Source organism: Myotis yumanensis, unplaced genomic scaffold (assembly GCF_028538775.1).
Source record: "Myotis yumanensis isolate MYYU_CA2020_CCGP unplaced genomic scaffold, mMyoYum1.0.hap1 SCAF_2, whole genome shotgun sequence".
In the NCBI taxonomy this organism is placed as follows: Eukaryota; Metazoa; Chordata; class Mammalia; order Chiroptera; family Vespertilionidae; genus Myotis; species Myotis yumanensis.
In genome coordinates, this window is record NW_027223753.1 from 46,582,930 (window position 1) to 46,871,287 (window position 288,358).

At 41.2% G+C, this 288,358-nt stretch overlaps 2 protein-coding genes across 2 annotated transcripts; one reads left to right on the plus strand and one right to left on the minus strand.

Moving 5' to 3' along the window:
- The first annotated feature begins 10,866 nt into the window (after nucleotides 1–10,866).
- RAVER2 (ribonucleoprotein, PTB binding 2) lies at nucleotides 10,867–96,038 on the plus strand. The gene is made up of 12 exons (XM_070405287.1): nucleotides 10,867–11,100; nucleotides 38,190–38,256; nucleotides 41,156–41,625; nucleotides 44,608–44,799; nucleotides 52,427–52,553; nucleotides 59,183–59,268; nucleotides 62,127–62,192; nucleotides 62,350–62,461; nucleotides 65,028–65,296; nucleotides 74,203–74,314; nucleotides 75,852–75,988; nucleotides 93,947–96,038. The coding sequence occupies exons 1-12, from the start codon at nucleotides 10,867–10,869 to the stop codon at nucleotides 94,091–94,093; spliced, it is 2,019 nt and encodes a 672-aa protein (XP_070261388.1). The 3' UTR covers nucleotides 94,094–96,038.
- JAK1 (Janus kinase 1) lies at nucleotides 96,035–234,518 on the minus strand. Its single transcript, XM_070405286.1, has 25 exons — nucleotides 234,321–234,518; nucleotides 149,330–149,411; nucleotides 146,714–146,912; nucleotides 144,006–144,129; nucleotides 138,777–138,930; nucleotides 132,169–132,332; nucleotides 129,092–129,434; nucleotides 127,152–127,337; nucleotides 123,308–123,465; nucleotides 120,975–121,098; nucleotides 118,888–119,074; nucleotides 114,504–114,610; nucleotides 111,220–111,363; nucleotides 110,377–110,464; nucleotides 109,761–109,888; nucleotides 108,970–109,105; nucleotides 107,297–107,448; nucleotides 104,837–104,987; nucleotides 104,600–104,694; nucleotides 102,070–102,262; nucleotides 101,208–101,332; nucleotides 100,711–100,883; nucleotides 98,968–99,085; nucleotides 98,230–98,340; nucleotides 96,035–97,568 (listed from the first exon to the last, which is right to left on the minus strand). Exons 2-25 carry the CDS (start codon nucleotides 149,333–149,335, stop codon nucleotides 97,473–97,475), a joined length of 3,462 nt encoding a protein of 1,153 aa, XP_070261387.1. The 5' UTR covers nucleotides 149,336–149,411; nucleotides 234,321–234,518; the 3' UTR covers nucleotides 96,035–97,472.
- Between the last annotated feature and the right edge of the window lie 53,840 nt (nucleotides 234,519–288,358).

Consider the following 288,358-nt stretch of genomic DNA (forward strand, 5'->3'; position numbering starts at 1 on the left):
TCATAGGTCAGTGCTCAACCACTGAGCCACGGCAGCTGGGCTGTCAAAAGGATTTTAAGAGCTGTAATTATGCAGTTAAGTATACTTGGAACTTTCCTGTGTATTATCTGTGTTGCGTCAAGAGAAATGCGATGTATTAACTTCATGGGTTTAGGAGAATTAACTTAGTGGGTTTGGGCTGATAAAAACACAGCACTAAGATAGACTGTAAATCGTTGACATTTTTACAGCCACACCATTGATATAAACCAAGAGTGGGAATTTGACAATGCAGATCAGGAGGTCCTGCTAAGGATCTACAACCTCATTTAATAATAGAGGATGCAGCAACCCTTTCCTCACCCACACTTGCCAGTTCCCAGGTGAGATGTAGCTGTGATGTGCTTCCATCGTCCCTTTAAGTCCTCTTTCATATCAACTTGCATACATTATTTTACTTCTTGGTTCATTGTTGCCCTGCCTTATTAGATGCCCACCTACCCCGACCCCTACCCTAAAACACACTGGCTAACTCCTACTTGTCCTATAGGTCTTAACAAACGACTCTAATAGTCATGGGGGAAATATGTGAACCCCTGGAGCTCATAGGTTTCCTCCTTAGAAAATTCTTTGGCTCCTTGGAAGGTATACGGTACCAGAACTTAGTGGAAGAGAGAGCAAGAGGAGCCAAATCCACCTTGTTGTTGTCAAAAACAAAAGGTGTTTTCCTAAGTGTCTGAAATGTCAGAGACAGCGCAGACAGGAAAGGTGAGTCACTGGGCCAAAGGTGACATTTGAAGGGATCGCAGTAATTGGAAAATGCTGAGTCTGTCAAGTGGCCACGAGCACGTGGTGATTTTCAAAAGGTAGAAACGATTTTTAAAATTGCTAAGAGGACTTGAGAGTAATACATAGAAAAGGCTTGAGTTTCACAAATATCGATTGGTTCAATGAATGACTAAGTCATATTTTGATTCAAAGAGAAATCGGGTCATTTACATGAAAATGTCTACTCTGGGAAGTAAACAGTTGCAACTTGGGGAATATGCTCACTCGCTCATTGTGTTCAAGAAACAAGAAGAATTTTCGAACCTCTGTATCAGACTGTCAATAAAAAGAATGGATTTGAGCTTTCACAGAGGGACTTCTATATTCAAAGGAGGAATTCCTCTCTGCGCTCACTGTTAAACTCTAGAGCGAGGTTACAGACTCCTTCCTGAGAAGCTTTTCCTCCTGTCTGGGTTGCATTATGAACAATTCTGCCCGGAGGCAGGAGAATACAGCAGAGCTGGTTTCCTAAGCCTCCTTCGGGCACAGGGCTAAGGTGGTCATTATGAGGCTGTGTTAGACATGCTTGTACTGGGTTAGACTCAATTCAATGACAACTCGGGTGAACTTTGTGAGTGGACATTCTGAAAGTGAAATATTTATAGTTGCACTACATGTGCATTCACATCAAAGATATAGGATCCTATAATGATGGACAGCTGGGAAACTTCAACAGGATACGCATATTGAATTAGCGCTAACCTACTTACTTTCCTCGGGTTTTCTTTGCCATGATCTGTCTTGGAATTTTTTTTTTCTGTTAGAAATAAGTGCACCAGCTGAAAAGTATATTAGGAAAAAGACCTGGGCTCATGTGAAAACTATTCTAGAATGGTATAACTTCAAAGGTTTGGTTTCTCTTACTGGCTGAATAAAAGCAAAATGCTGCCCGTAAATGGATGACTAAATGCAAAAGCAGAAGGGGTAATGGAATATCACAACCCAAAAAAAGAAATGGAAGAGCTGGCAAGAGACCTGGAATACAGCAAAACGGAGGGATGTAAAATTAGCTGGAAACAGGCAGTTGTAGGAACACTCCTTTTGAGTGGGCAGCCTGAATGCTAATGATTCTATATAAGAAATTCAGGCTTTAAACTAGAGAATCCTAAGAATTTAGATCCAGCAATATGTTTGGGAAGGTATGGGAAGAATTAACTAGAAAATTCCCACCTCAGCTGGCTTAGAAAGGAGGTGGAAATGTTGAATCTGTGCAGGGAAGTTTAATGCTGGTTTTTGTTGTTTTTTTAACTTTCTGCTAAATTAGACAAGATAATTTATGCGAAGCACCTGTTAGTTGGCTTCAAAAGCAATAATTGTCCAAGGACTCTAATCCATTACTAATCAATGATAAGACTGTTGTCAGGACTGAGCTAATTAGATATGGTCTTAAAAGTGTGCTTGGAATGCCAGATTCCAGTATAGATTGACAAACGCAGCATGGAAATGTGCCAGAGGCTGAAGACTAAAGGGACAAAACTGAGGCGGATTATATAAGATGGCAGAGGGATAAGACGGAAAGATAAACATATATCAAATTTTGTAAGGAGTCCTAAATGTCAAACTTGAAAACACAATTTGTCCCAGTTCAGGTCCTGCAAGAAGCAAAACATCAACATGGAATGAGATGAGCAGGAAATTTATTGACAGAAATGCTTTTGAACGGTAAAGAGAGTGGGAGCAAGAATAGGTGGGGAGGGGGCGGGGGCAGCTCTCAGATCATAACAGAAGTCTGACCCCTGAGAAAGGAGAGAAGAAAGCTAGGAGGGTCTTGTAGACAGAGCCTCTGACTGCAGGGCAGTAAGGTCAATGGCAAAGGGCCCTAGCAAGATTGCTGGAGCTGTCATGTGTTGGGGAGAAAAGGCCCAGCTCTAGCAGCCTCATCGTATTTACTGATTAGCTAGGAGTAGGGAACTGGGGGGACTGGCCTCGGCATGAAATGAATGCTATGCCAGGTCACAAAATGCAGCAGCTAAAGATGGTCAGCCAAGGACACCCTCGTGGCAATTTCTTTGGAAGGCAGATCTGAGCGGCACACCTGCATGGCTGCTCTGGCCCACCGCTTTGTGCCTCTCAGATACACTTAGCCACATATGTGTGGGGAGCAGCTCTTCCATGGTTCCTGTGAGCCGCTCTTCCTGCGAGGAAACTTCGAAGAGAGAGGTTAGTGGGAGAAGCTAGACACCTAGACGCGGCAGCTGGTCTCAGAACTGGAACTGGTTGGTATTCATTGTCTCGCTCCCCCACTGTCCTTCCTAAATAACCCTCCCTTTCAGCTCTCACCTCTGTCACCCCAGTGGCGTGACTCAGACCTTCATTCCTGAGGAACCTTCCTCCTTGGCAATCAGTACCTTCACGGGCCAGCATTGCTGCGCGTGTCCGTTCTTTGGATGACTGCCAAGGAACACGTGTGTAATAAGCTCAGGCATGTGCAAATTTTACCTTATTTACCTGTGTTTGGGTTTGATGGGCTGGTTTAGTGTTACAACAGGCATGAATGAGTCTGTGTGAATACATGGGCTGCCATGAGATATGAGCATTGACAAGAAAGGAGACTAAAATGTAGGAGGAGGTCATTCTCTAATCCTCAATATACCCAATATTATTGCATTCATCACTAAAATATTGTTCAGGTTGAATATCATCTGTTTTATGAAGTAAATATGTACTTTAAAAACATTTTTCAACTAAATGATTTTTAAATGCCATTTGCTTAAATGGTAAGTCCCTCCATTCCACATAAAAACTTTATCATTTAAAAATATTTACTTCCCTGCTATATAGCTTGGTTATACTTTATTATCTTTTAAATATTCATGCTGCCTGCTCCATGGCTTTTTCTATAATTTTATAGCTACCACTTTTAAAAATTACATTTTTGATAGAAAGGGTACTACTTTCTTAGACTTCTGTAATTCAGGAAGCAGGGCTAATCTAACAAGTAAAACTCTTTTTGCATTATACAATCCAAGGTTCAAGGGAAATGTTTGTAGTTTACATATTTACAACTTTCAGACTATCTTTCACAGCTTTAGAAATAAAAATACATCTGAATTACTCAGAGCTTATAAATATTTTAAAGATACATTTAGAATACAACTAAGGAAAGTCTATAAATGATGCTTTGCAGCTAAATTGAAACTAAGACAAGTCATATGTATTCAGTAACATCATTAGTTGTAGGTGCTCATGGGCACTGTGTCTTATGGCATAAAGTTAGAGATGAGGCTATTCTTGCAGTTAAATTTTAAGCAGCAGAAGCATTCATCCCTTTGTTATTGTCTGATTCATTTTATTCATTTTATTACCACTCTGATATACTTATATTAAGTAATAATATTTGTAATACTACCTCTGTTATTGCTACATCAATACTTCACATTCAGTGGCTGCTCTAAATCTGAATGCAGGAGAGAGAGAGAGAGAGAGAGAGAGAGAGAGAGAGAATGAGAATTTGGGGACAGACCTGGGTTTGAGTTCTAAATTTGCTTCATGCTAGCTGCATGACTTCATTCTGTCAAGTGTCTGATGTATAACCCGGGGATAATAATATCCTTCCCAGATGGTGGTTGTGATAATTATATATATATATATATATATATAAATTATATATATGAATTACCTATGTGGACTACAAATTTTAATTTCCTGTTAAAATCTATCAGAGGATGATCTTTCTGCTTCACAGAGAACATGAGAGGGCATAAAGTTTATCTCTCCAATTCATTTTAACGAACTCTCTGTCCCTACCCCTTTCTTTAAGTTGCTCTCATTCAAAGCCCCGGGAGCTTCCTCACTGCCAAATCCAAGCCCCCCTTTCCGCCCTCATTCTGTCTGTCCTCTTTGCTGTGTTGACAACTTGACCATTCTTTCTTGAAACATTTTCCTTCTGTGCATCTTGAAAGCCACTCTTTCTAGTTCATTTCCAATCTTACTTTTTCTTTCTGATTTCGGTTTCTTTTATAGCCAGTGTGTCATGGAATGCAAGGTCAGTAGCAGGAAGCCATGAGTGGTGAGTCGGTTCAGTTTATGATCCCAAAAGGAAGTAAAAAAACAACCAAAGTCAATACTGTGAAGACACCAAAACCAAGAATCAGATGTGCCAGAACTGATAATAGAGCGGGCTCCACGGCCTCGGAGCTGGAGACGCCGCTAAGGTCATGGAAGATAAGAATATATAGGGAACAGCACCCGATGGAATCCAACCACGTCTGCCAGGAACCCTTTTCATCTGGACCTGGCATGGGCTGCACACGTAAGTAGTAGAAGCAGAGTTTTAACAGGACTGCCAAGGGCTGTACCTCCCACGTTTTTTCCTTGCTGGCCTTTAAATGTCCTCTACGGTCCTATTTCCTGGACTTCTCGTTCAGTCTACACACTCAGTCCGAATGATCTCATCCAGTCTCATTCTTTAACTACCTGGTTCTCTAACAAGTTTTAGACTGTCTACTGGGTGTTGTCTAGATGTCCCACTTTGAAGCTCAGCTGCTGAAATTGTCCCCTATTTAAGCTGCTGCGTTACCTCCCACCTCTCATCTTAGAAACCATGATACCATTCTTCTCTTCTTTCTCTGTGTTGCCATCCACTAAGTCACCAAGGCTTTGAAAAATAATTAATACATGTTTATTATTATTACTATTAGTATTATTATGACGGCCTTTTTATCCAGCCCTTGAGCTAAGCGCTCTACAAAAGCCCTTTATACACATTACCTCATCTAATCCTCATAAGAGCCGTTAATGACAGCCTGTGGGTGCTGTTATTATCTCTGTTTCAGAGATGAAGCGTCTGAGGCTCAGCGTATTTGAATAATTCTCTCACGGGCTTTACCTAGCTTGCTTCAGTTACACAGAATTGAATCGAGGTATTTTAACTCCTGCGCTCTCCATCGCTGTATTCTGCTTCTACTTTGCTCTACTGTTTTCTCTCAGAAAAAAATCTCACAACTCCAGCCCCTCCTCCAGCTGCAGTTACACAAGTTCACATTCCTGGGCTCCAAAATCAGATGGATTTGCTCTGGAATCCAGAGGCCCCTGCCTGCTATGTGGCCGGACAAGTTACCCTCTCTACCTTGATTCCTCATTGGTAAGCAGGTAAGTACTAGTTACATCACAGGTTGATTATAGGGCTTAAAATTAAATAATATAAACAACAACAACAAAAAGAAAGAATAAAAGCTTAGACAACCTATGTAAAGCCCTGCACACTTAATACCGTAGGTTGCTTAGGTAACCCATGTAAAGCTTGATGCGCTTCTTACTATTCTACTCCAGTACAAGCCCTCAAATGCTTTTACTTTGTTTCAAAAAAATTCCCAATCAGTCTCCCTGACATCAGACCTGCTAAATTCATTTTCTCCATTATTGTTGGAATTATTTTTAAAAATCTAAATCTGATTATGTCATTTCCCTGCCTAAGAGCCTCTAATATTTCTTTTCTCTAAGGAATTGCCTTTTATGCCACACTAACGTATTGACTTAAAATAGAATCAACTTCTTACATGGAGTAACATCTGCTACCTTTCTCATTTACTTCCTGCTACTCTCCTCAAAGTAGCACAGCTTTAATTAATACCATGCTTATTATTTCATGGGCCAGCCTCTTTGATGAGGCCTTCAGGTTTCTATCTGTTTCCTGTTTAAGGACATGTTCCTTATCATCTTAGAAAATTCCTTGTCCTTCAAGACCAACCTCCTCATGATACCTTCCCAAAGTCAAAATCAAATACCCCTCTGTGCTATTAAGAGAACTTTATTCATAGTATCTATCATGTCAAATTTGAAATTACTGAGTTGCAATTACTTTCTCCAAGGAAAGGATCATTTCTGAATAGAAATCAATCAAATTTGGTGTGTTATCCAGTATCTGGTACATTGTAGGCACTCAATACATATCATTGAATGAATAAATGATAAGAAAAAGTATCATTCTTACAATTTACAAGGTCTTTTCACATACTTAACTTATTTTCATTACATTTTCATAATATGTAAGCTTAGGATTGGATACAAGAGGCTGTATTCTTATTATTATTACTATTATAAACTAAAACTTATTAAATTCTCCAACATTTTGCCCAATTGCAGAGCTTTAAAATACACAAAATAACCATCAATATTTTAAAAAATAAAGGCAAGAGTGAGCACATAGTTCGTGTTTTAAGAACAAGATAATTATACAGATCATGATAATTACCTGTGGTTATCAGTAAATACATTGCAGCTTGATAATTGTATGCTAGATTCAGATTAGAATGCTTCTTTAATTTGCCACACAAGCTGCTATTTAGAGAGTCAGGTTAAAACCTGGAATTGAAGGAACTCTTAGGAATTATGGTAGCATTTCCAAGTCACTGCAATTTCCATCCATTTCTTTCATGTGGCAATAATAATCAATTCAGTTAAATAATTTAAAATCAATAGGTTCTTTTATTTTCCTGAATTCCTTGAAAACAGTTGAGCCAAAGTAATAAGGAAAGATAGTTGATTTGAAACCTAGAGCAGTGTCTATCAAAACATAATGACTTATGAGTGGCACATGAAATCAATTTAGTGTCACTCCAGCAATTTAAAAAAAGGAATAGAATAGAATTAAAAAATACTAGAGCAGTGGTTCTCAACCTTCTGGCCCTTTAAATACAGTTCCTCATGTTGTGACCCAACCATAAAATTATTTTTGTTGCTACTTCATAACTGTAATGTTGCTACTGTTATGAATCGTAATGTAAATATCTGATATGCAGGATGGTCTTAGGCGACCCCTGTGAAAGGGTCATTCGACCACCAAAGGGGTCGCAACCCACAGGTTGAGAACCACTGTACTAGAGTGTGCTGTATTTGGTAAGAGTATGTTGTTTTGTGAAATCTTTTGTTTCAACTGTATGTGTGTGTGTTTACTGGGTTGTGATGTAAAAACTATTTCCCACTGTGGTATATATTTCCCACTGGATTGGGTCAAAAGTTTGAAAGCTACCACCTTACAGGACACAGAGCAAGTGGGATCAAGTGTAAGTAGCCACTTAATAAAAATTGGTTTAATAACTTGATAACATTGTAATCATGTCCCACTTGGAGCCCCAAACCCCAATTACATAATCATAATCCCCAAAGCATAATAAACGCCTGATTCATTCACTAGACTTGGCTTTAAATAACATTTAATTATTTCCAAAAGTCAAACCTGTCTCTAAGAGATGAACATTCACTACCACAGAAACTTTGCAGAAGAATGGGCCGTAGTCTGAAGTCAATAACAAAAAGTAGTTTGAAAATTATTCTTAGCAAAAGCAATCACTAAAATTGGACTCAGATCACTATTTTCCAGGGATGCTCCTGTCATTTTTGTTCACATACTTATCACATTGGCTTATAATCTATACTTATAACAGGGTAATATGCAAATTGGTTGGGACACCATCACATAACGACTGATCAGCAGGAGGGCGGGGCAGCGAGCTACTCATGCACGGATTCTTGCGCAGGGCCACTAGTTATTATATAATTTTCTCTCAGTGAAACTGAGCCCTTATCATACAGAAACCTTATTTTATTATTTCTGTATAATTGGTGCCTTTGCATATATTGTCTAGCACATAGAGACATTTAATAAATGTTTGTCAAGAAGACAGTACTCATTTGGATAAATACATGTTCTGAGACTTAATGAGTGACTCCAGGTCAGAGCATATGCTACGGCTATTCATGTTTCCTGTCCACTTAAAGAATATACTTCTCAAAGTCTCTCAGCCTACAAAACAGAATTATATTGGAATTAAAAATCCATAACTTTTTAAATCAAAGCATTGCAATTTAAAACAAAATGAGGTGTTATTTTGACACTAAATTATCATGGATGCAAGCAGGAAAATGAACACTGTCAAACAATGTTTGTGATTGGGAAAACCGAAGAAGATAGTTTGAAAATACGTATCAAAAATCTTTAAATACACTTATTTTTTTATGAAGAAATTTTGCTCCTAGTTCCTTATTCTAAGGAAAAATTAAGACTGCAAAACTGGACACAAGGATATTAATCTCAGTGCTGTTTTACAATAGGTAAAAATGTACAATACTGGAAGATTAATGATGGAAATTATGGTGATTCTCACAATAGAAAGTATGCAGCCATGAAAAATAACAATGTTCAATTATATTGGCATAGAAAAGGGCTTAGAAAATATACTTCAAAAAGCAGGTAACGATGCTGTAAACTGTAGAATACAATATAAATTTTTTTGTGAGGTGAAATTCACATAACATAACCATTAAAGTGAACGGTTCAGTGGCTATTTAGTACATTAGTGGTCACTTTATTGGCCAACTGCCCCCTCTGTCTAGTTCCTAAACATTTTCATTAGGCAAAGGAAACCTGTTGTACATGTTAAAGCAGTTGCTTCCCATTCCCTCCTTTCCCATCTGTGTTCTGTCTCTATGATTTACTTATTGAGGATATTTCATGTAAATGGAATCATACAATATGTGACCTTTTGTGTCTGGCTTCTTTCACTTTCCATAATGCTTTGAAGGTTCATCTGCCTAGTAGCAGTACTTTATTTTTTATGGCTGAATGCTATTCCATTGTATGTATATGCAACAATTTATCTGTTCATTGGTCAATGGACACTTGGGTTGTTTCCACTCTTTGGCTATTGGGAATGGTGTTGCTGTGTACATCGGTGTACTGCAGAATCATTTTAACGATACAAGTTTCGACTGGCAGAGAGAATAAATTCAGGGATATCAGCAGTCATTTTGGGGGGGGGGGGTTACAGACAAATCTTTTTATATTATTAAGAGCTTTGGGCTTTAGAATTAAACAGACCAGACTCAATGTCTTCACATGTAAAATGGAAAAAATAGAATGTTAAATAAAACTGGATTATTGTGAAGAGGAGATGTAATATATCTAAAGTACTTAGAGATACGTGGGGGCACAGTGTGAGTACTGAATATGTAGTATTTTTCAGATACTTTATTTATTCTTGCTACATTTATTTAAAAGTTTTCCTAACAGAATAATAATGGTGTTAAGCAAGTTTTTTTGTTTGTTTTGCACGTGTATTTGCATGCTACACACTTAAGGTGCATGTTCCTCTTTGCTGATAGTCAGTTGGGCTGGTGCCAGTGGAAGGCTGCGTATTGTTTGCCCCATAACACCGTATAGCTCTACAAGGCAACTCTCCCTCCGAGTTTCAACTAAAATGATACTCCGCTCGCATATTCCCCAGCCCTCTGGCAAAGCTCTTCTCCCATTTCAGTCTTTGTTTCAGCATTGCTTCCTACGGTGCATATGCAACCATCCAGGTTGTACCTCCCAGGAGCTGTACCACAGGGGCGGGGGGACGGGTGCGGGCACTGGCTTTCTCGTGCACAGCTAGGAAAATGCTTTGCGTCGAGGTGTTTCCACAATATAGAACTTCCTCCGGAACCCCTCCTTGTACTCCCTAGGAAATCTCAAATGTTATTTTTCATTGTGAACTAAACGAAGACTTTTCTCCAACTCTGCACAGCAGAGGGTTCCGGTCCGGAGGCCGCAGGGCGCCTCCCCGGGTTGGGGGAGAATTCGCTCTGCAGCCCCGGGCAGTCCCGGCGCGGGAGCTCCGAGGGGAGCCCGGGGCCAGTGCCGTCCCGTGGGGAGGCCGCGCGGGGCCAGCGCCTGGAATCCCCGTTCCCCGGGAGCTGCCGGCGCGGGGGCGCAGCCCGGGGCCCCAACCTGGGAGTTCACGGAGCCCTCCAGGGCAGGGGGGCTCGCAGCCCGCCGGAGCCCGCACAGGTGTCCCGGGGGCGGGTGGGCGGCGAGAGGGGCGGGCGCGCCCGTGCGCGGGGCCGGGGCCGGGGCCCGAGGGGGAGGTTCCGCGAGGTGCTCCTCGGCTCCTCCTCGCGCTCAGGTTTCCCTCCCCGCCCGCCGGCTGCTGGCCGCGGCCCCGCCTCCCCGCCCCCTCCCCGCCGCGGCCCACTCCGCGGCCTCTGCCCGCCTCGCCCCCGCGCGGGCCTCCTCCCGCTTTCTCTCTCCGCTTCGCCTCCAGCCTCCCGAGGAGCCCGCCGCCGCGGGGCGCCGGGAAGATGGCGACGGCGGGAGGCGGCGGTGGCGCGGGGGGCGCGGGCCTGGGCGGCGCGGCGGGGTCGGGGCCGTGCGGGCCGGGCCCCGCCGCCGAGACGTGCGAGGACGCCCGCGGCCCCGCGCCCCCCGCGCTGCACCCGGAGGAGGTGGCCGCGCGGCTGCAGCGGATGCGCCGGGAGCTGAGTAACCGCAGGAAAATCCTGGTGAAAAACCTGCCCCAGGACAGCAACTGCCAGGTACGGGGACGGACTGGGAGGCGACGCGTCCCGGGGGCCGCGGGACAGGGGTCCAGGTTGGTGCCCGGCGCCTTGGAGAGGTCAGGGGAGGAGGGGGTCGGTGTAGAGTTACGAGAACGGTCCGTCGAGTTGGCACCCCCTCCCCCGGGTTTCTGAGCCTGAGGTCACCCCGCGAGGGTGGCAGATTTGGAAACTGAGGCTCCGGGAGGCGATGCGGCTTTGTCCAAGGTCACGGGAATCGGGGGCGTCTGCCTGCAAGTCAGGTTGGCTTTCTCCTTCCCCTATGGCCCCTTGGGTGTGTCTGGGGGGGGCGGGGGAGGGGGACAAGTGGTTGAAGGAGAGTGGAGGGAAGCTATGGAGCTCAGTTAGGGGGTGCCAAGTCTTCGGGAGCACCTTGAGAGGGGCGGAGGTCCCGCCTGGGGTCCTCGGGACTTGGGTGTGCCATGGGGGGGGGGGGGGGGGGGAGGGCGCGCGAGAGCGCGGGGAGGGAGCTTTCTTGTTGCAGAAGCACTTGACCAAGTTTGTATATAGACCAACTCTGTCCCTTCAGTTGAAGGCCAAGGAATGGAGAGGTTATCACTCGGTCTTGGGGAGCCTTGCGCATCCGTCTTCTGCATGCCAAGTACTGGAGGATTTATCCCTCAGTGACTCGGAGGAAGCTTAAAGACAGGCTACTTTCTGTCTTTGATCCAGATTAACTGTTGCTTTAAGGTTCGAAGCTCTGCGTTTATTTAACTACCCCATTCTTGCTTGCCAAGGTTAAACTCATTGTAGGAAAGCAAGAAAATACAGAGGAGCAAAAAGTGGGGAAATTGAAATCACTCATATTTCTGATACTTAAAGATGACCGCTGTTAGCATGGGATATTCTTCTCTCTTTTCCTGTGCTTACGTATACCTATGTATTTTTTTTTTTACGAGAGAGAGAGAGAGATCATATCTTTGATTCTTTAGGGTTTCTTAGTTGTCTATTTCACGTATTACTTGATTTTATATATTTTGTGTGGATGAGGAGAGTGGGCTGTCCTGGTAGTTGCATATTTTGTGTAGTTCCACCTGTACCTGGACGCATGGAATTGCAAGTGAGCTGGCTGTTGATAATTGCAGGGCAGTTCTTTCACGATCCATAAAATAATAAGATTAGTGCCTCATCACCATTTGATTAGACCTTCCACAGCCACTCATAATAAATGTGAGTATATAACCTTATAACCCACATGCATGAGGGGTCATTTTGTTTCAACAAGCAAGGTAAAAAAAAAAAAAAAAAAGTCTGTCAGCCTTGTATCTCATCCCTTTCAAATATTCTATCATTGTCCACTTACTATCAGACAGGTAATGTTTTGTGAAGCGACCTTAAGGGCATCTGTAATGGACTGACTTCATAGAGGCACCCTTCCCCTCCTCATGCAAATAGAGGAGAGCAAGGGAGCTCAGAAAGAGGGAGGCATGGATGAGGCAGATGGCATTTTTAAAAAAGCAAATCGAAGAACTAGCAGCTGTGTGTGTAGATAAACTAGAAGAGAGATGGTGAAGTATCTTGATTTCCTTTGTAGAATGTCATCTCTTTTTATCACATGTCCTTGCATTCTGAAAATATTTAGACCCCAAATTTTAGACAGTCCTATCTAATCTTGCTTTGTTATTGGTATCTTTCTCATTTCTCTTTGCAAGAGACATGAAAAAATAGATCAAAGGGTCTAATAAAAGGAACAATTTTAATTACCTGGTGTCTGTGATGGAGAGAAGTTTTATAAGAATTACACTGATTTGTATTTTTGAGATATTCCTTCTCTGTTATGAACTTATGTTTAGCCTAAATCTCAGGATTTTCTCTAAGGTAGCAAAGCATAAACTATGGAATAAAATTGGTATAAGATCTCTGTGTCTAGATGAGTCTTTTACTGCCAATCTTTTATTGATTCCGGAGAGAGGAAGGGACAAGGAAAGAGAGACAGAAACATCAGTGATGAGAGAGAATCATTGATTGGCTGCCTCCTGCACGCCTCACACTGGGAATCGAGCCCGAAAACCGGGCATGTGCCCTTAACCGGAATGGAACCCGGGACCCTTCAGTCCACAGGCTGATGCTGTATCCACTGAGCCAAACCAACTATGGCAGAATCTTACATTTTTATGTTAAGTTAAATTCTTATGCCATGTTTTTTGTTGCTGCTGTTGGTTTTGAGAGCTGAAGTTTCATCTAAAAGCAAAAAAAAAAAAAAAAAAGTTGTTAGGTCATAGAGCAGTGGTTCTCAACCTTGGCTGCACATTAGAATCACCTGGGGATCTTTTTAAAATCCTGATTTCTGGGCCTCATCCTCCGAAATTCTGTTTCTTTGTTACTAATGTTGTGGCCCCACCCCATAACAAAGAAACAGAATTTCCGGAGGATGAGGCCCAGAAATCAGGATTTTAAAAAGATTCCCATGGGACTCTAATGTGCAGCCAAGGTTGAGAACCACTTTCTTAGAGGCTTATCTGGACTTGTCCTAGCATATTTTTTCTGTAATTATTTTAATATTTCTGATATGTAGTTTTAAAATCTAAAGAGAGCAGTGTTTGATTACAAACAATATTTTTGAGAAGTGTTTATTTTTCCATTATCTTTTGTACTTGCACCTTTCCTAGTTTTCTGATCAAAATCATATTACAGCTATCAGTGATCTCTGTTACATAAATAAGTAGAATAGACCAAAATATTCTAGTTTCTACTAGTAAAAGCAATGAAAATAGTCTTTTCTGTATATTCTTTAGATTGAGAATTGCTATTTTTTTAAAATATATTTTATTGATTCTTTACAGAGAGGAAGGGAGAGAGATAGAGGGTTAGAAACATCAATGAGAGAGAAACATCGACCAGCTGCCTCCTGCACATCTCCTACTGGGGATGTGCCCACAACCCAGGTACATGCCCTTGACCGGAATCGAACCCGGGACCCTTCAGTCCGAAGGCCAACGCTCTATCCACTGAGCCAAACCGGTTTCAGCGTGAATTGCTATTTTTTATTGGTCCAATAAAATTAATATTTATTTCATCTACTTTTTCTTAAGTTATAATATTTTCATGAATATATTCTGCAAGGATTTTGGTATTTTATCTTTTACCTTAACAATTCTAATGTTTCTTTTCTGACATGATAGGATAGAAATCTAAGATTGTAGGCATTTTGTGACTTGGCTCTTGCCTATATTTTTAGTCTCATATTTTTAGTGGCTGTATTTTATTGTCAGCTTACTAATGAAGGTTTAACTATATTTTTATTTGGTGCCTTTTAGCCAGTATCACCTGGCTAAACTATATATTTACCTCTTATGAACTGACTAATAATGATTTTTTTAAAAGCTATTACTTTTTGTTTAGTTATTAAGTAATCAGATATTTTAAATAATCAATTTCATGTTCTTCTCTAGAAGAATCTATGTTTATTCACTCATTTATTCTAGAATATCACAAAGGATCAAAGCCATTCCTAACTCTAGTTCTCATACTGAGTAGTGAAGCTACAGAAAAGCTATAATGGTAACTGAGTAGTAGGATAATTTAACTTTTTGAAATATGGGTATTGCCTTTATTAAATGTAGTTTTTATAAACCTTACTCAAATTTTGTTTAATTTTTGGTATGACAGATTTACAGTAGCATCTCACAACTTTACACTTCCTGTGATTGAAAGGCACACAAAGTATTTTTAAGTGGGAGCTTTTAAAGGTACATATATCAGAAACCTTACAGAAATACTAGCTATAAAAAAAAGAAAATGAACACCTTTATCTAATAAGTTCTTAAAAGCTGTCTCATTGATTAGGTGCAGTCAATTAGGCGCTATCTGGTCAGCTTCCTCTGCTCTCTGGAATCCTCCTCTGTGTTCTCGTAGCCTCAACTTTGGTTCATGTCCTTTTCATCTCTTAAACAGACTATTACAGATGTTTTGTTTGTCAGCTACCCTCATTATGGCCTGTCTCTTACGTTTTAGCCCATCCTGCTTACAGCTGCCAGAGAGCTTCTCCAAGCACACATCTGATGTCACACTCCTGCTTTAAAACACAAACAAAAAATCCTTTGACTTCACATTCTTGGCACCGCTTCTCACTTTTTCTCAAATTGTTCCATCAGTTTGTCTCTTTTGCTTAAAGCGTAAGGAATAGTGAACCTGGTTTAGCTTTCTGCAAGAACAAAATTGCTTTAAGATTCATATTCTGTCGGAAAAACAACACATAATTTTATGTTCTAGTAAAATGGGACTTAATAAAAATAAACAGTGACGTAAACTTGTTTAACTCCCCTCCAGATTTTTTCTCCACAAATTTGAGACTTCTGGAAGATGCACCATATTTATCCTATGGTTGTTTATATTCCTATTTTACCATGAAGTACTCAGAGCTCATTTTGAAAGGCATGACATGATAGGATAGAAATCTAAGATTGCAGGCATTTTGTGACTTGGCTCTTGCCTATATTTTTAGTCTCATTTCTTATTAGGCCTGCATTGGATTCTACTGTAATTTTATCAAGATGCCTAGACCCCCAAGTCCTTCATACCACTGTGATTTGGATATTGTTGGTATTGTCTTTGAATGCTAGTGTTTTGGAATGTAATTATAGTGATTAGCTTATTGTGAATAATGTTTATAATTATTATAATTATAATGAATAGCAATGTTGTGAATACTGATTCTTACTCAGAACAGCCATTGTATATGTGTGTGAATTGTCTTTTGCAACTCTGAATTTAGAATTTGGGTTGCCTTAATATGTGGGTTTTATTGCATTTCTCTAAATTGTTAATTTTTTATGGTTAGCCTTCAAAAAATAGCATTGTTACTGGAGAAAACAGTGGTATTATGTCCTTTATCACTTGAGTTGACTCATTTTTTTTCTTACATGCTGCATGTGTGTACATGTGTTTTGCCTTTATTGTGTTTATTTTAAAATCTAAAAGGGATTTTATTGTGCAATTAGAAAAAAATGTGAAGTGCTTCGGGCTAACAGCCAAGATCAGTAATAGAAGAAGCATTCTATTGTCTCACTGTGTGTATTATTAATTTTCATTTCAAAGTACTCAATTATGGTAATTAATTGAGAAGCTTGGTGATCAGTTTCAACACAATTTGAAAGCATAGTCTTATCAACCAAGCACCTTTTAGAATAACAAACCACCAAATGTAGGAAACTGGTTGATTGCCTTTTTAAAAGCTATTTACTCCCATTTTTTTTTTCTATGGGTAAAAAAACCAACAGAATTTTCTCACATGTTTTATGTTCTTTAAGGCGGGGAGGCTGGGGAAGGGATTTAAAAATATGCCTTGCTCCGCCAGTGTTGCTCAGTGGTTGAGCATCAACCCATGAACCAAGAGGCCCCCGGTTCGATCTCCGGTCAGAGCATATGCTCGAGTTGCAGGCCAGTCAGTGTCTCTCTCATTAATGTTTCTATCTTTCTCTCCCTCTCCCTCTCTAAAATCAATTAAAAAATTTTAATATATACTTACTTGTTTTGTCTAACATTGTGTTCAGTTATTATTGCCTCTCTTTAAAGGAGGGCTATTACCACTTTTTCTGACAATACTTGGATGTTTTCACACTTTGAAATTATTCTTTCATTGAGAATGCTATTTTGCTTACTTCCAAAAGTTACTTTTCTTAGTGTAGTTTATACTACTGAAAAGTTATGGATTATATTTTCTTTTCTAATGTAGTTAATCAGAGCTGAATGTGGGCTCTACTTCTTTTCCTTGTATTTTGTTATCCTCTTTCTGAAGTGACAGGGACACTGAAAGCTGCTATCGGGCTGTACTTGCAGCTTTCTGGGACACCGCAGGCTCTGTAAGCTTTCAGTCTTGGCAGAAGTGCCTGCAGTGTTCCAGCCAGGCTTGTTCTGGGCTCTGAAAACATTCCAGAAGAGGAGCACTTTGTGGTTAGCATCTCCACGCTAGGTGTTAACGAGCAGTCCGAAGACGTCTCAGGTGATTTATAGACCATTTCCTAATGCTTACTAATTATTTTTAGACTTGCTACACGTTCTCCCATGTAAAGAACAGGTAGGTGGCATTTGGTTGTGCCTGCTAGCATTTTAACATCTACTTAAGTTATGATGCTTCTGAAGTGTGTAAGGTTACTCTACATAGTGCAATGACATCTAATCGGCTTTACACCAGAGTGGGGACTCTCCCAGCTTCAAGTCATTGATGGGTGCACCTGTGTCTTATGGCAGAGGCTCAAGAAGGAGCTGTATTTAAGGGGATTGCTTTTTTAATAAGCAAGATTCAGAAGATCAGGAGAGCATTCAATGAGATCAACTCTGATGGAAGGCTGCCCTGCAAAAGGGGTCCCTCTCACTAACCCCCTGCGTCTTGTCTCTCCATTCTGATCTTGCCTACCTTATAGCTGGTGGCCCTTGTGGGCTTCCAGGCTTATTTCTTTTCTGTAGGCAAACGCTTTGTTGCTTAGCAGTACTTAGCCCAGCTGAAGCAGGCAAATGAAGAAATGTAAATAAAGAAAACAAAAGTATCTAAGTTTGAGGATTGTAAAATTGCTTACCAGGGCCCCTGGCTCTGTTTGTATTTCGTTTGCCTTAAAGAGGTAGTTGCCTTACTCTGAGGGGCCAGGGTCCCTGAGAGAAGTACTAAATGAGAAGTGGGAAGATTAAACCATCTTGAACACTTGTCTGGACTGTACACTGAGTGGCCAGATTATTATGACCACCTGATGTTTGTAGGCAAATTAGCTATAATTTCACGCTGAAGTTGCTAGAGGGCCAGACCATTATAAATAGGGAAACAGGTTCTTTACCACAACAGTAGAAGTGATTTTTTCCTGAAGATATCGGTAAACAACACGATTTAACAGCCTTTGAATGTGGGATACACACACACACACACACACACACGTGGCCAGATTATTATGACCACCCTATCAGTACTTCGTTGGGCCACCTTTTGCCTTCAATACTGTGGTGATTCTTCTTGGCATTGACTCCACGAGATTTTGAAAGGTGATTCGAGGAATCTGACACCATGCCTGATGAATAGCACTGTCCGGTTCTGTGATATTTGATGGTTGTGGAACCAGCTGCCTGATGGCTTTTTTAACTTCGTCCCACAAATGCTCAATTGGATTGAGATCTGGTGATTGTGGGGGCCTCCTAAGCAAGGTAAAGTCTCCCTCATGTTCTTGAAACTACTCCTGCACAATACGAGCACCGTGGCATGGCGCATTGTCTTGTTGGAAGAAGCCATCTCCATTGGGATACACCATCAACATGATAGGATGAACTTGATCAGCAATGATACTTAGGTATGTTGTGCTATTCAGACGTTGTTCCACACGAATTAAAGGGCCCAAATCATGCCAGGAAAACATGCCCCAAACCATAACACTGCCCCCACCAGCTTGAAGGGTTGTACTCATGCATGTGGGGTGCATGCTTTCTGCTGTTTCCACCGAATTCTCACTCTGCCATCTGCATGATGCAACTGGAAACATGATTCATTGGACCACATGACTTTTTTCCAATGCTCGACTGTCCAATCCTTGTGTTCCTGTGCGAATTGGAGACGTTTTATCTTGGTAACTGCAGACAGCAAAGGTGTTCGGACAGGCCTTCAACTTCCATATCCCATACGATGCTGTACAGCTAATTTGCCTACTAATGTCAGGTGGTCATAATAATCTGGCCCACGTTCAAAGGCTGTTAAATCACGTTGCTTACCCATATCTTCAGAAAAAAATCATTGCTACTGTCGTGATAAGCAACCTGCTTCCCTATTTATAATGGTCTGGCCCTCTAGCAATTTCAGTGGGAAATTATAGCTAATTTGCCTACAAACGTCAGGTGGTCATAATAATCTGGCCACTCAGTGTATATTGTGCCTCATGATGATCTGAAGTGAATCCTCCTTGGTGGCTGTGCTGAATGTCTTCCATTTGTTCCTCCAGATCTATCTCTACCCTTCTCACCTGTTCTGTGTCCTGGGAGGCTAACTTGTACTGGGGATTGCACTACCAAGGCTTTTCTCATCCCGGGGTTTCTGGTTGCATTTGGCCAGAGCCACTGGTGGGAGATCAGAGGGCGGAGGAGAGAGAGAGAGAGGAAAGTATTTATTCACCCAGCTCTCTCTCTACCAGGTGACTGTGACTTGGCTATTTCCACTTTCAAAGGGCACTCATGGTTTCTTTCCAGTGGTGCTTTCTGTGCAAGCTCCCTGGCTTGTTGTAATCATTCCCCTTGCCCCCTTAGGCCTAGGGGTTTGTAGGGGACTGTTGCTAGTAATAGGATTTCTTTAAGCCATTGTAAATAGTCTCTTTAAAAAATTCTCTTCAATTACTTAGTTTTACTCAGTCTGTATCTTGCTGAGACTGAGACTGTTGCCTATCCAGTCTCCGTTCTTCCTCGTGTTTTGCCTAACAGCACCCAGATTTTCCTTGGAGGACGCACCCCTCCGTCCTTAGCAACTGAATGATTTGTGTGGGTTTGATTTCTCTCCCCATCTGTAGGGGTGACTTAAAGGAACAAACAAGATTTTTTTTCCTTCTGCCATTGGAATTGGTAAAAAGATGGGCAGTAGCTGGGAACTGAGCCAGGGAATACATGGTAGTCCCTTGGCCGTGCTGGTATCACAGAGACGCCAGGGCTTTGGCTGTTAGGGTAAGTGATTCTTTTCTTCCCAGTGGGAATTAGTGCAGAGACACATTGCCCTGGTTGCAGCTGACGGTCTGAGGACAGAGTAGAACTCCAGTGGAGGACTGACCTGGGGGTTGGGGGAGGAAAAGTAGGGAAGCCTGGATCAAACTATATCTGAAGCTTGCCCTACCTCCAGATTTCTTAATTAGGCAAGACACTAAATTCCCTTTATTGGTTCATTTATTTCAAGTTGGGTCTTGTTTCTACCAACCAGTAGTATCCCAAATAATATATAATTTTAATTTAAAAATAAATAACAGTGTTGGAAGTGATTAGAAGACATTTCATCTAATCCTTTTGCTTAATATATGAATCCAGTTTACAGAGTCCTTAACATGTGAATTCTAGCACATTTTAACACCTTTAGTTTCAAATAAATTACTGTTTTGTAAGGTATCCTACTCCATGTTCAGACATCTATCTTATAAATTTCTTATTTATATTGAATATGTAAAACTTATTTCCCTGAGATTTTGATTTCTTGATTCACTTTCTCCCCTCCAGTAATATAGAGGATGTATGGTAGTTTCTTTTTTGACTTACAACTTCAGTTCCTTCAAACCACTAGTTTTTAGGACTTGAGTCTGAGTTTCCTCACCAACCTATTAACAGGGGTGGGCAAAAGTAGGTTTATAGTTGTGAGTACATGAAATGCAGAGTTCGTTTTTTATTAACTACCGTATTTTTTTTCCATATGAACAACTGTAAGTCTACTTTTCCCCCACCCTGAATTTTTCTCTGAACACACATCACTCACTATCACTTTGTTAGTGTATCTCTCAAGATGTGGCGCCCAAATTGATCACAGTTGTCTAGTTGAGATCTCCCAGGAGCCCCTTAGTGGAACAAACCTCTTTTCCTCTGGATAGCTATAATAAGAATAACAACCTTTGTTTATTGGGTGCCTACTGTTGCCAGGCGCTGTATGTTGTATTTTGTGTATATTATATTTAATCTTCATTTCAAGGCTGTGAGATCAGAATTTTTTTATTTCCATTTTATTGATAGAGACACAGAAAGGCAAAATTAATGCCAAGCTACTTGTCCAAGGTCATTCAGCTGATCAGTGGTAGAGCAGAGAAGAAATGATGTCTGTTTGATTTCAGAGCTCATATTCTTACCCTGCAATGCAATTCCCCTCCACGCACACTGTGTTGTGTTTCCAGGGACAGTGATCATATAATGTCACCCGTATTCAACCTAGAACCTGACACATTGTTCCAAGGGAAATGTAAAACCGAAGAGGATGCTCACCTTTTTGTCCTAAAATGCTGTACTTCGTTAGTCTTGTCTGACACATGGCAAGCTCTCAGGATTGGTTGGTAAAATGAACGAATTTTGCACTGGAAGACTTTGCTCTTTCTTGGCAGTGAAGTTGCTCCATTCACTTATAATTATTCAGTCAAATGTTTATGGCTTGTAAATGGAAAGCTATAAACCCTCTCTCCAAAAAAAAAAAAAAAATGCTAATATTCATAGGCATACAAAATTTCACACGTAATTCCAAGGGATTATGGACCTCTTGTAACTCCCCCCCCGGATCTCACTGGGATTGTAGATCAGGCTGAGAAGCGAATTCCAGGCCATTGTGGTCTTTGTCGTGTGTTTGGCACTTCCCTGTGTACTGACCGTGTGAGCAGATGCAGAGCTGCTGCTTGGGAAGAGCTTTATCAAAAACTGCTGTGAGCAGTTTTAGGCCTCGGTGGGATGGTCCTCCACCGAGGCGAGAGTATAAATCAGGCTCCTTAATTTTCTTTCTTAAAAGGTCACCTTTGATGTAAAAGTTCCTTGTTCCCTAGTCACCAGTCCACGTGGCTGACATTAGGTACTGTGCCGGGAACAAGACAGATGCCCGAAAAAGTTTTTCCTAAGGGCTTTACAAGGAACCATGTTTACTATTTCCTCCTTAACGGTTTATTAGAAGTCAGAGATTGATACAAAGAATGTTTCTTGTTACAACATGTGAAGACTGTTACTCATTGTGTTGTTCAGTGTTCTTCACAGTAAGTACCTGTTGCTAAGAAAAATAAGTTTCTCTCGCTTGCTAGATTTGTGAGTCCCTAATTCACTGAGTCCCTAAACTTGTTTTCTAGGCATTTGGTGCTTAATTTTGTGCTTATTTACTATCATTATCTTTAGATTTGTGAATTTATTTCCCTCTTCCCTTTGCTTGTACATTTTCTTTGTGTTTGAAGCTTTCTGTTAAATGTTTGTTACCACCCGAATGCCAAAATAGCATTTAGAATTTATTGAATTTGTTTTAACCTGTATTTGCCAGCATAGTTGTTGGCTCTCTTCCTGCCGCCCCCTCCCTCCCAGCTCCACTCCACTTCGCCCCAGCTACTCAGTTTTTCTATCTTTCCTCTCCCATTACAGCAGTGGTTCTCAACCTTGGCTGCACATTAGAATCACCTGGGAATCTTTTTAAAATCCTGATTTCTGGGCCTCATCCTCCGGAAATTCTGTTTCTTTGTTATGGGGTGGGGCCACAACATTAGTAACAAAGAAACAGAATTTCAGAGGATGAGGCCCAGAAATCAGGATTTTAAAAAGATTCCCAGGTGATTCTAATGTGCAGCCAAGGTTGAGAACCACTGCATTACAGTGATTATCTGCTCTTAGTTCCCAGCTTGCCTTTATTTCCTGGACTGTGGATCTTTTATTACCTGCAAATTTCACTGTTTGTTTCTGATTCCATATTAGCCTCCAATTCTCTAACTCTGTCCCTTGTGGGTATTTTGCCACCTGATGTAGAGTTGAAGTAATGGAAGTAAACAAGAAGAACATGTGAATCTGGGAAGTTTTACATCCTATATAATAAAAGGCCAATATGCAAATCGACCGAACTGCGGAACGACTGGCCACTATGACATGCACTGACCACCAGGGGGAAGACATTCAACACAGGAGCTGCCTCCTAGTGGTCAGTGTGCTCCCACAGGGGGAGTGCCACTCAGCCAGAAGCCAGGCTCACAGCTGGGGAGCGCAGTGGCGGTGGCAGGAGCCTCTCCCGCCTCCGTGGCAGCACTAAGGATGTCCAACTGACAGCTTAGGCGGGCCTAAACCATCAGTCAGACATCCCCCAAGAGCTCCCGGACTGCAAGAGGGCACAGGCTGGGCTCAGGGAACCCCTCACCCTGAGTGCATGAATTTCATGCACCAGGCCCCTAGTTTTGAAATAATCTAATTAGCTTACAGAAAAGTTCTTAAGTACAGCCATGCACCACTTAACGATGAGGACCCATTCTGAGAAATGGGTCGTTAGGCGATTTGGTCACTGTGGAGCATCATGGAGTGCACTTACACAAGCCTGGGTGGTGTAGCCTACTACTCCTAGGCTACAAACCTGGATAGCATGTTTCTGTACAAAACAACACAAGATTACATTAAGCACAATAGAAAATGATACAACTAAGAGCATGATAAACAAGATGTATGAGGCTCCTGCAGGTGTAACACGGCATACACTTTTACTGAAAACTTTTTTATAGGTAGAAAGAGTAATCTCTAAAATAATGACAAAAAGCATAGTGTGGCAATCTATCTATCTATCTATATGCCTAAGCAACCATTACGACCATTACAACCGAAAGACCGGAATGACCACTCAACCAGTTGCTATGACGTGCACTGACCACCAGGGGCAGACGCTCAATGCAGGAGCTGCCCCCTGATGGTCAGTGTGCTCCCACAGTCCCTCCCTCCAGCAGGCCCCTCCCCCCAATCGGCCCCAATTGGGGGGGTGGCAGCCGCCAATATCCCGCAGCCCCTCCCCCCAGCAGGCCTACCTCCTGCGGCCCCTCCCCCGATGGCCCCGATGCGGGGGAGGGGGGAGCAGCCAACCAACCTCCTGCAGCCCCTTCCCCCTGCTGGCTGCCCCCCCCAATAGGCCCCGATCACCAGCCAGGCCGAGGGACCCAACTGTGCATGAATTCATGCATCGGGCCTCTAGTAAATACATAAACCAGTAACAGTCATTTATTATCATCAAGTACTATGTACTGTACACAGTTATACGTGCAGTACTTTATATGACTGGTGTTGCAGTGTGTTTATTTGCACCAGCATCACCACCAACACAGGAGTAATGAATAGCACTGTGATGTTAGGGTAGGTACAGCATCATTAGATGATAGGAATGTTTTAGCTCCATTATAATCTTACTAGAGGCCCGGTGCACAAAATTCATGCATGGGTAGGGTCCCTAGGTCTGGCCGGAGGTCAGAGCTAATCCGGGCCTTCCGGCTGCTGGCCAGGCCTTCCCTTCCCTGGCTGCTGGCCAGGGCCTCCCTTCCCCAGCTGCCAGCTGGGGCCTCCCTTTGTTCCATGCTGCCCCCTGGTGGTCAGTGCACATCATAGCAAGCACTAGAACTCCCAGTCTCCTGGTCAAACTCCTGTGGGGACACTGCATATTAGCCTTTTATATATATACTAGAGGCCCGGTGCACAAAAATTTGTGCACTCGGGGGGAGGGGGGGTCCCTCAGCCCGGCCTGTGCCCTCTCGCAGTCTGGGACCCCTCAGGGACCACCTGCTGGCTTAGGCCCGCTCCCCGGGGGATTGGGCCTAAGATGGCAATCAGACATCCCTCTGGCAGCCCAGCAGCCCTCGGGGGATGCCCACTTGCCAGCAGGGAGCAGGCCTAAACTGCAGTTGGACACCCTTAGCACTGCTGAGGAGGCAGGAGAGGCTCCCACCACCACCGCTGTACTGGCAGCCATCAGCCTGGCTTGTGGCTGAGCAGAGCTCCTTCCATGTGACAGCGCCCTGACCACCAGAGGGCAGCTCCTGCATTGAGCGTCTGCCCCCTGGTGGTCAGTGTGTGTCATAGTGACCAGTCATTCCCAGTCTTTTTGCTGTTAGGGTCAGTTTGCATATTACCCTTTTACTATATAGGATAGAGGCCTGGTGCACGGGTGGGGGCTGGCTGGTTTGCCCTGAAGGGTGATCCGGATCAGGGTGGGGGTCCCCACTGGGGTGCCTGGCCAGCCTGGATGACGGGCTGATGGCTGTTTGCATCTGGTCGCACCCCCTTCAGGGTGAGGGTCCCCACTGGGGTGCCTGGTGAGCCTGGGTGAGGGGCTGAGGGCCATTTTCAGGCTGGCAGGTGACTGAAGCTCCCAGACTCTCCTTTTTTTCTTTTTTCTTTTTTTATTTTGGGATTTATTTACCTTCTATAGCTGTCACTGGAGCTGAGAGCCAGCTCCAGCTCTGAGGCTGTGGCTGGCTGAAAGCAGGTATCTGGGTTTGTTTAGCTTCTATAATTGAGACTCTGTTGCCATCACTGGCGCTCTAAGCTCTGGGCCCGCTGGCAGCTGAAAGCAGGTTTCTGGGTTTGTTTAGCTTCTATAATTGCAACATTGTTGCATCTGGAGCTCAGAGCTGGGCTATGGCAGGCGGGGAACCTTGGCTTCCTTCTTCACTGGAGCAAGCAAGCCTCATGTTTGCTTCAGCTGCGTGGCTGCCGGCTGCCATCTTGGTTGGAAGTTAATTTGCATATCTCGATGATTAGCCAATGGGAAGGGTAGCGAAGTTATGGTTAGTTACCACGTTTCTCTATTATTATATAGGACTAGAGGCCCAGCGCATGATTAAATCGTGCGCGTGTAGGGTCCCCTAGGCCTAGCCTGCCATCAGGGCCATGTCTACCGCCCCAGACACCTCGCATGCTCCGCGGATTCTGCCCCCCTTGCCCTCCACCGGATGCGAGGTTCTCACTTTCCCTGGGCCTGATGTTCACCCACTTGGAGGATGCCTGTAGGCAGCAGCTCCATTGTGGAGCCGCTCTTGGCGCCCTCCCCTTTGGCCATGACCCACGGGCCACACCATCAGGTATGGGGATGACGGGATGTCCTTCTGCTGCACCGGCCTCTGCCCCGTCTGGGCTCAGGTAGTAACCACCGCCGCCACCACAGTGGCCGTGCAAGAGTAAAGCCGGCAAGCTGGTGGCACACGCGAGTGCACACTCCCTTACACTCCCCCTTGCACCTCTCAAAGGTTAGCCCCGCCCTGTCGAATCCGGCCAGTCTGGGAGCCCTGCTGCCTTACCTCCAGCCAATCCACTCGCCCACCAGCCTCACCCCTGGAACTGCCTTCCCAACCACCCTGGAGGCTCTCAGTCTTTTGAGCTGAACTTTGCAACCAGGTGAAGGCAGGGAGGGCCACCTGACACACCAGGAAACTGAAGTCTGAGGCTGAGTGTGAGCGCAACTCCATTCTGTTCCCTCCCATGGAGCCTGTCTTATCCCTCTGCGCCAAGTGCTCAGGTTCCACCCCTCCCTGACATCAAGGGCCTATTCTGCCCGCCGCCTCCTGCCGCGCCCCGGCCGCCCACAGTGCCCTGGCTCCACTCCCGCCTCCTGTCTCCGCCGCCTTGGCTCCGTTCCTGTCTCCGCTGCCTCTACTTTGCTCCCTTCTGCAGCTTGGCTTCCTTCTATGTTGTCTTCAGTCTTTGCTCCCAGCCGGTATATGCAAATTAACCGCCATCTTGGTTGGGTTAATTTGCATATAGTCGCTCTGATTGGCTGGTGGGTGTAGCAAAGGTATGGTCAGTTAGCATCTTTGTCTTTTGTTAGTGTAGACTAGAGGCCCTGTGTGTGAAATTCGTGCACAGGAGTGGGGTCCCTCAGCCTGGCCTGCACCCTCGCCAATTCGGGACCACTTGGGGGATGTCCGACTGCCAGTTTAGGTCCGATCCCACAACTGCTCTCCCCTGCCGGCCTGATCCCCCTAACTGCTCTCCCCTGCCGGCCTGATCCCCCTAACTGTTCTCCCCTGCCAGCCTGATTGCCCCTAACTGCCTCTGTCTTGGCCCCGCCACCATGGCTTTGTCTGGAAGGACTTCCGGAGGGTTGTCCGGAAGACGTCCAATCTAATTAGCATATTACCCTTTTATTAGTATAGATAGATGGGACCACCATTGTGTATGCAGTCCATCATTGACTGAAACGTAGTTATGTGGTGCAGAACTGTATACAACTGTTATGGCTGCTTGAGCTGACTAATATAGTGCCTAGTTTCTTTCAGAGGAAAATACTATTAAGAAGTCAAAATCTACATACTCATTGCCATTGAGATGTCACTGCTTTCAGGTCCTCTTAGTAGACAGTACTAGAAAATATATAAATATATATACACATCTTTCTATCTATCTATCTATCTATCTATCTATATCTATCATCTGTCTATCTAAGTATCTAAGTAATGAGTTCACATTGATACAGCAAGCTACAATCTAACACTATAGAGTGCATTCTAGTTGTCTCCCATTCCGTATTTGTTACTCCTTTTTCTGACAGAGAGTGACCTGGTATTTGTTATCTTTAGTATATCTACTTACTTGAAAATTCCTCTTTATGTAATAAATCTCCCATCACCACTGCAGATGGCTGCCCACCTCATGCAACATAGGCTTCATCCTCCTGAACTGAGCTGCTCCCCTGGCCAGAAGGCCCTCACATTACCTGTGTTCTGACACTCTGTGCTGGGTTTGTCTTCTGTGCGGATGTCCTTGTCACTTTGCTTGAGTTCTGAAAGCTGACATATTAAATAAGATATTTTGTGTAAAGTGTGTGTAAGTGTGTAGTAAATTACATCTATTAGTGATAATTGTGGTATGCAGAATTTAAAAAATGCCCCCAAGATTTCTAATCCATGGAATTATGAGTGTGACAAGGTCTTATGTGTGTCATTGTTATATTACATGATAAAAAGAGAATTTTTTGCAGATGTAATTAAGGTTACTAATCAGTTGACTAACAAAAGGTAGATTCTGCAGGTGGGCCCATTCTGATCTTACTCACCATTTAAAAGCAGCGAGTTAACAGTAGAAGAAGAAATAAAATGGTTTGAATCGCAAGAAGGCTTTGATGCACTGTTGCTGGGTTTGAAGATAAAGTGGGCTGCATACAGAGACTTTAGGGCAGTCTCTATGAGCTAAGAGAGTGGTCCCCAGCTTACAGGCAGCAAGAAAACAGGGACTTCAGTCCCACAACCAGAAGGCATTCTGCATAATACCTTAAAGAGAGAAAGTGTAGTTTTCCTTCAAGCTTCTAGAAAAAGGGTGCAGCCTGCCTAACACCTTGATTTTGGCTTTGAGAGACCCTAAGAAGAGGACCCTTTTGAGCCTGCCTGGACTTTTGATCTACAGAGCTGAGTAATAATAACTAGGTGTTGTGTTAAGCACCCATTTAAGTTTAATTTGTGGTAATTTGTTGCACAGGAATAGAAAACTAATAACGTAGTACAGCCAGGTGATATTTGATGGGAAACACAAACCATTTTGCGCATCAGAGAAGATGAGATTGTGATTTACATATGGCTATTTTTTGGGAGGCACGATTATCTAAATGTATCTCCTGGAGACTGAAGTGCTCTTCCTTGGGACATCTGCAAACAAAAGGTGCTCAAGGAGAACCTCTTATTGCTAGGTATACCTAGTATAATATTAATTAATTTAAAAATATCTTCTTTTTAAAAAGTGAGCTATGTATTAGGTCAGGTTAAAGAAGTATATTTTCAATTTTTTCAGCACTTTAAACAAGAACCTCAGAAAAAATAACACTGCACTGGAGTTGAAAAGGGCAATCTGTGGAAACAAACATTCACGCATTTAACAAATATCAGAGGTCTGCTTTTCACTAGATGTTATGCTAGATATGGGAGACTTGTTTATGAACAAAGCATGCGTGTGGTATTTGCTATTGCTAAGCCTACAATCTAATGGAGATGGCAAGTATGTAAGCAGTTAAAATATGGCTCATAGGTGCTATAAATATTGTGATGGGGAAAAGAAAAAATGCTGTTGAAGCACAAGGGAGACGTATCTAATCCATATCTGAGAGATTCAGAAAGACTCCTTAGAGAAACTCACGTAAGCTGAGTCCCAGGGAGAGAAGGTAGCTAGCAGGAGGAGGGAAAGAGAGAAGCATAGACTATTTGGGGCAGTAGTAACAAGACATACTGGATCCTAAAGACGAGAAAAAGCATGGCCCAAAGCTCATTCCTGGTGGCTGTGGCATAGAGTCTGAGACAGATAGTGGTTTGATACAAGGCTGGCACAGGAGGCTGGACCAGATGATTGTAAGTTTGTAAGCCATATTAGGCAGTTTGGATTTCATTTTAGGGGAAATGAGGATTCATTGAAATATTTAAATAAGGCAATGATGCCATCAGACTTCTAGTAGTCAAAAATGAAGATATGTTGCATTTGTTTTTCTCTTCCAAACTTTTTTCCCCCTCTGATCCCCATTCTAAGGTTAGGAAGTCAGTGATGCAGTGAGCTTTAGGAATGTGATGGAAGTGAATATTTTATAGATTCTGTTTTTGTTGTGATAATGCTTCCTTGCGTTTGCTCTAGAGTCTGTTGATGGGGGTTTGAATCCCAGAGCCATCACATACTGTGCAAGTCACATAACTTTTCTAGACCTCAATGTCCTCATCTTTAAAATCTGGATATTCAAGTTTTGCTTTAAAATTCAGCTCCTCAGGCTGTTAGGATTAAATGGGGTAATGTATATAAAGTGCCTGGGATAAAGTTAAGCACTCAGTAAATTATTATTATTATACTGCTAATAAAAGAGCTGAAAGTTTATTAATTTTTTTTAGTCCAAGAATCTTCCCCTGCCAAAAAGTTGGTATTCAAATGAACTTTCCAGCAACACAGCTGCACCGAAAGCTGTTAAAGTGTAGCCAAGTTAAAACTGACACTACATTTACTCAGCTACTTTTATGCTAATATCATGAAAAGTATTATATGTTAGGCCCTTTCTTGGATCCCCCAAAAGTATTATCTGGTGTTGGAAATTCCAGATGCAGTTCCAAGCAAAGCAATAGCACGTACAGGTTTGGAGCCTAGGAGAGAAGTTGGGGGTGGAAATAGGAATATGGAGATCACTGGAATGAAGGCGGGACTGAAGTCATTTCCACAGATGCAGAAAAGGCGTTTGATAAAATTTAACCCCTATTCATAATAGAAACTTACAGCACACAGGAATAGAACTTCCTCAAACTTAGGGTATCTAGAAAAACCAAAAGCAGACATATTGTGGGGGCTAAAAATATATTAATACTTTTTCTCCCACCTTCTAAGTTATTCTAGCTGGGCTAATAATCAAATGAACAGAATAACAGGAGAAAATAAAATTCTTAATATATGTGCATGGGGAATTCACATAGGCGTGAAAATTCCCAGGACAGTGAGGCAACATTGTGCATCTGAGACAATTTTGGACAAAGGAGAAAGGGGGGAGGTGGTATGGAGTCTTAGGTTTCAGAAGTGAGAGTGGGTGACTTCAGGTAGTTGAGGAAGAGGACACGCCTGGCAGCAGAATCCTTGCTAGAAGGCTCAGAAATAACGGGACACAGGGTGTCTAGCTAACAGGCCCGTGCCTGAAGCCCTCCTATTTACCATACTTAATTCAAATTAGGCTAAGACAACATCCTACATTCTCCTTCCTAAAGCAGGTTTCTCCCTCTGAATCTCTTAGGCATAAAAGGGGGAGAGGGACCCTAACCAGTTTGGCTCAGTGGATAGGGCGTTGGCCTGCAGACTGAAAGGTCCCAGGTTTGATTCCGGTCAAGGGCATGTACCTTGGTTGCGGGCACATCCCCAGTAGGGGGTGTGCAGAAGGCAGCTGATCGATGTTTCTCTCCCATCGATGTTTCTAACTCTCTATCCCTCTCCCTTCCTCTCTGTAAAAAAAAATAAAAAAAAATAAAAAGGGGGAGAGGGAAATAAATAGTAACTTAGCATAGAAAAATGGCTGCATCAGAGTTCTTCAGAGAAACAGCTTATATATAATATTTATATGCATTTATTACACACACAAATATTGATTAATTGATTGATTGGTTGACTGTGAAGGTTTGCAAATCCAAAATCTCTAAGGCATACCAGGAGGCTAGAAACCTGGGCAGGTCTTGAGACAAGATTTTCTTCTTTTCCAGGAAACCTCAGTGTTTGCTCTTAAGCAAATTAGATAAATGCCACCCACATCATCTAAGGTCTTTACTTAGAGTAAACTGACTGTAGATATTAGCTATATCTACAAATGCCTTCACAGCAGTACTTAAATTAGTATTTAATTAAATAACTGGATATCATAGCCAAATTGACACATAAAGCCACCACATAATGATCACATAATGCCCTTCCTTATTAATCGAGGAAATGCAAAAATTTTATATCCATGAAATTGACAAAATTGAAGTATCTGATAACATCAAGCATTGTGGGGATTGGATTAGTGGGACTCTCATGTACTGTTGATGGGAATGTAAACAGGTACAGCCATTTTAGCAACAAGTTGACACTTTCATATAAAGATGATAATTTGCATGTGTACAGCCCAGGAATTTCATTCCTTCAGAAATTCTGTACACCAGGAAATACATATGTAAAGTTTATAAGAATGTGATAGAAGTTTTTTAAAAAAATATGTGAGTAGCCAAACAGTAATAACCTAGAAACAAATAAAATATTCATTGATAGAAAAATGGATACATATTAGTAAATCGTACTATAGTTACAAAATGGAATAGCAAGCAGTCGTGAATAAATGAACTGTCACGTGTAACATGAGTGAATTTTCAAAACATAATATTGAGTATGAAAAGTAAGGCACAAAAGATTAATACTTAGCATAATACCATTTTTATAAAGCTGAGAAACAAGTAAAACAAATAAAAGCTGTTTGGGGATACATAGCTACAGGAAGGACCCCATCCCTACCCCAGTGAAAGTGGCTGAATGGACTAGCAAAACAATGTAGAAGTCGATGGAACAGTTTTGCTAATGTTCTAATCGTTAAGTTCGGTGGTGAGTTACGGGGTGTTTATTTCATTATTATGCCTTATAAGTTAATATCTGTAACAGATCATCTTTTCATATTATGAAATCCCGCCAAACTTAAAGAAAATCAACAAAGATTCTTGTTTCTTTTTTTAAAATTCCATTAAAGTGGAATTTAAGAATAGAGTATTTTTTAAAAAATATATTTTATTGATTTTTTTAATCTTTTTTTTACAGAGAGGAAGGGAGAAGGAGAGGGATAGAGAGTTAGAAACATCGATGAGAGAGAAACATCGATTCAGCTGCTTCCTGCACACTCCCTACTGGGGATGTGCCTGCAACCAAGGTACATGCCCTTGACCGGAATCGAACCTGGGACCCTTCAGTCCGAAGGCTGACGGTTTATCCACTGAGCCAAACTGGTCAGGGCGAGAGTAGAGTATTTTAATCTATGAAACCCTTCCTTACAAAGAAAAATAATGCTTTCATGAAAGTAGTTCTGTGAAGGGCTTAGAAGACAATGTGATTCAGGTTTAAAACTATGGCTGGGTTTCATTCAGGAAGAAGTCCAGACCGACTGGAACATCAGTTGTTTAACTTTTGGGAGTCATTGACTAACTGCTTTGAAAGCTATTGGTCCTCTGCCCAGGAGACTTTTCATATGTGCAAAATTCCACATTTAATTCCAGGGAGTGATAGTGAATCTGGTCTGGAAATAGGTTACTAAAGCTACCTAATACTTGCAATTTTGGTGAATTCATCTTACTGTAAGAAAATTGTAAGTGATATTGCCGGTTAGAGGGCAAAGCATTTTCATTAAAGGGGCTACTTTGTTCCTTAAAATTTGCTTTAAGTTAATAGAAATGTCATAAAGCTGGATTAGTAGAGGGAGATAATAATTTTAGTCCTTTTGATTTTGTGTTGTGGAGCATGGTAGAATTTTGGCAAATGGTTGTTAGGACTCTCTTTCAGGTTTTAAGTTTTTCTTTTGGCCACCTTTCCGGGGATCAAATTGAGGTGTGACCCACTTTTGCCTGGGTCAAAATAATCAGGGCATGGAGAAAAATAATCGTTTTAGTTTATTTGCAGGAAGCTTTGTAAGGTTTCCAAGTTGGCAAAATCAACATCCCACATCTGAGTCATATAAAAGCCATGAATTGAAATATAGGTCTTTTAAAAATAAAATTTCTAAGTTGTGAAATGCATCTTTGAATACTTGAGATCTTCCTCAGGTAAATCTCTCAGCTGAATTAGGAACACAGCATACCACTTGTTTGCGGGTACTCGGTGATGTGAAGAGCCGTATCATGTTTTCTTTATCTGGCATTTGACAGCTGTTAACTAGTGAAATGAGAGATTAGAGTCTGTGCAACTAAAAGCATACACTGGATCCCTTCAAACAAAACCATGTCACGGTCTCCATAAAGTATTGAATTAGCCGATTGGCAAGATGTATATGTTGTGCTATGGAGAGAGATACCGTTTCTTCTAAGTACCGCACGCTAACTGATTGCACCACTGAAGCTCTAGAGATCCCTTTTCTTTATGAAGAATATAGAATATGTCATTTTTAAATTACAGTTTCTATTCACGATCGTTCTGTGTCAGTTTCAGATGTACAACATAGTGGTTAGACAATTCATGTACTTTACAGAATGGTCCCCTGATATTTCAAGAACCCATCTGACCCCATACATACTTATTACAGTACTAGAGGCCTGGTGCACAAAATTCGTGCAAGAGTAGGCCTTCCCCCGGCTGCCGGCCACCGGCTTCCCTCACAGCCCCGGCTTCATCTGGAAAGTCGTCTGGTCTAATTAGCATATTATGCTTTTATTATTATAGATTATTGACTGTATTCCCTATGCTGTAATCTACATCTGTGTGACTTCTGTAACTACTAATTTGTATTTCTTAATCCCTTCAAGTTTTTTCACCCAGTCGCTCAACCCCCTTCCTTTCTGTCAACCATAAGTTTATTCTCTGTATCTATGAATCTGACTCCATTTTGTTTGTTCATTTATTTTGTTCTTTAGATTTCACATATAAGTGAAATCATGTATTTGTCTTTCTCTGACTTATTTCACTGAACGTAATACCTTCTAGGTCCATTCATGCCTTTGCAAAAGATAAGATTTAATTCTCCTTTATGGCCAAATAGTATTCCATAGGTATATGTACCACAGCATTTTTATCCACTTAATGCTGCAATAAACATGGGGGTGCATAAATTCTTACAAATTAGTGTTTCAGGTTTCTTAGGATATATTCCCAGAAGTGAAATTGCTGGGTCATAAGGCAATTTTTAATTTTTTGAGGAACCTCCAAATTGTTTTCCATAGTCGGTGAACCAATCTGCGTTCCCACCAACAGTGCACAAGGGTTCCCTTTTCTCTGCATCCTCACCAACACTTGTTGTTGTTTGTTGATTTCTTGATGGAGGTGTGAGGTGATAATCTCATTGTGGTTTTGATTTGCATTTCTCTGATGATCAGTGACTTTGAGCAACTTTTCATATGGCTGTTGGCCATCTGTATATCTCCCTTGGAGAGTGTCTTTTTAATTGGGTTGTTTTTCTAGTGTAAAGTTATATGAGTTCTTTATAAATTTTGGATATTAACCTGTTATCCGTTGTATGATTGGGAATATCCTCCCCCATACAGTAGATTGTCTTTTCTCTTTGTTGATGGTTTCCTTTGCTGTGCAAAAACTTTTTAGTTTGATGTAGTCCCATCTGTCTATTTTCTCTCTTGCTTCTCTTACTCAAGATGTATCAGAAAAAAATATTGCTACAAAAAATGTCAGAGATTTTACTGCCAATGTTTTCTTCTAGCAGTTTTATGGTTTTTAATCTTACAGTTCAATCTTTTGAGTTTATTCTTATGTATGGTGTAAGAAGGTGGTCTAGTTTCATTTTTTTGCCTGTATCTGTCCAATTTTCCAAACACCATTATTGAAGACTATCTTTACATGTTCTTGCCTCCTTTGTCAAATATTAATTGGACATAAAGGCATGGGTTTATTTCTGGGCTGTGTGTTCTGTTCCATCGATCTATATGTCTGTTTTTATGCCAGTACTATGCTATTTTGATTAATATAGCCTCGTTATTATAGTTTGAAATCAGGTAGCATGATACCTCCAACTTTGGTCTTCTTTTTCGATGCTGCTGAGGCTATTTGCGGTCTTTTGTAGTTCCATATACATTTTCAGATTATTTTTTCTAGTTCTGTGAAATAACGCCATTGGTATTTTGCTAAGAATTGCATTGAATGTGAAGATTGATTTGGAAAGTATGGACATTTTAACCATGTTAATTTTTCCTATATATGAACATGGTATATGTTTTCATTTATTTGCACTCCTTTCGGTTTCCTTCTTCAGTATCTTATAGTTTTCCGAGTACATGCAGTTGTAATTGAGGTAGTTTTTTTTAGTTTCCCTTTTGGATAGTTCATTCTTGGTGTATAGAAATACACCTGCTTTCTGAATATTGATCGTGTGTCCTGCTAGTTTACTGAATTTATTTATCAGATCCAGTAGTTTTTTGCTGGAATCTTTAGGGTTCTCTATATACAGTACTAAGTCATGCACATATTGACAGGTTTACTACTTTTTTTCTGGTTTGGATCCCTCCTATTTCTACCTCTTGTCCGATTGCTGTAGCTAGGACTTCCAGTACTATGTTGAATAAGAGTGGTAATAGTGGATATCCCTGTCTTGTTCCTGACCTTCAGGGAAATACTTTTTTTTCCTGCCCATTCATTGATCTATGATGTTGGTTGTGGGTTTGACATATATGGCCTTTATTATGTTGAGGTATGTTTCTTTTAGTCCCACTTTGCTGAGAGTTTTTTTATCATAAAAGGATGCTGGGCTGAAACCGGTTTGGCTCAGTGGATAGAGCGTCAGCCTGTGGACTGAAAGGTCCCGGGTTCGATTCCGGTCAAGGGCATGTACCTGGGTTGCAGGCACATCCCCAATAGGAGATGTGCAGGAGGCAGCTGATCGATGTTTCTCTCTCATCGATGTTTCTAACTCTCTACCTCTCTCCCTTCCTCTCTGTAAAAAATCAATAAAATATATTTTTTAAAAATAAATAAAAAAAATAAAAGGATGCTGGATTTTGTCAAATGCTTTTTCTGCATCTGTTGATATGATCATATTATTTTTATCTTTCATTTTGTTAATGTGGTATATAATGTTAATTTATTTGTGGGTATTTTACCAACCTTGCATCCCAGGAATAGATTCCACTTGATTATGATGTATGAACTTTTTAATGTATTGCTGGACTCTGTTCACTCATATTTTGTTGAGGATTTTTGCTGAGGTCATCAGGGATACTGGGCTATAAATTTCTTTCTTTACCTGGTTTTATAATCAGGAAAATACTGACCCAAAAAATGAGCTTAGAAGTCTTCCATCTTAAAACTATTTAGAATAGTTTGAGAAGGATAGGTTGCCGGGAGCCGGTCCATCCTTGCTGCTTGACACAGTTGCTGCAGGGAAGAAACATCTGCACAGCATATGTTTCAAGAGACCTGGCGTATATAGCATACTGTTCTTAATATGTTTGCTCCCCTTCTTGACGCTATGTGTTTTAACCAAGGTCACCTCTCCGAGAAAGGTTGTTTCCCCAGGTAGGGATTTTTCCCTGAAGTTAGGGAGGAGATAAAACCCCTTAACTAAGTGCCAGGCGGGTAGTTAATCACTTTAACTACAAACAATCATGCTTAAGCTACATAATCTTTACTCCCTGGAATGGAGATAAGAAACACCCTAACCTTTGGAATAGAAATTGATAGGATTAAAATCAACTGGTATAAATACAGATGTAACAAGACAACAGAAGACAGGACCTACACACAGAACCTAGACACAGAACCTAGACACAGAACCTAGTGAGAGAACCTGGCTGAAGAACCTAGAGACAGAGAACCTAGAGACAGAACCTAGAGACAGGACTTGGCTGGAGATCCTAGACAGAACCTAGGGACAGAACCTAGAGACAGAACCTAGGGAGAGAACATGGCAAAAGATCCTGGACAGAACCTGGCTATAGAACTTGGCTGGAGAACCTAGACAGAACATGGCAGGAGATCCTAGAGAAGCTGGATGGAGAACCTAGTGAGAGAACATGGCAACAGAACCTGGCTGGAGACCCTGGCTAGAACCTGGTGACAGAACATGGCTGGAGATCCTGGATAGAACCTGGCGACCGAACCTGCCTGGAGAACCTAGTGAGAGAACATGGCAAGAGAACCTGACCAGAACTTGGCTGGAGATCCTGGAGAGAGAACCTCGCTATGCTGATGAACTGAACTCTGTCTCCATGTCATTCCTTCTTCGCCGACTCCGTCCACACCTTTGGGGACCCCTGGACCCGCTGGGTTTGGACCCCAACAATAGGTGTTAGTTCTTCTTTGAATGTTTGGTACAATTCATCTGTGAAACCATTCGGTTCAGGACTTTGGTTTGCTAGGAGGTTTTTATTTTATTTTATTACTGCTTCAATTTCATTAGTTGTAATCAGTCTGTTCAGATTTTCTGTTTCTTCTTGATTCAGTTTTGGAAGTCATATGTTTCTATGAATTTATCCATTTCTTCCAGATTGTCCAATTTTGGGGCACATAGTTGTTTGTAATATGTTCTTATGATCCTTTGTATTTCTTTGGTGCCAGTTGTTACTTCTCTTCTTTCATTTCTGATTTTATTATTTGGGTCCTCTCTTTTTCTTGATGGGTCTGGTTAAAGGTTTGTCAGTCTTTTTTATCTTTTCAAAGAACCAGCTCAGGGTTCCTTTGATCTTTTGTATTTTTTTTTTAAAGGCTTTCTTTTGTTTATCTCTGCTCTGATCATTATTATTTCCTTCCTTCCTTCTCACTTTGTACTTTGCTTGTTGTTCTTTTTCAGGTTCCTTTAAGTGTAAAGTTAGGCTGTTTACTTGACATTTTTCTTGTTTCTTGAACTAGGCGTATGATGCTATGAATTTCCCTCTTTGTTTTCATAGCCAGGGATCTGTAAATTAGGTTTGCAGTCTACATTTATTTATTCTCCATGCAGGGGTTACAAGTATCTACAGGTTTATTACTTGTTAAAAATTTAGCATGTAGTATAGAAATAGAAACGTTTTAATATTTTTTCTATAAGAGAGGCATAAGTAAAGTATGACCATTGTTAGTTTAGATGTGGGAGAGGTCATGTCCTGTGGAAAAGAATTGGGAAAAGATTCTTGCAAGAACATTTGAGATGGGATTTCAAAGGGTACATGTGATTTCAGGTAAAGGTTGGGAGCCTTAGTGTGATGTTTGCCCCATGCTAGGTCAAGGTGTCAGCATAACAGACATTCAGAGTAAGGACTGTGCATGGCATCCTCATGAGGCAGTGAACCGTTCTTTGAGCAGGAATATGGGAGTGTGTGGGGGTGTATTGGGGATATATTTAGAGAGGTAGGTTGATGGTAAAAGCTGTGTCTGATGAGCCTTTAATTTAAATAAGTAATGGAGATTCACGGAAGATGTTTTATATGCGATAGGGTAGTAGTAATGGTGGTAGGCTAATACAGCTGGATTATCTACTAACTGCATTTGTGTATTAATTCAATTCATGTCTCTTTTAGGAAGTTCACGATTTATTACAAGACTATGAGTTAAAGTATTGTTATGTGGACAGAAATAAGCGAACAGGTAAGATTTCAGTTCTAAGCATTTAATTTCGTTTTGGTTATACATATAGTCCTTATAAAATAAAAATGTGTAGTGTCTTTTCATTCTTAAGTTAATCACTGAAATTCTTAAGTATTAAGTCATATAAATGTTACAATTAAAATTTATTTTCTGAAGATAATATTAGTATCCTAATTTTTAATCACATAAATTAATATGAAGTTACTAGAGCCTTATGACTTTTTATGATGACTGTTCTAATGTTATAGTTTTTTTGTTTGTTTTAATATGTTTTTATTGATTTCAGAGAGGAAGGAAGAGGGAGAGAGATAGATAGAAACATCAATGATGAGTGAGAATCGTTGATCAGCTGCCTCCTGCACGCCCCTATTGGGGATCGAGCCTGCAATCCAGGCATGTGCCCTTGACCGGACTCGAACCTGGGACCCTAAAGTCTGCAGACCGATGCTCTATCCATTGAGCCAAACCAGCTAGGGCTAATGTTACAGGTTTTAATGTTAAAATGAATATTCCTTATAGGCTTTGTATTCTTCAGCTTTAATAATTTATTAAACTAGACTTGTTGAATAAACTGTATGATTTGACTTTAGCTGGGCAAATTGGGATATTTGCTTAACTTTTCTGGGTATTAGTTTTATATCTGTACTATTAAAATACTATATTAGATTAGTCCCATTATATGATATGTAAATGTCTAAAACATCTCTTTTTTTAGTTGATGAACAGTAAGGGAAATTATGGAGAATGATATAACCACTATGTACACATCCATTCCCAAATTAGCAAATGTTTATAAAAATATTTTTTAAATGTTAAAAAATTTTGTCATATATATATATATATATATATACACACACACACACACACACATACATACACATACATACATATATTAGAACCCTAGTGTAGATCTATTGAATAAAGATCTCTGGTAGTATGGTCAGAATTCTGCATTTTTTTTCTGACTTTAAAAATTTGAAAATAGGAACATTATAGATAAAAATGAAATCCAGTGTCTACTTGTCTTCCCTCCCTTCTTCCCTGGGGGAGAAGCATTTATGAATTTGATACCTACTTTCTACACTTGGCTGTTATATCGTGGCAGTCATTAGAGCTGTTCACAGATTCTTACCCTTTTTCTTCTGGGTGTGAGGTGAGGTAGTTCTCTGTCCCTCTTTGAGGTTAGAAGTGGACATGTGATTTGCTCTTTGGTGAATGAAGTGCGAATGGAAATAACCATATCCATTGTAGGTGGAAGGTGTAAGAGCCAGCCTGTGGTTCACTGCTCACCCTCTCCCTGTAAGAGGTTGAGGAAGATTGCAGCACTTCTTCCAGCTTAGCTCCCAGGGTGACTGTGAGGAGCAAACCAACCAACCTTCCTTCCTTCCTTCCTTCCTTCCTTCCTTCCTTCCTTCCTTCCTTCCTTCCACTGTGGGATATGCAGCATCAACAACAAAATCCCTTCTATTTTGTTAAGCCATTGAGATTGTGGAGCTATTTGTCACCATTATACCACGACTGATACCTGTAATTTTATTATATGTATAATCAATAGTGTTGTTCTCGGTGTTTTTAAAAACTTTACATAAATGGTATTATACATGTTTCATTTAGTTACTTGCTTTTTTTTTTTAACTCAACCTTAGTTTCAGATCTTTCCATGTTGATATATATAGCTCTAGTTCATTCATTTAAACTACTGTATATTATTCTATCTTGTGAATTTATCACCATTGATAAAGCTATTCATTACTGGTAGGCATTTAGAAGCTTTAACTTTCCAGTATTTCAAATATGCTGCAATGAATATCCTTATTTTTGTCTTCTAATATACATTGTAACTATTTCTCCACAAGTAAATTACTGGGTCACTAAATATTGACAAAGGGATTAGTGGTAACAATCTTCACAGCTCACACAGGGCTGGGAATAGTGCTATTCCCATCAGCTAGGCTGACAAACCTCACAATTCATGGTGCATCAGGAGGAGTATTCAGAAGGGTCTTATCTCAAGAGTCAAGAAAATCAACTCTGGTTTTACCTAACAAAATTTAAAAGTGAGACCAGAAAGGATCAAACTGTTTCCTAGTAACTCAACCACATCCTAGAACAAAACTTAAGAATATTTATAGAAAGACAAAAACATCCAGCACCCAACTAGGTAACATTTATAGTGCCTGGCATGAAATAAAAAGTTACCAAGCATAGCAAAGGAGCAGGAAAATACAACCCATAATAATGAGAAAAATCAATCAAAATGACTTAGAATTTAAACAAAATAATTAATGAAAATGGAGAACAGTTTTTATAACAATGTCCCATCTGTACAAGAAATTACAGTAAAGATGAATATGTTTAGTGGAGATATGGAAGATATTGAAAAATACCAAGTCAGATTCCTAGAGATGAAAACTACAATGTTGGAGATTAAAAAAAAAATACAGTAGATGGGATTAACAGCAGAATAGTTGTTGCAGAAGATTACTGAACCTGAATACATAGAGATAAGAACTCTCTAAAATGAAAGAGAGAGCCAGAAGAAGGCTATAAAACATGAACCAAGTACCAGAGAGCTGTTGGACAACTTCAAAAGTCCTTCATAGTAGAGTGATTGAAGTCTCTGAGAGAGGTTTGGGGCGGGAGGGTGCATATTTTTAACTTGTGTTTCTGGTCATGTTATTAGTTTAGTGGGGGTGTCAGTGTTAAAGAATACAATGAAATAGAAAATATTTGAGTGCTTTGCATATGGTAATAGTATTACTTCCTGATACTTTTGTTTCAGGAATATGTATGTATGTGTGTACTGAGTCATAGATATAACATGTATTTCTTATTGTGAGTCATAGTCACAAAAGTTTGAAAACACAGGCTTAGAAAACTCATTTATTTTATCTTCCAGCATTTGTTACCTTATTGAATGGGGAACAAGCCCAGAATGCAATTCAGATGTTTCATCAATATTCTTTTCGAGGAAAAGACTTAATAGTACAGCTACAGCCAACAGATGCTTTGCTGTGTATTACCAACTTGCCCACTTCTTTTACATTAGAAGAGTTTGAAGAACTTGTTCGTGCATATGGAAACATTGAGAGATGTTTTCTGGTCTACAGCGAAGCCACTGGCCACTCCAAAGGCTATGGATTTGTGGAATACATGAAAAAGGACTTTGCTGCAAAGGCTAGATTGGAGCTATTGGGCAAACAGTTGGGAGCATCAGCTCTCTTTGCACAATGGATGGATGTTAATCTATTGGCCGCAGAGCTCATTCATTCTAAGTGCCTTTGTATAGATAAACTCCCTACTGACTACAGAGATTCAGAGGAGCTGTTGCAATTTTTTTCCAGTATCCATAAACCTGTGTTTTGCCAGGTATGTATTCTTAAGATATCATTAGAAATATTTTTAGATATCTGCTTTGTATCTATTCCGCATGCACTCACAAATTTATTATACCTATGTGAATATCACAATGGATAATCTAATTCTACTTTAGCCTGTAATGAAGATTTTAATGTCATGGTAAATTTTAAATCAATTCCTTTTGTTGATGGACCAACTATATTGTTATATAGTTAAGTATGTATTAGCAAATCCATCACTCATTCACCTCATTTCATCCATTCATTACACCATTCATCCATTGATCCATTCCTACATCCAAATGTTATTTATCACCTTCTCTATGCCAGACACTATATTGCTAAATGTCAGAAATATAGATAATAGAAAGATACTCTTTCAGTACCTCACAATTTTGTAGAAGAGACTGACAAGTAATCTAATCATTGTAAATCCTGTATGAAACGTGATATAAAGGAAGATAGAAAAGTATAATGAGGTTTAAAGAGAACATACAATTTTGTCTTAATGGGGTCATGGTAAGTGAGCCATTTAGAAAAGATCCTGAAGACTGACAACTACTGGTAAAATTTTCAAGCTCTTTATCATTATAAAATTAAATATGTTAGACTAAATAGACAATGCATGCTATATATAACTTCCTTCCTTACACATGTAAGATAGCAGCTGATGAACTTTTCTCTTCCCTTCTTCCTTTATCCCCCCTTTTTCTTTAATCATATATTTGTTGAGTCTCTACAATCGCAGTAGGAAGTTTAGAGTCTGTTATTGTATAATCATATATATGCATAAATACATATATACATAATACATATGTATATATACATATATATGATGCTACCATCTTACTTAAACTTCTAATCCCCTAATCCCAATATAATAAACATCAAAGAGCATCCCGAGAGCTTTATAAATTTTTGTGACAAATGTTTTATTAAATCTCTGTCCAGTTATTGAAAGTTGTCTTATCGATTTGCTAATCTTGATACTAAGAATTGTATAGTAATATCCTGTGGCCATACATAATTCTTTGTAGCTTAAGTTGAGGCCTTTGATACAAATGAGGAGGGGAAAAGCCATTTATCACAAAATGCATTTGAATTATGAATCGCAGAGTCAAAGGGACCTGAGAGGTTATCTAATCTAGCTTGCCATCTGGTAGAAAAACATTTATTAAAATATTTGTGTATGACCACTTAGCTTCAGTTAAAATATTTCAAGGTAATGGAAAATAACTAGATCACAAGTCAGACCATTTGTATATTTGAGTGGCTCTCATATTGAACTGAAATACTCTCCTCTAAAACTACCTATGCCATAGACTTTGGTGATTTTTGTCTTTGGGAAGATTTAAAATGGTATAACTTATGTAGGCATCATGGTTATCATAATAAACCAGGAATAGTCCAAAGTGTTTTTAAAGTTTTCAAGAGATTAATAAAAACAACTTTATGTGGCTTTTATCAGTGGAGCTGTTAAATTCGAGCTTTTTTGTGTGGTAGGTTGACACGGACTATATTGAAGACACAGTCTCTTACCTGGTAATCAAAAGAGACCAAAGAGACTAATGGCTTCTACAGATCTGATTTTGAGATCTGGTTTGGATTGTAAGAGGAATGGGGTTGTAGGAGAAATGTTTGGAAGAGGTAGGTAGACCTTTTCCCTTTCTCCCATGTGACCAGGAAACATTTTTACAGTGAAGAAAACATAAGCGGACAATTTTAAAAGGAAGGAAGAGCCCTGGCCAGTATTGCTTGCTCAGTTGTTAGTGTTGGCCTGAGCACCGATGGGTTGTGGGTTTGATTTCCAGTCAAGGGCACATACCTGGGTTGCAGCAATGATCCTGGCTCTGGTCTTGGTATGTTCAGGAGTCAACCAATCATTGTATCTCTCTCACATCTCTCTCTCTCTCTCTCTCTCTCTCTCTCTCTCTCTCTCTCTGTCTCTCCTGCCCTTCTCCCCTCACCCCCCACCTCCCTTCTACTCTCTCTAAAAATCAATGGGAAAAATTAAAAAGGAAGGGAGAATGTGAAGGAAAAATAAAAATTTTGTGTACTATGCAAGAAAGTAGAAGTTAAGCTTCAAAAATAAGAGAAAAGAATCTAGAAATTATTTAATTGTAATATTAACTTATGAGGTGCCAAATCCGCATAGAAGTGTGTTTCACGTGTCTTCTCAAAGACACACCCCGCTGAATTTTATCTCGTTGATTACTTTCTCGTGTGAATGTGTTGAAGATAATTCAGAAACGTTAAAACTTAGAAACTTTTTAGTATCGTATTTTGCTCTTATTTTTGCTCTTTGTACCAGTCTTTACAGATCCAGGACTTTAGTATCTTCCTTTACACTCTTACAGGTGGGTGACTGGAAACAAATTAAGTTCTGCATTTTAGGAGTCTAATTTAGGGCCCATTCAGAAGTAAAGATTATATGTTGCATATGGTATTTTAATAAATCTAGGGCATAGTTTTTGCAAATAATGTTTGTTTTGGTATACTTGATCAAATTTCTGGGATTTACCTAAAATATTTAAATAAAAGTTGAATGTGGTTCCTCCTACTTTTCTTCTCTTGATGGTACAAACTTTATTTTACATAGACATGTAGTTCAGTAATTGTTTTAGTATGTTTCATTATTTATGTATCTGGTGAATTTATTTAAAGGAGGTTTATATTATTGTGTCCTCATATTTTCTTATAATTATCAGTTGTATACATTTCTTAATATATAGGGAATATTATCATTTGGGCTTTGACTAGTAAAAGAAATTGGAAAATCAAAAATTCAAAAGAAATGACAGAATCTTGTTTATTATCCTGTTCTCCAGAAGTACTGCATCTAATCAACTAGTAATTTTTTTTTGAAAGAACACACTTTCTCTCCAGTATCATGCTCTGATACATTTGTTCTTAAATTAGAAAGTTATATACTGTAAAGAACAATTTTTGACTAAATGATAGACTTCCCTTTTAATAAAGTGTGTTACCTCAGCTTGCACAGGATGAAGGTAGCTACGTTGGTGGCTTTGCAGTGGTTGAATATAGCACTGCGGAGCATGCTGAGGAGGTTCAGCAAGCCGCCGACGGCATGACCATCCAGGGGAGCAAAGTGCAGGTTTCCTTCTGCGCCCCAGGAGCCCCAGGGCGAAGCACGTTAGCCGCATTGATAGCAGCTCAACGCGTGGTAAGTTTGTTGTTCTTTATTAGCATATTAAAAATTCTAACATTTTTAAAATCTACCCAGACTACCACTCATTGGACCTTTATTATCTTTCTGCTATATAAAGATATTCCTTTTAAAAAATTGGTGAGTGGAATCTGTGTAATCAAGCCAAGAGTCATTACAAAAGAAGAAATTGTTTCGTCAAGTGTATTCGTCTTGGGAAATTTTTGTAAGGCATATAATTCATTCAACAAATACTTGAGTTCCTGTTCTGCTCTAAATTTTTAGTGTAATGTGCCTCTTTTTTCCCCAAAGTGTTCGTAAGTATCCAGAATACAAATAGTAGATGTGTGCTTCCTGTTTGCTCACACAGCACATTGTAACTACCTCTCTATTGTCACTGTCTCCTTATTCTCTCTCTACTTCTGCAGTTGAAGTTCCATGCAGATAGACTTCCTTCTTCACAGCTTTTTAAAAATATATTTTTATTGATTTCAGAGAGGAAGGGAGAGGGGAGAGAGAGAGAGAGAAACATCAATGATGAGAGAATCATTGATCAGCTGCCTCCTGCATGCCCCCTCCTGGAGATCAAGCCTGCAACCTGGGCATGTGCCCTGACCAGGAATCTAACCGTGACCTCCTGGTGCACAGGTCGATGCTCAACCACTGAGCTACGCTGGCTGGGCCACAGTTCTTTTAAAATATATTTTTATTGATTTCAGAGAGGAAGGGAGAGGGAGAGAGAGAGAGAAACATCAATGATGAGAGAGAATCATTGATTGGCTGCCTCCTGGACACCCCCCACTGGGGATTGGGAATCGAACTGTGACCTCCTGGTTCATAGGTCTGATGTTCACCCACTGAGCTACACCAGCTGGGCCTTCACAGTTTTCACTCCTAGCATTTAGCATAGTAAATATTTGTTGACTGAAGGAATACCCTTTCTAGGTGAAGGGATCTAGGAAAACTTCATGACAAAGGTAATATTTGAGTGTGAGGTTAAAGTATGAGTTTGAAAAGTGTTGATGGGGGTGGAAGGTAGGATTGCCAGGTAAATACAGCTTTTGTGTGAGATACTTATATTAAAAATTTATTCATTGTTTATCTGAAACCCAGATTCAATTGGGCATTCTGTATTTTTACTTGCTAAATCTGGCAACCCTAAGGAGGGAGAGTGGTCAAATTCTAGGTGAAGCAGACCTTTCAAGCAGTAGTATGAATTGAATTTGCCTGCTTTAAGAGTTGTAAGTGGTCTAGTGCAGTGGTCGGCAGAGCCAAATATCAACAGTACAACGATTGAAATTTCTTTTGAGAGCCAAATTTTTTAAACTTAAACTATATAGGTAGGTACATTGTTATTTACTTAATTAGGCTACTCCTAAGGCTTAGGAAGAGCCACCCTCAAGGGGCCAAAGAGCCACATGTGGCTCGCGAGCCGCAGTTTGCCGACCACTGGTCTAGTGGACTGAGGGTATGAAGGAAAATGTGGTGAAATGGTTGGTTGATGTCAAATCAGGCAGCACTATTGAGCACCTAGAGTATTTAGATTGCATTTGATGAGCAGTGGGGAATTTATAAAGTATATAAACAAGGTAGTGACAGGAGCAGAGTTACGCCATCAACAGATGAGTCTGAAAGTGGTTTGTAGATGAACTGGAGAGACGATGTTAGGGGAGGGAGATTGTTGTTAGTCTCACATCTCGCTCCCTCCTCTTCTTATTCTTGACCTCACCTCTGGTCCCAGACCCCTTCTCCCCTTTTTCTTAGTTTGTGCTTCCTCTTTTAGGTTCTTCTGTCATTTTCATATTCTTCCCTGCATAATTCATCACTCCAGCCATCCTTTCACTATCAGTTTCATTGCCTTTGGTTAAATTGTCTCTGTTGAACCTAAGAGATACCTACTTCTATGCTGTGTCTTCTTGGAGAAAAACAACCAGATGTTTTGATGAGACTACAAATGTATGACATTTAAAGCTGGTCCCACCGCAAAACTTTAGCTCATCTCTCATCAGTGGTGCATTTCCACTTTCTACAGTAGTTGTCGTCTCAAATCTTCTTTCTATCAGGGGATCATGGCTTTTATTTTAGAAATATCAGGGTCATGTGTTGGACTCATTCAACTTTTCTCATACTCCCCCTGCAAATGTGCCCCACTTTTTTCCTTTTACTTCTTTTTCTCTTCAATAACGTTTATTCCACAGTTGCTTATTGGGCACTTACTACATGCTGGGCACTATGAGATGTGTTTAGTGAACAGAGCAGACAATCCCTGCTGTGCTTCCTCCTGCCAAAGCAGGGGCTCGTGCCATGTCCCCCGTCCTCAAGGGTCTTGATCCTCATCATTCTACTTATTTTCACGTGTGGCTCCACTAGCTCCATCCCATCTGCTCACATCTTTTCCTTTAAAATTGTTTATCCAGATACTGGCCTTCATCTTATTTTCCTTCCCAATCGGAGCTTCTGGAGCAGGTGGGCCCCACTCAATGTTACCATTTCATTTCCCATTTCCCTCTCAGCCCAGTGCACTGCCGTTTCACCTCCACTATTCAAGTGAATCTGTTCTCAGGAAGATTAACAGGGATTTTTTAATGTTTAGGCCACACAGGTACTTTTTAGCCATCATTGCTTGGTCTCTTTGCAATTCTTAAAGCCCTTGAATTCTGCTACACCAGTGTTTTCCTAGCGGCTCCTCCCCTTGCTCTGTCTGTTTCTCTCAGGGCCAGTGTCAGTAGACGTCTGTATTTGACCTTCTCACAGTTTTTCCTTTTAAATATTCCAATGGCTTTAGTTATTGCCAGGCATTGATTACTTCTAAGCATATATATCTTGGACCAAATTACTCTTAGAATTAAATCTATATTTTCAGATGATTATTAGACATCCCACCTTTATGTTACAGAAATAGTGCAGTTTCAACATTTCTCTTTCCAAACACCTGTTTTCTCTGGGACTTGATTTTCTATGCTTTGTAATATCTACATATGGCATTAGTTCATCCAAACTAAAACTATCTGAACCAAAAATTTAGTTAATCATGATTGGTCTCCCTCATCTACTCCCCAAATAAAAATGTTAAAAATATTAGCAAATTCTTTCAGTTGCACTTCCTGATATCTCTTATTCCTTGAGACTTGTTAGTGTCTTTGTTACTTTACTCAGGATCTCATCTTTTCTCACCTTGATGATTAGAATAACCCCTGCATAAGCACCATGTAATTCGTCTGCCCCTTTGATCCTTCTTCTACAAGAGTGGTCTTTTTTATCCTCAAATCGGATTGTGTCCTTCTCTTGCTTAATATTCCTTAATGACGCATTATTTCAAATTCCTGAGCCCTGGCTGGGTACTCAGTTGGTTAGAGCGTTGTCCCAATACACCAATGTGGCAGATTCCATCCCTGTCAGGGCGCATACAAGAATAAACCAGTTAATGCATAAATAAGAGGAACAACAAATCGATGTTTCTCTCTTTCACTTTCCCATCCCCTCTCTCCCTCCCGCTCTCTTACTAAAAATCAATCAATAAAATATTTAAATAAAATTTTAAAGCAAATTATATCAATGATAGTGAGAAATCTTAAATTTTTCTCTCAAAAGTAATGTATTACATTGATATTTTCTATAGCTTCTTCATGCATATCCTTTAATAAGTTTTCTGAGATTTAAAAAATATCATGAATAGGTATTAAATTTTATCATAGTAGTTCCACAACTATTGAGATAACATGTGATTTCTCCCTAAATTTATTAATGTGCAGAATTACATTGATAGATTTTCTAATGTTAAACCATCCTTGTACTATAAACCTTAGTTGATAATTATTTTTTTCCAATGCATTGACTAGATAGTATTTAATTTGGTATATATGCAAATGTGCTCATAAGTGAAAAATGCTTAAAATTTTTTGTGGCATCCTTACTTAATTTTGGAATCAATAGAACATTGATCTCATTTACTGATTTAAATATTTTTTCCCCTCCCTGTTTTCTTTCTATTTATGGATAAACTTGTATAAAATATGGTTATCTATTGTTTGAAAGTTTAAGAAGTCTCATTTATGAGAACATGTAGACATAGTCTTTGAGCCTCTTCCAGAGGGAAATTATTGATTACCACTTAAGTTACTTCTATGAATATTTAGATATTTTATTTTTTTCCTTTCTTTGCCATATTTGGCATTTGATTCCATTCTACAAACATCCATTTTGTCTAAGTTTTCAAATTTATTGCAACAGTTTTTTCTAATAATTTATTATTTTTAAAATTTGTCATGTCTATCTCTTTGTTTTCGTTGTGCATTTTATTGACTTGCATTTTCTTTTTTATTCATGATAAGTATTGAAGGAGATTTCTCTATTTCATCCCTTCAAAGAAACAGCTCTTGTTTTGTTCATTATTTCTGTCTTTTGAATATTGCTGCCCTTATTTTTATAATGTCTTTGGGGTTTTTTTGGGTTGACTCTTTCCCCTCCATTTTTATTGATATCAATGCTTAGTGCCTTTGTTTTCAATCTAGATGTTTTCTGATGAATGAATTTAAAGCAAGTTTCCTTTTAAATAAGTATGTATCAAATATTTTAGATTATTAATGTCTCAAATTTTTATGAGTTCCTTTTAAACTAAAAGCTTAATTAGTTGTTTGTTGTTGTTTTCAGTTTATAGCCACTTAGGAATTTTTAAAAGCTAATCTTCTGATATAAATTTCTAACTTTGTTGCATTGTGGTCAGAGAATGTAGTCTCTAATATTGATTTTGGGGAAAGGGATATCGTGGTTTCTTTTGTGGGTTGGTGCATTGGTTGATTTTTGTGACTGTGCCATGTATACCCCATAACAATGTGTCCTTTATGTTTGTGGGTTATAAAGTTATATTTATACACATGTGTGCTTATAAGTATTAGTTTGAGCTTATTGTTACTCAGATCTTCCATATATTTAATTATTTTTTTTGTCTGTTTGATCTGTCAGTGTCTGAGAGGAATGTATTAGAAGTTATGATATACTAGAGGCCTAGTGCACAAAATTCATGCATGGGTAGGGTCCCTAGGCCTGGCCGGCAATCAGGGCCAATTGGGGCTTTCCTTCCTGCTGCCGGCTGGGGCCTTCCTTCGTTCTGTGCCACCCCCTGGTAGTCAGCGCACGTTATAGCGAGCGATCGAACTCACAGTTTCCGGGTCAAACTCCTGAGGGGACACTTTGCATATTAGCCTTTGATATATATACTAGAGACCCACTGCACAAAATTCGTGCACTGAGGGGGTGATCCCTCAGCCCGGCCTGCACCCTCTCACAGTCCAAGAGCCCTCAGGGGATATCCGACTGCCGGCTTAGGCCCGCTCCCCACAGGAAGTAGGCCCAAGCCGGCAGTCAGACATCCTTAGTGCTGCTGCGGAGGTGGGAGAGGCTCCCGCCACTGCCACTGTGCTCGCCAGCTCTGACCCCACTGATGCATGACTGGGGCCGGGGAAGGACGTGGGAGGTTGGCCAGCTGGGGAGGGACCGCGGGAGGGCTCCAGGGCATGTCTGGCCCATCTCACTCAGTCCCAATCGGCTGGACCCTAGCAGCAAGCTAACCTACTGGTCGGAGCATCTGCCCCCTGGTGGTCAGTGCATGTCATAGCAAGCAGTTGAGTGGTCTTAGCATATCATTAGCATATTACGCTTTGATTGGTTCAATGGCCAACTGGACGACCAGACACTTAGCATATTAGACTTTTATTATATAGGATAGATAGATAGTTGTTGATTTTTCTTTCTCCTTATTCTGTCAGTCATTGTTCCTTTCATTTGTTTTGTTTTGTTTTTATGGTCTTGGCTTTTGTATGCAAGATTGAAATTAATGATGATATTGCATACCTTAATTTCCATGCATTATGCAGTATTGCCTTGTGTTTATTGCTTCTTGGTTTTCATTTTCAGAGAATAAAACTTTTGAAAATTTGTATGGCTGCGAATATTCTTATTTTTTCACATATTTAAGAAATAACTCAGCTGGATATAAACATATAGATTTAAATTTCTTTTCCTGAAGCACTCTGAAAATATTAATTTGTTGCCTTCTTGAATCCAGGGCTATTGCTTTGAGAGAGAAGATATTAATCTACTTCTTGTTTCTTGGAAATATGTTCTTTCTTACAGAAAGCTTTTAGCGTTTTTATTTTGACTTTAATGTTCTTAAATTTCACATAAAAAATGTGACTAAATGTGTTTTCTTCTTATATATCATACTAGAGGCCTAGTGCACGAATTTCGTGCACTGGTAGGGTCCCTAGTGGCTGCTGGCTGCAGGCCGGGGCCTTGCACCCTTACCCTGGCTGGCCCCACCCCCTGGTCGAACTCCAGGACGAACTCCTGGTCGAGGGGACAGTTTGCATACTATCCTTTTATTATGTAGGATTTGGAATACTATGCACCCCGTTTCATCTGTGATGTTTAATTTTTTTTAATAATGGGGAATTTTCAGCCATTATATCTTCAAAGATTTTATTTTCTCCTTCAGGGATTTCTATCTTATGTAGGTGGGGACTTCCAGCCTCTTCATTGGCTTGTTTTTTGCTTTTGTTTTGCTTGCATTTTCCATCCCCATGGTTTGTCTTACTTGTTTGCATTTCCCCCCTTTTTTATCCTTTGCTGATGTCTTTGGAAATATTCTTTGAACTGATCTTTCAGGTCACTATTTTGTTTTTCAGTCACATGTATTCTATTTAACCTGTTAACCTATTTATTACAGCACAGGACAGAGGTTAAGGATAATGCTTTATGAGTTTCTTTGTTATCCTCATCTATATAATAGGGTTTGTAATACCAACCTTGTCGAGTTGTTTTTCAGGATTGAGTGTTATAATCCATGTAAAATACTTGGAATAATGACAAGTATATAGTAAGCGAGAGCTGCTTTTTTTTACAGTCATGTTTTTCATACCCAGTATTTCTTATTGGTTATTCTTTGTAACTACTTGTCCTCGCTTCATGTTACCAATAAAAATCTGTTATGCTTTTAAGTGTTTGAAGAGGGATTCCAGATGTCAGTGTCAGTTCTCCATTTTCTGATGGCTAACAGTTTTCCTTTTGTAACAAAATACCAATATTCTTATCTATCAGGCTGGCTTTTAAAACCAGGAACAATTTCATGTTATTAGGAAGCCACCCAATTACATATATGTAAGGCCAGTCCATCTTTTTTTCTCTTATTAGAGGATTAACTAAGGAAATCAAGACCTTTATTATAACAAAATGTTATGTAAAGCAACCCACATTATTACAATTTTGATCATTATAGTGAAGCTCTTCTGTGATATCAAAACATTCATATTTTGTTAACAAGTTATCTTCCTGTTATAAATTCAGATCTCCTTGGCATCTTTCTACTTGTAAAGAGATTTATCTTACTAAATTGTTAGTCTTCTTAAAGCTAATTTGTATTTAACTGAGACATTCTGTGAGGATTTTAGTATGAGCTGTGTAGTAGAGTATAACATAATTACGAAACTGTGGTTGAATGTATACAACAAAGGTATAATACAAAGCAAATTGTGTTTATCACAAAATAAATCTTATCAGATGAATGAGAATTTCTGGAAGAATGCCTTTAAAATGTCATCTTTTATACTTATCCTTGTTCTAATGTTTCCTATTTCTGTATTCATTGAAGATGCACAGTAATCAGAAGGGCTTACTTCCAGAGCCAAATCCTGTACAAATTATGAAGAGTTTAAACAATCCTGCCATGTTGCAGGTTCTTCTACAACCCCAACTCTGCGGGCGAGCTGTTAAACCAGGTAAGCACCGTGCGCTGATTAAATTCAGAATGATGGCATGAAGTTAATTGTGCTGTTTTACATGAAGAAAACACATTTAAATTAGTCTAGAAATAATTAATTTTCTAGGACTTTTCAATGAATTTTAATTAATGATTTGAGGTGATAATATGTTTTGGCCTTTTTTTTGGTGGATACAGTCTTCTTATGTGTTCCTAATTTTTTTTAACCATTAACAAATGTTAAATATTAAATCTTCAGTTTAGCTCCCAGTTGACATGAATTTATAGAACAGATATTAATATACTACATTGTTATCAACAATATCAATAAGGGATATGATATTCTTTGTAATATTTTTAGCAGAATTACTTTATTGGGAAGTATTAAAGGTCTGTTTCCTCTTTGCGCTTTATTTTTGTGAAATTGTTTCATTTTGTAGAAAATGACAAAAACATTATTTTCTAGGCAATGTGGAAATCTTAAAACATTATCATATACATGAAATATCTACTTAGTATTCTTCTCTGATAAGAGCTTGCTTACCTTCTGAAATGAACAACTGTACATACACAAATGTGTATTTTAGCAGTTTGAGGAAATGAATTCCTATATTCAACACTAATTTTTAGAGTAAAATATTTAGAGTAAATATGTTTGTTCAGTTTTAACCCTTCACTGGTCTAACACCAGCTAGTGGACTGCAGTTCATTTCTAGCACTGACGACCCAGAGTTCACCTAAACCCCATAGTTAAGGGCTTAGTCCCCAACACATCTGCCCCAACTTCACATTCCAGCACAAATTCAGGGGGTCCCCAGGCCACCGTACTTCTGACCAACTGACTACAAATTTGGGTGTTCCTATGACCCCTCAGGTTTGATAAATTGCTAGAACAACTCACGGAACTTACGATTACAGTTTTGTTATCAAGGATACAACTCAGGAACAGCCAAATGAAGGGACACCTAGGGCTAGGTCTGGGAAGGTCTTGAATACAGAGCTTTCATGGAATCAGAGCACATTACTCTCCCAGCACTTCAGTCTATTCACCAACCAGGGATCTCTATGGAACTAAATTCGATGTCCAGGGTTTTTATTGGGGTTTCATTTGTAGGTATGATATTTCATCATCTTATTGAACTCAATCCTCTGTCCTCCTACTCTCTCTGGAGGTCAGGAGGTCTGGCTGATATTACATGGCTTAAAGGCCCAGCCCTCTAATCACTGGTTGGTCTTTTTGGCATGACCAGCCCCTATTCTGAAACTATTTAGGGGCCCACCTAGAATCGCTTCATTGACATAACACAGATACTCTTGTCATTGGGGACATTGCAAAGATTGAATTTTTCTTTCAAGAACCAGGCATGAGGACCAGTTAATTCTTCATTGTACAACAATATTCATGTTAAGTACTTCATATTCTCATCAATTATTTGTGTGTAAGCAGCAGCTTTAGAGGTTTTCTGGCTCCGCCTATTACACAATCAGATATCTCTTCTGCAATTTTAATGGTATAGAGATATCCTTGTTATGTCTTGGCTAATTGAAGCCTAAGAAGCTCACTATTTCCCAAGGCAGGCTATTCCCTGGTTTGACAAATTTAATTACTAGAAGGTTTTTCTTTATAATAGGTGGCAATTCCCACAACCTTTAGCCACTTATTCTAGTTCTCCCTCTGAAGAAACACAGATTAAATCTATTTTTCCATAAGAAAAGCCTTCTAATATTTGAAGACAAGTAACATGAAATCTTAGTCATCTTTGTTTTTTTTTCCTGTCTTCTATTCTCCAGACCAGGGGTCCTCAAACTTTTTAAACAGGGGGCCAGTTCACTGTCCCTCAGACCGTTGGAGGGCCGGACTATAGTTAAAAAAAAAACTATGAACAAATTCCTATGCACACAGCGATGGCAAAAACACCCAGCGGGCCAGATAAATGTTTTCAGCTGGCCACATGTGGCCCGCGGGCCATAGTTTGAGGACCCCTGCTCCAGACCAATGGTCTCCTTTTATTTATTTACTTTTGGATTATGGACCCCTATCAGTGAAATGAATTTTGAACAGAGCCCCAATATATACAGTATATATATCACATACATGTCAAATATAGAAATGCACTCTTGTCAACCCATATAGGAAGACATCTTAAACTTAATAATTTTATTCTTAAGAAGAAAGTAAATATAAATAATGGTTCTAATATTTTCTTTTTACACCTCTTATACCTCTTTGGAGACTACAATTCTGTATTTGACTTTCCATAACACGTCAGGGTATGCTCTCTAGATCCCCTTCGCAAGTAGGTAAGGCCCAGGGTTTCTGGGTTGTCCTGAAATGTGGTGGAAACAGACATGGACATGTCCTACAGATAAGATCTGATCAGCGCAAAGTGCAGTGATCATTAAGTTTCCATGAAGTTTTCCGAGATAATATTAGTGTTTAAAGAAGTATGTCACCCTCTTGGGTCTTTTAGAAAGTATTGTTCACACCTTTGGACTCTGGGCTATTTTTAGTAACTCCTCTCCAACATTATTTTGTTTTTGATCTAAGAATATATATTCTCTACTCTCCTTTCTTCTCACATGGATATATGGGCATATTTGATTATGCTTCTTTATTTTAGCTGTACTTTCACAGTTTTAACTAAGATATTTTAACATTACACTGATAGAGAAATTATTCCACCAAGCATGGTGAAATAATTCTTTGTGTGGAGTGGCAAGGGAAGAGGATTAAATCTACCTCACTGAAATACATGCCAGACTTCTGGAGAATGTATGAAAAGCTTCTTGGTATTCAGGAAAGACAAAGCATCTTGTTCAGTGTATTATATTTTTCTTTTATAGTTGGTACTTCTTGTGTCATATTTAACAAATCTGCCGAATTCAAGGCCCGTGTTTTCTTCAAGAAGTTCTATAATTTTATCTCTTACCTTTAGATCTGTGTTCCATTTTGAGTTAATTTTTGCTTATGGTGTGAGGGCAAAGTCCAGGTTAATTTTCTTTACAGTTGCTCCAACATCATTTGTTTAAAAAGATTATCCTTTTCCACTGAATTTTTTGATACCTTTTTCAAAAACCAATGGACTCTGTATCTGTGTCTCTACCTCTGGACTCTGTATTCTGTTGCATTGATCTAAATGTCTTCTTTATACCAATAGTACTTTGTCTTGATAAATGTAGCTTTATAATAAGCCCCAAAATCAGTTAAAGTAAGTCCTCCAACTTTATTCTTCCTTTTCCATTTCTTTTGTCTACTTGAGATCCTTTGCATTTACATATAAATTTTAGAATCAGCCTGTCAATTTCCAAGAAAAATTATCTGCTTGGGAATTTGATTGATACTGAGTTGAATGGGCAGATTTGACAAATTTGAAGCCAAGTCATAGATATGGTATATATCTCTAAATTTTTTTAGCTCTTCTTTCATTTCCCTCAGAAATATTTTGTTTTCAGGGTACAAATCTCACATATATTTTGTCAGATTTTTTCATAGGGTTTTTTATTTTTTCTATTTTAAATAAGAGTTCTTTTTAAACTTCAATTTTCTATTGCTTGTTGCTAGCATATGCAAGTTCAGTTGATTTTGTATATTTATCTTGTATCTTGCAACCTTATTATTTCTAGTATGTTTTTTTCTAAGGATTTTCTATATAGACAATCATGTCATCTACAAATTAACATAGTTTTACTTCTTTCCTTCTAATATTTATACCTTTTTTTTCTTGTTTTAATAGAATAGGTAGAAATTTCAGCATAATTTGTGCATTGAACTGGTGAGAGTGGACATTCTTGTCTTGTTCCTCATCTTACAAAGAAAGCATTCTTGTTTTATTACTAGGTATTATGTAAGCTATTGTGTGTTTTTGTCCCCCACAGGTTTTGTTTTCCAAGCTAAAACTCCCTTTTACTCCTCTATTGCTGAGAAATTATATCATGATAATTGCTGGAATTTATTTATTTCTTTTTTTCATTAATTGAAATGCTCTCTGGGATTGAGTTTTGTTGTTGTTGTCTATTGACATGATCAATTACATTGATTGATTTTTAAAATATTAAGCCAACCTTTCATTCCTGGGGTCTACCTCCCTTGGTCATGTTGTATTATAATCCTTTGTGCATATTGTTGGGGGGGGGGCGCATGGGCTGCTCTCTACACGGGGGAAGCGAGGGTTGTTAAGCTATAGCTTCCTGGTGAAGCAAACAGGCTCAGTGTCTCAGCCCATTAGGTTTAGCAATGTCCAATTACTTTTGCTTTATTCTTATTAATATTTAGCTAACTATGGTAACAATAGTGCTGTTCGGATCTTTTATATCTTTACTAATTTTCTGTCAACTTAATTCTGTTAGTTATGTGAGGGAAGGATGGAGCATAGTGAGAGACCTAGCCAGTAGCTCAGGGTAAAAGCAGCTAGATATGAGATTGTGGACATTTTCAGTGTTTTGATTCTAGTTCTTGTTTTAAACTGGGAAATACTGTTTTCACTAAAAGCTGTGAAATATATTTTACTGTCTTATAACAAGATACAGTGACTCTCTGAGAAAAAGGAAATAGTTTTTAATTTCTAACCATAAATTTTTGCTTTATATATTTTGAACCGTTGTTACTTGGTGTAGAGACATTTTAGCTTGTCTCATCCTCTTGATGAACTGACCTCTTTATCATTATGAAATGACCATTTTTTATCCATCTTTCCTAATAAACAGTGTCTTTCTTTAAGCACCTCATCCTAATGATCTAATCTTCCTACCACCTACATTGAAACTAGCGCATTCTAAAAAAAAGCATTTTCTAATAGTCAGTTTTCCAAAAATGTAATGGGCTGCCTCAGCAAGTAATGAAAATTTGAAACAGTTTTTAAAGCAAGGGATGAACTTGTAGGGATGTTATATATGTAAGTTCCAAATGTTTTTTATCATTGGATTATTTGCTTTTTGAAGTGCTTTTTACATCTGACCTCCACTCGTTCTAATTGTTGTATTGCTAGAGAAATGTGTATATTATGACTATTTCCAGTTACTTTATAATAATAAAATGAAATTGCTTCATTTATTTTGTTCATTGTGAAAAACATCTCCTGATATGTAGTCTGGTATTTGTGCTCTTAGACAAATTTGATAAAGAGTACGGTTACCATTCATTCCTTTTATCAACTGTTGTTTCTTTTGACTTTATTATGTAAACTAGAGGCCCAGTGCACAAAAATTTGTGCACTCGGGGTGGGGGGGGGGGGGGTCCCTCAGCCCGGCCTGTGCCCTCTCGCAGTCTGGGACCCCTCAGGGAATGACCACCTGCTGGCTTAGGCATGCTCCCCGGGGGATTGGGCCTAAGCTGGCAATCAGACATCCCTCTGGCAGCCTGGCAGCCCTCGGGGGATGTCCACTTGCCAGCGTGGAGCAGGCCTAAGCTGCAGTCGGACATCCTTAGCGCTGCTGAGGAGGCAGGAGAGGCTCCCACCACCACCGCTGTACTGGCAGCCATCAGCCTGGCTAGTGGCTGAGCAGAGCTCTTCCATGTGACAGCGCCCTGACCACCAGAGGGCAGCTCCTGCATTGAGTGTCTGCCCTCTGGTGGTCAGTGTGTGTCATAGTGACCAGTCATTCCCAGTCTTTCTGCTGTTAGGGTCAGTTTGCATATTACCCTTTTACTATATAGGATAGAGGCCTGGTGCATGGGTGGGGGCCGGCTGGTTTGCCCTGAAGGGTGTCCCGGATCAGGGTGGGGGTCCCCACTGGGGTACCTGGCCAGCCTGGATGAGGGGCTGATGGCTGTTTTCAGACTGGCCACACCCCCTTCAGGGTCGGGGTCCCCACTTGGATGCCTGGCCAGCCTGGGTGAGGGGCTGAGGGCCATTTTTAGGCCGGCCTGCGACTGAAGCTCCCAGCCTCTCCTTTTTTTCTTTTTTTTTTATTCTGGGATTTATTTACCTTCTATAATTGAAACTCTGTTGCCGTCACTGGCACCGCAGCCGGCTGAAAGCAGGTATCTGGGGTTTGTTTAGCTTCTATAATTGAAACATTATTGCTTCCGGAGCTCAGAGCTGGGCCGCGGCAGGCGGGGAACCTTGGCTTCCTCCATCACTGGAGCAAGCAAGCCTCCTGCTCGCTTCAGCTGCATGGCTGCCGGCCGCCATCTTTGTTGGCAGTTTGCATATCTCGCTGATTAGCCAATGGGAAGCGTAGCGGAGGTATGGTTAATTACTCTTTTTGTCTTTTATTAGATAGGATACTTTTTATGTATATATATTTTCCTCACAATTGTACTGTGTAGTTTTCAAAGACAGGTTTGTATTAAGTCCTTGCCTCCCAATCCTTGCCAAAATACCCCAAACCTAACAAAAATACTGAGCAAATAACATGGATGCAACTAGTAGCATACTTGTTAAAAGATGGAATTGGTTTTGTTGCACTAAAGCACTAGAGAAAAGAAAAGCTAGGTTTGGTGTTTTACCATTATTACAGAAGGTGTGGGGATTTTAAATATCGCATGGAAAGAATCCTGTCCTTTTTGTGCACTGAAAAGGTCAGTATATAAATGAACTTCCAATTAATTTGTTAAAAGTTTAAAGAAATATTTATCCTTTTTGAAGTTTGTTTTATTTTTAAATTCCATATATATCATAAAATTAAATTACTTTTATTTTCTTAAAGCAGTTCTTGGAACACCTCACAGCTTGCCACATCTGATGAATCCATCCATCTCCCCTGCATTTTTACATTTGAATAAAGCACATCAGGTATATAAACAGCATTGAATATTGAAACATCAAAAATTTGTAGTGAATATTTTGTTTGTTCTTTACAATTAAAGTTCTCAAGTTAAATGAGTATTTTAAAAAAAATATTAAGCCAAAAAGGTAAAAATTTGTTTTACCTTTTTCAGATAAGTATTTTAAAATGTGTTTGTATATATAACTATAATACTGGAGATGAACATTAATTTCAGGTAGCGTTAAGGCTGCATCTATATAGGAGCCCAGTTACAAATCAAACCTAATACATAGGTATGTGGTTAAATGTTGGCCCATGCACTGAAGGGTTGAGGGTTCGAATCCTGGTCAAGGGCACGTACCTAGGTTGTGGGTTTGCTCCCTGCCCCCCAGTCAAGCAACCAATTGATGTGTCTCTCTCACACTTCCTTCCTCTCTCACTCCCTCTCTTCCCTCTTTTCATCCCTCCTTTCCACTTTCTCTGAAAAACAATGGAAAAAATATCCTCAGGTGAGGATTAAAAACAAAGATACAAAAACATAATGAGAACATCAGATCAAATTAAGCTAATCAAAGCAGCATCATTATATATCTATTGATTCCTGTGTGTAAGGCATTAAGTAAGGAAGGGTATATTTTGTGTGGTACATTTTTCTGTAACGAAATCAGTATAGTCATTCATTGATTAACAATAGGGATATGTTCCAAGAAATGCATAGTTAGGCGATTTCATCATGTATGAACTCACCTGTGTTGGTGCACCTATATTGGGCACTGGCAGGAATGGAAATTACTTGGGTGAATCAGTGAGTGAGTAGTGAAGGCCGAGGACATTGCTGTACACTAGCATAGTCTTTATAAATACTGTACACTCAGGCAACATTAAACTCATAAAAATTATTTTTCTCCAATAAGTAAATCTTAACTTACTTTTACTTTTTTACTTTATAAATGTAATTTTTTATTTTTATTTATTTAAATATATTTTTATTGCTTTCAGAGAGGAAGAGAGAAGGAAAGAGAGAGATAGAAACATCAATGATGAGAGAGAACCATTGATCGGCTGCCTCATGCACATCCCCTACTGGGGATTGAGCCCACAACCCACGCATGTGCCCTTGATCGGAATCGAACCTGGGACCCTTCAGTCCACAGGCCGGCGCTCTATCCACTGAGCCAAACCGGCTAGGGCTAAACGTAATTTTTTTGACTTTTCAACTCTTGTAAAAACATATAGCTTAAAACACACATTATACATTTATACAAAAATGCTTCCTCTCTTTATATCGTTATTCTCTAAGCTATTTTTTATTTCAAATATTTATTATTTTTACTTAAAAATTTTTTTTTGTTAAAAACTAAGACACGAACACACATTAGCTCAGGATCACCAGTATCACTGCCTTTACCTCCACATCTTTCCCCACTGGAAGGTCTTAGGGCATGGAGCTGTTATTCCCTACCACTGTCATATGTTTGGTCCATCATTGACCAGAATGTTATATGGCGCATGACTATAGCTCAGAACAAGTCCTCTTATGTAGCCTTAACTCAGAAGAGTATTTACAGAAAGAAAAACAATAAATGAATGAACAATAACTCTTATTCTTAAATTTTAATTGATGTTATAAAAATAATTCATATATTAGAGTAAAAATTTGTTTTACCTTTTTCAGATAAGTATTTTAAAATGTGTTTGTATATATAACTATAATACTGGAGATGAACATTAATTTCAGGTAGCGTTAAGGCTGCATCTATATAGGAGCCCAGTTACAAATCAAACCTAATACATAACAGATGATTGTAGATTGGGTGAATGGTCCTACACCTAGCTTTTTAAGGGAAAGGCCTACTTTTATTTATTTTTCATTTTTAGAATCTAACGTAGGACCTTGTACATTATAGGGCCTTTGTTCATTCATTTACTCAACATGTTTTAATGAGAATCTCACATGTACTAGATGCTCTGCTGATCATTAAGACTACAGTATTGAACACATGTTGATCGCCACTGTTCTTACAAAATTTCAACAAATAGAGAAAATAAACAAATAATTTATTACAATAAGGTGTGAAGAGTGATACAAAAAGGGTATTCAGAGAATAGACAATGTTCTCTTTATTTTAGAATTAAAATCAAAATGCTTGATTTTGCCTTTAAGGCCTGTCCAAGCTGGGCTCACCTGCTGCCATGCTCAGGGCACCGCTATCTCAGCTACAGTGGCCTGCTTTGGTCCTCAAAGGGCCTTGTTCCCTTCTCCTTAGGTCTTTGCTCCTGCTGTTCCTTCTGCCTGGAATGCTCTCCACTGCAGCATCACCTGATTCCCCCAGATTTCGCCTAGTTATTCTCCGCAGCCTTCCAATCTCTGCGCAATAGTTGGTTCCCCAGGAAAACCTTTGAATTTAACAATCTCACTCAATTCCGCCACTGTCTGTTCTCATAGCTCCTTGTATTTTCCCTTCGTGTTCTCATTGCCATTTGTATTTATGTTTTTATACTTAGTTAATGCCTTATTTCTTCAGGGAACGATAAGATCCATGAGGGCCGATCATAGTGCTGTGTTTCTCACTGTGTAGTACAGTGACTGACATGTAGAAAGTGCTCCGTAAGCCTTTGTTGAATGAGTAAATGAATAAATAGGTGACTGAATGATGCTGACGTTAAAGTCACATCTTGTATATCATTACAAGAATTAATTGCTCTTGTCTGCAGTTGAAACGTGAGATGCAAAGAAGCTGTTGCTTTTGCTCAGATCAGCTAGAGAATTAAACCATATGAATTAGGTTATACAACAAGCAGCTTCTAAAAATTAAACTAACTTAATGTTTTACATTTTTCACAGAGCTCAATTATGGGTAATACTTCTAATTTATTCCTTCAGAATCTCTCCCATGTATCACTGGCACAGCAACAATTAATGAAGTTTGAGAATATTCATACTAATAATGTAAGTATGGAATTACTTTTTCTTTTGGAATGAATTTTTTTTTTTCCCCCTATAATCAGGCTATTGGTCAGATTGAATTTTCACTTGTGTAGCCTCTTAACTCAGTTAAATCCTGCTGCCATTGGCAAAGGTCTTACTTTCTCTTCTTCTTTTGCAGAAACCGGGCTTACTTGGAGATCCCCCAGCGATGGTACTTCAGGCTGCAGTAGGAATAGGGTCAGCACTTCCCTTGAAAACAGAGTTGGGTCATCATGGAGAAGCACATAAAAGTAAATGATGTGTATTTACTGAGAAGTCAGTAAACAGTCAGATTTGAGGTTTAAAGATAATTTACCTATATTCTACTTTTTACAGGAAGGTCAAATTTGAGTTTTTAGTCATTTAAAATTTCCAGGGCTCTTTTGGCTTTTCTGTTTTTAATATTAGAAAACTATTGATGTTGCTGATGGATTTGTTTTCATACCAAGATAAGACTTTCCCTGTGGGATAAGCTTTAATGTTTGGTAAAGGTTCGCAGCAGTGTGAGGCAAACACATAGGTCCATTTGAGAGTGACGTGCTGCCCACTGGGCTGACAACAGATTACACAGGCATCCATTGAATTTCTGCCTGGATAAGAAAACCTTAGCTTTTATAAAGGAACTAGAGGCCCAGTGTGTGTGGGGGGGTCCCTCAGCCCGGCCTGCGTCCTCTCACGGTCCGGAAGCCCTCAGAGGATGTCCAACTGCCGCTGAGGTGGGAGAAGCTCGTGCCACCGCTGCTGTGCTTGCTAGCTGTGAGCCCAGCTTCTGGCTGAGTGGCGCTACCCCTGTGGGAGTGCACTGACCACCAGGGGGCAGCTCCTGCATTGAGCATCTGCCCCCTGGTGGTCAGTGTGTGTCATAGCAATCGGTCATTTCACCATTTGGTCAATTTGCATATTAGCCTTTTATTATATAGAATAGCTGGTGTTTGTTAATTTAAAGTTTCTTTATTTACTAGAGGCCCAGTGCTTGAATTCGTGCACCAGTGGGGTCCCTTGGCCTGGCCTGCGGAATTGTGCTGAAACCGGCTCTCCGACATCCCCCGAGGGGTTCTGGATTGTGAGAGGGCTCAGGCCAGGCCGAGGGACTCCCACCAGTGCACGATCAGGGCCAAGAAGGGATGCAGGAGGTTGATCAGCTGGGGAGGGGATGTGGGAGGGCTCCAGGTTGTGTCCAGCCCATCTTGCTCAGTCCTAATCTGCTGGACCCCAGCAGCAAGCTAACCTACTGGTCAGAGCGTCTGCCCCCTGGTGGTGGATGCACATCATAGCGACTGGTCTACCAATCAACTGTCTGCCCCCTGGTGGTCAGTCACATCATAGCAAGCGGTTGAGCGGCCTTAGCATATCATTAGCATATTACCCTTTGATTGGTTGAACGGACGACTGGACACTTAGCATATTAGGCTTTTAGTATATAGGATATCATTTTTTTAAATGTGATCTCCATATTAGTATTAGAAGAAAAATAATAATATGTACAGTTCTTACTAAAAGAAAAATAGGAGCATGGTGGTTAATCTGATTTCTTACTTGAATATATTTTGAAAGACACTTTCAGTGTGAAGATTAACTGAAATTTGCTTGAAGTGAGTATGCTGGGGGACCAGGGGCCACCATTAATAAAATTAAAATATATAAATGGGTAACATATATATCTTGTACATTAAACCAGCAAGTCAAATGATCAGATAACTCAGTTCTGACTCTTAGTATTGACTGGGCAAAAGGTAAACCATTACATAGGTATAGAAATTTTTATGGTATCATAGGGATCTGTCCTAAAAAGTAAATTTTGTATGCCTAAAAGCTTATGCAAATGTTTATTAGTTGTGTTGGATTAAATTATAAGCCATTTTCTTTTGCATGTGCTGCATTCAGTGTTCAATAAATATATCGCCAGGAGATAAAACCATCTCTTAAGTACATAATACTAAAAATAACTTAAGAAATTTGTTTAGTGAGTTTGTAAATTATAAATTTGACTTAAAGTAGTTATCAAAATTAGCTCTTTTCATTTAATTTTGATCTATAGATTTTTTAAAAAAGTGGAATGGTTCAGAATTTGCCTATTCAAGCTTTGATTTTTTTTTTCTCCCAGAATTTCTTGTTATGCCCTAAAAATAAAAATGTAAAACTTTCATGTTAAATTTGGTGATCTATTCACAAATATTGATGTGTTTTAGATAGTGGTGTGCTAATGTTTAAAAACCAGTTCTCTAGGGTAAAAACATCTTGATTTGTAGAATTTGTGATTTCTGTGTGTAAACACTCCAACCGTGGTCGATTCAGGTTGCCAGTGTGAAGACATTGAACTGGAGAGTAGGGAAGAGAGGAGCTGGTGCAAGAAAGCTGATCAAATTTATTGTTAGAGTTAATCTAATTTTACCAATTTTTAAGAGTCAGAGAATTTTTTAAACTGAAGACTAATTATTCCTTCAAATATGGAAGCAGGCAAATTACAATGACTGGGCATTTTTAAAAAAGGCACTGATGCCACTGAAATGCCAAAAAGTGCATACATTTTGCATTCAACTTTTAAAATAAAGAATTAAAACTTAGAATTAAAAAATGTAATATTCTTGAGACTATACTGGAAGTTGTTTAAGAAAGGCATGATTTCTATTATAGGTTTTTGTTTTCCTAGGAACCTGCTAATTTACAACTTCTAACCTCCCCTTTTGAATTTCACTGTTCTCTAATAGATTAAAAAATGTTTGTTTGCATTTTGCCTATAATTTAACAAAATCAAAAGGACTGTTATGAATAAGTCTTGTCTAACCAAAAGTTTTTGGCATTTGTGGTTCCCTACAGCACCTAATCTGATTCCAACTCAAACAACTCTAACAGCTGGAATGGGCTTATTACCGTTCTTTCCAAATCAGCACATTGCTGGACAAGCTGGGCCAGGGCATGGGAATACTCAGGAGAAACAGCCAGCCTCCGTGGGAATAGCAGAAGGAAATTTCTCAGGGTCACAGGCTTATCTTCAGAGCTTTCCGAACCTTACTGCTGGAGGTTTGCTGGCAGGACACCATAAGCAACAACAGAGTCAGCCAAAAAGCACAGAGATGAGTTCAGGGGTAAGAAAACTCTGTGTGTGTGCACACACATACGCACACATACACAAACAATGCAGGTGTATGTTACAAGTACATGTGCATTATATAAATTATATATATATATATATATATATATATATATATGTTCTTTTAAATTTTATCTTAAATGAGATTATTGTAATTCCAGAATATTCTAATTTTTGCTTATTTTACAGGTGATATAATTTATGAAATATAAAAGCAATGTTAACTATTTTTTATTTCAAAGGAAGTTAATATAAAGTATGAAATATCAGTTACAAACTAGATCATTGCTATTATATATCAAAGACATGATGGCTTTTTTATAGTGTATACTTCTCAAAGTAGAAGAAATATTGCACTCTTAAAGAAACTTACTATAAACAAACAAAAATCTATCTTTTGATAAGTTATATCAGTTGATGTTTGGGACTATGCTTAATTACTTGCCAGTTTGTTAGTAAATAAAATTATTTTAATTTGTGTAAAATGAGTTTTTTAAGTCTGTTACTGTAAAATAATTTATATATAAATTTTGTACTATACATTTTTGCCTTTAAGAAGTTTGAGATAAGCATGGTTTACGCAAATACTTGATATTAAAAAAATAAACTAATTTAAGTTCAAAATTTTGTAGTTTGGAAAAACTTATGATGTCATTAATATTTATCTAATTATATAGTGATGTTTATAAGACTTTGTAAATAAATAATGCTGTTCTTTGAGATATACTCATTTTTTTCTATTTTAAATGTATTCTGTAGTTAGTTCGGGTATTATTTTAATATTTAGAGGGAGAATCAGTTTTATTTTATCAAATATGTCAGAGTCAGTTATGACACTCTGGTTTGTCTGAAAGAATCTAAACTCTGTTTTAATTCTGGAAGTTTTACCCAGTCAATGTTGTTGTTGTTAATCCTCACCTAAGGATATTTTCCCATTGATTTATAGGGAGAGTGGAAGAGAGAGAGAAAGACAGAAACATCAATGTGAGCAAAACAAATCAATTGGTTGCCTCCTGCACGAGTCCCCCCACTCCCCCATCAGGGCCTGGGAGGAGCCTGCAACCCAGGTACCTACCCTTGATCAGAATTGAACCTGGGACCCTTTGGTTGCAGGCCAACACTGTACCCACTGAGCCAAACCGGCTAAGGCCCCAGTCATTTTAATGGTTATAAACCACTGGCATTTATAAATGTTATAATTGGTGGGTAAAATATAATATATTTAATTTTCATTTTATTTGTACTCTAAAATTCCTTTTGGTTTGCAAGTGGTGTAAAACTCAGGCTATAAGAATATGAGAAAAAAAATCACCTAGTTGGCTATATTCAAATGTCAAAATAATGTTGAATTTGTAAGAGGTTTGGTGTCACTTAGTCCAAGCAGGATGTATGGATAGAATGTCCTACAATTAAAAAATAAAACTAGGGCAGTACTTCGTAGAATGAATTTTTAAAAAATTATCTGCAAATATTAATTACTTGAGTTATTGAGGGAATTTAAACAAATAGAATTTATATATGAATTACTTAATCTTTTTACATAGGATCTTTAATTCATAGTAAATGAAGGCACCATGGTCTCTAGAAAAACTGGATATGAGGCGATACACATAATGGGCAAATGAGAAGCTATTCACAAGACGACAGCCAAAGTCAGGCAGACTGTCCTTTCCCCACTGTGTATTCTTGGCACTCTTGTGAAACATAGTTGACCACAAATGCGTGGGTTTATTTCTGGGCTGTTTTGTCAATATTTGGGCAAAGTTTTATGCCAGTATCATACTGTTTTGATTACTATGGTTTTGTAGTATAGTTTGAAACCAGGAAGTGGAATGTCTCCAGATGTGTTCTTTCTCAAGATATCCCTGGCCACTTGGGGTCTTTGGGTTCCATACAAATTATAGGATTACTTTTCTATTACTGTAAAAAGTGCCATTGAAATTTTTACTGGAATTTGTTAAATTTATAGGTTGCTTTGGGTAGTATGGACATTTTTTCCTCCTAAAATACGTTTTTATTAATTTTTTTAGAGAGAGAGGAAGGGAGAGGGATAGAGAGATAGAAACATCCATGAGAGAGAAACCTCATCAATGGGCTGCCTCCTGCGCCCCCCACCCCCCACCCCCCTAAGGGATCAAGCCTGCAACCTGGGCATGTGCCCTGACCAGGGATCTAACCAATGGCCTTTTGTTTCCTTGGTCAGTGCTCAGCCACTGAGCTACACTGGCTGGGCGGTAGTATGGACATTTAAAAAATATTATTTCTTCCATGATATTGTTCTGTTAACAAAGGCTCTTTCCAGTTGTATATTTTATTTCTTTTATCAATGTCTTATGCTTTTCAGTGTACAGATCTTTCACCTTCTTAAATTTATTTCTAAATATTTTATTCTTTTTGATATTATAAATGAGATTTTTCTTAATTAAACAATAGTTTATTGATAGTATATTGTTAGTATATAGAAATGCCACTGATACAAACAGATTATTTAACTTCTTCCTTTCTGATTTGGATGCCTTTTTATCCTTTTCTTGCCTAATTGCTCTCTGGCTAGGACTGCCAGTACTTTTTTTAAATAAAATGGGCATCCGTGTCTTGTTCCTGATCTCAGAGGAAAAATGTTCAGCTTTTCACCATTGAATATGATGTTCTCTGTGGGCATGTCTTTTATGTATGGCTTTTATTATCTTGAGGTCTATTTGTAGCTTTTATTATGAAAGGATGTTTAGTTCTCACTAGTGTGTTTTCTGTATCTATCGAAACCATTATATGTTTCTTTTCCTTTATTCTACTTAATGTGGTGTATCACATTTATTCATTTGTATATGTTGAACCATTCTTACATCCCAAGGTTAAATTCCAGTGGATTGTGGTGCATAACTCTTTTAATGGGTTGTTGAATTCAGGTTGCTTATATTTTGTTTAGGGTTGCTAATATGGATGAGGATTTTTGCACCTATGTTCATCAGGGATATTGGCCTAAATTCTTTTCTTGTAGTGTCCTTGTCTGGCTTTGGTATGAGGGCAGTGCTGGCCTTGTAAAACAAATTAGGAAGTGTTTATGGAAGCGTTTCTGAAGAACTGGCATTAATTCTTCTTTAAATATTTGGTAGAATTCACCAGTTAAGCCATTTGGTCCTGAGCTTTTCATTGTTGGGAATTTATTTAATTTTAAATTAATTTAGTTATTTTTATTGTTTAAACTATTACTTGTCTTCTTTTTTCCCCGAGTGACCCCCTCAGGCCACTCCCACCCTCGAGGGCAAGCCCCCACCACCCTAGTGTCTGTGTCCATTGGTTATGCTAATATGCATGCATACAAGTCCTTTGGTTAATCTCTAACCCAGTGGTTCTCAACCTTGGCTGCACATTAGAATCACCTGGGAATCTTTTTAAAATCCTGATTTCTGGGCCTCATCCTCTGGAAATTCTGTTTCTTTGTTATGGGGTGGGGCCACAACATTAGTAACAAAGAAACAGAATTTCTGGAGAATGAGGCCCAGAAATCAGGATTTTAAAAAGGTTCCCAGGTGATTCTAATGTGCAGCCAAGGTTGAGAACCACTGCTCTAACCCCTCCCTCCCATGCCTTCTCTCTGAGGTTGGATGTTTTGTTCAGTGCTACCTTGTCTTAGGATCTATTTTTGTTCATCAGTTTATGTTGAACATTATATCCCACATATAAGTGAGATCATGTGACATTTATCTTTCTCCGGCTGGCTTATTTCCCTTATCATAATGCTCTCCAGTTCCGCCCATGCTGTTGCAGATGGTAAAAGTTCCTTCTTTTTTATAGCAGCATAGTATTCCACTGTGTAGATGTACCACAGTTTTTTAATCCACTCATCTGCTGATGGGCACTTAGGCTGTTATCAAATCTTTGCTGTTGTAAATTGTGCTGCTTATGAACATTGGGGTGCATATCTGATTGGTGTTTCTGGTTTCTTGGGATATATTCCCAGAAGTGGGATTACTGGGTCAAATGGGAGTTCCATTTTTAGTTTTTTGAGGAAACTCCATACTGTTTTCCACAGTGGCTGTACCAGTCTGCATTCCCACCAGCAGTGCACGAGGGTTCCTTTTTCTCCACATCCTCGCCAGCACTTGTCCTTTGTTGATGATAACCGTTCTGATAGGTATGAGATGGTATCTCATTGTTGCTTTGATTTGCATCTCTCGAATGATTAGTGACTTTGAGCATGTTTTCATATGTCTCTGGGCCTTCTGTATGTCTTCTTCTGAAAAGTATCTACTTAGGTCCTTTGCCCATTTTTTTTATTGGTTCGTTTATATTCCTTTTGTTAAGTTGTATGAGTTCTCTGTAAATTTTGGAGATTAAACCCTTAGCTGAAATAGCATTGGCAAATATCCCATGCAGTGGGCTTTCTTGTTGTTTTGTTGATGGTTTCTTTCGCTGTGCAGAAGCTTTTTATTTTGATGTAGTCCCATTTGTTTATTTTCTCCTTAGTTTCCATTGCCCTTAGGAGCTGTGTCGGTAAAGATATTGATACAACATATGTCTGATATTTTGCTGCCTATGAAGTCTTCTAAGATTTTTACGGTTTCCTGTCTTATATTTAAGTCCTTTAACCATTTTGAGTTTTTGTATATGGTGTAAGTTGGTTTCATTTTTTTATATGTATCTGAACAAATTTCCCAGCACCATTTATTGAAGAGACTGTCTTGACTCCATTGTATGCTCTTGCATCCTTTGTCAAATATTAATTGAGCATAATGGCTTGGGTCGATTTCTGGATTCTCTTTTCTGTTCCATTGGTCTAGATGTCTGTTCTTGTGCCAGTACCAGGAAGTTTTGAGAATCGTGGCTTTGTAATACAGCTTGATATCTGGTATTGTGATCCCTCCAACTTTGATCTTCTTTCTCAGGATTGCTGTGGCTATTTGGGGTCTTTTTTTTTTTATTCCAGATGAATTTTTGGAGAGTTTTTTCTAGGTCCGTGAAATATGCCTTTGGTATTTTAATGGGGATTGCATTAAATCTGTAGATTGCTTTGGGTATAATGGACATTTTAATGATGTTGATTCTGCCAGTCCATGAACACAGTATGTTCTTCCATTTGTTTATATCTTCCTCTGTCTCTTTTTTCAATGTCCTGTGGTTTTCCGAGTACAGGTCTATAGTTTTCTGAGTACAGGTCTTTTACCTCCTTATTTAAGTTTATTCCTAGGTTATCTTAATTTTTTTGGTGCAATGGTGAATGGGATTGTTTTTTTTAGTTTCTCTTTCTCTGAGTTCATTATTGGTGTATAAAAAAGCCATAAGTTTCTGGGTGTTAATTTTGTATCCTGCTACCTTGCTGAATTCATTTATTAAATCTAGTAGTTTTTTGATGGAGTCTTTGGGGTTCTCTATGTACAGTATCATGTCATCTGAGAATAATGACAGTTTTACTTCTTTTCAAATTTGGATGCCTTTTATTTCTTCTTGTCTGATTGCTATGACTAGCACTTCTAGTACTTTATCAAACAGGAGTGGAGAAAGTGGGCATCCCTGTCTTGTTCCTGTTCTTACGGGAAATGAATTTAGTTTTTGCCCATTGAGTATGATGTTGGCTGTAGGTTTGTCATATAGGGCTTTCACTTTGCTGAGAGTTTTTATCAAGAAAGGGTGTTGGAGAAAAGGGGTGTGGGAGATGCGGGAAGTGACTGGACAAAAATCATGCACCTATGGATGAACACAGTGGGTGGGGAGTGAGGGTGGAGGGTGGGGTGGGAGCTGGAAGGAGGGGAGTTATGGGGGGAAAAAAGAGGAACAAATGTAATAATCTGAACAATAAAGATTTAATTAAAAAATTTAAAAAAAAAAAAAAAAAAAAAAAAAAAAAAAAAAGAAAGGGTGTTGGATTTTGTCAAATGCTTTTTCTGCATCGATGGATATGATTGTGTGATTTTTGTCTCTCAATTTGTTTATGTCATATATCATGCTTATTGATTTGCAAATATTGTACCATCCTTGCATCCCTGGAATAAATCCCACTTGGTCATGGTGTATGATCTTTCTAATGTAATGGTGGATCCGATTTGCTAGAATTTTGTTGAGGATTTTACCATCTATGTTCATTAAGGATGTTGGCCTGTAATTCTCTTTCTTTGTGGTGTCTTTATCTGGTTTTGGAATTAGGGTAATGCTGGCTTCACAGAAAGAGCTGGGAAGTGTGCCTTCCTCTTGAATTTTTTGGAATAGTCTGAGGAGGATGGGTTTTAGTTCTTTGAATGCTTGGTAGAACTCCCCTGTAAAGCCGTCAGGACCAGGGCTTTTGTTTGCTGGAAGATTATTGATCACTGCTTCAATTTCTTCGATAGTTATTGGCCTATTTAGGTTTTTTGATTCTTCCTGATTGAGTTTTGGAAGCTTGTGTTTTTCTAAGACTATGTCCATTTCATCCAGATTGTCCAGTTTGTTGGAATAGAGTTGTTCATAGCATTTTTTTCATAATCCTTTGTATTTCTGTGGGGTTGGTTGTTACTTCAACTCTTTCATTTCTGATTTTGTTTATTTGGGGCCTCTCTCTTTGCTTCTTGGTTGTTGGGAATTTTTTGATTAACCCTTACTCATTATTGGTCTGTTCAAATTTCTTTATGATTCAATCTTTGTAGAATGTTTTCAGAAATTTATCCATTTCTTGTAGTTTATCCAATTTGTTGGCATATGTTTGTTGATAAGTCTATTATGATCCTTTGTATATCTGTGGTATCAGCTGTAATGTCTCCTCTTTCATTTATAATTTTGAGTCCTTTCTCTTTTGCTCTTGGTTAGTCTAGCTAAACGTTTAGTTTACCTTTGAAAACATCAATACTTCACTCTATTGATCTTCCTTTCTCTTGTCTATTTTACTTATTTCTACTCTAGTAAATAATATTTCCTCACTTTGGTTAATTTTGGGCTTAGTTTGTTCTTTTTCTAATTCCTTGAGGTGTAAAGTTAGGTTGTTTGCTTTTTTCTTCATATAGGCATTTACCGCAATACAATTCCACCTTAGAACTGCTTTTGCTGCATCTCATAACTTTTGAGTATGTTGTTTTCTATTTTTATTTCTCTCAAGAGATTTTTTTTTTTTAGTTTCCCTTTTATCTCTTCTTTAACCCATTAGGAGTGTGTTTAATTTCTACATATTTGTGATTTTTCTACTTTTTTTCCTGTTATTGATATCTAGCTTCATACCCCTGTGGTCAGAACAATACCTGAGATTGTTTCAGTGTTCTTAAATTTGTTAAGGCTTGTTTTGTCACTCAACCTTTTTTTGTTTTTGCTTCTGCTTTTGGTGTCATATTCAAGAAATAATTGCCAAATTTAATTACATGAAGCTTTCCATGTAAGCTTTTCCTTTTAGAGATTTATAGTTTTAGCTCTTACATTTAGGTCTTTGATCCATTTTGAGTTAATTTTTGTATATGGTGTTAGATAAGAATCTACTTTCTTCTGTTACATGTGGATATCCAAGTATGTCAGTATTTTTGTTGAAAAGACTCTCCATTCCCCATTGAATAATCTTGACACTCATTAAAAATGATTTAACCATGCACATATGTGGGGATTTATTTCTGGGATCTCTATTCTATTCCATTCACCTGTTTGTCTGTTTTTATGCCAGTACCACACTGTTAAGATTACTATAGCTTTATAGTAAGTTTTGACATCATAAAGTGTGGGCCCTCTATTCTTGTTTCTTTATCACCTTCCAGCAACTTTTGGGGAGTCCCTTAATATGAACCTTAGGATGAGTTTTTCATTTTCTGCAAAAAAGTTGGAATATTAATTGGGATTATTGAATCTGTAGATCAATTGGGTAGTATTGACACTTTAACAGTATTGTTTCCAATTCATGAACATGGGATGTATTTTCATTTATTTGTCGTCTTTAAATTTTTTCAACAATGTTTTGTAGTTTTTCAGTGTACAAGTATTTATCCTTGGTTCAGTTAATTCCTAAGTATTTTATTCTACTGGAATTGTTTTCTTTTTGTATTGTCCTTTGTTAGTATATACAAACACAACTGTTTTTTTGCATGTCGATTTTTGTATCCTGAAGTTCATTTATTAGTTCTAACAGTGTTGGTGTAATCTTCTTTATGTCATGTGCAAAAATAGATAATTTTACTTTTTTGTTTCTAATTTGGATGCCTTTTATATCTTTTTCCTGCTTAATTGCTCTGGCTAGAACTTCCAATACTGTGTTGAACAGAAGTGGTGAAGGCATCTTCATCTTATTCTTGATCTTCAGATTTTTACCATTGAGTATAACATTGGCTTTTTCATCCATGACTTTTGTAATGGTAGTTTCCTTCTATTTCTAGTTTGCTGAGGGTATTGAATTTTGTCAGCTGCTTTTTCTGCACCAATTAAGATGATTATGTGTTTGTTTCATTTCTCTTTAAATGTTTGGTAGAATTCTCCAGTGAAGCCATTCCGTCCATTAGCATTATTCTGGCTAATATAATATAGCTGTTAAGAAAGAAAGGGTTTCAGGCCTGGCTCCAGCACATACTAAATGTACTTTTTAGGAAAAAAAAAAATGTTGATAACTTTGTTTCTGGAAGTAAGTTATGAAATTTGTTTTTTCTTGTGAAGATGAATTCTCCCCTGGTTCAAATGAGAAGGTTGTACAAGATGGGTTTAATTGTCTTTCAGTTCTAAAGTTCAATCATTCCAGAATAGTTTTTTAAAAACTTACTGAAAAAATAATAGGTGAAATGTGATCATTTTAATCAATATCCAGAAATATTTCGTAACGTAATACCTTCATAGGTAGAAACATTAGTTTCTACAAGTTTTTACCACACTAGATTTATTGAAGAATAAGTATTTCTTTATTCCTTCTTCATTTTTATTTTCTGTACCTCTTATTAATTAAGTTCCTATCCTTTTGTTTTTGATAAATAGGCTGCCTCTAAGAACCAGACTTCACTCTTGGGAGAGCCGCCAAAAGAAATCCGGCTGAGTACAAATCCCTACCTAAACCTGGCCAGTGTGCTGCCCAGTATGTGCTTATCATGTGAGTGAGAACGCAGTATTAATATTTTGGAGTTTCATTGAATACTTTCCATAATGAGTTTTGCTTCAGTTTTTAATTTGATAGAAACAAATCATGCCTATTGACCAATTAAAGCCTAAATTATGACCCCGGTCTTTAAAATGAAAGAATAACTAAAATTAACCCTTAAAATGCATTTTACTTTAAGGAAGGCATCTTTTATAATATTTTATTAAGAATATAATTAATTTATTGGATTATTGAATCATTAAAAATAATTGGGCAGAAGAATTGTTTGGCACAATAATTCTTTACAGATAGAATCATATTTCTAAAATAGAGGTTTAAACTTCTAAGTAATTTGATATATCTGGAGTATTAGCCAAATACACCAAAGACATATGAGCTACTCAGTGGCAGAAGTGGAATTCTCATGTCCTTTTTTGAGGGTCTCCTCAGGCCTTCAGTTCGTGTAAATTAACAATCTTAAGAGAAAATCACAACTGTAGCTTACGCTGTACGTATACTAGGATATTCACTAGAACATTGTTGTAAATAGTAAAAACTAGAAAGTGCCTTAAGGTCCGTTGACAGGAATGAATAGTTTGTCATAAAGTGGAATACTATGCAACTTTCCTTTTATAATCATGTACTAATGGAAAATGATCTCTAAAACAAATTAAGTGGAAAAAGCAAATGTATGTATAAAATGATTCCATTTGTTTATTTAAAGCTATATATTCTTACATGTACATATTTGAATGTGTAAATGGATAAAGTAAATCTGGGAAAATAAATTTTAAACTGTCACCCCTGGGGAAAAGAATAGGATTGGTTGAGAAGAGATGAGAGATGAATTTTGTTTTTAATGTGCATTATCTTTATTTTATGGAGTATCCTCTTGAATCTGAACATTAATTTCTAATTTTTTTAAAGCCAGAAAAAAATTTAATACAATTTTACTACATCTATATTTTTAACTGATCTAAAAATTGATAGTTACAACTGTTACATTAACAAGAAAGGTTAGTTTATATCCTGTATGCCTTGTTTTGGAGATTATACATACATATGCATTTTTAAAAATATGTTTTTATTGATTTCAGAGAGGAAGAGAGGTGGAGAGAGATAGAAACATCAATGATGAGAAACAATCACTGATTGGCTTGATCGGTAGCCTCCTGCAGGCTCCCTACTGGGGATCGAGCCTGCAACCCGGGCATGTGCTCTTGACCGGAATCGAACCTGGGACCCTTCAGTCCGTAGGCCAACGCTCTATCCAATGAGCCAAACTAGCTGGGGCTAGAATTTTATTTTTTAAATGTTTCCACCAAAATTATTTACCCATAGGGCAAACTTTCATTCAGTTCTTTTAAATGACTAAGACAACATCATATACTATATATATTTTTTCTCCTGGGGATAATGTAGATATATATTCTGGCAAGCTAAAATTGGTGTTCTATTTGAAAATATGCTGAATGAATGAGTTTGTACTCTGTTTATAATGATCAATAAAGCAACCTAACTAAAATATATGTATTGATTTTGCCTTTAGCCCCTGCAAGTAAAACCACTCTACAGAAGACTGGAATTGCGAGCAACATTCTGGAGGCAATCTCTCAGGAAAATGAATCACAACACACATTGGAAAAGTGCATTGCGTATTCTCAGCCTTTTGGTGATTATGCACAGGTAAATGAGTCTCAGATTTTGATGATATGTAGACAAATTGGTTCAACCTCATATTGAGTTCACTGAGTATGAAATTGTGATTCCTGTACTATCAGAGGAAATTAAAATTGCACTGATCTACACAATATTTTCTTGCTCACCATTTGGAATTTCAAGTATCATTTTGCACTATTTACCTGGCATTGTTTACACTATTGGTTGGCAAACTACAGAACAACTCCAGCCCACCATGTGTTTGGTAAATAAAGTTTTATTAGAATACGGCTGGGTTCATTCATTTAAACCTTATCTGCAGTGCTGTTGTACCACAGCAGAGGGTTGAGTAGTTCTAATAGAGACTTTATGGCTGCAGGGTTAAATATTTACAGTGTAGCTTTTTACAGAAAAACTCTGCTGACCTCTGATTAACCCCAGTATAGACCTGGCTAAGAACCCCAAGGAAATGCCTCTGTTGTTCACCACTGCTCATTTATGTAGAAACATGATAACTACAGGCACTATTCTGCTAACTTTTAAACCAAACAGTCAATAACATGGAAAGTATTATATTCATAAGATGTACCATACCATTACCTACTTATGTCAGTTTTGCTTTGCTTTTTTTCCCCTTCAGTTTACTCTTAGTGGCTTAAACTGAGGATGTATGTCATGTTAGCAGTATATTATATATAATCATGAGGGTCTTACGATGAACAATTCTGATTCCTTCTCATTTCCCAGCGTAGTCAGCTTCTTCCCGCCTCTGTTCTCTCTGTGGGAGCAGTGCTTCCACTTTGATTTCCTGGAAGCAACTCTGTGTTTGTCTCCCCTGTCTCTAATGAACTTAAAAAAGAAAACCAGTGGGAATTCATTTAGAACAATTGATGCCTAAATATGCTTTTATGATAGGGTACTAGAAACGCAGGTCAAATAGACTGTAGAAATGGTGCAGCTGGATATTAGCAAAATATATAATAAGGGTCTCTTGTATACCTGTGGGAAAGGGAGAAATCTAGGTTGGACGATGATGTAATTAGGTGGCAGCAACTTATATTTAAGGGACAGCAGTCATGAATGGACACAACCTGGAAGGCATTCTCTTACATGTTTCATAAAACTTCATCTTTGTTCCCTTACTAGTTAACATTTTAAATAATGACATATGTAAGGACATTGGTTGTATGCTGGTTATATTTCTAGGTGACAAAAGCCAAGGAAATAATCAGGAATGTATAAAATCTTTTATGAATAGTTTATAGCTGTGAAAATTAGAAACAACCTAAATTTCCAACAATTTATAGGACTGAGTATACAAATTATGTCATATTTATACCAGGAAATATAATGCAAGTATTAAAAATTATATAAAGCAATATGTAAACACATTATAAAACATTTTATAATCAGTTGTTAATTTTAAAAATTTATAAAATATAGTCCCTGTGCAATTTTTTTGTTTGTTTCTAAGGAACAAAATTTATAAACAGGAAGAAGCACAATAATTAAGATGTAGTTAAATGTATGATTTAAGTTTTAAAAGTTATTTTTTCTACTTACCTTTTCTTTTCTTTCACTTTCGGAATTAGCCTTGCTTTTCTCACGAGCAGTTTTATTAGATCACTGTGGTTTTGAATACTTAAATCCGCAGAAAGCCACTTTGCCATTTACACGGGGAGCAATTCTGTGATAAAGATGTCTCTTGCATCGCCAGCCCTCTTCCTGCCTCTCCCTTGCTTACTCAGAGATCCTGTGAGGGTGGATCCTCCCTGGATTCCGCATTCCCGGGGCCGTCCCTGCTGTTTCCTTAGGCTTGTTCATAAAGTGAGATTTGTTCTTTCTCATGTTCTTTCCTCCTCATAAAGTAAACTTAATTAAATGGTACTCATGGAATAAAGTAACTAGTAAAAGGTGGTCATGTTTTAGGAATCCTTCTATTTCCAGTGCTGAAATGGAGGAGGAGGTCTAAGGGAAGGAAACCAACGTTTTTGCTTTGTTTTGAACACTTGCTACGTGCTCTGCAATAAAAGCATTAAGTACGTCTAACCATCTTGTGAGCTTAAAATGACCGCCTGCATAATACAAGTGGAAAGCATAAAGGGATAAATAATCTTTCCAAGTTCATGCAGTTAGGAAATGACTTCTCTGATTCCAAAGCCCACATTATTTTCATTATACCAGGGAGAAGTTTCTCCAGGCATGGGGTGGTGTTTTATAGAGACTGGTTGGTTGGTCGGTCGGTCGGTCGGTCGGTCTGCACTGGCTGCTGTGTGTAAAGATTAGGAGAAAATGCTATGTCATGATATAGATAGATATAATAATGCCTATTTTCAATAAAACTATCACCCTTAAAAATTCTAGTTGGCATCCAGTATTGGTGAGGTTGTTTGTGTCAGATTATTCCTCCTACAGATAATTGTTACTAAATTGTATTCAATATGAAAGAAAAACAACTCTTGGTAGGCTCTGGAATGGAAGGCAGAAATGGAAGGGGAGTCAGTCCTTGAAAGAGGGAACCTGCACTGGATGAGACGTGTGTTTCTGTGGCTTTTTGACCTCCTCCCCCCACTTCCCCCCCTCCCCCCTTCCCCCGTTTATGCAGAAAGGTGCAGTCTTGCCAGCTGGTGGAGTCAGAGGCCAGAGTTCAGGACTGTTCGCAAGGCTGAGAAGTAAGGGAGTAATTTCGGGAAAAGGGGTTCCATAAGAAGGAGCCTCAAAATCTCTGTGAACTCAGCCCAAGTGCACTTGACTGACTTGACTATGTTTGTGTGAGGGAGACTCCAGGGGACCTGGTGGAAAGCACAGATGGAAAGGAAGACCTATGAAGAGATATACCTCCTCCCTAGCACAGAGGGGACAATTTGGTGTTTGAATTCAGAAAAGTTAACTCCTTACAACAAAAACCAACAGTCTTCAGAGGAAGACTATACAATCCACAGTCTCTATGATATATCATCTACACTGTCCAGTAAACAAGAATTACTAGATAACTGAAAAAACAGAATGTGACCTGCCATTAAGAAGAAAGGACTCCAAGGAGACCCAGATGTTGGTCTTAGTAGACAGTCTTATCTAAAACAACTACTATAATTATGTTCAGGAACTTTAAAAAAATAAGGCCAAATGAACAGGTAGGGAATTTCAGGAAAAATACATTCTAAAAAAGAAGTGTAGAATCTCTAGAATTGAAACATACAGTATCTGGAAAAAAATACACTGTTTGGGCTTTGAGGAAGATTAGAGAAAGGAAGGGAAAATGGTTCAGTTAACAGACAAATCAAAAAAATAATTTGTTCTGAAGAACAGAGAGAAAGAGGTTGAAAACCAATGAACAGACCCCCAGGAATCAGAGGGACAATATCAAGCAGTCTAACATCAGTATAATTGGAGTCTCAGGAGGAGAGGAGAAAGATAAATGGGGCATAAAATATTTGAAGAAATAATGGTGTAAAAAAAAAAAACTTCCAAAATTTGGTTTAAAAAAGACTTACAGATCTGAGAAATTCAGAGACCTCCTCTGCGAAACAGGATAAAGAAAAGCAACGTGTTTTTTTTTTATCTAGGCACATTAGTTAATATGCTGAAAACCAAAGTTATAATGAGATTATCATGAAAGCAACCACAGAACAGTAACGCACATTTTCTTGAGCTAGACTTTCTCAACCTTGGCACTATTGACATTCTGGGCTGGGTACTTCCATTGAGCAGGGCTGTCTTGTACATTGTTGGATGTTAGCAGCATTCTTGTCTTCTACCCATTCGATCCCACCTCCCCCAACTGAGAACCACTTGTTAAAACAACTGGTTAATGTGGGTAAATAAAAAAGATAATATATTTTCTCTTTTAAAACTTATTTAAAAACAGCATCATGACAGAATATTGTGGGGTTTGTAATGTTTGTAGATTTAATATATTTGACAACAGTACAAAAGACAAAATGGGGTGAGTGAAATTATGTTTGTGGGGTTATTACATTAGAACAATATTAACTCTAAGTAGACTGTGATAAATTGTGGAATACATATTGTAATCCAGAAAGCAGTCATTAAAAATTACAAAGAAGTATAGCTAAAATGTCAATCATTTTATTATCATGGAATTTTAAGAACATTTGATTAAGTCAAAAATATCAGGAAAGGAGAAAAAAATAGGATGAATAGAAAACAAATAGCTAAGTGGTAAATCTCAATTGAATGATGATAATAGTTAAATGAAAATGGACTGTATGTCCAATTAAAACAAAGAGATTGTCAGAACAAGGCAAAATTGTACATTTTTACCACTTCTATTCAACCTTTTACCTAAGGTTTTAGTGCAAAAAAGTTTTTAAAAGTATGGAATAGGAAAGTAAAAGTGAAAATGTCTCCTTGCATATGACATGATTCTTTACATTAAATTCTAAGAATCTGAAAAACAATCAGACTAATAAGTAAACTTTGCAAAGTCACAAGATAGAAGGGCAATATGGAAAAAAGTGATTTGTATTTCTCTGGGACTCTTACAAGGCTATGTACATGTGTAGGATTGCACATGCTTAGGAAAGACCCTAAAATGAAGACAAAATTGTCAGCTCTCTGGCTGGGTTGAAGGCATGGCCCAACACACACACACACAGCCCCTCAACAAAGTCTGGGAGCCTTATTGGCTCCAGGTGTTAAAGGGAATCTCTGTCCAGTCATTATCTGGCCACTAAGCTAACAGTACAGTCTTCAGTGACCACACACGACAAAGAAAACAGACTTTATATAACTAGTTTAGAAAAGTCACTAAAACAACAAAGAGCAATAACAAATTTTGAAGAGGGAGTGCAATCTGATTTCCAGAGTTGCCACATTATATTATTTTAAGTGGCCAGTTTCAACAAGAAAACCTGAGACATGCAAACAAGTAAAAATGTACGGCTCATACGCTGGAAAAAGCAATTGAGAGAAACTCGTCCTAAGGAATCCTAAACATTGTACTTACTAGACAAAGACTTAAATCACCTATTTTAAGTATATTTAAAGAATGAAAGGAAACCATATCTAAGGAACTAAATGAAAGTATGAGAACAATGTCTCACAAAATAGAAAATTTCAATGAGACAAATTATTTAAAAAGGATCAAATAGAAATTCTGGATTTGAAACGTACAATAGCTGAAATGAAAAGTTTTCTAGGGCACAGCAGCAGATTTGAACAGGCAAAAAAAGGAATCAACATGTCTGGAAGAGAGGTCAATTGAAATTATCCAGTCTGAAGAATAGATAAAGACAAGAAAAATGAACAATAACGTGTGTTGGTGAGGATGTGGAGAAATTGTTACCCTCATGCATTGCTGGGGGAAATGTAAAATGCTGTGCTGCTTTGGAAAACAGTTTAGCAATTACTGAAGGTGTTCAGTGCAGCGTTACCATATTAGCTAGGTATATTCCCAAGAGAACTGAAATATATGTCCACGCACAAAATTGTACATGAATTTTCATAGCAGTATTATTCATAATAGCCAAAAAGGAAACAACTCAAGTGTCATGCACAGAGCAGGGCCCATCAGGGGGTTGAGGAGCTCCCCCCTGTCACTCACAGAGTAGGGCCGATAGGGGAGTTGAGCACCGCCCCCTGTCACCCACAGAGCAGGGCAAATCAGGGGGTTGGGGCGCCACCCTCTATCACCCACAGAGCAGGGCCGATCAGGGGGTTGGGGCGCCGCCACTTTCACACTCAGGGCAGGACCGATGGGGAGGTTATGGCTCTACCCCGTCACACACAGAGCAGGGCCCATGGGGGTTGTTGGGGCGCCGCACCCTGTCACACACAGAGCCGCAGGGCGATCAGGGAGTTTGGTCGCTGCCCCCTGTCACGCTGATCCTGGTGCCGGGAGGCCTCATGGCTCCACTGATCCTGGTGCTGGGAGGCATATTACCCTTTTACTATATAGGATAGAGGCCTGGTGCACAGGTGGGGGCCGGCTGGTTTGCCCTGAAGGATGTCCTGGATCAGGGTGGGGGTCCCCACTGGGGTGCCTGGCCAGTCTGGGTGAGGGGCTGAGGGCTGTTTTCTGGAAGCGGGTGACTGAAGCTTCCAACCGCTCCTTGTTTTCTTTTTTTTTTTTATTCTGGGCCAGCTTTAGCTCTGAGGCCTCACCGCTGAAAACATTGATACAATGTTGCTAAAGCCCGGCTGAATGAAAGCCGGTTTCTGGGGTTTTGTTTATCTTCTTATTTGCAACATAGTACATAGTTGCTTAGAGTTGTAGCTCAGAGGCCGGCAAGTGAGGCAGGGAACGTTGGAGTCAGAGCAAGCAAACCTCATGTTCGCTTCCAGCTGCCTGGCTGCCGGCCACCATCTTGGCTGAAAGTTAATTTGCATATACTCACTGATTAGCCAATGAAAAGGGTAGCGGTCGTACACCAATTACCATGTTTCTCTTTTATTAGTGTAGATAATTGCCATTGAGCTTCAGTTATTTTCTCAAAAACTGCATTTCTTAAATATTTGAACTGTTATTGAAAAAAATCAGAAATAGATTATTAAAAAAAGTTTAAAATTTGTCCTACTTGCTCTAGCAGTGATAATAGCATTATAGCCGCCTATATAATCCTGTTAGTTTGAATGTGCCAGTGGAGTTTGACACGTCAGGTTTGAGATGGAGGTAAATAGGTACATCTATGTCAGATGGTTGGAAGAAGCTCACCTGAAGGGAGCAAATTCACTGGATATTTTTAAACACCTAAATCTAATATCTAATTATAATGTCACAAACATCCCCCACCCCTTCTTTTAGGAAATAGGTAAAATAAGTCAATTTCTTTTAAGCAACTTTTCATTTTGACTTGGTCATTAGTTTCAATAATGTAAGCAGTGATTTTCAACCTTTTCCATGTCATGGCACACATAAACTAAATACTAAAATTCTGTGGCACACCAAAAAAAAAAGTATATTTTGCCCCCCCCCCCCCCAAGAAAAACATAGGTTAATTTTGATTCATTCACACCATATGGCTATTGTGTTGGCTCTTGTCATTTTTAAAATTTCAATTTACGGGGAAAGAGGTCAATGCCCCTGACCACATAGTCAGGAATTGCATGTTTTTAAAATGCTTGTAGCACACTGTTTGAAAATTGCTGGTGTAAAGATTAACATAAGAATTATCTCAGCTGTTTCATATGACTGTTCACACTGTGGGTTTTTTTGTTTTGTTTTGTTTGTTAATTCCCACCCGAGGATATTTTTCCATTGTTTTTGTTTTTGTTTTTTTTAGAGAGAGAGTGGAAGAGAGAGGGAAAGACAAGAGAGAAACATCGATGTGAGAAAAGCACATCCATTGGTTGCCCTCTGTACACACCCCAACTGCTCTGCTGTACGTGCCCTTGACTGGAATCAAACCTTTGGTTCGCAGGCTGATGCTCTGTCCACTGCGCCAAACCCGTTAGGGCGGTTTGTTGTTTTGTTGTTTTTCATTTAACACTGATCATACTGGGTTGCTCTTTGCTATGCTGTACATTAGGAGAATACTACTTACCTGGGTATTGTAATCTTTTGTTCCTTTTGGTCAACAAGGCATCTTTCCTGCCAAGAAGCTGGCTGCCTTTTCCAGTGAATCAGCTACAGAATGTGTGAAAAGATGGTGTGATGAGGAAAGAGGAAACAAAAAAAAGGAAAGGTGTATATGATGCTTAGTCCTGTCCTTTATTGCCTAATGCTGCCACCTAGTGGGAAAATAATGCAGTGAGCCTTGCCAAAAAGATTTTTGTGTGGACTGTGATAGATCTCCATCTTGTGGCAAACACTAACTATATAAAGTATTTTTAAAAACCTAAACCCACTTTAAACAATAATTGTGAAACCACAGATTATTTTTATATTAATCCTAGATAACAACTTGGAAAACACTTTTAAAAAATGAGTTTTGCTAAAAATTGTAATTAAGGAAAGCAAATTTTGAAATGTATTTTAACTTACCCTTATTACTTTTTTATTTATAGAACAATACTGTGTTCACCACCAGATTTATTTATCTATTTTTGTTAATCCTCACCCGAGGATATTTTTCCATTGATTTTTTTTTTAGAGAGAGAAGGAAGGGGGAGAGACAGAGAAATATCTACGTGAGAGACACATCAATTGGTTGCCTCCCGCACCCAACCAGGGCCGGGGATGGAGCCTGCAACTGAGGTATGTGTCCTTGACCCAGAATCAAACCTGGGACCCTTTAGTCTGCGGGCTGACACACTCTAGCTACTGAGCCAAACTGGGTAGGGTCTAAGTTTATTTTTTTAATTAAATTTACTGGGGTGAAATTGTTTAACAGGATCATATAGGTTTCAAGTGCACATTTCTATGAGACATGATCTTTAGCCCCATTTTACCTTTTCTAAGTTTTGTCTCTTTAGTGGAGTCATATTTGATAGAGAACCTAAAAAGAACTCTACCAGTTTTTCTAGAATCTCAACCGAACCCTTAATATCCCTTTCTTATAGTTCCAAGTTCAGCTTTTGTCTTTTCTGCATTATTAGGCACAGTTCATTTCTAAAATTTTATTTAAATATAATTTTCCCAATGTTAAAATGTTTTTAAACCAACATGCTTCATTTTGTAATATTAATAACAAAAATTTTCGCCGAAACCGGTTTGGCTCAGTGGATAGAGCATCGGCCTGCGGACTGAAAGGTCCCAGGTTCGATTCCGGTCAAGGGCATGTACTTGGGTCGTGGGCACATCCCCAGTAGGAGATGTGCAGGAGGCAGCTGATCGATGTTTCTCTCTCATCGATGTTTCTAACTCTCTATCCCTCTCCCTTCCTCTCTGTAAAAAATCAAAAATTTTGTTTTATATATATATGTATACACACACATAGGTGTTTTCATTTCTCATTATGCTTGAGTATTCAAATCATTTTGAGTTGATGTATGATGTCAGCTAAGGGTCAGTTTCATTCTTTTGCATATGGCTGTTCAGTTTCCCCAGCACCATTTATTGAGGAGACTGTCCTTCCCCATTGTACATTCTTGGCTCCTTTATCATAAATTAATTAACCATTTATGTGTGGATTTATTTCTGGCCATTTTATTCTGTTCCATGTGTCTGTATTTTTTATGCCATACTGTTTTGATTACTGTAGCTTTGTCAGACAGTTTGAAATCAGGATGCGGGATGCCTCCAAATTTGTTGTTTTTCAAGATTGCTTTGGCTACTTGGAGTGTTCTGTAGTTCCACACAAATTTTAGGATTATTTGTTCTAGTACTGTGAATAATGCCTGTAGAATTTTGATAGGGATTGAATTGAATCTGCAGAATACTTTGGATAACATGGACATTTTAATACTAATTTTTCCAATCCATGAGTACAGACTATCTTTTCATTTATTTGTGTCGTCTTCAGTTTTTATTTCATCAGTGTCTTATACCTTTCAGTGTACAGATCTTTCATCTCCTTAGTTAAATTTATACTTGTTTTTTATTCTTGATGGTATCATAAGTGGAATTTTCTTAGTTTCTCTTTCTGATAGTCATTATTAGTGTATAGAAAAGCAACTGATTTTCATATACCCATTTAGTATCTTGTAACTTTACTGAAATCATTTATTAGTCCTAACAGTTTTTTGGAGGAGTCTTTAGGATTTTCTTTGTATAATACCATGTTATCTACAAATAGTGAGTTTTACCTCTTGCTCTCCAATTTGGGTACATGTATTTATTTATTAGCTTAATTGCTCTAGCAAGGGCTTCCAAACCTATGTTAAATGAACGTGTCAAAAGTGTGCATCCTTGACTTGTTCCTAATCTTGGAAGAAAAGCTGTCAGCTTTTCACTATTGAGTCTGATGTTATTTGTGGGCTGGCCACATGTGGCCTGTATCGTGTTGAAGTACATTCCCTTTATACCCACTTTGTTGAGGGTTGTTAATCATGAAAGGATGGTGAATTTTTTCAAATGCTTTTTCTGCACCTATTAAGATGATCATGGTTTTGTTAATGGGGTGTATCACATTGATTGATTTGTGAATGTTGAACCATTCTTGTACTATTCCTGGGGTAAATCCTATGTGATCATGGTATATGATCCTTTTAATGTTTTGTTGAATTCAGTTTCCTAATTATTTTGTTGAGGATTTTGCATCTGTGTTCATCAAGGATATTTGCCTGTAACTTTCTTTTCTTGTAATGTCCTTGTTTGGTTTTGCCTCCTTGTTTATTTTTTGGAAGACTTTTAGAAGGATTGGTACCAGTTCTTCTCTAAATATTTGGTAGCATTCACCAGTGAAGTCATCTGGTCCTGGACTTTTGTTTGTTGGGAGGTTTTGATTACTGACTTAATCTCATTACTAGTAATCAGTCTGTTCATACTTTCTAGCTCTTCATGATTCAGTCTCGGAATTTATCCATTTCTTCTAGGTTGTCCGTTTTGTTGGCCTATGAGTGCTCATAGTAGTCTGTTATGATCCTTTGTATTTCTTTTGTATCACTTGTAACATCTGTTTCGGTTCTGATTTTATTTGAGTCCTCTGTCTTTTTTTGTGATCAGTCTAACTAAAAGTTTGTCTATTTTATTTTTTTTAAAAATCAGCTTAGTTTCATTAATCTTTTCTATTATCTTTTTAGTCTCTATTTCTGCTCTGGTCTTTATTTTTTTCCTTCTACTTTGGACTTTGTTCTTCTTTTGCTTTATTCACTGAAGTGTAAAGTTAGAGTGTTTATGTGAGATATTCCTTTTTTCTTAATGTTAGCATTTATTACTGTGAACTTTTAAATCCTCACCTAAAGATATGCTTTTTAAAAAAAAATTGATTTTAGAGAGAGAGGAAGGGAGAGAAAAAGAGAGGAGAGAGAAACATCCATGTGAGAAAGAAACATCGATCGGTTGCCTCCCATCCGGGCCCTGACTGGAGACCGAACCCACAACCTAGGTTGTGCCCTTGACTGGAAATCAAGCCCACACCCTTTTGGTGCCTGGGATGATGCTCTCTTACACCCACTGAGCCACCCGGCGGGGCAGAACCTACCTATGAGAACTGCTTTTGTGTCTCATAAGTGTTGGTATATTGCATTTCCATTTTCATTTGCCACAAGGTATTTTTTAAAATACTCCTTTAATTTTTTGACTCATTGGTTGTTCAGGAGCATGTTGTTTCTTTTCATATATTTTTAAATTTTCAGCTTTCTTTTTGTAATTGTTTTCTGTTTTCCTACCATTGTGGTCAGAAAATATGCTTGGTATGATTTCAGTCTTCCTAAATGTATTGAGACCTGTTCTGTGGCCTAACATATTATCTGTCCTGGGGAAGTTCTGTGTGCACTTGAGAAGAACATGTATTAGGTTGCTTTGGGGTGGAACGTTCTGTATACGTCTGTCAGGACCATCCGTTTTAATGGGCAGTTTAAGGCCAATTTCCTTTTTTATTTTCCTTCTGGATGATCAATCCAGAAATGAAATATGGGTGTTAAAGTTCCCTGCTATTATTGTTCACTATTTCCCCACGTTTCTGCTGAAAATCTATTGACAGTCTAATGGGGGTTGCCTTGTACTTAGTAAGTTATTTTTCTCTTGGTGCTGTCCTTGTCTTTAACGTTTACACTTGAATTATAACATCTTGGTATGGGTCTCTGTGTTTATCTTGTCTTGAAATCTCTGTGATTCCTAGATCTGGATATCTGTTTTCTTCCCCTGGTTTGAAACATTTTCAACCAGTATTTCCTCAAATTAAGTTTTCTTCCTCTTTCCCCTTTCTTCTCCTTCTGGAGCCCCTATAATGCAATTGTTGATCTGCCTGATGTTGTTCCATAACCCACTTAAGCTTTCTTCACTTTTGTTCATTTTGCTATTCTGATCGGATGAGTTCCACTGCCCTTTTCGGGTTCACTGTTCCTTTCTTCTGCTTCATGTGGTCTGTGTTGAACCTTGCTATTGAATTTTTCAGTTCACGTACTGTATTCTTCAGCTCTGTGATTTCTGTTCAGTACTTTCTTATATTTTCTCTTTGTTGAAAATCTCACATTGTTCATCCATTTTTCTTCTGAGTTTGGTGAACATCTTTATGACTGTTATTTTGAACCCTTTTCAGGTAATTCACTTATCTCTATTTTATTAAGGTCTTTTTTTGTTGTTCTTTCATTGGAATTGATTCCTCTATTTATTTTCCTTGATTCTCTGTGTTAGTTTCTATGCATTACATAAAACAGTCACCTCTCCCAATCCTGGATTGGCCTTGTGTCAGAAAAGAACCTTATCATTCAACCCTGCCCTGGCTCTTTCTTGTCTTCAAAACTTTGTGATTATCCAAGTAGCCTACTTCACTCTTCATGGCCCCCAGTAGTTGAAGTTGTGCCAAAACCTGTCAGTTTCCCAAAGGGGAAAGTCTCATTCAGCACCTACATTCAGACACTCAAGCAGTAACTTTGAGGATTAGAATATACCTATTTCAGGGGAAGACTGGGAGATGGGCATGTCTGTCTGCCCCCTCTGCACTGAGCCCTGAGGTGATGGCCAGTTAAGAACTGTTTATTTGCTACCATCCTGTTGAACCCATGAACACAAGCTCTGCCAGCCACCAGAGCCAGGCGACCAAGACGTATCCTTTGGGTGGCCGCTGCAAATCCCAGACATGTACACAAACTCCTTTCCCAGAAACACTGACAACCTGCAGGGACACAGATGGAGAGCAGAAGATGGTGCTGGCCGCCTCCATTTTGGAGATTATCTCAGTAGTTCTGTAGATGCATGTTACAGTAGATGCCTAGCCCGCAGGCTTTCCTGTGGATGCATGCCCCATGACTTTCCAAGCTAGATGTTTTGAGAGCTCATCTCTCAGGTGCAGATGTGGGGTTCAGACCCTTTGCTCCTCAGGGAGAAGCTCAGGGTTGTGAGTTCCCTCCTAGTTATGGGTTGTCACACTGAAGGTGGGGTTTATGGCGAGATGGTGTCTCAGTCTCTCTACACTTTCTGATATAGGTGTTTTTCTCATTTGCCTAATGTGTAGGAGTGTCTTACCTAGTTCTTGGGTTTCTTTCAGAGGCAATGCCTCCATCTGTAGCTGTAGGCTTGATTTGTCCATGGCCCCCCCAGCCTTTGGCAACCACTTTTCTACTCTGTTTCTATGAAGTTGACTTTTTCTTTTTATTCTATATATAAGTGATACTGTATGGTATTTGTCTTTTCTCTGTGTGGCTTATTAACTGAATTCCCTCAAATTTCATCTGTGTTGTCTCAAGTGCAAAATTTCCTTCTTTTTGAAGATTAAACAATATTCCTGTATGTTTGTATGTATATAATATTTTCTTTATCCATTTATGTGACAATGGGCACTTAGTTTGTTTCCATACCTTGGCTACTGTAAATGATACTGTAAATGATACTGTAAATGAATGTTGGAGTACAGATATCTCTTCAAGATGATGATTTTGTTTTCAAAGGAAAACAGTATACTCAGTATGGGATTGTTGGGTCATATAGTAGTTCCATTTTTAATTTCTTGAGGAATCTCCATGGTGTTGTCCATAGTGGTTGTACAAGTTTACATTCTAACCAAAGTGTACAAGGGTTCTTTTTTCTCCCCGTACTCACCAACATTTATCTCTTGTCTTTTTGATAATAGACTTCCTAACAGGTGTGAGGTGATTTTGATTTGCATTTCCCTGATGATTAGTGACACTGAGTTCTTTTCATGTACTCAGTCCTGTTGGCCATTTGTATGTCATCTTTGGAAAAAAAATGTATATTTAGGACAGTGATGGCGAACCTTTTGAGCTCGGCGTGTCAGCATTTTGAAAAACCCTAACTTAACTCTGGTGCCGTGTCACATATAGAAATTTTTTGATATTTGCAACCATAGTAAAACAAAGATGTATATTTTTGATATTTATTTTATACATTTAAATGCCATTTGACAAAGAAAAATCAACCAAAAAAATGAGTTCGCATGTCACCTCTGACATGCATGTCATAGATTCGCCATCACCGATTTAGGACCTTTTCCCTTTTTAAAATCAGGTTGTTTTTTTGCTATTGAGTTGTGTGAGTTATGTATGTTCCCTGTATTTTCTGGATATCATCCCCTTATATGTGGTTTGCAGATATTTTCTCCCAGCCTGTAAGTGGACTTCTCATTTTGTTGATGGGCTCCCTTTGCTGTGCAGAAGCTATTTGATTTTATGTAATCTCACCAGTATTTTGGCTTTTGTTGCCTATGCTTTTGGTGTCAAATCCAAAAAAATCATTGCCAAGACCAATGTCAAGGGGAGGCTTACCCCTGGTTTTCTTTTAGTAGTTTTATGGTTTAAGAGCTTACATTTAGGTCTTTAATTCATTGAGTTAATTTTTGTGTATGTTGTAAGATAGTGATCCAGTTTTATTCTTTTGCATGTGGTTATCCAGTTTTCCACCATTTATTGAAGAAACTGTCCTTATTGTATATTCTTGGCTCCTTTGTCATAAATTGAGTATAGATGCAATGGTTATTTCTGGTCTCTCTATTCCATTGATTTTTGTGTCTGTTTTTATGCAAATACCATACTGGTTTGATTGCTATTGCTTTGTAATAGTCTGAAATCAGAAAGAGTGATGTCTCCAGCTATGGTTTTTTTCAAGATTGGAGTCTTTTGGGGTTCCATATTTTAGGACTGTTTATTTCACTGCTGTAAAAAATACCATTTGAAATTTCATAGGGATTGCTATGGTAGTTTGGATATGTTAATATTAATTCTTCCAATTAATGAACACTAAATATTTTTAAATTGATTTGAGAGGAAGGGAGAGAAAGAGGGAAACATCAATCAGTTACCTCCTGCACACGCCTGACCAGGGATTGAACCTACTACGTGGATATGTGCCCTCACTGGGAATCGAATCTGCCACCTTATGTGACAATGCTCCAACCGAGCCACACCGGCCAGGGCTGAGCACGGAATATTTTGTCATTTATTGTGTCCTCTAATTTCTTTCATCAATGTTATTGTTTTCAGTGTGTAGATTTCTCACCTCTGAGGTATTGTATTGGTTTCGATGCCTATATATTATCTATATCTATATATATATATATGTCTATATATATAGAGAGAGAGATATTTAAATTTTCTTTTTGAAGTTCATTGTTTGTAGTAATGCACCTGATTTTTGTATCTTGCAACTTTACTGAAATCGTTTATTAGAGCTAACAGTCTTTTTCATGGAGCTTTTAAGGCATCGATATATAATATCATATGAAAACAGACACTGTTACTTCATGATTTGGATACCTTTTGTTATCTGTGGGCTTGTCATATATGACCTTTATTATACTGAGGTATGTTTCTCTATACTCAGTTTGTTGAGTTTCTATCATGAAAGAACACTGAATTTTGTCAGATGATTTGAGATGATCATGATTTTTATCCTTTATTAATAGGGTATATCACATTGATTTGTAGCTGCTGAACCATTCTTGGACCCCTGGAATAAATCCCATGTGATATGGTGTATGATCCTTTTAATGTAGTGTTGAATTTAGTTTGGTAATATTTTGTTAAGGACTTTTGCATCTATGTTTATTAAGGATATTTGCCTGTAATTTTCTTTTCTTATAATGTCCTTGTCTGGTTTTGGTACCAGGGTAATGCTACCCTTGTAAAATGAGTTTTGAAGTGTTGCCTCCTTGTTTATTTTTTTAGAAAAAATTGAGGATTGGTATTAATTGTTATTTAAATGCTTGGTAGAATTTACCAGTGAAGCCATCTAGTCCTGGAATTTTGTTTAAGAGGTTTTTTGATTACTGGTGCAATCTTCTTACTACTAATCTAATCATTCTGTTCAGAGTTCCTGTGTCTTCATAATTCAGTCATATTTGTGTGGTTCTAGGAATTTACCCATTTCTTCTAAATTATCCAATTTGTTTGCCTATAATTATTCTTAGTGATCTCTCTGATCCATTTCTGATAGGTTGTAATGACTCCTTTCATTATAACTTTAAGTCCTCCTTTTCTTGGTAAGGCTAACTGAAGTTTTGTCAATTTTATCTTTTCAGAAAACCAGCTCTTAGTTTCGTTTATCTTTTTCTATTGTCTTTTTAATTTCTATTTTATTTATTTGTTTGATCTTTGTTATTTCCTCCTTTCTACCCACTTTGGGCTTAGTATGTTTCTAGTTCCTTGAGGTGTTATGTTATTTGAGATCATTCCTTTTCTTCATGTAGGCATTTATCACTATAAAATTCCCTTAACTGCTTTTGCTGCATTCCACAAGTTTTGATAAATTGTTTTTCACTTTCCTCAAGATTATTTTGATTTCTTTGATTCATTGTTCAGAAACATGTTGTTTAACCTCCCTTATTTGTGAATTTTCCAGTTTTCTTTTTATAGCTCTTTTCTAGTCTCATAACATTGTGGTCTGAGAAGATGCTTGATTAGATTTTGATCTTAAATTTATTGAAACTTGTTTTGTGGCTTAATGTACAATCTATCTTGGAGAATGTTCCATGTGTTGAGAATGTGTATTTGGTAGCTTTGGGGTGGAACATTCTGTATATGTCTGTAAGGTCCATCTGGTTGAATGTGTAGTTAAAGGCCAATGTCTTCTTAATGATTTTCTTCCTGTATAAAGTGGAGTGTGCACTTTCCCTGCTCTTATTATGTTGTTGCAGATTTCTCACATCAGAAGATTAATATTTGTGTTGTATATTAGGTGCACCTATTTTGGGTTCATAAATATTATTACATCCTCATGATTGGTCTCTTACTACATTCTTCGGTTTAAAGTTTATTTTGTCTTGAGATAAGTACAGTTACCTTTGCTTCATTTGATGTCTATTTGTATGGAATACTGTACTCAGCAAAGTTGTCCTTCAGAATTGGAGAGACAGTTATCCAGACTAAAAACAGCTGGAGTTCGTACACCTGTTAAGAATTGCTTTTTTGTCTGCCATATTCTTATGGATCTCATGGACACTGGCTGGTTTTCAGAGCTAGATGTTTTGGGAGCTCATCACTCCCATGGAAACCTTAGAAGTTGAGGCACTCCTCAGAACTAGAAGTTGGCGTTCCCTCCCAATTGGATGGTGCTGTGCTGGGGTTTATGGCAGGTATCTCTCAGCCTTTCTTACCCATGTGGGCATTTCCTTTGTGCAATGTGTACTAGTTTCTGGGTCTCTTTCAGGGGGAATTATCCAATGTGTAGCTGTACATTTGGTGAGGCCATGGAAGGAGGGCACTCAGTAGCCTCCTGTGTCATCTTTGTGTTGGTCAACTCTCCTGTATCCCTCTCCTTAACATGAGTGAGAGCTCTTTTTTACAAGGAGTTGTGACAGACTCATCATCTGTCCCCTGTGAAGTTAACCCTCATTTTAAAAATTGTGACCGTTGTAATTTTAATGTGAAAAGGCTCTCCTGCAGCTGGAAGTTTTCCTCATGAGTCACTTCTACACGATTGTCACATGTAGTATTTGTAAAGGCTAAAACTAAAACATTAGGAGCTCCCAGGGTTGTGCCACACAGTCTAATTTCTTGTATTATTTGTGAAGAACATTTTGCCCTTATCGTAAACACTTCTACATCAGAATCTCTGTGATGCAGCCTAGAAATCTACATTTTAATAATTTCTAAAGTTTGAATTCACATTGCTTGTTAGAATTCATCATCGTTATTTTCATTGACATCTTCTGCCAGTTTTTACATCTGCTAGGTTATTCTCTTGCTATACAAACGTAACCTCTAATTTGATATGCAGCTCAGTTTCTTAGCCACTCTCCTTCCTCAGAGGAATACTGAGACCAGGTGTTGATATTCTGGTTCAGAGGGGTGGAAATAGGTAATCAGCCGAAGCAACTGCAATGTCTTTCTTTCCCCAAATGTGGGGGTCGGGGAAGAAAGGGCATTCAGAGACTGGGTTGTATTTTGCACAAGTGATTTTGATTGTTACTTATTCTGCTATTCTGTTTTTTATACCAAATCAGAAGTAGAATGGCTTTTCTTATACCCATCTTTAACAAGCCAACTGTAATTTAGATTTTAGCATTAGTTATGATGTTTTTCTCACAGGTGTCATCTTTAAGAAATGAAAAGCGAGGTTCATCTTATCTCATCTCTGCCCCGGAAGGTGGTTCCGTGGAATTTGTTGACCAGCATTCTCAGGGCACAGGAGCATATTACATGGAGACCTACTTAAAAAAGAAGCGTGTGTACTGAGCTAAGTTCTCTCCTTATATAACCTCCTATGGCTCTTTGAGTATCTCTGCTGTTCATCGCTGCCTTAACTACATTCATACTAGCCATATCCTTTAAATACGGGTTTATAATTTCCCAGAAGGAATTGTGTTGTGCAGCAGGCAGAATTGCCAAATAAAAAGTAAGTAGCAATAAGAAGGGACCTTTTCCAATAAAAGTAGATGCATCTTAATCAATGCGGTATTAACTTATAGTCCAGTGCAGAAATTAACAATATTCCTTATTTTAGGACTGGGAATAATTTTGGCACCATACATAAAAATTTGAAGCAATAAATGGGAAACAGTCTTGTTTCCTGGGCCTTAGAAGAGTTTCTTACATGCCAATGTGCATTTCTATTTACCTTCCCTAGAAGTAATCTTATTTATAGATTTTTAGAATTACAAGAGTACAAGTACAAAATGCAGCAATACTGAAAAAAAGATGCTATACATGCAAACTAAATTATTAGCCACATACACCAGCCATGTAATATAAAACCCCCCCAGAGAGTGATACCCTGGTATACACTACCACAGATTCCTTACTTCTAATATGTTATTAACCATATATGCCTTTTGTGAAAAAACAAGGTATTTTAAGAAAAGTAGCTTTGATGCTATTACTTAATCGGGTGGCAAACCATACCCTGCGATTAATTTCAGTCCTCCACCTGCTTTTATACAGACTACAAGCTAAGAATGATGTTTACATTTTTAAATGGTTGGAGGAAAAATGAAAATTTTAGGAAATTGTGTCCATACATAAAATTTTATTGGAACACAACCATGCTAACTCATGCCCTGTCTAAGGTTACTTTTGTTCTACAATGGCAGGGCCAAGTAGCTGGACAGAGACCTGCAAAGTCTCAAATATTTATCATCTGGCCCTTCATGGAGAAAGTTTGCTGATCCCTGATCTAATAGTACTAATTCCCTAATCCTTTTACTTCACCTAAAGAAAGACCTTTAACTTTTGCACCTGACTTGTAAGTGGCAAGGAACTTAGGTTTCTGTCTCATTCCATGACGTATCGACTAGTAATTAGATCATTAAATGCATTATTCCACAGTATGACAGTAAAGCAGTCAATGCTGTTCTTTCTGAAAGAGTCTTATGGAGTGATAGTATTTACCACCATTTTGAACTAATAATAATAAGCTTTACTTCACTTTGTCTCTTATTCTGTTGTAGTATGTTAGGCTAAAAATAAAACAATTTTGTTGCATATAACTTCTGACATCACCATTTCCTGAAGACATTGGTATTAAACGCATGAGAAACCCTTTGCCACCTGGAAATATCAAAGTTTGTTCCTTGTTATGAGACTGTAATTGATAAGGAATTTAGGAATCTCAATGATCCTAGTCTTTTTGAACTCAGATTGTTAAATATCTTGTAATTTGGGGGACTTACTATTTTTGACCATGATAATGAGGTATCTATCCTGTTTTAATTATGCAGTTAAAAAAATTGGTGCATATGTTGTAAAAAACATTATTTCGTCTAATTTATTGCATATATTAACTTCTTTTGGAAAATGAAAGCTAGACTAATTTCTAAGAAGGATACAAGGATACTACCTATGAATAACGATCAGGATAGGCATGACTCAGCAGACCAATAATGGGTTCTCCATGCTCTGCACTTCTGCCCATTTTCCTGCCGCGTTAAACTTCAATGCTTAGTCACACACATAAGATGGCGAATTTTAAATAAGAGCTGCGAAATGAAAATTCATTTACAGCACATGTGGATCTGCCCTCTGTCCTGGCTTATGCACCACTAACATTAGACATAAGTACAAATCAAGTGTTGTTAGTAAGAAAGACCCTTCCCAAAGTCTATATTGTTATTTTTCTAAGTAAACAAATTGTTTGAAATGCTTTGAAATGGAGTCTTAATATTAAAAGGCATATGCATGTGAAGTCTCGTATTATTTATTTGTATAAACAGTAAACAAAGTGCATATAGAGTGGCCACAGGTTTGACACAGACAGACATCTTGGTGATGGAGGATCATTGAACAAATCTAAATGGATCAATCCAGAACTCTCTCTTTTCAGGCTCAAAAGGTAAAACAAAACATTTTTCATACTCTTTCTTGGTCATAAAGATCTAATGGTTCACATTGAATCAGAGATTAGACATTTTGCTTACCCAGCTACCTCAAAACTGTCTAGTGGATCCTGAACTCCATAGTGCTGCTAGCGGGTTCTTTTCTTTCAAGTCTTATTCCCCTGGGCAGCGATTTTCAACCAGTGTGCCACCAGAACTGTTAAAACATGCAATACCTGACTAGACAGCGATGTACTCTTTTCCCTTGTCAAAAAAAAAAAAAATTACAGCTAATACAACAATAGCCATCTGGTGTGAATGAACCAAAATTATATCTTTTTTTGGTGTCCCATGAGTTGAAAATCGCTGCCATAGGATGACGGTCAAAATAGTGATCGACTGTTATAGATGGCGGGTAAGTACTGAAACACTAAGAACAGTGCGATGTAGTATATATTCTGACTGGTTGCCTCCAAAACCAATGCTGGAATAGCTTGCCCCAAAGTGGTCGAGTTATAAAAGGATATATATACATTGACATTTCTTAAAAGCGTGTATAACATCATCCAGGTTCTTGGAATCAAATCTGTTTAGCAGTATACTGTTTGGGAAAGCACTGGCACAGGCTGAGTTCTCAAGAATTAACACCAGGCAGCAAAGGGTCTATTCCATAGCAGTCCCCCGAGCACAATCAGTTTTCTTAAAAAAAATAAAAATAAAAGGGTACCGCTGGTCACCCAAGGGGACAGGAGCTAAGCTACTGGAAAAACAAAACAACTCCAAGTTTAAAGTCCTATTGATGACAAGAATACACTCATCTTTGTATAGAAATGATAGTATACTAACTGGTATCTAATAGTTCAAGAATGCTTGCTCTATCACTATATAGATGATGTATTGACTAAGTCCATTTACCTTTATCTTTTGATTTATGCACCAGAAAAATATTTAAATCAGCTGGGAGAAAGCAATCATCTTGAGATTTTGTTTTGAAAATATCCTATTCTGGTACACAACTGTGATGGTACACTAGCCAGATGAAATGGTGGTATATCGTTCCAAAAGGAGGAGTGCTTACTAATATTTTGGTTGTCATTAAATTTGGCACCAATAATAGTGACAAATAACGAGGAAGTACTTACACATATTAAGCACCACAGCGTGCCTTATACGTGAATTACGTACCCAAGTATCTTTTTAGACAGAATACAAAGTTTTTCCATTAAAATTTTTTTAAATGACTTGGGTATTTGTTGGGGAAGAGGACTTAATACACAGTGAGATTTAAATGCTATTCATGCTTCTTATTTTAAAAGTGCCTCAAATCCTTCAATAAGGTTCTGGAAGGTTGTCCGATTATTTGGTTGGAATTCCCAGCATTTTCTCATAAGTTGATAAACCTGTAAAAAGAAGAAACAGTAACAGTAAAAAAAAAAAAGTATAGAAATGTAAATGACTTTCCATAAGACTAGATAACAAGGGTATTGGAATGATTAATATAGAAAATGTCACACCTATATTTCATAAATATTTTAATATTTGAGAAGCTCATGGGTTAAATGACCTTAAAAAAAAAATCCAGGTCATTATGGTAAACCAATTTAAAGGTGAAGTATTATCTTAGTTTAGATTCTGGGTACCTTACTCTAAGATGTACTGAATAGTATGAATTAGTCTTAAAGGCTCAATTCACTTTAGAATACAAAAAACTGAACATCTTAAATGCTACATCATAAATGCTATCAGTAAGTAGGACAAACTTCTACACAAAATGTATATATGTATTTTTCACAATAAGGCTATACCAAAATATGCTCCTATGGTACTTTCTGAGGTGAGCCTACTTTTGGAGGGAATCCTTGCTTTGAACATAATTTGTGGCTGTCATCTGGCCCAAAGATGATTTCTCAAATATCTGAAATTCAGCTTCAGAAAACAGTTTTAAAGAACTGTCTACTCCTCCCTGCTCCTCCCACCTTGTCCCTTGCTGGATAAATGCAAACTGTGAAAACATAGTAACATTTGAGTGGTGTAACTGTGAAGTGCCCGGCCCATAAATACCTCATCTGGACAGTTGGGAGGACAAGGCAAACGTTTTCCTTCTTTCAATGTGTTCACAAGTCTCGTTACTGTCATCTGGCCGTGAGTGGGGCCTATCATTTTTAGGAACAACTATGTAAAATAAAACCAGACAAGATGTTTTAGGTTGCATATATTTATATAAACCAGATTAAGGTGGAATTTCTAGAATAAACTGGAAATTAAAATAATAAAAAGGCTTTTTTCCATAGTAACTCTAAATGCAAGTCCAAAAATCCTTATTAGCACTCAATGATCAGACTCAACCCACCACTCCTCCTGGCCAGGGAGCCTTCCCAGTGAGAATGACCTCATTTAGGAATACGTGAAGCTCAGACAAAGCTCCTACCCAGGGCTCCTTCACACACAGGAGACCCTTGAAAGTCAGGGTTATCTGAGAGAACTTTGGGCTCCTTGGGAAAGCAGGATGTGGGAGAGCCACACAGAGTGTCAAGGAATAAACCAAGTTAGATGGAAAGCAACACTTTCCATTATAATACACGAGCTGGATCCCACTTAAGAACTTAAAACGTACAAAGCAGAAGGATGGACACGTTTTTGTTGTTGTTAATCCTTACCTGAGGATATTTTTCCCATTGCTTTTCAGAGTGGGAGAGAGACTGGTTGCTTCCCTCACACGCCCTGAAAGCATATGCGGGCCAGGGCTGGACACATTTTAATTGGGTGCTAGGCTCAAATGAACAGACAAGTACAACTTACGGCCATGGGACTGGAATCTGAATCACAGTAAGTAAGCAGCTCGTGCAGAGTCACTCCGAAGGACCAGACGTCAGAGGCAATATAAAATTTACACTGAATTAGACATTCTGGGGCGTACCTAAAAGAAAGGAAAACATGAAACTTCACTTCCTGCAAAGGAGATGCCAACAGATAAATACCTTACAAGAAAAATCACCTTTGGTTTGTCTTAGAATTTAATATTCTACGACATGAAAGTATGTATTAATCTCAGTACATATTTCCTCCAAAACAATAGCAGGGTAAGTTTGTGCTCTCCACGTGGAGGCAGGTATATGGGGACAGGCCCCAGATTTGATTTGCCTACAAGTTCAGAACGAATCAGCAGTGACCTCCCTGCCCAGTCCTCTTCCAGTGTCAGCTGTTTTGATGAATGATACCCAATTGCCTAAGCCAGAAATTGAGGCATCCCATATCTGATTTCCTAAATACTTCTCATACCTACTCACCTCTCCTAAACCCACCATCACTGGCTCTGGCTGAATCAAGCCTCTCTGGCTCCCCTCCATTCCACAGTGACCTTTTAAAAACAAGTCCCCACCCAACAGTACCCCAAAGCTCGTGGGATCCCCGCCCCCCAAGGCAGACCTCCCACTTCATGACCAGCCACACCGAGCTGATGTCAGTTCCTAGGATACCACTGCTCTTGCCTCATTCTTTTGAGTCACACATGCCTTCTTCTAACCACCTTTACAACCCCCCATGGATCTTTTAAGGTTTCTTAGGACTTCCAGAAAACCAAGCCTGAACCCCCTATATTTATGGTACCATGAAATTGGTTACCTCACCCATTAAACTCTAAACTTTGTCTGCTTGTGTCTTGACTCGTTTGATTAATGAACAAAGGCAGGTTTAGTCTCCACGGATGGGAGAGATCTCTGTTTGTGTCTATGTAGGATGTACCTCCCAGGTGCTCATTAGTTTAATGGGGGTGGGTAGGGTCTGGAGTGGACACTTAACAACTTCTCTCCTGGACAGTGTTCTGGGCTGACAGGTGGAAAGCAGGGAAGACTGGTGATTCAAGAGAATATGCCCACGTTTCCCATGGATTTTGCTCTGCTCTGTCCAGGGTCTCCTTGGATCTGTTCCATGCCCACTTTGTCACCTCATTCCTGCCCCCTTCTCCTACCTGCCCTCCAAGGCTGCCTCTACAGGGATGTGCCTACTCTAACTGCTAACAGTTTTAAGAACCATATTAGATAAGTGCCTTCTTGCTTGGCCGGTGTGGCTCAGTGGTTGAGCGCCGACCTATGAACCAGGAGGTCATGGTTTGATTCCTGGTCAGGGCACATGCCCGGGTTGTGGGCTCCATCCCCAGTGGGGGCGTGCAAGAGGCAGCCGATCAGTGATTCTCATCATTGGTGTTTATATCTCTCCCCTCCTCTCTGAAATCAATAAAAATATATTTAAAAAAAGTAAGTGCCCTCTCCTGGGAAACTGGAGATGCGGAGGTGATGGTTACATTTCTCTATTCTTTGGAAGATGGTGCCATTCGAAGCTCAGACATTTCTCTGAGTTGCTTTCAGTGGAAGAGCCTAAAGCTGTTTCCTGAGGGCAAAGATCAATCAATTCCAAATGTTCTAAGGCCTTTCTAACACCAACTCAGGTAAGAGGAATGGGAGACATGCACAGAGCTAGAAAGGGCCTATCAAAACAGCAGAAACCCTATGAAATACTGATGAAACCAAAGTCTGTTTTAGTTACCAGAACACAGGGCTGTCCCGGTCATCCTTGACTGTGTAGTACTCCTTATCGGTTTCAATTGCTTTAGTTAAACCGAAGTCTCCAATTTTCACTTGGTGCTCACTTTCAACAAGGACATTCCTTGCTGCTAAGTCCCGGTGAACATACTGTCGTGACCCCAAATAGTCCATCCCCTGGGGAGAGAAGTAAAGGCAGAGGGCATTGCTGAAGGTCAGTTCACACTGTATTTCCTATCATTTCATACAAAAAAAATACAATTCACATATCACTGTTTGGGTTTTTACTTTATGCAAAAATAGTAAGACCAATCTGATTCAAAGAAACACAGTAAATCAGCTATACTTAACAATCAGTTCAGTTTCTTAGTAGAGGCTAATTATTCATCCTAGTCGTGTAGAGCAAAATAAACTCAGTGCAATTATCAGAAAGTCTAATTACAAACCAATCACCCAGGATGAATGCCCCTTTTTGTAATCTTTAACATGCTTCTTCTTTACCTTACAAATCTGAACAGCATATTTTAACTGCTGTTTGAGGTTAATTTTGTTCTTATTCTTTGGAAGATATTCCTTAAGGCTTCCAGAAGGCAGAAATTCCATGATGAGCTTAATACCATTTCCTCCTGTATTCAAAACAGAACAAAACATCAGTACGAAGTTACCAAAGAAAGGAACTGAGGGAGAGTAATGGGCACAGGATCTGGGGACACTTCAGCATCACCTCTGAACCACAGGCAAGTCCCCCAACCTCGAAAGCCCCACAGCCTCTGGCCCCTCAGCAGTGACAAGGATAGTAACACTCGTGTACCCACCCCAGAGCCATCAGCATTCACTGAGAGAATACAGAGTGTGCTGCAAACCACCAGGCAAATAATAATGAAAAAAAAATATATGAACCACATCATTTCACTGCCAATTTTAAAGTACTGGCTTGCAAACAGATACACTTCTTAGTAAACACCATTTGCCACCTTGCCTTAGACAACTAGAAAATGAAATATCCTGGCTAGAGTTGGATCAGAAGACTAGGAGAAGGGAGGGGTGGGTGTCAGTTTCATACTGCTGTGTGCCTCCAGTGCCAGTATCCGGACAGGTGCTGGTCAGTCCCCCGGGTGGGTGTATGAACAGCCTGGAAAGATGATGCCGGGGTCATCCCCTGGCTGGGAGGGAGGCTGCGCGGCTTCCCTGGAGCTCTGCAGCTGCTGAGGGATGTCAGTGCCTACAACTTCGAAACCCTACAGCTCATGGGGGCCACCAGCTAGCGCACATACAGCTGCGGCACTGCCGCCTCAGCACTGGCCCTTCTGATCCCAGACAGGCGCTTAGTCTTTAAAAATCAACCCTACTTTGCACAACATACCATCCTCTGTGCAGATGCCTTTGTACTTGACAATGTTCTCGTGATAGAGGTTCCTTAAGATTTCAATTTCCTTCTTCAGATCAGCTATGTGGTTCCCTCCACTCTCAGGCTTCAGGGATTTGACAGCCACCTGCTCTCCTGTATTGTCCCCTTCAGGGTCATACCTGCAGAGCTCAACCTTCCCAAAGTGGCCCTGGAGGAAAGATGCATGTGCTGGATTAGCCTGGGCTGGCAGGAACATGCTCAGAAGTTGAGGCAAGATGCACTCAAGAACTCCCAATGGGGAAAGGCTATCTCTTCAACAAATGGTGCTGGGAAAACAGGAGAAAACACATGTAGAACAATAAAACTGGAACCCTACTTCACACCACTCACAAAAATTAACTCAAAATGGATCAAAGACTTAAACATAAGACCTGAAACCATAGAACTCCCAGAAGAAAACATAGGGAAGAAGCTCATTGGAATACTGGTATTGGAAATGGATTTTTTTATACATGATGCTAAAAGCCCAAAAGAAGAAAATGAACATATGGGACTACATAAAACTCAAAAGCTTCTGTACAGCACAAGAAACAAATTAACAAAATGAAAAGACAGCCTACAGAATGGGAGAAACATTTTGCAACCATATATTGGATAAGGGTTTAATATCCAAAAAAAATATAGAACATAAATACGTTAATAAAATAAAAAAAAACTGAAAAACTTAATAAAAAATGGGAAGAACTAGAGACATTTTTTCAAAAAAGGACACACAACAAGATGCTTAACTTCACAGGGAGATGCAAGTACAACCCACAAAGAGCAATCACTTCACATCATTAGAATGGCTACCATCAAGAAAATAAAACGACAGGTGCTGGTAAGGATGTGAAAGGGAACCTTACACACTATTGGGAATGTTTATTTGTCCAACTACTACAGAAAACAATATGAAGGTTCCTCAAAAAATTAAAAATAGATCTATAATGATCCAGCAGTTGCACTTCTTGGAGAATACCCAAAGGAAATGAAAAAAGGAATTCAATGACATATTTGTACTCTATCTTTATCACAGCACTATTCACAATAGGCAAGATATAGAAAAAATACAAATGCCCATCAATGACAAATGGGTAAAAAAAAGAAGTAATGCATATATACAATGGAATAGTATTTAGTCAGGAGCAAGGGTGATATTCTGCCATTTGCAATACCATAAACAAACCTTGAGCACAATATGCTAAGCGAGATATGTCAGACCAGAGAAAGACAAAAACAAACAAAAAAATCTAAAAAATCAAACCTCTTTAAAAAACACAAACCACAGTTATAGTGTAGTTATCAGGGATTTAGGACAGATGGTGTTTAAGGGTATGGACTTGTAACGTACTAAAATAGCCACAAAGATTTAATGTACAGTACACTGAACATAGATAATACTGCATTATAAGTATGTAATGTGGTAAACATCATTACATAGGCAGCCATATTATAATATATAAGTCTATCAATGTAGCACACACTACATACCTTTAATTTATACAATGTTACATGTCGAATTTTTTCAATTAAAAAAAAAAGATGAGTCTTGCTCCCCATGCTGTTCCCCTGAAGACCAGGGGTGCCAGCATAGGCTGACCTTGCAGTAGCTGGCTCCTACTGGCTTCTACCATCACCACAGCCACTTCCTCACATGCCATCCTATTACTGAGCTAAGACAAGGCAAGTATCAGGTGGCTAGTGAATCCAGTTTCCATGGAAATGTAACCCAAAGGAAATGGAGGTTATTTTTGGCCAAGTAGGACCACTGTGGCATTCATGGACAGCCCAGTGCACACCCTACAACAGAGGCACCATGGAGTCATTTCAAGAGCCTTGCATGGGAGCCCTTTTGAAGAAAGGGATTAGATCCCAGCTTAGCGACTTGACAGTGATGTCGGTCCAGACACCAAATCTTTGAGCTGGTCTAGAGGTGCTCAATGTATACAGCAGTAATAACCCCTCAGGGATACTGTGAAGAACTAGGGACTCTGTGCTTGTAAAATACCCAGCATGTGGCTTGGCACACCACAGACATTCAAGGCAGGACACAGTCTTATTTATTTTACGGAACTACAGAAAAATCTGTATAAAGATGCAAGTCCCAGTATCTTCTCTATCACGTTAAATGTTAGGAAACTCATTTGAGGTCCAAAGGAAAGCTGCTATGGCATTCTGTGTAGTGAATCCACCCCCATTTAAGCAGCCTCGTAGGACACAGATGCCCAGAGATTTTCCTATTTCCACCGTATCTGTACCTACTCCCCCATATTGCTCCCTCTGCATGCTCTTCTGCCCCTTTGTGAACATGCCCTATGTGCATATACAGCCACATGCGCATGCTGTCACTATGTGAGCGACATAACCCCTGTGATACAAGTGTCCCAAAGAAAGTGCAATAAGATACGTTCTCTTATGAACTTTGACCAGAAATGGGAAAGAATGGAAAGCAGCTTTAAATGCAGATGGAGAGGATGGGGTCAGGGAGTACTAGGATATAACTTGCCTCTCCCAAGTCTCGGATTCTCTTTAAGAAGCGCTTTTCAAAATGTGTGGGATCCACTTCGGTTGCTGGCTTTTTCTCTGAAACGATGTCTGGATCTAACAGAAGAAAAATGAAAACATTAAAAAGACATGACTGCCACTCTCAGGCTCCCAGTTATCAGCTATCCCTGGCCCCCAGCCAGCTCTCCAGGGCATGGGCTGATCTTGGTTACGTAAACAGGGCCAGGCAGTGTCTTACTCTGCTCTTCCAGCTTATTGATGTCTCTCATGATGGCTCGGAAAAAGGGTCTCTGGTTGGGGTCGTAGTTCATGCAGCGAGTCATAAGGTCAGCCAGCTCTTTACAAGACGGTGTCACTGGTCTGCACCGGCTTTCATAGAATCTCTCTTTCTGTGAAGAAGAAGAGAACATGGAAGAAACCAAAGGAACCACCCACAAACCTTTTAGCCCCAGGGCAGGAGGAGTAATCAATACTAATTTAATTTCCAACAGCTCTGCTTAAAGGTAGATTTCATAGACGTGCATGGGAAAATCTCTGATAAAATAATCTGAACCCCAAGAAGCTGCATTCCAGTCAAGTAACCCAACCTTTCTGGAATACAGTTTGGCAACATGTATAAAAATCTCCAGGTCCTTGAAACCCTTTGACTCATTAATTCTAATTATTGTATGACAGAAATAAATCAGATATAAACAAAGATTTATATGTCAAAGTATTCCCTGCAGAATTAGATAGAACAATCCAAGTTTGAAAACAGCCCAAATGCCAGATATAAAATTAGTTAAGTAAATTAGAGTTTAACAGAGCAATCAACACTTACATTGAATTTATAAAATTGTAAAGCTTATTTAATCAAGTACTCAATATTAATGAAATGACATAGCATGTATAACTCTAGCATGATCCCAATTTTGTTTTAAAAAGAGATATGAACAGACTGGAAGACAGTATGCCAAAGTGTAAAATAGTGGTCAGGAGTGACAGAAATATGGTGATTGCTATTTTCTTCAACTGTTTATTACTTTAAAATTCAGAAACAAATAATTGATGCCACTCAAAAAAGAACTAAGTGAAATTACTACCCTCCAGTTTCTGTCTGTAGCTGAATCCCAAGAGTACTAGTTCCTCTTCTTGTCCCCCTGAGGGCGAGGATGTGAGAGTTAGGGTCCCAGGGGAGGGGAGAGATTAGGATTACGGAGCTGAGACCGCCCTCACCTCTGAGGGTCACTCACCTTCCCTGTCACAGGGCTGTCCAACCCAACCAAGGCTACCCGGGAGGAGACTGGCGGACTTCTTTTATCAAAGGCACACACCCTTCCTCACACCATCCCTGTATCCTGCTCAGCCCTGGGTACACAGCAGGTACTCAATAAATTCTGACAGACAACAAAGGGTATGCTGTTTTATTTCCAAGGAAGTTCAAAATAAAATGATCTTCCCAAAAGCCTAGGCTGAAAATTCCAAAGAGATTTATAGACCTGATGGTTTCCCTACTGGTTTTGCCCTAACACCCTTTTCCCATGTCCTGCACCATCTTTACTTGGCCAAAGATTAACTGGTTAAAGGTTCTCCCTCTTCAATGACCTCCTACGTACACACCCTCCACTCTGGGTCCCAATGCCACTCCTGTTCTAGCCTCGGAGCATGAGTCCCTGCTGGTCTCTCCTCAGCCTGTCCATTCCAACCATGTGTCCAGATGAACTGTCCCCAAGTCGACCTCTGACCATCTCTCTCCTCAACGAAACTCTTCAATGTCCCATACGACACACCCAAGTAAAATTCATGCAATCGGGGCTTCTTACAATCTGACTACAGACATCTCTCCAAACTTATCACCTGTCATTCCTCACCATACTCTAGGCCAACGAAACCACTCACTGCTTCCCGTAGACAACTGAAGTGCCACCTTCCCCCTGGACTTCGAGCAGCTCCTCCCAGCTACAAGGTATATCTACACCTCTGAACACAGGCATATTCGAATCTCCAAATCACTGGGTCTGGGTCAGTGGCCCTTTACTGTTATTTTTACTACTTTATCCCTTTGGAGTCAAGAGTCTCCACTCTTTCCACAAGTGAACAAGAGCGGTTGAAGCCTCGCCTGTTTCGCAATCTAGCTGGGGAACCCAGGTGAGAGTCTTAAGCTCCTGCGCCTGTTACCTGACCTGTAACGTGTACAGTGAGGGTAATGGCACTCCTACCTAACTGCAGGGCTCTTGCACCGACAGTATGAAATATTCTTTATGGAATCCTTATTTTGTTATTTTAGCCCAATTCTCCTACCACATCCTCAAGGGAAGGCAAGGCCTGTCTGTTTTCTTGTGAGCCCCCAACTTTTATCTAGACAATGCCTGATACACAGAAGGAACTCAACAAATATCTGTATTAATTTTGCTGACTAACAGGCACTTGAAATCTCAGATAAATAATACTATAATGATCTACTGACATGTATTGTGTGCCTGGCACTATATGTGCATTATGTAGTTAGTCTTCACAGAAATCCTACAAAGTGGGTCTCATGTATCCCCATTGTACAGATGCTGAAACTGAGGCCCAGGTAAGTTAAATTACAGTTGCAAAGTCACAAGAGATGGGCCCATCTCCTTCCACAATATGAGACTTCCTGGTAACTCCTAAGACAGCCATGAGCATCCCAGGAGCCTTCACTCAGCTCACACCCTAGAAAACAAAAGCTCACCTCAATCAGTGTCTTATCTTTCAGGGGGATCTCGCCATTATAGCAGATTTCCCAGAGTGTGGTTCCAAAGCTCCATTTGTCAGCGGCCACGCTCAGGTTCTTGGAGTCTTCTACACACTCGGGAGCAATCCATGGGATTCGTTCTATGCATTCTGCAGAAAGACAGCAGACATCACAGATCAGTCTCTGCAATCACCTGGGGAGCAAATCACCATCGTTGCAGCAAACACTGTGAGCTCATAGAGAAACTATTTCAAGTAGTGCTTTCCAAATGAATCCAGGCCCCTCATCCTTGACATTGTAGATGCATCAGGCTGAATCAGGGCCAGCAGACATGTCTGTTTATCAGACTCACCAAGAGAGAGTGTGCAGCCCCATCTTCTGAAGCTCTGGCCTCAGAAACAGCACAGCACCCAGGGTGGAGGCCAACACCCTGAGGAGGGAGAACAGGGGGGCCATGTGGACAGAGGCTCCAGAAAGAGAAGACAGGGAGAAGAGGCCAACTTACACAGAGCAGGCACGGGCGAATCTCAACTCCTCTGAACCATCACCCAGCAATGTTATATTTGTTTATTGTGGGTTTCTTTCGTTTGGAAAACAAGAGAAGAGAAGACTGAAGTAAAGAAGTCACCCTTCTCTCATACCAGGGACCTCTCAGCCTCTGTTCTGGCTTCTAAGGCCAGTGATCTGAGCAGAACCTCTGCCATGTCCCTGGACTCAACCAGCACAGTGGTCTCACGGCACAGCCTCCGGCTCCTGAGGCAGGAGGGCGGTTCCTGAGCTGGTCAGGCCCACTCACCCGTTCTTCTCCACCTTCTCACGTCCTTCTGACACAGGCCCGTGTGGCTGTGCTCTCGGATCACACATCTGCCATCACCTTGCTGCAGGCCCACCTCACTGACCCGTCATCCCCCCATCTCCCTGCATCACCCATACTCCCCGGAATGCTCACAGCATTTAACTGGCCTCTCTCAGCTCCTCTACTTGTTCTAGAGTCATCTGTGTCCATGCCTCAGACCCTTGCTCAGGACAGGCCCAAGTAGCTGGCCAGCTGGATGATGGCCAGATGACAAGCACGTACTGCGGGGTGCCTCCCCTTCCCCTTCGACGGAGCAAAACTTTAAGTGCCCGGCACTGTGCTCAGTGCTGGAGACCATTGGCCATCACGAGCCAGAGGCACGCCCCGGGGCACGCTGGTCTCCCACGCTGGCTTCAGTGTCTCAGCTCCCAGGTCTCTTTCCTTTGGGGCCCACACACATGATAACCTCATTCAAAGAGAAAATGCAATCGCTCAGGTGCCTCCCAAACTGTTAACTACTACAGTGGATTTCAAAAGAAAGAAGGAGGACCCAGGAGGCCCAACTCCTAACACCTCTCTGACCACTTCCAGACCAGTGGCCTCCCCTTGTGCTAACCCGACGCCGTGGACACAGCTCCTTAACTTCAAGGACCAGAAGTACCTCGATGACTTGTCTGTATCTCCTACTATAGTCAGCTCCTTAAAGGAGTCAGGGACCAATCCTGCTCACACTCCATTCCTTCCCCCAACCCCCAGACACCCACGGGCTGAGGTGTTCTTTCTAAAAGGAGACAGAACCCCAACCCCAGCCCCCTCTGCCTCGGGGTAGGTGTGGGAGAGGGGAAGGGCGAGGCCTGGGGAGGAGGAGACACACCTTGCCTGGACAGCACAGTGATGGGGATGCCAGGGTCACTGAGCTTGATGAACGGGCCACACTCGCTGTCGATGCCTTCACGGGCCAGGAGGAGGTTTTTAGTGCACACGTTTCCATGGACCAGGTCTTTATCCTCCTGCAGAGCAGAAAGGGTGAGCTCAACAAGGCTGCCCCTGGCTGCCTGTCTTCGGTCCTTCCCACACTCCCTCCATTTCTAACCCTGGCCCCTTGGGTCAACCCCTCCATAGTCCCCAGCTACAGCCAGACCGGGGCAGCCCAGGTCTCCCATCCAACATGTGACCCGAGCACATTACAGAATGGGCCTCATCAGTGAAACAGGGATAACAGTAGAACATGCCTCATAGGGCTTTTGTGAGAAATAAATGAATTAGAACGTGTAAAACATGTGAACAGAACGTGTAAAACATGTGAACAGTGGAACCATGGTAAGCACTCACTAAATGTGAGCTGCTACTGATACTGGTAGTTTCATTCATTCAACAGGTATTGCACTATTTCTCCTCCTACCATACACTGCAATGCAGAAGTCAGTCCTCTGACATGACAGATGTTCCCTAATCAAGATTCATACGTTTGGAGCACATAGAGCAACCCAATATGACCATGTTCACGAAGCAGCAGGCATGCCTGTGTTTAACCGCAGAGTCTGGGCACCCCAGCCTGCTTGGCTATCCCTGGCTAGCACCTCCTTCCTACCAGCGCGTTCCTACCTACTAGGGCATTCTGGTTCCTGGCAGACCTCCACCAACATCAGATCAGAAGATACTTACCAAGTAACTCAGGGCACTGGCCAGCTGTTTAGCAACTTTGAATTTCCACGGAGTGGTGAGGACGTCGCTTTTCCGGTGCATGAAGAGATCCAGAGGCCCGCCCTCCACAAACTCTTCCACCATGATATCTATAAGCACAGAACGAGCCCCATCTAGAACCTTCTATCTGTCTGGGACAGTACTTTCCCTCATTCCCCTGTGAGAGCTTGAGTGGCTGGTGCTCGGCCTGGGAGGATGCCAACACCCTCGGGAGGGGCAAACAGCAGAGTGATTCAGAGCCGGTTCAAGCCCTGGGTTCAAGCCCGGCCTAGAGCTCCTTCTGCATCGACTCACAGGGGAACAATTCCACTTATCTACCCAACCTTCCAGGGCCCAGAGTTGGCAAGAAGAGAACATTCAAGAAATGAGTGAAAAACAAATGGGATTTAGTTTTAGGGTCACTATTAAACTAAACACGTGACCTGCTCAGTACCTCAAATCCCTCGATTGCAAAACGAAAGGCAAGAAGCGAGGACAACAAGAAGAGGGTATCAGCTCCCCCACCCCCAGGTGTCTTCACAGCGCCCATGCCCCCCCAGCCAGGGCCATCCGCCTCTCCCAAAGAGAATACACTTACTCTCCACGTCTCGGACACAGACACCATAGAGGTACACGATGTGTTTGTGGGAGACCTGTCTCATCATGCTGGCTGCCTCGAAGAAGGCCTGTGGGAGAAGGAAGGTCAAGAGTAAGCCACCCTGGTCTGACCCGACCCCATACGGACTGTGCTGAGAGAAAAAGCCGATGGATCCCAGAAAGCTCAGGACTCATCCCCCAGGTCCTGAAGACTGCTCCCGGCCTCGACTTCCCAGGGGCAGTGCCAGGCCTTCCCCTTGACCTCAGTCTGGCTGGGGGGTGGTATTTATTTAGAAAAACCTAATAAGATATGGAGCCAGGCTGGTGAGATAGGCTAGCTATCAATTTCCCCATTGCATACTCACGCCTACCACTTTCGCTCCCTTTAAACGCTGGGAAATGACAATGTGCAGCACTGTATTAGAATAAAAGGGACACTAGGGCGCAAACAGGCTCCATCTCTCTAACAGCCCGTGGGACCCAGGGTACGTTTCCACTCCCCTGGGCTTTCCTGGGTCCTCCTTGTTTCTTTTGAAATCCACTGTGGAGTGACAGCCTGACTACATGAGAGACTCTGAGACCATTCGGCTGGAGTCCTGGGGCCACAAGAACCTCCAGGTAGAAAATAGGAGGAGAGGGGAGGGATAGGCCGGCGGGAATTGCTGCTCAATCTACTTCATCTCCAATCCTCCCTCCCTTATCTAAGATTACATGTGAAAAAAGGGATTACATAAAAGACATGTTTGAAAACCATAAATAAGGCCAAAATAAGGGCAAAGGTTCTTCCCAGCTGACTGTGCTCCACAGGTTCCAGAAACGGGAGGTGGGTTAGGAGGACACTTGCCAGAGAAATGTCCCTGTGGCTGGGGTCCAAGACTTTGAGGATCACTTTTATTTTCTTCTCTTCAGAAGTTCCTTCGTCATCCTTGTAATCCACCAGGGTCCCAGAGTAGATGTGTGTCCGCGTGCCTCTCCCAAGGTGCTCTCCCTGGAGGAGGAAGCAAGAGGTTGGGTAACTGCTGGAGTCTGGGACTGAGGCCTTAATGGGAACACACACCAGAAGTGGGTGGGGCACAGGCAAAAGCGCCCCAATGGCTCACAGCCTCTCCAGTACCTTGTCCCGGTCAGGCCTCCAGCGGAAACAAAAAGCTACTTGCCAAACAGTGTGGCACTTCCTGGGCCCCAGGAGACAGCCCTCCTATTCCCAAACACTCCCTTCCTTCCTTCTACTTCTAGGAACAGCCTGTGGCCAAAACATAACCCTGACTGACTACCACAAAACTTCCAGCAGTGCTGCAACAGCCCGACATCAGCTCCGCCCTCGGCCTCCAGAGCAGATGGAGAGAGGACCCCTTTGGGGACTCCGCTCACAGGCTGAGTCACACACACAGGGGCTTCTTAGTCCTGGCTCTACTGCTCGCTGGCCATTTAACTTGGGAACCTTCCCTTACCGTGCTCAATGTCTGCCCACTCTGTAACCAGGGGTAATAATGGGACCTGCCTCAGAGTCAGATGCACAAATAGGTACAAAGGCTCCTGGTACAGATGCTGGCACAGGATGGGTACAAGCCAATCTGTTGGGCTGGTGTATTCTGTTTGATTGCCCCAACCAGGCACTCACTGTTTCTCACACATGAACTGTTCATCCTCTATCCATATATCCAGTGCATGTGCCGATGCTTTAGAATTAGTGATGCAATTCACACACGCATTTGCCCTAGCAATCCCACAGGGAAGGTGATGTGGACAGAGGCACAGGCGGGAGGGCAGGCCCTCAATTTCCTCACAGGTGAGAATGGATGATCCCACCCAAGGAATGGCCTGAGGACTAAAGGAGACCATCTGCACAAAGTCCTTAGCACACAATGGTCTGTGTCTAAGGACCCTCCCAGTTTAAGCTTGAATAATCCTGTTCTAAACATTCTTAATATTTGGAATCAGCACGTGACTCATAAATCATAGACATGGTCGAGTCATTGATATTAACCCCACAAAACCTGTAAACTGGAGTTCTATTATTTTGGGACCCTCTATAAATGCAGAAATGGATGGTAGCTGCCTTGTGCGCTGATTCCCGTTCCCCACAGGAATGTACACCATCGTTAATCGGGTATATTAATTTGCACAAACACCACTACTTGTCATCTGTCACTGCAGATGGTGATACATCTGCCCCGTCTCCCGGATCCTGGCAAGGGCCTGCAAGTACTCATTAGAGCTGCACCTGTCATGAAGCAATTCATCAAGGTTATGGGAAGTGTGTTCCCAGAACATCCCGGAAAAGCCATATGCTTTCAGAATAATTACTCTTCCCCAGAAAGGTTACTGATTCCAGTGGCCAAGTCACGGCACCACGCTGTCAGGATCCCACAGCAGCCCTCAGAGGCCCTGCGTGTCCACGTCAGCCTCCTCCATGCTGATCCCTCTGCTTCTACTGGCGCTTGCTCTTCACCCTCTGGGGCTCGGCTCTGATGCCACGTCCCCAGGAAGCCATCTTTGTCCTCCCCAAGTTAGGTGGGATGACGGTCGCTGAGAGCCCCACATCCTGCTGTCCATCCTGCTATACTTAGGACTTGTCTCTTGATAACACAAATATCTACTTAAGGTAGACACGGTCTGCCTCCTCCCCCAACTGTGAGCCTGCCGAGGGTGGCGAGTGCACCTGGCACACGGCAGTGCTCCATCCTGTTGGCTGAATGAATGCTCGAGGCCTGAGGACGGCGGTGATCCAGCAGCTCCAGAGGAAGGAAAGAAGGCAGGCCCCGAGTACACATCACATTCTAGAGCAAAGGTTCTCAACCTGGTTGGGGGTCACCACTACATGAGGAACTGTATTAAAGGGCCGTGGCATTAGGAAGGTTGGGAGCCACTGTTCTAGACAGAAAGGAGGCTGGGGCACCGCTGCCCTGGTGATTTTAACCTCTAGAAAAGGAACAAGGAGACTCCTTTCCGAGTTAAAGCAGTTGAACCAGCAGCCTCCCTGCCGTCCTGCCGGCCTTGCTGATGCTCCCCAGAGGCGTGTTCTCCGTGAAGGAAGAGGATCAGTGGGGCTGAGTGGGGTTGTCCAGGAACCTTATGCCCCAGGACATGCTATGGCAGAACTTCTGAGATTTAGTGTGGACTTTTCTGATGATGCTTCCAGAAGGAGCAAAGCTGATGGAACACAGACACAGTGAGGCAATAGGAGATGCAAAACTGAGGCCTGAAGAACTGTCTGGAGAAACAGATCCCAGAGCGGTGTCCAGCCTTGGCGGGCCCCTAGCCCAGGCTGCAGCCTTAGGCAGGCTGTTCCCTCATAGCTAGTCTGAGCCTTGGCTAGGGGTGTGAGGCCCAGGTTATCCCATTCTCTGTTCCACACCCCTCTCACACAGAGCCACACAGCAGGGGAGGCTAAGGAGACAGCACCCAGCAGCCTTGCAGAGAAGGAATCTGCAAAGGGCCATTTGTCACCTGGGAGAGGCTGTGGCACTTTGGAGGAGTTGGAGAGCGCATGATGGACTCACCACCTTTAAGGAGGCTGGTGGAGGTGGCGGGCATGGGGTTGGTTTGCTAAGTTAATTCCCGAAATTGCTGGATAGGGCTTTGAGGAAGTGGAAGCCTACAGACATAGCTGCCTCACTCCAGTACTTTAAGTTATTTTCTGAAGGCCGGTCCTTATTGTTCTCTGTCCCCTCTGGTGGTGTCGGAGCTGTGTCTAGAGCAGTGGTTCTCAACCTTCCTAATGCTGCAACCCTTTAATACAGTTCCTCATGTTGTGGTGACCCCCAATCATAAAATTATTTTCGTTGCTACTTCATAACTGTAATTTTGCTACTGTTATGAATCGTCATGTAAATATCTGATATGCAGGATGTATTTTCATTGTTACAAATTGAACATAATTAAAGCATAGTGATTAATCACAAAAACAATATGTAATTATATATGTGTTTTCCGATGGTCTTAGGCGACCCCTGTGAAAGGGTCGTTCAACCCCCAAAGGGGTCGCGACCCACAGGTTGAGAGCCGCTGCTCTAGGATGTGCCTAAACCCCAATTACTGCCCCCCCAACACACACAAGTCCCCTGGCTGCTCTGCTGGAGGGAGGCGAGACCAAAGTGGGACTCAGGAGCAGCAGCAGTGACTCACTTGCATGATGTCTTTCTTGAGGATCCGATCGAAACTCAGCTGACTCATGGGGTAAACTGGCTGCCACTCCTGGGCTTTCTTCGTAGCCACCAGCAGATTGGAGATTTCTGTGGAAGAGAGAGAAGAAGTCTGAGTCAAGTAACAAAGGCCCGAGATTCCCATCAGCCAGTGTCAGCCGAGCCAGGGGACTTGCCGAACACATACTTTGCATTTGTTGGTTCAGTCATGCAACAAATATTTATTAAGTACTTCATTCCTGCCCTCCAGGAGCTCACAGGCGCATCAGAGAGTCAAACCCAATCAAATACTTAACCAACCAAAAGGAAGCTACAACTTGTGCAACTGCTCGGAGGACAGGCCAGAGTGCTGTGGGCTGACACAGCAGGACCTGTCCCAGGAGGAGGTCAGAAGGTTCCCCCAGCATCTCCTGCTCTACCTCCACAGTCCGGCACAGAGTAGGCACTCCGCAAGTATTTGTTAAATGTGTGAATGAATAATCGGTGTGCACTGAAGGATGTGAGCTGAGGGAGGAGCAGCAGTATGGTGGGCCTAAGGAGGGAGGGGGAAGGCAGGAAGGTAAAAACACTGGTTTCGTGCAGAACAGGACAGGTGACCCAGGCAGAAGGTTGTGCCTGGGCTCCTCCGGACTCCCACACTGCCTGACACCAGTACCTGCTGACTGTGCAGATTATGAACAGATTATCCCCCAAATCCCACGGATTCAAACAGTAAACTGAACACATTATCAAATCGGCCAGGCCAGGGTCAGCACAGGTGACTAACTGGGAATGTATGATCCTCGAAGTCACCTTCCCACCACAGAGCCATGGGAAGCTACCAGTAAGCCCTAGACCTGGGATTCACCCTGAAGTTGCAAATAACTCCAGGCTCTCACCTTCTTCCGACAGCACCCTGGCCCTAGTGGGGTGTATAAATCCGAGTGCCAGAACTGGGTTCAGATACAGTCCCCTTGTTATCATCCTGAGTCTACGCTCCTCCATTCTGTTATTCTGTTCCACGCTGGTACCTGGTTAAATCTGATTCAAACAGGCAACTCAGGATGCCATGGCGGAGAAGACATGGGAAGGGCCACTGAATGGCGCCCCAGGGAAGAGTGGGGGCAGCGCTGTCAGGGAAATGAGAGGAGGACGGGAACGGGCCATTTGGGGCTGATGACTTGTAGAGCTGCTTCGGGGAACATGGCACTCGGGCACATAGCCTGTGAGCAGGGGAAGCCATTTAACCTCCATGCAGCTCTGTTCTCATTAGAAAACAGAAAGCTGTGCCCCTGCTGAGAGGAGGGAGACACTGCACATGCAGGGCTTACTTCAGTGCCTGATGGGGAGGGAATGCTCCATCACTGGTAGCCAATGTGACTATGAGCAGTTTTACATGTTAGCCACATCGTCCGTCCTGGTGGCACCAGGGGATCATCGATCCTTGGCACCAGGAGTCCTCAGTGTCAGAACTGAAGGGTGCAGAAATCAGCACCACGCTGGACTCCACAGATAAGGGCGAGGATCAGTGGTGCTGGACAACACACAGGCCACTCTGAGTGGCTGCCTGCTTTTAATTTATTCCACAGGGAGTTTCTCCATTGTGTTTTCAAGTGAGAAACCCAAATGGGGGTCTGGCCATCAGAGCCTTGCGGTTAGAAGGGCAGAGACACTGAGGTACTCAAAATGACATTCTCTTTAATGTTCATGATTTCACCACTTCTCTAATTTGTAGGGGGCAGAGGAAGACAGAGGGCCCTGAGGGCTTGCATGAGGAAGCCTCACACACAGGGCTTACTCTTACTCTCCCCAGCTCTAGTCCCTCCCTCCCCTCCCCCCAGTCAGAGAATTGTCCCTTGCCCCAGAGTCTTGGGCTGATGGCTATACCTTTGCAAAGACAATGCAACAAGGGGAAAAATCACTGAAGTTGGAGTTAGAAGTTGGACTCCAAACCCCCACTCTTCCTCTACCTAAGTGATCTTGGACAAGTATGATCAGGATAACAACATATTCTGAGTTGTTCTGAAAATTAAATGACTTAAAACATGAAAGACCTTCAAACACTGCCTGGCAAACTGCAAGCATTGCTCACATGATGGAAGCTGTAACCATCATCACTGCTACTATTGTTGTAAGTATTACTGATACTACTAGCTGTGTGGCCTTCAGCAAGTCACTGAACATCTCTGAGCCTCAATTTCCTCATCTTTATAAAAGCTACAAAAACTATGATGTAGATGGAAGAAATGCAAATATGCATTTATACTGCTTGGGACTAGTAAGTACCCACCAATATGGTAGCTACTGCTGTAATTATCGCTTTTTAAAAAAAAATGTTTTTATTTTAGAGAGAGGGGAAGAAAGAGGAGGGGAGAGATAGAAACATCGATCTATCAATCAGCTGCCTCATGCACGCCCCCGGACCGGGAATCGAACCGGTGACCTCTTGGTGCACTGGTCGATGCTCAATCACTGAGCCACACCGGCTGGGCTGTAATGATCACCTGACAGGCGTTAGTGAATGACGATCCTATGCTGGGTGCTGAGCTTCCCAGGAGTCACAGAGTGGTCAGTGAGACCCAGATCCTGGCTTACGAGTTCACACCAAGTGGGACAGACTGACACTAAACATATTCAACGCAGTGTTTCTGGAGCCTCAACAGAAAGCCAGGACACACGGGTTCTGTTCCATTCCTGTGCTTCTCCCTCCGCAGCTGCTGCTCCCATGTCTGGGCTAGTAGGGGTGGCGTCTACAGCAGAGACTTCCCCAGCTGATGCCTGCAAAGAGCCATGTCCCAGCCTCCCCCCTGCCACCACCTGTCTCTTCCTGGGGCTGCTCTTCTCCATGTCCTCAACCTCACCCAGAGACCACTAACTCCTGGGAAATAAAAACTGCTTCTAATATCTGGAAGGAGAGATTATGTGAGTAAAGAGGGTGGTTGGGCTTTAAGGTTCTAACTCCCTCTGAGGTCTCATGGCCAAGTGGCAGATGAGTTTTTACCTTTGCTTTGAGCACAAAAACAAAGGCTCCATTATTCCGTGAGGCTGGCAGGAAACCCTGTCTGATCAATCAGAAAACAAGTCCTTCCTCTTCCACCAAATTCAGTGACAATCCCTTGCTGGGAAACCAAGAAGTGATTCACACCAAGAACCCAGGCCCTCCGTCCTGGTCGCTTCGCTGCCCTTCCTTACAAGAACAGGGGATGTCTCAGGCAGACACCTCCAAGCACCTCGATCACTCTTACTGTGGCCTCAGAAACAACTGCGCTCCCCTTTCTTTGAGGTATGTCCCCTATGAAGGGAAAGATCTGACACATGGTGGGGGAACAACAACAACAACAACAAAACAATAGTCAAGGGATCTGGCATCCAGGTGGACCTGCCATTCAAACCCCTCCTTGATCTTGACTTTCAACACTTCTCCAAGCCTGTTTCTTCATACATACAATGGGGCACTTGATGTGGGACCCCTAAGTGTCCGTCCAGTTCTCACATTAGAAAAGGCACCTGCAGTGAACCGTGACAGGTTCCCAGAGCCTACAAAAGAGCAGCCAAGTTCCTCACCCCTCCTGTCCCTCTTACTCCTTGATCTTCCCATGGCTCCCACTCCCTGTAGGATAAAGTCCCAGCTCCTTGTGTGGCACTCGAGGCCACCCACAATCCTAAGTGTCTCCCTCCCGTCTCCCTTCCCTTCTTCTAACTCCACCAAGCGCATCAGCCTCCAGCTCCCCTCCGCAGCCGGCTTTGCCTGCCGCTCTGCCCTGCACATGCTCTGCTGGAAAGGCCCTTCCCCAACTGGCAAGCTCCTGCTCGTCGGCCAACACGCGGCTCAAGATCCACTTCCTCCATGCAGCCTTCCATTTCCTGTAACTCAAGGGCTTTGACCATCACTTCTTTATAAGCCCAGGGACTGATACATGTGTGTGTTAATTAAAACACATGCTCTATCCTGCAGTGGCCTCATTTCCCTGCAACATATTCTGTATTAGACAGGAAACCCTTGGAGAGGAGGGACCAGGTGTGAGACATTTCTGAGTCTTTGCACCTTGCAATTCTTGGCCCACAGAAGATGTGCTGAGGTCATTTCTAAGATAAACCACTGACAAGGGCATCTCAAGACATTTTATCTTAATAAAGAAAGAAGTTTCTGCTTGTGAATCCTAAGAGGCCTCTTTCTGCAGCTTAGGGATGTGGAGAAAAGTGTGTGTGTTTTCTATAGAAAATGCTCCACTTGAGGAACGGGATTTGAGTTGGGGACAGACATGTAAGAAAATGCAAAGGAAAACATTTAGAAACTGTGGGGAGGGGCCCTCTTCAAAGAGCAGCCTTCTGGTGGGTCTGGGTCTGGGAGCGTCAGTGAAGGGCTGGGCAGGAGCGCGGGGACCGACCTCGGGGCTTGGGCTGGCAGCAGCGCTTCAACACGAAGCTGATGTTGTCCGTGCGCAGGATCTGCTTCTTGAGGTGGCTCATGAGCTCCCCCAGGCTGGGGAAGCCGCGGTCCGAGCCGTGCAGACTGTAGCGACCCTTCTGCACCTCGATCTGAAAGTTCTTGAACTGTTTCTGGCCACCCAGCACCTGCCATTCAGGAAAATGAGCAGAAACAATGTTTTAAAAGTTGGGCATATGTACCATGGGGAAGGAAGGAGGAAGCTGGTGAAGGGTGTACAGGAGCTCAGTGTTACCTCTGTCACACTTCTGTATCTCAAATTATTTAAAATTAAAGTTTATTATAAACAAGGAAGCAAAACAATACATGTGTAAGTGATAAAAGGGGGTCGAGGAGAAGGCACTGATAGGGGAGCTGACACTCGGGAGGCAGTGTAACAGCAGCGATCCTGCGACAGCGGCCCTGGCCCTTCTTCCGCACCTGCAGGATGACATGCATGGGAACGCCAACCTCTTGAACTTTCCGAACGGCTGCTACAATTATATGACGTGGCGCATATAGAAAACTTAGTAAGCACTTCATGAAGGTTAACCAATATTATTATGCATGAGATAGTAACTGCTATATCAAATTTATATCAAATTTATCCAGGAACTCCCTCAAACTGAGGCCTTCCAGGCTACATGTCCATCTGAGGAGAACCACCCTGGGAGGAGGCAGTCAGCTGTCTGGTCCAGTTTCAGGGTTCCACGTGTCACGAAGGAAGTAGAAGCACAAGTCTTCCTTCATGGGCATTTTTGGTTCAAAGGAAACTATTTCAGTGGTTAAGAATGAAAGACAGGAAATTCTACTTACGCTGTGAATCAGGACAAAATACTTAAAATCTGGATGTCTCAGCCTCTACGATGGGATTACCACCACCCCCCTCACAGGGCTAGGTGAGGCTTACACGAGAACGCCTGGGTAAGGTGCTCAGCACAGTGTCCAGTGAGCTCAAACAAACAGTACTCATATCTGCGATCCCTGTTTCCCCAGGTAAGCTGGCATGACGTATGCCATGTCACTGAATCACTGACATTCTTGGTACAGGTTGATGCTACTTAGAAGGAGATTGTGCTGTCTCATGCACCCAGCCAGGTTAAAATATTAAAATCCCTCCAAATACTAATGACTACAGAAGACAGGCCTCCTGCCAAGACAAGCGGGACAAGTTCTCAGCCACTGCGCCTGACTCAGCGTGAGGCCTTGCTGAACAGAAACTCCCCCGGCAGGCAGTGGCCCCCAGAGGCAAGGCCAGGACACCTGGCAGCACTGGGTACCTGCTGCCAGTTCCTCCTCCCACGCCCACGTCCAGTCCCCAGGGTCCTCAGTACTTTTCCTCTCTGTGTCTGAGGTCTTCAATACGCTGACGTGCTGCTTCCATCTCACAGGCCCCACCCCAGTTCTCCTAGTTCATATTAAACCCAATCAACACTCGTGTATTTACTTGGACTAATTCTGTAAAATGCATTGTCTTTTAAAACAATTAAATGAATAACAAAGACATCTGTGGTCTAGTGGGATCAACTCAACAATTCTGCGTCTTCAAGTCAACAAATCTCCACTTGTCAAAACATGGGCTAGGAGCCTGTCTGTTCAAATGTCTGCAGCTACCATCTGCAGGAAGGGTGTCAGGCCAAGCACCCAGGTGCCCTTCTTGGCACTGACTGTACCAGTGAATGCCACAAACGCACACAGCTCTCGGCCTGTGTATAAAATAAACCACTGAGTATAAAATAAACCACTCTAAGTAATTACACTAAACTTGGTGAGTGTTGGTGTGAACTGGTTTTTTGGTCATGTTCCACTTTCCAGAGCCACAGCGGACCCTGCCGTGGGTCCCTTGAGGGAAGAGAGAAGAGGGAAGGTCATGGGGCCTGGCTGCTGGGGAGCAGTCTCCTTTTGGAGAACTGCCAGGGGTTTTCTCAGAGACCCAAACTTTCCTACCCCCACCACCACCCCAAGAGCAGTCCTCTCCACAGCAGCTCCCGGACCAGGCTGTGTCCCCTGTGGCCATAAGGCTTGACCCAAGCCAGTGTCTCGACTGACCTCAGGCTTTTCAAAGCAGGTGACGGTCATGAGGATGTTGTCAAAGTCCGTGCAGCTCCACCGCAGCACATACATGCCCTCCTCGCTTCCTTCTTGCCGCAGTTTATTGATGGCATACTCTGTGCTGGAGGGGGGGGAGACAAAGGGAGAAAGAGCTCACCGAACAGGAGCACTCTGAACCCTTCCCTGTGCTGCCTCAAGTCTTACAGCTTCATCACGTTACCTGTCCTCAAGTCCACTCAGGTTGACACGTGAGTCAAGCAGAGAGGCTGAGGAGCCCTGACACAGATCATCTGAGTCTCCAAGGTTCAGAGAAGACTCGGCATGCTGCCCAAGGCCCTGATCCTGTTCTTCCCCATTGCCCCATACATGCTGTCTCCGGCACTAGCCTGAAGAGCACCCCAAGTTGGTGATGGGAGCTGCCCCTGATGCAGTGGTAGAGGGTCCCTCCCCACCGTCCCCAGGCGACACACTAGAATAGGAGCTCAGGAAGGCGCAATTTCAGGGTTATTCTGTTCACTGCTGTACCCCAGTGACTAAAGCACCCCTGGGCTCATAGTAGCTGCTCAATAAATGAGTGAGTAATTGAATAAAGAAATCAGTAAAGATTAAAAAAATATTAGGGGGAACATGCCTGTCTTGAACTCCTTTGTATTCCCAGGACTGATCAGCCCTGGCACTCAGAGGGCAGTGAGTAACTGCTAAATAAATACACATATGAGGTTACTATGCCTAGTACATGGTACTTGCTAAGTACTGATAAAAGAGGGCTGATAGGGTCAGCACGTGTGAGAAAGGCATAGACCAACTGCTCCCTGGTCTGACACCTTCACACCCGATCCCTCACATGAGAGGCCCTCTCTCCTCTTTAAGACCTGGCAAACCATTGTTAATTCTTCAGATTTTAATCTGATTGGAATGCTGCCTACTCTGAGAAGGCCTTTTAGGCAATGAGTTTCAGGTCCCCTACCCCCCAGGATATCTAACATTCATTCAGTCAATAAGCACTTACTAAAGGCCCATGATGTGCCAGGCCCTGCTATGGGGACTGAGAAAAAGCAATGAGCAGGGTAGACAGTGCCCTGCCTTTGTGGAGCTCATATTCGGAATGGCGAAGTGGGCGACAGGAAATGAATGGACACGGAAATAAACATGGTATGTTAAGAGGAAATGCCTCTGAAGAAAAATAAAGCAGAGTGAAGGAGACAGGAAGTGCAGGGTGCAGAGGGGGGAGAGGGATTGTTATCTCATAGAACAGGGAAGAGTGATCAGGAAGACTCCACCGATATGCTGTATTTGAGGAACACCTGAAGGAAGTGGTGCGATGTAGATTCTGGAGGAAGGACATTCCAGGCCAAGGGAAAAGCAAGTGCCAGGGCCCTGAGTCTAACTGGTTGGGATATTTGAAGGCCGTGCTTCACTATAATGCTCAGCCCCTTGCAATCCATTGTCTATTTCCCTGTGAGCCTCTCCAGGCCAGGGTTCACCCACTAACAAACTACCTGTCCACAGGTAACTAGGACAGGGAAGAAGGTGGGAACCATGTCACACGGAAGGCAGCTAAAGAGACACTTCCGCAAATATATTTATCTGGAAAGAGAGACTGAGAAGAAACACAGCAGCTGATTTCCTCTGCCTGAAGGGCAGTCATGTGTGAGAGGAAGTAAACTGAATCCCTGTTGCCTCCAATAGCAGAACTCCAATGAGCAGGCATAAGTTAGTGACAGAGGCAAATTCAATTCCAGACCAGAAAGGTATGCGTGTCTGTATTTGTTAGAGCTGGAATCTACTAACTGCCTGTGTAGTACTAAGTGCCCCATCACAGAGCTATCTGGACACAGGCTACTAGTTCTGAGATGCAGGAGGGACGGGAGTCCAGCAAGGCCCCTCCCAGCTCGAAGGTGTGGTCGCCCTGTCATTTATCGGACACTTTACAACAAGCTGACTCGGGATTCCATTACTTACTACTCTGTCTGATGTTGAGACCTGTTCCTACTTTCTTAAATCATCCACACTGTTTGGCACTGCAAGGGATTAGGAAGTGTAGACTTCTTGGTCAGCTGGGAAGAAGTGAGGGGTTAAACTACGAGGAGACCCCAATGAGGGATAGAGGTGAGGAGCTGCTGCAAGGACCAAGATGAGAGAGGACAGGAAGGCCTGGCCAACGGACAATAGAGATGGACAAGGAGCACCAGGTCAGCACTAAACAATATGCTCAACTGGCCCCAACCTAAGCATCTGATGACACCTGTGTCTGAGGAGGCCACACTCCCCATCACTAAAACGTGGGTTCTTTTCACACCAGAGGCAACTGTAAAGGTGAGAAAACCAACCAGATTGGGCCGTGACAGCCATTCTGTATGTTGTGGACAATCAATGGAGGAGCCACATCGGTGCAGAGGTAATGATGGGCATCTGCTGTGAGCCGAAAGTAGCCGTCTACCAGGGACACAAAGGACAAGGCCTCCTCGTGGGAAGAGAGCTTCAGTTCCTGTAGAGAGAGAGAAGAAATGCCCATGTTATATCATCTGCCTACCATCTTAAGCAGCTAACTCTATAGGGAGGTACACAGGGAGAAGATATTTAAAACATAATGGAGAATGCATGACCCCAGGTGGCACACTAGAATAGGACATTTATATAGGATTTTGACCATTTGCCACTTTCTCAGCTATTATCTAAAAACTATCAGATGAGGTACAGTGTGTGTGTGTGTGAGGAAGGGAGGGAGGGAAGCTGTGGAAGGCAGACCTGTGAAGAAGCTGCCGCCTGGTTACAGGTGGAAAGCAAGCCAGAATCAAGGTGGCAGAGGCATAAGAATGGAGACGGGAGAGCACAGTGAGTGTAAGTGCTCGTCTTGGCACTAAGCAATGACTGACTCAGTAGGCATTACACCTGTTTTACAGAAAAGGAAGCAGAGCATAGATGGTTGACCTCATGCCAGATTACTTTCCACAGAACTGAAAAAAGGAGAGGCTGGTGACAGAGAAAAACAGACCAGTGAAGGGGAAGGTGGTGGATAAAAGCAACAAAACAGGATGGAGGGAAGGGGTCCTAGTCACAGTGAGCTGTAATGCCAGGGAAGGGTGCTCTGGGTTGTGAGCCAGGGAGGCCAAGAGAATGCAGGGCCACCATAGGGATGGCAACTCAGAAAGGAGACTATGCTAAATGTGCTTCCTTTCAGGTGTAACATGGCATCCACCTGCAGATCCCCAAGGAGCAAATTCAGGATGGTCTGGTTTGGGTAACCTTTCATCCAGTCATATGAGAGAGACCACGAAGCACTTACATTCCCTAAGAGGGGAAGTCTGAATGTAAATGGGAGACGTCTAGGATATGCAGAGAGAGGAGACGAATCAAGATATGACTTTATAACATGCTAGCATCATGCTTTTCTGAAAGAACAGCTTGGAAACCCCTTGGCTGTGAAGGGACGGAGGAGTGAAATAAAGAAGAGAAAGCACTGCACAGTGTTCCCCGCACGTTTTGGAGCAAGCTCATCTGGATTCAAATCGCAGCATTTCCACTTGCTATTATGTCTAAGCACATGCAATCATTTTTATAGGTCAAAGACTGTCAAATATTGGCAATTTTAAATGGTTTAGTCTAGTCGCTGTGTGACCATGGTAAGCTACTTAACCTTTTTGTGCCTCAGTTTTCTCCTCTGTTAAAATGGGGATAATAACATACCCACCTTATAGGGTCAATATGAAAATTGAAAGAGTTGACATTTGTAAAGTGTTTAGAATAGGAGGTGTCTGGCATGTAGTAAGAGCTAGTATTTGTACAAGAAAATAAAGTAATGGGAAGATCAAGTATTTATTTCTTCTGCAATTCCTCCTGTTCCCTACACAGCACTAGCGTGGCCCAGTCTCCGGCCCAGGTGGTCAGAGTGAGCTCTAACTTAAATGACAGGTGTACCACTGGGTGCCAGGCTTGACTGTCAGCCAGGACAGGACAGGGCAGGCTCACAAAAACTGTCCCAGCTGGCTGCTGCTCCTCTGCCATGCTTTGGCAGGGTCTGGCCGCACTGAAGAGCCAGACCACTGATGTGCCAACCTCCCCCCTCCTCACAGTAGTCTCTGGGCAAGAGAATGCCATGGAAACCAAGCAGCCCAGGCGGAGCTGCCACTCTCTCACCCTGTGTCCTGCACACATTTCCACATCTCTCCACAAGTCTCAGACTCCCACTGGAGATGGAGCCACAATTCCTGCATCTAAGGTTCTTGTGAGGACTACACAAGGCAATGGAGACACAGCATACAACACAGACTAATAGCTATAATGTGCTGGATAAATAACACTTATTTTTATTTTCTCCTTGCGTTTTCCATCTGCCCACTAACATCTATCTGGGCACTTCTGTACTTCACTTTTTACTATGGCTTCCTGATGAAATTAATGTTTATTGTTTTAAAAAGGGTGGGAATAAGAAAATTAAAGTCACTCAGAATCCCACTATAAATAATCAGTGTTAATATTTGATTATTTTTCTAAGATCACGTATAGGTATATACATACCTTTTCAACGTTTTTTGAAAAAAACTGGTACCATTCTATTGATTGCTTTATATTCTGCTCTTTTCCATTTAGAAAGTTATTTTTCCAAAGTATTAACAAATCCAGCAATTTATATAATATCCTACTACTTAAGTGAATTATGATTTATTTTCTCATTCTTTTATGATTATATATTTAGATTATTTTCAGTATTTTGTTGCTGCAAATGCTCTTGGGATAAACATTCTCACTCACAGATCAATGCCTGCATCTCACTGTTTCTGCAGACAGATCCCTAGGCACCTGAATAAAGGGACATATAAATATTCTCTTTTTTTGGTTAATCCTCCCCCGAGGATATTTTTTCCACTGATTTTTAGAACAAGTGGAAGGGAGGGAGGATGGGAGGAAAGAGAGGGAGAGGGAGGCAGGGGGAAGAGAGAGAGAGAGATATCCAAGTGAGAGACACAATGATTGGCTGCCTCCCACACACACCATGACCAGAGCCGGGGATCAAACCTGCCGCCCAGATACATGCCCTTGATCAGGAATCAAACCCACGTCCCTTCGGTATGTGGGCTAAAGCTCTAACCATTGAGCTCACCAGCCAGAGCATCAATATTTTCAAGAGTTTCAATACATGTAGCCAACTGCTTTCCAAAAGGTGTATCAAAAAGACAAGTTATATCCCTGGCTAGGTGGCTGAGTCAGTTGGAAAGTCATCCCATACACCAAAACGTTTTGGGTTAGATTCCTGGTCAAGGTATATACCTAGGTTGAGGGTTCTATCCCTGGTCATGGATCATATGGGAGGCAACTGATTGATGTTTTTCTCTCACATTGATGTTTCTTTTTCTCGGAAAAAAAAAATCAATAAAAATATATCCTCAGGTGAGGATTAAAATAAATAAAAATAAAGTTGCTCTACATGTAAAAGGGTGACCATCTGTCCTAAACCATATCGCCAGATTCTTTCCCAGCACTGAGTGCCAAATTTTAGGCAAAACATGGTATTTCTCTGGTGTTGACTACCTTCATTTGTGAGCGCACCCTGCCTCCCCAGCATGTTCTCTCCACGTTGTCAGCGGTGACATCCCTGACACAAACATGTATATTTTGGTAGGGTTCCCACTTCCCCTGCCAAACTGGCCTGACTGTCTAGAGCATGTCCTCAAGTGATACCAGGAGAGAGGAAGTGAGACTGAGCACCGCTTCCTCTGTCCGACAGTCACTTGGGTGTGCCTGCCACTATGATGAGGATGGCCATGGAGACCACAGCCACCAGCATGACATCTGCTAAAGTGCAAAGTGGGGCTTCCCACCAGCCCTCTAACTCTGCAGAGGCCGAGCAGGAGCCCTGGGGTGAGGGTGGGAGAAGCCCTGACTTTCAGACATTTTTCTCTTCTAATCCACTAGTTTTGTAAAATAAATACTGCTGCTGAAATATCTTTGAGAGGGAAGTGAATGCTGAAACAGATATGCATTTACAAGACCAAACAAAGGCACTGGAATGTACAGGTGTAACAACTGACATTATATCAGTGTCAGCATTAGGGATTTTTTGGATTAAATAAGACAGTCATCAGGTTTTCCCTTTGGGACAAGAACTCTGAAAAGCATGTGCTGCATAACTGTCCTCAACAGACCCAGACTGAATAGCTTCAGATGCAAACTTACCATCTTTTTGTTGTCCTGCTTGTTAATGCTGACCACAGACTCCTTTATTACAATGTGAGTGATTTCAGGGAAGTACGAAAAATTGTTCCACTCTTCTCGGATTTTGTTTTTCTCCTCGTCCTTCTTGTGTTTATTTTCCAGTTTTTTCCGTTTCAATTTATTTTTTTCCTTTTCAACAGGAACCACCTGACAGTGTGCATAAAAGTGACAGAGTTGAGTGGGCTTTCTCATTTTCTATTGGAAGAAGGTCACTGTCTCTGGGAAACCAGTGCAGAGCCTACGTCCGGGAGAAGCAGCCAGCATGCCTGGATTTCAGAGGAATTGGGAGAGGGCACCGTGGGCTTAAGATCGCAGTTTTGGGTCCTATCAGGGAATATTGGACTTTTACATCTAGAGGAGACCTTAATGAGCACAATGACTTAACTCCTTACATAATCTATGATGTTCAAGTAAACTCAGAAAGGCAAATAACTGCCCACTAGACACACATCTACAATCAGGTCCCCGTAGTCCTGCAACCGTATGTTCAACAAATGCAGAGAACATGCTTTTCCCAACTATGGACAGAACACGCGTGTTCTCACTCTCAAATCTATCACTGTCTCAGCTTTACAATATTCAAGGGAAAATTTTCAAAAGAAGGTATAAATGTCTGAATAATCTAGGGGGTAATACACGTCTGCACAAATTTAAATATTTTGTGCAGCATGAGTCTTGAAGGCTAGAGATCTGGGTTAAGATCCTGCCTTTGCCAGTTACTTCACTAGTTAGTTCATCTCTTTGTGCCTCCATTTCCCTAACCATAAAGCAGAGATCTTACATCTTCACAAGATTCTTTGAGAATTAGATAAGTTCCTGTTAACACAGTACCTACTACACAGAAAGCACTCAGTGTTAGGATTATTAATTAAGCAAGACAATAAAACTAGAGAAAATAAATCCCACCTTTAATATTATTTATAATAATGATGGTAGCAACTATAATAATTAACTGAGCATTTATTATATGCCAGGCTCTGTGCTAAATGACATTTAGTTCTCATAACAACCCTACCAGGTACATATACTTTAATGGTAAGCATGTAGCTGATATAGGTGAAGTAACCCTTGGCCATGTAACTACAAATAGTGAAGCTAGGATTTGAAGCAGTTACATTTAGGTTTAAAACCCGTGCTTTGAAACCACTCTGCTCTATTGCCTCATTTAACAAATACTTCATTAAGAAGCTTCAAATTAAAAAATCAATTATCCTATTTCATGGAGTCAGAGGCCCAAGTTCAATTTTTAGCATAATCACTTATTAGTTATGACCTTGAACGAGTTTAACTTCTCTGTGTCTCTGTTTGTTCATCTATAAAACAGAGATAATGGCAGTATTCCCTTCCAAGGTTTTTGTTTTTATAAGGAATAAATAAGTTAATACATGTAAAATGCTTTGAAAAGTACTCTTGGTACATGGTAAACACCCAGGAAATATCTGCTGCTATTATAATACTACATATTACATGTTATTATATTTCTCTATTTCCCTATAATAGCCAATAAATGTTTATTTAGACCTACTGCTACATGGACGCAATAAAGATGAATGATAGCCCTGGCCAGTGTGACTCAGTTGGTTGGGCATCTGCACTTAAGAGGTCGCCAGTTTGATTCCTGATCAGATCACAGGCCGGGGTTGTGGCTCCATACCCGGTAAGGGCCGTGTAGAAGGCAGCCAGTCGATATATCACTCTCACATCAATGTTTCTCATTCTCTCCCCCTTTCCTCTCTAAAAATCAATTAGAAATTCTTAAAAAGAAAAAAAAAAGGATGAATGACATGGGTCTCCTGCCTAAACAAACTCAGCTGACAGGGGTGATGGGCATGCAAACAGATAACTCCAATGGGATCTACATCTGGATGCTCTGTTTTGGTCAGCCACCTATCACCACTTACATTTGGTTTCTGCCTCCATTGGATTCCAAGATTTCCAGTCACCATCACTTCATAGTAGAGAACATTTCCACTGTCATTCGGATTAAGCCAATTCATCTCATTTTCCGATGAAATCAGTAACATGGAAGTCTCAAATATTTCAGCACCGTAATGTTTTGTCAAAGTTTCCAAGGTCGCCAGGTATTTCACCTTCAGGTCATGCGTGGACACGCTGCTGTCACAAATGGTCTTGTTGTTAAATTCCTTTAGGAAATCCTTGAAGACATTATTTATCCGCATCCTGGTAAGAAGGTTCCTCTGTCTGATGGACTTATTCAATGTTTCTGGAATATATCGCTTGTAGCTAAAAGAACGTAGAAAAATCATCTTTTTTTTTTTTTCGCAAAGAGGTTAGCAGAGAATAGTTTACAAACAAACCTAGGTCTATAAATCTTCCTTCCACGTGTTGTCAGATGAGAAAGAAGGATCTACTCCCAGATCATTAGATGGAGTGAGCACGGAGGAGGATAGTCATTAGGAGGTAGACAGGTCAATAGGGACTGAGAGAGAATAGAAAAGTACATATTCCACAGATTTATTGCGATGGGAATTCCTGTGAGTACCATCAAATTGACTTAGCTATGCTCTTGCTTGCTAGTGCCATTGTCCTGTGCATACTGGTACTCACATAAACATACTAAGATACAGCATTGGTTTGAAAGTGGTCTGAAAGGTGTCAAGAGTGATAATTGGTGCTTTGTATGTTTTACTTGCATGTCTGTTTTATAATTTTCCTATGAAGACCACATACTGTTTTTTATTAGAAATGAAAAAATATATATATACTAGTATCCCAGTGCATGGATTCATGCACATTAAAAGGCAATTAATTAGAAGAAAAAAATTTTTTAAATACATATTTCTTTATTGATTTCAGAGAGGAAGGGAGAGGGAGAGAGAGAGAAAAACACCAATGATGAGAGAGAATCATTGATCGGCTGCCTCCTGCATGCCCCCTACTGGGGATCGAACCTGCAACCCAGGCATAGGCCCCTGGCTGAAATCGAACCTGGGACCCTTCAGTCCGCAGGCCAATGCTCTATCCACTGAGCCAAACAAGCCAGGGCTAGAAGAAATATTTTAATATCGCTATTCACGTCTTGCTAATGAAAAGAAAATAGGATTCTTTCGAGTCTCCTATCTACCTACTCCAGGACTTCTGGGAGGATCAAATGAGATGAGGCACAGGAAAATGCTTCACAAACATTTGGTTAAAGTGTAAAATGTCTGCACCTGGCTATAAAGCAAATCGGGTCCCTGGGCCAGTGGTCGGCAAACTGCGGCTCGAGAGTCACATGCGGCTCGCGAGCCACATGTGGCTCTTTGGCCCCTTGAGTGTGGCTCTTCCACAAAATACCACGTGCGGGTGCGCATGTACAGTGCGACTGAAACTTTGTGGCCCATGCACAGAAGTTGGTATTTTGTGGAAGAGCCACACTCAAGGGGCCAAAGAGCCGCATGTGGCTCACGAGCCGCAGTTTGCCGACCACTGCCCTGGGCTGAAGAAACTCCAAGGAGGCTAGTCACTAGGGAGAGCAAGCCTGGCGTTGCTACGTGACACCATTACCCGGCACCCACAACCACCATTGCTGGGCTGGGCTGTGGGTTGCATTTTGCATGATGGGGTCTTGGCAGTGTTGGCTGTGAATTGGTGGGGTGTTGCTCTGGGGTGGTGGCAGGGCCTGGTCCCACTTGGGGGAAGCCGAGTGTTGGTTTGTCAGTGCCAGGTCCACAGTGCCATTTATTTTTAAACGGCCAGTGCGTGTCATGGCAGCTCCTGCATTGAGCGTCTGCCCCATGGTGGTCAGTATGAGTCATAGCTACTGGTCTGACAGACAGACACTTAGCCTTTTACATATACAGATAAGCTAATTAAATACAAAAGTGTATGCCATGTGAAAATGTCCCCACAAGTAAGCTGAAAGATTATCATTCAGCAGGGGATTAAGGAGAAAGAATCTATGACTAACAGAATCTCAAACTGCTAGACCAGGAGCCAGCTTTATAGAGAGTAAGAATATCCATGAAAGAAAGAACAAGACCACTGGGGGCCAAGCAGGTGGGAAGCCTGGTGTGCCTGTCACTCTGGGCCTGAGGCAGTACCTTGCACAGGGTAAGCCCTGCTGTGTGAATGGCTTCAAAATAGTGGAAATTGTGCAGCTGGGAGTTTATCCCCAACAAATACCATAACTTTTTAAGGGCAACGTAATGGAGGGGAAGATTAGAGGAGAGTTGCCAGCCTCTTGAAAAAATAAAGAGGAGGTGCCCAGAGCAAAATCCACAGAAAAAAACAGTAGGAACAGAGCATGCATCTCATCAGTGCCTATATTACTGAGGAGCAGTCGTGATCTGCTCCAGACTCCGTCAAGGACAGAGGAGATACAAAGAGACGCAAAAAATAACCTTTTGGGAAAATGCATGCCACCTATCACAAACAGTGTAGCTACATATCATTTCCTCTTCAAAATGAGACTGTATTCACTTATGACATCACAATAGCTCATTGGAAAAAAGATTATATTTCGTAGATGTGTGGAAATTAAAATTACACAGACTGAATATTACTTCACAAAGACTTGATTGCAACTGACACACAATTTCCTTAAAATACAGCTGACCATCCTTCATATCAGAATAAACAGCTCTCTAGTGAACTCTAGTTCAGGTTAGGGATGGTAGTGGCTACCTGTAGAGCTACATTGAGAAGGATTTTAAGATGGGTCCAGCACAAAAGGAGAAAGTGCAATGATAGATGGCAATGCCCACCATGGGCAGAGAGGGAAGGGGAGGGTATGTGGGCCACAAATTTGATTGGCATTCTTGGCCCAGGACATTCACCCTCGTACACATTTCTGAGGTCATCAGCCAACATTTAAAATCAGGACACAATCATAATTGTGCTACCTTTTATAGATATTCTAAAAACATTTGTACTCTACGGATCAGCCAGAAGTTGGCAGAGGTTAAACTGAGATGCTCGAGAACATATAAAAATAACACCATCCCCACAATCCATTCTTTGCCAGGAGAAAGATTACCTGATGTCCTTGGGGAGTTCTGGCAACTGCATCTTCTTGATCATGGCGTAGTGTGAGATGGCCAGTACGGCCATGCCCAGGCACTCGTTCTCAATGTCGTGCCCATCCTGCTCAGTCTTAGGGTCTCGGATGGGAGCCAGGCATTTGACCAAATCATACTGTCCCTTTGGAGCAGAGATGAGAAGAACTTAAGTTTCAAGCATAAATCCATGCTTCTAATCTTGAGAGGAAGGTTCTCCACACAGGGAAGTGCTACCCAGAGAAGCAGCACAGCAATGAAACTAATAAGTCCGATAGTTTGCAACACACAACAATTGCTGGCTAGGACACGGAGAAAAGGGAACCCTCGTGCACTGTTGGTGGGAATGCAGACTGAGGCAACCATTGTGGAAAACAGTATGGCGTTTTCTCAAAAAATTAAAAATAGAACTGCTGTTTGACCCAGCGAACCCACTTTTGGTAATATATCCTATGAGTCCTGAAACACCAATCAGAAAGAATACACGCACCCCTATGTTCACTGCAGCATTATTTACAATAGTCAAGACTGGAAACAGCCCAAGTGCCAATAGATAAAAACGTTGATGAGTGGATAAAAACGTTGTGATACATTCACATAATAAAATCCTATGTGGCTGTTAAAAAGGAACTCTGACCCCGTTGCAACAGCATAGATTATAATGTTAAGGGAAATAGCCAGAGAAAGACAAATATCATATAATCTCACTAATATGTGGAATCTAATGAACAAAATAAACTGATGATCAAAATGGAACCAGAAGCATGGATATATGGAAGAGACTGGCAATTGCCAGAGACGAGGGGAGGAGAGTTGACGGGATAAAGAAGATGAAGGGATTAGCTAAAGAATATACATGCATACCCCAGGGACATAGACAATAGTGTGGTAAAAGCCAAGGGAGTGGGTGGAGGGCAAAGGGTGGAAGGGGTGGTGGTGGTGACACATGCAATGTCAACATTAAAATTTTTAATTAAAGAAAAAACAAAAACAAAACACTGATAGTTTGACACCAAAGCCCTTTCTCAACAGCTGGGTGTGAAGGGGCTCAGATGTTCTCCCCAGGCTAATTAATTCATTTAACAAATACTTATTGAGCATATGCTAGGTCCTGATGAAGAGCATGAACATTTATAGGGCTTCCCCTGTAAACGGTGAACAGCAGCGTCCTACTAGGTTTGGATGGCACCAGGGCAAGGGAAGGTGACAGCTGGCCAGGGTTGATCACTCACTAATTCCACAAGCTTATACTGAGACATCCTCTCTCGGCACTGGGTGTATGGCTGACAAAGCATCACGCCCCAATCTGATGCAGACTTAGAGGAAGGGGAAGAAGTGCACATTCTACAATGCTCCATTACCACATGTAAGTTTTTTCAACATCTGCTGCTCATGTTTCCAGTAGTGAAATGTATAACTAAAATACTGATGGGAGATGCACAGCATTCCAAGAGCCAATGAGGGCTAAATACATAAATAAATAAAACCAAAAGGCTGTACCCACCACCTGCCTTGTATAGACTGATGAAGATGAGGTCAATGCTAGCTCCCCTCTATGAAACCCTTACCTCAGTGCTAGACACTGTACTGTTTCATTTATCTTCACAACAGCCCTATGAGGTACATGTTAACATCATCACTACCTAACAAATGAGAAATCTAAGGCGCCAAAGGTTAAATGACTTCATTCATTCATTTGATAACTATGAATTACTAAGAACCAATTATAGGCCAGATGTTACTCTAGGTGCTAGGGATATAGCAAACCAAACTACGTCCCTGACCTCATGGAGATTCCATTCTAAGAACAGACCAATAGAAATATTAATTATCAGGTAGTTATAAAAATCAACGTCAAGTAGAAAAATAACATGGCACAGAGGCCAGGGACCTAGGGAGTGGTGTGGTAGAGAGTCTAACCTAGAGGTGACTCCTGGACTGTGGTTGTTCAACTCTGCGCTATAGTCGCACTCAATCCTTACTAACTTAAAACATAGAGTACTCTGAGGACTGGGAACTTTCGCCTTTTTCTAGCTGTAACCAGAGGTAGACAATGTCTGGAGGTGGTGCTCCCACATAAGTAAGCCACTCACTTTCCCTGAAGGGACTTTACTTTCGTGGTTTTGGATGGAGGATTCTCACCAAGACAGTTCTCTTTCTGTCTAAGATAGGACTTCTCTTTCTCCCAGGTAACAGGACACTGACCACTTCCACATGCCACTGAGCACTGGCCACAATCACCTCGGCCAGCAACGTGTGAAGACAGAACAAACGCCGAGACTATTCTGTTCTGTAAACATCACTGCAAACCTCACGTAGCTCATTCCTGAGGCTCCAAAAGGTAAGATTCCAATGCTATACTGAACTCCTAATGTATGGCACCCTCTTCCTTTACACTTCCTCTCCCCAAAAGGTAAAAGAACTGGGAGGCTTGAATTAAAAAAGACCAATCTGAAAATGGCCAGTTCATTTTTTCAGCACTTCCCCACGGCTATGCGTTTCTCTGTGTGCGCGGGATGGGGATGGAGTGTAATCAAGCACTAAAGCTGTACATGGAATATAACTGTGACAAAATCACGTGTATGAAAGTATATCCTAAGGAATCAATAAAACACTATGCATAAACATGTATGTATGAGGCTGCTCACACAGCCTATAACAATGACAGACAGCATAACAGGAAAATTATCAGACTTAATAAATGAATTCGGCAATGTAGCAGGATACAAAATTAACGCAAAGAAATCTATGGCATTTCTATACACCAATAGTGAACTTACAGAAAGAGAGACTAAAAAAGCAATCCCATTTACCATCGCACCAAAAAAATTAAGATACTTAGGAATAAACTTAACTGAGGTAAAAGACCTGTACTCGGAAAACTACAGGATACTGAAAAAAGAGATAGAGGAAAACATAAACAGATAGAAGAACATACCATGTTTATGGATTGGTAGAATCAACATCATTAAAATGTCCATACTACCCAAAGCAATCTATAGATTCAATGCAATCCGCATTAAAATACCAACAGCGTATTTCACAGACCTAGAATGAACTTTCCAAAATTTCATCTGGGATAAAAAAAAGACCCTTGAATAGCTGTAGCAATCCTGAGAAAGAAGAACAAAGTAGGAGGGATCTCAATACCAGATATCAAGCTGTATTACAAAGCCACTGTTCTCAAAACAGCCTGGTACTGGCACAAGAACAGACATATAGATCAATGGAATAGAATAGAGAACCCAGAAATCAACCCTAACTCCTATGCTCAATTAATATTTGACAAAGGAGGCAAGAGCATACAATGGAGTCAAGACAGCCTCGGAAATAAATGGTGCTGGGAAAATTGGACAGAAACATGCAAAAAAATGAAACTAGACCACCAACTTACACCATACACAAAAATAAACTCAAAATGGATAAAGGACTTAAACATAAGACAGGAAATCATAAAAATACTAGAGGAATCCACAGGCAGCAAAATCTCAGACATATGCCGAAGCAATATCTTCACTGATACAGCTCCTAGGGCAATTAAAACTAAAGAGAAAATAAACAAATGGGACTACATCAAAATAAAAAGCTTTTGCACAGCAAAAGAAACCATCAACAAAACAACAAGAAAGCCCACTGCATGGGAGAACATATTTGCCAATGTTATCACTGATAAGGGTTTACTCTCCAACATTTACAGGGAACTCATACAACTTACCAAAAGGAAGATAAACAACCTAATCAAAAAATGGGCAACAGATACTTTTCAAATAGATACTTTTCAAAAGAAGACAGATACTTTTCAAAAGAAAATAGATACTTTTCAAAAGAAGACAGAAGGAAGGCCAAGAGACATATGAAAACATGCTCAAAGTCACTAATCATCTGAGAGATGCAAATCAAAACAACAATGCAGTACCATCTCACACCTGTCAGTATGGCTATCATCAACAAATCAACAAATGACAAGTACTGGCAAGGATGTAGAGAAAGAGGAACACTTGTGCACTGCTGGTGAGAATGCAGACTGGTGCAGCCACTGTGGAGAACAGTATGGAGTTTCCTCAAAAAACTAAAATTGGAACTCCCATTTGACCCAGTGATCCCATTTCTAAGAATATATCCCAAGAAACTAGAAACACCAATCAGAAAGGATATATGCACCCCTATGTTCATAGCAGCACAATTCACCATAGCTAAGATTTGGAAACAGCCTAAGTGCCCATCAGCAGATGAGTGGATTAAAAAACTGTAGTACATCTATACAATGGAATACTATGCTGCGGTAAAAAAGAAGGAGTTCTTACCATTTGCAACAGCATGGATGGAGCTGGAGAGTATTATGCTAAGTGAAATAAGCCAATCAGAGAAAGATAAATATCACATGATCTCACTCATTTATGGAATATAACGAACAACATAAACTGATGAACAAAAACAGATCCAGAGACAGAGAAGCATTGATCAGACCCTCAAACCTCAGAGGGAAGGTAGGGGAGGGTGGGGGTAAGGGGGAGAGATCAACCAAAGGACTTGTATGCATGCATATAAGCCTAACCAATGGACACAGACAACAGGGGGTTGAGGGCATGAGTAGAGGGGGGAAATGGGGAGATAAGGACACATATGTAATACCTTAATTAATAAAGAAATTAAAAATAATAATACTAGGGGAAAAAAAACCTGAGAAAAATAAAACATGTCCAGAAACAAGAGATTAAATAAATGATGGCTTTCCTCTGAATTCCTCCTTGTACTCACCTTCCTACCTGAAATCTCCACTTGTGTGCCTCATAGGCATCTCCATAAGAAGACACACAATACCTACCCTTTCTCCAACCTGTGCCTCTTAAGTCTTCCCATTATCTATCAAGCATTGCCCAAACAGAAATCTCAAATCATCTCTGATTCTTCAAATTCCTTCAGCTTTCACATCCAACCCATTAACATATTAATTCTATCTCTGAAAGTCATCACAGATCCACCCACTTTTCTCCAACTCCACTGCCACTACACTAAAGCTAAACGAGCATTCTCTCTCCTCGGACCAATCACAGCACCTTCTCAGCTGAAGTGTGCTCTTGGCTGCAGCACAATCCACTTTCCCTGTAGCAAGAAAAATCATCATCGACTTCAAACATAAATAAAATCAAACCCTCCAAATAGCTCTTCATTGCACTTAGAGTGGGGAAAAGATAACCCCTTGCCAGTGCATACAAGGTTCTGTGTGGTCTGCCCAGTCTCCCTCACCAGTCTCATTCCTATCACCCTCCAGTCCTTCTCCAGCCACACTGATTCTCCTGTCAGGGCTCACCCACCTCAGGGCTTCCCACATTCTCTGTCTGTATCAGATGTTTTCAACAGGAGAGATTTTGCCCCTGAGGGGATATTTGGCAATGTCTGCAGATAGTTTGGAATATCACAACTGGGAGGATGGTCCTCCTGGCATCTCATGAATGGAAGCCAGGAGTATGGGTCAATGTCTGGAGGTGGTGCAGTTCCTCACAATGAAAAATTATCCAGCCCAGAATGTCAGCAGTGCTGCTGTTGAAAAGCTTGCTCCACATGGAAGAACTACTTTCCCTACTCCTCTTAGATGTGCAGACTCTTCTTATTCTTCAAAATTCAGTATAAATGTCACTCCTTAGGGAGGCCTTTTCCGACCACACTATTATAAGTTAGGTCTCTCCAGAGCCCACCCCTTCCCATATTTTCTTTTTTCCTTCATTGCACTGCTCACAATTTCTTATGTATTACCTATGTATCATTTTAATTGCTTGTTTTTTGTTTGCCCAACTTGATGGTATGTCTGATGCTTGCAGAAACCACCTCTGTCTTGTTCACAGTATCTGCGGTGCCTCAGCAAAGAGTACACAGACACTCAGTACATGTGTGCTGAATAAGCAGGCTACTATGAAGTCACTGAAATAAAAAAAATCTGTATTTTAAATTGACAGTTGAAGGACCATAAACAAGATGAATAAAAAATCAATTTATAAAATTATATGAACAGCAAAATGTTTTCAAAAACTACAAAGTGTATAATGCATATCTGCTTGGTACAACCAGAAAGCATATAAATAAAAACGTTATATACATATATGCTTCATATAGATGCTATCTCAGGGTCATGTAATTTAGATGATTCTAACTTCCCTTCTGGCTTTCTTCTAGTGTCTCATCTTTCTACCGCCACTGTGACACGGAGTGGTCATGCTCTTCCTCCCAAATGTTACTGTGACTGCTGACAAGTGTCCTCATTAGCCCCATTGAACCACACCTTCCCTTGCTGACAGGTTCCCTCTGCTCTCTCCATGGAAGGCTGCAGATGAGAAGTAAAAGGGTTGGAGGCGAAGGGGAAAGGGAAGGAATGGGGACAGGTGAGTGGGGAAAACCCACAGGGGGGTAAATAGCCCCTGGAACACTGAATTGCTGCCTTTCCCTCCTCACTTGGGGAAAGTCCAGGGGTGGCAAGAACTGTCCATGAGAGGCTATAACGTGTGCTAGCTGTAAAAAAAACACAGGGAATCTGAACCCAACAACGCCTCACCCATCCCATGAACCCAGGTTCTCCCAGCCCCAAACTTCTTACCTGGGCAAACAGATACTCCAGAGAGCTGGCATCAAGGAGAGGGGTTGCATCTGGAACTTTTTTTTTCTCGTAGCCATTTTTCTGCTTCTTTGGAGAATGTCGCCATACCGACTGCTCATTATCATTAGTCCCGTGCCAGTTGGTAAAATAGAACCTGGAACGCAGTAAGGTTGTGTCAGTTGTGGGAATGAGAGCCTTGAAATGTACGGGAGTTGTGTCCTGGTTCCACCTGGACTTATCAGCACTAGAGGCTAACCCTTCAGAGAAGTAAGCAGACAGACAGACCTTTCATCTGTAGCATTCGTTGTGTATGAAGTCCTTCTCTTGTCATTCCTACAACACTTCCTGAAGAGCGAGCCTCGTCTATGACTCAGGAAGATAAAGTGCCTTCCTTAAGATCACACAGATAGCTCCTGCAACTTTCATGATGTCTTCCTAAACAGGAAAACACTGCAGACTGGGTAGAGGCTAGCCCAGTGCCTCCCTTTACCTTTAATAATATCATCCTGCCTTGAATCCAAGACATTTCACTCATTTTTACATTTCTGAAATGTAATGTCACCACAGAGCCAAGGTGTACAGTTAATATGGCAGTGTTTCCTATTTCTCAGATTGCTGTTATTAAATTGATGATTTATCTTACAATAAACAAAGTTTTAAATAGGAGAAATAAATGAAGATTAACTATTACAAGCACCAGCTTGTAGTGTTGTGAATTAAATTAATAAGCACTTTAGAGACAGTATGCTATTTAATTCCTACAGCAACGATACCAAGCAGATTTCATTGTTTCTATGGTCAGAGGAGGAAAACTGCAGTTTCTAAAGGCTAGGTGACCTAAGACAACAAGCCTGTTCTCTTAGCTGCCACGTTCCTCAGCCGCCTGTCAGAGAAGCATAGGAGTTCTGCAAGGCATGAAAGTGAGTGAGCCAAACTGACCAGGCCACCTCTAGGCTGCAGACTCCGCTAGTGCCTGGATCTCTCTCCCTGACATGCCCGTGTGCTAATGAAAAACAACACAGCATGGAGAAACAATAAATAAAATTGCCTCCCAAAAAGGAGCCGCCATTAAACTCTGACACCTGTCAGTGCTGTATCTGTACAGCTCAGCACATGCCAGGCCCTGTGAGGCAAAGGGCATTGAGAAGCACAGCCTCCGCCCTCAGTGAAGTTCCCTGTCTCCATGCTCATGTGGCAATCAGTCAATCAACAATGACAATAAAGTAACATACAAGGGGGCACATCTCATAAACAGGACTACACTATGCTTTCATGGACAGCCCCCATATAGCTTTCCTTTCCTCTACATAAAAATATTAGTTTCATTTTTGATTTATTTATTGTAATCCTCGCCCGAGGACAAGCTTTTATTTATTTTAGAGAGAGAGGAAGGGACAGAGAGAGAAACATTGAGTAAAAGTGAAACATTAATCAGTTGCTTCCCATACACACCAACCAGGGATCGAACCTGCAACCTGGGTGGTCATTCGGACAATAACTAGAGATCTACTAGAAGTTCTGGGGGTCTGCCCGGAAACTGACAGGTAAAAGGGTCTAAACAAGATGAATGAAGATAGTGGCTAACAGCTTTTGCATGCTCGCTATGTGCCCACCACTCCATTATACAAAGGTTCAAAGCAGGGCTCTGACGGAGGAGCAGGAAGGACAGGTAAATTCTGTTTGACAGTGCAGGAGGATGGTGATGAGAAAACGAGAATTATGTACAATGTGGAAGGTTACCTAGGACAAAAGGAAAAAGGTTCTCAAGGATAGAGGAAATTGTTCGAAAGAGAAGCACTGAAGACAGATTTTCCCTCAACCAGTCCAAGCCATGGTCTTCTTCTTCTACATCCCACTGAGTCTCTCTGGGACTGAGTCCTTGGACCTAGTAAAGCCAAGGACCCAACAAACTCCCTCTGTAAAGACTGCAATCTCCAATCTGTCTGAACAAGGACATTCTTCAAGATTGCTATCTGAGCCTCACAGACCAGCTTTGGCTTGGGAGCCCTTTGGCAAGATGTTCAGACAGTACAGGACAAAGAGATCAAAGATAATGTGCAGCTTCTCCACTTCACTGAAGGCTGAAGGGAGCCTAAAACAAGGCTCAATCTCTAGAAATTGCCTCCAGTCAAAGGCTGTCAGATTTCTATCTAATAAGGTGACAAAACCAAAAATACAAAACAAATCAAAAGTTAAAGAGGTAACTGCCAAAATCAACATCTTCCCAATTTTGTTCTAATAAGATAAAACCAGAATTACATGGAGGACAGAAATTCTACATCCCTTTTAAAATTATGAAAATGTTCATCAAACTTGGGCCAAACACTAATTCCTAATATTATAACATGCTAATGGGAAAAAATAAAGAACAACATAAATAAATGTAATATGATAGCTACCCAGATTCCTTTTCAAAATGACGCGGAGGAAGAATGTAGGAAGGAAGGAGAAAGAGATGGACAGGTAGAACTATCAATCAGAGATATGCCTTCCTTGCAAGTTGTTGAGAAAATTGTATTACAGATGATTGCATATTCTAAGCTTATGTACAGATGTTTTACACAACAAATTCTCTCCAGGTTTCTACAGAAGTTTACTAATGGATACTGAAATTCATTTAGATGGGAAAAGGAAACATTTTTTCTTAAACAGGAATAAAGAATATGCTTGTCTTATATGAAGATATACTAGTGGCCTGGTGCACAAAAATCATGCACATTAAAAGGGAATTAATTAGAGGAAATATTTTAATATTGTTATTTACTCTTTCTCTATAATAGAACTGTCAAAGATAAAAGAAAAATTAGTAAAATGTTTATGAAAATCTTCCTCCTGTCAGATCTGGGGCGCGCCACAGGACCCAGAGTCAAGTCCCCACCCACCTGCGCGTGCCTGGAAATCTCGCGAGACCCAGACCCAGCCAGCCCCACCCCTGTCAAGCCCTGCAGAGGGTGGGGTGCAGCCTCAGGTTCCCCAGCCTGATGCCAGGTGGGAGGTGTAGCTTCAGGTCCCCTGTCAAGCACTGCTGGGCGGGGGGTGCGGCGTCAGGTCCCCTAGCCCCGGCGCGAGAGCGCAAGGGTGTGACGGCCATTTGCATATTAGCTCTTTATTATATAGGATTACTGTATAAAACAATAACTATCAAAATCATTATCTAAAAATAGAAAACTGAAGATAAAAATAGAAAACTATAACTGAAGATTATTTCCCAAAATAGAACTGAGATTCCACTGAAATAGTCGCTAACATTTATTTTCATATTACACCTTCTTTAGTGGTGAGATTATAAGGTTTCAAAATGTTTATAGTTTGCTGTAATGCAAATGTTTTAGCTTAGGGTGGGATCTTTTATTCCCCAAGTTCAAAGAGCTGTGGTAACAAAGCAATATCCTGTTGAAGAGCAATGTCAGGTACAAAGTCAAGGTGCCAAAAATGAAGCGGCCATGCACTTCCTGGCAGCCAAGAGACTGGGGAGCAGGCAGAGGCAGCTTCTATAGCAGTGGTTCTCAACCTTCCTAATGCCTCGACCATTTAATACAGTTCCTCATGTTGTGGTGATCCCCAATTTCACTGTTACAAATTGAACATAATTAAAGCACAGTGATTAATCACAAAAACAATATGTAATTATATATGTGTTTTCCGATGGTCTTAGGTGACCCCTGTGAAAGGGTCATTCGACCCCCAAAGGGGTCGCGACCCACAGGTTGAGAACCGCTGTTCTATAGGGAGGCACTCACACAACTGACAAAAATGAGTGCCTTGAAGAGGCCTCTGTGCCAACAAGGTGTCTCACTTCTTGTGTGACTTTGGGAAACTCACTTCTTTTTTGGATACCAGTTTCCCCCTAAAAAGTTGGAAGAGACTTAGGTCTCTTCCAATTTCCAATTTTACCATTCTAGATTTCAAACCAAGGAGAGAAACCTAGAGGGAAAGAACTGGAACTCAGTGACACGCCCCCTTCCTAGACTGGGAGCTGCAAGCACACGTTAAATGCTGGATCACACAGCAAGCCCCCAGGCCACAGAAAGCAAGATTACACTTTGAAAAACAAATCCAAATATAGTCTGAAGGCTCAGCTGGTTGGGGTGAATGTTTCCCTAAATCTGGGGTGTGAAATCGTGCATACATATATCTCTCTCCTCATCAGGTGAAAGCTTGGGTGAATACAGAAAGAAGAGAAAAAGTCAGCCCTAGAATGATTATCAAAGAAAGTAAATCTGGTTCAGCTTCTCTGAGAAAAACATCCAGGCCATTCTGGAATGGAAAAAAAACTCTACTGACTTCCCTGAAGAAATAGCAGCTAAGATACTGTGGAGAGCATCTGAGATCCCAAGGGTGTTGCCAGCATGCGCCTGCATCCCATCAGCACCTGAGCTAACCTGCTGATTTAATTACTATGTTAGTTAAGATCCTTTTCAAAAAGTAGCCATTCTATTTATAAGATCCTTTGCTAAATACACGTTCACTTGTGCTTAACTACTACCTAACCACCATACTCCCAATTCTAGGTACAGAACAAATATGCTTATAAACTCAGGAGTCTACAGCAATGAAGTCTTGACTATATATGCCACTTGGGAGGCTATGTGCATTTGACAAGGTCTATGATATAGGAGAAAAGGCAAATACCCATCTGAAGAAGAATTACTACGGCCCACTACACAAAGCCCCAGGGAGGTGGCTCCGAACATCCACCCGAGAGCAAGGCCTACCTAGCATTTGCAGGATCCCGCTGCAAGCAGTGCTTCTCAATCTCCTTAGCTGCAACTTTTAGTAAGAAATATATCTTATCAGATGATCACCTAGTACACACATATGTACTATATATCTCAAACAAAAGTTTTCAAAAACAATATTCTTACGATATGTATATATGCTGATAGTATCTATTCTTGCTCACTTCTTTTTTAAAACAAATTCTGGTCACAACTTACTAAATTAAATTCATAACCATGACTCACCATTGAAAAACTCTGCTACAGGACACTAATTTTATTCAAAATACCCTCAGCATCATAATGATTTCTTTTCTAGAATGTGGCAGAGGAAGGTTGTCAAATTCATCTTAAATTGTATTCCAAATACTGAAAAAGTCCTTTCTCATACCAAGCAAACATACAGGTTAGAAATTACAAAAATGACTACAGTATTTCTTGGTAAGTGACTCAGGGCTCCAGGCTAACCGCCATTCCTTCCCCCATGAGGAAACCAGGCAGGCACCCATACCTCATCCGGTAGTGGAGCCGGAGCGATGTCTTGTCGTCGACAGTAATGCTGCGATTTGGAGCATACCAGAGCTTGGTGCTCTCATCATACAGGGCAAAGAGGTTGTGGCACAGGGGAGAGATACCTGGGGGAAAGTAAAGAACATATCACAATATCAAAGATAGATATATTTGGCTATCTGTTTCCAATGCATGACATATGCAACATAGAAAATTCTCTCATCCAGAAAGAATCTAGGTCACATTCATATTGTCTTAGGGCAAATAAGACTTCCAAGCATGTTCAATCAAGCAGTTTTAATAATAATAATTAGTAACTATGGCTCCCAAGAGTATGTACTATAGCTCCTGGCAAACCAGATTTAAACATTTTAAAATGGATGTCTCATGATATTTCTCAGTGTCTACAACACAGTATTACCAAATCCTGCTTTTAAAAAAGGCTATCTGAGAGGTTCCCAGACCCCTGCCTGAGTTCACCTTGCTAATCAGTCGGAAACATTCTTGGAGTTTGAGAGGTCCCCAATTTGTCTCCTACAGAAAACATTTAAACAATTCTAACATATATATTAAACATTCAAAGAAGTTTCTGGCAGTAGCAGATAAAATTATGTTAGAATAAATAACCGCAGTGACTTTTATCAGTGATTAAAATCTATTACCATTAATAATATATGTAAGCACTCTGTAGATAATCATAAATATTTTTAGTAGCCAACTAAGAAGAAGCTATATGCTTAACAAAGGTGGTTCAATAAGCTCCCTTGCCTCCCCACCCCACCAACTGCTTCCTTCAATACAAGAATGACCGAAAAGATAAAGGAGTTATGAAGCCAGGAAAGCACCTTTTCGCTCACTTCTGACTCCAAGATTAAAATTACACACACCTGTAAACTAAAAGCAAGTGGGCAAGGGAGGAAAATGATTGCAAATAATCATATTTCATGTGCGGTCAGTCCTCAAACTAAGACACAGTGAACTAAACCAAAAATAACGTGAGAATATGAGGTAACTGGTCCTTGTTTTCCAAATGAGACATCTGGAGTGAGACAGACAGTGATGGGGACTCTCACCAGCCTGGCCTGCCTAGGCAGGGACTCTCCAATGAACGGGCTGAGTTAAGAAGCTGCATCCTCTTGACATCTCAATGCCTCTGCTGAACCCCTCATCTCATTCCTGCTTCTCAAGTTATTCGGGAGCTACCCCTTCAGCAGTTATACTCCTCCTTGTAACAGAGAGGATGGAGCTAAGCTTCAAACAGCACTCTCTCCAGGAACAAGGGCAAATGACTTCTGGATCCAGTATTAAGAGGACTGTGTTTCAGGTATACCATTTTTTTCATTCACAAAATGGCTTTTGTGGACTGGCCTAGAAACCGAGCCTTTCTTCATACATTTGAATGTGCACTGACATACATATTTAAGCATAATTCATTTATAACCATGGATCTGTCTGTAATTCTCTCACAGGTCTGATTCTAATAATATTAGTACTCATAAATAGGAAAATCAAAGGTATCTTTTTATATAGAAGTATGGAATAAGAGCAATACTAACATCGCTGAGGATTAAATGTCAGGCATCAGGCTAACACACTCTACTTTAATATCTTTAAATCCTCCTAATACCTAATGAGATATTATTTATGCCATTTTACAAACAAAGAAACTGTGGCCTCCTGAGATTTAGTCTGATTCAAAGTTACTCAGTAAACTGCAAAGTTGGGATTCAAATCAAGCTAGAACTACTGAGTAGGTGAAATAAGGAGAACTAAAATTATAAAAAATTGCCATATGATAACGAAAAACATGGAAGAAAACAACACTGCCCCCAAACACCACTTACTATAATAATAATAATAATAATAAGAGCTACAAGAATGTGGCATCCTGTATTCATGCATTTTCAAAATCAATAAATTTCTGTAACATTCTCCTGAGTCAAAATAGAGACCGCTATTTCTCCACAGAATGGGCTTGGATCTCTACGTTTCTATGACATGACTTTGTCATTTAAAAGCAGGTGGCAAACATGGGCAATGACTCCAAATTTAAAGGATAATGAAAAAGGCTTTATTTTGCTGCTCAGTTTGGCTTTCACCTTCTGAAGGCAACAGGCTAAGTTTAGTAGGATAAGCCTCACTTAAAAAAAAATGGATTGTGTTGTTCACAGCCTCACTGTCCTTTTCACAACTTGGCAATCTGACCAAGCCACAAAGTGACACTATATTTCTCACTTCACCTCAGCATCACATTGGAGGTGGGGGTGGGGGACAGAGGCAGGCCACAGCCGCAGGATGAATCACACTTGTCAGAAGTTTTGAACAACTATGATATTGAGAGGTGCTACTTATTGAGCCTATAACTTTGTGCTTTGCTCATTTAGTGCTGATATTATTCACCTTCACAGATGTAGGGGAAATAAAAACTAAGTCTCCACAGAGGGCAAGCATTGTTCCTTGGTATCCCACAGCTCATTAGTGACGCAGGAATAAACCACTTTGCAATGAAGAAAGTGAAAAGTGAAACTCTCAAAATTCAAGTCACTGGCCTAAGGTCAAGGGCAAGTAAGTGGCAGAGGCAGGGCAGAACCCCAGAGTCCACACCGCTCTCCACTCAACGGAGCCATCGGGGCAGAGACACCTGGATCTGCTTCTGGGATGGTGTACCACCAAAACCCATGTTGGGCCCGGGCAGCAGCCAGTACTCACAGCACTCCTGCGCCGCCCTGATGCACAGCTCCTCCGCCGTGTACTCCCCGCTGCCCAGCCGGAGGGGCTCCCTGTCCGACAGATAGAAGAGCACTTCCACCCCTGGCTCAGGGGCCTCCAGGTTCACCTCGGTCTTCTTGGAGCTCCGCATTTTAGCACAGAAAGCCATGGCATTGCAGTCCTCCTTTATATTTAGATACTGTAAGGAAAATAAGACTATGGTCATTCCATGTGCTGAAAGTTCCAACAGTAAAGGAAAGTGTTATGAAGGTGAGCAAGCAGAAATTTGTGGTACTGGGTAAGTACCTCTCTCTGCCCCTTCCCTCCCTGAAAATCAAATGCATCAGGGCTTATGACACATGAAACTACGGAAAATAATCAATTACACATTCTAATTAATTATTTATTGTCATACCATATTCTCAAAAATCAGAATAATTTTAGACATGGTTTACATTTATTTTCTCTATTTGCAAACAAGCTATCGTTGGAAAATGTGGCTCACTCTGGAACCACTGATGCTAATGATACTAGAATTGCTGCTATCTCTACTGGGATAATTTTACCTTTGAATAGAGCTATGGCATGAATCACACTGTCTTTTAATTTTATATCTATCTCCCACTAAACTGCAAGCTCAGTAAGGTAAAAATCATGTTTATCTATCTCCATGCCCCCAGAACCCAGCCCAGGGCTGGCTCTTACAAAGTACACACAAAATGACAAGTAATTCATGTTCATAAACCACATGGAAGGGTCATAAAAATTAATTAAAGGAGCCAGGTCCCCGGCACCCCATGGGCAGGCAGAAGGACGGGCAGCACGCTGTGGCAGCAGAATGAGGGTGGGCAGCCTTGCTTTGACAGGGTCAGAACTTTTTGGTGAGAAGCTTGCAAGAAGTCATTTATCCGAGTCTCCTAAAAAGGGAGAGCAGCTAGGGTCAAAGAGCCAACGTCAGCAACCTAGTCTTGGGCAAGGCCAGAAAGGAAAGGGAAACCCCTACACATTCTTTCTTCCCCTCACCCCAACACCAATGGCCTACAACTTAATTTCCCTCACCAGAGGTCACAACTTTCCTCCTGCCTGCCAGCCAGCCAGCCAGCCAGCCAGCCAGCCTTCACTTAACCCCCAAAGTAATGTCTCTGAAACACAAGTCGGGTCCTCCAAAGGCCCCCACTATCTACAGACCAATCTCAACTCCTAACAGAGGCCCTCCGTCCCCTGCCAGCTAGCCTCACTAGTCTCAGCTTTTATCACTCCCTGCCTCTTCATGCCTCACACCCACAAAGCTGCCATCTTGCTAACTACCTCCACCCCCATCTCTCTCCCCATTGCTGTTTTTCTCACCTTCCTGCTTTTGCTCATGCTGATCCCTGTACCAAAAATACCTTTCCACCTCATCCCTTTCCTGGGAAACTTCAATTTTCTTTAGAACTCAGCTCAGATGTTCACTTCTCCAAGAAGCCACCTCTGAACCTCCAACCTGTTCCCTAAGTTAGATGCTCTCTCCCACACTCACCGCACTGCACTAAAGACACCTTATTCATGTGTCTGTCTCTGTCTTACTCGCTTGCTTGTGCTGGGAGTTCCCTTAGGACAAGGACTATGCCATTCATCTTTGTTTCCCACGTACCTAACACAGAGGCTTACATGCTTGCAGAATAACCCAAGGAGGCTCCTCAAAACAAGACAAGTCATATGGGACGGACAGCAGTCATAGTTGTCTTCACCAAATTCAGGGCTTGGTCTATTAGCTGCCTCGGTGAACTAAGACAGTTATAGGAGGGGCGTAAGCTAGGTATGCCTCAATGCTACAAACTGAGAGTCATTCAGTTTTACTTGTTTAATCTCTAAAATGAACCTGAAAACCAGAATCTCCCAGAAACCAGGCTGAAAGACTAAGCTCATAACTTACTTTGAGGTTCAGATCAACTGCTAAACAAGAAAGTTCTAAAACTCAACTCTGATTACCCAAATTCACCCCACAATAAAAAACAGATATGGAGAACAGAGTAGCTATAGTCTGCTTCATAGCATGAGATAAACCTTTGTCCTGGAGATTCTATACAGACATGGCAGGAAGAAGTCAAAGATGGTGTTACCCTTTCACCCTGAGGAGACAATGAGGCAAGCATACATAATTACATATATACAGGATGTGGCACCGTTTGAAATAAGGGAAAAAATACAACCAACAATGTCCAACAGGAGAGGACTACTAAACAAAATAATAGCAACAGAGACACCACGCAGCTGTTAAAAAAGTTGACATAAAGCTCTATGAACCAACACTGAAAGGTGTCTATGACATACTACAAAATGAAAAAAAAAGCACAGTATGTATATTTGGTTATACATATCTACAATCTGGAAAAAACATACAAGACAACTAACAGTAGTGAATGTCAAGGAAGGTTTACAAGGGAACTTTAACTTGTACTTTTTACTCCCTATACTTTTGCAGTTGGGAATTTTTTTTAAGGCAGAACATTCAACATTTGAAATGAACAAAAATTAAAATGCCGATATTTAAGAGCTAAAAAATTTCAAGATCAGTTTCATTATTCTTTTTAAAAGCTATTTTCCTTTTTGTCTTTAACATGCAAATGTACATACCTGCATTTATTCGGCTGTCCAATGTCCCCCAAAAGCAACCTGGATTTTCTTCTCTGCTTTCCAAAGCCCGTTCAGAGCTGAGCTACACAAGGACAAATAAACAAATCAGCTGCAGAGGTAATTGCATCAGGAAAGAAGAGGACGCTTTCATTAAGGAAGCAGCCCAAACCATAAGCGGGCAGGAAAAAGCATTTGGGAGGAAGAAGGAAAACAACAGAAAGCATTGATGAGGACACCGAGAGGACAGAGAGGCAGCTTGGGTTGTAAACATCAAAGAAGATGTGATTCTGGTTGCTTCAGAAAGGAAGCCGGGGACTTTTGCTTCCTGGCGCAGAGTGCCCTGTCCAGTGCAAGAGAAGGCTGTGCACCTTCCGTCAACAACCTCTCTCCTGAGGCTGTGAACAATAGTTTGGGACGCCCAAAGATGCGCGCTTATTTCCTATTTCCATTTCCTTTAGAATTACCCTCCTCCCAAAGCCGGCTGCCCTTGGCCTCATTTTAATGGTGAGCCAACATATGGTATGCTGATGGGGAAAGGCCTAGGAATAACTCTGCAATGTTTTCAGCTCCCCACGTAGTTTTTGAGCCATTCTTATTTGAAAACTTAGGTAGCAAATAAAGATCCCATGTTACTCCCTGACCTTAAGTACCTGGTCCCATACATACACACATACATACACACACACACACACACACACACACACACAGCTCTACATTATTTTAACAACTTCCTTGCTGTTTCTCACAAATTCTCTTTTTTACCAGTAGAATCAAATTACTGTTGCAAATAAGGAACAACTACTCTTAGTGATTTGAAAGTGGTTTCCAAGTAAATATAGGTTATTGTCTCAGTTTCCTGCCTATCATTCAACACATTTTATCAGCATGCATCTTTAGGAAGAGCACGGTCCCAGGTGTAAGGTGGCAGAGTGGCAGGGCACTGGAGAGAATGACGTGAGGCTGCAAGGCCACCATTCCCACAGGACCTGACAATCCAAGTGGGAGATGGCACAATGGAAAACATAAAACCAATCTAAAATCAATAGTGTGTGTCACAAGTTCATCGTCTGTACCTCTAGCTAACTCTGGTGACTAACACTGGTGAAGGCTAATTTGGGAAGGCTTTCTGCAGTGAGTGAGACTTAAGCAAAAGTAACAATAGGAGGCCAAGCAGGGAATACAAGTATGAATTTTGATGTGACAACTTTGACTTGGCTATTTTAACATGGACAATTTTAACATGGGTCAAAGAACAGACCACTAGACTTTTAGCTTTTAAAATGTAATATAGCCGAACCGGTTTGGCTCAGTGGATAGAGCATCAGCCTGCGGACTCAAGGGTCCCAGGTTCGATTCCGGTCAGGGGCATGTACCTGGGTTGCGGGCACATCCCTACTGGGGGCTGTGCAGGAGGCAGCTGATCGATCTCTCTCATCGATGTTTCTAACTCTCTATCCCTCTCCCTTCTTCTCTGTAAAAATTCAATTAAATATATTTTTTTTAAATGTAATATAATCAATTATTTTAATTAAGTGAATAGATACCCTGCCCTGCATCAAAACAGCAACCTGATATTAGCTACATGCTAATGCCTTGCTTCTGCTCAGAAGCAGGGTTTTGAATGTCATGTTTAGGAGACTCACTCAACAAGTATGTTTGTGCAGTTCTAAGTGCGAAAATCTAAACTATATCAAGAGGCTACAATGAAGAACAAGAGTGATACGATCCCTGATTACATGGAGCTTATGGTCTACAGGACCAATGGAATCAAACAAAAATGCACAGAAACGGGTAATTATAAAGAGCTTTAAATGCCCTGAAGAAAAAAGAGAGCTCATATAAGAGCAATATGACATAGCATGGAGTTCAAGAGGGAAGTAATATTGACCTAAGTTGTAATGGGTATCTAGGGAGGAGTGGAGAAAGCAGTCTGGGTGAAGGATTAGCATGTGCAAAGGCCCTGTAAGAAATGAGGAACTAGTCTGGTCTCTCCAGCTGCACAAATAGGAAAATCCCTCCAATACTTCTTTTTACAAATGGACAAAGACCAACACTAGCCAATTTACAGGCTTGCCAACAGCATGTCTGGGACCTTTCTACCCCAGATTTCTTGCAGCACGCCAGTATAATCTGTTGCCGAGGATGAATAAAAATTAACCAGATGAGCTCCATGCTTTAAAGCATTAAGAAGCCCATCTCAAACCAAGAAAGGGACACATAATCAGAGCCTTTTAAAGCAGGAAGAGACCTATAAGTTCCACCAGGTGCAGGCTCTTAAGAAGAGATACAACATAAAATTTTAGAACGCACAAAGCATTTTAATATGCACCATCAGATCACATGTTACTTAAATTTAGGAACTGTGGGGTTGCTCTGGCCCTCATGTAAGATTCAAGGTTCAGTTTAAAATCACTAAGATTCTTCTAGAATTAGGATTCTATGAAAACCTGTAATCAAGCAGAGTTTGGTGTTTCCATTACAGTGTTCTTTTTCCATAGCAAGCAACACTGTATTGAAATCACATTGTACCTAATTTTCAAACTGATCTCCAGTATTACTGGACAGGATAAAAAAAAAAATGGTATCAATTTGTGATGCTTAGCTTAGAGATTAAACTCTATGGGAAAACAAGATCAGCCAACAGAATTTCTAGACAATATGCATTACTATGATGTTTTATATGCTGATTCAATAACAAAATCCCTACTCTTAGGAAACTGACATTCTAACGATAAAAATGTTAAAAGCACTTAACATAGATGCTGGGCATCATCCTAAGTGCTTAAACCTCAGTCTGCTGATCCAGTTCATATGCAATGACAACTGTCCTCACTTAGGATAACAAGTGGTTTTTGGTGCTACAGCATTTGTGTAATGGCTTCATTCAAATAAACATTTCTTTCCAAAAAAAACACACACAAAAACAATATGATCTAGCTACTTATTTTTACAACAGGTACAAAAAGAGCAAGATCCGTTTATAAATACTTTGGATTATTCTAAGAAATCAATTCAAGTTTCTTGCTATAGGATACAAAAAGAAAATCTTTAATGTTAGAAAAACTGACCAGATGGTATCACACAATGCCCTTTAAAAATAACATGATTCACTGGGTTCCATTCTCAACTCAGATGAAAACAATGAAGCTCAGAAAACAGGATGGATAAAAGTGAGTAATCAAAAGGTTTTGATGACAGCAATGAATTCATCCACCTAATTCACTCATAAATTTCCAAGGATTTAAAAGAAAACGTTTTTTCTTTCCATGAGAGAGGACTAATTTTGTGGCTCAACCTTGTAGATGCTACTTAACATGGAAAAAAAAAAGAAATCAGGGAAATTTTGTAGATTCTCAGGTTGTTGTTTTTTTAATTTATGAAAGTCTTATGTGAGAGAGAAGTACATCTGATACTTTCTGAGTGAGGGAAAAGTAATAGAAACAAAACCTAGTCCTGTCAGCCTGAACAAGGACTAAACTGCAATAGCGAGGATATCACTATTTTCCAAAATGCACAATTCCAAAGTATCTACTTCTGAGAATATTAACACCCTTTTATATTTTCAAGGACATCTTTTGAAATACAGGTATCTGTATAAGGAAGAATATACAATTAAATTTGGAATAGTGGAGAAAAGAGACATAAAAACAGACCATGTTAACTCACAAATATGACCATCAGACTATTAGTGCTTCTGGCCAAAGGCCACTGCCAGATTTATATGATGAAAATAGACTGGATGACAGTTAAAATCAGTGACAATCAAAATATAATACTTTGGGTACCTGATTGTTTTTACTAAGGAAACCGTTACACTTCCAGTGAATTACTTTATGTATGCATTAAAGAAATTAAAACCTTTAATCTCTTAAGTAGAAAATACAAAGAAAATGTTAATGAATGAAGGTATGAACTTGGGGAAAAAAATTTTAAGAAATGTTATTAGAAAATGTCCTGAATAGAACCAGAGTCATAGAAGCATCAAACAGACTGTCCAACCTATGAGGGAAGGGGTGGGAGGGTGAGGGGGTAAGAGATCAACCAAAGAACTTGTATGCATGCATATGAGCATAACCAATGGACACAGACAGTAGGGGGGGGGGGGGGTGGTAAGGGCATGTGCTAGGAAGTGGGGGCGGCTGGGGTAAGGTCAATGGGGGAAAAAGGAGACTTATGTAATACTTTAATAAGGAATTTAAAAAGAAAAGAAAATGTCCTGAAATCAGCTGCTTAATACCTTAAGAAATTGTGAGATTAAAGATATAAAGCCTTGCCCTAACCCGTCTGGCTCAGTGGATAGAGCATCAGCCCACGGAATGAAGGGTCACAGGTTCGATGCCAGTCAAGGGCATGTACCTTGGTTGCAGGCTCAATCCCCAATAGGGGGCATGCAGGAGGCAGCTGATCGATGTTTCTCTCTCATTGATGTTTCTAACTCTATCCCTCTCCCTTCCTCTCTGTAAAAATCAATAAAACTTATTTTTTAAAAAGATAAAGATGTTAAGCCTTAAAAAAACTATTTCAGCAGGCACCAGTCTTACCGTTGGTGAGGAAACTAATACAAAAAATACAAGCTCCTAAAAAAAAATACAAGGTCCTAGGGGGCAGGGATTTTTGTTTCTTTCATTTAGTGCCTTACATATTAAGTGATCAATAAGCAGTTAAACAGTTGTTCAATGAAAGATTAAGGTGACAAATGAAGCAACATATGCAATGGAAAATTCACCCTAATACAGGGTGCCTGGTTCTTAATGACTTGGTACACAAGGCAGGAGATGTGAAAGTGTTCAGACAAGTGCTAAAGCAATATAATATAGGCTTTATGGCAGAAGATGAAGGTGGGCTGTGCGCTTGCTCAGAAAAAATGAATAAATAGGAATTCTGAGCAAAAGCCTGGTCACAAATCAAAGTCTTGTTTCACAAATCTCAGATAACACAGAACAGCAGCTAAAAGCATGAGCTGGCGTCATCCAGACCTGAGTTTGGATCCCACCCTCCCCACTTACTAGCTATTGTATCCTTAGGCAAGTAACTTAACATCCCTAAGCCACAATGTTCTCAGCTTTAAGTGGAGGGATAAAATAGTGTAAATCTCACAGAGCTGTTAAGAGTTAAATGCATTAGTGCACATAAAGTGCCTAACAAATTTAGCAGGCAATAAGCATTCAGATTTTGGGCATAATTTCTGTTAAACTGATTACAGCTTGATGGCATACAGTTCCAGCCAAGGAGAGCGAACATCTAATGCATGGAGCTAGGCACCTGTACTTAATTCCCATAAAAACCACGAGAGGTTTTGGGCCAATCAGTGGGAGTGCCAGGAGTCAAACATGTGACTCCCGGTTTCAAGGATCTTGCTCTTCCCATAGGAGGAAGACTAACTGCTTTAAAATGCCCCCATCACCAACACCATTGTCTGCTCTGCCCTTTTTCGTACTTTTGATAGTCTCCCATCCACCTAGGAGACTGGTCTCATTCCAAGGGCCTTCCCTCCAGAGACTGTCATTAAAAAAGCCATTAAAATGCCCCAGCCTTGCCTGCGCCCCAGCACACAAACCAAGGTGCTACTCTGGCACTACTGCAGCGTGGGGAGAAGTCCTGGTGGCCCTGGCACAGGCCCACCCCACGGGGGCACAGAACCTCCTAACACACACACACACACACACACACACACACCCCTCCTAACACACACACCACCACCACCACCACCACCACCACCACCACCACCACCACTACCAAGACTGGGCAAGCGACTTTGCTTCCCTTTCAGCCTCATCACCAGGGCTTCATGCCCATGGCACCTTTGAACCTGACTTGTGCCTGTTGCTCCCAATGCTTTGCCAAGACCCAGAATAACTGTTCTGATCAAAGTATCACAAGATACTCTGCAAAGCTGATGGATTCCAGCAGAAGACTAGATAATATAAATACAAAGTCTGCTACTTTTTACCGTAAGCAAGTCAGAATTATGGCTTTTCTATATGCCACTCCTGCCACACAGAATAACTCACTTATAACTATAGCAGCAATTCCAGGAATACCCCAGAACCGTAAGTGCTGCTGCATTTACAATAAACTTCTAGAGATGCTCAAATAATCAATGACAACTCGATGGGCCAGGGCTCTCTGTACTGCTCCCAATGAGCCTGCTTTCCCTGAGAGGGTTTCTGATCAAAGTAAATATAGTACTTTGCTTAATTAAAGTCAATAAGTGTCCTTCCTAAGAATTTCATGTATCAAGAAGCTTTGCTACTTTTTATTCTTTCACCACTAATCTATATATATAAAAGCCTAAGCGACCATCACAACTGAACGGATGACCGAACAGGCTGCATGGGGCGACCAGGCCGGCAGGGGGGTTAGTGAGGGACGACCAAACGACTGAACAGCAGGCTGCGTGGGGCGACCAGGCTGGTAGGGGGGTTAGTGAGGGGTGACCAAATGACTGAGCAGCAGGCTACAAATATGGCAGGGGGGTTAGTGAGGGGTGACCAAATGACTGAGCAGCAGGCTACAAATATGGCAGCACCCACAGCCAATAAGGAGGGAATATGCTGACTGCCATGCCCTCAAAGATGGCGGCACCCACAGCCACAAGATGGCCGACAGGGGAGGGCAGTTAGGGGTGACCGGGCTGGCAGGGGAGGGCAGTTGCGGGCAATCAGGCCGGCAGGGGAGCAATTAGGCGTTGATCAGGCTGGCAGGCGAGCAGTTGGGAGCCAGCAGTCCCAGATTGTGAGAGGGATGTCCGACTGCCGGTTTAGGCCAGATCCCTAAACTGGCAGTCGTACATCCCCCGAGGGGTCCCAGATTGGAGAGGGTGCAGGCTGGGCTGAGGGGCAACGCCCATCCCCTCCGCCCCCCATGCACAAATTTTGTGCACCAGGCCTCTAGTACAACTATAAGGTTGTTGAAGAGCACAGAATAGTGGTAGCAGAAGTGGACACACCAAACATAAAGGGTGGGGAATGGTTTGTCATCTTATGTGCTTTTAATCATTCTTGCACCATCACAATAAAACCTTGCACTTTAGAGCTTGAAAAGGTTTTCACATCTATAACCACATTTGAGTCTCACAGCCACCTTCACAGATGAGAAGATTCAGCTTCAGACTTTCCCACGGTCAAGTGGCCAGTGAGTGGCGAGACCAAGCTCAAACACACTTCTCAGCCTCCACCTCACTGCCCTTTCAGTTTGGCACACTTCCTTGGGCAAGGCATGGGACGTTGGGGGAATCTAAAGAAGTGCCCCAATTAAATCTAAGCCCACCAAACCCTTACAGTATACTAATGGCTGGCAAGATAAACATATACAGGGGGAACCTCAAGAAAGTGGATGTGGAAGAGATGCCGAGAGAGAGGAACTACAGGAGTCAAGTGACCAGGGAGAGTGGAATCTGTTTCAAGCCTTGAGGATTAGAGAAGATTTTAAAAGACAGAAAGAAAGGTGCAAGCGTTCTGGAAAAGGGCCAGGAGGAAGGAAAACAATGAGGATGGATGTGCAGGAAGGCATATGCAGACCAGGAGGGACCTGCAGGAAAGAGGGCGATGGTGGAAAGGTGTGGGACGGTGGATGGGGGACAGTGTCGGTGAGCCAGCTCCCTCCTGTAGGGAACAAGAGAAACCACCCATCAGAAAGCGGCCCAGTTCTAGCCCAGTTCTGCCAAGACCTGCCTTATCTAGAGCAAGTCTCTAAAGCAGCAGTCGCCAACCTGTGGCCTGCGACCACTGGTGGTCCGTGAGGTCCGAACGTTTGGCGACCACTGCTCTAAAGCTCTCTGAGCTCAAATCCTGTGCAAAAAAGTACTTATATGTCTATAAGGACCAAGGTCCTTATAGAACAGAATCAGTCAGAAGCCTGGGGTCACCTGAACCTGAGTTCAGATTCCAGCTTTAATGTATGTGTGACATTAGGCAAATCTTTCAACCTGTTTGAGTTTTCTGTTTTCTCTGTAAAATTGAATTAATAAAGGTATCTACTTTATAGGGTTGTTGTAAAGATTCAAAATTTCTCTAAATCTCTTTTTCTAAAGTAAGTTTTTGACTGGTGCACACTCAAAAAGCTCACAGCTCATTAAGAAATCAGTGTTCTCGCCCTAATCGGTTTGGCTGAGTGGATAGAGCGTTGGCCTGCAGACTGCAGGGTCCTAGGTTCGATTCCGATCAAGGGCATGTACCTTGGTTGAGAGCACATCCCCAGCAGGAGGTGCACAGGAGGCAGCTGACTGATGTTTCTCTGCCATTAATGTTTCTAACTCTCTATCCCTCTCCCTTCCTCTCTGTAAAAAATCAATAAAATATATATTTTTTTAAAATGGTTTTAAAGAAATCAGTGTTCTCTAAGTATATGCAAGGCTTTAAAACTTTTAGATTAAAAATAATAATAAGCCCTATATATTACAAATGTCTGAAACTATATTATGCTGCACCCTGACATTAACTTTTCATTAATTTGTATGTTCAAAATGTCATGGTGCAAAGACATCGAACCTCTTGCTGATGAGCCATATGACAAAGCCTGAAGGTGCCTCACTAAGTAAAATAAACAAGCAAAAACTCATCACAAAAAGCCCGTGAAGCACAGCTCGGTGGGAAGAAAAGAACACAAGACAAGATGTATCAGCAGAGAAGAGTCTGATTGACTGCCAAAGACAAGACACACCCAAGCAAAGCAAAAAAAGCACTTGTTCAGAGAAAATGTGAGGTGGGGGCTGGTGTAGCTAGACCAATCCAGAAGACTGTCGGGAAAATCAGTGTGGTAGAGTTCAACCTTCAGGTCAAGAAGACCTGAGCCAGGATACTGGCCCTGCCACTTAGTAGCTGGGTGCAAGTCACTTTTTAATTTTCTGTGGTTGTTTTCTCAGTGGCAAAAAAGAATAACAGTAATTCTTTTACAGGATTGTTTTAAACTCTGGGAGAAAAAAATATATATAAGTTTATGCCACAGCAGGCATATATAATAGCATGACCATTATGTAGGAGGTGAGACTTGAACTGGACCTTTAGGAGATGGGGAAGATACAAACAGGATGAGAATAGCAACTGACTAAGGGAAACCCTCCAAATCATGGAAACGTGAAAAAACAGCAAAAGAAGCAGGGGAGGGGGGGGGTGTAAAACCCGTTGGAGACTGAACAGAAGGTTTGTGTAGATCAGAAAGAAATGAGAAAAGGGAGAAAGTTAAGGCCAACTAACAGTGGACCACAAATGCCCACACAAGGAGTCTGGACTTTCCTTTGAAGAGACAACCCCCAAGAAGAACTTAAATCCCCAGACTCATATGAATTCTTCAGAAACAAGAAAGTCCCCCTTGGATGAGAGTGTGTGCTGTATGGGGGTAGAGGCTCTCAGACACACGGAGATGCACAGGGGGCGCGGGGAGGGAGGCTTAGGGACACTTGAAATTCCAAGGTAGAAAAATAATATCCTTTAAGTATTATAAATAAATCAAACAGTTCTTGATGGACATAAAGGCATGATACACTGCACTCCCTACTCCTTGCCTCCCTTGAAGTGTGAATATCCCAGGACAATAAAAGTTAACTGAGCAAATAGTCCCTTTGCTACCAGTAAGAGCTAATTTGAATATTCATTTGGGGACTCCATACCCTAGCCACACCTTACTACACACACACACACACACACACTCAAACAAAGAAGAAACATGTTTCTTAAATAAAAGAAAAATGAGAAGCTAGTTTTTTTCTACGAAATACACTGTGAATGAGTCAGAGAAAACTTTCCCGAAGCTTTTTCCCTCAAGACTGAGCACAGGCAGGGGGCGGGGAACCAACATTCTGCTGGTGATTCATCCTCCTCCACCACGCAGTCTGAGGACTACCCTTGGGAGTCCCTCTCAATTATTTTTGTAACATCTTGTCCTTGATTAAAGGGAACACAGAGTCAGAAATAGGAGGCCAGGAGGTCATGTTTTACTCAGTGGAGTTGTTTACCCCACCCTGTTTCCCTATTATCCAGAATTCAGTGCTCTAACTAATTGATAGACATAAGGCACTAACCATGTTTCCAGGGATTTAAATATGGCAGAATTCCCAAAAATCACATTGAATGGAAATTTATTTGCCTTTGATGATTCAGAAGATTGTATCAGACCTACTTTCTCAAGCCTTCGAATCATACTTTTGACCAATTTTCATTTCACAAAACTGTGCAGGGTGAAATGGGGGTGGGGGAACCCAGTTAGTAGAATTTGCATAAATAAGTTCCCCTGTATATCATCCATTTAAACAGATAGTCTCCATGAACTTGCATAAATGTTTTATCAGTTCACAGAGCTTTCTGATGTGTGTCCAGCCAGGTGATCCCTGAGCATTTCTGGTCTTGGTCAAGAGAACACTGCTTGTACCATGTACTACTACACTTGTACACATGGCTAATAAATAGCAGAAATGCAGGTCTTCTGATACCAAGTCTCACACGTCCAAACTGCACAAAAATAAATGTAAATGAAGGAACCTCTGCCTTTTTAGCCTTTCTCCAAATGAATGCAAAAGAGCAAAGTTGGCTCAACCGTTAATAAGGATTAACTAATCAAAGTCAATTTAAAAAGTAATACAATCATATACTTTTTACAGCTTACAACAAAGCACTATTACTCCTCAATAATTTTAAGTAAAATTTATCTTATTTTACTTATAAGTAAACGAAGGCCTAGAGACACCCAGTGACTAGTGAAAGGTCACATATATTTATTAACTGGGACTCAAATCCAAGTTATCAGGAAGCAAAGAAAATGGAAACAACTAAAGAAAAAAATGACAATGATCATAGTGAAAAGATCAAATTTCACTAACAAATTAAAATAAAAGAATGGCATTTCTATGTATCTAATCAGTAAAGGTGGTAGATACAAGACTGGATTAGGCCGAAACCGGTTTGGCTCAGTGGATAGAGCGTTGACCTGCGGACTGAAAGGTCCCGGGTTTGATTCCGGTCAAGGGCATGTACGTTGGTTGCGGGCACACCCCCAGCAGGAGATGTGCAGGAGGCAGCTGGTCGATGTTTCTCTCTCATCGATGTTTCTAACTCTCTATCCCTCTCTCTTCCTCTCTGTAAAAAATCAATAAAATATTTAAAAAAAAAAAAGACTGGATTAGGTAGAGGCTATAAATTACCATCATCTTCAAACTATGAAAGTTATTTAGACTCATGTTAATAACAATATGGATTCAAGAATACAGAAAAGTATCACTGAACATAAAATGTTTCTCCCCCTACTCCCCAGAGATAGTCACTATTCAATTTTTTTTGGTGCAACCATCCTTGAGGACAATTTGGCTCCACATGTCAATTTGGACTTAAAATCCCGGTTTTGTTTCAGCAACTGCAAACTATATTAATGAAAAAAAGCAGGTTACAAAATAGCACATAGAGGATGATCGTAATTATGCAAATAATCCTAGAGAGAGAAAAATGATGGAGGACGGGGACTACCATAAGAAAAATTACCTATGTTAACAGTGATTATCTCAGGTGCTTGTGGGATTAGTGATTACTCATTTTGCATGCTTTTTAAGATTTCCCAAGTGTTCTACAACAACTGTGTGATACTACTCTAATCAAGAGGGGAAAGTAATTCCCCCAGGGGTTCAGAAGAGCCAATTCCTAGTCCACTATTTAAGCCATCATATCAATAACTCACTCTGCCTGCTGTTATTTTAATTACTAATGACCTGAAACAATTAAGAGACGTGACAAAGCACAATGTAATTATTTGCTAATGAGGTATTAAGTGGTCTGACTTCAGAGGAGAGAGATAGTCAGACAGGTAAAGAGCAGAGGTGAGCTCCATTCCAGGTGAAGGCAAAGGTGTGATCAAAGGCATCAGGCAGAAGATCAGCAAGCCTGTTTTGGGGATAGTAAGCAGAACACAAGCTTATTCATCAAGAGAAGCAGGAGACAAGACTGAGGTAGGCTGGGGTCAGACTGAGCAGAAGAGATGCTGGTGCAATGGAAAAGGGGCCTGGGAGTCACAGACTGCTCACACAGCCAACTGGTGAGTAAGCCACAATCATTCTAACTCCTTTGTCTCCGTCCACCTCTCTCCATCATCCCAGATTTATTTCCCTCTCAAATTAGGGCAACAGTCTCCTGAAAAGTTCCTGCCTTCTTTTTCATCTGCCTGTACTGCAGCCTCCATAATGCAGCCAGTCACATTTCTAAATTGCACATCTAAAATCTTACCCTTACTCCTTTATTTCCTACTCTCTTAGGAAAAATGGCCTTCAGGGATACCTGCGATCTACCTCCTATGGCTTATCACTGCTTGTATCCTGAAATCCAAATGTACTGAGTTATTTGCAGTTTCTGTCATCCGGCACACACTTTGTCCTCCAAGCGATTGCCATCCCCACTCATTCTTCAATTCACAGCTCAGGAATCATCTGCTCATCCAAGCTTAGGTAGCACTTATAATCCTGCTCAGTAACTGCCTGTAGAACTGTCTCTTCTCCACCATCTTTGTGCTCCACCACCTCAGTAGAAAGGAGCTTCTACTAACCAGGGACTGTAGCTGATATCTGGCTGGTATGCAGCACCAAAGAACAGTGCACAGAGGACAGCAGATATTCAATAAATGCTTGTGGAAGAGAAAAAGGCTTAAGTGAAACATTTCCTTTTACAGGATGCCTTCCCTGACCATCCCCACTTCCCTCCAAAAGTATTTACCTAATCCATGTGAACACTATATAGCTGTGTGTATTTCAGAAACCGTTTCATAATATTAAATGTTACATGCCTAACTAAATTGTGAAAAACTATTTAAATTCGTATTTTTATATCTCCTCCCACCATTTTACCCATGAAGGAGTCCACACCCTATTCTTCTTTCTAATAAGGAATAACATACCCTAACACAAGCATGTCAAATTCAAAGGCCAACACGGGCCAAATAAACAAGGTTTAGGTTAATGTGGGCCACAAAAAAAAAAGCTTCAATTTTCAAAGGAACGTAGGTTTATTTCGATAGAGACATGCTGAATACAAAGGGCTGAAATAAATGAGTAATTGTTAACAAAATAATAGAACATTTTAATAATAAAAATTAGTAATTTTTCTTGAATATTAACTTAACAGACACTGAATAACTGCACAAATTAATAAGCGTAACACAAATAAAACTATTTTTCTTGTTCTCTGAAAGCAAAATATTTCCTGTTACGCACACCAAACCACTCAGTATAAGACTAATAACGTGGTAATCGGCTGCTAAAATATTCGCTGCTGGTATTAGTGGAGAGAAATGGTGCGCCTGCATATAAGGTGCTTAAGGGAAATGAATGCAACACTATTAGAGTAACCAGTCATTAGTGAACGTTGTAGTTCGTTATTAATAATTATGTATAACAGGATATTGTAAAAATCAAGTTACGAAATTTTTATTAAAATGTTTATTACATAGCATTATATTGGCTGGGCTGAAAAAATATCCATTGTGGGCCCCATGTGGCCCGTGACTCATGAGTTTGACATGCTTTCCCTAACATTTCTCAATGTGCTGGGAGTTATCTAAAATAATAGTCTAATATAGTATGTCAAATCAATATTATTGGGCTGTCAAGTAAAAGAAACAAGTTCATACAGATATTAAGCAAATGTTGATTTCTCTTACAGAATAATCAATGTTAAATTGTGAGCCAAAATTATAGTTTTAAAATGTTCTCTTATTTATAATTATACTAAAGGCCCCGTGCACGAATTCATGCACAGGTGGGGTCCCTAGGCCTGGCTGGCAATCAGGCCAATCAGAGCCAGGCCGATTGGGGCCTCCCGCCCAGGGGCAAGAACAGGGCATGGGACGTTGGCCATCAGACCCAACGAGGGACCCAGCCCTCGGCCCCCCTGGGAAAGGTGCTGCGTCTGCCGCCACCCACCCCAGGTTCCCCAGCAGGGTCGGGAGAGGAGGCAACGGTTGCCAGGCCGGGTGCAGAAGGAACAGATGCCAGATGCCGACACGCTGGCCGGCCGCAGGAGGTTGGCTGTGGGAGCGCACTGATCACCAGGGGGCAGCTCCTGCGTTGAGCATCAGCCCCCTGGTGATCAGTGCACGTCAAAGCGACTGGTTGACCAGTCATTCCGGTCGTCCAGTCGCTTAGGCTTTTAGATATACAGGTTGCCCTATGAAGTATTTAAATTTATATGTTAAGAATACAATTCAGTGGCTTTTCATTTATTCATAAAATTGTACAACTTACACCACTACCTAATTCTGGAACATTTTCATTACCCCCAAAGAAACCCCATGCCCATTAGTAGTCATTCTCCATTCTCCTCTACCACAATCCCTGGAAATCATTAATCTTTTTGCATATTCTGGACATTTCATATAAATGAAATCATGTAAGATATGGCCTCATGTCTGGCTTATTTCACCTAACAATGTTTTCAAGATTCATCCATGTTGTAACATGTACTAGTATTTTACAGCTACATTGCATTCCATTATTTGAAGGCATTTAAATTTTAAAATCATTTTAGAGAAATAAAATAGTAGAGGTAAAGAAACTCCTTGATTTTAAAAATCACCACAGAAAGCAGAAAACAGTATTATCAGGGGTGTATTCTTTACCACAGTTTTCTCATTTAATCATGATAACAACAACCTTGTAAGGTCATTTCCTCAGATGAGAAAACTGGGGCTCATAGAGATTACACTGCCAAATGCCATTGCCAAGTGTAGCTAGTAAGTGGTAAAACCACAATAGCCAATATATTCTCCTCTCAGCAGTAAAATCAGTGTTACTATTTTGTGCCATCCGTAAAACTAAGCAGCATCTCCCTGTTAAGAAGTTGATAAAAGCTAAAGGACAATGTTCCAATCCCTCATTCATTTGCTCATAGGGGTTTTAATCTCCTTTGCCCAAGCCCCACAAAGGGTCTAGGGATATAACATGAACACTGAGGATACACAGTGCCTTTATTTACAGAGTTTTTTCTTTTAGTGTATTGTGTTACAGCAAGCTAAAATGAAACTCTTGAGAACATTTAAGAGAAAAGAATTAAAAGGATGAAGGTGAAAGGATGAGGAGAAAGGATGATCTACTAACCAGAAGAAGATGGGGATGGATGGGCAATAGAACCCCTCAATTAAGAGGGGGTGCTAGTTGTATACCATTATCCTTTCTCCCCCTCTTCAATAATTTTTAGCTGTGCACATGGATGCTCACAATGAAGACTACAAATGCCAGCAAGATAAAATCATGTGAGTAAATTCTGGTGAATGGGATTCAAACAAAGTGTTGTATGGCAGCTTCTTTCCAAGAGGTTAGCATATGACCTTTGCCCCTTTTTCTTAATCTCCTCTGAGATTAATGTATACAGCCTCTAACTTTTTTAAGGTGAGCTTCCAATATGAATGGAATCATGAAAGATAGGAGGATTAAGTGGCAGGGCAGGAAGCCTAGTGGTCAGGTGCAGAAAGTTTAAAATCATACACCTGGGTCCTAAATCTGACTTTTCATTCAGGAGGTTATGTCAACTTAGACATGTTTCTAAATCTCGGAGCCTCAATTCCTTTATCTATAAAATGGGCTTTAATAAATTGTGTTGGGAAAACTGGACAGACACAAAAGAATGAAACAGAACCACAATCTTATACCATACACAAAAATCAACTCAAAATAGATTAAAGAGTTAAAAATAAAACTTGAAACCGTAAAAATCTAAAAAAATCTATGCAGACTGAGAAGATACCATATATATATATGCCATATTTCACTTATATGTGGAATCTGAAGAACAAAATAGAAACAGTCTCATAGATACAGAGAACAGACTGATAGATGCCAGAGGGGAGGAAGGATGGAGGATTGAGTAAAAAAGGTGAGGGGATTAAGAAGTATAAATTGGTAGTTACAAAATAGTCACAGGGATGTACAGTAAAGCACAAGGAATATAATCAACAATACTGCAATAACTATGCATGGTGCCAGATGGGTACCTGAAATACCAAGGGGAGTACCTTGTAAAGTATATGATTGTCTAACTGCTATGCCGTACACCTGAAACTAATGCTAAATAATGTTGAATGCAAACTGTAATTGAAAACTAAAATAAAAATAGGTGGTAGGCTCCTTGACATCAGTCTTAGAAATGATTTATTGGATTTGACACCAAAAACAAAAACAAACAAGTGGAATTACATCAAACTAAAAGGTTTCTGCGCAGTAATTCTACTTCTGGGTATTAATCTGAAGTAAATGAAAACACGAACTCAAAAAGCTATCTGCACCCTCATGATCATAGTAGCATTATTTACAAAAGCCAAGTCATGGAAAACAACCTATGTGTCTATGACGAATGAATAAAGAAAATGTGACACACACACATATATGCACATACACACAGAGTATTATTCAGCCACAAAAAGGAAATTCTGCCAATTGCAACAACATGGATGAACCTTCAGGGCATATGCTAAGTGAAATAAGTCAGACAAAGACAAATATTGCATGATCTTACTTATATGTAGAATTTAAAAGCAAAACAAAAAAAAAATGGAATTCACAGATACAGAGAATTGGTGGTTGCCAGAGGCAGGGAGAAAGGGGGTTGGGAGGTGAGTAAAACGGATGAAGGTAGTAAGATACAAACTTCCAGTTATAAGTAAGTCCCACAGATATAAGGTATAGATGGTGACTATTGTTAACAATACTGTATTGTATATTTGAAAGTTGCTAAGAGAATAAATCTTAAGTTCTCATTATAAGAAAAAAAACTTTATGTGTGGTGATGGATGTTAACTGTATTTATTGTGCTGATCATTTCACAATATACACATATACTAAATCATTATATTGTACACCTAAAACTAACACAATGTTATATGTCAATTATAACTGAAGGAATGATCTCTGTTGACCTGATTGAGACAGGAAGGTTTAAAGTAAGCAACATGCTAGAAATGTATTAAAAGGGAAAAAATGTGAAAAGTATCTCAAGAATTCAAAATAAAAGGGAATAATACTAGCTCATCTCCTAGTACTGGTAGTAAAGTCCATGACAGTAATAAAAGGACTACAGGACTGCTTCTGTGACAATAACTCTAAATGACACCTTTGTCATGAAAGCTATGCTAACACCACCCACTTATGCTCTTATCAGCACATCTGACTCAAGAGTCAGAAATCATATCCAATGTAACTCCATCCTACAGGTTACTGCAATCAAAAGCTAACTTGGGTTCTCTCCCTGGCACATCCCACACTCTTGGGAAAGTCACCAACTTGACTACTAATTCCTGGAGGGCAAGAACAAGATCATCTCTTCTCTATGGCCTCAAGGAATAGCTGGCACAGTGCTCTGAAAACTAATAGGTATGTATTTGTTCAATAACACTTACTGAAATGCTACTATGTGCCAAGCACTGTACTAGGTGCTATAGTGAGGAAAGAAAAAGACAAGATTCTGTAATACAGAATCACACATAACTTTTTAAATGTTGAATTAGTCAGTGAATCTAAACCAGAAAATGTCATAGCCAGGAGTGACATTAATGATTAATTCATTCAACCTATTCATATTGTAAGTGTGGACAAAGACCAAGAGAAGTTCAGTGGCAAGCTCAAAATAAATGTAAGGATTAGCTTAAATCAGCATTCCCAAACTATCTTCTAGAACAGCAGTCAGCAACCAGTGTTCCACTGGTGGTCCGCGAGGTCCGAAAGGTTGGAAACCACTGTTCTAGAACAAGGATGATAACTGTTCTATACACATATTACTCAGAAAATGGGGAGAAGAAAAATGGATGTCCACAGTGAAATAAATTGGGAAAACACTAGTAAAACAAAACTAAACAGTATTTTTAACAAGAATTCTCAACCTTTAATATGTTAATAAATGTAGTGAGTTTCCAACTTTTGAAAATTATTTGACTTAGGAACTTTTTTAACGGAATATATATTTGGAAAAGTCTGAATTAGATTAACTTTATGCTCTCTCACCTTTCAAATCTATATGTGTAAAAGGCTAAGCAACCATCCGACCAGTAGCTATGACGCACAATGACCACCAAGGGGCAGATGCTCTGACCGGTAGCTATGACTTGCACTGACCACCAGGGGGCAGATGCTCAATTCAGGAGCTCCCAAGCTGCAGTGACTTGGCAGCAGCAGTTGTCGGGTGACGCACCCTGGAACCAGAGAGGAGGGAGCCTTATTCTGGGGTGCTTCACCCAAGAACCACCCTCTCTCAATCCGGGACCCCCTGGGGGACATCAGACTGCCAGTTTCTGCCCAATCCCTGCAGGCTAGGCTGAGGGAACCCACCTGCCAGAGGGACCCTGCTCACTCTGCAGACACCCTTTGAGCCACAGCACCATCCCAGGTGTGGCCGCTAGGGAGGGACCACGGGAGGTTGGCCGATCTTGCCCAGTCCCACCCCACCGGCCACCTTCTAATTCATTTCCTTTCAATGTGCATGAATCGTGCACCGGGGCATTAGTTTTATATAAATTTACCTAAGAGTATCAATCTCAGAAAGCTCCCTTTCCTAGGAAGATAATTTAATATACCAGATTCTTTACAAAAGGCACTCATCCACCCATCTATTCATATTTTCTCTTTCTCCCTACCCCTCTTCCCCCAACCCCCTTTCTCTCACATGTCCTAAAATTGAATAAACACAAGCATAAGAATAAAATATAAAATTTAAGTTTAATCAGATCAGACTAAAAAGGTACTCATAAAAGTGGGGGAGCCCTAGCCAGTGTAGCTCAGTTGGTTGGAGCGTCATCCCATGTAGGAGAAGGTCGAGTGTTCAATTCCCAGTCAGGGTATATACCTAGGTTGCGGGTTCGATCCCCAGTCAGGACCCGTGCAATAGGCAACCAAGCCCTGTATCTCTCTCACATCGTCCTTGTTCTAGTTCTCTTTCTCTCCTTACCTCCCTCCCTCCATGCCCCCCTCCCTAAAAAAAAAAAAAATCAATTAAAAAAAAAAGTGGGGGAGTACAGGGCATTTTTGCAATGTCACCTCAAGCAGGTGTTCTGGAAGGTAATGCCAGAACAAAGTTACATTTCCCTGTTTCTCAATAAGCCAAACACCTGGGAAAAGTCCTTGCGATTCTGCAAATAGCAAGTGGGCACAAAGAGAATAACCCAAGGAGGGGGTGGGGAGACAGAGAAAGAGGCACATTTAGGAAACAGTGGAGGCACCTTTCCCCAACTCTGTCCCAAATGATCCTCTGCCTTTATTTGCTTGGCTGTTTTGCCTTTTTCCCCTTCAACCCACTTGATTTTCCTGTTTTCAACCCAATCTTTTTGCAAGTCTCCTCTTTTCACCATATGATTGGATGAGTTATTTGACACACTGGCAGCTGGCCACAGAGTCTTCCCAGAAGAGAGCCCACTTTTCCGGAAACCCTGCCTCGTTCCCAGTAAAGGGTAGATGACAGAAGGAAGGTGGCAGAGAGTGAGATGATGGCAAGTTCAAACAGCTTACTAAGATTTGGGCACTCAAACAGGTATCTGTTCACAAAAGCAGACACCAAAGTGTATCCAAGTCATACTAAATACACAAATGTTTTCATGCATGTGTCATATATTAATGTTAATTTTTTTGAGAATGAGAAGCCTGTTAACGGTAATAGCTCATGATCCCTCTGCTGTATATTTTCTTGGACTGATAAAAGCATAGGATTAAAGCATATGTTGTGTGGTAGGCCTGTTGTAAATTTTCCCAAACAGCCTCCCTACCCCAGTTACATAACCTACACATTGGGAATCTCTGCTATATACCAAATTCATACATACATACCTACCTCATTAATCGCAAACAAACAGATTTTCAGGAGAAAAATTAAGTAGAAAAATGAATTCCTTAGCTATCTTCCCTTACTCCCATAATTTATTTATTCAATTAAGCAATAAAAATATTCCCATTTCTATTTATGTATAATATCTTATATGAACCCTATAATAATTCTGAGAGAAAGGTCAAGTTCTAACATCCTCAGTTCCAGAGGCTGGAAGTGCCTCCATTTCCCAACCTCCAAATGTTGGTGGGCCCCAGGAATCAGACCTTGACCTTCACCTTTTCTCTATCCACACTCACTACCAAAGCAATCACATCCAGTTTCAAGACTTAAATGCCATTTACATGCTGACAATTCCCCAACTTATCACTCAGAATGCCCATCTCAAATACCCAATTACCTCTTCAACATCTCCCCTTGGAAATCTAATGAGCATCTAAAGCCTATATAAAAAGCAACACTTGATTTCTGCAACAGCACACACCACTTTTCTTTAACACCAGTGTTCAACAACTCAGTAAATGCCACTACTATTCACCACCACTTGCCATCAGTGAATGCCACCACTATTCACCACCACTTGCCATCAGTAAATGCCACCACTATTCACCACCACTTGCATTATCGCATCCTCTGCAACCTCCCTTCTCTGTCATCTTCCCTTTTCTGGGAACAAGGCAGGGTTTCCTGAAAAGTGGGCTCTCTTCTGTTTCAGAAGAAAAAAAAAAGAGGTAAGCCTTGACATATTTCTATCACACCCCACATCCGAACCATTACCAATTCTATCAGCTTTAGCTTCAAAATGTATCACACAACCAAAAATTTCTCACCACCTCCACTGCTACTCCTCCTCCCCAGTCACTATCTTCGTAACATAAGCAACCAAGAGGCAGGAGTTGTGCAGTTTTATTCTCTATTATATCTGCAATGTCTACACAGTGAATGCTCAATAAATAGTGAATGAATACATGCAGGAATAATGGCTCACAGAATAAGTTAGACAACAGCCAGGTCTTGAACCCAGTTCTCCACATATGAAGGAAAGATCATTCCCACTATTCCACACTTTCTGAAACTTTAAAGGAAAAGAGGAGTAAATACTAGTACCTTTCATCTTTGTGCTTGTTTTTCTTTTACCTTTTGCCCTTCTCTCTCAAACACACACACTCAAAACTTCCAACAAACTTCTACACTAGGCACTGAGGGAATGCACAGAAAGGAGAATGGTAGTGGATCCAAAGTGCAGTAAACTTTTCAATAACTCTTTTAAAACTGAGTTGGTTTTGGTAATAGTGTAAAACGTTTTAAAGATTAATAAAGATGACGGGGAAAAGGGTCGGAACAGATGCTTCCATAACCTAACCCCAGTTATAAACTGAAAATATCAGGACATAGGGTTGTGCAGGGTGCTTCTATGACGTAAAGAGATATAGGCATACATTTTATCTAAATGCACTTATATATTCCTATCAGTGTTCTTAAATAGCTATTAGAAAATAAAAAGGCTGGGTTCTGAAGGAGAAATAACCGTTTCCTATGCACAAAAAAATCTCTCTGGGCCTTTCTCAGACCAGCAGCAAAGTGAAATTTATTACGAGTGCCAGACCCATTACAGGCTCTGCCATAAATCTCTAACTGCTCTGAGCTGAGTCTCAGGCTCCTCAGGTACAAGAGCATAGAAATAAAATGTGTTAGCAGCGTACTCTCAGTCCTGACATGCCAAGACTACCAAATTTTACAGAATTGGGTCCTGAGAAGACACAGGAGCTACCTCCACCTACAAGTACAATAAAATATACTAGTGAAACGCACATGTGTTTCTTTACTATCAGATAGTTCTTGAGAACTACAAAAAAAGCTAGGAAGATTCAGCTCCCACCAAAATTGTACCCATTGATTGATATATATATATCCCTAATATGCAAATAGACCTAACAATGGAACAACCAAACAACCGGTTGCTATAATGTGCGCTGACCACCAGGGGGTGCGCGTGGAACATGGCGGGCGTCGGCAACAGGAGGCAGAGCGCAGAACACAGTGAGCATCAGCTGCGGCAGGATGGTGAAGCAGGTAAGTGGGGCTGCCAGACCAAGGCGGGGCACCAGTCGCTGTCATCAGGGTGAGCCTCTGGTGGTTACTGAAAATGCTTTGCTTCCGCACACCACAGTCCCGCCTGCCGCTCACACCCGCTGCCAGTGCCAGAGCCGCCGCTCGCACTCACTGCCGGCGACAGCCCTGCTTGCACCCGCTGCTGGCACCGGCCTCAATTGCTCCATGCTGTCAGTGGGTGCGGACGGGGCCGCCGGCACCGTCAGTGCGTGGGAGTGGCAGCGGCGGGAGCAGGGCTACCAGCAGACGGGATGGGGGGAGAGGAGTCCTGGGCAGAGGATGGGCAGAGACCCGCCCCTGTGCCCACCACAGCCTTGTGGCCCACAGATCCTTTCAAGGTGCACTGGGCTCCTCGTTAAAATATAATTATGACCCTTACTCTGCTATTCCTACTAGCTTAAATCCTTCTAAATCAGATTTTCCCAGTTTGGAACTTGAGACAGGTTCAAAAGTGTTTAGCATGGTACCATCTGTTCAAATGAAACTGGAAAGAAAATAAATAACAACCAAGTAAAGGAGACTACTGACCTCCTTGACAGAGGAACATTTCAGACAATTTACAAATGTCTATTTATCTCTAAATAGTATTGGTAACATAAAGTCAAGTCAGTGCTGCTCAAATCAAAACATATGCACTGTGCCCTAGCCAATTTGGCTGAGTGGATAGAGCGTCAGCTTGTGGACTGAAGGGTTCCAGGTTCATTCTGGTCAAGGACACATGGCTGGGTTGTAGGCTAGATCCCCAGTAGGGGACGTGCAGGAGGCAGCCAATCAATGATTCTCTCTCATCATTGATGTCTATGTCTCTCTCTCTCTCTCTCTCTCTCCCCCCCCTCTTCCTTCCTGAAATCAATAAAAATATATTTAAAAACAAACAAACATATGCACTGTAATCACAATGAATTTTTATCAAATCCTTAAAAATAAAACCTCTATTAAGCCATATATAAGACTAGTTTTGGGGGGATTCCTTTTTCTCAGGGAGCTGGAAGCCGATCCACCCTTGCTGCTTGACGCAGTCGCTGCAGGGATGTTTCAAGGGACCTGGCGTATATGGCATACTGTTCTTAATATGTTTGCTCCCCCTCTTAACGGTCCCCGAGAAAGGTTGTTTCCCCAGGTGAGGATTTTTATCAGTAAAACCCCTTAACTAAGTGCCAGGCGGGTAGTTAATCACTTTAACTATGAACAATCACGCTTAAACTACATAATCTTTACTTAGAATAACCTCCTTCAGTTACTTCCTTGTAGCTTAATGGAACAATAGAGTAACCTTGGAATGGAGATAAGAAACGCCCTGACCTTTGGAATAGAATGGACAGGATTAAAGATCAAATAGGATAAATACAAATGTGAGAGGATAATAAAGAGAGGAACTTGGCTAAGAGGAACCTCGCCATGATGATCACCTGAACGCTGCCTCCATGTCCTTCATTCTTCGCCGACTCCGTCCACACCTATGGGGAACCCCTGGACCTGCTGGGGCAGGACCCCAACATCAGGGTGGTGATCTTCTCAAAATGACATGCATATTAGGCTGTATCCTTATTAATTTTGGTAGAGGTCTTTCTACTGAGCTACATTTCCAGGTACTCTTTATTCTTCTTTATGTATTCCACTATTCAAGCTTTCAAGACATTCAGGCAAGTGTTCTTTCTCATCTGTTCCTATAAGTAAAAGTTTTACTGTGCAGACTGAAAAGGAACACATTATGTTTTCTTATATTAGTGCATTTGGGAGACCGTCCCAAAGGCCCCTGCAGAAGCAGGTAGGTAAGGCCCATATCTTTCCGAGTCTTCACAGTTTTACTCCTTTAAGCAGCAAAATGCCATTTGAATAATCTTAACCAGACATTCCAATTGCTGCATTTCATTCCAAACGTGCTAAAATGTTCATGGCATATATACGCACCCACACTTTGTTTAAATAAAGTAAATATGCAGTGTACACTGTATTTGTAAATATAATCTTGCAAGATGTAAATGTGTGCATACCCCACCCCACCCTCCACCCCCAAAATTCACAAGTTGGAAACCTAACACCCCATGTGATGGTGTCAGGAGGCAGGACCCTTGGGAGGTGATGGCCACATGAGGGTAGAGAGAGCTTATAAAAGAGTTCCCCAGAGCTCTCTTGCTGCTTCTGCAGAGTGAAGACACAAAGGAAGTCTGCGACCTGGAAGAGAGTCCTTACCCGACCATTCTGGCACTGTAACCTTGCACTTCTAGCTTCCAGAACTGTGAGAAATTTCTGTTGTTATAAGGTTCCCAGTCTCTGGTATTTCATTATAGCAGCCCAAACAGACTAAGAAAAAACTCTATGCATAGGAGTAGCTGTGTAATTAGAGGTGGCTTTTCACCAGCTCAAAAATCAAACAAGTATTAAATTCCCAGACGAGGTCACAGGCTTCACCAAACTCTATTCATCAAAAGCCCAGACCACCGAAACAGTACTGGCAACACAACAGACACAGAATAAGTGGTTGGTGGGTCAATCAAGGAAGGAATGGACAGAGGACAAAAGAACTGAGCTTCTACATGCTAGCAACTGCCATGTTTTTAGTTCTCCTTCCTACAATGAAATTACTGGAATGCAACAGAAGACAGTCCAATTAAATGGTATGTCTTACTTTGTTTTTCTCCAAGTTGGAGCTTGGTATTTAATGGTGTGTTTCTCTTCCTGGTGAGAAGGCAGCTGGTTTGGCCAACAGTGACTTCACACAGGAGCAGTTGGCAAGCAAGCTGGCATATGCATACCACTTGGTCTGAGGTGATTAGGAAAAGAAGGCCTCAGCCGGTGAGGGTGGAGAGGTATTTAATAGAGGGGAGAAGATGATGTTAAAGGGAAATTGGCAGGTGACTGAATACAAAGGTTTTAGGATGGAACGAAAGGGGAGAACTAGACAAGGAAGAAAGGGGAGGTTGAAGACTGAAGTTGAGAAAACTGAAAGAGAAATGAAAATGGGTATTTTCAGGATGGGGAGAGATAAGGAGAGATAGTATCATGAGAAGCATTTAGAAAAAAAAAAATGGATATTCTAATCCAACTCAAATTTTGAAGTTTCAGTCCTTATACTCACATTAATGCTTCAATACACTAGTTTCATTGATTTTTTATCTAAGAGCTTTAATAGGCAACATATGGAGCTATTCTGTTTTATACAGCCCTTATTCTTGTGGGGAGGTGACTTCTTCAGTGGGATGGTACATTAATGTATACTCATTATGACTCTAAGGGATTACAGGTCTCTTGGTCACAAAGGTTCCTGCTCTCTAAACTCCAAACAGTCCCATGAAAATAATGTTGAGGCTATATAATGCGATCTTCATATTGGTTACTTATTTAACCTCACACTTAACCCACAAGATTCTAAGGCAGTTTACCTATACCAGGGGTCCTCAAACTACGGCCCGTGGGCCACATGCAAATACAAATATTGTATTTGTTCCCGTTTTGTTTTTTTACTTCAAAATAAGATATGTGCAGTGTGCATAGGAATTTGTTCATAGTTTTTTTTAAACTATAGTCCGGCCCTCCAACGGTCTGAGGGACAGTGAACTGGCCCCCTGTTTAAAAAGTTTGAGGACGCCTGATCTATACTAATAAAAGAGAAAGATGCAAATTGACCGTCCCTCTGCGGTGCCCACAAGCCACGCCCATCGGCCCATCAGGAGTGGGCATGCAAATTAACCTGAAAGATGGCAGGTTAATTTGCATATGCAGGTGCCAAGCGCCCTGGGAGGCGACGGCAGCTGTGGGCTCCCGGGACCATCACCAGCCCTGGGAGGCGAGGCCTGCCACGCCTAGCCATGCCCGAGGGCTGCCAGGACCTTCGTGGGAGGAGAGCAGAGCAGGAGAGCGGGCAGAGCGCGGGAGGTTTGGAGGACTTGGCAGAGCAGGAGGCTGCTGGACATAGAGCAGAGTGAGAGGGAGAGCGGACTGGAGGGCATGGCTCCCTCTGTCACCCCAGCTTCCTCATCACAGCTGTGGAAACTGACAGCAGGGAGGAGGAAGTCCCACCCCCACAGAATCAGCCAGAATCAGTCACTGCTCAGACAGCGCTCAACAGCCTGACAGCCAGGACTCTCATTCACCTGCATCTCAGACTGTGACAGTAGAGAGGTGGGACTATGTCTAAAGAACAACTGTTGATACAACGTAGCTCTGCAACCAAAAGATGCCGGCGTTAACAGAAAATGTCTGAAGAACAATGTGCGTCTGATCTTGAAAGAAGGCGGCATCTGCGACAGAAAGTATCTGAAGACTAGCTATTGGAAAAACGTCACTCAGATGCCGAAAAACACCGGCGCCATTGACAGAAAATGTCTAAAGACAAAGGTGCCTTTGAAGTTGAAAGAAGGCGGTTTGACGACAGAATATGTCTAGAGAACAGTCATCAACAAGTACTACCAATACTGATAGGAACTGCCTTCTCAGCAAAAATGGAGTACATGAGGATGCAGTTCTCGAATGTAGTTGTGGTGGAATGACTGTTAGATGTGAATTTTGCCTATCACTAAATTTGTCTGATGAAAAACCATCCAATGGGAAACTTACTCGATGTTGTAGCAAAGGGAAAGTCTGTCCAAATGATATACATTTTCCAGATTACCCGGCATATTTAAAAAGATTAATGATAAACGAAGATTCTGACAGTAAAAATTTCATGGAAAATATTCGTTCCATAAATAGTTCTTTTGCTTTTGCTTCCATGGGTGCAAATATTGCATCACCATCAGGATATGGGCCATACTGTTTTAGAATACACGGACAAGTTTATCACTGTACTGGAACTTTACATCCTTCAGATGGTGTTTCTCGGAAGTTTGCTCAACTCTATGTTTTGGATACGGCCGAAGCTACAAGTAAAAGATTAGCAATGCCAGAAAACCAGGGCTGCTCAGAAAGACTCATGATCAACATCAACAACCTCATGCATGAAATAAGTGAATTAACAAAATCGTACAAGATGCTACCTAAGGTAGAAAAGGAAGCCCAATCTGAAGCAGCAGCAAAAGGTATTGCTCCCACAGAAGTAACAATAGCAATTAAATATGATCAACCGTAACAGTGACCCAGGTAGATATAATTCTCCCTGTGTAACCAGTTCTTTGAAGAAAGGAAATTTTTTTTCTGGCCTAGTTCTAAAGCAAATTTCTTCTGAGGAGGGAAGGGAGCATTTGAAATGTGATTTCTGTAAGCTTGTGTTGTTTTCCTAATTACTCAGAGATTTGTGCTATACTTGGGAATATCAACATTGGGCCTATATATTTTTTAAAAAATCAAGCAGGACACCAGCCTAAAAACTATATTTCTCTTTTTTTTGTCACTTCCCCTCCGTGCTTCCTCTGTTTTCTCTTTGCACTTAGCATTTATTGCCTTAAAACACATCAGTCAAAATGGGCAATTAAAGTGTCTAAAATGCTAAAACCATGACAAATCTAGAAAATTATTCAGGAGTGGAGAAACAAACAAACCATTCTTATCCAGTGATCAATCTAGTTAGAGAGATGAGATTGTCATAAAATTGAAGAAAATTACCAGAAAGTATCTAATAAATACAAGATTATTTGATTAGGGAATTGGGGCTACAGAAATAAAGCCTGAAACCTTTCCACTGTAACAGATTAACAGTAAACAATGGACAGGTAACCAAGTAATTTATCATCAAAACTGGGACACCTGCCCTGGCTGGCTTGGGTTAGTTGTTAGTGTCGGACCCTGGGCTCCATGTTAGCAGGTTCGAGTCCCAGCTCCGATCTGGGTGCCAGTGAGAGGCAAACAGTCAACGTATCTCTTTCACACTGTTTCTCTCTCCCTCCCCCCATCCTTTCTCTCTCTTCCACTCTCTCTCTCTAAAAAAAAAAGAAAATCAACAGAAAAAATATCCTCAGATAAAGATGAAAAAAAAGAAAAACAAAAAACTGGGTCACCTGAGAGTTAGAGTGCTATTAACAATTACACCCAACAGGCATAAACCAGAGCCATCCTGTGAGCTCATGATGGTTTTACATTCCAACCAACTATACTGTATTTCTTCATTATACCCCCAACAACAACATCGTGTAAGATGGAGAAGGCCAATATTACTTCCAATTTACAGATAAAGAAAGCACGTGCCAAAGAAACTAGTTAAATTAACTAACTCCAGTTTGCAAAAGTCTGCAGACTCCACTTGAATCTACTGACTATTAACCCAATACCTTACACTAAATAATCTAATGACCCGGATCAGGCAAATATCAATGATATGAACCTATTCAAGCTCTTTCTCTCTTTCAGTAATAGTGATAAAAGTTGAAGACATTTTCAAATTTAATGAGACACTATCTTCCTTTATGCTTTAAATGCAAACATACCTGGGTTTATGTTTTGAGAATATTACATTTCTAACCGGATTTTTTTATTGTTCATGATTTCACAATATTCTTTGTTACTTCGTTTCAAATAAACTAAATACAAGCAAGGCTCCTAGATAAGAATAATATAGAGGCATGATGAATTTAAATTTAAAAATCTCATAAAATTGAATTCAATTCAACTCAGTTAATTCAGGCTTTCCATTTTATTGTATTTTTTAAAAGTGCTTATTTCATGTTTTATTCATTCTTTTTTCTTTTCCTTTTTTAAAAATTCATTAGTGTTGCCGTGGTCGGCAAACTGCGGCTCACAAGCCGCATGCAGCTGTTTGGCTCCTTGAGTGCGGCTCTTCCACAAAATACCACGTGCAGTGCGATTGAAACTTCGTGACCCATGCACAGAAGTCGGTATTTTGTGGAAGAGCCACACTCAAGGGGCCAAAGAGCCGCATGTGGCTCGCGAGCTGCAGTTTGCCAAGCCGCAGTTTGCCGACCACTGATTTAAAGTATTACATGAGTCTCCTTTTTCCCCCATTGACACTCTCGCTGGCCGCTCCCACCCCCCAGCACATTCCCTTACCCCCCCTACTGTCTGTGTCCATTGGTTATGCTCATATGCATGCATACAAGTCATTTGGTTGATCTCTTATCCCCTCACCCCCTGCCTTCCCTCTGAGGTTGGACAGTCTGTTTGATGCTTCTATGTATATGGTTCTATTTTTGATCATCAGTTTATGTTGTTCATTATATTCTACAAATGAGGAAGATAAAGTGATATTTATCTTTCTCTGACTGGTTTATTTCCCTTAGCATAATGCTCTCCAGTTCCATCCATGCTGTTGCAAATGGTAAGAACTCCTTTTTTACAGCAGTGTAGTATTCCATTGTGTAGATGTACCACAGTTTTCGAATCCACTCATCTGCTGATGGGCACTTAGGCTGTTTCCAAAATTTAGCTATGGTAAATTGTGCTGCTATGAACATAGGAGTGCAAATATCCTTCTTTATGGGTGTTTCTGTTTTCTGGGGGTATGTTCCTAGAAGTGGGATTACTGGGTCAAATGGAAGTTCCATTTTTAATTTTTTGAGGAAACTCCGTCCTGTTTTCCATAGTGGCTGCACCAGTCTGCATTCCCACCAGCAGTGAACGAGGGTTCCTTTTTCTCCGCATCCTTGCCAGCACATGTCATTGTTGATTTGTTGATGATAGTCAGGCTCTCCATTTTAATACATTAACAATAATCTGTTTCTATTTTCTGATCCTAAAATGAGTATACTGTGCCATCACCTACCCTACATTAAGTGACAAATGGTTTGAAAATGTTTTAGAATTACTGAATTATAAAATTATTGGGTAATAGTTACCTAATGTAGTAATTCTCAACATAGATGTACATCAGAATCACCTGGGAGCTTTTAAAATACTACACTATATATCTTAACAGATGGAGACAATGGATTTCCTAATATTCACCATGTTTATTATAATTTGTTAAAAGCTCTGCATAAACTAAAACTAAATGGAACTTGGTGAAGGCTAAGGACCAGATGCCCAGATCAAATGCTGTACTTATGAAGAAAACTTGAACACATTTCTATGACTAGAAGTACATTTATAAGTGCTACAAATAAATTCTGATTATTAGTTAAAAATAAAATAAAATAAATACTATACTATTCCATACTGAACCCTGTACCTACTGATTCAGAAACCTTGAAGAGAATATTGTGTAAACTTTTCAGATGATTCTCAGGCCCAGCCATTCTAATCCCAATCCAAATCTGGCCAACCTAAGATTTCCAAGGTATATGAAGGCATTACAGACCCACCAGCAACCACGGTCATGTCATTCTACTCTCTCCTCAGCAACCCACACGATTGCTTCTATTGATTCTTTTCCACTCTGCAATGCAGCACAATGGGTGCTGAGGACCTGCGCACTGCAATCAGAAAGCTGTGCAGCAGATCCCATTCGCTCTTTTCCCAACGCCCTCACAGACATCTTCTGAGTTAGCTCATGTCAAAAGATAGTAACTGTCATGATCATAATAACAACAAAAGCTGACATTTGCTAAACACTTACTTTGCCACTAGCTGTGCTAATCGCTCTGCATGCGTGAGCTCAATCTCCATATTAACCCACATTAAAATGGGACTATTCTCATCTCCATTTCACATTATGGGAGAGGTTAAAATAGCCTTTGCCAAGGTCATACCACCAGAAAATAACAGAAAAAGGACTTGAACCTAAGTCCAAAGCTCTTCTCAATACACCTAACAACTAACCTCAAGCTATTCTGAGTCTCCTTCACATTCAGGCTGCACCCCACAGCCCAGAACCCCACTATGGTCTCAATGGAAGAAGAGTCCAGGAAGCTCTTGGATTTCTATTAGCCTGAAACTGAAATCTAAACATGAGCAAAAGGAAAGGTCCATTTCTGAAGTATAAACTATTCCTTAAAAAAGTGCTTCTGTAAGGAATCAGCAGCCCTTCTGGAAAATGAAACATTTAGACTGTGAAGGTGCATCAAAGGTGATTCTTCCAATGTGTAATTGGGGTTTACCTCTCTGCCTGGTTGGAGGGAAATGGGATTTAATATTTCAAATGAAATCTCGCATTTCAAGTATTTCTTCCTCCTTAGTTGCTCCACTGGATAAAGAAAAATGATCCTGTACCTGCATGTGTTGGATTATGCTGGGGAAAGAGACATACCTGGAACTTAAGGCAAATTCAAAGACAAGAAAGGACAAATCAATTGCTACAGAGTCACACAAGAGCTCAGTCTGGTTCAACAAACAATTTCTGTGAGCCTAGTATATGCCAATCTCTATGCTAGGAACTGGTTACCATATATAATAAAGCAGTAATATGCAAATTGACCATCACTCCAATACACAAGATTGCTGCCCCCATGTGGTTAAATATGGCCACCACAAGATGGCCAGCAGGGGAGGGCAGTTGGGAGGAACCAGGCCTGCAGGGGAGGGCAGTTGGGGGTGACCAGGCCTGCAGGGGAGGGCAGTTAGGGGCGACCAGGCCGACAGGTAGGGCAGTTAGGGGCCAATCGGGCTGGCAGGGGAACAGTTAGGTGTCAATCAAGCTGGCAGGGGTGTGGTTAGGGGGTGATCAGGCTGGCAGGCAGAAGCAGTTAGGGGCTATCTGGCAGGCAGGCGAGTGGTTGGGAGCCAGCAGTCCTGGATTGTGAGAGGGATCGGGCCTAAATGGGCAACTGGACTTCCCTCGAGAGGTCCCAGATTGGAGAGGGTGCAGGCTGAGCTAAGGGACACCCACCCCACCCCATGCACAAATTTCATGCGCCAGGCCTCTAGTATGAAAATAAAATTCCTCCCAATCAGAAGCTAATTGGAAGAACTGACTAGTCATTCAATAGGCACAACATAAATCCAATTAAAAAATAATATGTATGGCAGGATCCTATCTGGATGGATAGATGAAATATACTGAAGTGTGGTGGTGTGGGAGCAGAAAGCATAATTCTCAAGCTCTACCTAAAGGTGGATCAGGCAAGGTTTCACAGGGGAGAGTATTCTGACGCTGAGATTTGCAGAAAAATAGTAGGTATTAAACAGGAGAAACAGGTGGGGATGGAGACAGCACATTTCACATAGAAATAAAAGCACTTGTAGAGAGTACAGATTCAAAAGAACATATAGAGACTTTTCCATGAAATGAAAGACGGTGCAGTGCATGAGGCACTGAGTGGCCAGAAATGGGGCTAAAATGGTGGGGAAAGGCAGACCATGGTCAACCCTCTATGCCATTCTGAGTAGCCAGGAGTTTACAGCGAAGGCCAGAGGAAGCCAATAAATGTTACATTTGAGAAGGACCAATACCTATAGGTCATCATGGGCAAGCAGGAGCTAGAAGGTAGAGAGACCAGCAGTTAGGAAGCAAGGAATGCAATACAATGGTCCAAATAAGAAATGATGTCAAACCAAAGAGTGACAAATATTGATGCATCCCCTACCTCAGATAAGGGCTGGGCACTAGGGATTCAAAGGCAAAAAGGATTATTTGATGCTTTATGGAAAGTGGGGCCCAACTGAAGAGATAGCTATAGGGAAATTTTAATATGAGAGAATGACCATAAATAGTTTGATAAAAGGCTTAAATTAAACAACAGAATGTTTTCCGCTCTAAAACACTTCAAGAACTGCTAAAGAGAATGCTAACACAAAGTTTACAAGTCATGAAGTCTTGGAACAAGGAGAAATGAACAGCTGGGGAGAAAAAAACCTGAGACGGAATTATTCAAGGTTGACCTCTTAAGTGTATTTAAGGATAACTGGGAATATCTGGGATTATCTATTTAAAACACAACTATAATTAAAGCAGTACAACTTGGGGCAAGTGTGATGGGAGAGTTTTTCCTGACACAATACCAATCAATGAAAAAGATACCAGATTTTAAACTCTAAGTTCAAATCCCATTTATTGGCTATGTGACCTTGAGACAATTATCTAACTTCCCCCTCACTGTAAAATGAGAACAACCACGCCTGTAGTATTATGAAGAGTAAATGAAGGACTCCTGGTTAAAACATCAGGCTGAACACAAGTATCCAATTTCATTCCCTTGAAACCCCACTAAACTATGTATGTGTATAATAGTAAATACATTAAAGCTATTTGTTTTAAGACCAAAATCACAACTACAGAAGGGGAATGCGAGAAGGGAAAACTGCAACTAACTTTTGGAAGCTGGCAATTAGATGAATATGTAGAAAAATGACTTAGGTAACCAATGAAACTGAATTCCAAGCTGACAATGACAAAAGCTGAAGCCGCAAACATCACAGAAACTAGAAGGAAGTACCAGCATCTGGGGTTAAAGAAGAGGACTGGGAGAGGTGTCTGACAAACAGAATTCCCCTGCCAACTCCTCCATCCCAGCAAAAGTCTAGAATAGCACTATCCAATAAAATTTTCTGCAAAAATGGAAATGTTCCCTATCTGCTAAGCCAAGTATAGTAGCCAATAGTCACATGTGGTTTCTAGAGCTTAAAAATGTGGCTAACCCAAAAGAGGAACTGACTTCTTAATTTTAATGTTTAATAATTTAAATATAAATGGCTATTATGTGGCTGGTTGTTATGGCAGCACAGGTAGAGAGATTTCTTTTCTGGAGAGGATAAGACAGAGGATCCTGGGACTAGAGATGCCAGGCAAAGCACAGGAACTGCATAACACACACAGGCGGACTGTGTCTATACACACGACGAAAGCTGAGGGCTTGGATGCTGCAACCTCCACCCTCTTTCCCACATGGCTCTAGAAATTCTGGCAGCCAGTCCTTGATCCTCCAGGCAATAGATTGAAACTCTTTTCTGAAGAATGTTACCATCCCACGGGAACAAACCTAAAGATACTGACATTGGGGTCCCCCAATTAAATGGCCCACTCAAGTCACTCTTCTGCCCTGAGTTCCTGTTCAAAGTTCACAAGCCCCATGCACACGCTCAGCTTTCCCCTCATGTTTAGTCATGAGCAGACAGCCAAGATCAACAAATGACTGAGGAAAGCCTCCAACGCAGACAGAGAGACAGAAAAAAAGCAACTCAGAATAAACAAAGATTATTTACACAGAGAAAAAGAACTTCAAGGTCTTCGGAGAGATAAAGGAATGTATTTTATTTATGAAGCAAGACTAAGTTTTATTCTTTCAAAATAACATTTCAGAGAAAAAGCAACTCTTAAATATTAAAATGAAAAGTAGGACTGGAAAAGGGCCCTACGGAACACTCTAGGTTGATGGAAATGTACTATATTTTGTTGTGGGTGGTGGTTGCATGAGTATATACCATTGTCAAAACTATGTGAAATAAACTCTTGGGCTTGGTGTACTTTATGTAAATTACATCTTTATTATTAAAATTTCAATAGAAGGATTTGAATATAAATTTTGGGAAATTCCTTTGCAAAGAACAGCTTGAAAATGAGAGAAAACACAAGAAAATTAAGAGGTCTGATCCAGAAAGTTGAACATCAGGGTAAAAGGAGTTCCTAAAGACAGAGAAAATGGAGGAAAGAAAAACCATCAGCAAAATCACCTAAGAAAGATTTTCCAGAACTGAAGGCCACCAGTTGCCAAATGGAAAAGGCCTAACAATACAATGGGGGGAAAGACCTGCTCTGGATATTACTGAGAATGTTGGAAACAAGACTCTATAATCTTCCAAAAGAGAATAAAACAAGTCGTATTCAAAAGGTCAAGGACTGAGAAAACCAACCAATGCCTTCAAAATTCTGAAGGGAATACTTTTCAAGAGACTCAAGAGACAGATCGGTTTAGGGCTGTCATCCCCAAGATTCCCCACAGACTAAATAAAAGCACAGAATGCCAGATTCCTAACCGAATCTCACTTTTCTTTATTGTGTACTGATAAAGTTCCTGTTCTGACCTCTGTATCCTGATGCTTGATTCAACAGAATACCATCTCACCCCACAGAAGTATTCTGCTTTCACCTATACCTGAGAGCTAGCCAGGGTGAGCGTAGAAGCAAAAAGTAACATTTAAAAGTAGCCCACTCCCCTTGACTACATTACTTGCAAGCTCCCAACAGCTGGACCCACTACAGTCCTTTAGACCAGCAGTCGTCAACCTTTTGGACCTCACGGACCACCAGTGGTCCGTGGACCACCAGTTGGCAACAGCTGCTCTAGACATCCCAACTGTGAGAAATCCCATCTCCCATAACTTTCTGACAACCTTTCCCACTGACCTCTCCAAAAGTGTCCATGTTACCTCTCAACTCCAAATCCAGACGGGACCCAGAGCTTCTATTCCGATCCAGGAGTAATGAATTCAAATTATCATCATGAAGCTCCTCTTCTGAGAAGAATGATGGAAACACTGCCCTTTCCTTATATACCTAGATTTGTGCTTACTTTCAGGGACATCTACACTAGAAGGGGAATGATTAATATAAAAGTCTGGACAGTTGATACCTCTGAGGGAAGTGCAATGGGGAGGGGTACCTGGCAACTTTTAAAATACTGGTAATGTTCTATTTCCTAACCTGAAGAATACATGGGTATTTTTCTCCAACTACACACATATGTTTTATACACTTTTCTATGTTAATATAATATAACATTATATTATATTATATATATTTTATATGTTTTTATTGACTTCAGAGAGGAAGGAAGAGGGAGAGAGAGATGAAACATCAATGATGATAGAGAATCACTGATTGGCTGCCTCCTGTACGTCCCCCACTGGGGATCGAGCCCGTAACCCAGGCATATGCCCTTACCGGATTCAAACCCGGAATCCTTCAGTCCACAGGTCGACGCTCTATTCACTGAGCAAAACCAGCTAGGGCTTTCTTTTTTTTTTTTTTTTTCCAATGTGAAAAGTTGCCTCCCCAAAAGACTAAATGAGGTAAAATAGTCAAACTCCGTAATAAATGAGAGATCTTTATTAGATGCTCATTAATTATCAATCACCTTACCCTTTCTAGTTATCCAAATCCTATGCTTCTTTAAAGACCATCTTGAATGGTAGCAACCTTCTGAAGCCTTAACTATACAATAACCTCCTTGACTTTCATTTCCAGTTTGTGTCATTATTTACTCACTAGAGGCCCGATGCATGAAGATTCATGCAAGAATGGGCCTTCCTTCCCCTGGTTGCTGGCACCACCTTTGCTCTGGCCAGAGCCGTCTTTCCACCTTCCCACGCTGTCAAGAGGCCCGGGGTGGTGTGGAACACCTGCGTCATCGCCATAGTGACAACGCAAGCGTCCCGCCCCCCGCCACTCAGAGCCTGTGTATGCAAATTAACCCACCAGCTTTGTTGGGTTAATTTGCACACTCACTCCTGATTGGCTGGTGGGCATTGCGAAGGTATGGTCAATTTGCATCTTTCTCTTTTATTAGTGTAGATAATGTATATCTCCTTAGCTAGGTTGAAAACATAATTTTTAGAAAAATAATCACTACTTTTCCTAATAAATGGGGGAGGAGCAGAGGAATGTGGCTTAAACTAAGTGAACCATAAATCGGTAGTTGTGGAAGTGGCCTTCTTGCCCAACAAGGTGACTAAATCTTGGTGGAGTCTATCTGCTGGCAGCTTGATGTGGACTGAGTGAGTTCTAAACCTGCCTTTGCCATAATCTAGCTCTAGGCCTCAGTTTTCCCCACTGTAAGATAAGTGGGCAGAATAAATGACCTTGAAGACCCCTGAAGGCCAATAGGATTGTAGGAGTTATATGTTCCTTTCTGATTCACTGAGGAGGAGTCAGAGCAGTCCAGGAGTATACACCTAATCAAAATTATCTCTAATATCCTACTGGCAGGGAAATTTAAAAGAGTTTCAAATGCAGGTGCTTTTACACAGAGTCAAATTTTAAAAGCTTTTTATAAATGTTATGCTTTAAGACAGTTAAATGCAGTGACTTTTAACCTGAAAACCACTAAAGCTTAGGAAAATAATATAACTTGAACACATGCCCATTTCTAATATGATTCCAGTTTTTAAAGTAACTCATAAATGTGCATGACTCATATATCTGAATATTATGATACGTTCCTTTATCATTTCATCTTCTGGTGCCAGTAATCCCACATTACAGAGTGATAAAGCCCTTTAGTAAGTGCAGCGTGTGCTTCTGGCCATACTCCAAACACCAGCACAGGACTGCTGCATTAGGAAAACACCCAAGTGAGGATTTCTGGGCTTTGGAATACAGGACCTCTAATCAGTTGCCCAAAATATGACTCCCCTCACCTCTCCCTGCACAGCCACCTAGACTTTTGATACCTGAAACCCTAACAACAATTATCCTTCAGGCTTATATAACCCTTTGAAGTTTACAAAGCACTTTCACTTAGCTGATTCCCAACAATTTCCAATGACCCACTAGAGTGCTTAGGGCAGATGTTACTATACCCATTTTATAAGTGAAGAAACAAGGGTTCAGAGAGTTTAAGTGACTTGTCCAAAGGTATTCAGCTAGCAGCAAGTGGTGGAACTGAGACTTTCACCCAGGTCATCCCAAACCAAAACCTGGGCTCTTCTTACCAAACTGCTGTGTGATGTGGCATAAGAAAGTAAGTGGTCAAAATAAAATCAGTTAAAAACCCTCGTGATTTTACTTATGGGAGCAGTTTGATCCTTTGTAAACTTATGGGAGTGGTTCAACTTTTGTGAACACAGTAGATCATAAGAATGATTCTTAAACTTCATTCTCCCTTTCCTATTTATCCCCTATACCTCGGGTTGCTGGAGTTATCACCTCTAAGAAAGTGTCATCTAAAGAAAGCCAGTATTAAAACAGCTACTATCCCTCACTAGTTCCTTTCCTTAAAATCACTAGTGAGTGAATCCTATTTCCAAAAAAGAACAAAGAAGTGACAAAGCTAAAATCAGAACCAGACCCAGTGACGGTTCTATGGCTAAATCCAGTTGGTTCCCATCATCTTTCTTTCTTGTCCCTCAAAAAGTGGATCTGGAGAACCTCAGAAGCCTAGAAAGGGGACCAGGATAGAAATCCCAGAGGTGGGAGAGGGGCCAGCTAGGATAGGAACTGAGACAACCTACCTGCTTTGGCTTGATCTCAGATATGCCCCCTCTTCCATTCCTAACTACGGAGAAAATTTTTGAAATCTGCCCTCAGACCAGAAATGGCTAGCTGCAGCATGCAATGGAGACAAGAGATTAGGTGACTGGCCTCCGATCACAATGTTGGCAGGCAATGTGGTGCAGCATGGGGCCTTGAATCCTCTCTACATGTAGACATTTAAACAGTTGGCAAGCCTTCCTGAGAAATAGAGCGTTCAGTCATCCTTTCAGTGACAGAAATTCCCCAGGCAGCCAAAGGTGTTGTTAGGTCCCTTATTTGACTGTTTTTATGAAGGGGAAAAAATACTATTAAATGTCCTCCCTAGTTAGTCATTTGAGAATAGCTAGCCAGATAGTCCCTGTTTAAAATCAAGATTTTTCCATTGACCTGACAGTTTCATAGGCAGCTACAACTAACTGCATTTTAGTTGGAGGACATGGAAATTCACTCTGTATCCTTATTACACAGAGTTAATTAATTATACAAGAAGGGCTGGAATCCCGTCAGTTTATTAATCCAATTTTACAGGAAGTCACAATGGGGGGATTCCAAAGCCAGTCTAATATCAGCAGTATACGCACCACTCAGGCTTCTCAGTTTACAAACACATTTTTTTAAAGCTGACTAGTAACAATATAAAAATATCCCCTACCCTTCACCACTTCAAACATTTAGTATGATTTAGGTTTTTGGTTAACCATACTTGTCAAATGCTTTAAGTTGCTAAATTACTACCTAGGCTGGAACTTTGTAACCATACCTCACTTGTAATACAGTCACAAATTACATGCTAAAAACTTTTTTTAAAACACTCCATGTGTTGGGCCAAATGAGATCTGCCTTATTGGCTAGGTACAAAATGGTGGGTAAGCAAACTAATCATGACACCACTCCAGAATGACAATATGACACAGGCCTTAAGGAGTGGTTTGGACATCACTCAAACCTGGGTTTAAGTCATGGCCCTGCCACTCATGAGCTATGTTGCCCTGGGCACCTGAGTCTCTGAGATCAAGTTTCTGTATCTGTAATACCAATTCCCTCTCATCTTACTGATGCCTAGGACCAAGCACAAAGGAAACCATACATTACGTACTAAATAAAAGGAATCTATTAACCACTATGAATGTAAATTCAGAACACAGGCCAATGTGACCACTTGGGTAATAATGGCATGGAAATTCAGGATAGGAAACAATTAAGGTTTTTTATATTCTACTCTCCTCTCTTCAAGGTCCACTCCTCTATTATCTATCTTCATCAGCTCCAGCCTACAATGACCAACACAACACAATTAGCACTTATGAAATAGTTTATGTTTCCAGAATCACTACTTGGCTGGTCCTAACACCTACCCATTTAAGACCTTCAGGGGAAGGGTTCTCTCTGTTTCTCTTAACTTCCAGTCTCATCACTCATTCATTATTTTCACTGATTACAAACTACACTGAGACCACAAGCGATTACACCATGCCATTTAATTAGAATTGCGGAAGCTTTAAAGTGCAAAAATCACTCTGGAACACTGTCAGACAACCTAAACATTTTAAACAAACATCTAACACTGTCTAAAACTGCTACAGTTCAGATCTCATGGGGACACACCCATTGGTTGGCTGTGGTGACTATGACACCAATTAGAGTCCCTCAGGCTAAGATTCTCAGGCACAGGGTACTGTGAACTAAACCACTGTAACCACTGCACATCCATTCAGATACACCCATTTTCTAGAACTTCAAAACCACCAGCTATAAACAACTCTTTCTTTAAAGAGTTTGGAACTGAAGCTACATATATCCTGACTTAAAACAAAATGGAGTTTTAACTCTCCCTACAGACTTGTCTGCACTTGCCAGGTCTAAAGATATGAAACCAGTGCACTAGGCCAATGATTCTAATCTAAACAGTCTCCTCCCGCCCCCCCCCCCCCTTTTTTTAAATTGATTTTAGAGAGGAAGATAGAGGGAGAGAGAGAGAAACATCAATGATGAGAAAGAATCAATGATTGTCAGCCTCCTGCATGCTCCCTACTGGGGATTGAGCCTGCAACCTGGGCATGTGCCTTTGACTGGAACCGAACCCGGGGTCCTTCAGTCCGTAGGCAGACACTCTATCTACTGAGCCAAACCGGCTAAGGCTCTCCTCCCTTTTTTTTAAAGGTATGTTTTGTAATGCTTCCTTTACTACCCTGAAATGAAAATCCAAGATAATATAAATTATTTACATGCAAAATTTCAAGATAATCAATATAATGTCCAAACTATAAATAAAAACAAGGAAATTTATAAGAATCTGTATTTCAACATGTAACTGCTCTGACATGAGTACACTAGAAGACATAATCAAGTAGTCTAATAAAATGGAATAAGCATGAATGTAATAACTACAAATACAGACAGATTCTGGTGTGTTCTTATTGGCAACACAAATACAAGCATATCAACACTGATAGCATGATTTACAAAAATGATGAACAGCTTTTGGTAAAGTTCCAACAAAATAAAGTAAAATTTATATAGTATAATATATACTATTTACATAATATATACATTATATAGTTCATTGCTAAAAAATTCAGGGTATATCAAAATGATGCAAAAAGTACTTTATGTAAAACGGAATTAGGTTCTAGGCTCATAAAATTAAAAACAGGCTTTTCCCCTACAAGAATATCTGGAGACACATTTGAAAGTCATGTAGGCTATTACAAAATGCTTTGCACAGGACCATCCCTGTGTACATTAAAGGAAATTAGTATTCCTGGCCATGCCCCTAAGTGCCACAGGTACCCACCCCACCATCAACCAACAAAGCTCCACAGAAAATTCCTGAGCCAGTTGCTAGGACAGGTGCTGCTTTGTGGTCAAGGGGCGTCTTATTGTCTTTCTGTTTCATGTATTGACCTTAGAACTATGCTTGGCTCCTACGCAGGTGCTCAGTAAGTCTGAGGAATTGGGTGGTACTTCTTCTGAAACTCCTCCATTTATTCTTAGGTAGCAGAAAACAGAGTCAATATTTTCAGTCAATAGGAAAACAGCATCTAGTAGAGTGGAATGTAAAACTGCTGACATTTCACTCACAATCAGAAACATTTTAAAGCATCGGTCGCCAACCTTTCGGACCTTGCAGACCACCAGTTGGCAACCGCTGCTTTAAAGAATGCTATTGTTCCTGCCCCCATAATGACAGCCTAAGACTAGGACAGCAAAATCACGTCATGGCATGATGTCCCACTGAGCCTGGGAATGGCTTTAAAATCCATCTCAACATGGCTCTCATAGTTTTGCCAACTATTTGGGTTTCCCAGCCTCAGAATTAAGAGAGAAAGAAATCAGTAGGCTCAAACAGACTTCCTGTGGGTACTTAGAACCTTCCACCCTATGCAATCTAGTAATTTCCACTATTATCATCTGAGCACTTACTATGTGCTTTAGGCACACAGCGCTAAATGATTTTTCGACCCTTGTACAGTAACACAAGGCCCAAGGTCAAAAGCTGGTATCAGAGCCCTAATTCCCACCCAGATCTATCTAGCTCCAAAGCCTGTGCTGGTCTGCAACCATCTGCAAAACGACCTGTCAGAAGGAGCTTTCTACTGGAGTGGCACTTCTCTGCATGGATCCAGAAGTTGAGCAGGCACTTCTAGGTGGACAGCCAGACAGCATGTCAAATATAAGCCAAAACAAAAAATTCCTCTCTCTCACTGACTCAGCCAGAGGCCAATCTGAGTCCCAATTTAGATCTTAAAACCAAACTTTGGATACCAGGACACCACATTTTTCCTGATGCATAATAACCCAAAGTTTCAGGATGGCATCAAGCCCTGCTGAATGTGGCTCCAACCTATCATCACTCTGCCTATACCTGGTTCCTGCTTCTCTCCTAAGAATGCCCAGTGCTGTTGCCCCCAATCCCTACTTTCCGTCCTCTGGGCAAATACTAGATCTTTGCTCATCTGATGGCTTGGAGGAAATGCCCCTCCTATCTGCTCTGTATATGTGAATCCTACTCATAATTCAGGTTCTACAATAAAGTTGCCTTCCCTTGCCCCCCCTCCCCCAAGCCTCTCCTTATTCTCAAACTGAAAGGGACTGACCCCATTTCAGAGCCTTCATAGCACTTTTCTCAGGGCTCTTATCCCACTCTTCCTTACATCTCAGTAATGAGGACACATGACCCTTCCCTAGAGCTTTAGTTCCTTACTAGAGGCCCGGTGCACGGATTCATGCACATTGAAAGGAAATTGATTAGAACAGGGGTCCTCAAACTACGGGCCCACGGGCCACATGCAAATACAAATACTGTATTTGTTCCCGTTTTGTTTTTTTACTTCAAAATAAGATATGTGCAGTGTGCATAGGAATTTGTTCATAGTTTTTTTTTCAAACTATAGTCCGGCCCTCTAACGGTCTGAGGGACAGTGAACTGTCCCCCTGTTTAAAAAGTTTGAGGACCCCTGAATTAAAAGGTGGCCAGAGGGGCAGGACTGGGCAAGAAAGGCCAGACACGCCCTGGAGCCAACCTCCCGTGGTCCCTCCCTGACTGGCCACACCTGGGACAGCACCGGGGCTCAAAGGGCATCTGTGGAGTGAGCAGGGTCCCTCCAGCAGGTGGGTCCCTTGGCCTGGCCTGCGGGGACTGGGCAGAAACCAGCAGTCCAACATCCCCCGAGGGGTCCCAGAGTGGGAGAAAGCACTCTGCAAAGTTGCTGTCGCTCGGCAGCTCCTGTGTTGAGCTTCTGCCGCTTGGTGGTCAGTGTACATCATCACTACCAGTAGGAGCGTCGCCCCCTGGTGGTCATTGCGCATCATAGCTACCGGTCAGATGGTCGAACGGCCGGACCATCGCTTAGGCTTTTATATATATAGATTTGCTCCTGTATCCTCCCATAATGCTAACTACCAATACCACCATCACCATCACCACTAAATATAAGGTCCACTTAAGGAATTGCTACTGAGGCCTGGCATGATCCAGCCTCCACTGGCACTATAGCATAATAGTAAATACAAGCACAGTCTGAAATCAGACTGCCTTTGTTTGAATCCCTGCTCTACCACATACCAGCTGTGAAATCTTGTTTAAGTTACTCAGCCCTCTGTGCCTCAGTTTCCTCATCTGTAAAACAAAGATAATAATGGAAATTCACAGGATTATTATCAGCATTAAAACAGTTAATATGTGGGAAGGCACTCAGCACAGTGCCTGGCATATAGTACAGGCTAAATAAGTGTTTGCTATTGTTATTGTCAGTGCTGCCTCAAACCCTGATTCACATTATGCTCCAAGTCCATACTCTGAGGTCCTTAAATATACCAAACTACTTCCCATATTTGTTCAAGCTGCCTTGACTGCTCTTCACACACAAGCTCCTTACCCTTCTCATCATTGTATCTCCTTCAGTCCAGCCAGGCGCCTGGCATATCGTCAATAAGTATTTGCTAGTACCTGCCACCTTCCACACAGTAAGTGCTCAAGAAGCATCTACTGAATTAATAAATGGGATCCTTAAGTTAATGCATGGATGGTCACTGCTACTATAAGAACAGGTGACAAGCTGCAAAATGCTATTTTCCATATCTGGTCAACTCTGAATTATCAACCAACAAAAAAACATCTGTTAAGCACCCACAGTGAGCAAATCTGCATGTTCTCTGTATACTGTATATTGCAAAACAATAAAGTCATTGTATTTGACTGGAAGATAATAGGCAGGATCAAGACTACAGTGTATGCCTGGGCATGGTGCCAAGAGGGCCCAATTGAAGTGAGCAAGTGATGGCTGAAATCCTGCCTGCCTTCTGCTAGCCTGGCCATGCTCCCTGGTGCAGGGCTGCCCCACCCAGACAAGGCACTGTTTTCTAATTTTCAAAAAAGGTAACATACAGGTCAGTAGCAGCCCTGAGAAGGATCAGTCTTATTTCATAAGGCTGAGCCTCTATTCCATGGGATTTTAACGGCATAAAAGCCACTGACTATTAAGAACACCCTCCCAATCTCCAGGTGCCCTTGAAACAGCCACTAGGGATGAAAGAATTCTATTCCCTGCGAAGCTTTTGATAATAACAAGAGCAGGGAGGGGTAGCCAGTCAGTTCACTACCTCTTTTTAACTCAGACTAGTTTATCAGATGAGCTACTATTTCTTGTCAGAGCAGAGAAGCCTGAAAGTGGAGGCCTGAGAAGACTGTTTTCATGTAGCAAAGGGTGGTGAGAAAGATTCAGAACAAGGAATACTGCCAGGAAGGGCAGGCTCAGTCTGAGGACCCCAAACTTCACCCCTTTACCTGAGGCTAGCTCTCACAGCGTTCCATGTGAGTGGGTACACAGGAGTGCATTCATATATCCATACACTTGCACACACAGAGGGAGAGAAGGCCGCTTCAGTTTCCCAGCTTCCTGACCCCTGAGTAAGTCCTAACTGTTCAGCAGAGAAAAACAGCACAGAGAAGCATAGAGACACCCAAGTATTCCTCTTAGCTTTTCCAATAACTCGCAGTGACTTTTGGAAAGTCGCTTTTCCTTTCTAGGCCTCAATTTCATTATTTATAAAATGAATAAGGCTGTAATATGTAACACATTAAATAAACTATGTCATTTTCAAGCAATGTTCTAAGTAACCAAAAGGTTCTGAATGCTATAAAATTTGGGGGGGGGGGGGGTGGGATTTATTCAAATTTCACTTTTAAGCTGTATTTTAACAATCTTTGAAATTTTAATAAATCCTACAAATTCAATTTTATAGCAAATTTTAACCCACTGAAGATCATTAATGTGTTCGTATTTTCTTTCTACAGACCGTGGAATAAACCTTCTCACATCAATTTTGAGCTTATAATTAACTTCTTGTAAATGCGTCACTGATTCTGAAGGAAGCTAGAATTCTTTTTTAATTCAGGCCTATACTTGTCTGCTCCCTTAAAATTGCTCAAGCAAGTCTACAGCTACACACATGTTCGATTAAATGTCAGGCAAATCTCAGGCATAGCTGCTGGGCTCCTACTCTTATCACAGAGGAATAGGCAGTTATGCAATAACAAATTCGTAACAGTCTGCCATGGAATAGAAAGGGTGAACACACATTATCATCTCTCTTGCTCTTATATGTCATTATATAACTAATATAGTAATAATAATAGCTACATTTTGGGACACTTACTATATACTGGATCTTCTGGTAAGGTGTTTTTTTTTTTGTTAGTTTACTGGTGTGACATTGGTTAATAACATTATATGAATTTTAAGTGTACAATTCTTTAATACATCATCTGTATATTGCACTGTGTGCTCACCCTTTGGTAAGCTCTTTTTTAAAAAAAAAATATTGATTTGAAAGAGCGAGAGAAGCACTGACTTGTTGTTCCACTTATTCATGCATTCATTGGTTGGTTCTTATACATGCCCTGACTGGGGATTGAACATGCAACCTTAGGATATCAGAAGGACACTCTAACCAACTGAGCTACCTGGCTAGTGAGCTAGTGAGGTTCTTTAATCTCAAGCTAACACTATGAGGTACATTTTATTGCACTTTATAAATAGCAAAGCCGATCATAAAATAAATAATTTAGCCAAAGGTCACCTACCTAGGAAATGTCAGGGTCAGGTTCAAACCTAACTCAACTCACTCCCTTTTGTATCCAACAAGCATTTACTAAGCACCTACTATGTGCCAGGCATGATGCTACATGCTAGCTTTGTTGCTAAGGCTTTCTTTCAACTTTTTGTTGCCTTTTTTTCCCTTTTTCTTTATTATGGTAAAAACACTTAACATAAATTTACCCTCTTAACAATTTTAAGTGTAATTTACAGTACTGTTAACTATATAAATCTTGTTTTCATCTTGAAACTGTGTAACACATTGAACTACTGCCAATTTCCCCAAATTTTAAAAACTTTTTATTTTGAATGAATTTTAATTCTACAGAAGATCTGTAAAGAGTTCTCATATACCTGTGTCCAGCTTCTCCCAAGAGTAATGCAGTGGCATTTTTCTAATTGGTAAAATGGGATAATCGAGTCCATCATCAAATAATCCCGAGGGCCCAACTCTGTGCGGGGAGTAAGTAGCTCGGGCTAATGCCTCCGCCTTTGACTACACATTTCTGTCCTCCACTGACTTTTGACTCTGACTGCCCTCTCCCCTGCACTGCCCCAAGGGTGGGAAATGAAGCAAGGGAAGGGAATGAAAAGAAACAACCACAACTCAAAGATTCTTCCTCCCAGTAAGAATTCTTAAGCCACTGCAGATGGAGCCTAAAGTCATAGAAAGATTTATGTATTTAAAATAAATACAGCAACTCAGGGAAATCTCAAATAAATAACAAGGAAAATAAATAAATATAAGTAAACACTACATCAGTGTTAGCTAGATAAAACCAGGCATCATGCTAAAACTTATACTTACATTAACTCATTTAATTCTGAACCAGCACTAAAGGGGCTTAAGCACCATTATCCCCATTTTATTAAAGAGTAAACCTGGGTGCAAAGAAGTTCAGTTTTACTGTAAGTTCTGGAGCTAATGAAACAGAAACTTCCCTTGTCTGGTAGGAGGGAGAATATATGGCTCCCACCCCTCTGCTTTGAACTTCTAAATTCCTAGATCCCTGGTCTCAGGAAGTTACTTTTAATAACCATGGCCACTATCCAGACATGGGATCTGACCAATCTCCAGCTCAGCGAAACCATTGGCAAGTGCAGCTTTTTTCAGCCCTGAGTAATCTTTGCGTAAGAGTGAGTCCCCATCTCTATACTTACTGCCAGGGGAAGTGAAGAAACTTCTGAGGGACTTGCACAACACTACTTTAAAAAGCAGGATCCCAAGAGGCCTTCCACAAATGCCATGCCAAAGGACATTACCCACCTCCCACCTGCGTCCTCCCCTCATCATCCGTGCGGGCGACATGCTGACTGATGCTCACTCTTCAACAGAAAGTCAAAGGACACACTGGACGCCCTTCCTTCTCATGCTGCTTTATCACACTTTCTCCACACAACTGTGGGGCCAGAATTCACTTCTAAGGATCCCTGTGTCTCTGACAACACAGCAAGATAGAGATCACAATGGCAATCTATTTGCTTCATCAAACACACTGGTCTAGAGAAAGTTTCTGCTTTCAAAGAATCCTTGGTTTACCCTTAGGCTCACTTTGTTTCACACTGAAGTGACTAGCTTTGAATCATTCCAACCGGCCTTGGTCTGTAGAATTTTTAGGCACTTCAGAATGTACAATTACTCTGTAAGTATGGATACTCTCAGTTAACACAAACACATTAACAAGGCACAGAGGCAAGGGCCTAACTCACAGGTCCACCTCTAGAATTGGGGAACTGGCAGGAAGTGACCCAGACACTATTAGCGGTCCTCAACATGGGGGAAAGACAAATGCTGACCAAACCCCAGGAAGGACAGAGGTATCGGAGGAGGCCAGAGAACACGTGGAGAAATGGGAAAGGACCAAAAGCAGTCTGTTCCTGGTCACTGGTTGAGATCAGCAAGGAAGGCTTTCAGTGGGATCCCAAAGGTATCACTCAAAAGTCGAGTTTGGTCCTAAGAAACTTGCTGAATAAATGACACAAAGGCACAACAGATGAGGCTGTTTTTGAGAAAGGGAAAGCAAAGGGCTGGGGGAGCCACACCCAGGGGCACCAGGCAGTGAAGAACTGAGTTGTTTTCTCACTAGCAGTACCTGGCATCGCTGCAAACAGAGTTGCAGTGACTCATCATGATGAATTCATGGAACAATAAGTTAAAAAAACAGAATATGAAGACCTGGCATTCCAGTTACAAACAAGATGTGTAGGCACTACATGAGTGCCCCCTCAACCCTGGCTGTTCCCAAGGCTTTGACCTCCTGAGACTTTTCTGAAAGCTTTCCCATCTATTGGACCTGGAAATTGTTTCATTCTCTAAAAATCCAGCTGAAACGCCTCACCTTCCTGTGGAATCTTCCTGACTTCCTCAGACACACACAGTCACTCTCTTCTCTGTGTCTCCACAGTACTTTGTTAAACACATCATTACAACCTTAGCGTTCTTTGCATTGTAAATATCATCTACCAGATTATACTAGGGGCTGGTTTTATTCATTCTTTTTTCTCATAATCAGTGCTTAGGACATGGTGGGTACTCAGTGGATGAATGAATGTCCCCCAGTAGGACCATCCAGAGTTCCCAAGGCCATAGCAGTCTGTAGAAAGATTTATGATCAATTTATGAAATCAACTCACTTGAAGACCAATACAATCCCAGCCATGGGGGTGTGCATCAATCCCCTCCTTGGTCCCTCTAAAACAGGAATGAGGGAGCTTCTCCCTGACTGGCCTCTAGAAAGAGGAATGGAAATGCAGATGCAGGCTGGCATCTTTGGGGATGACACCACCAAACAAATTACTGGTTTTCAATCCACTGTGATCGAACTAAAGCACCAGATTGTAGGGTGTTAAAAATATTTACTGTAGGGAGTAGGGTCAAGCCTCGGACTGACCTGTGGCAGCGCTACATACAAGTCCCAGCTTGGAGGGCAGAGCCCTCCTAGCACAATTAAGCTTGACCTTATAGTCCTCCCTTGTTCCTAGGTAGCTAATGGGCTGTGGGAGGTGCAGCAAGTGCTGCCATAACAAGGCTTGAGTAACAAAATAGATTTGAAACTCACAAGAACATTATAAACATGTTGACCACTCCCCTTGTTTTGCTTTGTGTGATCTGACTATAAAATAAAGCTTCAAGAGGCTGTGTCACTGTTTCCTCATCTAAGCAGTGATCCACCTGGTCCCAACTGTATTCTCTTATCTGTTTTCTTTAATCCTTCACCACTCCTCCTCAGGTTCACCCCTGGGAGTGCTGGATGCAGTTCAATTTACAAAATTGATTTCTGACTTTTTCCTTCCTCTGCCCATCAGAGGAGGAAACCAGGAAGACTGATAATTCATTTTAAACCAAGTCTTCAACAACCTGTCCTTTCCTCCTACTCAGTCTGAACAGTAATCTAGGTCTCTGGCAGTCACCTGCTGTTTGTCCAGCCCTTCCTGCTGTGACAGAATACCTGAGATGCTGATGACAGAATCACCTGCAACCACAATGGCTCATTTCTGATGGTAAGGGAGAAGACTAGCGAAAGTCCCCTTTACAATTTTGTTCAATGGATGTCAGAGCAATAACCAATGTACAAATAAATCAGGAAAGGCTGGAGTGTGGCTTGAAAGGATCCAGCAAGGCCATCCTACAACAGACCTGTAAGTGTCTCAACACCCAGGACAACTGGCCCAAAGACAGATGCCTCAAAGACTCTCCCCACTTCACTTCCCATGGGATCCAGTCTCCTAGCCCCCAGCTTTACACCAATATCAATACAGGGCTCAGCAAATAAGAGGCCAATGAGCAATTTCTAAATAAAACTCACTCATGGGCTGAGTCACTTCCTTTCTGTCCATGTTCAAGATCCACGAGGTTAAAAAACACAGAGGAGAGGCAGTGAGTTATTAGATAACCACAGGATTTCAAGGTTAGAATGGACTCTACCAAACATTGACCCTCCTCTTCCAAGGCGATAATCACCTACACTTTCATTATCAGAGCCAACAAGTCTCTACCTTCCCCTTCAACTCCAGAGGCCTAAAAACTGCAAGAATATCCTTAAGTTCATCAAACTCTTGTATTGTGGAAAAATTCATTCATTTTTAGGGGAAAACTAAGTTCCTTTTCCCACAAAATCAAAGAGACACACCTATGTCACTTGCCCATCAGCTGCCCAGACACCCAAGACTTTCACAGGCATGATTGGACAGGTGGAGCCAAATAAAAGTGCTGAGAAGCAACACAACTTCATGATAGACAGCCTGGGTGTGAGTCTAGCATAACCACTCACTAGCTGTGATCTTAAAATGAGAGTAAATACTAGGACCTACCCGGATTGTTCAGAGGATTAGGTTAATTCCTCAACTTAATAAGTGCTATATTTCCTCCATAAATGAAGAGGTAGAGCCGTTTCCTTGAAAACATGCTATTCCACATTCATAAGAACTTTCAGTGTGACAGCATAAAACATTAGGTTGAACCCTATGAAACTTCCAACCTTTGATCATTTTTTTAACCTACAAAAATGGCAATTTCAAATAGGTATGAATAAGAACACAAAGCAGTGCATTTTAATTTATCCTAAGTGCCTAAGACCATTTATAGAAAATCCTTTAAATGACTTGTTTCAAAAGAAAATCAAATATCTGTGTGGGGCTGATCCTCCTACCCATTGCCCGCCCCCCCCCTCCCCCCCCACCCCCCCCCCCCCCCCCGCCCTGTTTGGTCTGTAGGACCTTGTCAAGGTTGAGCAACCTTGGCTATTTGGGGAACTGACTGGCTGCCAAGCTGGCTTCCAGCCACCACCACCTGTTACTTTGACAACTGTAGCTTCAGGGCTACTAGGACCATTTGCAAAACCTCAAGCACCTACAGGAAGCTCAAAGGCACAAGAGGTCCAAGCTGTAGGGACTAAAGAACCCCACACATTCATCTCCTTCCAATGGTGCTTTTGGCTTCAAAGGAAACCACTTCATTTTTATGACACAGTCACAGTCCTTGTCCTGACTAGCACTATCTGGATTTCAGCCATTATTACAGTTGTACCCATAGTCACTCAGAAAACTAGTTCAGAAGAGGTTTCAGTGACCCAACACCGAGCATCTTTTTTCTTAGAAAGTTTTTCCATAAATCTGAAACCTTTAAAATTAGAGAGTAAAGCACTTCACACTTATAGTAAAATTCAATTAACACAGGCCCTCTCTGTACTATCTTTGCAACATCCTGTCAATCTAGAATTATTTTTTAAAAAATTTAAGTTCAATTATATACAAAGACAAGAAATGGTCCTTTATAAAGAACAACTTTAATCAAAAATTTTAGATACATTGTGTGATTTTATGTCTTCCTTTTCATCAGTAACATAAAGGTCCTTTTTAACTATTGGCTAGTAATAATGGGATAGCAGCAGAATCTTTCCCTGGCCTATAAACTAAACCTAGTTAGGAAAAAAAATACAGAAGCACTTGTACTTATCTGAACCCTTCTAAATAAAGACCAGCATGCAAATTCACACTTAGGATTTTTTTTTGTTTGTTCGTTTTTTGTTTTTTTAATCTTTTTTTAAAATATATTTTTATTGATTTCAGAGAGGAAAGGAGAGGGAAAGATAGAAACATCAATGCTGAAAGAGAATCATTGGTCAGCTGTCGCCTGCATGCCCCTACTGAGGATCGAGCCCGCAACCTAGGCATGTGCCCTGACTGGTTATCAAACCATGACCTAATTCATAGATTGATGCTAACCCACTGAGCCACACCAGCCAGGCATACTTAGGTTTCATGGTTTTAGAACACATGAAATATGATTCCATGTTATTACGTAAACTAAATGAAGGCCTGGACCAAGATCACCAATCGGCCTTTTATGAAGGCACACAGATGAGCTGATTAATTTGGGCTTAATGGACATATTTCAACTGGACATTACTGCTCCACTTCCTCATCACCAGAACTATTTATCTTCTCTAATTCCCTCAACGCCAAGACCATTTATATAAAGTCCAAAACCGTATTGGCTCTGAATAGAAGTAGCAAGTAAACTCTTCCTCAACACCAGACCATATACTTTCACGTTTCTCAGCTAAAATTAAGGGTTTATAGCCAAAGAAACTGAAAAACTAATGCTAGCTCTGAAGTCTCTCTTCTTAATATTTTATGTCTACACAAGAATGTGATGGGAGCAGAGGTAGATGGCAATTCCATACTATCTCAGGACATGCTTCCTAGTGCCCAGAATAGAATCCTGGGCATTTACCCTCCCCTGACATTCCTACCAAATGCTATAAATAACTATTTAATAATTAAAGAAATTAATTTAACTAAACTGAAGGTTCATCTAGCATTCTTTTCATAGGTACTTTGTTGGCTCATATGTGTTTAAGCACTACTGGTACTATTAGAAAAATTGAGAACATACTTTGCTCTAAGATAACCTTGCCCCATTGGCTCACTGTCCTGGCTGCTACCAACCCTCTTTTCTGAAAGCAAGGGGATGCCAGATGATTTGTGAGCAGCAGATCTTTGCATGACTGTATACATATGAGCACACCTCTAACAGTGGCTATGCAGATGAGAATAGATGGCAGCTTATGGCTCATTACATAGGACAAGGGAAGAAGTATAAAAATCTACACAACCCCAATTCCAACACATCCACCCAGGATCACAAGAGCTTCACAGTTTCCAAAAGTTAGGAGTCACTAGTTTGAAAGTAACATATAGCATGGTTTAGTGATAAAAAGCATGGGCTTTTAAGTCAGACAAGAGTTACTCATTTATAAAATGAATAGGATGCATAATTTCTCCAAATCTTGGTTTCCTCATCTTTCAATAGAGGTATTACCAAACAAAGCACAAGGATTAGGCACACAGCAGATACGTAATTTATAAGGTCAAGGTCATGGATATAATCCCACTCAAGGCTTAAAGAAAAACTCAGAAAACCACATGGTTTCAATCTTCACTCTGAAACTCAGACGTGGCAGTCAATACAAAGAGGAAATAAGAGAAAAACAACTTAGACTACATGTCTCCCTACTGGGTTACTCAATGCTATTCCTTTCTAAATAAAGACCAGTATGTAAATATGCACACTTAAATTTTAATGGTGCTGAGCTTCACTGTTTTGGAACACAAATAAAATATGAGTTCACCAAAGGAAATACTGCAGAAGTTTCACAAAGATACTCATGAACATTACACGTTAGCAGGCCTTTTCACCTGTGTATAAAATAAGAGTGACCAGATGCCAACAAGCCTGTAGATCCTATGGGAAGTGGCCCTACACACAGGCATACTGGTTGCTTCAAGAAGTGAAAACAGGGAATTTGATAGAAAAACTATAGAAAGCACAAGCGTTCTAGTTGAAAGGTAGCTAATATGAAAATACACTGTCTATACCAGCCGTGGGCTAACTACAGCCCTCAGGCCGGATCCAGCCCGTTTGAAATGAATAAAACTAAAAAAAAAAAGACCGTACCCTTCTATGTAATGACGTTTACTTTGAATTTATATTAGTTCACACAAACACTCCATCCATGCTTTTGTTCCGGCCCTCCGGTCCAGTTTAAGAACCCACTGTGGCCCTCGAGTCAAAAAGTTTGCCCACCCCTGGTCTATACACAACTCACTAGATCCTGGAGGGCTTCCCTATCTTAATAATCGTAAGAGCTACCATTTATGGAAGCTCTATTTTATTCCAAGTTTCTCACTCCCAATTTCTTTAAAAATGAGGAAAGTGAGGTTAAGAGGGGTTTGGTGTTCCAACACAACAGAGTCAATAAGCAGCAAAACTAAAATTTAAAGTTTCAACTTTAGGACTTTCTACTCCAAACCATGCTATGACCCTATAAGCACAGGGCTCAGCATAACTATCGATGTTCATAAATGAACCTGATCAATAAATAAAAATATATGGTACTCACGGCAAAGACATAGCAAATATATTTTTGAACTTTATCATCAAAGTTTTTTTTTTAAATACACTGATTATAAAAATAACCTCCCACTGACCTAGAAAAGTTGGTTATCCCAAAATGATTCATCCCTAAGAGATTAAAAGAGTCAATAATATACTGCAATTACAGCCACATCTGAAATAAATTCACTCAACTCTGGAAACATTTTAAAATAAAAAATGCAACGTTACTGAACTTTCTTCCATTTGGGGCTTTCATTGAGGCTTAAATGCTTAACACTCTGATAATGTCAGAAATGAAAGGTAAAAATGAAGATTACAGTAGGTCCTCAGGTTACCTCGGAGATCTGTTCCTACGGCGCGACGTAACACGATTTTCACCATAAGATGAAACCCACCTACATAAGCACCTATGTCACTCACATGGAACACATACACAGTAATGAAACAGTAAAAAAAAAATTAAAAGAAAGATAGCAATTCCTGACCTTTACTTGTGGTAAATAAATAATAAAAAACATAAAGGACATATGTACATACGTCGAAATGACGGAACTTTTCTTTTTAAATAAATAAATGGGAGATGGCGATGTAACCACAAAACGACTTACGTCAAGTCTGACATAACCCGAGGACTGCTTGTATATGTCTTGTACTTTAGGGACCCCAAAAAATAAGTAAAGTCAGTCAACAATTATTTCAAATTTCTCTTGGTTATAACGCAAACACACACACACACACACACACACACACACACAACAAAACAACAAAAGAAAAAAACTCACCTCCTTTCAGAGTCCTCTGCTCCTCCCAGAGAAACTAGGACTGGAAAGGGGACCTCAGATGTAAGACATTTCATTCAAACTCCTACAAAGGACCTTCATGTTATGGATGAATAAAACAAAGCACAGAGGCATGAAATGACTTAATCACGGTCTCAGGGTTACTACCAGATCTCCAACATGAAGGTGCCTGACTATAAGTTTACTGACAATATCTGAGTCTAAAGATCAAATGAAAAGTCTGAGGTCAACTATATCCCATCAGTGCTCTCTGGGATCTGCAGGCAATTTTCCAGGCAAGGCACAGAAGATGATGGAGGAGTGGTATATGGACCAAAGGAAGCAGTACCAACTGAAGTCCACTCAGCCTGGAGCAACAGTGCCAGTTTGGTGTCTGTTACTGGAAACAGGTTGCTGACAAATGTGAGAATAACCCAGAATTAGGCAAAATCCAAAAAGAGAGAAACTACTCCTGGATGAACATAATAGCTATATGCAAAAATGAACCACCAGCCCTGTCGATATGGCTCAGTAGTTGAGCATGGACCTATGAACCATAAGGTTAAGATTCGATTCCGGGTCAGGGCACATGCCCAGGTTGCCGGTTCGATCCCCAGTGTAGGGCGTGCAGGAGGCAGCCAATCAATGATTCTCTCTCATCATTCATGTCTGTCTCTCTCTCTCTCTCTCTCTTTCTCTCTCTCTCCCTCTCCCTTCCTCTCTGAAATCAATAAAAATATATCTTTTAAAAATGAACTACCAAGTTAGAAGAAAACTGAAGGTGTTTTATGAGGAACATTTGAATGATGAAATTTGATATATCACAGATGGAAGTGGATATTTTGATATGAGATGAAGAGGACAAGTGGATCCAGATTTTCATGGAGAAATTTATCACCACTTTGCCGTGAATAAGAAGAACCATATTCTTTTCTTCCAGCTGTTTACTAGAGAACCAGTATGAACCATTAGAGCTCAGAAGAGTACATAAAATTTCTGGTACAGGCAGCATGGTGATGCTCTCTAGAGACAAATATACTACTTATGAAGGTCCCGAACATAACTGAGCAAAAAATTAATTTTTACTGTTTTTTATTGTAGACTCAAAGCTAGGTTAGCTTTCCTTTGCAAAACTATTTTATCAGAATATTTTTTAGTGAAAGGAACAATAAAACTAATTTATACATGGAAGGAACTGTGAAAATGTGGACAAATCGCATTCATTTTCTTCAATTAAATCAAGAATAGTAGTTCAGTAGCTGTGCATTAGTACATGTATTCAACTTTAACCCAAATGAAAGTTTAATCTCCAATTTAATACCAATGTAACTGTTTAGCATGCTTTATCTACACATGACTCATAGACTTTAAGCCAGGTATCAGTCAATGCCATCCCTGCCTTAGAATAAGGAATAATAGTAGATAACATAATTAACCAAATATAAGACATTTTTTCTCTCAAAATTGTATCTCAGGGTGTGAAGTAAAAAGAAAGAACCTCTTACATTATGTGTAACACTTTCAGTTGCATATTCCACTTTCTTGTTCAAAATAAAGTAACTGTCTGGAAGGAAGGAAGGAAGGAAGGAAGGAAGGAAGGAAGGACGGACCAAATGAAGACTATCACATCATGTGAAAAGTTAGGTGTAGCATTATATTTGCTTTTCTATTTTTAAAAATTAAGGCATTAAATTCTGTATTTAATCCCTGTCAATGTTTTTTTAAAATTATAACATGCCTATTTTTATTTTAGCAATGGGGTTATATTTGGCTAATTGGAAATTACTCAAAAGCCAGAAAAAACTATAGAGAGGAGGATATACTGTAAAATAATGAAAGCAAAGTACAGAATAGTATACAGAGTATGGTACCTTTTGTACAAAAGCAGATAAAGAATATATACTGCCCTAGCCCATGTCAGGGAAAATACCTAGGTTGCAGGTTTGATTCCCACTCTGGGCATGTGGTGGTGGGGGTGGGGGGGTGGGGGCAACTAATCAATATTTCACTCTCATATCAATGTTTCTCTCTCCTCTCTCTCTCTCCCCCCCCATCCTCTCTCTCTCTCTCTCTCTCAAAAAATCAATAAAAACATATCCTCGAATGAGGGTAAAATACACACACACACACACACACACACACACAAACTGGAATTATATCTGGACACAAGCAATTAATAAAAGAGGATACTCAGGGGGTCAGGGAAGGAAGTTGACAAGGATGGGAGCAAGCCTTCTCAATTTGTACCTTGTTCTGCTTTCTGAACAAACTGAATATAGTACCCATGTCAAACAAAATGTCAACAACAGCAACATAATAATCGTAATGAAAAGTTAAAATTGCTTGCCAAGAACACCTTGGTAAAAGGGACATTTGCCACCTACAAAGTGAGAACATTAGAGCTAACAGATTACACAGGGATCCTCTTCTACTTCCATGGAAGGAGAGAGGATAAAGAAAACCGTTTACTGATCACCAATAACAGGCTATGTTTTCTGCATATGTTATCTCATTCAATATTCAAATTAAGCCTACTAGGTCTAAATAGCCCCATTTCTGTAAATAAGTAAACGGCAAAGTTTTTGTTAACTTGCCCAAAGTCACAGGACTGTGACTGGAACTCATGATCTTATCCGCTAAAAACTCTCAAAAGGAACTATTTAAGTCTCAGTAAAAATAAAAATCCTGTAAGTCAGCCATTCACCCATAACCACACTTCCTTCCACAGCGTTTCCTCTAATATTCTGTTTTCTAGGTTTTGAGAATAAGTGCTTATTAAATAAAGCAAACATTCTACATCTACACTAACAAAGGATGCTCCACATTCTGCACTTACTATGCACCAAAAAAGTTAATTATGGGTAATGTTACCAGATTATTTTTTCCTTCATTGACGATTAACTATAGAAATGCATGTAAAATCTCTGAATAATGAACTTCACAGGATTTGTAAATCATCTTTTGCAATAAGATGATACAAATGATGCTACCAGGGGAGCAGGGAGGAAAGAAATAACTAATATTTTATTGGTCACTTACATACACCAGTCACTGTTCTAAGTGCTTTAAATATAAAGACTCAATTCTCTTAATAGCCTTATGAGGTAGGTACTGTTATTATCTTCATTTTACAGATGAGTAAACTGAGACAGAGAAATTAAGTAACTTGCCCACAGAAACTGTCCTAACTCTACTGTCCACACTATTCCCCACCATGCAATACTCCCCACAGAGCATTTCCAGTCTGCAGCAACTAAAAATGAACCAGAGAACGGCTCATCTCTAGCAAATGAGTGAATGATTTGTAATCTTATTCATTTTATTATACATCCTCTTATTCCAAGAGAAAGAGGCTTCAGCTGACTGCCAAATGGATTGATGAGACAAAAAAGATTTAATGCACCTCTCCCAAGACATATGAACAGCCAATAACATATGAAAAGATGTCCAGCCCGACTGGTGTGGCTTAGAGGTTGAGCGCTGAACTATGAACCAGGCTGTCATGGTTCCATTCCCACACAGGGTACATGCCCGGGTTGCAGTCTTGATCCCCAATAGGGGGCAAGCAGGAGGCAGCCGATCAATGATTCTCTCTCATCATTGATGTTTCTATCGCTCTCTCCCTCTCCTTTCCTCTCTGACATCAATAAAAATAAATAAATAATAAAAAGATTTCTATCTCACTGGCAATTAGGAAAATGCAAATCAAAACTACAATGAGACACCACCTTAAACCTGTTAGAGTGGCCATTACCAACAAGACAAGCAATAACAAGTGTTGGAAAGGTTGTGGAAAACGAGGAACCCTCATTCACTGCTGGTGGGAATGTAGACTAGTACAACCACTATGGAAAACAGTCTGGCGATTCCTCAAAAAATTAAGAATAGAGCTACCATAAAACCCAGCAATCCCTCTCCTAGATATATACCCATAAAACTCTCAATCATGTATTTAAAAAGATATATGCACCTCTATGTTCATTGCAGCATTATTCACAGTGGTGAAGACAAGGAAACAACCAAAGTGTCCCATGATAAAGGACTGGATAAAGAAGATGTGGTACATAAACACAATGGAATATTACTCAGCCATAAGAAAGGACAAAATAGCTCCATTTGCAACAACATGGATGGACCTTGAGAACATTATGCTAAGTGAAATAAGTCAGTCAGAAAAAGCTAAGAACTATATTCATATGTGGGATATAAAATTGAAACTCGTGAACACGAACAGCAGTGTGGAGATTGTCAGAGGGAAAGGAGTGGGGGGAGAAGGTGGTACTAATACAAGGTGACAGGAGATGTGACTGGGCACACGGTGCAATATACAGATCTTATAACCTAGAAACCCACACCTGAAACCTATATGCTCATGTTGACCGATGTCACCCCAATCAATTTAATAAATAACTATTTAAAAATATAAAACACCTGATTTCAGAGGTTTGAGCTACTGTCCAAGCAAGAGATGAAACCTAGAGAAGGAGTGGAGATGAGAAGGCAAGGAGACATAAAAGCTGTGTTTCTTACACAATTTCATATTAGTAAATGTTACATGAAAATATGATCAAACATATTTGGAAAATGATTGAATCATTCAATATTCAAAAGCATATTCAATAGTTTCTTTGCTGTAAGATTTTATGTTAACACTAGAGGCCTGGTGCATGAATTCATGCATGAGTGGGGTTCCTCGGCCTGGCCGGCAATCGGGGCCATCCCTGGGACCGGGGAGGGACCTCTGGAGGTTGGCCGGCCACGGGACGTTGACTGTGGGAGCACACTGACCACCGGGGGCAGTTCCTGCATTGAGCATCATTCCCCTGGTGGTCAGTGCGCATCATAGCAACCAGTCGACTGACCGAGGGTGGTTTGGTTGTTTAGTCGCTTAGGCTTTTATATATAGAGATAGATACATTTTAGTTCTGCCAAGAAAAGGATAAACTAAGCAGTATTACACACTTCCCAAACTTATCTGATCATAAAATTCTTTATTTGCAGAAATCCTAGAACAAACATACTCAGGGTAGCACTGGATTAAAAGGATGTTTAGGAGATATGTATCAATTGAACTTGGTGACTAACAGCCTATATGAGATGAGTCAAAAATAAGCCCCAGATCTGGCTCAGGGAACCAGTGAAGGTGATGTGAGAGAGAGGTTACAATAAGAGGCAGTTTTTAAAGGAAAACACAAACTTAGTTTTGGCCCTGTATGAGTTAGAGTTATCTAAAAACTGCTAGTTCACAAAATAATTGAAATCAGTGTCCTAAGGAAATATTTGCACATTCATGTCCATAGCAGAATAATAATAGCCAAAGGTAAAAGTAACTTAGTGACAATTGACAGATGAATAAACAAAATGTGATATATAAAAATAAGAAAAATCTACCCTGGATGGTGTAGCTCAGTTGGTTGAGCATCATCCCATGCACCAGAAGGTTGCTGGTTTGATTTCTCCATCAGGGTACATACCCAGTTTATGGGTTCAATCCTCGATCAGGGTGCATTCAGGAGGCAACCAATCAATGTTTCTCTCTCACATGGATGTTTCTTTCTCTTTCTCTCTCTCTTCCTCTCTAAAATCAATAAAAAGATATTTTTTAAAAATAAGGAAATTCTGACACATGCTACAACATGGAGGAACCTTGAAGATATTGTGCCAAGTAAAATAAGTCAGACACAAAAGGATAAACACTGAATGAATATGATCCTACTTATATGAGGTACCTAGAATAGACAAATTCATAGACAGAAAATGGAATGTGAGGAACAAGAGAAAAACAGTTACCTACAAGGGAGTTCCCATAAAACTATTAGTTGAATTCTCAACAGAAACATTTCAGACCAGAAGGGAATGGCATTAAATATTCGTGATAAAAAGTAAGGACCTACAACCAAGATTACTCTACCCAGCAAAGCTATCATTTAGAACTGAAGGACAGATAAAGAGCTTTTCATAAAAGAGAAAGCTAAAGGAGTTCATCACCACCAAGCTAGTATTGCAAGAAATGTCAACCGGTCTTCTCTATGAAGAATAAAAAAATTAAAAAATATGAATAATAAAGTGGCAATAAATACGTATCTATTAACAATTACTTTAAATGCAAATGGATTAAATGTTCCAATCAGAAGACATACAGTGGTTGAATGGATAGCAAAACAAGATCTTGACTAGTACATATGCTAAACAAGATCCTTACGTATACTAGTACTATCTACAAGAGACTCACTTCAGATCGAAAGACACACAGAGACTGAAAGTAAAAGGATGGAAAAGGATATTTCATGAAATTGGAAATGAAAAAAGCTGGAGTAACAATACTTATACCAGACAAAACAGACTTTATAGCAAAGGCTATGGACATCAGAGGAATGGCATAAGGGCGCATCTTTTCCTCTCCCCCTGACATTTCAACAAATTAACCATCTATAATTCAACAAAGAAGTCCCTGCTCTACACAGATACATGCCTGAGAGACCCACACACAGAAACACCTAAAGGCGGGCTTCCTGGAATAAGCGAGAAGATGAGAAGGGAGGAGGGGAAGCGCAGATGGCCGGCACAAGCAGCCCTGTAGCTCAGCTGGGAGCTCCAGGGAGAGGGGGGAAAGCCAGCAGCAGCAGACATTCCTTTGGCCAAGAGGAACAGTGAGCTGTTGAGGGCAGTCCAGCAGAGCGAGCTGCTAGCGGCAGGCAGGCAGGCGTGAACAGCATCGAGAAATAGCACTGAAGTCAGCAGATGTCTGACAGAGCACAGGGTTCTGCCCTGCAGCTCCCCACTGCTGGGCCGGGCAGTGGTGTTTCTGACAAAGGAAACCGGCAGCTGCTTAAACTCCCAAAACTCGTCTCCCATTGCCCTTGGAGTTGGCTCCAGGAGCTTATTATCTGTAAACCAAGAGAGGTTGCAGTTGAATCACTGTTGCTCTCTGTGACTGAACCCCAGGAAGGGTGCTTGGGCCAAACTGGGGAAGTAAGGGGCTGCCATTAAGGTGAGGGCAAAATAAACCCCAACCCCAAGCAGTGTGGCAGTAGTGTCCTACAGAAGCCACGGAGGCTCAAATCTGGGAGAGCACAGAGGTAAAAATTGCCAATTCAGCACCATCTACTACAGTGGTTCTCAACCTTCCTAATGCCGCAACCCTTTAATACAGCTCCTCATGTTGTGGTCACCCCCAACCATAAAATTATTTTCGTTGCTACTTCATACCTATAGTTTTGCTACTGTTATGAATCGTAATGTAAATATCTGATATGCAGGATGTATTTAGGCGACCCCTGTGAAAGGGTAGTTCAACCCCCAAAGGGGTCACGACCCACAGGTTGAGAATCGCTGATACTGGAATGTAATAGAGAGACCTCTTCAGAGAGAAATGCAAAAACAAAGGAGGGCAGCAAATACCATGAAGAAGCACAGTAATAAGGATGACCAGAAAGAAAACGAAAAATCCCCAGAAAGCAGGCTGAAACACATGGAATTATGTGATATAAATGACAGAAGTTTCAAAACAGCAGTTCTGGAAATACTCAACAAGATGCAAGAAAATACTGACAGGCAATTCAGTGCACTCAGAAAACAAATCAGTGAACAAAATGAGTATTTCTCAAAAAAATTGAAACTTTAAAAAAGAATATATCAGAAATCCTAGAAATGAAGCAGGCAATTAAGGAGATTATGAGTGAACTGTTGAGCACAGAAAACAGAACCAACCAGTTAAAGGAAAGAACTAGTGATATTGAAGATGGGAATCAAGAAATGATGCAGAGGGGAGAAGAGACCTGAGAATAAAGAAAAATAAAAGAGTTCTACGAGACCTCTTTGACTCCATCAGAAAAAGTGTATCAGAATCATAGGCATAGTGGAGGAGAAAGAGGGGAAGCATGAAATGGAGAGTCTACTCAAACAAAAAGTGGATGAGAACTTCCCAAATCTAAGGAAAGAACTAGATCCTCGAATCCAAAAAGCAAACAAAACACCTAGTTACCTCAATCCAAAGAGGCCCTCTCCAAGGCACTTGGTAATGAAGCTGTCAGAAATTAATGACAAAGAGAAAATTCTCAAAGCAGCCATGGAAAAGAAGGAAGTGATGTACAAAGGAAAATGCATCAGAATATCATCTGACATCTCAGCAGAAACTCTACATGCCAGAAGAGAGTGGAATCAAATATTCAAATATCTGAAAGAGAGAAATTACCAGCCACAAATAATATATCCAGCAAAATTATCCTTCAAATATGAAGGAGAAATAAAGACATTCCCAGACATAGAGAAGCTGAGGAATTTTATCATCAGAAAACTTCCTTTGCAGGAAATACTCAAGGGAGTCATTCTACCTGAAACAAAGATAAACAAAGATAATTTGTGACAACAAAAAATATACAAGGGGAAGGGGGGAAAGGTCTGATCTGGCAAAGGAAGATGAAGATCAGCCTCATTCAAAAGGGAAAAATCTACAGTATATATGCACCTTTATTTTTTTATAAACCTAATGGTAACCACACACAAAAATTCCCCAAACAGGATATATAGCTTAAAAAAAAAAAAAAGAGGAAAGATGTATGGAATACCACTAAACAAAAACAACAGACAGAAACATAAAGAAAAAGAACCAATGGAGGCACAGAGCTACCAGAAAACAAAAGATAAAATGGCTATAGGAAATCCTCATATATCAACAATTCCCTTAAATGTAAATGGACTGAATTCACCAGTAAAGAGGCCAGAGTAGCAGAGTGAATCAAAAACCAAACCCAACCATATGCTTCCTACAATAGACACATCTAAGCAGCAAAGATAAAGGTAGATTCAAAGTATGGTAAATTATTCTCCAAGCAAATGACATCCACAAAAAGCTGGTTTAGCCATACTTATATCTGACAAAACAGATTTTAAGATAACAAGAGACAAAGACAAACACTTTATAATGATAAAGGGAACACTACATCAAGAAAACGTAACACTTCTTAATATATATGCACCCAACCAAGGAGCACCAAAATATATAAAACAACTACTCATAAAACTAAAGGGAGAGACAGATCAAAACACAATCATAGTTGGATACCTAATACTCCATTGACAGCTCTAGACAGATCAAACAGAAAATCAGTAAAGAAATATCGGCTTTAAAAGAAACACTAGACCAAATGGATATAAGTGACATTTACAAAACTTTTCATCCCAGAATATAAGAGGGATTGTGCTGAATGAAATAAATCAAATGGAGAGAGACAAATGCCATATAACTTCCCTTATATGTGGAAATACAGAGAATATTCTGACAGTTGCCAGATGAGAGGGGTTTGGGTGGATGGGTGAAAAGGTGAAAGAATTAAGAAATCAAATTGGTAGTTACAGAATAGTCATAGGGATATAACGTACAGCATAGGGAATAGTCAGTAATATGCTAATAATTATGTATGGTGTCAGATGGGTACTAGTTTTATTGGGGTGATTACTTCATCCATTACACAAATGTCTAATCACTGAGTTGTACATCTGGAACTAATATAATATTGTATGTCAACTATAATTGAAAAATAAAAAATAAAAACTATTTTTTAAAAAAAAGGGAGGGAGGGAGGGAGGGAGGGAGGGGAGTCCTGGCCAGCTTGGTTCAGTGATTGGAGCCTCGGCCCTGGCACCAGAGAGTCTCAGGTTTGATTCCCGGACAAAGGCATGTATCTGGGTTGCAGGTTCAATCCCTGGCCCTGCTTGCAGGAGGCAAACAATTGATGTCTCTCTCTCACACTGAAGTTTCTCTCTCCCTCATTCTCCCTCCCTTCCACTCTCTCTAAAAAAATCAATGGAAAAAATATCCTTGGGTGAGGATTAACAAATCTTATCCTATCTAATAATAGACAACCATGGTAATTAACCATACCTCCGCTACGCTTCCCACTGGCTAATCAGCAGGATATGTAAATTAACTGCCAACCAAGATGGTGGCCAGCAACCAGGCAGCTTAAGCGAACATGAGGCTTGCTTTCTCCAGTGATGGAGGAAGCCAAGGTTCCCCGCCTGCGGCGGCTGGGCTCTGAGCTGCACTCTAAGCAACAATGTTGAATTATAGAAGCTAAACAAACCCCAGATACCTGCTTTCATCCAGCCGGCCTCGGAGCTGGAGCCTCAACAAAGTTTCAATTACAGAAGGTAAATAAATCCCAGAATAAAAAAAAGAAAAAGAAAAAAAGGAGAGACTGGGAGCTTCAGTTGCAGGCTTGGCCCGCCTGAAAACAGCCCTCAGCCCCTCATCCAGGCTGGCCAGGCACCCCAGTGGGGACCCCCACCCTGAAGGGGGTGCGGGCAGCCTGAAAACAGCCCTCAGCCCCTCATCCAGGCTGCCAGGCACCCCAGTGGGACCCTCACACTGAAGGGGGTGTGGGCAGCCTGAAAACAGCCATCAGCCCCTCACCCAGGCGGGCCAGGCACCCAAGCGGGACCCCCACCCTAATCCGGGACACCATTCAGGGCAAACCAGCCGGCCCACACCCATGCACCAGGCCTCTATCCTATATAGTAAAAGGGTAATATGCAAACTGACCCTAACAGCAGAAAGACTGGGAATGACTGGTCACTATGACACACACTGACCACCAGGGGGTAGACGCTCAATGCAGGAGCTGCCCTCTGGTGGTCAGTGAGCTCCCACATGGAGGAGCTCTGCTCAGCCACAAGTCAGGCTAATGGCTGCCAGTACAGCTGTGGTGGTGGGAGCCTCTCCTATCTCCTCAGCAGCGTTAAGGATGTCCGACTGCAGCTTAGGTCTGCTCCCCGCTGGCAAGTGGACATCCTCCAATGGCTGCCGGGCTGCCAGAGGGATGTCTGATTGCCAGCTTAGGCCCAATCCCCTGGGGACCAGGCCTCAGCCAGCAGATGGTCATCCCCCAAGGGGTCCCAGACTGTGAGAGGGCACAGGCCGGGCTGAGGACCTTCCCCCCCACCCCCCGAGTGCACAAATTTTTGTGCACTGGGCCTCTAGTGTGTCTCTCTCACACACACACACACACACACACACACACATAATATATACACACATACACTGAGTGGCCAGATTATTATGACCACCTGATGTTTGTAGGCAAATTAGCCGTACACTGCATCGTATGGGATATGGAAGTTGAAGGCCTGTTCGAACACCTTTGCTGTCTGCAGTTAGCAAGATAAAACGTCTCCAATTCGCACAGGAACACAAGGATTGGACAGTTGAGCATTGGAAAAAAGTCACATGGTCCGATGAATCACATTTCCAGTTGCATTATGCAGATGGCAGAGTGAGAATTTGGGGGAAACAGCATGAAAGCATGCACCCTACATGCATGAGTACAACCCTTAAGCTGTTGGGGCAGTGTTATGGTTTGGGGAATGTTTTCCTGGCATGATTTGGGCCCTTTAATTCGTGTGGAACAACGTCTGAATAGCACAACATACCTAAGTATCGTTGCTGATCAAGTTCATCCTATCATGTTGATGGCGTATCCCAATGGAGATGGCTTCTTCCAATAAGACAATGCGCCATGCCATGGTGCTTGTATTGTGCAGGAGTGCTTTCAAGAACACGAGGGAGACTTTACCTTGCTTAGGTGGCCCCCACAATCACCAGGTTTCAATCCAATTGAGCATTTGTGGGACGAAGTTAAAAGAGCCATCAGGCAGCTGGTTCCACAACGATCAAATCTCACAGAACTGGACAGTGCTATACATCAGCCATGGTGTCAGATTCCTCGCATCACCTTTCAACATCTCGTGGAGTCAATGCCAAGAAGAATCGCCACAGTATTGAAGGCAAAAGGTGGCCCAACAAAGTACTGATGGGGTGGTCATAATAATCTGGCCACTCAGAGTGTGTGTGTTTGTGTGTGTGTGTATACATATATATATCACGTTCAAAGGCTGTTAAATCACGTTGTTTACCCATATCTTCAGAAAAAAATCACTTCTACTGTCGTGGTAAACAATCTGCTTCCCTATTTATAATGGTCTGGCCCTCTAGCAACTTCAGCGTGAAATTATAGCTAATTTGCCTACAAACATCAGGTGGTCATAATAATCTGGCCACTCAGTGTATATGTATGTATATGTGTGTGTGCGTGTGTGTGTATATGTATATATATATATATGAAAAAAGGAATGGGGAAGAGAAACTTAAACTAATACTTGAACCTCTGCCCAAAGGATGATGGCTTCTGAGGACATATACTACCAAGTCCACTGCTTCACCCTCCTGAAAGCCTTTGCCATAAGCTCATCAGATACAACCTCCTCTAGTATTGTTCTTTTTGTGTCAAGGTTATTTTAAAATTCATAAGTGGTGGTATAATTGTATAGGCTAATAACCTGTATTCTCTAATATAATATTTAAATTTTAATATAAATTATTAATTATATTGAAAAAAAGTAGAATGTGGTTGATAGGGGCTGGAAGAAGGGGAGAATAGAGGGGGTGGGAGAGGATTGTTTAATGGGTACAGTTTCTTTTTTGCAACATAAAGTTTTTTGGAGATAGGTTACGCAATATGTGAATGTACTTAACACTATTGAACTGTAACTTTTCAAAGGTAAAGATGGTAAATTCATGTTGTGTATTTTACCGCAATTAAAAAAAAAATTTAACTGCCAGTTCAAGATGCTGTGGTAGACATCTGTTGTCTTTGGAAACCTCGTATTCCATGTGGTTCTGTTAGGACTACAGATCACAGTGGACTGCCTGACCCCTATTCATGAATGACGAAGGGGTGACCCAAGTAAGAATCCTTCAGGGAGATTTGATAAATAGAAGCTAGAAGAGCATCATCTTGGGGCAGCCAGTTGCTCTCCTTCAAGCCATTTGGAGAAAACCTCACTGTGGCAAGAAATGAGACCAATGAGAGAGCAGCAAAAACAAGTAGGACTCCAAATGAAGGGACTAAGTTTGACATCACTGAAGCACATGGAGTCTTCCCCACTCCATGTAACTCCAGTTACATTGGCCACTAAATCCCAACACCATTTTTCTTTTCCATTTTTCTCTATTTTATTTTAATTTTTTGCTTAAGTCACCAAAAAAGAGCTAATATAGACATGCATTAGAAAAGCAATTTCATTGAGCAAAAGGTTCCTGAACAAGAATTTTCTCTGCATAGCTCCTTCTGGAATCTTAGCTACAATATCACATACCTTTACTAGAACAGTAGTACACAATTCTATAATTTAGTGAATACAATTTAAAATTAATATAATCTTTCTGTTTGGTAAATACATCATTATGTTAGGCCAGAAATACTATTACATTTCTTAAGAAAAAAAAGTTAAAGAGTCATTATCAATCTAAATCTAAACTAGATTAACTATAGGAGAGATATAAAAGGTTTATGTAGAAATAGACAGATTTAGAAATAAAAATGTGTCTAAATTACCTGAAATAAATGCTAACAGAAGAGAGTGCTATATTAGCCTGAAGCTGAGGCTTTGGATGGAAAATTCTAACACTGAAGTAAAAGAACAGGAGGATAAAACACAGATAAGATCCTTTACCTGTGCCTTATTTGAAGAAAGAACTTTACTCCTTCTTAGTTCTACTCAGTGCTCCATTAACTCTAGGTTCCTTTGGTTTGGTTTCCACTAATTACTGACAAGGCTTAATTTTATTAATACTAATATAATCGATAAATATTTATGACTGCCTACGTATAATGACTCTTGCATGAAGCAGGAGGCAGAGAAAGGAGCAAACAAGGGCGAAGTAACCAATGTGCCCAGCATGATGCTAACTCTGCAGACTGTCATGCTTAAAATTAACGTCAAACCAGTTTCATATCTGGAAATCTGAAACACGCAGTCCATAAAGCTGCACCTAGAGGCCTGAAGCAAAATCTTAACTGTGAACTGCACTCCCCAGGGAGGGAAGATATGAGCTTGTTGTCACAAGTCTTTGCAAAGATAAACTAGCCTCGTTGATTTCACTGAAACCAAGCTGACCAATAAAATTACTTCAGGACACTGGGAATACTATCATGTGAAATCTTTATAACCACTAATCAAAAAAAGATCATCTTCTGAAATTGCTTTTGGGCTTATTTATTACTAAAGATTAGCAACCTATATTTTAATCACAAGGGGGGAGGAGTAGAAAACCCTATTTTACTTGGAAGGGCTTTCAAGATTCACTGCAACACACCTGGTAAACACAAAGCGATAAAGCTTGTCTCTTCCACCTCACACCTCCAGAGCAAATCTTGGAATTGGACAGCCCAGAATGTTTATGGTGCTCTAGGGAAAATCTAACTGTTGGAAACACTGCTCAGGCACCCTGCAGTCCCCGGGAACCTACAGAACTTACTGTTCTAAAAGACCAACTGGGCAAATTTATCATGTTTCCATTAAAGTAGAGTATGTGCTTTTAAAATCATGTCAAAGCTCTCAGACAATATCATTTAGTCTCCTAAGGAAAAAAATCAGAACAGTCCACAAAAACGGAGGCACAAAGATGTTTATAACAGGATTACTTATAGTAGGAAAAACAAGCAATATATATGTTCCACATTAGAGGATTAGGCTAATAAACTTTCATTCATCCATACAATGGAAAACTATGTACCATAAAAAGTTATGTCACCCTAACCAAAAGTTATTATTTTACGGGGGTACAACTGTGAGGAGTCAGTCACTCGGTAAAAAAGGCAGATTACAAAATAGCATTATGTTCTATGATCTCCTTGAATTTTTTTTTTAATTTATAGGTCTATATGTGTATAAAACAAAGTCTGAAACAATAAACATTAACAAAAATCTTCATATAAATGATAGGCCTTGGATTTTTATATTTCTTAATTTTTTAAAAATACAAATACATTATTTAATTTCTTTAAAATGCCAAATAAAAATTTAAAGAAGAATTTAGGAGCTACAGAAATTTCAAATGATTGCCTAGGAAGAGCCAATATTAGCCTTACATCTGACTTCTCTGAAAGTAAATGCAAGAACGATTAACAGTATCCCATATGAAACTGTAACTACTTGCTGAACACAGACTGGATAAGCAAACTATATAAAATTAATTCATTAATAACTCTTTAGAGAAATAAAAACGCAAGTGCCTAATATCTATAGAAACTAAACATAATACAGATCTGTGGAAATCCCATAAAGTATGTATCTTTCTTGTATAAAATTGAAAGGTGAGAATCATTTTGAATTTGCAGCCTGTGGCTTTCTAATGACATAAGAAAAAGGTCAAAAGAAAAAAATTAATAAAAACTTTTTTCTCCTCAGAGACCCAAGTCAGGGTTAGCTGACCGTTGATTTGAGACACCCTGTTTCAGGCATAAGCACTGAGCGAATTGCTTCCTCAGGCTTGGTTCACAAGGTAAAAATGTGCTGAAAGTAGGCTCGGCTGCAAGAACAAGAAAACACCAGTAATTCTGACTCAGGTATGTGGTCAGGACCTTAACCTTGACCAGACTTGAAGACTAAGCTTCTAGGAGGCTCTGTGGAACCAGTTGGCAGCAGAGGGGCCAGTGAGCAGCCGAGTGCAATAGGGGAAGGCATTACATACAGTTATTCCCCAAAACTAGTCAAGAGCAGTGCAGCCACAGGCACCGTGGGAAGAGTACAGGGTTTGGGGCTAGCTCCAAATCGCTTCACCTCTGAATCTCAGTTGCCTTAGGTCTCAAATATAAGTTATACAAGAGAGCACCTTTTCATCTGTAATGAGCTCTCAAAACTTTGTTTTTGCTGTTCTTAATATAACTGTTACCTCTATTAAGGTCCAATTAAGCTAAGGGTGCTTTGTAAAGTGGCTTTTCTCCTGGTAAAATAAACATTAAAAAAAAAGCAATGCCAATCAAACAAATAGGCTTTCCACAGGACAAAGCCATAGTTAGCTTCTTATAATTGGCATTCATGTGTTCAATATTATTTTACTGACCATCTGCTCGATAGCAGGCATGGGGGCTGCACTAGGACTAAAAGGATAAGCAAGAGGGACTTGGTCCCTAACTTCTGGAACCTCCAGGTGGCAAAGGCCAGTGAGAGCAGCTCAATCTCTCTCCCGCCAGGGGACACTGCCTTTCATAATGTCCAAGGTAATGACTGAAACCTGCATAATCCTAATTTCTCTTATATAGTCTCTAACATCTCCTACCCACAAATACATCTTAACACTTCTCAGAACCATTTGAACAGGTCGATATTTAGTTTGCTAAATTGTACATGCGACTACCTTCTGTATCATTTGTTTACTCAATCACAAATCCAGCATGATGCTGTATTTAAAACACACACACACACACACAAAGTGGTGGCCCAGAGAGGTCTTGGGCAAGTCACATAATTGCTCTGATTCTTAGTTTCTCTGTTACAAAACTGGGAGAGGAAGTGTACCCGGGCAACTTCGATTTCTTCCAACTCTCAAAATTATTGTAAGATTTTATGATCATTGTGTGCTACAAATCCTTAAACAGCACTAACTAAACAATGTCTACAAACTTGGAACCAAATATGCTGAAGTTCATGGCAAACCTGTCTCCATGATCTCTTGAAACCAATAGAACTATCCGTTCTAACCTGAGAAAAGTAAACAAAACTCCACGCCAAGAAGGAACTTGTTTGACTGCTTTCCTTGCCTTCCAATAATCAAAGCAATATTCTCATTAAGTGCCTGGCTCCCAAATACCTTTAAATGTCTCAATTAGGCCTAGTGTAGCAGTATTTTCATCTGATCGGTAATTGCATGGCAACATTCCTCTTTCAATGTTGCCTGGCCCTTACTCCATTGATTTCTTTTACTGAAAGTATCAGGCATACAGAAAAATAAAAAGAACTATTGATTTCTAAAGAGTACTAAATCCATTTCTTCACAGGGTTCCTACTATGTGCCAAACACAATGGTAGTGATGCGAGGTACAAAGGTCAGCCACAGATGAGGACAGACAGCTAAGCAAATTAATAATGTGTATACATTCCAGAATGTGCCTGATTCAGATATGACGCATAAGCCCTTAAAAGTATATCCATACAGGTAACACACTAAAACAAATACCCAATACACTGGTGGTCTGGTTTATAAATAGTTTTGCCTTTTTAAAACTTCATTCCCAATTGGTTGTTGAGATCTGGAACACATTTTCCCTTCCCCAACACATACTGCTATAAATTTGGTTATGTTTCCAGACCAACACACAAAAGACCAATTTCACACATACAGTACCTGAAACACTGTGCATGTGTCCTGCCAAAAGAGAAAAAGCATTCCTGCAGCCAAAGAGAGCCGAGAGAGATCTTGTCATCTCGGAAGCTGGAGCTTGAGGGAGAGCAAAGTGCAGGTTATTAAGGAGTGCAGATGGAGTGGTGAGAGGGTGCCTGAAGGCTGTTAGGTAACTAATCTCAGGGATTTTGAGACAGCAAGCCTGGTTTCAATCAAATCCAAGTTCCCCTGCTTACAAGCTGGGTACCTTTAAACATGTTACTCAACCATTCTTAGTCTCATTTTACTGATGTGAATGTCTGGCATAGAGATAGCATTCAATAAACAATGAAGTATTTTATTTTCTTCACTGCTTGAGACAATATGGATTTCATCTTCCTTGGTACAAAAGTTTAACATATAGTTGGCTGAACTGGTCATAATTAGAAAATGTTCTGTTTCCACATTTTTAAAAAAAACAGATTTTTTTAAGTGGCTAGGCAAAAAATGGACAAGGAAGGTAATTGATGAGAATGTATTAGACATGAGAAAAAGACAGACTGGATGAAAATGAAGTGACTAGGAAGGGACTGAAGAGAGAGGACAAGACAGGTAAATGAGGTACACAGGAATCACCTGAGGAGAGAAGATATGAGGGGGAACTCCAGGGAATTTCCAGACAGCATAAGGGCTGCCTACACAAGGAGGGGAATGAAGACAAGAAGGATAACAGTAAGACTGGCAAACCCTTACAGGATGTTGGTACAAACACACGCGTGCTCATTTAATCCTTACAACCCTAGAAGGCAGGTACTACTATTATCCTCATTTTACAAATGAGGAAACCAAGGCACAAAGAGTTTGAATAACTTGCCCAGGATAATTCAGCTAGTAAACTAAAGCAGAGTAAACCACAGACTTTGGTTCCAGATTTGGGAGTCTGAACCACACTATTCTATACTGATGCTTTCGTAGTAGTAGGAACCCAGCCATTTGTATAAAGGTGTTTCCTGCATCAGAAGTTCATACCTTGGGTAATATCTATTATAAAGTTCTCACTTATAAACATGTAAACATTACATAATTATTTACAGGATCTCTGGCATTAGTTAGTATTTGGGAATGGGAGTGGGGAACCGAAATTTATTAAATGCTACTGAGTTCCAGGCACGTCTGAAGCTATTCCCTATGTTCTACTGTTACACAAAAACCGGAGAAGAACCAAGCAATGCTTAGAGAGATGGAGTTACATTTATTACGAGTGGGCCCAGAGGAAAATGTTTCTCAAATTCTGGGTGAAATCACACAGGAAGTTTCCTGTATTTATACTATCTTATCCTCTTTGTCTCCCCAATATGGGGTTTTTCCGGTTCCCTTTGCAAGTTCTTAAAGGGCCCTATGTGCTGGCGCTTTGAGACCTCAACCAAAGGCTTGCCCTGATGCCAGCACTGATAACTTCTTCTGGGGAAGGTTTAATGGCCTCTCTGAAATGGGAGTACTAGTCTTATTTTCCTTATTATTTAAGCCAGCAAGCATTTACAGAAGCCAGAAATAGCAGGGTTAAAATTTCAAACAGCAGTTTTTATATAAGATGGATGCTTCACTCCCTCAATAAACCTTCACAAACAACCTCTGTGACAGGTATTAAAAAATCCATTTTATAGTTGAAAAACATTGAGGATCAGTTATGAGCCCAAAGTCACAGAGCCAGTAAGTGGCAAAGAACAGCCTCAGCCCAGCTCTTCCTGGTTCCAAGTCCAGCTTGCCTTTCATAACACATCTGGTATACTCATACCCAAACAGGTAAATATGGGACATGTTATATAATAACTGTGTAACATAAAGTAATAGTAAATCAAGTTTGATTTGGAATGTCAAACATATTTCACAAGAAAATATGCTAAATGAACCCAACTGCCCGTTTCACCACCCACCCCCTCACAACTGCCCCCCACCCCTGACAAATGCTTTCAGATCCTCTTTATTACTTAGCATCTAACAATACCAAATACCATACAGGTGCACAGAGCCAACTCTCCAAGAGCCTAAAACTGCTTCTGAAGCATTAGACTGGAAAACAGGATAGGTTCTCATTTTAAATCCCAATGTCACTGAAAAAAAAAAAAGACAAGTGACAAGACAGGAGAAGGAAGATTTTTTTAAAGTAGAAGGGTTTGCCAATTACATCTCAGTAAAGCTAGAAGGAATAGCTTTGTTTGCTCATCTAGAAAATGATGCAATTAAGATGCAACTCTCCGGCTATTAAAAGATTAAGTTAATTATCAAATGCAAAGCACCTGCATCAACTGCCACTGAAAGCTTTCTAACCTTGAGTCTCCTCTTTCTCCCTGTCCTTTCATTTGGGAAGGTGTGCACACACCCCAAGAGCAAGATTGCAAGATACTTATAAAACACTTAACCAAAAGATTGCAAGACACTTAAAAAACACTTTTCTCACTTCCCACCAGACTCACATCATGATTCTAATACTGCCCCGGAGCCTTTTTCCTGTTTCTTCCAAGATATTTACCTTTTACCATCTTGTTGTTACCTTAAATTGAATAAACCAAGGGACTAGTATTTATTTATTCATATTTCTGTCACCCCAAAAAAAGTTGAAGCTATCTATATAAATACAAAAGACATATACAACAGAACAACTCATTAAAAGGAGAACTTACTACATGTGTAAGTGATCTGGTAGGAGACTGAGGCAGGGAGATTATTGTAAGAAAAAGATAGCAACCTAAAACAAGTGCACTCTTTTCTTTTTTATAAATGGAAACACACAAATTCCTAAAGAAAAACATCAATAATTTGACTGAACGTATTTACCTGAGCCATTGACAGGACCAAAAATACCACCAAAGTCTTCCAAAACACTGGGTGATCTTTCACAAAATTATACTACTTTATATAAGAATCAAGGATTTAATATGACCAAACTCCCTTCAGTAAAATGTTCCCACTTTGACCCTCTACAAACTCTACATATCTACAGAGGATTTAGCATTTATTCAATCAACACTCATGTGCCTACTATGAAAGGGGACATAATAAACAAGACAAGGTCCTGTCCACAAGGACCTTGGGATTGCACAGTGGAGGTAAGTCCACAAAAGAACTGAAGTACAGGCAGAACATGATGCCCCGGGAAAGAGGACCCCACACCACCCAAGTACTATGGGCATGCAATACCTCCCTTTGGGGGGAGGTGGGAGGAGTCAGGGACATTTGAAGGGGCCTTGAAAGTTACAGAATTTTCATAGATTGAGAGCATGAGGCATAAGTAAAGTGCATTTTTTAAAAAAAGAAGAAGAATGTAGAAAAATATGAGAAATGTTTGTGGGTCGAATACAAAACAGTCAATAACCTATTTTGGCATAGTGTACTAGTAGAAGGAGAGAAATGGGAAAATAAGCTGAAAAAGTTGAAGTCTTGTCACATGGAGCCTTTAATACCACATTAAGATAGACTTTGGACTGTTTTCTGTAGGCAACAGGGGCTTCTAAAGGCTGGCGGTCAGGAAATTCTATGTCAAGCTACAGGAGGACTGTTCAATGTCTATGTGGAGGAGACTGAAAATGCTAGAGCAGGGAGACTAGATTACTGCAATCACCCAAGTAAAAGAAAGCTGGATCAGTGGCAGGGAATGGTGAGAAGGCAAAGCTGCAATATACTGGGAGGGAAAACTGAGAGGGCATGGCCAGCTGCTGGTTGTGGGGTAAGGGGGCAAGGAAAGGGAGCGATCAAGACATTTCTAAGGCACCAATCAGCAAACTCTGGCCACCAAATAAATCTGGCCTGCCACCAAGAAGCTCTACAAATGTTTACCTTTTTAAATAGTTGGGGGAAAATAATATTTTGTGACAACTGGAAATTAAACTTCAGTGTCCATGCCAAAAGTTTTATTGGAACACAGCCACACTCATTGGTTTGCATGTTGTCTATGTTTGCTTTCGTTCCACAACAGCAGAATTGCATAAAGGTAGCAGAGAAGGCATGACCTTCAAAGCTAAAAATATTTACAGTTTTTCCCCGAAGAGAGAAACTTTTCTGACCACTGATTCTAAGGCTTTGAGGATGGTGGTCAGAGATGTTAAGAGGAACAAAGAAATCCCCCTTTGGTATAGCTGGGTGAGAAAGAGAGTTACCAATTTTGGAGCAGTTAAATGGGCAGTATCCACAAGGCATCCAGGTGAGGCAGTCCAGCCTGCAAGGGAAAGCTCACCCCCACCCCCAATGGGGCCGAGGCCCCTGCTGTTTCCTCTGCCTGGACCCTTCCTCCAGATGATGAGATGGCCTGGCTCCTAATCATCACTCAGATCTGAGCTCAGATGTCACTTCCTCAGAGTGAGCATTCTCCTACCCACCAAATTATTCTCTACCCATTACCTTACCATTTTCTTTATTGCACTTATAACTACCTGAAATTATCCCATTTATCCACATGTTTAACCTCTGTCCTTAAGGTAGCTCCTTAAGGACAGAGGCCTTGCCTCTAATTCCCCACAGAGTCCCCACTGCCTTGAATAGTGCCTGATGCTCCTCGACCAGTATTTGCGGAGGTAGGGAGTGAAGAAGGAATATGAATAGAAGGGACAACTGGAGCTTCAAGTGAAAGCAGGTCATGACCTGCACAGTTTAGGAACAAATGAGATCTGCCATGCGCAGAACCTTTAGGAAAGTCTTCACTGGGGGAAGGAGAGAGATGAAAGGAAGAGAAGACACACCAAAGAGAACAGCAAAGACACAGAGAGGAAGGAGACAAGTATTGTGTCTCTGAAGCCAGACAGCAGTAGGGTTGCAGGACATCTTCCAGGAAGGAGGTATTTAGCAGTATCAAATATTTTGGATAATAAGTGCAAAAAAAAGGTGTCAAAATGTAATAGCAAGAAGGTCACTCGAAGCAATCTCAAAAGTGTGGAGGTGGTGTCAGGTTTAAAAGGTTAAAAAATGGGTTAAGTGGGAGGCAGTGAAGGCTTTCAAGGCATGTGGCAGGAGAGTGGGGAGAGAGAGAGGAGCAAGGTGCTCCCAGGGGAGTAGTGATGGGAGTGGGATCCCTTTTTTTTCTTTCATACAATGACTCATTCCATCATGTCATGCCTTGTTTTAAAGCCTCAATTTCCCCTGCTATATTATGATAAAGCCTAAGTAATATGGTCCATAGGACTCTGCTTGATCAAGTTCCTCCCTACCTCAGCAGCCTGCATCTTTGTCCTTTCTGATCCAGTGGCAGAGTGTTATCCACCTTAGGTCCTTTGCTATATGCTGTTTCCTCTGGCTGGTAAACTTCCTCATCCTCTTGGCCTGGCCAACTCTCACCCTTAAGATTTCTGCCTCAGGTCCTTTGCACATGCTGTTTCTTCTTGGCTGGAAAACTTCCTCATTCTTATCCTAATTCTTTCACTTGTCAAATTTAAATGTAAAATAAGTGTACCACAAAGGGCCCCACTTCTTACTGCCCCCCCCCCCCCCACCTCTGCTTTATAGCAAACTAAAACATCTGTCCTGGTACTTAGTATAATTGTAACAAACAGGTGTAGTATAATTGTTGAATTATTGTGTTTTCCACTAGCAAAGAAGCTTCCTGAGGGCAGGAAGCAGGCCGCTCCTGTGCTCACATAATAGCGATCTGTAAATCACTGCTGAACAAAAAACCTGAGAGCATTTTTATCTCCACCAGTCTGTGCATCACAAGTGGCCTACTTCCTCAATCTACATCAAGTGAGCATACAATTTATGTTCAGGCGAGTCCATTTTCCTCTGACCTCCCCCTCCTACTTCTAAACCCTCTTCACGAATGGTCATTCTCAAAGACTAAAAAGATGGGGTTCTTTGGAGATATCACCATTGTGTCGGTCAAATGATTTTCCCAATTAGATAGCTAATATACAGTGATTAGCCTAAAATTTTACAAAATGGCTTTAACTAAACAAAATTAGTCAGACTTTAAATTTAAGCATTAAGCATCTTACTTTTTTAAGTCAGTTTTGTAAATTAGCCCTAAAATAGGTTTGCAGGGGTACTTGGCAAAAAAACTCAGTGCATCTCTCTATGATATGAATCACAGCTGTCTGCGCCTCTGTGTGTGTGTTTAATAACAAGATTTTTCAGTGGGAAAATATACATTTGGCAGACTGTTTTCTCCTGAGATTTCCTTTTCTTTTGTCTTTTATTACCATAACATAAAAGATTATTTTAAGTTCTACTAATTGAAAAAATTGCTGTAAATTACAGCCTTGCTACAGTCTGGGCAAATTAACTGCAAATAAGCCTGCAGAATAATTGTGCTTAACTGAATAAACTGTTGTTACTTCTAATGCCCTTAAGCCCTTTAAACCACCATTAAAAACCAGAGCATTAATTACAAATTGTTCTTATCTATTTCTACTTCATACCTTCCAACTTGTCTGATTTACCCAAGGTACCTGAAAATCCAGTAAAACCTTGGTGAAATGGACTAATTCAATCGAGGGGGTGTCCATTAAAGCTGAAAGTCTGTTATACAACAAAGAAGGTTTTCCGAACGCATATGTTAAAAATTTGACAAATTAGTTCACCTGTTTTTACTTATGTAGATACATTTGTGTGAAAGGTTTAATTTCACAGAAAAGTTTTCCATATGTATTACTATAATTTTAAATTTATACTGAGTAGGCCTAGTAAATACGTTCATTCACCAGTCACCCCGAGGAAAGAAATACCCGGCTGGGGCATCACACATGGAACATCAGCTGGCACCATTTAAACTGCTGCAGAAAGTCACACCAGGAAACAACAGAACCAATTACCAGAACCAATTACCACTAGAGATGCAATGTGATCAGGGGCTCATCATTCGCTGAACATTGTTTAGGAACGGTGACTCTTGGATTTAAATACATAGACTATAGTTGTAGATATGTAATATTTATTAGTGTTTTTTCCAACTTATGATCTGTATGTCCAAAATAATAGTGCATTAATAACAAAAAATAACCTGTTAATTTAATTATAAAGAAATCTTGGTTAAAAGCATTTTAAAATTAAAAGGGTGTTCCTTTTCACATATGACATACAGACCAGAAATTTTGTCTGTTAAATCTGAAGTTCATTAAATCGAGGTCCACAAAACTGAGGGTTTATTGTAGGGTTTTTTTGTTTGTTTGTTTGTTTGTTTTTTTATTGATTTTTTACAGAGAGGAAGGGAGAGAGAGATCGTTAGAAACATCGATGAGAGAGAAACATCGATCAGCTGCCTCCTGCACATCTCCCACTGGGGATGTGCCCGCGACCCAGGTACATGCCCTTGACCAGAATCGAACCCGGGACCTTTCAGTCCGCAGGCCGGCGCTCTATCCACTGAGCCAAACCGGTTTCGGCTATTGTAGGGTTTTTTTAAAAAAAAAAAAATACCTACAGGTCAACCTGTTTACCATTTGAACTGAACTTCCCCACCTTCTGTTCCCCCCAAATACAAATTAGGGAGTTTTACTGTGTTTTTCCTTCTCAAATGGGAAGACAAGAAAAAGACAGTTAACTCCTTTGCTATCAAAGCAGAGGAAATAAGAATATCATTGAGAGCTCTTTTCCAATCAGGTGGCAACTATTGTTCTTGAGAAAATATGAATAAGTGCAACATAAACATCACAGAAAAATAACTAAAGACATATTTAAAATATGATTAGTAGGAAAAGCCGATTTTTTGTACAATTTTATATTTTGGGTAAACCATGCTTTAGGAAAGCACAATACATACACAGAAATAGAAACTAATAAAACAGCATTCAGGGGAGACTGAATATATATTACGAGTCCCTGGCACATTATCTGATTTATAAGATTTTTTTTATTTCCATGTGACTCTGAAGACACCATTTTACAAACAGGTATGCATGTACTCCCCTGCCAACAGTCCAACCTTGCTAAGAATCAGTGATAGCAACACAGTATCTTTATATTAACTTTCCAAGAAACTCTAGTACATTCCTACCAAATTATATACTTTGGATGGCATTTAAAGTTAAATTAAAGACACCTTTATTTCTCATCTGTCCTTAAAAACAGAGTAAAACCTAATTTATCACTTTAGGTCAGTGGTTCTCAATCTTCTGGCCCTTTAAATACAGTTCCTCATGTTGTGACCCAACCATAAAATTATTTTCGTTGCTACTTCATAACTGTAATGTTGCTACTGTTATGAATCGTAATGTAAATATCTGATATGCAGGATGGTCTTAGGCGACCCCTGTGAAAGGGTCGTTCGACCGCCAAAGGGGTCGCGACCCACAGGTTGAGAACCGCTGCTTTAGGTGCTGTCTATATAATATACTCTTCTAGACTTGAGAAACTGCCTTCTTTAAGTGCCTAAACTTTTGTGATTTATCCTTTTCTAACTGAAGCCTACCTAATAGAGAATTAGTCAATCACTCTGTTTGCATTTAGGGGTTGCACTTCCCTACAATCTTAAAAAGCATTCTTAATATAATTTGAGCTCTTTATTTTTCTGACACACAGCATGTTCACCAATACAAACACACACACACACCAAGTTAGCTTTGTGCCTAGCACCATTCCAAAATCTCTAGGTGTAGTCATTCAGTCCTCAATCTTAGAGGTAGACACCATCTTCATCTTCATTTGATGAGTAAGGAAATAAAAGTAACTTGCCCACATTCTCACAGCTGGGATCAAACCAAGCAGTTTGGCTCCAGAGCCTCCAAAACACAGATTATGAAAAACAAGGATAAATACAATGACTCAATCTCTGATCTCTCTACAGGTATAATAAGTTGACCTGATTTAGTCTCCCCAAGCTAGGCTCAAGTTATTACTGCCTTCTTTGCAAGCCACCACTCGTTTTTAGGTTCCTCCAGTCAGCCTCCTCTCCCAGATCACTCTTAAATAAGTTTCCCTGAAGAGTTAAAATACCTTTTGTGGACCAGATTCCTCACTGATTTTCAATCTAAAGAAAACCTATTCTTTGAGCATGTTCAATTGCAATCCTGTCAGCAGCTTCTTATTCCACCCACCATTTGCTCCAAGCAGGGTTAACTCTCTTCAGTGCCAGGAACTTAGTAGGTACCCAGAGATGTTAGTATATACAAAGAACGAGTTCATTAGTCTGTAAAAAAAGGGGCGGGGGGGGGGGGGGGGGACTTCTTCTTAGTCCTCAGATTTAAGGAATGCCATGAAGGTTTCTAGAAAACGTTGAAGGTTTCTACCACTAACTAGGATTTTCTTAGTTGAATGTGTAAAATCTGCAACTGAGAAACACTGAATGAACAGGCCCAAGGGTCTTCCACTAGACTATAAACTCTGTAAGGGCAAGGATTTTTGCCTTTGTTCTTTCTGTCTGTTTATTCACTCCCTGAGACTCACAGCAGGAGCTCAATATGTATTTACTGAATGAATATATGAACAAAGTGCTATGTGAATATTACGTTAAGTAAATTCAGTTACTAAAGATAAACATATTCCAACAGAGACCAGCTCTGTCTTCTGGCCAGAGCAGACTTAAAGAAATTTTCATTTTGTGCCCTGGCTGGGCGGCTCAGTTGGTTAAAGCATCGTCCCAATACGGCAATATTGTGGGGTCAGTCCCTGGTCAGGGCACATACAAGAATCAACCAATGAAATGTATAAGTAAGTGGAACAAATAGATGTTTCTTTCTTTCTCGCTTCCTCTCTCTCTCTCTCTCTCATCAATCAACAGAAATTTTCATCTTGCTTCTAAAGCAGATCTTGCCTCTAGGCTGAGCAATTTATTCACAGAGCACCAGGGAAAAGATATGTGGCCACTGCCAGTTGTTAAGAATCACATAAAACCTAAGAAGTAAATATATCACGGAAATGAACTTAATGTTGTATGCTCTCTTGTTGCTTAAAAAAGTTAGTGCACTTCAAAAGGAAGAATACTCATAGGAAGTAGCTTCCTGCCCCTGAAACCCGATTATTTCAACATGGCAGCTATTTAAAACCCCACGCTACCATAGGGTTTTCAAGACAGGAAGCAATAGTGGCACACCTAGCCCAGTGCAGGGGAGAACAAGAAGCAGAGAGGAAACAACATGCCTAATGAGAACAGGGCTTGGAGGGTAGCCTGCAAAGTATAAAAGCAATGAGCCAATTTCTCCAACGTCTCTTTTAACTGAATTTACCTGCACATGGTAATCATTAAAAAAGATAAAATGAAGAACAGAGAAACAAACAGCACCTTCCTTGGTCACCAACTGTTCCCCCTTTTCCCATCATTAACTTTCTTTCCAATTTTAATGACTCTTAAAAGAAAAAAATTGGTAAGAGCTTGATTGTGCTTAATGGGGAAGGGAGTTGACCACATGACTTTTCTCCTCTAACTTTACTAAATTTTCTAATTCTTCTACAGTGAGTTTTCCCTCTTGTTATGAGAAAATAATCTTTATGTTTAAAGAAATTATAGAGCTAAAAAGTGTATGTTTTAATAAGAAAACTACATTTAAAAATCCTTTATCCAAAAAAAAGAACAGCAAAAAAACTCAATACCAAACCATCCAATCTTCTCAACATATTGCCTTAACCCCTTTCCTCAACCACCAGTATATGTAACAACTCATTTATTTAAAAATATCGTGTCTTCATAATAGTTACAATTTGTGTTTGCACTCACAGTTTCCACGCATTATTTATCTGATTTTTGCCAACACATTTGTGAGATGGCCACGATGAAGATGTTTAGTTCCATTTTACAGGAGTCTGAAGTAAAACACTTTCCCATGACTGTTGCCTGGATCTTGTTCCCTACCCGGCATTCAAAAACAGGATTTCCCAAGCCCAGCACTACTGTCATGTTGTAGGGGGCGGCCCCACTCATGTTTAGCTGCAGCATCCTCTCCTCTACCCACTGTGTAGAAGTAATACTGCCTCGCCCTCTCCCCACCACCATCAAGTTATAACAAAAACAAGAAAAAATGCCTACAGAAACTACAAATATCTCATTGGACCCAAAAATCATACCCCGTTGAGAAACATTGGTCTAAAAGAATCTGTGATGCTCCTTCTGGCATCTCTATGACAAGGCCCCATATACACTGAGCCACAATAAACAACAGTGCACCAGATGCTGCTTGCTCAGCAAGATTCAGTTAATTAACCAATTCCCTATCCACTTAAAACCACTGTTTAAAATGTGGAAATGAGTAAGAAAATCTCCTTGTACAAATATTCACATCTTAGAGGATGAATCTAAAAGCATATCATCTCATTATAACATAATAAGGATATACATAATAAAGATATATAAAAATGAATGTATGTGTTTAGTGGGAAAAATCCTTATCAGAGGAGCTAGAAAACAGGTCTTGTTCTTTGCTAATAAACCTTATTAATACAATTATACCTATTGTTCCCTGTATAAAACTGAGTACATATAAACCTACATATGTTCTAAATACTTGCTTCAGCTGTGTTTCTATCCAAATATGTGTTACTTAAATCGATTCAGAAGAAATAGAATGATAACTTTAGAATATTACTAGAATTTATTGTCTGACCCTAGTGCTTGTGAACCCAGAATCTAAACTGGCCAACCTCACAATCCTATTATAGACACTCAGTTTAAGTTTCTTCATGCTATTTCATCTGAGCTTCTATTCCTACAAAAGCCAACTCCACCCTCAAAATTCATTATTTTCACCAGCATTTTAGCACATGCCTGAACTGAAAAGATTTTGCAATCTAATTCCCCCTAATAACTTAAATCTGTAAAGGGTAGATGCCAAATGATCAGAAATAATTACAAGTGCCTGTATAGCATTGGCCAAAATGATATTAAGACTACCCAAATTACGACTGTAAATTGAAATGTAGTTATATTTTGGAAAATGTTTGAATTATTTTATCTATATATGTACAATGTAGTCACCCTCTATCATCATTTCCCAATAGTAATAATTAGTATATTGTGCACTGGGGAAATTATTTAAATTGACTTTTACTTACCGCAGTGTCACACTATAGTATTAAAAAATACATTTTGCAGCTATTTATTAAAACTAAGATAAAATGAAATTGCTTAGTTAATATAACATATAGAATTAAGAAGAGGTTGTATCATATTCATAATGCCCACAAATACTCAAGTATGATGTACTTACATCTTTAAATGTGATCTGGATCTATATATAGGAGACATTTTCTCCATATTACAAAGCATATTGTACCCAAAGTGTCTGGTCTCCATTAACCTTCACCACAAAGTACAAAAGAACACATTGATCCTTCAGTGAAAACAACTCTCAGGTCTTGGAAAACATCAGAGTCACCAAAAGCAAAAGCAAGAAACAACTCAAAATGGGGGCTTGAAAACAAAGAATAAAGATTTAATCAATATAAAATGCTCGCTTTAAAGAAAATTTCCCCCCACTGTGTATATGGCCATACTCGAATCCTTTTCTTAAAGAATAACCAACAATCATACTCCATGATCACATCTAATTGTTTCTGTATTATACTTAGTATGCTTTAACTCTCCAAGGTTGTTAATGCTTTCCTCACTCCAAACAAGTAATAACAATTGTATACAGCTGTACTAGTAAACGCCAGCAACTAAGAAAAACTCCGATTCTAAACAGAAAAGGAGAATCCTAATAACATATATCCAACCAGGGGCAGAAGGCAGCTCATGGACGCGTATTAAAAGGAGCGGCAGGAAGGACAAGGTCCTCTTCCCAGAGCCACATAGGAATTCAGAGAGAATACACATCCAATTTTTAAAAAATGTGCACAAACACCTGGCGATCATCAGACCTTTTATCTAGTCGTCGCCCCCTCCCCCTCCCACCCCCATCCTTGGTAAACACACGCGCAAGGAGCCCACATCCCTGGAACCTTGAAGAGCGACTTGTGAGGGGAGTTGATATTCATGCGACGTCTCTCTAATTCTTGACCCCCGCGCGCGCGGATGGGGTCTGAGGAGGGAGCCCCAGTTTCAGTTAATAAGTCCTTTTACAGTGGGATGTGCAATGCCCTAGGTCTCTCTCTCTCTATCTCTGTGTGTCTCTGTCTCTGTGTCTCTCTTTCCCGGCCCTCTACCTCGGGGTGCGTCTTTCGTTCGCCCTTCTCGGGGGCTGCCCAGGGCCTGGTTCCCAACAGAACCTAAGAGGAGGGGGCGTCACCTGCGTCCACAGACACCCACCAGCCGCCGCGAATACGGCCCCCAACCCCAGAAACTTTCCCTGGCTGACATGGCCACGGAGGAAAACCGCTACGACCCTCAGCCTCCATCCCGAGGCAGGAAGAAACCTCCTCTCGCCCCCCGGCAAGTCTCCCCGCGAGCTGGCGGCCACATTCCCCGGGCGACGAGGGACGTCAGCCCGCCTGCCCGCGCCCGCAGCTCCGTGGGTATAAACAGGATGTCAGCGCCCCGGGCTTCGGGAGGAAAACTTGCGGTGCGCTCCCGGGGAGGGGGCGCTCAGCCTTCCCCTCTCCCCTCGCGGCCTCGGGCCCCGGCCCCGCGCCCTCCCCGCCGCCAGCACGCCCCGCTCCGCTCCGCGCCGCGCCGCTCGCCTGGAAATCCCCCGCCCGCACACCTCCGCCAGCCCGGGCCCTCGGTCCGGCGCCGCGCTCCCGAGCGGCACGGGGGACTCGGCGCGCACGGACCGACCGCCGCGGCCGCGCCTCCCGCCAGCGCCGGGTCCCGCGCCTCCCGCTCCGTCGGCGGCGGCCGCGGGCGTCCCCACCTCCCCTCGGCGACACTCACCACTTCCGTGTGCGCCCGGGCCGGGGGGCTCCGGGTCGCCGCGCGGCTCGGCTCGGCGGCCTCCTTGCTCAGCGGCCAGCCCCGCGGGGCCCCGGCATGCGCGCACCCGGGGCGGACGAAGGGGCGCCGAGGGGGCGACCGGGGTCGGGGCGCAGGCCCGCGCTCTCTGCGGCTGCTGGGTACTCGGCGGCCGCCGCGGCCTGCGCTGGGCGACGCGACCGCCTCCCACCGCCCCGCCCCGCGGCTGCCTCGCCTGCCTTCCCGCGGCCGGCTCCGCCCCCTCGTGACGTCCCGAGTGGCTGCCCCGGAAAGGGGGGCGGGGACCGCGGAGGCAGCGGTGCCGCCGACGCGCCCGACCCAGCGCTTCGGCCTCTCGGCCACGCCCGCATCCGGCTCCGCTCACGCCCCCGCCTCTAGCTCGGCGGGTTTCACAGCGGCTTTTAGGCGAGGAGCGATCAGCCGGCGCAGAAAGAAAGATGGTCGGGATTGCGCCGCCGGTCGACCCCGGCCCGGCGTGGCGTGCCCTCCGCAGCTTGGTGCGCTGCGGTGCATTTATCAGAGCCCCCGACCCCTGTCCCGACCCAGTAAGAGGTGAGCGTGTGTAGCACTTGGCTAACGGGAATTTAAGAAATCAATCTTCCAACGCTGATAGGTTACTTCAGATCCAACCTATTCCGTATTTAAAGAGCTCTTTTAATTTTAAGAAAAACGTATTTGTAATAGTCGTAAGAACTAACGTTTGTTGATATTTAATGTGTCCAGCACTTTTCATTTTTTTTTTAACTAAGAATTCCTCAGAGTCGGGATTAGCCTCATTTTATTCATGAAGAAACAAATTAAGGTTTAAGTATCTTAAGGTCACACCATGGCTTAGAGGCATTCTCCATAGGCAGTGTCCAGCCAAATCCTGACAATTTTACTTCCTAAATATCACTCCAGTCCACTCGTGTCTCCAAGTATTTCAGCAACGTGGCCAGAGTTGCCACGATCTCTCACCTGAAGAACCACAAACCTCTTAAATTGCCACTCTGCAATCACCTCAATCTCTAATTGTCTACAGTGAGCTTTTAAAAATTCAAATCTAGCCTTGGCCAGGTAGCTCAGTTGGTTGGAGCATTGTCCAGATAGGCCAGGGTTCCGGGTTCAACCTCCAGTCAGAAGTCAACCAATGAATGCATCAATAAATGAAACAACAAATCTATCTCAAATAAATAAAAATGTAAAAAACTAAAATAAAAATTCAAATCTATCCCCCACTCCCGAGCCTAAAACAGTCCAGTCCCTTCCCCTTGCAAATCCTTGGATAAAAACCCTCCTCAGCCATGCACGGCCAGACTTCTGCAGCTCAGGTCACTGTGGTCTGGGGCTGCTCCACCTGCCCTGAATCCACTAACCCTGGACTTGGGGGATTATTGCAATTTATCTCACACTGAGCAAGAAGTGCTGGGTGTGATACTGGTGAATGAAAAGAGCATTCAAATCTAGAGTTCTGGATTTTAGGTCTGGCTCCCACCATTCATCAACTGTGTGACCCTGAATAATTTGCAGTTTACACATAAAAGTTGAGGGGCAGACTAAAGGATCTCCAACTGCCTTCTGGAAGAAGATAGAAATGCTCACAGAGACGACAGGAAAATCAAGCAGGGAGGGTCATGGCCCAGATGCCTACAATATGTGTTTAGTGTGCATGTCTTGCCTCACCTGCCACTCAGGGCTGTTTGCATCATTTTCTTCACCTGTTAAATTGGAGCAATACCTTCCTTACAGGGATAATGCTGAAGATGAACTAGGGCAGTGGTTCTCAACCATGGCTGCACATTAGAATCACCTGGGAATCTTTTTAAAATCCTGGTTACTAATATTGTGGCCCCACCCCATAACAAAAAAAACAATTTCTGGAGGATGAGGCCCAGAAATCAGGATTTTAAAAAGATTCCCAGGTGATTCTAATGTGCAGCCAAGGTTGAGAACCACTGAACTAGGGTAATGCAGGCCTAGCACATGTGGTAAGCTTGGTAAATCATTGTGATTTCTTTTTAATTGAACTGGGCCGTAAACAGGTGGGAGTGACATGAATGGAGACAAAAATATGGATCACATTTCAGGTAAGGTAGAGGGTTAAAAAATGCAGTCAGAAGGCAACAATAACCCCACTGTGCTCAAGAAGAAATCTGACTGCCCTGGCTGGTTTGGCTCAGTGGATAGAGCGTTGGCTTGCGGACTGAGGGGGGTCCCAAATTCGATTCTGGTCAAGGGCACATGCCTGGGTTGCCAGCTCGATCCCGAGTAGGGGGCGTGTAGGAGGCAGCCAATCAATGATTCTCATCATTGATATTTCTGTCTATCCCTTTCTCCCTTCCTCTCTGAAATTAATAACAATATGTTTAAAAATAATGAATCTGACTGCTCTGCAGGACTCATGAAAGGGAATAAAGAGAGAGGGCCATGGTTGAGTTTATCCATTACCCTGTACCAAGCATTGCACTAGGTGCTGAGGATTCTGAGAAAAAATAGACCCAGTTCCTGACCTCAGTGCTCACTGTAGAGTGGGAGAGACAGATAACCAACAATCCTGTATGATTCATGCTCTTCTAAAAGTGACCACACAGGAGAATCACCCAACCCAGCCTGAGGAAATCAAAAAGAAAAGAAGAAGCTACAAGCATCAGACAAGTCACAGGAGCCAGGGAGTATGTGGCATATTCAGACAATAAGTGTATATGCTATGTGGCTGGGGAGTAAAAAAAGATGAACCTTATACAAAAACTTTTGCCTAGAAGAAATAGTGTGTTTTTGAGGTAATTTAAACAGGTTTTTATTTTAGAAGAATCAACCTAGGGCAGGGGTGGGCAACCCCCGGCATGCGTGCCAAACATGGCACGCCAGTAACTTTTGCTGGCACGCAAAACCCTCTCTTATAATCTTCCATTTACAATTTTTTTCTTAATATCGACTTTTTTATCTTTCAGATAAATTCAGTGTAGGTGCATCTTAGATAAATAAATAATTTTACATAACAAGTTATCTTAAAGACCATAGACATGGATTGATGAGAGAGGGGAAGAGCAATTTCTATGCCTCTGCCTTAACTCTCCCTGCCTTCCTAGATCTGACCAGTGTTTTGGTTTCATTCACATACGCTTGTGAATCTTTGTTCTCAGTGATAAATTTTGTTAAGTCTCGTAATAGGAGTAGCCTGACGGATGAAAGTAGTAGCTCATGCATATCTCTGAAGGTCACGAAATATAAACCTGATGTAAAATCTCTGTCATCAGTGATGCAGCAGCAAAAGTCCCACTGATAATATCAAACAGAATCATAAAGTTTTCTGTCGGACTATCAGTGTACATGTATACATTAAAAAAGTATTTTTCATCATCATATACTGTGTTTTTGTCGCTCGAATGAATTTTATTATTTCTTCAAGGTTCTTCACATACGTACACCTTAAGAGATATCAAGTAGGCGTAACATGTTCTCAAAAAATTAGGGTTGGCATGCAGAAGAATTTTGAGTCAGAGATTTTGCTGGTTTTGGCACGCACTCACAAAAAGGTTGCCCACCCCTGATCTAGGGCAAGGTTTCTCAACCTCAGCACTATTGACATTTGGGGCTGGAAAATTCTTTATTATGGAAGGCTGTCCTGTGCATTATAAGATGTTTAGCAGCATAGCATTTCTGTCCTCTAACTACTAGATGCCTGTAGCAATCCCCTCATTCCTCCTCCACCCACCCCCCAAACCTCACCCCCATTCCTGGACCAGTTAAAATAACCAAAAATGTCTTCAGACATTGCCAAATGTCTCCTGAGGAACAAAATTCATTAATCTAGGGATAATGTGGAAAATGGATTGGAGGATAAGGAGATTAATAGCTTAGAATTATAGAGCTATAGATTGCTGGTTCAATCCCAGTCCAGGGGCATTGGAAGGCAATCAATATCTGTCTCTCTCTCTCCCCCCCTTTCCTCTTACTCTAAAATCAATAATAATAATAATTTTTTAAAAATACCCTTACATTTGATCTCCAGAAATAGTTACACTTCTCTTGGGCAAGGTTACTTATTGCTTATGTAACGAATTGTATTTTCCCTTTGATTGTTAGTAAGCTCAATCAAATTTATAACATATTAGAGGCCCAGTGCATGAAATTCGTGCATGGGGGCGGAGGGTGGGGTCCCTTTAGCCCAACCTGCACCCTCTCCAATCTGGGACCCCTTGGGGGATGTCCAACTGCCGGTTTAGGCCCGATCCCAGACATCCCTCTCACAATCCTAGACTGCTGGCACCTAATTGCTCACCTGCCTGCCTGCCTGCCTGCCCCCAACTGCCCCCCTCTGCTGGCCTGGTCACCCCCAATTATACCTCCCGGCCAGCCTAGTCACCCCTCACTGCCCCCCCTGCCAGCCTAATTGCCCCCAACTGCCCCCCCTCCCCCGCTGACCTGGTCACCCCTAACTGCACCCCCCCAGCCTGGTCACCCCTAACTGCCCCTCCGCCGGCCTGGTTGCCTCTTACTGCCCCCCTCTGTCAGCCTGGTCGCTCCTAACTGCCTCACTGGCCAGCCTGGTCGCCCCACACAGCCTGCTGTTCAGTCGTTTGGTTGTCCCTCAATAACCCCCCTGCTAGCCTGGTCGTCCCACACAGCTGCTGTTCAGTCGTTTGGTCATCGTTTGGTCGTCCCTCACTAACTCTCCTGCCAGCCTTGTCACCCCATGCAGCCTGCTGTTTGGTTGTTACTGTGAGGGCATCCTGACCAATTTGCATATTACCCTTTTATTAGTATAGATGCTGTATGTACTATCCTCACAGCAGCTTTATCTTTTCTTACACTTATTTTCACTTCATATTGACCCTTTCAGTTGTATTTATTTAATATACTAGCTGCCCAGGACTGCTCTAAGTACATATGTATTATCTCATTTAATCGTGGTTCCCCTATAATGGGATCTTGGCAAGATACCAAATTTCTATAAGCTTTGATTTCTTCATCTGTGAGACTACTAATGCCCACTTCAAAGGGCCATCGAGAGGATTAATAATGATAGTTAATATCATTAATTACTAGAAGACCCTCAAATGTTTTTGCCAAAAAACATCAAAATATCTGATTAATTATGTTATAATATGTCAATGTAGTAATTTCTAAAGAGATAAAAATTAGTTTATTAAAAAAACCACAATATACTGAGCAGAATAAGTGTCACTAATCTTATCAATTATGGCTTTAATCTAATTGAAGGTTTTTGTGGTTCCTGGAATTAACAGCACTATAACAGAATCAATAAAGCTAAGTTACAATGAATTTCCATTCAGGAAGCCTCCTTTATGGGGATATATATAAAACAAATGAGCTGCTGGCCCCCCTCAGAAGGCAGTGAGCCCAAGGATGCTTTAAGATCTGCTCAGTTTTACCGGAATATCAGACTGCTTAGGACTGACTCACTAGCAATAATAACTTATTCTACCCCAGAGACTTATACTGCATTAACAATGAAAACACTTTATGAAAAAAATGTATTCTGACAAACAAGCTCAGTGCCCTGGAGAGACCACCCGCCCAGAAAGCAGGAGACCTGAATGCCAGGTGAGCTCTGCAACAGACTGAAGAAACCTAAGGCAGTCTGTTTAATCTCTCTGAGCTCACTCTTCTCCTGGGTGAGATCACATAACTTTATGATGTCTACAGCATCAAAATTCTGTGCATCTTTATTTAAACTCATATAAAAGTTATTAGCCAAGAAATCATATTTTGTTTTGAAGCGGAAATTGTAAATTACCTTCCCAAAAGCAACAGGAAAATAAATTATAGCTTAACATGAGTAAGATTTGATTTCTCCCCAAGTTCTAATTTTCTGTTACTCTGGTATGAGAGTAATATGCAGGAATCATATATCCTCAGGGTCAATGGCACCCAACAATTCAACTCAATTCAACAAATATTTATTTAATACTCAAGTTCTCAAATTCTGAGTATATGGTGCAGTACACAAATGATCAGTAACAATCAAATGAACTGCTGTGTGTACAGGGTACTATCTCAGGCCCTTAGCAGGAGTGGCCACTCAGGGATGGTAATATATAGTGGAAAAGGCAAGGCATCCATCTGAAAAATAAATGACCGTTAAATGGCTGATACAGGCAGGAAATGTGATAAGATTTCAGAGAAAGGAAACATCACTGAAAACCCAGGTAGGTTCCTGGAGGATGAGATGTGAGCTGGCCCTTGAAGGATACTGAAAAACAAAGCGTTAAGCCTACGTTTAGTTAGTGTTTATATCCTTTCTAGAATTGTTAAAATTAGTTTTGTTTTATGGATGAAATACATTTGTGTTGTGTTCATTCAATGACAGCAGAAACCACGCGTAATGTTTACATTTGATTCAGCACGACTGACATTTACAAAGTGCCTCGTGTACGTCAGGCACTGTACTGGGTAAGTTGTGGAGTAATGGAGGAAAGAGAAAGGAATTGGAGATAACTCGTAAATCAGCTGAGTCCCCTTTGCCTTGCAGAGTTGCCTTGAACTCCCAACCCTTTACCTGGCTCATGGAAGTATACAGTTCTTTCAAGAGCTAGGTAACTTCTAGAGAGACACTTCCACCTCCTCATGTGTACTCTGTTCTGCACAGTTGTTGAAATGAAACTCTGCCCCTTCCTTGTGTTCCCATCAAAGACACTCACAGAGCTGCCTGGGTTTGGTAGCAATCACCGGAGATGTAGGTAAGTGTAGGGAGGGATCACAGCTCTGTTTTGTTGCTAGCTGCTCTCTCCCTTTTCCCTCTGCTCTCTCTCATTTCTTCCTCACACTCTTCTCCCAAAATTACCCCCCCCCCCCAAGAATGCCAAATTCTCCCGTTCGTTCGTAGGCACAGCAAGTTGCCCCTCCTCTAACATCCAAGTCTTGGGTCTCAACTTTCCCTCAAGCTTCTACGCTTCTATCCCCAAGAGGAATTGCAGCACCAGCTATTAAGAGATAGTGATATTTTCTCCACTTTGTTACAAAGAGATAGTGCACTGGTGACTCTAAGAGAAACTCAAAGTGCTAGGGATCCTGAAGAAAGAAAGAGAGCGGGAAATGGGTCATAAGTGGTCTCTCTCTGTCTTCCAGATTCACACGACATTTATTGCCTAATCACTACTTGGAAACTTGTCCTCTACTGCCTTCTATGGCTATTTCTCTTTCCATCTGCCTGTATGTTTTGTCTCCCTGACCAGATTTTGCACAGCTCCAAGGTAGCAGCTTTTCTGGTTCCTCCCAGAACTCTCATGGCTAAGAGGCCTTACTGACCGATCTATTGAGTCCTAACATAACGAGAGCTATATCACTTGCCCGGCTTCACAATTTCCCCCTAAAATGCCACATGGCAGGAGTTTGTTTTAATTAAAATGAATCCAAATATCTCTAAGCACGTTTTGAGTATTTATTTAACTAATCAAATGCTTGAGGTAGCTGGAGGTGCCCACTCATGGTGCACCAAGGAGAAGCTGGAAAGGACTAACAGGTACTGAAGTTCCCCTGGGAACCAGCCATCTGCTCAATTCTCACAATCATCTTTGGAGGTGATACTAGATGATTTGCCAAAGGTCACACCACCACAGAGCAGGAACTAGAATTTTAACCCAGGGACACCTATCTTCAAAGATCCCATTCTTTTTACTACACCACTTCTCTAAAATAACAATGCTTTCATAGAGACATTTATATGCTCATTATTGAAAAGAAAGGCAGCCCTAACCGGTTTGGCTCAGTGGATAGAGCATCGGCCTGCGGGCTGAAGGGTTCCAGGTTTGATTCCGGTCAAGGGCATGTACCTTGGTTGCGGGCACATCCCCAGTAGGGAGTGTGCAGGAGGCAGCTGATCGATGTTTCTAACTCTCTATCCCTCTCCCTTCCTCTCTGTAAAAATTCGATAAAAAGCCTGAGAAAGAACGAAGTAGGTGGGATCTCAATACCAGATATCAAGCTGTATTACAAAGCCACTGTTCTCAAAACTGCCTGGTACTGGCACAAGAACAGACATATAGATCAATGGAATAGAATAGAGACCCCAGAAATCCGCCCGAACCAATATGCTCAATTAATATTTGACAAAGGAGGCAAGAACATACAATGGAACCAAGATAGTCTCTTCAATAAATGGTGTTGGGAAAATTGGACAGATATATGCAAGAAAATGAAACTAGACCACCAACTTACACCATACACAAAAATAAACTCAAAATGGATAAAGGACTTAAATGTACGACAGGAAACTATAAAAATTCTAGAAGAATCCAAAGGCAACAAATTCTCAGACATATGCCGAAGCAATTTCTTCACTGATACAACTCCTAGGGCACTTGAAACTAAAGAGAAAATGAACAAATGGGACTACATCAAAATAAAAAGCTTCTGCACAGCAAAAGAAACCATCAACAAAACAATAAGAAAACCCACTGCATGGGAAAACATATTTGCCAATGTCATATCTGATAAGGGCCTAATCTCCAAAATTTATAGGGAACTCATACAACTTAACAAAAGGAAGATAAACAATCCAATCAAAAAATGGGCAAAGGATCTAAATAGACACCTTTTAAAAGAGGACATTCAGAAAGCCAAGAGACATATGAAAACATGCTCAAAGTCACTAATCATCCAAGAGATGCAAATCAAAACAACAATGAGGTACCATATCACACCTGTCAGAATGGCTATCATCAACAAATCAACAAACGACAAGTGCTGGAGAAGATGTGGAGAAAAAGGAACACTTGTGCACTGCTGGTGGGAATGCAGATTGGTGCAGCCTCTAAGGAAGACAGTATGGAGTTTCCTCAAAAAACTGGAAATGGAACTCCCATTCGACCCTGTGATCCCACTTCTAGGAATATATCCCAAGAAACCAGAAACACCAATCAGAAAGGATATATGCACCCATATGTTCATAGCAGCACAATTCACCATAGCTAAGATCTGGAAACAGCCTAAGTGCCCATCAGTAGATGAGTGGATTAGAAAATTGTGGTACATCTACATGATGGAATACTATGCTGCTGTTAAAAAGAAGGAACTCTTACCATTTGCAACAGCATGGATGGAACTGGAGAGCATTATGCTAAGTGAAATAAGCCAGTCAATGAAGGAAAAATACCACATGATCTCACTCATTCATGGATAATAGAGACCATTATAAACTTATGAACAATAATAGATACAGAGGCAGAGCTGCCTCAAACAGATTGTCAAACTGCAGCGGGAAGGCCGGGGAGGGTTGGGGGGCAGGAGGGAGGTGGGTAAGAGATCAACCGAAGGACTTGTATGCATGCATATAAGTATAACCAATGGACATAAGACACTGGGGGGTAGGGGAGGCCAAAGGGTTGTCAAGGGCAGGGGAAAAAAAGGACACATATGTAATACCCTTTGTAATACTGTAAGCAATAAAAAAAACCAATAAAATATATTTTTTAAAAAAGAAGGGCAATTATTCACTAGGATACAAATTAAACAAGAGGACCCCAAAAGTTAGAGTCCTGGAGTAGTAGAAAGAGAATTGACTCTGAACTTGAACATGTGGTTGCACCTTTCTGAGCTTCAGGCTACTTATTTGTACACACACAATTTTTCAGAGTTGCAGTCAACACTAAGTTAAATATATATACCTGACAAGCAGTGTTAAGTGGACTTGCTGCTCCCTTTTAGAGTGTACAGTGGGAGTTGATACTTAGGTCTGACATTCAGCTTAGCTGAGCAGGTGTTTTTATAGTGGGTTAACACATTACATTATTTGGGAGGGGCATTAGCCGACTCACACAAGAGCAGCTTAATCATTAACTCGCCATCAGTAGTAACCACAGCCCTTGGAGTAAATTGACACCACACTCTACATCCTTTGAAGCCCTTCTCTATAGTAACTGCCACAGCCTCCTAAACAAGGTGCCTTCAGTGTTGCTATCAGCCCGGGGTAGGAGGTATGCGCACTATAAAATGTGGAGAAGTTTGGAGGCTGGTTTGGGGAGATGGAACCATTCTTCCTGGTCCCTCAACTACACTAAGTCCCGCTGACTTGTGTTTCTAAGAGAACAGGCTTGGCAGGGAATCAGAGCTGCATATTTTAGCAGCTCTGCATATTCCTACTTGTGTGACTTTGAGTTTTAAATCTCAGTTTTTTTCATCTGTAAATTGGGGATGGTAATATTTTGTCTCTAAGATGGTTGTAAAGATTAAGTTAAATAATGAGGGGGAAAATTAATGAATTCAAAGCACTTAGTACAGTATCTGGCACATTGTTAGCCCTAATACAGTTGGTTATTATGTTATTACTAGAGGCCCAGTGCATGAAATTCATGCATAAGTAGGGTCCCTACCCGCTGCCAGCTGCCAGCTGGGGCCTCCCTTCTCCCCTCCCCCCCAACCCCGCCCAACTCTAGGTTGAGGGGACAATTTGCATATTAGGCTTTTATTGTATAGGATTAGAAGGATCCAGGGCCTTAAAGTTCTAAGATGCAGAACAATAAAAGAGGAAAGGAAAGAACGGCTCCATTGTTGCTGGGGAATCAATTCCAATGCCAGAGCCAGGCATGCGGGGTCTAACACACCGTGGCCCAAGCCTCTGCTTTCCCTGTGGTTACCTGCACACACCTGAAAAAACCTCCTCAACTCCCCCAAGCAAGTAGAATGCCTCCTTTAGTTTCCCAGAGTACTTTTCATGTACTTTTGTACTCTCTCTTATCACACCCTATTTTCATTATTTGTTTGCATATCTAATCTACTTCCACTCTACACCAGCCCAGGTTGTAAGTTTATGGACAAAAGAGACCATATAACATCTTTGTATTTGCAGTCACAGGCACTCTGTAAGTCTTGGATGGATGAATAAGGAACATGGGGAAACATAGTGACTTGGTAATGGCATTAGAATTGGGTACCCAGGGGACAGGGTAAGACCATCTTTGTTTGCTTCATAAATTTTCCTAAGTCTGGGTCTGAGCAGAAGTGTAGAAGACATGACATTTGAAGAATTATTGCCTGATGAGGGTGAATGGGCAATTTCTGTATGCCTTCCAGGCAAAACATGATGGGCTGGTAACGGCTGGCAGGGCCAGTATTAGGCAGAACATATTAGCAACCAGGGAGCCAAGGCAGAGTGACGTCTCTCGGTTTCCAGCAGCCTTCAAGGTTAACACATTAAGCAATTAGGAGCAACAAGTCCTTCCAGGTGTGGTCATTTGTCAGCAGGGCAGACAGACTTGTGGGTAAGGACCATTCTCCCTGTGATTATGTTCACTGTAAACAATGATGCAAATTCTAAAGATAAAAATGGGATATGAAATATGATTCCTGCAGAGGATAGGACATTTAAGGATAATATTTCAAAGAACCTAGATTATGAAGGAGTATAGACCATAGAGAAGAACTATATATCTTGACTTTTCAAGAATCATCCCACTTTCGTTTTATTTTATTCTTTTTGTTAAAGGCAACCAAAAATGACAATATTTATTCAATGATTATATATTATTTACTTCATACGTTTTTTTAAAAAGTGATGTGCTGGAGTTAGCTCCCATTGGCTCATGAAAGCAGATTATGATTATTAATCAACTCCATGTTAGATGACTTCACATTAGCATCTTAAAATCACCCATAGCAGGAGTATTTACACCATGGAAATTGGCAACCCTGCAAATCAGGATTTTCCACCCTCACATCTCCTGAGAGCTTATTGTGAAATATTTACCAGCACACCATTGGCTTTACAATGAATGATTCCAATTAATCCTTCCAAATCTCCTGTTTTACAGATGGGAAAATGAAGTTTAGAGAGGTTAATAATGAAGTAACTTATTACAAACTTCTTGGTGGCCAAGGCACAATTAAAATTCATATCGTCTGTCTCCAAAGTTGATGCACTGAATCATGATGGAGGGAAAACTTTCTAACTCATTCTATAAGGCCAGCATTACACTGATACCAATGGCAGATAAAGCCACTAAAGAAAAGAAAATTATAGCCAATATTCCTTAGATGCAAAAATCCTCAACAAAATACTAGCAAATCAACCTAACAGCATATTAAAAGAATTATACATCAGGCTCAGATGGGACTTATCTCAAGAATTCAAGAGTGGTTCGACATAAGGAAATCAATCAATGTAATAAACCTCAGTAATAGAACAAAGGTTTAAAAAAATGATCTCAGTGGTCACAGAAAAGGCATTTGATAACATCCAACACCCTTTCATGATAAAAACACTCAGAAAACTAGGAATAAAAGAGAACTTTTCCAACATGATAAAGGGCATTTATGAAAAACCACAACTAACATCATATTCAGTAGTAAAAGACTGAAAGCTTGCCCCCTAAGAGCAGGACCAAGACAAGAATGCCTCTTTCTGCTTTCACCACTGCTTTTCAACACCATACTGGAATGTCTAGCTAGAGCAAATGAACAAGAAAAATAAAGGGCAAACAGATTGGAAAGGAAGAAGTAAAAACTATCTCTATTTGCAAATGTCATGATCCTATATATAACAATTGCCAAGGAAGAAAGCTACTAGAGCTAATAAGCAAATTCAGCAAATTTACAGGTAGAAATTAACAAGACTAACACACAAATATCAGTTGTGTTTTTATACACCAGCAATGAATAATTCAAAAGGAAATAAAGAAAGCAATTCCACTAACATAAAAATATGTCCCCCTCCCAAAATAAAATAGCTACAAATAAATTTAACTAAGGAGTTGAAGTCTCTAGAAAATTGTTGAGAGAAGGTAATAGAAAGACATCCATGTTCATGGATTAAAAACCTTTATTTGTTAAGATAGCAAAGTGATTTACAGATTTAACATACTCGGTCAAAATTCCAACAGCATTTTTTTTTCACAAATGGAAAAAAATCTACCCTCAAATTCATATGAGATTCCAAGGGGTTCAGAATAGCCAAAACAATGTTTAAAAAGAAGAGCAAACTGGAGGCCCCATATCTCCTGATTTCAAAACATACTACAAAGCAACAGTAGCCCTAGCTGGTTTGGCTCAGTGGATAGAGCGTCAGCCTGTGGACTAAAGGCTCCTGGGTTCAATTCCAGTCGAGGGCACATGCCTGGGTTGTGGGGCTGATCCCTGGTAGGGGGCGTGCAGGAGGCAGCCAATCAATGATTCTCTCACATCATTGATGTTTCTATCTCTCCCTCTCCCTTCCTCTTTGAAATCAATAAAAATATATTTTTTAAAAAGCAACAGTAATCAAAATAGTGTGATACCAGCACAAGGATAAACATATGCACCATAAAATGACTTGATAGTCCAGAAATAAACCCATACATCTATGGTAAACCGATTTTCCACCAGGGTGCCAAGTTCATTCAATGGTTAAAAATTAGTCTCATCAACAGGTGTGCTGGCACAACTGGATTTCCACACGCAAAAGAATGAAGTTAGACTCCTACCCAACATTCTACACAAAAATTAACTCAAAACTTAATCATAAAACTCTTGGGAAATATAGAGGTAAATCTTGGTGACCTTGAATTTGTCAAGGGATTCTTAGATATGACACCAAAAGCATGAGCAACAAAAGAGAAAAATAGATAAATGAGATTTTATCAAAATAAAGTATTTGTGCATCAAAGGACATTATTAAGAAAGTGCAAGGCGGTGGCCCACCTGTCTTGGCCATCACCACAGGGCCCCCCAGCTCAGCACTCTGGGCTAAATGGGGACCTCCCCAGTCTGGCTCCTTTATAGCCTGCCGAGCTATCCAACACTGGACCTCAGCCATCCCCTTTGAAAGCCCAGACATCAAGAACCCACTGTGGCTCATCAACAAGGAGGTCATTATCCATAACACCCAGTGGTTCTACTTAACCCTGCTATGGCTCCGTCACATTCTGGGCCTCCCTGAGCGTTAACATATCTACCTTTCAGCTCAAATCCACCCAGTCCAGTCTCCAGCCATGTCACCAAGGGCTTAGGAGACCTGGTCATCAGGTTTACTTCAAAGACACCCATCCCAAGTTTTGCACTGGGGAAAAAAAAAATGTACCAGTATCTAGAAAACACAAACGAGGAGACGTCATTGAATTCTAAGGCCCAAATGGGCTGCCGGTCTATGAAAGTAAAGGAAACTTTATCATCTGTCCAGACAAGAAATCCAACCTCAACATCAAGACGGGGACGTCTGTCGGCACAATTGCAGGAGGAACAGGCATCGCTCAGATGCTGCAGTTAATTTGGGCCATCGTGTAAGGACCTGAACAGCCACACTGTGTGCCAAATGCTCTTTGCCAATCAGACTGGGAATGGCATCCTGCTGCCGCCAGAGCTGGCAGAACTGAGGAACAAACATTCTGCTTGCTTCAGGCTCTGGTACATGGTGGAAAGAGCTCCTGAAGCTCAGGACTACAGCCAGGGCTTTGTGAACAGCTGATGATCCGGGAACACCTCCCACCCGCCGGTGTTCCTACCCTGAGCCAGGATGCCTGTCTGCCCAACCTGGACCTCACGGACCACTCCAAGAAGGGCTACTTTGCCTCCTGATGCCTGGGCACTGGCAAGCAGGCACACCCCAAATACTCACCATGCCCTTTCCCCACCCAGTCCTTCCTTGCCACCATTCTTTAATGCCGTGGCTCCGGGTTCAGCCTGGCCTGCCTGTGCCCTGGGTGGTCACCCAGCTGGTCTGACCTGAGGGGTCTCCTTGGGAACAGTTTTGTTTCTGACGGGCCACCTTCAGGGTAAGTTCCTGTTTGGCTCTCACATGGCCCTGTCCCTGTCCTCATGACTCTTCATCCCTCCCGCTGCCCCTGTCCCCCACAACACACAAATCCAAAAGGGCTGAGGCTACTAGCACCCTGCTCCACTCACCCCTCACTGCAATAAAGCACAGTCTAGAAATAAACATAAATGTGCAGGCAGGCCAGAGCTGGAGGGGCCAGGAGCCTCTTCAGCCACAGTCCTGGGACCTTTGCCTGCCTCCGCTCACTATCTGCCTCTGAGCCAGGGCTAGGCCTCAGCAGCACCTGACACTAGATGAGACCATTAACACCAAAACATCCTGGGGGGTGTGGGGGAGGGCTGCTGGAGGTGAGAGGCTGCCTCCCATGCCAGGCCCCAGCAGGCCCAAGCCAGCCTAGAGCTTGGCTCTAACTGTGGCTGAAACAGGAAGAGGGTGCTGGCCCAGGGCCTCCTGAGATGGCACTTGGGCTGGCAGCTGGGCCACCTTAAAACCCTGGCATTTTCCTCTAACACACCCAAGCATTCAGGCAGCCTTAGGAGTTTTGAGCTGCCAGTTTTGCAGAGTCTAATCTACTATGGGGCAGGGGGCTGGGGGGGGAGGGGTCGGGGGTTGGGCTCACAGTGGGGCCCATGAGTCCTGCCAGCAGAGCTTTACCTTCTCCTCCTGCCTTGGACCCCAGCGTGGAGGAAATGTTGAGCAGTTCCTCTTGTACGAGAGACATTCTCACTGGCCTCCACAGCTGTTAGCCTCTTGCATATGGGCTTTGTCAGAGTTATTTATAAGCAGAAAAACTTGAAGTAAAACTTGGCTAATATTACAATAAAGTGAAAGACAACCCACAGAATGAGAGAAAATACCAGTATTTGCTAATCATATATCTGATAAGGGTTTAATATCCAAAATATATAAGAACTCCTACAACTCAACAAAAGACACACAACCTAATTAAGAAATGAGCAAAGGATTTGAATATCCAAAGAAGATGTACAAATGGCCAATAAGTGCATTAAAAATGTTCAATATCTTTAGTCATTAGGAAATGCAACTCATAACCACAATGACATACCATTTCACACCTACAAGGATGGCTACTTATAAAATGCAAATAAGTGTTGGCAAGGATGTGGAGAAATTGGAACCCTCACACACTGAGGAATGTAAAATGGTACAGTTCCTGCGGTAAAATAACTTGGCAGTTCCTCTAAAAGTTAAACGTAGCCCTAGCCAGTTGCTCAGTGGTTAGAGTGTCAGTCCATGGACTAAAGGGTCCTGTTTTGATTCCAGTCAAGAGCACATACCTGGGTTGCAGGCTCAAACCCGGCACCCAGAGTTGGGGAGGCAACCAATCAATGTGTCTCTCTCACATGGATGTTTCTCTCCCCCTCCCCTCCACTCTCTCTAAAAAAAAATCAATGGAAAAAAAAAATCTTCAGGTGAGGATTAACAACAACAAAGTTAAACCTAGAATTACCATGTGACCCAGCAATTCCACTCCTACTATAGACACAAAATAATTGAAGAAAGGAACTCAGACATGTTTATTGCAGCATTTTTCAAAAGTAGCCAAAAATGAAAACAATCCAAGTGTTCATCAACAGGTGAATGAATAAACAAATGCTGAATAGACATATCTATACTAATAAAAGGGTAATATGCTAATTAGACCGACAAGACCGGAAGTCTTTTGGACGTCCTTCCTGACAAAGTCGAGGGCTGAGGGCCAGCGGCGCAGGAGAGGCAGTGGCGGTGGGAGAGGCGGCAGCACGGGCTGGTCCAGAGCCACGGCCCCTTCCACAGAGGCAGCTGGAGAGGGGGCTGCGTGGTCCTGGTCCCAGTGCTGCCCCTTCTGCAGAAGCAGCCCCAGAGGCAGCGGTGCGGGCCCAGTCCCGGTGCCATGCCTCCACAGAGGCTGAACAGGGTGCGACCTGCTGTGTCTCAACCTCCCACAGCCCCTCCCCCATCCTGCCTGGCCCCAGATTGCCCCCCCACCACCACTGGTGGTCGGGGGGTGGGGCTAGCGCTAAGAAGCAAGGGCTGAGGGTTGGCAGCCGCAGTGGCCGGCAGTGGCTGGCAGTGGCAGCAGCAGCAGGGTGATTGGGGCGGCACCTTTTCCTGATGGGCCAAGTCGCCTTCTGCAGAGGGAGGCCTAAGCTGTCAGTAGGACATCCCCTGAGGGCTCCCAGACTGTGAGAGGAGAAGGGCGGCCTGAGGGACCACCCTCCCCCCCACCCCCCATGCACGAATTTTCATGCACTGAGCCTCTAGTAATAGAATAATTCTGTATTTGACCATAAAAATGAATGACATTCTGATGCGTGTTACAACATGGGTGAACCTTGAAGTAAGCCAGACACAAAAAGACAAATATTGTATGAAATATATGCATATATAAAATATATGGAATAGGCAAATTCATAAAGACAGAAAGATGATTAGAGTTTATCAGGGACTGGAGGGAAGAGTAATGGGGAGGTATTGCTTGATGGGTACAGATTTTCTGTTTGGAGCAATGAAAAGGTTTTGGAAATAGATAGTGGCAGGGATTGCACAGATTGGGAATAATTAATGCCACTAAATTGTATGCTATGGTTAAAATGGCACATTTTGTGTTCTATATATTTTTCCACATACCACCACAAAAAAAAACCCCTAATTAAATTCTTGTTGTGTGTCAACTCTTGTTGCATCTCCTTATCTTCCTCCTTTGAGCCCAGGAACCCAGTGTTGCCCACTGCCCTCCCAATTGCTTGAAGCCTTTCTCCTCCCTGCTGTACACTTGGCAACAAGTTGTTGCTCACTTGGCAACGCCTATGGAGAAGGGTGCATCATCCAGCACCATATGCTGGCCGACTGACACGATGTTGACAAAAACTGTTGGCATAGAAAATAGAGTATTGGGTGGGGGGGTGGGGGGGCAGGGAGGGAGAGACTTTAAAATAATGAGAGTCTAAAAATATGCATATATTGTAAATATGTGTACAAAAAGTAGTTTGAATAGTAGTTTCTAGGTTCTAGAGAACACAGGAAAACCATATTTGATAGCTTTAGAAACTTGTCCAGGGAGATGAGCTTTCTCCTGGATCATCTATCTCAATGGTTTGGGGAACAAAGCTGTGGCAACTCAGCCTCTTAAAACAGATTGTCCCCAAGTATTAGGCCACAAAGACAGGGTTTCTTCACTTATATTCTCTCTTGTTTTGTTATCCTAAATTTGGCAAAATGTTTGGTTGACTACTTGGGCTCTTCACAGGCTTTGCCACTGGTCTCAAAGGACTTAAAGCTGATTTGATCCAAGTTTGTGTACATATAAAATGGCTACAGCATGAATTGTGGAGTATGACACCTACCTCAGGGAGGAGAAAGCTCATCTCCTTGGACAATGTGCACTTTGCCACCCTCAGAGCCTGATGAATTCACACATATAACAGCCCCTGAAGGAACACATTGGATTGAATGGCTGAGAAGCAATTTGGGGCCCTGGAAATAAACAGCGGATTTGTTGCCATATGATTTAGGTTCTAGTCCTGGTTTTCACATGTGTGAGCTTCGTGACATGGAACAAGAAACTTCAAGGCAATTCTGATAGTCCGTCTCTGCACTGATCTAACAGGTATGTCCAACTGCAGTGGACTGCCTCTTGTGTCCCTCCCCAAAATCATATGTTGAAATCCTACTTCCAATGTGATGGTACTAGGAGGTGGAGCCTATGGCTGGTAATTAGGTCAGAAAGGTGGAGCCCTCAAGAATGGGATTAGTGCCCTTATAAAAGGAACCACAGAAAGCTCTCTCATCCTCTTCCAGCCAGGTGAAGATAGAACAAAAAGGTACTCTGTAACCCAGAAGAGGGTTATTACTAGAGCCCAATCAAGCTGGCATCTCGATCTCAGACTTTCAGCCTCCGGAACTGTGAGAAATAAATGTCTATCATCTATAAGCCATCTAGTCTATGGTACTTTGTGATAGTCGCCTGGACTAAGGCACTAACCAACTATCAGGACAGAATCGCAGCAGTGAAATTCAAAGGGGACACCACACGTGTGAATGTGCTTGGTAATTCCTAAAGTACTACAAACATAACCCTACCTGGATTCCTGCACCATGTCTTAAATCTACATAAGCAGCCCAGTTTTCCTAGAGTTGTCTTTATTCTAGGCTGTTGATAAATGCCCATTTGTTCTGGAACTAAAAAGGGGCAGAAGGGGGGGGGGCAGGAACCTGTTAGGTTTTAATCACTTATAATCAGGTTATTGTCCCATCCAAAGGACCAACTACACCTAAAGTCAAAGCCCAATTGCAATTTATTGTGAGAATTAGGAGCTAGATTTTTTTTTCCTCTTTTTTTTTTGGCGGGGGGGATAGATAGATTTTTTAAAAATCCTTACCTGAGGCATTTCTTTTTTTTAATTTTTAAATTGCTTTTAGGGAGGGAGGCAGGGAGAGAGAAAAAGAGAGAGAGAGGTGAGAGAGAAACATTGATCAGTTGTCTCTGAAAATGTCCTAACCAGGGATTAAACTCACAACCTAGGTATGTGGCCTGACCGCCACCTTTTGGTGCATGGGACAACCCTCCAACCAACTGAGCCACCTGGTGAGGGCAAGATTGATAGGTTTTTTTAATGGTAAACTCTTAAGTGCACAAAGGCTTATGCTCAAAACTCCCATTAGCAATAAGGAGAGTTATGCCTGCTAGGCCCAAAGAGAGATAAGTGTTGAATTGATTCATAATCTATCTTACTTAATGTCATCAGTTTCCCTATAGCCCCTTAAAACAATCAACACCAGTGAAATGCCATAATGAACTAATAGCATTGATTTAGGAGAATATTGATGGGCTATTTCAATGGAGCTTTCAACATGAGAAGTCTACAGAGATTTTAAAATCTTAATTACTTGTGCACATTTTTATTTATTAAAGAAGAAAGGCAATCTGTTAATGATGAGAAGGTAGTGGGAAAGGATAATACACATGGATATATGAGCCAAAATATTTCCCCTAATTCTGTACTTGGATATTTCCCCCTTCTTCTTATTATATAAAAACTGGATGCCTGATGCATGAAATTCATACAAAGGATTAGGGCCTTGCAGCTTTGGTGGCTTGCCTCGGCCCTCGCAGCCCTGGGTGTCCGGTCTAAGTAGCATAGTACACTTTTATTATTATAGATGTATTATATTTTGCCCAGCCAGTGTGGCTCAGTAGTTGAGTGTCGACCTGTGAACCAGGAAGTCACGGTTTGATTCCCAGTCAGGGCACATGCCTGATTTGCAGGCTTGATCCCCAGTGTGGGGTGTGCAGGAAGCAGCCAATCAATGATTCTCTCTCATCATTGATGCTTCTATCTCTCTCTCCCTCTCCCCTCCTCTCTGAAATCAATAAAAATATATTTTTAAAAATGCATTACATTTTTGAGCCTCTTATCTATATACTAGAGGCCAGGTGCACAAAAACTTGTGCACTCGGGGGGGGGGGGGGGGGTCCCTCAGCCCGGCCTGTGCCCTCTTGCAGTCTGGGACCCCTCAGGGGATAACCACCTGCTGGCTTAGGCCCGCTCCCTGGGGGATTGGGCCTAAGTCAGACATCCCTCTGGCAGCCCGGGAGCCCTCGGGGGATGCCCACTTGCCAGCGGGGAGCAGGCCTAAGCTGTAGTCAGACATCCTTAGTGCTTCTGAGGAGGCGGGAGAGGCTCCCACCACCACCGCTGTACTGGCAGCCGTCAGCCTGGCTTGTGGCTGAGCAGAGCTCCCCCTGTGGGAGCACACTGACCACCGGGGGCAGCTCCTGCATTGAGCGTCTGCCCCCTGGTGGTCAGTGTGTGTCATAGTGACCAGTCATTCCCAGTTGTTCTGCTGTTAGGGTCAATTTGCATATTACCCTTTTATTATATAGGATAGAGGCCTGGTGCATGGGTGGAGGCCAGCTGGTTTGCCCTGAAGTGTGTCCCGGATCAGGGTGGGGGTCCTGCTGGGGTGCCTGGCCAGCCTGGGTGAGGGGCTGAGGGCCGTTTTCAGACTGGCTACACCCCCTTCAGGGTGAGGGTCCCCACTGGAGTGCCTGGCCAGCCTGGATGAGAGGCTGAGGGCTGTTTTCAGGCTGGCCACAGCCCCTTCATGGTGGGGTGTCCTGCTGGGTGGGGGGCTGATGGCTGTTTTCAGGCTGGCCAAGCCCCCCAGTGGGGACCTTCACCCCATGAGGGTGTGGCCAGCCTGGGTGAGGGGCTGATGGCTGTTTTCAGGCTGGCCACGGCCCCCAGCCACCCAAGCTCCCAGTGGAGGCTGATTGGAAGCAGGTATCTGGGGTTTATTTATCTTCTATAATTGAAACTTTGTTGCCTTCAGCAGAGGCCAGAGCCGGCCAGGGCTGGTGGGAAGCTTGGCTTCCTCCATCGCCGGGGCAACCAAGCCTCCTGCTTGCTGCCATCTTGGTTGGGTTAATTTGCATATAGTCACTCTGATTGGCTGGTGGGCATGGCTTGGGGAGTAGCGAAGGTATGGTCAATTTGCATATTACTCTTAGATTAGATATAAAAGCCTAAGTGACCATCGTAACCAAACGCACAACTGAACAGGCTGCGTGGGGTGACCAGGCTGGCAGGGGGCTTAGTGAGGGGCGACCAAATGACTGAGCAGCAGGCTGCATGGGGCAATCAGGCTTGCAGGGGGGGGCAGTGATGGGCTACCAGGCCGGCAAGGGGGGCAGTGAGGGGTGACCAGGCCTGTGGGGGGGCAGTTAGGGGCAACCAGGCCAGCAGGGCGTAGGGCAGTTGAGGGCAACCAGGCCATTGGGGGTGGGGGGGGGGCAGTAAGGAGTGACCAGGCTGGCGGGGGCGGGCAGTTAGGGGCGACCTGGCCGGCAGGGGTGATCTGGCAGGCAGGCAGATGAGCAATTAGGAGCCAGTAGTCCCAGATTGTGAGAGGGATGTCCAACTGCCAGCAGTTGGACATCCCCTGAGGGGTACTGTATTGGAGAGGATGCAGGCTGGGCTGAGGGGACACCCCTCCCCGCCCCAGTGCATGAATTTCGTGCACCGGGCCTCTAGTAAATTAGAAAATCTTTCCCATTTTTTTTGATTTACAAGAAATGAACAAAGCAAAAGAAAAGTGACATTGGGCTTTTACAAAATTTCTTTTATCCTAGTCAGCATGGCTCCATGGTTGAGAGTCGACCTATGAACAGGAGATCACAGTTCTATTCCCTATAAGGGCACATGCCTGAGTTGCAGGTTCGATCCTCAGTGGGGGGCATGCGGGAGGCAGCTCATCATTGATATTTCTATCTCTCTCTCTTCCTCTCCCTTCCGCTCTGAAATCAATAAAAATATATTTCAAAAATAAATTGAGTTTTCTCCCAATTTATTAAAATTTTCTCATTCAAAATAATCACTGAAGGAACCCTTTAAAAAGTCATGAAACATGATGCTTGGTTAGAATTTTCCCATTTACTAAGCACAAATACCATTTCTCCCTTATTCTCCCATACATTCATCCACTTATCGATTCCTGTAACATCTTCCTTTAAATATCTGATATCTGCTCCATTGCTTCTCCTGTCAGTGTGCCCACCTTAACTTCAGCTCCTTTAAACCAGACCCAGACTGAGGAAGTGGCTTCCTAGTCGCTTCTCTCTCTTTAAATCTCTTAATATTTCAATCCGTCTCACATATTCTATCCTGCACAGAATGTAAAATCTTTGAGGTCAGGATCTATACCCTATATTTCCTTATATTGTAGAGATCGTAACTGTTTTTCCCGAACAGAAAATCTAGACACTATTGACAAGTACATTTATAGAGAAAGAGAAGCAGAAACCTGAAATTGGACTTCCCTCTCTAAGTCTGTGGTGATTGTATCTTTGTATCTAGCAGAATGCATTCTGCATCACATATATACAATACAATGGATTGACTGATGGGTTGTTTTGATGTAAGAAACTTCCAAACCTGTAGAGAATTTTTGAGTTTATTTCAACAAAACTGATGACAATCGCCAGAAAGCAAAATCCCAACAGGTTGAGAAAGCGCTCCAGAAAGTGGCAGTTTGATTTATTTTACACATTACAATCAAAGGAGGAGATGTGTGTGGGGAGGTGTTATATAAAATCCGCTGATGGTGGCTTAGGGAGATGGGAGAAAGCAAAGCGGGGTAATCTTTGAGACTGGATAAAGAGGAAAATGGAGAGACAAATATTTCTTTTACATTGGTGGTTATAGGGTAGTTAACAATGAACACTTACAGCACGGAGAGATGGTACTTGGAGAATAAGTTAACAAGTAGGGGTTGTGTGATCTCATGCTGTGGTGTGTGGGTGAACTCTGAGAGGTCCGGAGAAAGGGGATTACCCTGACATTCCAAGGATATAGTATCTTAGATACAAAAGACAATAAACAGGCTTACTTAAGGTAAAGATTGACCTTTGTTAAGGAAACTACATGCCTAGAATGTGACTATCCACCATGACTTGTTTTTAGTTACGTGGTCTCTGAGTGTATGGGGCTTGTCATTCAGGCCTCCCCTGAGCTTGTCAGGGTTAGTATGTGGCTCCTTTTTAATCCACACCACTAATCTAAAAAAAAGTCTTTCCATTTTACTTTTTCTCTAATCTCAGAGATTTCCACAAGTTGCTTCAAAAATTTTTTGAATTGATAGCCAACATTTGAAATTGCTGATTTCATATAAAAATCAAGCCAAGGGAGAGATTGGCTTATCTTTAAATTCTTTATTTCAAGAAATTAAAGCCTGAAAATGTAAGCAAGAGACAAGAAGCTATACAGAATTGTCCAAATAGATCTGCAATAGAAAGTATAGGCATGAAAAAAAAAGGATAGAACTTTAAAACTCAAATTGAAAAGGAAATTAGACATAGCTGAAGAAAAAAATTAGTGAACTGGAAGTCAGATCCTAAAAAACACACAACCTATCTAAATGCAGATACAAAATATGAAAGAGAGGTAGCAAGTCTTGGACAATAGAATTAGAAGGTCTAATATACATGTAACCAGAATTCTCCAAGAGATAGCAAAAATTAGGGAGAGGGAATATTCAACAAGATAATAGCTGAAAAATTTCCAGAATCACTAAAAGTCATTACCTACTTGGCCTCAGAAGGCATTTGAGTTGTTGACCTCTTGTCTATGAGTAAAAGTTTTTATTATACCACCTTCAAGAAATGTCTTTCATTAAATACTATTTTACAATTTACAAAGGCTTTCACATACTAAAATTTATACTATATGTTTTAAGACTAATTTGAAGTCTTTGATTTGTTTTCCTGATAATAAACTGAAGTAATCTCTAAGCACCCACTAGTATTAAGGCCCTTTTCTTTATTTTATTTTATTATTATTATTTTTGTTAATCCTCACCTGAGGATATTTTTTCCATTTCCTTTCAGAGAGAGTAGAAAGGAAGGAGGGAGGAGAGAGACAGAGGAGAGAGAGAGAGAGAGAGAGAGAGAGAGAGAGAGAGAGAAAGAGAGAGAGAGAGAGAGAAGAAAAAGAAGAAGAAGAAGAAGAAGAAGAAGAAGAAGAAGAAGAAGGAGAAGAAGAAGAAGAAGAAGAAGAAGAAGAAGGAGGAGGAGGAGGAGGAGGGGGAGGAGGAGGAGAAGGAGAGGGAGAGGGAGAGGGAGAGGGAGAGGGAGAGGGAGAGGGAGAGGGAGAGGGAGAGGGAGAGGGAGAGGGAGAGGGAGAAGAAGAAGAAAAGAGAAGAGAAGAGAAGAGAAGAGAAGAGAAGAGAAGAGAAGAGAAGAGAAGAGAAGAGAAGAGAAGAGAGATATTGAAACATCCATGTGTCTTGTGAAAGAGACACATTGATTGGTTACCTCCTGCACAATCCCTGACTGGGGACAGTGGGGAAGGGGAGATAGGGGATAGAATCTGCAGCCCAGGTACATGCCCTTGACCAGGAATTGAACCCGTGATCCTTCCGTGAACGGGCTGAAGCTCTATCCACTGAGCCACGCTGGCCAAGTAGAGAAGAACAATTTTCTCATGACCAAACTTACTAATGATAAGTACATCACATTCTTAAATGTGATGGGCATGTTAGTTACTGCCACTGAATTTGGTAGATTCTCTGCAATTTTCATTTCAGCATTTTTTGGAGATGTTTCCTTTGTAAAGTTTTCTATCTTCTGTTTTCTCTCCCCAACAATGATTTTGGGAATCCACTGAAGACAGTGCTCTTCAGTGAGTTACGTGGTGGGATCCATTTCATCATGACCTTGGAGGTTCCTTAAGTCATTGTCTCCATTTACTATGTGAATAAGGTCCACATTTCGTTAGCATGGCATACTTGCCTTCTTCCCCAGCTCTACTCTCAGTACAAGCTGAACAGACAACTCACAGTTTCCCCAAATATCTGACCACATAACAGCCTCGTAGGCCACCTGTTTCTGCTCAGAAAATTCTACTTAACCCTCTCCTTTTCCCTCCCCTCATCTCCTTGCACCTAAAATCTCAAGAAAGTCTACTGGTCCTTCACAGCCCTCCTCAAACTGGGCATCTGGCTACCCAAAGCTTTCTCTGACAAAAACCTATGGCACTTTGTGCTACAAAGTATTCAACTCTGTATCCAGGCATGTCTAGCATGTGATGGTTGCTCAAATTCTTGGTGAATAAATAATATAGAAAATCTGGGAAAACACTGGATGAGGCGGGGATCAAGCTTAAAAGGGCAATATTACCCTTGAACCTAAAACTACCACTTCTAGGATATTGACCTATGTAAACAATTGATGCCAGGCTGGGACGGTTCAGTGGTTGAGTATCACGCTATGAACCAGGAGGTCACGGTTTGATCCAGGTCAGGGCACATGCCTGGGTTGCAGGCACGATTCCCAGTATGGGGCATGCAGGAGGCGGTTGATTAATGATTCTCTCTCATCATTGATGTTTCTATCTCTCTCTTCCTCTCCTTTGCTCTCTGCAATCAATAAAAATATATTTTTTAAAAAAATAACTGACAACATACTCAAAGATTTAGCTGAAAGGCTCACTCTTCATTGCTGTTTCAATAGCAAAATCTGGACACAATTTTAAGTCCTTCAGTTGGGCTTTGGCTAAATAAATGCACAGCAGAATACTAAATAGCTATTTAAAAACATGGATGGAAAATATGTACCAGCATATCATATTATAATTCAAGGAAAACAGCAGTGTGTCCACTCTGATTACAAATAATGCTATACATCCTACTATCAACAATGGTTTTCTGGATATAGGATTTCTTTTTCTTCTTTCTGATTCTGAAAAAAATCTAACTTTTCTCCAATGAGTACTAATTATTTTTGTGATAAAAAATGAGGTTTTTGTTTTTAAAAGAAAGCATCTTGTCCCTTCATGTCCTACTTCTCTTTGGAGCCCCTACTCAGAGGCCATCCATATTCCCCACATTCCAGAGGCTGTCCACATAGGTATCTTAGCCTCATGGCACAAAATGGAGCCTTGGAAGGGAAAAACAGCTGCTTGCATGAGCAGTGATTTTAAAACCCAAACAATTCTCAAAACAAATAAATAAAGGAAATAGAGAGTGATAAACAAACAAACAAACAAACAAACCCCAAACAAATCTCAAGATTTCATGCTGTTGGAGAACTTCCATTGGCCTGTTTCACTTTTCAAGAACAAGTCCCCTCAAAATTCTGTGCTGACCCTGAAATGATTGGCCTTGGGAGGACTCTGTCCTATTCAAGAGAGAAGCCTAAAGTCAGCATATTCCCACTTACTTTTTTCATTTACTTGGACATTCCACAGCTGGAAACACACACACACACACACACACACACACACACACACACACACAGAGCAGCAGCAGCTATTCCTCAAGTCACCAAAAAGGGCCCAGAGCCTGCCAGCAAAGAGGCCCAGGCCTGCAGGGCTGGCTGGCTGGCTTCATGCCTGAGATGCTGGGTTCCCCTCTCCAGGGGCAGGCAGGCTGACTCCACTTCCTCCTCTCTCTTTCCTGGAGGTCCCCGCCCACATCCCCGCCATCAGGTCCCTGAGAAAGTCACGTTCTAGTCTCAGAGCTGTTCTGCAGTTTCTGGGAGGAAAAGGGAGGTGAGGTGGCAGGAGCCCTCGCCCAGGACCAAAGGGCCCCAAGCTTGGTATCAGTCACTAATTAGGTGGCTAGGGGGGTGACTTTCCTGTTGAGTAGATCAGCTCTCATCTGTCAGAGAGGGTGTTGACCTAGAATGACGGGTTCCCCTCTCCAGTGTGGAGGAGGGTGAGTGCCCCGATGTCCCTGGGAGTGCTGCAAAAGTAAGAAAGAATGAACATGTATGGAGGGCACCCTAGGTGCTAGCACCCATGTGAAATACTCTTATTTAACCTCCCAGCAATCCCTTATGATACGTGTCCTCGATCCCAATCTACAGTTTGAAAATAGAGGCACATGGTCTGCGAAATGCTTTCCAACATTTTCTATTCGTGATACACTTGGAAAATACACGTTTACAGCACACGTGGGCGAACGAGTGAGCACCCACCAGAAGCGAATTGCCCACTGCCCCGGGAAGAGGGGCTCCAGCTCTCAGGATACCTGTGCCACCTGCTCCCTGTTCGCTGCCCCCCTGGAATGAAAACCGGGAAGTTGCTCTCGGTTCAACAGATGCCCTGAATTTCATTCACAGCTCTGCCTTCTATTGATTTCAAGCTAGTAGCTTTTTTTTTTTTTTTTTTGAGCCTGTTTCCTCACCTCTAAGTGAAGCTAATAATAGTCTGCAATCACTAGGATAGTGACATGCGTAATGACTAGGACCCAACGTTCATCACCTGCACCAGGCACCGTTCACTACGTTTCACTCGTGCAGCGCGTCTTAAATCCCCAGTCGGGCTCCGGCCCGGGGCCTGCGCGGGGGCGGAAGGCGGCGCGGGAGGCCCGGAGGGGAAGGGGGGTTCCGGGTTTTGCGCCGATTTCTGAGTACCCGGCCAACTGCGTCACCATCCGAAAGTGCAAGGCGGGGGCGGGGCGCGGCGGCTGGAAGCCCCGGCTTTCTTACGGAAAGTGCAAGGTTGGAGTTCCCAGCCGCGATCGGCGCGGCGAGCCTGTCCCGGGGCGTCGCCTTGGCCACCGTTCCCGCTCGCCCGCCGGCCCCTCTCGGCCCCTCGCGCAGCCGGGAAAGCGCGCGGGGGCCGTGTCTGGCCAAGAGCAGGGACAGCACCCGCGCGCTTCTCCACCCCGGGACCCTGCAGCGAAGCCAGACCTTCTTGGCCCGGAGTTGGGGCTCTCCAGAACCCCGCGGCGCTGGCGGCGCCCTCGAACCGCACAGATGCTGGGGCGCAAAGTGGGGGAGGAGGGGTGAAAAAATAAGTTGGCACCGGGCAAGCTTCTCCCACTTCTTTCCACCCCCGGTCGCCCGCCCGGCTCCCCCCATTGCACAATTCCTGCCGTGGAATTGCCGCGTGACTGACCGAGCCCAGAAATGTTTCCCAGGTTTCTCCAGCCGAGAAAGGAGCGGTTGGGTGGGACGTCCCGCCTTGACCCCAGGCGCCTTTTAAATCGTATTTCTTAGGGTGACCTTTAAAATGCAGAGGTTGACCTTTACAAAGAAAGAAAAGCCCAGTCGATCGCTGGCACACCCGCCCTAGGTTAGCGCTCCTGAATGCAACTGGCCATCGTATTTTCAGACAGAAAAAGTGTTTCAGTCCTTTCGGAGGGAATTCAGGAGCTGGTTTTAATGGAGGATGGGAGTGATGCTTAAAGGCGTTGGAGATACAATCTTTTATTTCTTTTCCCAGTACAGAAAGAACTGTTTTTGTCTTTTTTTCCCCAATTGTAAAGTGATCTCCTGCACCCCCCATAAGTCTCATTAGTACTCTCCTGGCACCATATGCAGTTATTACAGTATTGTTGATTGTATGCCCTATGCTGTCCTTTACATCCCCCTATTTTGTAACTGCCAATTTATACTTCTTCACTTTTTTCACCCTGTCCCTGACCTGCTTCCCTCTGGCAACCATCAGTTTGTTCTCTGTATCTATAAGTTTGTTTCTATTTTTGTTTGTTCTTTTATATTGTTCTTTAGATTCTGCATATAAGTGAAGTCATGCGGTATTTGTCTTTGACATTTCATTTAGCATTATACTCTGTAGGTTCACCTATGTTGTCATTTTTCTTTTTGTTAATCTTCACCTGAAGATATTTTTTTCCATTGCTTTTCACAAAGAATGGGGGTGGGGAGAGGAGAGCATTCCAGCCAGAGCCAGCCATGAACTGGTTGCCTCCCTCCCAGATGCACCCTAATGGACCTGAGGGCTAGAGGGAACCTGCAACTGAGATATGTGCCCTTGACCAGGAATCCAAACCCGTGACCCTTCGGTTGGAGGTCGAAGCTCTAACCACTTTGCAACACCAGCCAGGGCAAGATTTCATTCCTTTTTATGACTGAGTAGTATGCCATCGTGAGCTCTCCAAGAATCACAATGTTCTTAGCCCTGATGGGGCACAGTAGGTACTGAATTAATAGGGGATGAATGACGATTTGGAGGAGACATTTAATGGCTGTGTGTAGACCAATGCATTAATTTTGCAGATAATAAATTTAGAGGTTAAGTGACTTGCCCAAACTCAACTTGAAAGGCAGGAATAGAATCAGTCTAACTCTAAATACTTGTAATTATGAGTGGGTGAATTTTCCCTCTTTATGAAAATCAAATGCCTTCCACAATTATCTCTGCAAATCATTACTCCACATGCTCTCCCTACCCATGTAAAACAAATAAAACAACAATAAGCCCCAAGCCCATTACATGCATGTAATAGGCTAAATTGGGCAATGCCAAAGCAAGATATTTGCAAGGCATTTTTGTCCCATTCCCATAAGTTAATGGCACTCCTTAATTACACAAAATAGGCCCCTAAAAAGAAGGAAGAAAAACAAATAAACCAATGAAAAAGCGCTTCTCTAAAATGATGTGAAAGATACCAGGTTCCCATTAATTTTACTTTAGTAAGTACTGTGTACGGTGTTTTGCATGGGGCCTCGTAAGTGACTGCAGGGGTGCTCTGAGACTGGTCAGTTATTTTACTCAGGCTTGGAGTAGATTTGTTGCTCATCTTTCAGAATACACCAACCGCAACCTGTGAGAACACAAAGGACTTCGATGACAATCTTGCAGGTGGCTGGACAGCTTGTTGTCTTTGAAGTTTCAAGGCTGACCAAGTATGTCAAAATGTCTAATTTCGGAACCAGTCGCCAAACAAGTAGATGTGAAAAATCAGAGGAATTAAAACCTTATAACAATCATGAATAAAACTTCATTCTTTTAGTGTTCTCTATTACAGTATCATGTCAGCTCCAAATATTGACAGTTTTACTTCTTCCTTTCCAACTTGGATGCCTTTTAATTTCTTCACCCACTCACCACAGCTGTGAGCCTGCTCTGTACTTATGAATCTGTCACTATTTTCCACAATGATGATTATGATACAGTTGTAATCACACAATGTGAGTATGAACTTCTAATCCAAGAAGATTTGGAGGGGGGAGTCCAGTGATGGACAGAACATCAGATCAAACTATGAAATGTCTCATTTTTTAGGTCAGCCAGATACACTCTGAAATGAGGCAATCCTCTTCTCTAACTCTACTGTCTTCTCCACCCCTTCTCTATCTCTGCTATCTTGAAGGTGGGGAGGAATATGGATTGCTTAATCTTATGGGTAGAAAGGGAAATTCAAAGTAAAACCACATTGAAAGGTTTTCACATACCAGCCAGAATGATAAAAATGAATCTGACCATTCCAAATGTAGAAAATGCTGTGCAACAGTGGAAACCCTTATACACTGTGAATAGGAGCATAAATTTGTCTAAACACTTTGAAAAATAGTTTGGCATTGCCTACTAAGACTGCATATGTACATATCCTATGACTCTTTGATTCTACTCCCAATTATTTACCCTAGACTAGAAGCATTGTTAATAATTTTTAAAAAACTGAAAGTAATTCAAATGTCTACTAGGGGCAGAATATGTAACTAATTACTGTATATTTGTAAAAGGGACCACTATACAGCAGTGAAAGTAAAGAACTAACAGCTACAAGCATCAACATAGATAACACAAACACAATATTGTTTTGTCCTTTTTATTGAATGTATCGGGGTGACACTGGTTAACAAAATCATACAGGTTTCAGTTGTACAATTTTACAACACATTATCTGTACACTGCGTTATGTGTTCACCACCCCAAGTCAATTATCTGTTCATCACCATTTATCTCCCCTTTAACCTCCTCCACCTCCCTTCACCCCCACCTCACCCCAGCAATGAGTTATCTCTCTTTTTATTTTGTTTTGCTCAATCCAACATCCTACCAAGTCCCCTCACCCCCCACAGCTGTCAGGCTGCTCTCTATTTATGAGCATGTCACTATTTTGCTCATTAGTACATTTTGTTCATTAGATTCCACATATGAGTGAAATCATATGGTACTTGTCTTTCTTTGACTGGCTTATTTCAGTTAGTGTGATACACTGCAGGCCCATCCATGCAGTCACAAAGGTTAAGATTTCCTTCGTTTTACAGCCAAGTAGTATTCCATTGTGTAAATCAGTGATTCCCAAAGTGGGCGCTACCGCCCCCCGGTGGGCGCTGCAGCGAAGGGGGGCAGTGATGGCCACAGGTGCATTTGGGGGCGATGAGTAACTGCTATTAAAATTTTAAAAAAATTAATTTCCAGGGGCTGAGTAATATTTTTTCTGGAAAGGGGGCGGTAGGCCAAATAAGTTTGGGAACCACTGGTGTAAATGTACCACTGCTTTTTTACCCACTCATCTACCGATGAGCACTTGAGCTGCTTCCAGATCTTGGCTATTGTTAACAATGCTGTAATGAACATAGGGGTGCATATATTCTTTCAAATTAGTGTTTTGGGTTTCTTCAGATAAATTCCCAAAAGTGGAATCGCTGGGTCATAAGGCAATTCAATTTATAATTTTTGAGGTAACTCCATACTGCTTTCCATAGTGGCTGCACCAATTTGCAGTCCCACCAACAGTGCACAAGGTTTCCCCTTTCTCCACATCCTCACTAATGCTTGTTTGTTGATTATTTATGATAGCTATTCTGACAGGTGTGCATTTCTCTGATGATTAGTGGTCTTGAGCATCTTTTCATATGTCTATTGGCCATCTGTATGTCCTCTTTGGGGAAGTGGCTATTTAGGTCCTTTGCCCGTTTTTTAAAATTGGATTGTTGTTTGTTTGTTTTTTGGTGTTGGATTTTATAAGTTCTTTATAAATTTTGGATGTTACAGGGCCTCAACAGTAGAGTAGAGGATTCTGAGAAACAAATCAATAATTTGGAATATGAGGAAGCAAAAAACACCCAACCAGAAGAGCAAAAAGAAAAAAGAATCCAAAAATATAAAGATAGTGTAAGGAGCCTCAGGGACAATTTCAAGCATACCAACATTCACATTATGGGGTGGTGTGCCAGAAGGAGAAAAGAGAGAGCAAGATATTGAAAACCTATTTGAAGAAATGACAGAAAACTTCCCCTACCTGGTGAAAGAAATAGACTTACAAGTTCAGGAAGTGTAGAGAGTCCCAAACAAGAGGAACCCAAAGAGGCCCACACCAAGACACATCATAACTAAAATGCAAAGTTTAAAGACAAAGAGAGATTCTTAAAAGCAGCAAGAGGAAAGCAGTTAGTTACCTACAAGGGAGCGCCCATATGATTGTCAGCTGATTTCTCAACAAAAACTTTGCAGGCCAGAAGGGAATGGCAAGAAATATTCAAAGTGATGAATAGCAAGAACCTACAACCAAGATTACTCTTCCCAGCAAAGCTATCATTTAGAATGGAAGGTCAGATAAAGAGCTCCACAGACAAGAAAAAGCTAAAGGAGTTCATCACCACCAAACCAATGTTGAAGGGGATATATATATATATATATATATATATATATATTTATTTCAGAGAGGAAGGGAGAGGGAGATAGAATTATCAATGATGAGAGAGAATCAATGATCAGCTGCCTCCTGCACGCCCCCTACTGGGGAACAAGCCTGCAACCCTGGGCATGTGCCCTTGACCGGACTTGAACCTGGAACCCTTCAGTCTGCAGATCGACATCTATCCACTGAGCCAAACCGGCTAGGGCTGAAGGGTATTCTTTATGAAGAAGAAAAAAAGGTAAAAAATATGAATAATAAAATGGCAATAAATGCATATCTATCAACAATTGAATCTAAAAATCAAAATAAACAAACAAGGAATCTAATGAACAAAATAAACTGATGAATAAAATAGAACCAGAGGCATGGAAACATGGAACAGACTGACAAATCTCAGAGGGAAGCGGGGTGGGGGTGGGAAGAGATTAACCAAAGAACTTATCTGCATCACCCATGGACACTGACAATAGGGTAGTGAAGGCCTGGGGTGGGGCGGGAAAGGATTAAAGAGGGGCAATGGGGTGAAAAAAGGAGATATCTGTAATACATTCAACAATAAAGATTTTTAAAAGAAGTTTCAAAAAAGAAAAACATTGGTCTTTATCTTTCTTATCTAGAATTCCTTTTGTACAGTATTGTCAGATAATCATGATTTTGAAACAAAGTGGTCAAAATGAGTGTTGTAAATTCCAAGTGAGTAGGCCCAAGGGCCAATGCATGCAGGTTCAGGCCAGGGGCTGCTGTGGTCAAGAAAGCCCTAACAGATCAGAGTAACTAGGGATCAACCTTGAAGGAACTTACAGCGGGACCCACTTTTATAAATGTAAATAGGAAAAACCAGTTTTAGCAAGCCCAGGATCTGACAGAATCCAAGAGAGGGTGTAATTGGGCCCCAGGAAGGAAGAAGATCCAGGTACTATCTTGGGAAAACACCCAGGCCCTATCCGTCAACACATCTCTGTAGATCTCTCCCATTTTGCTGTCTCTGCCAGCCAGCTTTGGCTACATTTCCAGCCTCCATGGATCATACCATCACTCCCAAAGGTGACCCCAAGTCTGGCTGCCTACAGAGAGACTAACCCTTACGTTTGGTCTCAATTCCAAGTTCCCATGCGAGAGACTGTAATTGACTTAACTTGGTCTGGTGTCAACTCCTGGTCAAAACAATGGTAATCAAGGTAGAAAAGCAGGATGCCATCCCCATGAAATGGACAAACCGCCCGAAGGTAGGAGAGAAAAGTCAAAGAGAGCAGGAAAGCCTTTCCTAGTTAAAGGTCTGAAGGCAGAAATGTGCATGGTTGTGTAACATTGCGTAGGATAGTTTGTCTAGATATGAAGTTTGTGCAAAAGCACTACGAGATAAACTTGGAGAAATAGCTTAAGGTCACATTGGAGAAATTCCTGCCTGTCCAGCTAAAAGGTTTAAGTATTCTGTAGAAAGAAACACTGTGGATACACACATGGAAGAAGACACTGTGGATACACACAAGGAAAAAGATCCCGTGATGACACGGGCAGAGATTGGAGTGATGCAGCTACAAGCCAAGGAATACCAAGGAGGAGCAGGAAGAAGAACACCAAAAAGAGAAAGGCCTGGAAGAGATTCTAGAGCAGTGGTTCCCAATGAGGGGCACATGCCCCACAGGGGGGCAATTTGAGAATGTGTTATTAACAGTGAATTTTTTGCATTTCTTATGGTTCTAAGGGCCTCATATACAGTACATAAATATATATGGTGACATATTTATGCACTTCAGTTCTCTATTATATGTTTTGAAACTTTATTTGCTATTTTTTCATATCACTTCATATTATTATTATTATTTTAACAATTTCTTAGTGATTTCTTCCTCAGTACTTCAACTGTCCTTTCTTTTATTTTTCTCTTTCATGGATGCCGTGTTCTTTGGAAGCTTGTTTAGACCAAGTAATGGCCTTTTGGGCTTCCTCCACGTGAATAGGAGTTCACTTTTTGAATAATAAGTATTATATGTCACAAGGTGGACATCAGGATTTTGGAGATGCTTAGGTGGCGCATGACCAAAAAAAAGGTTGGGAACCACTGCTCTAGAGCCTTCAGGAGGAACCAACCCTGCTGACATCTTGATTTGGACTTATGGTTTCCTGCAAGCTATATAGGTTCAATGAGTTTAACCGTTTTGTGGTTTTTTACATGTTTTTTTATTCATTTCAGAGAGAGAAAGGGAGAAGAAGAGAGAGAGACAGAAACATCAAGGATGGGAGAGAATCATCGACTGGCTGCCTCTTGCACACCCCCTACTAGGGATTGAGCCTGAAACCCTGGCATGTGCCCTGACTGGGAATAAATCTTGGTTCATGGGTTGGTGCTCAACCACTGAGCCACACTGGTTGGGCAATATAAATGTTTTTTATTAAAAGCTGTTACACTCATTGCCCAGCCGGTGTGGCTCAGTGGTTGAGCATTTCTCTCATCATTGATGTTTCTATCTCTCTATCCATCTCCCTTTCTCTCTCTAAAAATCAATAAAAAATATATTTAAAAAAGAAAAATAAATAAATGAACACATTTATATTCATGAAGTCTCTGAAGGTCAGAAAGTCTATTTAAATGCTTATGTTTACTACACAGTAGTTTATAGTAATGAAAAGTTGAAAACAACCTGGATGCCCATCAATAGAATGACAAAGAATCAATGGTATATCTAGCCTACAAAATTTAATATCAGGTTAAAAGGAATTATGTAAAGTGATAATCACTAACATGAAAATATTGGTTAAATTATTAACCAATTATATTAATATTAACAGAAAAAGACAAGTAAAGTAGCAGAATATGTATCATATAACTCCATTTATATTAAAGTATTTTAAAATACATAGCTTTTATTTGGTAGAAAAATTTCTGAAAGAACATTCACGAAACTGTTAAAGTGGTTTCCTCTGGGGAAGGAAGTGGGATTGATGAGTGGGCAGAGTGGAGGTGAAAAGCAACATTCACATTTTACTAGAGATGCCTTTTGTTTAAAAAGAAAAATGTACAACTATATTAGTAAAAATTAAATTTATAAAAAATTAATTTCATATTCAGTAAGACAGGCATAAGGATATGTACCTTGCCTCAGAAATTAGAATAGTACTTTTCATTTCTGATGCAGCTTTCAGTTTATAACTGATATAATTAACCCTTGCTGTGCTCCAGGTACCTTTTAAGACTTTCCACGTGCAGACTCATCTAATACTCACCAGGACCCTGTGAGTTAGGTACTGTTATTCTTTCATCTTGCTGGTGAGATGATGAGGAACAAAGGCACAGAGAAGATGAATTACTGGCCCATGATCATAAAACCAGTAAGTGCCAGAGCTGGGATTTGAATGCAGGAATTCTGCCTCTTGACTACACATGTACAGAAGCATTTTCACATATACTGTCTTGTGTGTCCCCAAGCACCTACCTGGTATTATCCCCTATGTCACATGGAAGAAAACCAGGACCTATATATCCTAGTGTACTGTCACTGCCCACGTCATGCACATACACTCACTAAACTTTGTGAGCTCCATTCTGCAAAAAATTGTTTTGTTGTTGATTTTTGCACACTGGAGCAAAAAGTGATTTTGAATTCTCTTGTGATATAAAATATCCAGAAATTATTTAACACTAAGAAGTGGAGCCTAATTCCCCTTCCTTGGGTATGGACTGGACTTAGCAGTCCACCTCTAACCGAGAGAATAAAGCAAAAGTGGCACTGTGACTCGGAGACCAGGACATAATAAGCCTGATGGTTTCTCTTTCTCTCCCCAAGATTACTTGCTCTGAGGGAAGCCAGTTGCCATGTCATGAAGCGTGGTCCATGTGGTGAGAAAATGAGGCCTCCTGGCCAACAGCCAGCAAGGAACTGAGGCATTCTGCTTATAGTCATGTAAGTGCACTTGGAACTTGATCCTCCACCCTTAGTCCTACCTTCAGATGATTGTAGCCCCTTTTCATCTGGTCTGTAACCTCCTGAGAGACCCTGAGCCAGAACCACCAAGCTTAGCCAGTTCCAAAATTCATGACCTATAGAAACTATAAAATAATAAATGTTCATTGTTTCAAGCCACTAAATATTGGTATAATTTATTACATAGCAATAGATAATTAATACAAGTGCTTTTTATTTTAAAATATACATGTATATATATCTCTAACTTGGATATTTATGAAATATATGGATATGCATGTTTCTTTTGCTTTTTCACACATATGATCTTTTTCTTAATTGGTCTGAAGCATCCATTTACCTAAGCATGGTATATAGAGGTTGGGATTAGGACTGTTAAAGAAAGAATTAATAAGGAAAGGGTTAAAAATCAGCTTCTGACATCCAAAATAGGATTTTTAAAAATCAAATTAGTTATTTAGAAAGCCAGTGGGAAAATAGGTGAGAAAGAAGAGATTTTCAACATTCCTTTTACTACCATTGACATATCAAGAGTTAAACCTGGTAGACTATATCACGGAGTTTCCTTCTTAGTGTTATATTGAGACAACTTGTCCACCTAAGATGACTAGACCACTGAGCTTGCTATCTCATGGCAGAATAAGGATTGATGTTGAAGAAGTGGGATGTTTAAGCCTTCTTCCCATTCCAATGGAGTTAGGAAATCCAGTCAATGAGAATTTTCTTAGTAGCATTGTTCTGAATACTCTGAAACTGGAAACAATTCATTTTTTCATGAACAGTAAAATAGATAAATAAAGGATTGAGTATGAGAATCCTAGCCATGGTGATCAGACAAGGAAAAGCAATAAAACACATCCAAATTGGAAAGGGAGAAGTAAAACTGTCATTATTTGCAAATGACATGATACTATATATGGAGAACCCTAAAGATTCCACCAAATTTCTAGAACTGATAAATGAATTCAGTAAAGTAGTACGATACAAAATAAATATATATATAAAAAATCAGTTGCAGCCCTAGCCAGTTTGGCAAAGTGGATAGAGCATTGACCTGAGGACTGAAGGGTCCTGGGTTCGATTGTGATCAAGGGCATGTACCTTGGTTGCAGGCTCCTTCCCAGGTCAGGGCTCCTGCAGGAGGCAACCAATGTGTTTTTCTCACATTGATATTTCTCTCCATCTTTCTCTCTCTCTTCCACTTTTCCTAAAAATCAATGGGAAAATATCCTAGGGTGAGGTTTAACAAAAAATAACAATAAATAAATAAATAAATAAATAAATAAATAAATAAATAAATAAAATAAAGAAATAATGGAAATTAAAAAAAATCAGTTGCATTTTTATATACCACAAATTAACTATCAGAAAGGGAAACTAAGAAAACAATCCCAATCGCAACTGCTTCAAAAAGAACAAAATACCTAGGAATAAATTTTAACCAAGGATGTCAAAGACCTGTACTCAGAAAATTATAACACACTGAAGAAAGAAATTGAAGAAGATACAAATAAGTGGAACCATATACCATGTTCATGGATAGGAAGAATTAACATCATTAAAATGCCCATTATTACTCAGAGCAATCTATAGACTCAATGCAATTCTTATTAAGATACCAATGGCATATTTCACAAAACTAGACCAAATATTCCAAAAATTTATATGGAATCACAAAAGACCCCAAAGAGCAAAAGCAACATTGAGAAAGAAGAACAAAGTTGGAGGAATCATGCTACCTGATATCAAACTATACTACAAAGCCATAGTAATAAAAAAATCAAGGTATTGGCATAAAAACAGATATGTAGATCAATGGAACAGAATCGAGAGCCCAGAAATAAACCCACACCTTTATAGTCAATGAGTATTTGATAAAGGAGGCAAGAACATACAGTGGAGTAAAGATAGTCTATTTAATAAAAAGTGTTGGGAATATTGTACAGATACATGAAAAATAATGAAACTAGACACCTTCTTACACTATACACAAGAATAAATTAAAACTGGATTAAAGACTTAAATGTTAGACTCGAAACCATGAAAATCCTAGAAGTAAACCTAAGCAGTAAAATCTTGGACATTTCTCATAGCAATATTTTTTCTGATATATCACCTTGGGCAATAAAAACAAAAGAAAAAATAAACAAATGGGACTACATCAAACTAAAAAGTTTTTGCATAGCAAAGGAAACCATCAACAAAATGAAAGGAAAACCCACTGAATTAGAGAACATATTTGCCAATGATACATCTAATAAGGGGTTAATATCCACAATTTATAAAGAACTTATAAAGCTCAACACCAAAACAAAACAAAAACAAAAAACACACAAGCAATCCAATGAAAAAAAGGGCAAAAAACAACAACAAAAAAAGCAAAGGACCTAAATAGACAATTCTCCAAAGAAGATAAGAGGACATACAGATGCCAATAGACATGTGAAAAGGTGCTCAAGATCACTAATCATCAGAGAAACGCAAATTGAAACCACAATGAATCAACAAACAACAAGTATTGGTGAGGATGTGGGAATGCAAATTGGTGCAGTCACTGTGGAAAGAAGTATGGAGTTACCTCAAACATTAAAAATGGAACTGCCTTATGACCCAGCAATTCCGCTTTTGGGAATTTATCTGAAGAAACCCAAAACACTAATTTGAAAGAATATATGCATCCTTATGTTCATTGCAGTATTATTTACAATAGCCAAGATCTGGAAGCAGTCCAAGCGTCCATTAGTAGATGAGTGGACAACAAAGTTGTGCTACATTTACACAAAGGAATACTACAGGGCCATAAAAAAAGAAGGAAATCTTACCCTTTGGGACAGAATGAATTGACTTGCAGAGTATTATGTTAAATGAAATAAGCCAGTCAGAGAAAGACAAGTACCACATGATTTCACTCATATATGGAATCTAATGAACAAAATAAACTAGTAAACGAAGTAGAAACAGATTTATAGATGCAGAGAACAAACTGACAGCTGTCACAGGGAGGGGAGTTGCAGGGCTGGATGAAAAGGTGAAAGGATTAAGCAAAAAACAAACCAACAAAACAAAAAAAAAACAACTCATAGACACAGACAACAGCATGGTGATTATCAGAGGAGTGGGAGTGGGAGTGGGAGTGGGGGCAGGGGGAGATAGAAGAGGATAAAGGGTGGGTAAATTTGATGGAGGGATACTTGAGTCGGGGCGGTGAACATACAATGCAATATATAGATGATATTTTATAGACTTGTGAACCTGAAACTTATATAACTTTATTAACCAATTAGGGGCCTGGTGCACGAAATTCGTGCGCTGGGGGCGGGGGGAGGTCCCTCAGCCCAGCCTGCCCCCTCTCACATACTGGGAGCCCTCAAGGGATGTCCTAGTGACGGCTTAGGCCCGCTCCCTGTTCTCCTTGGGGAGTGGGCCTAAGCTGCAGTCTGGCCTCCCTTTGTCGGAGGTGACTGGGTTGATCAGGGGAAAGCACCAGCCCCATCACCCTGCTGCTGCAGCCACTGCCAGTCACCACAGCCACCAAGGTGTTTTCATCAACACGGACTCCAGTCTCTTCACCACGAAAAAATGACAACTTTCTTTCTTTTTTTTTTTTTTTAAAGATTCATAAAGTTTTTTTTTTTTTTTAATGACAACTTTCTTTAGGCATTTTCAAGATGTGTCTTTCATAGGATATGACATTTCTTTATTATTTTTTTTCCCCTCACCTGAGGATATATTTCCATTGATTTTTAGAGAATGTGGAAGAGAAAGGGAAAGACAGAGAGAAACATCAAAGTGAGAGGAACTCTTTGATTGGTTATCTCCTGCATGAGCACTGACCTGGGCCCCAGCCAGGGAAGAGCCTGCAACCTAAGTACATGCCCTTGGTCAGAATTGAACCCAGACCCTGTGGTAGGCAGGCCGAGGCACTATCTACTGAGCCAAACCGGCTAGGGCGGGATATGATATTTCTTAGCCCCTCCAGCAGCAGACCTTCGTTTTTTTCTCCAGGAGTGAGGTGGAAAAACTCTACATCACCTTCTTGGATTCTTATTACCCAAGTTACTAAGAATATTACCAGTGGCAAACAGGGAGCTTAGCCAATGAGCGGTCAGAAAAGGTGTTTCCTCTGTAGTTCACACCGATCCCCAGCTTGGCCCCTGCCCCCTGCGAACGCCGGCTCCGCCACTGCCCAGGCCTCAGGCCTCTGGCTGGGGCATTAGGCCTGGGCAGGGGACCCCCAGTCCGCTCCAATCGCCTGCCCAGGCCTAAGATATCTGGCTGGGGCCTTAGGCCTGGGCAGGGGACTCCCAGCCCGCTTTGATCACAGGTTCCACCCTTTCCCAGGCCTCAGGCCTCTGGCCGGGGTTTTAGGCCTGAATAGAGGACACCCAGCTCACTCTGATCGCCTACCCAGGCCTCAGGCCTCTGGCTGGGGTGTTAGGTCTGGGCAGGGACGCCCAGCCCGCTAAGATCACAGACTCCACCCCTGCCCACGCCAGAAGAGTGTTAGGCCTGGGGACCCCCAGCCTGCTCAGATAGCAGGCTCCACCATGCCCAGGCCAGAGGGGCATTAGGCCTGGGCAGGGGACCCGCAGTCCTCTCCGATTGCCTGCCCAGGCCTAAGACCTCTGGCTGGGGCCTTAGGCCTGGGCAGGGGACCTGCAACCTGCTCTGATCACAGGCTCTGCCCTTGCCCAGGCCTCAGTCTCTGGCCGGGGCATTAGGCCTGGGCAGGGGACCCCCAGCCTGCTCTGATGGCAGGCTCTGCCCCTCCCCAGGTGGCGTCTGGTGCTGCCCGCCCCGCACCCCGCTCCCCAATCTGCGGCCCGGATCCCACGGGTGGCTTCTGGCGCTGTCTGCCCCACCTGCAGTATGCAAATTTAACGGCCATCTTTGTTGGGTTAATTTGCATACTCTTCTGATTGGCTGGTGGGTGTAGCGAAGGTATGGTCAATTAGCATCTTTGTATTTTATTAGTGTAGATGTCACCCCAATAAATTCAGTAAAAAATAAAACAAGAATTATTTAGACTTAGTATCTAACTATTCTACATCCTGAATTTTAATTTAGCTGTGCAATAATAATGAGCATAGTTAACCAGTTAACTGCCATGTGTCCAAAACGGAAAACATCCCCACATGCCACGATATTTTGAATTTAATTTAAAACATCAATTTGCAATGAATTTCATAAAAATAAATATATTACTCACAATTTGAGTGTTCTTGAATATTTTCAGTTGAAAATTCTCAACGTAAAAAAATGATTTTAAAGCATCTATAGATGCTTATGGTGTAAAAAGGATTAATAAGCAAAAAAATGCATGTAAAGTCTAGATAATGCCAATTCATTTTTTTTGTGTGACAGAAAACAGTGGCTGACTGGATATTGGGGTGTAGAGATGAAGGATTATCAAGAGGTAAGAGAAAATTTTTGTGGAGGGAGGGTAATGGGTATGTTCACTATTTTGATTGTGCTGATGATTTTGACATGTATTTATGTGTTTAAAATTATCAAATTGACCTGGCTAGTGTGGCTCAGTGGTTGAGCGTCAGCCAACCAGAAGGTCTTAGTTTGATTCCAGTCAGGGCACGTAGGGGGCATCCAGCAGGCAGCCAATCAATGACTCTCATCATTGATGTTTCTCTCTCTTCCTCTCTGAAAGCAGTAAAAATATTTTTTAAAAAATTTATCAAATTGTACACTTTAAGTATGTAGACTTTGTTTTCAATTGTACTTCAATAAAGCTGTTTTCAAATATCTTGGGGGGGGGTTACACTTGTGTCTGCTTTTCTAAAACAGATTGGGAAAAACCTAAGCTTCGTGCATGTGGGATATGAGGCATTGATACTCTTATCTTTTATTAGGCAAACAGACTTTTCCAGTAACCAGACCTGGCTACTGGGCCAAGGAATGCTAAGAGGTTGTCTATTGAATCCCTGAGTTCTAAACATAGCCCTTCCTACACCATCCCCACCATGTAGCAGCAAGCCAGTTGCTGCTAATCCTATCTTAAAGGCTGCCAGAGAGAGACAGAAAGTTACCTACAGGGATCTCCTATTAGAATATCAGCTGACTTCTCAACAGAAACACACCAGGCAAGAAGGGAATGGAATGAAATATACAAAGTGATGCAAAGCAAGGGAATGAATCCAAGAATACTATACCCAGCAAGGCTATCATTCAAAATTGAAGGTGGAATCAGGAGCTTCACAGACAAAAAAGGGCAAAGAGAGTTTATTACCACCAAACCAGCAGTGCAAGAAATGCGAAAGGGACTTCTGTAAAAAGAAGAAACAGAAAGACAAGAAGAAACACAAAAATTAAGAATAAAAATGACCACAAACAAGTACTTTTCAATAATAACATTAAATGTAAATGGATTAAATGCTCCAATCAAAAGACACAGGGTAGCTGAATGGATAAGAAAACATGATCCATATATTTTCTGTCTGCAAGAGACCCACCTCAGAACAAAGGATTCACACAGACTGAGAGTGAAGGGATGGAAAAAATTTTTTCAGGCAAATGGAAATGAGAAAAAAGCTGGGGTTGCGATACTTATATCTGACAAAATAGACCTCAAAGTAAAGGTCATAACAAGAGATAAGGAAGGCCACTACGTAATTCTAAAGGGAGCAATTCAACAAGAAGATATAACTCTGGTAAACATATATGCACCCAATACAGGAGCACCCAAATACATAAAACAGCTTCTGGAAGATATCAAGGGAGAGATCAATAGCAATACAGTCATAGTAGGGGACTTTAATACCCACTGACACCACTGGATAAATCCTCTAAACAAAAAATCAGCAAAGAAACAGCAATCCTAAAGGACTCACTAGATCAGATGAACTTAATTGACATCTTCAGAATATCTCACCCCAAAGCTACAGAATATACATTCTTCTCCAGTGCACACGGGACATTTTCAAAGATAGACCATATATTAGGACACAGGCAAAGTCTCTTCAAATTCAAGAGAATAGAAGTCATAACAAGCATCTTCTCAGATCACAATGGCATAAAATTAGAAATCAACTACAACAAAAACATTGAAAAAAATCAAACACTTGGAGACTAAATAGCATGCTATTAAGCAATGACTGGGTTACCAGAGATCAAAGAAGAAATAAAAAACAAATGACAATGAAAACACAACAATCCAAAATCTATGGGACACAATTAAAGCAGTCCTGAGAGGGAAGTTCATAGCTCTACAGGCCTACCTCAAAAAAAACAAGAAAAACTGGCAATAAATGATCTAACCCTACAACTCAAAGAGTTAGAAACAGAGCAACAAGAAAAGCCCACAGTATCCAGAAGGAAGGAAATAATAAAAATCAGAGCAGAAATAAACAACATAGAGACCAAAAAAACAATACAAAAAATCAATGAAACCAAAAGCTGGTTCTTTAAAAGGATTGACAAGATTGATGAACCTCTAGCCAGGCTCACCAAGAAACAAAGAGAGAGGACCCAAATAAACAAAATCAGAAATGAAAGAGGTGAAGTAACAACTGACCCTACTGATATACAAAGGATTGTAAAAAAATACTATGAACATGCTGAAACCAGTTTGGCTCAGTGGATAGAGCGTCGACCTGCGGACTGAAGGGTTCCGGGTTCGATTGCGGTCAAGGGCATGTACCTGGGTTGCGAGCACATCCCCAGTAGGAGATGTGCAGGAGGCAGCTGATCGATGTTTCTCTCTCATCGATGTTTCTAGCTCTCTATCCCTCTCCCTTCCTCTCTGTAAAAAATCAATAAAATATATTAAAAAAAAATAAAAAATAAAAAAAAATAAATGTTCATTAAAAAAAAAAAATACTATGAACAACTCTACTCCAACAAACTGGACAACCTCAATGAAATGGACACATTCCTTGAAAAATACAAGCTTCCAAAACTCAACCAGGAAGAATCAAAAAATCTGAATAGGCCAATAACTACTGATGAAATTGAAACAGTAATCAAAAAGCTTCCAGCAAACAAAAGCCCTGGACTAGATGGCTTTACAGGAGAGTTTTACCGAACATTCAAAGAAGAACTAAAGCCAATCATTCTCAGACTACTACAAAAAATTCAAGAGGAAGGAACACTTCCAAGCTCTTTCTATGAAGCCAGCATTACCCTAATCCCAAAACCAGATAAAGACACCACAAAGAAAGAGAATTACAGGCCAATATCCCTGATGAACACAGATGCTAAAATCCTCAACAAAATTCTAGCAAACCGGATCCAGCATTACATTAGAAAGATCATACAACATGACCAGGTGGGATTTATTCCAGGAATGCAAGGCTGGTACAATATCCGCAAATCAATAAATGTGATACATCACATAAACAAGTTGAGAGACAAAAATCACATAATCATATTGATTGATGCAGAAAAGGCATTTGACAAAGTCCAACACCCTTTTCTGATAAAAACACTCAACAAAGTGGGAATAGAGGGGTCATACCTCAACATATTAAAAGCCTTATATGACAAACCTACAGCCAACATCATACTCAATGGGCAAAAACTAAAACCATTTCCATTAAGAACAGGAACAAGACAGGGATGCCCACTTTCACCACTCCTGTTCAACATAGTACTGGAAGTGCTAGCCAAAGCGATAAGACAAGAAGAAGAAATAAAAGGCATCAAGATTGGAAAAGAAGAAGTAAAATTGTCATTATTTGCAGATTACATGATACTGTACATAGAAAACCCTAAAGACTCCATCAAAAAATTATTAGACATAATAAATGAATTTGGCAATGTAGCAGGATACAAAATTAACTCCAAGAAATCTATGGCATTTTTATATGCCAACAGTGAACTTACAGAAAGAGAAATTAAAAAAGCAATCCCATTTACCATTGCACCAAAAAAATTAAGATACCTAGGAATAAACTTAACCAAGGAGGTAAAAGACCTCTACCCAGAAAACTACAGGACACTGAAAAAAGAGGTAGAGGAAGACATAAACAGATGGAAGAATATACCGTGTTCATGGATTTGTAGAATCAACATCATCAAAATGTCCATACTACCCAAAGCAATCTATAGATTCAATGCACTCCCCATTAAAATACCAACAGCATATTTCACAGATCTAGAAAGAATGCTCCAAAAATTCATCTGGAATTTTTAAAAAAATCCAAATAGCTGCTGCGATCCTGAGAAAGAAGAACAAAGTAGGAGGGATCTCAATACCAGATATCAAGCTGTATTACAAAGCCACTGTTCTCAAAACAGCCTGGTACTGGCACAAGAACAGACATATAGACCAATGGAACGTAATAGAGAACCCAGAAATCGACCCAAACCACTATGCTCAACTAATATTTGACAAAGGAGGCAAGAACATACAATGGAGTCAAGACAGTCTCTTCAATAAATAGTGTTGGGAAAATTGGACAGATACATGCAAAAAGATGAAACTAGACCACCAACTCACACCATACACAAAAATAAACTCAAAATGGATAAAGGACTTAAATGTAAGATAGGAAACCATAAGATTATTAGAGGAATCCACAGGTAGCAAAATCTCAGATATATGCCAAAGGAATTTCTTCACTGACACAGCTCCTAGGGCAATGGAAACTAAAGGGAAAATAAACAAATGGGACTATATCAAAATAAAAAGCTTCTGCACAGCCAAAGAAACCATCAACAAAACAACAAGAAAACCCACTGCATGAGAGAACATATTTGCCAATGATATCTCCGATAAAGGTTTAATCTCCAACATTTATAGGGAACTCATACAACTTAACAAAAAGAAGATAAACAACCCAATCAAAAAATGGGCAACAGACCTAAATAGACACTTTTTGAAAGAGGACATACATAAGGCTGAGAGACATTTGAGAACATGCTCAAAGTCACTAATCATCCGAGAGATGCAAATCAAAACGACAATGAGGTACCATCTCACACCTGTCAGAATGGCTATCATCAACAAATCAACAAATGACAAATGCTGGTGAGGATGCGGAGAAAGAGGAACCCTCGTGCACTGCTGGTGGGAATGCAGACTGGTGCAGCCACTGTGGAGAACAGTGTGGAGTTTCTTCAAAAAACTAAAAATGGAACTTCCATTTGCCCCTGTGATCCCACTTCTAGGAATATATCCCAAGAAACCAGAAACCCAATCAGAAAGGATATATGCTTCCCTATGTTCATAGCAGCACAATTTACAATAGCTAAGATTCGGAATCAGCCTAAGTGCCCATCAGCAGATGAATGGATTAAAAAACTTTGGCACATCTACACAATGGAATACTATGCTGCTATAAAAAGGAAAGAACTCCTACCATTTGCAACAGCATGGATGGAGCTGGAGAGCATTATGCTAAGTGAAATATGTCAGTCAGAGAAAGATAAATATCACATGCTCTCACTCATTTGTGGATTATAATGAACAATGTAAACTGATGAACAAAAATAGATGTAGAGACAGAGAAGCATCGATCAGATGCTCAAAACTTGGAGGGAAAGCAGGGGAGGGTGGGGTAAGGGGGAAAGATCAACCAAAGGACTTGTATGCATGCATATAAGCATAAGTGACAACAGGGGGTGAGAGTGAGGGCAGGATTGGGGGATGAGGGGACTTTGGTGGGATAAGGACACATTTGTAATATCTTACTCAATAAAATTTAAAAAAAGGCAAAAAAGGTAATTGACTGTACCTTTGCTATGCTTCCCATTGGCTAATCAAATATGGCGGCTAATTTGCATACTGCAGGCAGGGCTGGCCAGGCGCCAGATGCCATGAGGGCCCCCTGTGTGGCCCTGGGAGGCCGGGCTTAGGTGGCGGGATTGCATCACCTAAGCCCCACCCCAGCCAGGACCCCCGTGTGCCGCCTAAGCCCAGCTGCCAGCTGGGACCCCATGGCGATCCCAGAGCAGGCAAGTGCAGAGGGCAGCCCGCCCCCAGGTGGGCCTGCTCCTGGCAATCCCAGAGCAGGAAAGTTCCCCACAGGCAGCACCCAGCAGGGCCTGCCCCCGGTCTTTGCAGTGATCCGGTGATCCATCAGCAGGAAAGTGCAGCCTGCAGGCAGCACCCCACCCTGGCCACAGCTCAAGGGAGAGAAAAACACGCAATGGAGGCCAGGAGCCTGAGAGATCAACACAGAGGGGCGCCTGCTCCAAGCCTCCACGGTGTGGCTCGGGGCAGGCCCCCAGCAGACACACACACACACACACACACACACACAGCGCCTGCTCTGAGCCTCCAATGCGGCTGGGTGCAGGCCCCCAGCGGACACATACACACACACACACACACACACACACACACACACACACTCACACACACACACAGGGCGCCTGCTCCGAGCCTCTGCTGCCAGACTGTGGCTGTCAGTAGGACATCCACTGAGGGCTCCCAGACTGTGAGAGGGGCAGGCTGGGCTGAGGGAACCCCACCCCCCAGTGCGCGAATTTCATGCACCGGGCCTCTAGTCATGATATATCACCCCTTCTCTACATATTGGTTCTATGGCCTAAGGAACCTCTAATGACCAGGCGGATGTCAGCTTCCATTTCATTGGAACCATGTCTATTATACTTCTTCTTTTTCATAGGAAGACGCTGAAGCTAAGAGAATTCGAGATATTTGCCAAAGATTGCAGCGTTAGTATAGGAGCTGAGACTAAAAGGTCAGCCTCCTGACTTTAAGACTAATCTGTTTCCCATACATGGGAGGAGTATATGTGTCTTATCACTGTAACAGGTGGGGAAGGGGAACAGCAGTAACATAAATGTTAGATTGTGATCAAGGTGCCTCAGGAGGGGTTAGGAACATAGTAACAGCTGTCCTGGAAATATTAAGGCGCCATAGGGAATAATAATACATTTGTCATCCTGCTGTCTCATTGAGTCAAGCTACTGGACTGAAGATGTTTTTGCCCTGTTTTTTCCAAAGCAGGGCCTTTCCCAAAACAATTCAGTGTGATGACTACTCAAGTGCATTTTAATGTGTTTGCTAATGAATTTCCTTGGTATTGGAAAATAATAGCATTTTTCTTTTGTAATGTCCATTCCCCAAAGGAGCTCACATTGCTGTCTCATTTTTTTTAAGTCACAGAGAAGTCCATACCAGGGATGCAATCGGGCTTTCTGTCATCCATAAAATGCTATCAAAATGGATATTCTGGTATACCCACAGGGTGTCCGGGAACCATGCTGGAAAAAGTTTGTAAGTGATTCTGCATTTTAGGATTTCCATAGCTTTTCTGGAGCTCATTAAACCGGTAAGCGGTACCTGACAAGGCTGGAGGTTGGGGGTTGAGGTTAAAAAAAAGAATTGAATAAATGAGAATGAGTCACCCAAAGCAGAAATTTAGTTTGTAAAGGTTGGTGGCTCTTCAACTTTGTAAGAAAGAAGTGGAGGTTGGAAATGAATGGTTTATAAGATGATGACAGGGCCTCCACAATTTGGTCACTTTAGTCTATCGAGGGTTGAGATGTCTTGCTAAGAAGGAGAAGGGGAACCAGGCTCTTAACTTAGTCCTGTGCTAAAATAGTCTTTGAGGGAAATTTAATATAGCATTTTATTAGGGATTTTAATACCTTATATCAGAGTCTAGAGTGCTAACCATTACACGATGGATACTTATATCAAAGGAGAAATTAAATGGGGCTTGGGGTGGGGAATTCAGTCCATTCTTAAATTGGTGAGGAAAAATACTGGATAGGAGAGCTCTTAATGTGTTTTTCCTCATCAGAAGTGAAAAAAACAGTCAACATTTAAAAAATAGTATTAATTATTTTTTAAATGAAGTTCACGGATCTTAATTTCCAGTTCAATAAGTTTCAACAATTGCCCACACCCAAATAACTACTACCTAAATCCCAGAAAGTCCTCTCATCCTTTTGAGCTAGAGAACTCTTTGGGGTGTTTTTTAGAAGAGCACTAATCCCATGCATTAGGGCTCTGCTCTCATGGCCTAATCACCTCTCAAAGCCCCCACCTCCTACTACCATCACAGGGGGAAATAAGTTTTAACATATGAATTTTAGGGAGACATTGGGATTACAGTTGAGTCCCAATTGATTTTTAACACTAGTTGAATTGAATTACGGAAGTCCATTGAATCAGGTAAACCTCTTTCAGTTGAAAGTAACAGAAAATACAACCTATATAACCTTAAGTACAAACAGAATCATCAGAGAACTAAATGTTCTTGGGAGTAGTTTTGGCTTTAAGAACAACCTTATCTAGTGGAAAAAAAGAGAGAGAGAGAGAGAGAGAGAGAGAGAGAGAGAGAGAGAGAGAGAGACACACCAGGATCCGATTTCTCCCTAGTCATCTCCTGGCTCTGCTGTTTTCCTGTGTAAGCATCATTCTTGGACAGTCTCTCCAATCAATCATAGCAGCAATATAGTGACAGCAGCTCCCATCTACATTCTCCCAGGTTTGGGTGAACTGGGAAAGAGCACTTGCTTTTCTCCTAGCAACTTTGGCCAAAGACTAACTGGTTCTGTCTGATTCCATGCCAATCCTAATTGCAGTGGCTGGACAAATGGGTTCATTGATTGATTTAGGAGGAGTCATAGGTCCCATTCCTGAAGCCAGAGTTAGAGCCCACCCAAAACTCATGGACTGCAAGTAGGGGTGGGAATTTCTCCAGAGAGAAATTAGAATATGTTTACCAGAAGAAGAGGAAAATAGATGTTGAGGTGGCAAAACCTAGCAAATGTCCACTGCAGTGTTTCCCAACCATAATCTAAAAGTTGACATGATTTTGTTTAAGCAACTAAGCCAGGAGATAGGCCACAGGGTAAATATTGTTACTGATACAGGCATACTGATAAATTCAACAGACAGTTAACCAGCAGTAAAATTATAAAATATCACTAACTTTAGAGTCAGAAGATCTGGTTTGAATCTTGGGTCTATTTGCTATTTGCTAGCATTATGACTTTGGATAAATCACTTCACCTTCCAAACCACATTTTTCTAAGCCATAAAAATGGGATTACCTTAAGGTATAATTCCGGCACCATAGGGAATATAAACACATCAAAGTTTCAGGGTATTTACTCTGAAATCCTGGGTCATAACCTTTTCTGCCTTCCCTCCAAGTAACCCCACCCCAGACTTACTTACTTTCTTTCCAGCCAGTGTTTGCTTTCCTGACCCAGGAAATCTTTGGATCATTGTGTTATTGAGCCTCCAAACTGTAACCTCAACTATGTGATTAGAGCATGGTTCTCTCAACTCCGAGAATGGTTTCAGATTGGACTGTCATTGGACATGGTGAGCCTGACACAGGCAGTGGCCTGGGAATACAGCCTGGGGTAGAAGACATAGATGAACCTTTCAGTTAGAGGCCTAGAAAACGTCACTGATTCCCATGGCTTGACTTGCAGGAGTGAAAGTTGAGTGTGCCAACTGCCTCCCCACCTAAGTGCACGCTGTCCCTTCAGATTCTAGTTTGTAACTAAGCTGTGAGTCCCTTACTGCTCAAAACTTGGTTAAGGGTTTGGAACTGCTCCCTTGGAAGCTCCAGAATTTCTAGGTAAGAAATGCTCAGGGGCAGCAGTCTGGCTGAAATGAATATCTACAGGAACTGTTTTGGAAACTGCATTTTTAATAATTAGGTTTCAGCCTGGCTGGTGTGACTCAGTGGTTGAGTGTCCACCCATTAACCAGGAGGTCACTATTTGACTCCCAGTCAGGGCTCATGCCGGGTTTGGGGCTCCATTTTTAGTAGGGGGTATGCAGGAGGCAGACAGTAAATGAATCTCTCTCATCATTGATGTTTCTCTCTCTCCCTCTTCCTTCCTCTCTCTGAAAAAAAAAGATAGGTTTCACGCAGATGGTATATTACAAGCATGTCAAACTCAAAGGCTATGCCGAAACCGGTTTGGCTCAGTGGATAGAGAGTCGGCCTGCGGACTGAAAGGTCCCGGGTTTGATTCCGGTCAAGGGCATGTGCCTGGGTTGCGGGCACATCCCCAGTGGGGGATGTGCAAGAGGCAGCTGATCGATGTTTCTCTCTCATCGATGTTTCTAACTCTCTATCTCTCTCCCTTCCTCTCTGTAAAAAATCAATAAAATATATTAAAAAAAAAAACAAAAAAAAAACTCAAAGGCTAACACGGGCCAAATAAACAAGGTTTAAGTTTACGTGGGCTGCAAAAATCCAAAAGCTTCAATTTTCAAAGAAACGTAGGTTTATTTTGATAGAGACATGCTGAATACAAAGGGCTGAAATAAATGAGTAATCTTTAACATAAAATAGAATATTTTAATGAAAATTAATATTTTTTTCTTGAACATTAACTTATCAGACACTGAATAACTGCACAAATTAATAAGTGTAATGCAAATAAACTTACTTTTTCTGTTCTCCGAAAGCGAAATATTTCCTGTTGTGCACACCAAACAACTCAGTACAATACTAATGACGTGGCAATTGGCTGCTAAAATATTTGCTGCTAGTATTAGTGGAGAGAAATGGCATGCCTGGGCATAAAGCACATAAGGGAAATGAATGCAACACAATGATAGTAATCAGTCATTAGCGAACATTGTAGTTCGTTATTAATAATTATCTATAACAGAATATTGTAAAAATTAAGTTACGAAATTTTTATTAAAACATTTCTTACATACCGCTATACTGGCTGGGTTGCAAAAATATTCATTGTGGGCCACATGTGGCCCCTGGGCCACGAGTTTGACATGCTTGGTATACTATTTGAGATGGCTTGAGGTAGGCTGATGGTAATTATCTAGAAACTTTGATCATCCTTTGACTCCACTGTAGACTGCCCTCTGTCCATCTCTATGACTTTGTACCGGACTTACGTAGGTAGTAGAGGCAGAGCAGAACTTCCTCATGGGCATTTTTGCTCTGGCCCCTGTCAGTTTGGGTTCTTTAGGAAGCACTAGGACACTAGGATGGAGTTAGAAGTGCAAGCAACTTTTTTGGGCACTAATATCTGTGGGAGGTAAAAGAAAGAGGGTGTAGGAGTGAGCAGGAAATCCTTCAACCCATGATGCAGGTCTGATACTTGCAAAAGGGAAAGGAAGGATGATTCAGTAAGTGGAGCTTCAGACTGTGATGTAGCTCTGAAAATGTCACAGAAATTCAACTTAAAGGAGTCCCACTTGCATAACGGTGGTCATGTCCTAGTATCTCTACCAGGCTCAGTCATTGGCTGAGGACTGTCTTGGGAAATGCTGCATCTTAGGTGCTGGGGTGGATTCAGAAGGTGCTGCAGCTGGAGGCTGTCATCACTCTGCATTCCTTGAAGCAGGTTCTTTCATGAAGAGAGGTCTGAGTGGCGGCCCCTACTGCTGCCACAACTCCCAGCACCCATCTGACCATTCTGCCCTTGACTATAATTATACTCACAGGAGGGAGGAAGAATGTTGTTGTGCTCCACACAACTGCCTTGGCTTCTTTTATGACTCCCTTGGGTGAATGCTCAGTAAGTCACTCTATACCTTGGGTTTCTTCACATTGAAATATTTCCTCTGCCAAAATGCTTTTCCCTCAGACACTCTAATGACTAGCTCCCTCATCTCCTTCAGGACTCTGATCACATGTCACCTTATCAGTGAATTCTTCTCTGACTACCTAATTCAGGGGTGGGGAACCTTTTTTTCTGCCAAGGGACATTTGGATATTTATAACATCATTCACAGACCATACAAAATTATCAACTTAAAAATTAGCCTGTGCCCGGCTGGCGTGGCTCAGTGGTTGAGCATTGACCTATGAACCAGGAGGTCACAGTTCAATTCCTGGTCAGGGCACATGCCCGGGTTAAGGGCTCGATCCTCAGTGGCAGTGATGATTCCCTCTCATCATTGGCGTTCCTCTCTCTCTCCCCTTTCTTCTCTGAAATCAATAAAAATATTTTTAAAAATTAGCTTGCTATATTTGGTCAAACATTTAATTAACTCACCCCTAATGCCTTGGCAGGGCCAGACCAAATGATTTCTCGGGTCTTATATGGCCCATGGGCTAGACATTCCCTAGCCCTGAGTAGCAACTGCCTCATAATCCTTATTCCCCTTCCTGACTTTATTTTTTTCCATAGTTTATATTTTGTGTGATTTTAAATATTTGTTTCTATATTTATCAGCTAACTTCTTTGATTAGAATATAATCGATGTCGGGTCAGGAGATTTTGTCTGATGCTCTATCCCTAGTGCATCCCTAAAATAGTGACTGGCATATAGCAAATGCCATTATATATGTATCAAGTGAAAGGAAAGAAGTAAAGGAAAAAATGAGTAAAATAGATATAACCACAGAAATCATCTAAGAATGGGTAGATACCACTAAACCTTTCTCTTTCTCATGCAGACTTCATATCTAAGATGATCATCTAATCTCTTGATAAAGGTCAAGCATCTAACCTTGTACAAGTCAAGAAACTTACAAAACTATATCACTAAAAAGTGGAATTTCATGTTAAAGACAGAAAAAATATTTGTTAACTGATTTTTTTGTATCAGACATCATTTT

Bases quoted from the DNA above. Each gene is read 5' to 3' on its own strand.
- RAVER2 (XM_070405287.1), top strand. From the start codon at position 10,867: ATGGCGACGGCGGGAGGCGGCGGTGGCGCGGGGGGCGCGGGCCTGGGC. The intron at 59,269-62,126 runs GTATATAAACAG...TTATTCCTTCAG, and splicing joins ATTTGAATAAAGCACATCAG to AATCTCTCCCATGTATCACT. The intron at 74,315-75,851 runs GTGAGTGAGAAC...TTTTGCCTTTAG, and splicing joins GCCCAGTATGTGCTTATCAT to CCCCTGCAAGTAAAACCACT.
- JAK1 (XM_070405286.1), bottom strand. The intron at 109,106-109,760 runs GTAAGTATCTTC...TCTGCTCTGCAG, and splicing joins CCAGTGCCCTGAGTTACTTG to GAGGATAAAGACCTGGTCCA. The intron at 101,333-102,069 runs GTATGTTGTGCA...TTTTGAATACAG, and splicing joins AGGCATCTGCACAGAGGATG to GAGGAAATGGTATTAAGCTC.